Raw genomic sequence first — 268,215 nt, forward strand, 5'->3', positions numbered from 1 at the left:
TACTGTACCCCGAAACTCCCTATAACCCCACCACAACCACCCTGCCTAACATAACACAGTATACTGTACCCCGAAACTCCCAATAAAACCCCACCACAACAACCCTGCCTAACATAACCCAGCATACTGTACCCCGAAACTCTCTATAGGCCCACCCCAACCACCCTGCCTAACATAACCCAGTATACTGTACCCTGAAACTCCCTATAACCCCACCCAACCACCCTGCCTAACATAACCCAGCATACTGTACCCCAAAACTCTCTATAGCCCCACCCCAACCGCTCTGCCTAACGTAACCCAGTAAACTGTACCCCAAAACTCCCTATAACCCCACCCCAACCACTCTGCCTAACATAACACAGTATACTGTACCCCAAAACCTTCTATAACTACATCCTGCCTAAAAGTCTGACAACATGAACCAACTCCTTTAACTGATGTCATGTCCCTGAACTCCTGCACTCCTATTAACAATTAAATACACTCCACAAAAAGCCTTTGAGGTTTCTCATTTGATGTCATGATCCTGTGTAAATTTATTCACATTGTGAAGAGAAAAATATCATTAGTTTCCTCTTATTTGCCATTTGCAATGTTAATGAGCAAACCACATGAAATAGTTCTGCTCCTTGCATGCTACGCTTGCTACTGCTCACAGAATTGTGCTCAAGGAAATAACAATCGCTGCTCAAACAACTATGACCCAACAAATTGCATGTATGTACACAAATATCATAGCTAACTGGTTGAATTTGTGTTTTTTTGCCTGTTTTGTAGGGGGGGGGGGGGGGGGTGCATTTTCACAGCTGTAGAGGCTCACTTATTAGAAGAATCACATGACTCTGCCAGGCGACATCACTCAATGTTTCCTGAGCAGCTTGGGCCCATTTCTCTTCAACAGATCTCCACTTGGGTGTGACTCTGGCCAGTCAGATCAGGATGTCCCAGTCCTAGTGCTCATGCCCCAGTGTTTACACCACCTTCAATTACCTCTCAGCCTTTACAAATCTGTTTAAGCTGCATTTAGCGAAGGTGTGATGAAATAAGGTAGAACAAACAACAAATCCTTTAGCCCGTTAGCACGTCTGTAGCACGTTAGCACATTTACGCTCATAATGTTTTGTTATGTAAACAGGAGGAAGGATCTACGGGTGAAATATGAAAAAAGACCAGAGCTGGTCTGTGTAAAGGTGACTGTATGGATCTTTCCCTCCCCGTAATTCAAGTCGAGGAGTGAGTGTGTAATGGTGGGGGAGGGTAGAGAGTTTTGGGTGACAAGTGGACACTGCTGACGGAGGAAGACTGAGGCAGAGTGACCTTGGAAGTGGGCCGGATGGGGTGGAATCCATACGAGGCGAGCGCAGCTGCACGGCCACCCAGGCTGGTCCAGCCCGTTAGCCGAAGCCGAGCAGTCTGAGGTGAGGATGAAGGTCAGGGTTAAGTCATCGGCCCATCGATCTACCGGACCCGGTCAATTGACAGATCCGACAGGCAGTGCACGGAAACGCTGCTCGTGCTGCATGGGCATGCCCATTGTACTGTACGGGCACACTCCCCACTGCACGGGCACACTCCCCATGCTACACGAGCACACTCCCCACTGCACGGGCACACTCCCCATGCTACACGGGCACACTCCCCATGCTACACGGGCACACTCCCCATGCTACACGGGCACACTCCCCATGCTGCACGGGCACACTCCCCATGCTACACGAGCACACTCCCCACTGCACGGGCACACTCCCCATGCTACACGGGCACGCTCCCCATGCTACACGGGCACACTCCCCATGCTACACGGGCACACTCCCCATGCTGCACGGGCACGCTCCCCATGCTGCACGGGCACACTCCCCATACTGCACGGGTACACTCCCCATGCTGTACGGGCACGCTCCCCATGCTGTACGGGCACGCTCCCCATGCTGCACGGGCACACTCCCCATGCTACACGGGCACACTCCCCATGCTGCACGGGCACACTCCCCATGCTGCACGGGCACGCTCCCCATGCTGCACGGGCACACTCCCCATACTGCACGGGTACACTCCCCATGCTGTACGGGCACGCTCCCCATGCTGTACGGGCACGCTCCCCATGCTGCACGGGCACACTCCCCATGCTGCACGGGCACACTCCCCATGCTGCACGGGCACACTCCCCATACTGCACGGACATGCACACCCCTGCACGTGCACACTCCCCATGTTACACGGGCACACTCCCCATGCTGCACGAGCACACACTCCACTTCTCAGATAACAGATATGCAGATCTCTCCTTATCCCAGAGAGGGATCAGCCTGTGAATTCTGGGGTGTTGAAATGTCAGTGATTAGAATGATGGATATCACTGACTCCCAGTATTCTTCTCTCTCTCTCTCTCCATTTTTCAGTTCTATCCCTCTTCATCCCTCCATCTTTCCCTTTATGCCTTCCTTTGTCCCTTTCACTTTCCCTTCCTACCCCTCCTCCCTCCTCTCACTCTCTCCCCCATTCATTTATCCCCCATTCTCCTCCCTTCCTCTCTCTCCATTCTTTTCTCTCCCTCCTTTTCTTCCTCCCTCTCTCTTTCTCTTTCTGTAGATTAGGTGATTATCAGTCTGTCCCATGAGATGCATTGCTCCATTGTTTCAACTGCCTCTATCAAATCACAGCACTCATGCAAAGCAGAGTCTCTATAACAATACTATGGTGTAATGTCCACATGGTCTGGTACTGCAGTGAAAATAAGCAAATGCATTTCCTGAAAAAACCAAAGGATGCAGGAGTTTTCTGCTGATCATATGCACTGAACATGACCTATTTTCTGCTATGATCACTGAACAGAATTAGCCAAAAAAAAAAAAATTGCCACATATCAAGACTCTCACTCAAACACACAGAAAACATATTTTCCTATATGCATCTATTCCAAAATGAATTACAAATGTACTGTATGTAATGTGTGTATATCGTTTTTAAGATACACTTGCAGGCTAATGGCATTTAAGTTATCTTATATTTTGAAAATATAACGCAGTATATTTATTTTCCTAATATGTTGTAACATTTTTTCACGCTAGTTTCAGAAACATACAGTATCGGTTTCAGTTCTTGTTTGTGTTCAGCTGCGGGTGCACCAGCGTGAGCTTGTTGAAAAATACTGGCAAACATACAGCACTTTGACTTCGACAGGAAACACAGAGCAGTTGAGGCTGGGTGATATACTGCAACGATGATCATCCCTTGCAATACCGGCCATCGCCACCATGTGGTGTATTGCCTTTCTTTTTGTCTTTTTTTCCCCAAAACATCCAAACTTCAGAGACCACATGAAATATTTACAGGAAAAAATGTCACCAGTGTTATCTATTGGGTGTTGACAAGACAGCCAAACAGCAGCAAAGCCATGCAGTTTCTATGCGATTGGCACAAACACATCACATGATCACACGGAAGTCATATGACCTCGCTGTTGATTGGCTGTCTTATCAACACCCAGAAGATAACAGTGGATGCGTTTTTCCCGAAAGCATTTCACGCAGCCTTCAAAAATGTGGATATTTTAGTACCACAGTTGGGAATAATTAAATTTAAAAAATACAAAAAGGATGGCAGTACACCACATGGTGGTGATGACTGGTATTGCACGCGATGGTTACTGTTGTGGTGTAATCACCCAGCCCTTGTTCAGAACAGGCCAGGCTCAGGCTCAGGCTCAGGCTCAGGCTCAGGGCCGGGAGCTGCAGCTTGGAAGCAGGGGCCAGAAGCGGCTAAAGGACGCGCGGATCGGAAGTCCGGGATAGGAAGCGTTCAGGGCATGAATCCGAGGAGATCGAGTTGTTGCCGGTGGCTATTGGATATAATCCCGCGCGGCCTCCCGTCTTTCTCTTCCTGCCTGTCAGAACTCATTAATGCTCCATCTATCCACCCTCCTTTCCGCTCCTCCACCCCCTCCACAATGAATACGCAGCTACAGTATCCACAGCCCATCGCACTGCCTGTACTCAACTGATGCTTCTGCGCTGTGGTATTGGATGTACTGGGGAGTCGCGCTGGTCTTCATGCTGATCACGAATGTCACAGACAGTCGGTGGAAATTTGGGACCAATTGGGAATTAGCCATCAGGTGCCCAGACCTGAGCAGAACTACAGGACGAAGGGTCAAGGTCATTCAAAGTCACCCGTTAATAAGCACTCATAACGAAAGCGCCATTATGCTGATTAAACCTGATAATTTAACTACCGTAATTAAGAAAATAGAAAGGGAGTAGACACCATGGCTCTGCAGTGTGGGTAATAGCTTTTGATATATGTACAGTACCTACTCATAGTGATTAGTATGTTAGAATTTGGTCGTTAATTTAGAGATGTGGACCTTGGATAGGCACAATTTATTTATTTCAGTGCAAAGGTTCAGAATCAGCCACTTGCAAAAGTTCTAGATTTCTCAGGTCTGTTTTTTATCCTTCATAATGGGCTGAAGCCATTTTGAGCCGCTTTACTTGAAAGCAGTGTGCCTCCCGCCTCACTTTCCAAAACAGGGGAGTTCTTAGAGAGCGTCAGATGGGGGGTAGAGCTACAGATTGCCAGTCATGACCCCAGTGCCCCCCGCTCTGGCCACTCTAACCACCTCCTGTGTGACTAACACATTCCCTTTGAGTCATTATCATCAGCGGCAAGCATCTCATCAGAGGGGGACCAGTAGCACTCGTTAGCCTGTATAAAAGCAAACTTTCCCTGCCCCTCCCCAGATCCTATCACTGCACTCTGTCCATAAAAACGTTTAACATGTCCCAGCCTGGGTTAACCCTTTGAAGAGTAGGCTTTTGGGAGTGTTATTTAAAAAAAATTTTATGTCAAAAGTCAGAGTTCAAGAACTCCATTGCTTTCAGTTACCACTAGTGATTGTGACATCAGCATTAGAATGCTCAGTTAAGAACATTCTAACCACATATTTGTGATCTCACACCTTACATTACACTGATTCGCTATTCATTACAGTAATAAAACGAAGAAAAAAGCATTCTCCGATCAAACCAGTGGGTCTAAAGGCCTCATACAAATATGGAAAACTTCACTCGCGACCATATCAAAGGGATACAGACACGTCCTCAGACACTTATGAGCATTGACCATTAAAGACCTCTCCAAGCAACGCAGACATAGAGCAGCTCATTACATTGGCTGCATTATTGGCAGCATTGAATGAAAAGACTGTTCGTTTTCTGAATGCATGGTAAATGGATCGCTTTCAGATCGGTCATCTTTCAACAAATAAAGCAGTGATACAGAAGGAGAGCTCTGATCTGACATCAATGGTGGGTTTCGGTCTCAACACAATGAACACATTTTTTTTTTTTGACTTACATTGTTAAGATCAACTTGTGGTTACTGAAGAACGCGTGCCATTTAATATTGAAAGTATTGTCGGAGGACAGTAGCAAATCTGAGCACGTAGCTAGCCTATACAGAACTGGACCAGAACTGTGAAATTATTGTGGCATTTTCTCTTGCGATGCAATGCCATGACGCAAATGAGCGCTTACTAATAACATAAATCAAGTGAAGATTCAACATCCCAAACACACCACAATGCTTTATTCATCCATTCCATTTCTGAAATAGTCAATTAAAATGTAATGAATGCTTGTAACAGACATGTCTGGAATTCTACCATGTAACTCCAAACATTTTCCATTTTCCTCCCCTTGGTGCTGTTTAAGAATAATAACCTTAAATATGGAAGCTATTTGAAGCTAAATAATCTCATTACAGATCACTAGCACTTTCCAATAGCCGTTTTTTCATTTTTATTTGTAAGATGCATTTCGCCAAATTGAACGTGCTTGTGCACGCTTGTGTGTGTGCGCGTGTGTGTGACGGCAAACCCACACCAGAGACGAACTGCAAGTATCCGCGAGGAAGGCTGGACTTCCGCTGATGAAGGGTAATCTTCCACAGAGGCGCGCACGGTATCAGCTTAGAACAGACGCCGCGCAACGCGCCTCCCAGCCATTTCATATGGATGCTTCAGCCGCGGCGGGTTTACCGCCGCTCGTCTGCATGTGTACGATAGCGGGACGGCGGACCCGCTGTGCACCTGCCCGGCGCTCATACACATGAACAAGCTGACGATACCGAGCCCCAGATAGCAGCTGCCACCAGCGTCAGATTTCCGTAGCACCAGAACCCAGTCCGTGATGTAACCGCGCAATTTAGGATAATAGGGTGGGTTTTTAGAAGGGTCCACTTCCTGGACTGGGGGAATATTCAGTTTATGGGCTTAAATGACTTTAGTTACGTAATTTTGACATCGAGGAGGACAGGCAGGTGATTTTAGGAGACATGTTTTAACAAATCATGAGTGATATCCTCATAAAGAAAGCTGTCAGAAAAAGAGTTTAAGTGAATTTCTTTGACAATACGACTGTCTTGCACGGCTGGTTTTAGGCATAGGCGATCGAGACAGTCACGTAAGGTGACGTCTGTGTGTGTGTGTGAGTGGGGGGTGGGGGTGGGGGGGGGGGGGGTGCCAACCATCTGTGGGGGGGTATAGAGTGCCAAACAAAAGGAAAAGAATGGCGAAATGTGCTGAGTTCGTCATAGTTGGTGAAACCCCCATGGGGGGGTTTCACCAACTATCACTTCTGTGATCGCTACCACCGAACACCCCCCCGATGCTCTGTGATCTCACCGAGGGTGGCACATGTCCTCTACAGGGGACAAAAATGAATCTTGTTTTGAAGAGGATATACGGAAAATACAATACCAGGACTCATATTTTGAAATATAAACCCCAGTTGAAACATGAACGTATGATTATCCAGCAAATCGTCTGAGTAGTAGCTACTTCACCAGGGCCCCAGGGCCTAATTATAAGCCATCTTAATTATGATGAAACATTTATAATGCATTACTTCTCATTCTTCAGACATTCTTTGCTTTATGGCATTTAGCAGCTGCTCTTGTCTAGAGCGGCCTACAATGCAAACACAGGTGCAAAGATCAGAGATCGTAGTGTAGTAATTCCCTAGGGGGGGAAGTATTACCCCACGAGAGGCAGACAGGGCAAGTTGTGTAGGTGCTGTATTGTAAGCCATGACTGAAAATTATATACCTACATGTACTTATTTTCTAAGCTACATCACTTCTCTAAAGCAGGTGTAGTCTATTTCATTGTCTCATTCATTGTGACTGGAAATCCATTTTGGCTGCCTGTCTATATGCTAAGGAGATAGTGTTCCTTACAATATTTAAGGACTGGCACCATAAACACTTTAGTCCAGGAAAAATCTGAGTAAATTTCAGACTGATCAAACCGAAAATTTTAATCTATTTTTTTTTTTTTTTTGAGTTGAAGTACATCGCTACACCATTCCTGATGAGGACATTCCACCAACAACCCAGAACCATGTGGCACATTCAGAACGAGCCACTTTCCCCACAACCATCCTGCACAGCGTATCTGGAGATCTGGACTGAATACAGCCACACTCATCACACAGTGAGATCAAGATAATCCTCAGCTTCCTCAAAGATATAGAGATGTCCACTGTTAACATCACAAGCTTCACCATGTTATCAATTAAACCAAAGCCAAGAAATGCTACACTGAAAATTAACCTCATATGAGGACTGCCGAACGCAGATATGAGACACGCCCGCTGTCGATGCTCCCTACAGAGCTGGCCTATTTCCGGCACAGATCAGAGCGGTTCGACCGTTCGTGGCCTTCACCGACCGCAGAGACGCGCGAAATGCGTACCTCAGGTAACGCGTCATCAATGTGTTTGCACTTAGAGACGACCGGGCTGAACCTGACCTTCAGGGGAACGCGGGACCGCGCCGCGCCGGGCTCCCGCTAACCGCGTTCTCGGCGCGGCCTGGCGGCTGGGCCCCGGGCTCGGAGCGGCTGCGCGTAAGCGCACCTGCGGGAAGCGTGCGCTGCAGCCGGCGCGAACCGCGACCTCGCGCCGCCATCGGCCGCGGAGAGGAGGAGGTGTCCCTGTCAAAAACCGCCGCCGGACGTAGGACGTGCTGAAAGAGGACTTCACGAGCCAGCTCGTTTGTGAGAGCAACAGACTCTATGAGCTGAAGATATCCATCAACAGAGAGAGAGAGTGTGTGTGTTTGAGAGAGAGAGAGAGAGAGAGAGAGAGAGAAAGAGGAAACGGATGTGGTGAAGAAACATCCTCATTTTGTCTGCTCCTTTATGCCATAATACAGGTATGGCAGGAAAAACAACATGTAAATACTTATTGGTCACAATCACAACTGTTTCCATAATGAACTCCAAATGGCAAAGAGATTGAGCACCAGAACAGAGTCAGATATATGAATGAGAAGTAAAGAGTAAAAAAAGGTAAGTGCAATCAGGGTAGAGTTATTTAGGGTTAGGGAAATTTTTTATCTTATTGAGGATGACTGAAGGGTAGGTATGTGCACGTATTCTCTGAGATGGAGCTTCAGTCTGTGATGAGAAACTTCACAGTGGCAGGGAAGTTGGTCCACCTAGTGAGAGGACAGGAGTTCGGACTCCAGAGTTCTCACAGAAAAACCTTTCAAAGGTTCTTTCAGGCATTCTGTTTTGACAGCCAGCTGGTTTGGGGCTGGTTTCCATAAATTATTGAGTGTCGAGTCTAACCCAACATGTGTTCATAATAATCAACATATTTTGAGTAAAACAGTTGAATGTACTGTAATCTCTTGCTGTGGAGTCATGGACACGGACCTTAGCTGAGGCTGCAGTTCTTTGGAGATCTTTTGTGACCTGAATGAGTTGTCACTGCACCCTTTCGGCAAGCCGACCACTCGCGAGAAGATTCACCACTGTTCCAAATGTTCTCCATTTGGAGACGATGGCTCTAACTGTGGTTTGGTGGAGTCCCAGAGCCTTTGGAATGGCTTTGTAACCCTTCCCAGACGGATATATTTCAACAACTTTTTTCCTCAACTGTTCTGTAATTTGATCACGGAATGGTGTGCTCATTTAAATTTTGTGGTGACTACTTGGTAAGGTCTGATAGTAAGGTTCAATACGAGAGAGGTTTAGATTGAACAGGGCTGGCTGCAATCAAGCCTGGCTGTGTTCAATCAGCTGAATCTAATTATCAATTACTGTACCACATGGACGATATAAATGAAATAATAATAAAAAAAAAAGCGTTTTGTGTTTCCCTTTGTCTTATATTTAGTCTAAAGATTTGAAACCATTCAGCGGGAAAAATATGTAATAGAGAAAATCAGGAAGGGGGCAAAAATACCATTTCATGGCACTGTAGTATTATAATGCAAACATCCATCAGACAGCAATCTCTTTTTCTATATCTAATAATGAAACAAATACATATAGAGTATGTTTGATTGTGGATATACTCTATCTGCATATGAATGGCACTGGGCCATCTGTCCATCAGCTCCTATTTTCAAATAAGTGATAAGCTACACTGCCACCCAGTTATGGAAACATAGTTACAACGCTCTATGGTACTATTTTGTTTTCCCCCAAGGAACACATGTGCTTCATGGTTGAAAAAAATTAATGAGCACAATAATGGAACCCAATCTGTACATGTGCTCCTAAATTATTTTTCCAGTTAGCACACATCAAATGTCAGGAGCAACGGGGGAGACCTGAAATGGGAGACCTCTAGATCTTTGAGCTATATGCCACACAGCTATGGAGACCAAAGCTATTTGAGTTTGTGTTTCACAGTGTAATATACTGTAAATGCCGACTAATGAATGAACGTCAATGATGAGCACATTTCTGCATAAAACACTATCATCAAATACAGAATTTAAAATGCGTTTTCATTTTTGTACAGTTCAGATTTCTCAGTTGTTATGATTTAGATTAGCTTTGTTTTTAAAGGTTGAATCCCACCATGCTACCGCATGCCTTGCAAATTTGAGTTGCAAATTGTTGTGTTTTTGTAAGGTTTATATGATTTATCTGTTAATTATGTTGCATTCCCTCATTTATAGATAGATTTATGCTCGTCTGAGGGCATACTTAGACCATAAAAAGCCTTTCTGGGCAAAAAGAACATTCCACAAAAGCTGATTTTATAGTCTGAAGAGAAACATCATGGAGTGTACTTTTTTGTGTCCAGGTTTCCACACCATATTTAGAGGTGGAGTCAGAGAGCCCTGGGAAACTCACTCCTCGATGGGTGGTCTCTGGCAGTAGCACAACAAGAGAACTCTTGGAATCTGACTGTAGTCACATGACAAGTAATTATATCAGAGGTCCAAGAGTAGGAAGCCTCTTGGGAGTTTCTGACAGTAGCCATGGCTAATGTGCCACTACTCACATCTGGAATAGTGATTTATTGGCCATTTTGTGATAGCCATATTTTCATAGCTCCAAAGACTTATTCAGTAGGCTACTTGGTCTCTGCACTGGAATTCTAAGAATACAGTTTATGTGACTAGAAAACATACTTGAAGATTTTACAGAATTGGGCTTCATTTTAAGGTAGCTACATTTTGAGCCCATGTAGCACACAATGCAGTATGTTCCCCAAACTATGTGACCTGTGGGTGCTAACTGTCAACAGATGTGGCAACCCGACCCTCTGCATAACTACACAACCAGAATCCAATTTAAATTATCTGTTCAGACTTCCTTACAATTTCATCAAAATGGCAGCAGCAGCAGCAGCAGCAGCAGGACAAGAAGAAGAAAAGAAGAAGAAGATCAACAACAACTGGATACATCGTATTTGAAAACAGCCCCCTAATTAAACATGCTAATGTAGTATTTGGGTCCTCATGCATATGCAAAACCATAGAAATGCAGAGGAAACAATCAGAACACCCCATGGGTCCCAAGAGTTCATTAAAGGGGGCTTCTGGACAGGATGTAGGATGTGGGTCCATCGACTGGGCAGCGATCAATACGAGATAAGATCTGAACGCCTTGCCTGAAATCCCATCCCGGCCATTTCACTGATGCAGCATTTCTGAAAGGGGGGTGGGGGAGAGTGGGCGGAGCCTCTCATAACAGGGGGAGGACAGGTCGGACGCAAGGGTTTCCTACTGGACGAGTAGACCTGATTGGTCCAGCGTGACCACGGATCAATCACATCTCCTGTACTTTTTCAGCTGAAAAGTCAATAACTGCTGAGGGTCAAATGACCATGAAATGGCTTCAGGCAAACAGAAGCTGAAAATAATGCAGCATCAGGTCATTTTCTCCAATGCCAAACCAACCAGACTCACTACAGGACAGGGCCATGTGACTCCCCCTAAAAACGTCTACTGCGGTCTCTCTCTGAAGAGCTGCCACCAAGACCGCGCTGGCCGTAGAACGCCCAACTGCCCAGCTATGGAAATTACCAAAAACAGCACCAAACGTTTCTGCTTGACAGTCATCCCTTAAACCATTTGTGTAATTTGGGGTATTTACAATAGTGAGGATTTCCAAACGTGCCCACGTGCCCTTTCCTCCATGTGGGTGCACAGATGAGAATATTCCAGCCTTTCATTAAAGACTGACTCATGCCTTCTGCAAAACACGGCCAATCAGAAACCAGCAAATGGGTGAAATCTTTAAGCAGATGAGGATATTTAAGTATGGAGTACAATATTTATTTGAAGGGGTCTTGAACATCCTATGGTGAATTTCAGCAGGGGAGAGCACACAACCCAACCTAGTTAAAGTGATTTCTGGAAGGCATTTGGTTGGGAAGGGGGGGCAGGAGCAGAAATACTGTTTTGGGGGGTGGGGGATGGGAGGGGGTCTGGGGAGGGGTTAAGTCTTTCAGGAAATGTAACAGACGTTTGCTACTTCAGCAACCAGCGGAAACCAATCAGTCTTTCATGAGGTCTCAATGAAACAGACAAACGGAGGTGTTCTGTGATAGTGAGCAATTTTGGGGAGATTTTACCCAGATAGCGCGAGTGCACAAGCTCCTGCTTAAATCTGTGAGACTCCTAGAGGTTCTGGAAAGCACATGGGGTCAACTGCAGTGCGCTTAGCTGGAGTTAAAACCACAGGCTTAAACCCCTAGACCACAGAACTGCATTACAACTGGAACAGCTAATCTTTCCAACCCTTCAATTCCACAGATTTCGGTAGCTGTTCCAGTTGGAATGCAGTTCTGTGGTCAAGGGGATTGAAGCAGAGATTTGAACTTTCGCTAAGAAAATAGCAATTTACTTTTTCCCTCTGGGATAGCATGATCATGACGTGTTAAGCTTTGCATGTTCAAAATCATGATCCTATGATGATCCCACTTTTACAAGCTATGATTAAGACCCTACGTTCTTACTCTATTTATCTTATCTTATCTTATTTTATGTTCACTGTTACGCACCACCTGACCAAAACAAATTCCTTGTATGTGTAAACCTACTTGGCAATAAACCCGATTCTGATTCTGATTCTGATTCTGATTCTCAGTTCAAACCAATTTACATTTTACAAAATGCCTAGATTAACAAAAACCTTTTTTCCACCTTTCAACTGATCCAGCAATTTTTTTTACTCAGTTTATTTAAAATTGGTTACTTCTTGTTAATGTAACACAACAAGTAATGTGCAAGTACTGGCATATTTCGTCTCCTTGACTTTATTTGCAACCAATGCCAAGATGTTCAAAATGACCTCACCAATTTTCTCCCATTTGAACCTTTTCCTGATTCAAAATAAACCCTGAAAAATCCCTGTATTTTTTTAGAAAAATAAAATTTGAGCACACCGGACCGTGGATGCAACCCAGGGGCTCTTTGTGTTTCATGCGCCAGTGGTTCTATTTAAGTAGACAACTCAGAGAGGGATTCAAGGGGAGAAACAGAGAGGGTTTGCAGCAACACCTGAAAACTTCATTAATGCCCTTGCCCCCTAAACCCTCTTCAGAGGTCTGGATGTGATGTCACAGTAAGAGCCCCTGCAGGGCATGAATAAGGAGAGGGGCGGGATGGTACTATAGCAGGCAAAAAAGATGACATCAGCAGCTGTCTCCGTAGAGGTGGGCGTGGCACTATTCCACTGTTTCTCATAAAAGTCAAGAGTTCGCGATATGTGGTCCTTCAGCCCAAACTTAAAAAGGCATGTGCAGCTTCACAAAAAACCTGTGGTGAGCTTCTCGTGAGTTTTGTCTTGTGAGAGCTCCTGGTGATGGAGATGTTTAGGTTCCTGTGGATCCATGTGTCCTGCTGTGGTAGAGAACAAACGTTGCTACGCATGAGTGGAAGTGTGAGTTATAGAGCTGTGAGCTGCAGACCTGGAGACCTTATATAGCAGTAACCCAGGAGAAGTCCATGGGATTCACAAGCAGGGCCACTTAGCTTTATTTAAATATTCAAATAGACTCAGCAAGTGGCAAAATGCCTCTCCCGAAAGAACAGTGAGTGCCTGCCATTAACGGCAGTGTCACGGTATTGGCGGGGTTTAAGATGCATTAGTGCTAATATTTTCATGACAGATGACAATACTTTCATTAAGCAAATGCTCTTATGCAGAGTGACTTACAATGTAAGAGAACATAAATGCATTCACTAGTGCTGTATGAGCATCATTCCCTTAAGAATTTGTCCCTCTTCCTAAGAAGGGGAATCTGGAGCAACGTCCAAGCACCATGGATAATCACTTGCCCACTTACTTAGCTGTATGGATTCGAGCTTTGCTTTTATTTTGGTGGGTGGTATGTTCACCTGCACATTATCTGCAATATAACTATTTGCTTTCTTTGAGAAAATGCTTTTTACAGGATAGAGCTGTACAGCTGTCCTCAAAATAAAGGTTTCTTACACCAAGACCCTATACAGCAAACCACTCAAAATAAGCACCTTGAAGACATTAAAATAACCAGAATAACATTGAACTTCCTGAGTGTAATTTACATGTTCTGGCAGTTATGGAAAAAGTAAACCAGTTCAACCAGCTTTCAATTTACGTTATCTGTGCATTTAATGCTAAATGCTCTACCTCTCGTCAAAGCGATAGCAGGCTACTTTCCCACACTGTAGTCATCTGTCAGTGTGTTGATCAAAACTCAGAAGCCGCAACACGCAGTAAGATGCAGTAGTCTATCTGATAAGGTAACGACGGTTAGCCTCATATCGTTAGAATCGGTCATCACTGCCAGCTGTGGAAATGCACGGCTAGAAGGGAAAGGGGAGCTAACAAGCGATTCCAGAACAATTAATTAAACTCATCCTGGTTAACATACACTCACTGTAGTCGGCTAAAACTTTGCGCAGTAAATAAATAAATAAATTCAGTCAAGGAAAATTCTGAGGATGAAGGACTGAAGGTACTGATATATGCACCAATAGTTCCCTTGTCTAACAAGTCCCCCCAACTGAAAAAGAATGATACGAACAACACCGGTAATACGGGCCAGGAACGTTTTGCGCTGTAGGCCGGTTTTACAGAAATGGCAAAATCTCATCTAACCCATTGTTGTTGTAATAGGACAGAGGACCTAAAATGTGTCGTATCTGCTAGTTAAGGATATTCAATAAATACTCCAGTAGGTGTGCTCGAACAGGAAGGGGCAATTAGGAGGACGGCGGTACAGTTATAGTGGTTACACATCGTACATGCTACTGAATCCGAAATGCACCGTAATGTATTCAGAATCTATATGATTATTAGTCGCCCTCTTGTGGTAGCTTAAGTATATACGAATATACCTATATGATAACCTGCTCACAGTGCAGCTGATATTAGGGGGAAACATAAACGATGAGGTAATCAGTTATTGAGCATCGTGTGAAATGCACTGTACCACTCAAGTAAAGATTGTAGCAATTTTATATGTCCACAGCATTAAGTAATTTAACGGTGGTTTACATGGCAGTTAACGTAGGCGATGGCCCCATCGATATTTGTGCGTATCCATTTGAAAACTCAAATTTCAACACAGTACGCTAAATGTTTGCAATTGTCCAGCACGAGAGAGAGAGAGAGAGGGAGAGATGGGGGGGGGGGGGGGGGGGGGGACCCGGTGGGAAGGGCACATGCGAGATTCTTTGATTCTTTTGGTGTCAGAGGAGGGGAGGAGTGACTCACAAGTCACTAGCACAAGCAGCGAGTAAAATCTGTTCAATGACTCACAGTCAAACTGTGCAAGCCCGTCCACTCCGCAGTGCTCTCTGGATAGTACTCAGCACAGTTCATTTAGACAGCGACAGCAGCTACCTGTCCACCACCGCGCATCGTTCGCAAAAAGGTCCCGAAAACTGCGACTGGAGCGCGTGGACTAAATTGTCTTTGCTGCGGAGACTGTAGGACACAATTACAACTATAACTCATGAAGAAATGAAGAAACGCACGAGGATAAATTAATTGATATGATAACACACTAACAATGCAGAATATTTTTTCCCGATACATGACTAATTCTTTTTTAAATATTCAATACTTACTCGTCTGTATTTCTTTTCCAAAACACAAATAAAAACGCAGGATGAGAACCCTGATGTTAATGGTTTTACTTGGAGCGGTGAGTATTTGCCGTATTTTAAACCTCCTCGATTTATTGGTATTAATTTAATGTTGCTGTATTTTTCATCCACAACCGGGATAGTTTTTATCCCTATTTTGTGTCTGGTGTCTTTGTGCGAGTTCAGTGTATCAGGGCTGATTTTGTGGTATTCTTTTCTGGTGATTCAGTTACTGTAGGATATACTGTATCCAGAGAGGCTGAGGCTGACAGTGCGACCCTAGGAAGAGCTGGCGAACGGACCTCGCCCTCTTCATTCACACATTATTTTACTGTTCGTTTCGTCACTGAAAACGTCTCTACTGTACTTTTCTGTGTGGCGCGGAGACTCCGTTGGCGCTCGCACATCTTTAATAGCAACTGGATGCTGGAAGAGCAGGTGCCTGCTAAGCAGAAACTATACGCCGTATGGGCTGGTGCAGGATACTAACCACTCCTATGATAAGAAATATTGCACTTTTAATAATGAATTATTGTGTTCTATATTTAGGCTAGGCACGCTTCAGAATGCGTCACAGGCTATATGAAAGCACAGCAGCCTGACGGCTTAAAAAACAAAAAAAAAACAAACAGCAGGCTAAGCAAAGCACGAAGCGGCGTGTGAGGTGACTGTATTGTGGTCACTATCGACGCCTTTTGTAACTTGCTCAGGAGTTCCCAAAAATACCTCGAAACCGCATGGCAGAGGAAAAACTGCGTCTGCATTAGTTCAATAGCTTCTTTAGTTTTAATGGTTTCAAATGTTTGTTAGCAACTCCATTATTCGGCGCAAATCTAAACCTAACGCCTGCTCCTGCTCTTCCACATCTCCATTTTAAATGGGCTTGTGAACGCTCGTGTTTTTTGCTTAGTAGTGCCGTGGTACTAAAAAATCAGATCTACACGTTTTGCTTCCAACATTCACCCTTTCAGAAATAGCCTGTGATAGCAGTAATCGTGAATAAAATAGTTTAAGCACCTAAACAGTATGTAATTAATTAGAACTGCATAGAAATTTACCTACAGTCAAATGTGACACCAATCAAAGTCTTCCACCGATTCACATTGGGTTACATTTAGTGACGGGCGTCCCGCGAGACCATTCAAGAACGGCTGAGTGATATCACTCAGTGATAGCCCAGACTAAATTTCCGTAATGGGCAATAACGACGTCGTTTGAAAACAGTTTATTTGCTAGTCAATTTGTATCACAACGGGGAAGTCACTATCAGTACTTTAATTCAAATTGTTTTACAGGATTTAGCCAAATGAATTTCGATAATCATGGCAGACATCATGGTTATTTTGAACTGACCAATGAATGCGTTTAACAGATATGTTGTGTGTACTGTGAACATGTTTGTGTTCGAGTCTCTGTCTACGTCATAATGTGTGTAAGATTATGCAACAGACTGATAGCATGCTGTGGTATACTGTAGGTATGTATGCCTGTGCATGTATGTGTGTGCACACGTGTCTGTGTATGAGTGTGAATTCATGCAGGTCTCAGATATTATGTTCACCGTAAGTAAGGTGACTGTTGGATTACTATGTTAGGGGAAAACGTCAGTTGGCATCTTGCCAGCCTGCTCCTCAGGTCAAAGTGTAGCTCTGGGGCATGCAGACTGCCCTGATCATGTGACCTGTGGTCCTAAGCTGCCCCTTTGAATGAATGGGGGCTTTGAGTGTGTTTCTGTGTGCGTGTGTGCAGATCGTAAGATTAAAATTTGATATAAAACTATCAAACTACTATCAAATTCCATTTGAATGTGTTTCAGCCAAATTCAGTGCAAACAAGTGGTCACATGTTAAATAGATAGTATATATTTAAGATACTTTCAGAAGCATCTTAAATATATACTCAGAAGAATCTTACATATACACTCAGAACCATCTTAAATATACACTCAGAACGCTGGGTGATACAAAACAGATAAAAGACAGAAGAGCTCTGAGGATGGACTGCAGCCAGACACACTGTTCCTGGAATGTGCTGGACAGAGAGAATGTGTTTGTGATTGGATTTGGTGTGCGACTGTGGAGCAGGATGGGGGGGGGGGGGGGGGGGGGGTGGGGGGGGGGGGGGGATTAGGGGTAAGATCTTGGAAGTGTGTGGGTAATATGGACCTGCGCATTGAGGCAGGCTTACTTAATTAGGAAATCTACTTTAGTGAGGAAATTTAACAAAGGTGTAAAGGACTGTTTGTGTGTGTGTCTGTGAGGGAGAGACAGTATGCCTGTGTGTGCACGTGAGAGAATGAGAGAAAGAGAGAGATATAGAGAGAGAGACAGAGAGAGAGAGAGAGAGAGAGAGAGAGAGAGAGAGAGAGAGAGAGAGAGAGACCCAAAGCCTACAAACATCTTTGGCTCCGCTTTTTATTTCCTTACAGGGAATCGGGTTGGGGTCAGATCGGGTTGGATTATTATTTGCCATTTTTTCAATGAAATTAAATGTCAGTTCATTCATAATTCACAAATTATTTACTCAAGTCATACCCCAGAGTTTTGTGAATTCTGGTAACTCAGTTAACCCTCTGTGCCCAATGATTGATTACTGTTGGAAAGGCGTGTTGGTAAAATTCAAAGCAAAGATACGAGTGTGCAAAAGAGGCCTGCAGGTGAGATGTGCTACAGGACGTGCCACAAACACCTGCCTGCTCTCTTGCGAAGTAAGGCAGAGAAACGATTCTGAGAAAAGGAAGGTCAAGAGACAGATAAGCCACCTCCGCACACATCTGCCAAGATGTCATTTCTAAAATGAGTATTACTGAAAATGCACATGCATCCTGTTTATCAGTTTTTAATGACAGCCTGTCGCTGGTTATGCTATAAAAAAGGAAGTCTCTGGGCTGCGCCTCAGTGCACTAGGTAAGAGTGTCTCTCAGCATAAGCTTATGTTCGGAAGCATTAAAGCTTGAAAAGAATATAGTGTGTAAGTCGTTTGGCTCTTCTCACCGCCGGTGGATGTAGATAGAATTTCCACCACAATGGAAACACAACTGATGGTCACCAGAGATAGAGCCTATAGTATGCTTTGGATTTCATATTAATTTTTTCTGCCCCAGTATTTGTTTTTAACTTTTAAAAGAATAAAAAAGACTTATAACTGTAGGAAAATGACCGAAGATGGCTATGCAATAAATGCAGACTTGCTATGCCTTTTGAAAAGTTAATGCAAGATTAATAAAATGAAAGCAAATACTTAAAATGGAGGATTTCTTTTCACCATTACCATCGCTACGCTCCTGAAACAGTCACTGTCACACATTTTACACCATCACAACACTACCAAAACTACGCAGCACTAACAACTGTCACAATGTTCCAGTAATGCCTGTTGTTGTTGTGTCTGCATTTGTGGGTGTGGCCTCATGTTGTGTGGGTGTGGTCTCATTTGTGTGGGTGTGGCCTCATGTTGTGTAGGTGTGGTCTCATGTTGTGTGTGTGTGGTCTCATGTTGTGTGGGTGTGACCTCGTGTTGTATGGGTGTGGTCTCACATTGTGTGGATGTGGTCTCATGTTGTGTGGGTGGGGCCTCATGGTGTGTAGGAGCCGTACATGTACATATGTGGTGTGTGGTTGCGATTCTTGTGTGTGTATGTGGGTGTGGTTTCATGCATGAGTGTGTATTGTTACTCGTGTGAGTGAGCGGGTCAGGACTCGTTTGTGTGTGCTGCTACTTGTGTGTGGCATGCGGTATATGTTTGCGTGTGTGGGATGTGTGTGGTTATATACCTGCGTTTTTGTGTGTGTGTGTGTGGTCTCATTTTGGGTGCCGTTTGCATGTGTGTTGGGAAGTGATGTGTGGGGATGTGGCTGCATGTCTGTGTACTTTGTGTGTGTGTGTGTGTGTGTGTACGCACGCGTCTGTGGTAGCATTTCTATGTAGTTGCCACGCACATGTGTGTGGGGTGTGCTTGTCATGCGTGTGTGTGTGGGTGTGGTCTCATGTCTGTATAGTTGTGTGCAGGTGTGTGGGTGTGGTCTCACGTCTGTGCAGTTGTGTGCAGGTGTGTGGGTGTGGTTGTCACGACCAGGCGTGGGTGTGGTCTCATGTCTGTGCAGTTGTGTGCAGGTGTGTGGGTGTGGTCTCATGTCTGTGCAGTTGTGTGCAGGTGTGTGGGTGTGGTCTCATGTCTGTGAGGTTGCCGTGCAGCTGTATGGGGTGTGGTTGTCACGAGCATGCGTGGGTGTGGTCTCATGTCTGTGCAGTTGTGTGCAGGTGTGTGGGTGTGGTCTCATGTCTGTGAGGTTGCCGTGCAGCTGTATGGGGTGCAGAGGTCACGAGCGTGTGGGTGTGGTCTCACGCCTGTGCGGTTGCCGTGGCAGATGGAGGTCCTGGCGGCTCAGAGCGACTGTGAGTCGGGCCAGCACACCAGCGACGGGGAGTGCTGCTTGCAGTGCCAGCCTGGAGAGGGCGTGGTCCAGAAGTGCGGAGCCAAGCAGACGGTCTGCGCCCAGTGCCTGGACAGTGAGTACCGCGATACGCCGCTCCGCCAAGCACGCTTACACCCGCCACACACGCCGTCCCTCCGCACAACAACACTCCCTTAAAAATCGCATGGGGCGGGGGGGCCTCTAGTGGCGCAGCCCGTAGAGCGCTATCCACATGCTCAATGCGAGCCGCGACGTCGGCGGTTCGAATCCGACCGCCTACCCTTGTCGCACGTCTCTCTCTCTCTCTCTCTCTCTCTCCTCCCAATTCTTCCTGTCTCTCTACACTGTTCTATCAAATAAAGCTGAAAAAAAATTGCTTGGGGCGTGACACAAATCACCCGCATACTGACAACCGCGCAACTTACGTAAGTCTGAAAGTGTACAATCAACACTTCGCGTATCTATGTGCTGTCTGGCGTGTCTTGAAGAATTTTAAAGACAGTGTCTTCTTACTGATACCAGCTTAAGAAATTTTACACGTGAAACTGTTACTCGTAAATTACAGTATGTTCCAAAATGTACAAAACCATGAAATTGCATGCTGCACATACTCAACGATCCATGCAAATATATTGGCAAAAAGCCATGTTACCACTTGGCCTTACTTCATGCAAACTCTGTCTTGGTGAACAAATATTGAGAATGTTAAGTTGTACCAACGAGCTATTATATAATGCATGATGCATTTATTTATATATTTTCACACATGGAAGCTTTCAAAATAATATGTATTTTTTATTGTTGTTTTTATATTCTTCACTAATTACAAAGTGGTGACTCCACACCATACTTCTCTGTGATTTGTTGCACAGATGATTTCAGATATGGCCAAAATGACTGTGAATCTCAGTCACTTTTCATCTTAGTTTTATGGTTACTGATGAGCTGATCGGGGTCAGCTGAGTCAGCATCCTCTCGGGGTTGACTGTGGTTCAACCGCAGTTATACTGTAGCTGGCGGTTACTATAGTTACTGTTAAAGAAGGACCGGCGGTAATTTCACAGGATATTCAGATATTTACACACAGCCTTCATCATTTCTATTAACATACATGTTGTTTCAGTATCGTAAACTGCATCAACAAAACATAACATGACTGAGTAATCAAATATTGTCATGAAAATGATCTCACCTGTTTATCCACTTACAGTAAAAAATATATAATTCCCCAGAGATCTAAGCCTGCTTATTCCATAATGTAGAATAAAAAGTAAGAATTTTGAATTAAAATTAAATTTTTTTTACTGAAACCACCAGTCTGCTGAAATGAGGATAAATCATGCACCACATGGCCAAAAGTACGTGTACACCTGACACCCAACATCTTATTTAAAATTACAGGCATTAATATGGAGTTGTCCATCCTTTGCCACTATAACGACTTGCACTCTTCTGCGAAGGCTTTATACTAGATGTTGGAGCATTGCTGCAGGGATTTGCTTCCATCCAGTGGGTGGAAAACTGGGTTTAGAGATGCTTTGACATAAACAGACTAGGTTAGCTCAGGGTAGCTCCAATTTAACTCCTAGTCCTATGTCCTAGTCGGCCAGAAAACTTTCACTTCTCAACCAAATGTAGCCGGGTTTTCACCAAACGCCTAGATGGTATATACCTGTTGGAGCTAATCTCAGCTAACCTATTGTGTTTAACATCAATCAACCTAGAGATCCAATCCTTTAGACGTCTAAATTCCATCTGCGTTCGGCCTTGTGCTCGCTGGAAAAAATCCCTTAAACTGTAAAGATCTCAGACTGTCGTCCATATGTGGCAGACATGCCATTGCACGTGGAACACACGTCTCAGATATTTAGGTTTATTGCAACATTACTCGGTTTACAGGCATAACTTGGTTTACAGGCATATTTTGGAAAATGGGCCTTATGCAGCAAAAAGCCGCAGTTTTGTCATTGTGCCACCAAAATGCCTGAGGGTTTCCAACAGCACTGGCTCTGCATGCAGTTTTTAAATGACATGCAGGTTAGGCTACACGTGGGACGTGGGACAGGGGTGGGGGAAGGAATTAACAGGGCATTGCTGTAAATGGGCATGTGTGCTCAGTCAACCTACCCTGTATAAATGAAGGTTAAATTAAATAAGAAATGCGTCTGTCAAGTATCTAGTTGTGTTGTGCTGTTCCTTGCATAAAACCAGTGTTGAGGGCAGGGTGCTTGGTACTATTTTCTCTGTCTGCTATCTGAACACAGCTGAATTGGTTCGACAACCACACAATACAGGTGCGTGCACATACACACGTGTAGTTGCATACATACACTCATAGAGTAAGACCTCTGGTGTAGGAAAGTTTGAGTCAGCTTCAAACCCTGATTGGATAAATTTTTTTAAAAAAGAGCACGGTAAAATGTCCTCAGTACCCGCAAGCCCACAGCACCCCCATTACCTGGCAGCCCACTGAGTCACGTATCAGGGAAAGAGAGTCCTTGCCTGTTTCGAAATGGCTCCTGATTGAACCCTTTCAGGCAGCCCCGTAGCGTTAGCACTTCCGTCCAGGGAAGTCCAGCTCTCCACTGAGCGCGCACTGTCCTGGCTGATCTCACTTCCACCCTGAAGCCTGTAGGACGGACTTGCACTACCGTACAAAAGTAAATGTCAATAAGCATTCAATAAATATATTTCTCATTTAAAATTGACACAGAGCACATATTACAATAAAGTACTAGAAGTACTGAAGTACTAAAGTAGATAAACCTAATAGGTACAGAACATAAAATGATATATTAAATATGTATTATGAAATGAATGTCCTGAAAAGAAATATAATGTAAATTAATTGGCTTTTTCTGAATTTATGAATGAATATATTGGAAATGTAATTAACCTGCTGGTGTGAAAACCACCTTGCTGTTGGTGAAGCAGAGAGACGTGCATGACCAGGACATAGCAGGCAGTATTTGAGACTTTAGTACACTTTTACTTCAGTACACTAGTATCAACATATACAGCTGGATTATATACACTCTATGGCTTGTCTCTACAGAGCAGAGAGACACTTTTTAGTTCCTTATGGAACCATCTATGGTAGGTGTGACAAGAGTTAAAGCTCCCAGATTTAACCATTTTGCCTGACAAAGAACACTTTAACTAGATAGGGTTCCTCTATGGAGACACAGAGGAGCCTTTTGGAGGCCTTTCTTCTGAGATTGTGTACTGAAACAATTCAGGCTGAGTGCCATGCTCAAATGTACAATGGCTGTGCCCTACCTGGGAATTGAACCTGCAAGCTCTTCAAGGTTGCAAGGTCAGTTCCCCAACTACTGTACCACCCTACCACAGGGGATACGCTGGACAGTGTTCTCTGCCCTATATGCACACAGGGTTACACCCAGTTGACTCAACCTTCCTGTGATTGGTTTATTTATGAATGACATACTTGATGCACCTATAAAATGCCATGTATTAAATAATTCTTGTGATGTTTAGACTTATGCAGCAAGCGATTACATACTCACATAGTGAATAATTCCAGAAAGAGGAGGCCCTCTGCTGGGATGGAGATAGATACGCACTGTGCAGTCCTGCAATTTGGCCAAATCTGGACAGAGACTCTTCAGTAATGGCGTGTGTTTCATTTACACCTTGCTTTGAGAGCTGGGAACAGCCAGGCCATTGCTTAGTATTAGCGAAGAGCCTTTATTGAAATGCACTGGTGCTAAATATAGGGTAGGCTGTTGCAACCACAGACTGGTCTATTAAACCTGCCTGTTTTATGTATCCTCTCATGAATATAGACTCGCATGAACACACACACACCCCTTTAAGAAAGGCATCGGTTGGTTTTCCTGCGTCACGCAGAATGTGCGAGTGCTGGCGAGGTGCCCCTTCAGGCAGAAAGGCCTAATAAAGCAGTGAAATGTGAGCTGGATCTCTGACCAGAGGGTTACAGGTTTGAATCCCAGGAGGGGCAAAGCCCTATTTTAACACTTTCCCCAAACTGTTACAGGAAAGCAAAAAAAACTCAACGTATAAGCAGATAATTGCAAATTGTGATCTATGAAATTTACTCTGTATAGTAGTGTCGCTGAGTGAATCATAGATGTAAAAAAAGTAATTTAGTAATGAAAAAGGCGCCATTAGTGCTCTGAATCATTTCTTCTGGCAGTACTAGCTCTTTAATTAGTGTGGGTCAGAAGAGGGAAAGACTCGGCCTGTGTGTGAAGCAATGGTACAGGAAAGGAAAATGCGCCACAACACTCAAAAACGACATGTTAATATCCCACACGTCTTTTGTTACTACGTTTGCGTTACTTTCAACACATTTTTAAAGTGTAAAAGTCACCACTTTTGTGTTACAAGTATGCATTTCATGTATTACAAAGGGAGACTTTTTAGCATAGACTGTGTTGAAAATAACACAAAATTAGTTGTCCTAACTGGACACGGAAAGGGAGTTGAACAATGACACGTAATTAATCTGTTTGGAGAGTGAAGAGCAGTGTCATCACGTTGTCGTGGGCGTGTATCTGAGCCAATCAGACTGTCCTGCCGCTGACCCTGTCCGTCACCAGTGATATAACTGGGATATCAGTGCGCTGAGTGTTTATCAGTCAAACGTGTAGATATATTCAATGATATCCAGTCCCGTCCATCCACCCGTGTGTGTGCATGGGTGGGGGGTGTGTTTGTTGGAGTTGTGTTTGTGGGAGGTGTGTGCAGGTGTGTGTTTTTCTGTGTGGGGGGGCAGTATGTGTGTGCATGTGCGTGTGTCCATGGGTGGGGGGTGTGTTAGGCAGTTTGCTGGTGTTGTGTGTGTATGTGGGGGAAGGGGGGGGGGGGGGGGGGGACAGTACACGTGTGCATGTGTGTGTGTGTGCGCGTGGGGGTGGTGTGTGTGTGCATGGGTGGGGGGGTTTTTGTTAGGTGGCTTGCTGATGTGTGTGTGTGTGTGTGTTGCGGGGGCATGTGCATGTGTGTGTGTGTGGGGGAGGTGCAGTATGCGTGTGCATGTGTGTGTGTGTGAGGGGGGCAATATGTGTGTGCATGTGTGTGTGTGGGGGGGGCAGTATGTGTGTGCGTGTGTGCGTGTGTGCGTGCGTGTGTCGGGGGGAGTATGTGTGTGCGTGTGTGAGTGTGGGGGGCGTGCGGTATGCGTGTGTGTGTGTGCATGGGTGCGGGCTGTGTTAGGTGCTTTGCTGAGGAGATTAATTAGCAGTCATTCCGCAGAGACGAAGCTAATGGGAGATGTCAGAGTGGGAAGGGGAGATAAAGCAGCCCACGCAGGTATTTAACTGCAGATAATAAAGACGGGAATTGAATTTTGCTTTCTGGTTCAGCTACTCCCGTTTGTAATGATGGAATTACGTCATCTCTGTCCCGGCGTTTGACAGAAACAACTGCTATTAAGCTCACAGTAATGATTCTGAGGATTCTGGTGCTAATATTAGCACACCACCGTTCAGAGTCGCCCTCATTGGCTAGACTGACGCACACAAACCTCTGCCTGGTCGTGGGGTGTAGGGAGCCCCCTTCCCTCTTCGCCGCTGGTGCAGGATGACCCACCCTGTAGTGCACAGCACAGGTAGCGCGGTGAGTCTCAGTGGGGAAGGGATTTACGGTACCGTCTTTATTAGCTTAGCGTATATCCGTATCCATGGTGATTTAAACACCTTACATATTCATGCTATGTTTTACATTTACTTCGCATTATATGTAGGCTCTTATCCACAGATACATACGGACGACTTGCTGAATTTGTTATGGGGAGATTGCGGGTTTAATTCCGGGTTAGGGCACAGCTATTGCACACGCAAGGTTTAGGCAATGAGCAGACCTGATTTCACATCACCAGTGTCATAACAGATGGTCTTTTATATGTAAGCTGACAACATAATGTTCAGAGCTATAGCAGGTAGAAGAGGGAGATTGAGACTGTAATGTTATAAGTAACAACTGGGCTTGAAATGGTACACAGGCAGGGCTAGTAAAGTCATGGTAAATGCTCAAGGTTCTGAATTAAACCAAACTTCTTAAACTAAAATTAGACAGTGCAGCATGTGATAGGCTCCACTGTAACCACAAGATGCCTTTTGAAGTGAAGCCTTGGTAGTGAGCTCTGCCTTACTAACACATGATTGAAATTTCAAAGTTCAGAGTTTGACAGCCTGGGGGGTGGGGGGGGGCTAACTTTTTGGCGTGATATTTTCTCAGGCTTAATTTTTATACGAGTGACTACTGTTGATGAGTCTCACAAGCAAAATAAGGCCAGTCTACCGCATTTAATAGTTAATGAGGTAGAGAGATAAGAGACCCTGTGGGGGTGTAAAGGGGTTGGGAACGTGGGGGGGGGAGGGTAGCGAAACGAACCACAGGAGAATAAAAGACTGACCCCCACAGTGGGCCCCTGAATCTCAAGGCCCCGCCCTTACACGTACGCTTACAGCGGCTTCCTGTGTCACCAGACTTGGACTGAGGTTTTGTAAGGAATGTTAGTGAGAAACACTGTACTGTAATTTTGCTAGTGGTAAATAACAGGGCCCATAGCTGCATGCTGGAGCATCTGAAGGCACTGCTATGCATTATTGATGTCAGCCGTTATGGTAATGGACTGAGGAGGACTCGTTGGAGGGGGAGCTGGGCCGGGGGGGGGGCGGTGGGGGGCAGGTTTTGGGGGAGGGAAGAGGGTAGGCGGAGATGGGGGTTGGATGGATGTGGGGGAGGAGGGGGGGGATTTTTGGGGGGCAGGAGAGGGGCGATGGGGATGGAGGGTAGACTAGAGGCAGCGGGGCCGGGTCGGCCAATCCACCACGTTCGCGTTCCGGCGATCGCGTTCGGGTCCCGCCCCTCCCCGTCCCCCATTGGTCGCCGAGCTCACGCCGATCCCATTAGCCAGGCTGATCTGGCAGGCCCCGCTGTACAGTACGTCCCATGATGTGCGCTCTCTCATCCCTCTCTCTCCACCGCGCGGGCCACAGAGCGCCGCGCGCCAACACATGTTTACGCTTAGCCGCGTTTAGCCGCGTCACGGCGCTCGCGCGGGAATTCGCCCCGCCGGCCCGAAGGAGAGCGGCCCCGCCTATGATGGATCATCAGGGTCGCCACGCCCTCCTTTTGTTTTATCACGGCAATCCACAATCGTAATTCCACCTGTCAGCACTCAGGAGAGGAGCAGATTAAAAACATGGCAACCGCCACGCTCCTTGGGAGAATGTGTTTCGGCTCCCACGGAAACGCCGGCCTGACGGTTCGCTTGCAGCGGGCCTCCCTTGCAGAGCTGAACTGCGAACTCGTTCCCACAGTGTTAGAGCCAGAGACAGACCTTTCCAGAAAAGAAGTAAAAAAAATTGAATAGGTTACATTTTTCTAGTTTTGCTTTCTTGCTAACCATAAATCCTACCCCCCCAACCACCATAAACATGCACAGATGCATGCATGTACGGTATGGCTGTGTGTGCATACACACACACACACACACCATCCCCCAAAACATACACATGCACTCAGACATGAATGTATAGTATGAAAGCAGTAACACACATGCTTACACACACACACACATTGACAGGCACACACAGTCACATGTGCATGCACATACAGATACACACACAGTCACGTGCGCACACACACATACACACACACGCATGCACACACTCATGCATGCACACACACACACAGCCTCAACGTACACAGTCACACGCACGCACTCACACACACAGCCTCACGTACACACAGTCACACGCACGCACTCACACACACACAGGCACACACTCACACGCACACGCACACGCACGCACACACACACACACACACACACGCACTCACACACACACGCGCACGCACGCGCACGCACACACGCACACGCACACACACACACACTCACACACACACACACACACACACACACTCACTCACATACACACACTCACACACACACACACTCACACACACACGCACGCACTCACACACACACAGCCTCGCGTACACACAGTCACACGCACTCACACACACACGCACGCACTCACACACACACAGGCACATACACACGCACGCACTCACACACAGGCACACGCACTCACACACACACACACGCACACGCACACACAGGCACACGCACACACAGGCACACACACACACACACACGCACTTGCACACACACACACGCACACACACGCACACGCACACACACAGGCACAGGCACACACACACACACACACACACGCACACACACACACACACACACACACACACACGCCCTCACACACACACACACACACGCACTCACACACACACACAAACACACACACACACACACTCACACGCACGCACACGCACACTCTCACACACACACACACACACACACACACACGCAGCTTTGTCTCATCACAGAATGAGCTTGTCTCCGCATTTCCTCTCCCTCCCGGCAGTACAGACCAAAGACCAGCCGTACAGTGGAATATTGTTCTGGAGCAGATTCTCGTCCTGCCCCAGTACCCCAAACAACCCTTCCGCCAGGACTGCACAAAGCCTCTGCTGCATAATTTAGCCCGTTTCTAATTATATCCCAGCGCAATTCCACAATAACATGCAATATTGATTACTTCTTTTTTCACCACTAAGACCTCCCTGTCTCAGAGACCTCCAAGACCTCCGATCTCAGAGTGGCACGGGCATGCTTAACTCCTCAAGCCCACTCACCACTCCTGAGTCCTTCCCCCGGAAAACTCTCTCAGAGTGATGAACGGGTCTGCCGGTGATATCGGCTGCCTGCGCATCGCCTCGATTCTTACTCTTCACCTGTAAATTCAACTCCGCACGGGCAGGGCTTTGCACCTGAATAGACCTGTGTGGGCAGTCGGGTTTGACTGGCTTTGTGTAATCTAGTCTGACTGATTGCCTTACTTTAGTAACAGTTGACATTCAGCTGCCTGATGGCGTGTGCTCTGATTTCGTCGGCACTGACGCAGTTCCTGAAGCGTTTTCTTTCTGTGAGCGCCACAGGATGATAGGACTGACCCCGGGGACCTGCTCCCCCATCCCAGGAATGGGCAAAAATACACTCAAATGTATTTTGTTGCAAAATGCTAAGAACATTGGCCTGCAAGCTGCAATCAGAACGATAGAGCTGTAGGCTGCTTTGCAGGTACCATACATAAAAAGAGGCAAGGCAACCTGTGTTAATTTAGCCTTGAGGTTTCTTTTCTAAAACTGCAGTTCTGTCCTCCGACAGAAAGAGGGCGATACAGAACTTTCACAAGCTACTTGTTAAGCACCCAACACATTGCCGTACCTTAAATCATCTCAACTAATCATTCAGTTACCACAGGATTGTCAAGCCTTATCCGGGAAAGGCTGATACGGGTGCTGACTTTTTATTCCAGCCCAGCGCTATGACACCTTATTCAGCGGACTAAATTTTTCATGTAATTGAGTATTGTTCATCTAAATATGTATCACAAACATGTGCAAATACAGTACACTCCTGTACTTATTTTTTGCTTATTGTGCATGTTGTGAATTTTCTTTCATAACAGCAAAAGTAATTTCCCCAAGGCAATAAAGTTATTGATCAACCAATCTATCAATCAACCAACCAACAAATCAATCAACCAATCAAGGTCCAGATACCTGTATTTGAAACTGTGCCCCACCCCCTTCCCCCCGCAGGCGAGACGTTCTCCGAGAACTACAGCCACACGGAGGTGTGCCAGCCCTGCACGCAGTGCACGGGCCTCTTCCGCATGCTGACGCCCTGCACGGACTCCAACGACGCCGTGTGTGTGTGCGACTACGGCTACTACCTGAGCAGCCTGACGGGGCACTGCCGGGCCTGCACGGCCTGCCCGCTGGGCCACGGGGTGGTGGAGGGCTGCGCCGGGGAGCACGACACCGTCTGCGACGAGTGCCTGGACGACACCTACTCGGACCAGGAGAGCTCGCTCGACCCCTGCCTGCCCTGCAGCATCTGCGAGGAGGGCGTGGAGCTGGAGATGCGGCCCTGCTCGCCCATCAACGACGCCATCTGCCGCGGTGAGGGCCTTACGCCGATTTCCACACGTGCCCGAAACCGAACAACAGTTTTCGAATGGCCCGAGGCCGCTTGGTAGCATACGGCAGAGATGACACAGAAATACATACTGTAGAGCTTACACAACAAACATGACACAACAACCGTCATGACCTGCCATTACAGTGTATTACAGCGCATAGCAAATGTCATTATTCTGTCATAATGTCATTAAAAAAATAAAATGTAACTAGACAGGTTCAAAATAACCTGCACAAAATGATCACTGCAGGCATTATGACAGTGTTAGATCAGTCACAAGATATAAAGATATAGCGTGTTGTCTGGCCTGGTTATGACAGATGCTGTGCTATGGTTATGACAGCATTATGTAAACTTTATGGCATACATTCTGAGCACTGCACAGAGAGCATTGCATAGGGGATATGAAGGGGAGAGGTCAAAAAGACTTCTCTGATGTAAGTATAAAAAATTCAATAATACTGAACTTTCTCTGTGTGCAACCAGTCCCTTAGGGGACCAGGTTTTCCACTGCCGAATAGCCATCCTCCCCAATCAGAGGGTGATGCTCACAAAATCACCAATTTCATGACACGTGTCTGAACACCTACGGAGACAATTTGCAGAAAGTATTTGCCTGGTGCAATAACAGCTTATGCGCTGGAGTGGCAGGTTGCGTGTTTGTATCCGAGCCACAGCCAGTTCCCACTCATAAGTGTGGCCCAATCAGATTCGTTAGTCTTTCTGAAATCTGGTAGAAATGCGGGCCCTGGAAAATCGCTATGTTGTCACAGCAGGCCTGCTTCCTGACCAATATTGACAGCCATGTGAGCCAATAGAAAATCAGTTTAGAGGGGACAGAGTTTGGATTAGCGAATTTGAATAACTATGGCGCTTTCAGGAAGAAGAGTGATCTTTAAACCGTATGAGAGAGGAGCGCTGTGCTTGTCATGGAGCTCATGTTTCTCACCGTCTTTGTGCACCTGATCTGAAAAGCTCATACAGTAATTCTAGCAATTCCACCTGAAGTGCTAGCCCTCAGCGACTGAGTCCAGCTAAAGCCCTAAGCCTTGGTACAGTAGTGGTGCTTAGCTAACGTGCTAGCCCTTGATGCAGTAACAGAGTCCAGCTAAATCCCTAAGCCTTGGTACAGTAACGGAGCTTAGCTAACGTGCTAGCCCTCAATGCAGCAACTGAGCCCAGCTAAAGCGCTAACCTTGGTGCAGTAACTGAGGTCTGCTAAAGTTCTAGCCTTTGGTGCAGTAACTGAGCCCAGCTGAAGTGCTAACCTTGGTGCAGTAACTGAGGTCTGCTAAAGTTCTAGCCTTTGGTGCAGTAACTGAGCCCAGCTGAAGTGCTAGTCCTTGGTGCTGGGGCTGGAGAGACACACACCACAGACTGAGGTCGAATCCTGACCATGTGTGTGCTAACATTGCTACCTGTACCCAGGAGTCCCACGGGGCATTGCACAATTCGCCACAGCACAGCCGAGGTAGAGACAGGTTCTCCCTTCCACGGAAGAGTGGCCCTTCTGCCCGACTGGGGTGCCTGAAGACTGCCTGTGGCAGCAGTGGGAACGGCTGCGCAGCACAACCAGCTGAAGCAGCGGCTAACGAGCTGGGCAAGGAACCTGAAAAAAATGTTTAAAAAAAGAGGAGCGTTAACCACTGTGGCAGAGGTTAATGGCTGGCGTCTAGCAGCAGTTCGACGGGAGTTTGGAATATCTTCATGTTCCTGCCACTTACTCAGCGAACCACATTTTTTTATCAGCATGAGTTCGGTTAAGAGAATTTATAGAGGCTCTATACATAGTGCTGATGTCAGACAGTTCCAGACAGTAGGTGGAATGGAAGGTGAGGGAGGGGCCCCTGCCAGTTCCATAATTGCAGGTAGGTCTGCACTGCACAGATGGCCTGAAATAGATAAGTTGCAGTAGAATGAGTCAGCACCTGTCCCTAACTGGATTTGAGGCTCAAACTCAAAAGAACCAAAAATCCACGAGCTTTGGAGCTTTCGGAAATCGTGACTTGGGTTGACAAGAAATACACCGAAATATCTTCTAGATTCTTCTGAAGAATGTTGACTCGTCTGTGTGAATTCTATCTCGATGGAGCCGAGCGGTCGGTAATAAGACCCGCCGATATTCACCGTGTAAGTGCCAGATTAGCCAGCCATCTGGGCGTTTGTGAGTAAAAACTCCCAAAACCACGAATGCAAGACTGCCTAGATGTAGAAATAGTGTTTTAATGAATAACAGACCTCATGCAGCTCAGGACTTGTCTATATCCAGAGAGTGTTTTATTTGTGAAAGGGACAGATTTACATCACAAGTGATTAACTTAACACAGGGTCAGAGGTCAAGGGGCATCAAGGGGCAGGATGTTGAATGGCTGCGTAAAATGCAGTTCCAAGTGAAATTTCTGTAAAACTCAGATTGGAGAGTCTCCAAGTTTCTCACGTTTCCTGTGCGAACTTAAAAACCGACCTCCTCCTCCTCCTCCAGGCCTTGGACATCAAAAAGACAGTTCCACATTTACACACACCGGTGGGGGGAGGGGTGCACTCGATAATTAAAAACACAGGAAGTCCTTTTTCAAAGCAGTTAACGGGGTGTGAAATCTGCATGTAATCTGTTTAGAGGGTGGTTTTTCGGGGATGGCCAGTTTGAAGGGGCGGGGTGGTCTTGGGGGACGGGTGTAAAGAGATGGCGGCTGGCGTAAGCGCACCCCAACTTTAAGTAGGGCGCCGAATCCTTTGGTTCGGTTCATCTGATGCGTCGTTCCAAGGGACACCTCTCTAGACATGCACATGGTTTCCAGGAACGGCCCAAACTCTGGCCATAGGAGAGCGCTTACTTGGACAGATGGGAGGCATAAATTGGTCGTCTTTTGTGGATGTGAGATTTCTTGTCTTTGGCACTCGTTCCAGAGGACCATATTGAGGAAAAGGGAAAGCTGGCCACGATACAAATGACTTGCTGTCCCACGCATCCCTTGATTCTTTGTTTTCTCGTGCTCTTCGTGGCAAATCTGGCTCTGTTCACTCCTGAATGTGAGAGAGAGAGTCTGTATAGAGAGACAGTGAGAGGACTTGAGCTGGTAGGAGAGGCACACATATCTCCACGTAACACAGCAGGAGCAGAAGTTTGCCTGGATGGAAATGTTGTTTAAACCACTTTAAACAACATTTCCATCCAGGCAAACTTCTGCTCCTGCTGCATCAGTTGAAATATATATTTCAGATACATTCTGAGTACTGCCTATCCCTTTTCCCACTGACCTTGAAGAAAATGGATACCTGTGAGTCAACTCACTGACAGGAATAATACTGGATTGATAACCCTTTGGCCTCCTGAGGAACATTAAGGGTGTTAGGCTGGGTTTAGACACAGATGGACATAGAGGTTCATGCTCACGTGTTGCGGCTGCTGCAGAAGTGAGTTGGGGAGCGCAGTTAAGACACTTCTTTTACCAGGTGAGACGTGCCAACGACGGTATTGTGTAAGCGCGCAGCTGTATTTGGTATGGAGCTACAAAAAAAAAAAAAAAAACCCATCGGCCAGAATTACAAGTGTCTCTCAGATTCCCTCAAGAGAGGACCCGACTGCTCGATCAATACTGTGCGCCTGAGCCAATCCCAGGCTTACAAGAAGAGTTGATTGCTTTTTAGCGAGCGACCACATAAAACCGCCAAGACTTGTTGAGAGTCGAGACTATTCTGTCTACAAGAGTCCGCACAAAGTTGCCTCCTGCCGTTTCATAGATGGCAGCCTTTGACCCCTCTGGAGCTTTCTTTTGTGTCCTCTCTCTAAAGCAATAGGAACCCCGGGATGGGCTGGTTGCCCAGGTAATAGGTGGGTTGGGCTTGGAGGGCAGGATGATGGGTGGGAAGTTACGGTTGTCGGGGGAGATGGGTGGTCCGTTTTTAATCACTCTGTGTTTGGTTGCTGGGAAAAGCACAGTCAGAAAAGTGCGTCCTCCCCACTCTCCAAGATAGAAGTCCTGGGAAATCTAAGCCGTTTTACCGCCCGTTGCGCCGAAGGGACTTCTCGGTTCTCTTGCGTGGCAGCCAGGTGTGACAGCATCGCTCTTAGCAACCATGATGTCACCCGATGACCGAGGATTCTCTGCCCGTAGGTCCCTCATGCTTAGCTCTGTCCCCCCACAACCCCCTCCCCCCCAGCTTTGTCAGCATATTCGCAGGCTGAGCTGTCCCGGCCTGCGTCGCCGCTGCACCCGCCATCTGCCCTCAGATCGCGTTACGGCTCGCGGGCCGGTCAGGCGGAACGCGCGCGGCCTTCTCCGCACGACAGGGCCTCCTCTGCGCGGCCTCCACCGGGCCTGGCGGCTGAGATAGCGGCCCCCGGAGCCGGGCGGGGGGGGGGGAGGAGTCATTAATACTTTAAAGCCCCGATATCCTCCCTTCACATTCGCCTCCATCAGTGCACGGCCCCGGAAAAGGGTTCGAGTCGTCGAGAAAATAAGTGTGGCGCTAACTCGGACGGCGAGGGTCTCCTGGCGGCGCATCCACAAGCGGAGTGGTGTGGCTTCAGGTGCTGATAAAGTATTGATAAGACTATGCTGCTCTGTGCATAGGTTTCCTGCTTCTCCTCTGAGCAGGGAAAGGGAAAATATAAAGATAGGATGAAGGAAAGAAAGGAACAGGGGAGGGAGAGAGAGACACGTGTATACATTATATGTACTTTTTACTTGTTTATTACTTGATGGTACATCGTTTCGTAGTTAAATAATTCTTTAGCTTTGCAAAGTCTTGGCAATATACTCAAATATACCCTGCCAGTAAAGCATTCTTAAATTGAAATTTTGAAATTGAGAGAGAGAGAGTGAAAGAGAGGATGTGGAGGGGACATTGTGTGAGAGAGAGGGGGAGAGAAAGTGTGGAGGAGTGCAGGATCGATAAAAGCGATGGGGTTTCTCCGGAGCCTGTTTAGGATTCTCGGGGTGACCTCTGTGAGCAGCGATCACATTCTGCCGCAGAGCGCGCTGGCTCAGGCAGAGCCCCACTTACACACGCACCCCTGCACCCCTCCCCCTCTCCCCCCACTCCCTCCTCTGGCCCTCTCCCCGTCCCCTCTTCTCCCTCAGCTCACTCTTCCCCCTTCTTTTTTCAGCCTCCCCAGTTTATCCACTACAATGCTGCAGCTGCTGTAGTGCTCACTGTTAACCCTGCAACTGCTGCACCTCTCACTGTCACCACTGCAACTGCTGCATCTCTCACTGTCACCACTGCAACTGCTGCACCTCTCACTGTCACCACTGCAACTGTTGCATCTCTCACTGTTAACCCTGCAACTGCTGCATCTCTAACTGTCACCACTGCAACTGCTGCATCTCTATCACCACTGCAACTGCTGCATCTCTCACTGTCACCACTGCAACTGCTGCATCTCTATCACCACTGCAACTGCTGCACCTCTCACTGTCACCACTGCAACTGCTGCATCTCTCACTGTCACCACTGCACCTGCTGCATCTCTATCACCACTGCAACTGTTGCATTTCTCACTGTCACCACTGCAACTGCTGCATTTCTCACTGTCACCACTGCATTTCTCACTGTCACCACTGCAACTGCTGCATCTCTCACTGTTACCACTGCAACTGCTGCATCTCTATCACCACTGCAACTGTTGCATTTCTCACTGTCACCACTGCACCTGCTGCATCTCTATCACCACTGCAACTGTTGCATTTCTCACTGTCCCCACTGCAACTGCTGCATTTCTCACTGTCACCACTGCACCTGCTGCATCTCTATCACCACTGCAACTGTTGCATTTCTCACTGTCACCACTGCAACTGCTGCATTTCTCACTGTCACCACTGCATTTCTCACTGTCACCACTTCAACTGCTGCATCTCTCACTGTTACCACTGCAACTGCTGCATGTCTCACAGTTACTACTGCATCTGCTGCATCTCTCACTGTCACCACTGCAACTGCTGCATCTCTCACTGTCACCACTGCAACTGCTGCACCTCTCACTGTTACCACGGCAACTGCTGCATCACTCACTGTCACCACTGCAACTGCTGAATGTCTATGTGGTGGGATAGATTGCTTTTCTGGTGGCACAGAGAACCCATAGAAAACACAATCCATTTTACACGTGAGCTGCATCAGTTGAAATATATATTTCAGATACATTCTGAGTACTGCCTATCCCTTTTCCCACTGACCTTGAAGAAAATGGATACCTGTGAGTCAACTCACTGACAGGAAATATCACGAGCATACATCAACGGCTCGTGTGCAAAATGAGCCCACCACTGAAAATTAACTTTTTTTTTTTCCCCGAGTCAGCTTGTTACCCACTTTCCCTGGATACCTCTGACAGAGTGGCACATCAGTGTGCCGTGAGAGCTTTGTAATAGCTTGTGCATCATTACGATCCATTCAGACTGTGCTACGAGATGCTTATTACCTCTCACACACTGTGTGAGTGAATCAGAGGCGTTCTGTGTATTGGGTCTTCACAAGTCTCTGGGCTTTGCTTTGTAATGGTGATCATACTTCTGTGATCTCCGCAGATGGCCCAGAAGCAGATACACACACACAGAGGAGCTGATCTCGTACACTGTCCAGGACCAGGAACCAGCCAATAAGTATCATGCACAGACCGAAACTGTTCACACTGTTCACAGAAGGGAGTTAAGATACGGCGTTTCACTCTGTGGGGCTTTGTCGGCGTAGCGAGCGGATGGAAAATCGACAGCGCTTTTCCGGTTCGTTTTTTGGTGCCGGCGTCTCGTCTTCACAGGAGCCTGGGCTGTGCTGGTTTTAGGCGGAACCCGGGCCCTTAGCGAGCAGCTGGGCCGAGCGTATCCGCGGGCCAAAGCGGCGATAGTCTCCGCCCCCCTCCCTCCCTCCCTCCCTCCGTCCGTCCGTCCGTCCCGTGCCGTGCGGTTTATTTTTAACGAGCGCGTCGCAGCTGCTGGCCGCCAGCGACGGAGCGACCCGCGTGTCCGTCGAATTACCCCGGTGCCACGTCATACGTGGCTGGCGCTCGGTGCGCGAGGGAAAGCGATGACGAGCGCAGGGCGAGGCGGGCAGGGCCCCGGAGAGCAGGTGTGATGGATGTGACGGTCACGTCGAATCACCTGTATGGACTGATGGATTGAGCTGGCAGCAATGGTGTGAATTATGCTTTTAAGTCACAGTGGCCGATGTTCCCAAATGCGGGCCAGTACAATAATACACAGACAGGCAGGGAGACATGCATGCAGGCAGACAGACATACGGACAGCGAGACACACACACACACACAGACTGATAGACATACAGACACACACACACCGATAGACATACAGCCAGACACACACACACACATAGACCGACAGACATACAGACAGAGAGAGAGAGAGAGAGACAACCACACACACACACACAGACCGATAGACATACAGCCAGAGACACACACACAAGCACGCACAGGCGCACACACAGACCGACAGAGAGAGAGAGAGAGAGACACACACACACAGACAGACAGGTGGACGGACAGACAGACAGACAGACACACACAGACAGACATACTCTTAGTTTACGGAGTGCATGTGAATGTTCTGGCTGTGACGCTCCCACTGCAGTACAGTAGCAGATGCTGTACAGGTGCACGCGGTGGTTAGCGCCTGCTGCTCTCGCGCATGTCTTTCGTAAATGTAATTTGGCGCCGAGCACTGCGTTCACTCTCGCTGAGATGTATATAAATTGGGAGGGGCAGGCCTGCTCTGAAGGGGCCGGTTCTTAAAGTAAACATATCGCTATCTGCCCAATTTCATTTCGCCCCTCAAAGACCTGATGTGGCAGGACTCTTTGGGGGAAAGAACACATATCATCAAATAGAGGCTGACCAGACACAGACACACACACACACACACACACACACACACACACATTTGCGGTGTGCTCCCTCTGGTGTGAGGAGGAGCGGGGGTCTCATTGTGTGCTTAGAGCTTTTACTGCAGCATAATTACTGCTGCTAATCACAGCACTTTACAGCTACGCTTCCGTTCAGCCCCTCCCCCAGGAACACAGAGAGAGAGAGAGAGACAGAGAGAGCAAGATAGGGAGAGGGAGAGAGAGAGAGAGAGAGAGATGGGCAGAAAGCAGGGTGAAAAGTGGCAAATTGCAGTATCGAGGAATCGGGGGAAACAGCGAGAGATGACGACATTAAAGGCTAAAAAAGGGGAGTGGCAAAAAGGGAGAGCGATGCGAGGGAGAGATGGGTGTAAAGTGAGCTGAACAGGAGAGAGTGTCATTGAGGAAGAGACTGGGCCTCTTCAGTGCAGCCTGTCTGGTATTAGCTTACACACCCCCCCCCACGACCCCCCTCCGACCCCCCAGGCAACTGAAGCTCTGAATTAGCAGAGAGCAGGGGTAGGGGGGTTGGTTTTCCTCTCTCTACCCCTTTAAAAGTAACAATGAAAATGTCAGATGTAATCCTAAATTACTTTATGTACGTGGATTCTGTGCCAGGAGCTATTAGTCATTACACATGCGCACCTTACACCGTCCAATTGATGGCAGGGGGGTTTGTATACCGCCCGGTGCAGCTCTTGCATTTCTTTTGACTCTGAGGAAGACACATCGGTCTCCCCTGTTCATTATACGCGTCTTTTGTTCCGAGCTCTGCATGGTCCAGCTTTCCCTATTTCGGATTAGTTCCAGTGAAGCTGCCCGGGTAAGGATTCCTTTATTATAGTTTAAACTCACCACAAAAAAACCTCAACAGAAACAAGCCGCACTTTTCTACGCCCCTTGATTAACACTTACAACGAGCTTAACGAGCTCGGTTGGCAAGTACAGGATTTACTCAGCTCATCGTTTCAACACCATCGTTAATTAACCAAAGTTAAAACAAAAAAAAACAACAAAAAAGAAAACCCACTAATAAAACACCCTTTGGGAGACGGGTCATTGCATTTCCTTCAGTCATTAGACATCTGTGGGAACCCGCATTTTATTTTGGGCTTTTGTTGTTTCCTTTTAAAAGCATCAGGGTGCAATTAGCATCAAAAGTGACTTTGCGAAAGAATGCAGCTGACAAAAAAAAAGAAAAAAAAGGGGCGGGGTTTCAAAAGGCTCAGAGCCGTCCGTTACTGATGCTCCTCAGACAGGAAGCAGGTATTCGGGTTCCACAAAAGTGACGGCAATTATATTTTATTGGCCAGGCGATAAAGCGCTGGGTTATGGCGGTTAAAGTCTCAACCTCAAAAGTCGTGAAGTAGGCGATGGAGGACTACACCTGGAGTGCGCTAAGCTAAAACGCCAGCTCCGCGCTACGGAGGCTTTCTTCTACTTTCTGGGCTTTCATTCATAAAAGAGTATGTGCACTGATCTAGGATCAGTTTGGCCTGATCAATATCCTAACCTTATCCATAATGAGCTACATTACAGGCATTTAGCAGATGCTCTCATCCAGAGCGACTTACACAACTTTTTACACAGCATTTACATTGCATCCATTCATACAGCTGGATGTATACTGAAGCAATGCAGGTTAAGTACCTTGCTCAAGGGTGCAACGGCAGTGTCCTACCCAGGAAGATTTTTCGGTTACAAGTCCACTTCCTTACCCACTGTGCTACACGGCCGCCCGATCACTAAAACTGATCCTGGATCAGTATACCCATCTTTTCCTCAATGCCTTATAACTACAGGCGCTGGTCTCTGGTCTCCCTCATTGTGGACAGTGAGAAAGGAACATCAGTAGATCAGAACTGCAGTGATACCGTTACTGTAGCAGGACTGCTCAGTGCGCTGGTCCTGGAGGTCAGAAGGGACGCGCAGGGTCTCCGGTTGCATTAAAAGCGCGTTAAAGACGCAGTGCAGCCGCTCAGTACGAAACCCAGGTAGGCGTTCCAGCAGGACTCGTATTGTGAAAGTTCACGTATCCCTCCTCGCGGTCATGCAGGCCACGCCCCTGCGTAACGAAAGCGGAGAATCCGCTTCGCCCCCCGCCCGCAAAACTCGGGGGCGCTTTCGTTCCCCGTTTCCTTTGTGATGCCCCCCCGCCCATTCGCGCATGCCGTTCAGCAAAATCTGGCATCCCTCAAACTCTGGAGCTCGACCCCACAGTAAAGGAGTACTTCCCTGTCATCGCCGAAGAAACGGCCATGGAATTAATAAGACCTAATGGGTCCCAGCACCGCGGAGGATTACACCAGAGCCATTTCAAAGTTTTAAAGAGTTCGGGGATGTTTAGGGGGAATTGGCAGCGACTGCATTTTGCATTAAAACCATCCAGGGGTAAAAAAAAAAAAATGCAGACAGACTTGCAAAGAAATGCCAAATGTACGCTAAAAGTAATGCTAAGGGTAGTTGTTTCTCTGACTGCCTGACCCAACCCAACTCATTTCATTTACACAGGATGTCGTGGCACTAAACCCACAGTGGCTGCACCAGACCTCCCTCTCTACGGTGAAATTTAAAAGTGTTTTTAAGGGTTTCAATGTGAGCCAGCTCAGTTTTTTCTTGAGAAGTGTTTCCGATATCCTAGCTAACGATTAGCTGTAGGGGGCTGCTGGGTGGCTCATCCTGTTACGGTATTGTTCTAATGCACGTGGTCTGGCATCAAATCCGGACTGCGCCAGCGCCGACTGACCAGCAGCCCCACCAGGTGGCACACATCTGGCTCCACCGCCACCCGGGGAAGGGGCTGGGGCGTTGCCAGTGTGCTGGATAAACAGCACCTCATTGCGCGCCGGTTGTTGCAGTTGTCAGAGATCTCTGCCGATACCCCTTGACGGAGAGCAGGATGACATTAGCATTCGGGCTAATCTATTTAACTTCCTGTCTTCTGGGGCTTTCGGAGAATGCAAACATTTTGCTAAAAACGTAGTCTTTTGTGATTCATTATATTATGATATTATGGTCATATAAGTCACATTTTCAATAATATAATAATAATGATACGTGTAAGCAGACATTTTCTTAAATAAACATGTAAGGTTTCCTATTGTAAAAATAGCCCTCTGTGCTGTTGGATACCCTGTCCCTGAGGATTGGTGGACTGCACTGAGCTCCTGAGCATTTCTGTGTTATTTAGATTCAGGGGAAACGCGGCAGTTAAATCGCAGTTAAATCTAGCGATGGCGGCTCTGCCCTTTAAGGAAAGGGGTTTCCTGGTCTTTGTCGAAGGGGTGGTGGAACGCTCCCCGCCTCCTCCCTGTGCAGCGTTTAGCCGTGGCGGGTTGCGCGTGGATGATGTCATCATGCTGTCGCCGATGGCTGTACGCTCACAGCGGCGTTCTTCGTTCCTGGGCCTGGTGGGCCGCAGGGTCGGCTGGTTTCTGTTCTCGCCATGATCTCAACAATCAACTCAGACCCAAGAAACCAGGTGAGCTGAGTTGACTGTGCAACAACTGCTTTGATTGATCAATTAAGTGCAGAGTAACAACAGAATCCAGCAGACCCTGCAGCTCTCCAGGACCAGGAATGAAGATCATTGGCCTACAGTTTAACCTGAGCGTTGCGCCTATTGAGATGAGGGGAACTGAATACCTTCCAGTTCACTTTCATTTCGGTCTCACCTGAGGCAAAGTTCACGCACTCGTGGGTACGGCCCTTGCGGGAGATATTTCATAACTATCTGTGTAATGTACCAGCACTAGTACTGCATTGCCCCGTTTGACAGTTTGCAAAACCTAACCTGTTTACCCTTCCCGCTCTTCCTTTTGTCTTCAGACCCAACCCTTCCTTCAGCCTCCCCTTCTCCCTCCGACTCCCCGTTCCCCTTCACGGAAGGTTCCAGGCCCGAGTTCGCCCACAGCCCCGCCCCTACGGAGAGCGGCACCACGGCCAGCTCCACCAAGGTGCTCACCCACGGCTTCAACGAGAACCTCATCCCCATCTACTGCTCCATCCTGGCCGCCGTGGTGGTGGGGCTGCTGGCCTACATCATTTTTAAGAGGTGAGGCTGCCTTTGGGAAACTGGGGATTATGGGAGGTGAGACTCTCTGTTGAAAACAGGGCATTGTGGGATGTGAGTCTCTCTGTGGAAAACAGGGCATTGTGGGAGGTGAGACTCTCTGTTTAAAAAGGGGATTATGGGAGGGAGGCTCTCTGTGGAAAACAGGGCATTATGGGAGGTGAGGCTCTCTGTAGAAAAAGAGGCTTATGGGAGATGAGGCTCTCTGGAAAAAAGGGCATTATGGGAGGGAGGCTCTCTGTGGAAAACAGGGCATTATGGGAGTTGAGGCTCTCTGTAGAAAAAGAGGCTTATGGGAGGTGAGGCTCTCTGGAAAAAAGGGCATTATGGGAGGGAGGCTCTCTGTGGAAAACAGGGCATTATGGGAGTTGAGGCTCTCTGTAGAAAAAGAGGCTTATGGGAGGTGAGGCTCTCTGGAAAAAAGGGCATTATGGGAGGGAGGCTCTCTGTGGAAAACAGGGCATTATGGGAGTTGAGGCTCTCTGTGGGAAACTGGGGACTATGGGAGGTGAGGCTCCTTGTGGAAAACTGGGAATTATGGGAGGTATGGCTCTTTGTGGAAAAGGGGGATTATGGGAGGTGAGGCTCTTTGTAGAAAAAGTTGATTAAGAGGTGAGGCTTTCAGTATAATAAGGGGATTATGGGAACACTGGATCAGGTGATCCACAGGTGAGACATGATGGGTGGAGCTGCCATATACAGATCACAGTAAGCTAATTCTCCAGCGACATGTGGACATCAGGGAACCAGTGATAACACAGGCCTGTACGTTTATGGGGCTGATAGACCCTCTCTCTCCTCTTGTCATTAGACATTGTGTCATGATAATGCAGGAGAATGAGGTAGTGTGGTGACCGTGAATTAGCACAAACATGGGGTGTGAGTGTTGAACTTGGCAGAATCCATCAATTACAAGAGCTCTGAGTAAACCCTGCATCCCGGCAACTCCTGAGCATTTGCAGCCTGCCTGTGGCCCTGAACGCCAAACTGAACACAGCTCTCTGTCCACTCATCTCACACTCACCCAGTCACCAAAAAGATATCAAAAAAAGAAATTCATAAACAAACCCAGCTCTGCTGAGATAGCGACGTAGCCTCTGGCGAGAGTAGCACCAGGTCTGGGTGCTGATGGGTACGGAGGGTATGAAATATTTAAGCCAGCAGTCGGGAGGTCTGACATTGACCCACTTTCACCCCACAGGCAGGGTGGCTGCTGGAACAGCATTGGAAAATGCATTAGCCAGAAGACATCTTTCATTGATCTAAAAAAATGACATTTGAAATTCCATTTTATGTTTTTTTTTGTGTGTGGAACAAACAGTAGCAATGTCAAAGCACACAGCCTGGCAGTGATCTCATTGCCAGCTCTGGCCCTACATGCTGAAGAGAGTGCCCCTCTGGAGATCTGGCACCATGTCACTTTAGTGCAATTTCTCCAACCTGTTCAGTGGGTGAATGGTCAGGTAGCAGCAGACCTGTCAGTAAAGAGGCCATTATGGCTCCTACAGTGAGCAGATCAGTGGGGGAGGTGTCTGTAAGGAGACAATGCACTACATGGAAATCAGGGGCCATTATGGCCCCTCCAGTGAACATGGCATTGTGAGTGTGTCAGTAAGGAGGCCGTTACTGCTCCTACAGTGATCAGGTCGGGGGGCTGTGTCAGTAAGAAGGCTGTGTACTGCATGGGAATCTGAGGCCATTATGGCTCCAACAGTGAACATGACAGTTGGGGTGTGTCAGTAGGAAGGCTATGCAGTGTATAGGAATCAGAGGCCATTATGGCTCCCACAGTGAAAATGGCAGTTGGGGTGTGTCAGTAGGAAGGCTGTGCACTGCATGGGACTCAGAGGCCATTATGGCTCCCACAGTGAAAATGACAGCTGGGGTGTGTCAGTAGGAAGACTGACCACTGCATAGGAATCAGAGGACATAATCCACTGCATTACTGTCAGCAGACGGACTCTTATCCAAAGTGACTGGCCGTGTAAGAGAACATAAGTGCATCCACCTGAGCTATATGAGCGACAGTTCCAGACCTGGCTAACGGCATTCCCAGTGAGTTCCTGTGTAACATCCATTCGCATTAATGCAGATTAGCCATGCTAACTAAGTACCAAAATATAACTCCCGAATACATACAAAGTGCAGCCATGAAAAACATAAAACCATAAAAATACCATAATCACTGGAATGAATATATTAAATATGAATGTTATATGAATGCTAGGGGGTGGGGATGAGAGGGAAGCCAAGTGGTTCTTTTCAGTTTGCCCTGAAAGATGCATTCATTGTTTGTGTACTGCTGAGCAGGGTACCTTATGAACAGTAAACAGCAGTAACTGTCTAAAAGACAGCTATGCAGGTCTTTATCATGAAATGAAAATGTCTCCACTGTGAATGAGAAATGTTGGATATGCTCGTGTTGCTGGATTCCTATTTTTGGTGACAGGGGACATTACACAGTCACTGATTCCTCTTCCTGCTCGTTTGCGCGGCGCAGGTGGAACAGCTGCAAGCAGAACAAGCAGGCTGCCAACAACCGCACGGTGAACCAGACGCCGTCGCCCGAAGGGGAGAAGCTGCACAGCGACAGCGGCATCTCCGTGGACAGCCAGAGCCTGCAGGAGCAGCAGCAACAGCAGCAGCAGCAGCAGCAGCAGGGCCAGCAGACACAGGCGCAGGCTCCTGCGCAGACAGGTGAGCGCCCGGCGACCAATCTGGGTGTCTGAACCGGCAGCCAATCTCACGCCTGGTCTCTGAACCGACAGCCAATCTCACGCCAGGTCTCTGAAGCGACAACCAATCTCACGCTAGGTCTCTGAAGCGACAGCCAATCTCACGCCAGGTCTCTGAAGCGACAGCCAATCTCACGCCGGGTCTCGACACGGCTGCTGTCGGCTGAACTGGCAGCAAATTGTGCACAAGCTCTCTGAACCGGCAGCCAATTGCATGCCCGCTCTCTGAACCGGCAGCCAATCACACGTCCTCTCTCTAAAATGGCAACCAATCATCTGCAGTTTTTGAACCAGCAACCAATCAAATACCCACACTCTGATCAATCAATCACACCTTTGTTTTCTGAAACAGCAGCCAATAATGTACCTGCTGTCTGAACCAGCAGCCTGTTATTACATCACACAATAGCACACCTGTTCTCTGAACCTTTAACCAACCAAACACACGTTCTCTGAATCAGCACCCTATGACTCAGAGTCTCTGATTACGCAACCAATCACACAACCCCTCCCAGCCAACCACCGAACACAGGCTCTGTAGTAACCAATTACACAGCCACTCTAAACCATTCGCATGGCCACACTCTGTAGTGCACTATGTAGAGTGCCCTCTGAAGAGTACTCAAGAGTTGACAAAGGCAAAAGACTAGCAGCCAAAACAAATCTCACAATGAACAAGAACCGGAAGGATTCTGGGAAACGGACGTCGAACAAGGGCAGCCTTCTTTCGTGGCAGGATAGCGACTGCTCAAAGAGCAGGCAAGTGAAGTGCTCCCGTGCTATACAGCCTCTCAGAGCGGACCCCCCCCCCCCCCCCCCGAACGCACAACGACCCATTCCTCAGGCGCCCTGAAAGAAACACTTTCGAAACGCAGCGTGGAGCACGTCCCCCAGAGCAGGGGAATCGCAGCCGCTCAAGGGCTTTATACGGGTCCCTGTGGAAGGCGTGCTTTCCTGTGCGCTCATGCATTTCTAAAGGCTTATGCCTTATGGGGGTGTTGGGAGGGGGGGGGGGCTTCTGTCAAAAACAAGACCACATTCTGCCAGAAAAAAGATCAATGATATGACAGACTTATTATGAGAATAATGGGCCAGAAAAACAGAGCTAGCTGAAGGGAATATGAAGTATCTTTAGTGAATGAAGCACAAGGGTTCCCCAGACCAGCTCTTCTGGGTCCACCAGCGACAGCGCGAGAGCCGTTAATGGATCTGAGATTTGGCTAAAGCAGTCATTTGTGAGACAGGCATCAAAAACGGCTCCGGACGAGAGAGGGGAAAACAAAAATGACATCTGCTCACAAGCTGCCGAGCGTTAACATCCATCCCGGCCCCGTCCCCCCGATCTGTGAAGGCGCGGGGATGCAGATGTTCTCCCGGGTGTCTGAGGGGAATGAATCGCCACAGGATGTTTGCTCCACACGCGGAGAGACGGATCCCCAGCGCTCCGCGTGTCCAGCCCCCCCGTCGCCGTCTATCACATTCTCAGCTGGCGGCAGGCTACGGCTGCTACGGAGGCTCGCTAACGACATAGCGCAAAAAGTGCTACGGGCTAACGGGCTAACAGGCGAACGAGGGATAAGAGTCGTGGCTTCTAATCGCTTTGGCTGCGCGACTGGTTGAGAGACGGATCCCAGCGCTCTGCGTGTCCACACCCCCTCCCCTCTCATCGCCGTCTATCACATTCTCAGCTGGCGGCAGTATCGCTGTTATGAAGGCTCGCTAACAACGTAGCATAAACAGTAATACAGCTAACGGGCTAACAGGCGGACAAGGGATAAGAGTTGTAATTGTACTCGCTGTGGCTGCGCGACTGGTCCGCGTAGCACGGCGCTCGGCTGAAATGTTTTGCGGTTCGTTCGCCGCGGAGGTTCCCTCGTCCCCGGGCCCTCGGGGCCAGTTTCGGGAGGGGCTCGCCGGTTTTCCTTGCAGGCCTTCGTGCGATTGGCTTATTAGCAGGTGTGTGGTGATGAAGCGCAGGCCAAGCCGCCTCCCACTGCTGGCTGTGTAATTTAGTGGGGCTGCAGGTTTTTTAATAGGTGATAATTACATTTTAGAGCCATCTGCCACCACGGAAACCTGTAAGTACAGTAAAGCGCACATAAGGTACAGTCTGTCTCCGTTTTAATGTGCATGTGAAAATGTGCACGAGGTGCAATTATATTCTTCAAATCTCCATGGGTTTCATTGAGCAGGGCTTTACTTTACAAAGAGAGAGGAGGTACGGCCATCTTGGCTCACAGCGCGAGGCTTAAAACCGCTCAATAAAAATTTAAACGCCAAACAAGAGGCCGCAAATCCCCCGTTCTTCCGCCGACGGCCTGAAAAGGATTTCAGAGCGAGCCGCAGCCCGGTTTCCCATAGGCCCCGGAGTAGGATCAGCGAACGTTCCGGCATCCTGCCGCGCCCCCCCCCCCCTCCCCCCCTCCCCCCTCCCCCCCCGCAAACCCCCCTCTGTGCACCGCCTTTACACCCACAAAGGTATTTAAATTTTAAAGAGAGAGCAAAGCGAGAGAGAAAATCCTCTCGCCCGTCTGCTCTCTCATCTGATCCTGTTCCGACGTGAGTTCTGAGCGTAATTTAGGTTAACCGTCAGTCGGAGTCGCCCGGGGGGGGGGGGTTGGGCGGGGCCGAGGACTGCGCCGTTGAGAGGGGCCTCAAACCCTGATCCTCGTGACCGCACGGGAAGAGGAAGTGAACGCGCCTCGAGTTCTGCGGTAAGGCCTGCATTAAGCGCTCAGGCTGTCGAGCGGTCGACCGACCCAGGGGCGGTCGCGTTAAAAGCGATGCCCTCTCCGCACTCTCTCTCTCTCCGGTCCTGGCCTTGAGAATGGCTGAAGACCGACCAATGGGGAGAGACTTCCACGCACGCCCCGCTGACACGGGGAACAGTTCGGAGCACGCCCTGCAGAACCAGTTCTACGCGGGCCGGCGTGCGACTGTTCGTTGCTCGTGGTGCTTGACGCCCCCAACAGCTGATCCAGAATGAGGCTGCCCAGGCTTAACCCCAGACTCTAAAATACTGAAATGATCCAAAATATTACAGCACAGCCATACCTGCAGTGCAATCAGCCCCAGGTTAAAAAAGTGGTTTACAAGCTTGTTCGGAATTGTTTATTCGACGACTGCAAGAAATCCCACATTTTACGCTGACTCACCTAGAGCGAGTGTAAGCTTGTCCAAAAGGTTTCTCACGACAACTGTCCAAATTCTGAAGATGGCTTCATAACAAGTGTCATTATCAATTACATATTTCATATATGACACTGATAAGGCATGTACATATCCCCAATACACACACACAAGCTTAAAAAAATATGTAGCGAAATGAATGAGGGACAGGATTTTTTATCATGCCAGACATTATGTCACTGGCCTTTAAAAGTAGGCAGGAGGATAGGTTAACAGAAGATAGGAAATCTGGCCTCCAACTGCCATGGTTATGTAAGGATGTTTATATTCTCTTGACAATCTTGGAAAGGTTTAGAAAGATTGAAGTTATGAGGGTATTTAAAGACCCAGATATGTTTGGAGTATTTTGTTCAGTCAGTGCCAAACCTCATCTCATTCTCGTGGACATCTTAATAACTTCCTGTGGAAAACTGACAGATATGTGCAGCAAACAAAAGGACCTTGGGAAAAAAAATGGTTGTACATTTTTCCTGATCTCTGGGTTTGATTGGTTCGGACTTTTTACAGAGTCCCAGGGTGTTCATGTACATGTGTGCACATCTTTGAGTTCTGAAGTCAAGTTCAAAGTATTTTTGAAGTTGTGTACTTTTTTTTATCAGCCATCATTTAGAGGATGAGGGAAATGGGTGAAGATTATATAAAATAACTGCTGACTGTAAGAATCCAGGCATCACAAATCAAGCTAGCCATCGATAGTAGTCAGGTTTGGGTTTGGAGTTTATTAAGATTTGTTCCAATATGTGTTTTTGATTGGACTAAACCAGTTTACAGAGTGGTGCAGGGGAACACATCTGCTATTTCAATGGAAATGAAGGTGAATATTCTCCATTTAAAAATGGAAACGGTGATCGCTGCCTCTTCCTGGTACTCCAGGGTGCAGTGCTTCAGTTCCAGGTATGAATGACAGGATGATAATGATGACAGTTATGATGATGATGGTGGTGGTGATGATGCCTGTGCTCCCTCACCGTATTTGAAACTATGACATCGATTCCCTATAAGCAGGATAGACGGTAAACTAATTATGGGATAATTAGGTCACCTAATTATCAAATTACAATTTTATAATTATATTTAATTTACGATGAGTAGGAGTTTTTAAACACTCATTCTCATGATTGACAAAGAGCTGTATCTGTAGCCATGACAATTTCGACTAATGAGTATAATTTACTTTGTGCCATGTGATTACTAAATTATAGGACTAATTATGAGGCTGATAATGACTACATGTCCTGCTTCTTGCCAATGGGACGGCGATGGGAAGAATGAAACACGAAACCTTAAACCACTGACCACACTGGCAAGATCAAGCTGTTTACATGAAGGACATGAAGTGCAAGTACAGTGGTGAAAATCAAAGCGGGATTAGGTAAAAGAAGCACAAACATATAAACTGGCAAACTAACATTAACAAAGTTGAACATCACTCAAAATGAAAAAGGGGGACGCAGACGGTGCCAGGCTCAAATTTTCAGACAGGCCGTTCTAGTGGCTGGAGCCCCCGTCCGCCTTTTGTTTTTAGACATTCCATTGGTGCTTGAGGGAAGCTGAAGAGGGGCTCCTCCTCTTAGCATGCAGCACCACGTTTAGCATCGTGCTAGTCATGGGAGCGAGTCATTACTCTCAATTAGCAGCGTGATGTAAGCACACACTCAGACGCAATTTAACAATCCGAGTTGCTGTAGTCATAAATAATAAGAACAAAAAAAAAAAAAAACAACCAGATCTCGTATTGAAAATGTGTCTCGATTCGCAACGAGGCGGGCGAAAGGATTGAAATTAAAAAGAAAAGAATCCCACGGCCTTAATGACAACACGTTGGACCGATTCTCATCGCACGGCCTGTGTCTTAAAACAATTATTTTCATTATAGGTAAGAGAAGTGTGGCAACACTCGAGCGTCCTTGACAGTTAAAAATACTTCAGAAGGAGTTTACGGCGGAAATCACAAACATCATGATCAGCTTGCCCTTGAGAAAATCAGGCTGTAAAAACTAAACCAAATCTGTACCAAATTAGATATATTTTTAGATGTGTTTTTTTTTTTTTTTTTTTTTCCTTTGTGGAAAACTAAATGAAATGTGTTATCAAGGGCAGGGGGGTTGGGGGGGGGGGGGGGGTTTGGGTGATGCTGGGCAACAGCCTTCCCCCAGTGCGTGAATGGTGCGCATATGGTCAGACCGAACTCACGATGTCATAGTGCTTCAGCTCCAAAGCTGTTCTGTGATCTGTTCCAGTTCCTGTGGGGTCTCTGGGCTCGGCGTCAGTCCCGGCCCGGAAATGGCCGGAGCGGGGGCCGCAAACCGAGCCCCCCCACACCCCGGCGACTCCGCATTCCTCCGCCGTTTCCATGGCGTCTCTCGGTTGACAACAGATTGAAAGCTGGTGGGAACAGGGTAGGGGTGGGGGGGGGGGGGGATTGTGTGTCTCTGCTCGCACTCAAATAATGACATCAATCAAATTATTTAAGGTGGACCGTTTGGAATACGCGACGCCTTAGCGGGTGACAGAATGACGTGTTTCGGATTCGACGGACGCAATCCCGCGTCTGCTCTGTCTCAGACAGCTCCAACACGCGGCTCAAAAACCCAAACAGAGCCATTCCGCCTTTTTTTATATTCATATCTGCTTATCAATCAGAATCGGAACGACATAAAATGATGTCATTGTGTAATGGCAGACTGAAGGATTTGGTTATCGGCTAACTGACCTGATTTGCTGACCTCGGGCTTGTCTGCAGTAAATAACAAACACATTTATTGTACATGTGACTAGTTCTCCACCCACCCGTCTCTCTTTCCCTCTCATTCTCTCTCTCCCTCACTCTCTCTTACTCTGTTTTGAAATAACACAAAATGTTTTATTGGCATGACATGGTCTGGGAATGCGGTTAGCCAGGTCTGGCACAATTACTCATGTAAATCAGGTCAATGCACTCATGTTCTCTTTCACTGTACGCTGCTCTGGGTAAGAGCGTCTGCTAAATGAATGCAGCGGTCTGAATGCAACGTAATGACATATTCAAGCATATTGCTTTCTGTATGCGCCTTATAGAATCACAGTGGAGTGACACTGAAGCGAAATACACGGACATACAAATGATTTTACACTACAGAACAGCGAGTGTGAAATGCCTCTCTTTCTCTGTCCCTCCCTCTCTCTCTCTCTCCCTCTCTCTTCCCGCAGTGGTGAGGATGGACGGGGGCCCCAGCTCGACTCTGCCCCCGCACAAGTGCGAGGAGGTGGAGCGGCTGCTGAACGGAGGGGGCGGGGCGGTGGAGCAGGAGGAGGGCCGGAGTTGGTGCAGCCTGGCGGGGCTGCTGGGCTACGAGGAGGAGCACATCGCCTCCTTCCAGCAGGAGGAGCACCCCGTGAGGGCGCTGCTCTCCGACTGGGCGAGCAAGGACTGCGCCAGCGTGGACGCGCTCTGCACCGCCCTGCGCAAGATCAACCGCGACGACATCGCCCGCAGCCTCGCCCCCCTCCAGCCCCAGCCCCACGGCGACCCCACCGCCACCTCCGCCGTCTGACGTCCCTAAGCCCCGCCCCTGACCCCGCCCCGAACCACACTTATAACCCCGTCCCTCCACTACAGCCTCCACTGTGCGACGCCTCGGAGTGGCGAGTCGAGTTTGTTCTCAAAATGGAGGACTGGCTCCTCCTGAAGGACTATGAAGAGGACCCCTGCCTGCTCATCCCCCCCCCCCCAAAAAAAACCACCCCCCCACCTCCCTTACCAAACTGCCCTGCCTGCAACCCTGTTCCAGTCATACTGCAGCTCTGGGTCTGCCGTATGCGATCCGGCTCGCTCAGTGTTAACTCCTGAACCTCGAACCCCGAACCCACTGAAACTCACTGTGACGTGACCCGTGGACCCGATGCCTTAGCCGTAGCCAGATCCGCCGCCTTCGGCAGCCCGAACCCCGCTTCCTCTCCGTCTCCCGGCCGAAGCTCTTCCGCAGGCGCCTGGTTCCGTCCCGACACCTCCGATCCATCCTCTTCCTCCTCCTCTTCCTCCTCAACGTCACCGTGTAGGAGCGGAAGCCGCACGTTCGCCTGCGTCTGCGGAAGTCCCTCACGAGCCTCAAACCCCTCACTTACCCTCCGTTGTCATAGCGACAACCCCCCCCCCTCCTTCCTTTTACAGAAAAGCAAACCAAAAATAGCACTATGTTAATCAAATTGTATACTTATGTAAAATACTAGCGCGTCGTCGTGTAGAGATCTTAGACTAGCGGACTTTTTGGACTACGCCCGGGCGGGTTTCCTCTGGGACTAAGAGAGAGAGAGAGATTGGCCTGGCCACGGGGACTTGCTTCCACAGACGGCCCGCCGCGGCCAACGTCGCCGCCCCCTCCGACGGGAATCGACTCGGGACGGACAGAATCTTTTTTTTTCGGAAATTCCACATTTGAATGTAGACTGCTCCGTTTATTTCCCTTTACTGGCGGCGCGTTGCTTTACCGTGGTTCCAAAGTTTACAACCGAATCGAGCTCGGGCGCGCGAGCGTGTGACTCTCAGAATGCGGCAGGGCGGTAGTCCCAGACCTTCGTATCCAGGTAGCATGTGGCCCCCAAATTAAGGGACATGAGTATTCATCCCCTGAGAGAGGAAATGACCCGCAACTCGGCTTGGATTTGTCCTTCCTCCCTCACACGTACGCGCAAACATGAATGTGTACAGTGAGACGCACACACACACACTCACACACACACGCGCACACACACACACGGGCGCACTCGCATTTACAGCTACAGTACACGCCTGTACTCAGAGACACGCGTGTTCCCTGGATCACAGACACGCAGGTACACGTGTTCCCTGGATCACAGACACGCAGGTACACGTGTTCCCTGGATCACAGACACGCAGGTACACGTGTTCCCTGGATCACAGACACGCAGGTACACGTGTTCCCTGGATCACAGACACGCAGAAACACGTGTTCTCTGGTTCACAGACACACAGGTACACATGTTCCCTGACTCACAGACACGCAGAAACACATGTTCTCTGGCTCACAGACATGCAGAAACACGTGTTCCTTGGCTCACAGACAAGCAGAAACACATGTTCTCTGGCTCACAGACACACAGGTACATGTGTTCTCTGGCTCACAGACACGCAGGTACACATGTTCCCTGACTCACAGACACGCAGGTACACATGTTCTCTGGCTCACAGACACACAGGTACACATGTTCCCTGACTCACAGACACGCAGGTACACATGTTCTCTGGCTCAGACAGACACGCAGATGTATACGTGCAACAGTAGCAGTGGGCGGGGCCAGGGAGTACATGCTTTGCATATCAGGTTCGTCTACTCTCACTTCCCTCCATTAACCACAACACACGCACACACACACACAATGTAATACATGCAGATGACATCACATCACAGGAAAACCCAAACAGATATGCCCTGTATACTAGCAGCACTATGAGTTGACTGGAATCTTACAAATCTGAAGTATGGTGGAATCTGGCACCTTCTACCTGCATTAGAAACTTGCTTCGTGTGGAGGATTTAAGGACGTTACTCCAGCCAGTGGACTACCCCTGTGCCGCCTCCTTCACGCTCATCTTTGTAAACCACACGATGCACGTCTGGAACAACCGCGGTAAAAACATAACCGTACCATTTGGCGGTAAGGGTAGGGTGACCGGATGTCCTGTTTTTCCCAAGACAGCCCTATATTTCAGCTCCTCCGATTTATTCTGAGAAAATCTCAATTTGTTACGTATTTCAGTCCGTATGTATTTTTAAAATTAAAATTAAAATGGCTGTAGGTTCTCATTAGCCTTACACGGTACTCCAGGGAATTTGGTCACCCTACCAAAGTTCTCTCAGGGTTTCTCGTTCAGAAAAGACATTTTCACGGCGGCAGTGTCAAAAAAAAAAAAGAGCAGACCCAGAGATCGATGTTGGAGGGAAAATACTCCATGCAAACGACATGTTGAATTCAAATTAAGTTGGAGGCTACCGCAAATGTCACTGTCACACCCTGACAGTGGCATTGTGTCATTAATGTGTGCTTGGAGGCCAAGTAGCTCAGTACAGTAGCACTTAGAGGAGGAGCCAGTCTCCTTGTTGTCTTGATCCTGCCGAACAACAGAGAAATGGGCGGAGCTCCAGACTCTCTGAATCCCCACAGGTTACCTGGAACAGGTTGCGCCGTTGATTGACAGCTTTGGGCTGAGGCCAAACGGAGCCATTGAAAAGCAGACAGCCAGGGCTTCCTCTTCTCAATGCACACGACACAATGTGTTCTCCGTTCCGGTTGGTCTGAAATGGTCACGTGATGCACGGAGGCCAATCGTCGTCAAGTGCCCTTTGCGTGAAGACAAAGGCCATTCCTAGTCAAGGGCGGAAGTAGCCAAAGGTGTGAAACACGTCTGTGTGTCTGTCTGAGCTTTTCTGAGAAGCTCAGCAAGGGCGCCACCACCAGGACCAGATAGGTTACTACACAAAAATAATGTAAATTAAACACAGTCAGGTTGCACACATTGGCACTAGTTGTTTTTTTTTTTAAAGACTTAGCCACACTGATAAACTGCTAACATCCATTTCCATTTGTGTTGTGAGGCTTCTGCGTTCTGGCTTTTGGTTCGCGTTCGTGAAGAACGACGCCTGGAATTTGCGTCTCCTGCCGAACGCGGGGAACAAGCACTGGCCCGCGAGCGCATTTCCGCGGCGGCGCTCCGATCCCAGCGGCGTCGTTAAGGGAGTGCACGGGGCGTTATTGGCGAGGCTTCAGCGCGCATCAGATCGCTGAGTGCTGTCCCGTTTGCATTTTTCATTGATATTGACAGCCAAGTGAATACGGCCAATCCAACCAATTAGGAAAGCCATTAGTTACGCGGCGCGGCAGCGAGCCAATCAATTTTCTGCTGACCCGCGGCGCCGCCGAAGGCCTCGCGCAGCCCGCGCTTTTAATGGAAGCCGGGTGACAACACACAGGCGGCCAATCAGATTCCTTGTCAGAAACGCAGGGCTTTTTATTTTTTTTTTTTACATGAGTTATTAGCAGTCTTGCGTCAAACAAACATCCTGTTCAAGTGTCTGAATAAAAAAAACACACACCCGATGCATAAATGCCAGCCGACTTAAACATTTATCGTTCCGAATGAAGATTCGCGTCCATTATTTTCCTTATTGTTGTTTTTCTGTTATGAATAGTATTATGTTTTTAAAAAAAATCAGTGTTCTAAAGGACCGGGTTTGTAGCACTTAAGCGCGAGCGTGTACGGTCCTGAGATTCACTTCACGTCTCTTAACACGTTTTCCTTTGCTCTGTTTTCATTTGTTCATGTGCGTATTACTCAAGTCGTTGGAATGTGCGGTGGAATATTGCAGACTGCAGCCCGTATTGTAGGGCTTTGCTTTCATGTCATGTGCCTGTGTCATGTTAGGGTCAAACTGCCATACTGCTGGTCCCCTGCATAACATGACCCATCGCAGCTGTGTCCCGACCCTTCCATGCCCTGCCCATGCCCCTCCCATGCACCCACTCACGCCCAGCCCACACTCCCAGCACCGAGGAGAGCTCAATTTGTTCGTTTTTTTTGGTCTTACATACCAAAGAGCCTGAGCTGTGATTGTTTTGGCCGTCCTGATCAGTACATTCCCAAGCATGTCCTCCACGAAAAGGAGCACGTCTCTCGAGGTCAGGCCCGCACACCCCGCTCGCCGATCTTTTCTAGAAGATTCCATTTGGTCAAGCGTTTGCGGCCTTTGACCTGCGGGACATCTGTTCGCATTCCCCATATAGTTTTCACACCTCTGAGGGGACTGGAAACTGCTGCGGAAGGGATGGCTCTCTTTTTATTAAGTCATATTTACAGGCCTAAATAATGGGAGAGAGTAACAGCAGCGGGTTAACTTTTGTGCCTAGTTAGCGGGCCGGTCTTTTCGTAAAGAGGTCCGGGGAATTTCAACAGGCCCAGTGTAATCGTATTGTACAGGTCCTGTGTGATTGAAGTGTACTCGCCTGGTGGACTTTGACGGTGGAGCTTTGAACTGCAGGCTGAGGGAAGACTATCACTGTGGCTCTCCAAGGTGCTGATCTGGAAATCTCATCTCTGGGAAGCAACCTTAAAGAGTGAATAGTCCGAATGTCCTCTGTACCAACTAATAATGTACACTGTATTATGTAAATGTGAATTTATTAGACTTTTGCAGCAGATACACAATCGAATATAAAAGTGAACAAATGAATCGACTAGTGAAAATAATAAACCAAACTATACTCACCTGCAAGCCAAACAGAATGTGTTTATGTTTTTAATAGTTCATTAAATCTATAGAATGTCCTCTCATGGATGCAAGATCAGGGATGAAGGGGACCGATACAATCCAACTGCCGTGAGGCCTTTTGTCCTTAAATTTGAGTATTTAAGCAAATTCTAATTATTTTTAAAATACGTCTGTTGGTCAGCAAAGTGCAGTGCAGAGGTTGGTATCTGATGACTTGTGTTGTGAGTGTTCCTGTAATGCCCGTATTTGTTACTATTTGCGGGATACATTTTCTAACTTACACACGTTTCGAAGCAAACCGTCCCATCACGAAAAAGATGCAGAAAGATTACTTGAAGGTAAATTGCCTGCATTTTTTTTTCAGAAACAATGCCAGATGTCCTTTAAAAAAAAAATCGTCAGCGGTTATGATAGGAAAATTGCAGAGTAATTGGAAATAAATGGCAAATACAGTTTGGCTCACTCAATGCTCAGCAATGCTCTCAGCGAGAGCGAAGACACATTACTGGAGAAATAAGATCAATGTAAGCCGCTATAAATTTCATTGGTTTGCCATTGTGAAGCAGTTTAATTTGATCAGCGGATCAATCAAGGCCTGCTGGTAAATGGAAGCGCAGGTCCTCGTGATAAATGCCCTTTCTTCTAAGATGATTTGAGCGGACGAATCAGCTCGCAACACGGCCGCTGGGATTATCTGGCATGATCGATAGCGGCCGATCATACGATACCCCGCGACAGGCCAACGCACTTCTTTTTATAACACGCTTCCCAGACGCGCTCGTTAAAGAGAACCGACCGTTGCATGAAGGCCGGTCTGAGGTTCGAGAACCGAAACGATTCTGGTTCGCATTACGGGCAGAACTCTCGAGACGGGCTAACGCGCAACGTCTTTGAGTTTTACACTTCAGTTCAGTAAAAAAAAAAAACAGAATAAAGACGACAACAAACAGCGACATCGCTGACATAATAACCGCACGAGTAAAGGGGAAACAGACAACATTAAAGGAAATGAAGAATTTCAGCACCAAAGTATGTGAGAAAATGTCACGAGACAAAAATGTGAGACTTTCCTGTTTGTCCCAAGTGAAGTCACAGTTGTTTTTGCTTTAACGCCAGACTGCAGTTGCAGGGCACCCAGATGTATAATTTTAACAGCAAAGATGATGTATTGCAGGTACGATGCTGATGCTGAAGACAAAGTGATTCTGGGGAACACAGATGAAATCTTCACATGGAGCGCGTAACTTTACAGAGCTGGAGATTCTGGCTGTAGATGTGCTGTAGATATGTAAAGGACTAGAGTGTAAACACACGCAGACAAACTCACACACTCAAACATACACAGAAACACACAAATGCACACGTAGACACAAGGCATGCACAATCATGCACGCAAACACACTTACTCATCCCCACATGTGCACATTCACACACAAACGCACACTCGTGCTTGCACACACACACACACACACAAACACAAACACACATTCACGCTTGCACGCATACTGTACACACACACACACACTCACACGATACCGCTCAGTGTGGGATGCAGCTGAGAATGTGGCTGTTTTTTCATCCTGTGCCAAAGCGATCAGCTGGAGAGCAGTACTGATGAGAGCTTTGCTGGCTCATGTGAAAGACACGTGTCGCCCAGCTCGCTGTTCATCCAGCCTCAAAGACCTCACTCAACATTACCACAACGTTGCACAAAGGCTGCGGTGACGTCATAAGAATGTTTTTACCACACCCGTTTTCATGTTGTAGAAAGATATGGTCACATGTTCTTGTGATTGTGTTGGGCAACATTTCATATCATTTTCCAGCTGGACAAAAAGCTCTAAATGTTGTGTGTATGTGTTTACGATGTAGTCGGACAGATGTGGTATGAGGAACAGGGGAAAAATACATATTTGGGGGCTCGTATATGTGAGGCAGCACATCCTGTTAAGCGTGGTTCCAATGTAAGGATAGACCCCAGAGTCTGGTATTAAATCTTAAATATTAAACCAGTACTGCCCGGCAGCCCCTACAGGCCACAGTGTAATTGGCCATCAGCTCACCCAGGGAGGGAGGGGCTCGGTCCGACGCTCCCCATCTGCTTGCTCGAGCGGTACGTGACGCGCTTCTTTCCTCAGACTTCCCCACTTCCTTCCCGTGCGGGCTCAGCCTCGGAATCAGCCGCTGACGAGAGGGAGCGTGGGCTCGTCCACGCGAGGAGGGGGGGGGGGGCATACCCGCAGCCGGGGAACGATTGGGTACTCCGAACTAGTAGAAAAAGAGGGAGAAAAAAGCATTAATACAAATATACAAGTGTCACACGCCGGGTGACACCGCGGGGAGAGACAGCACAGCTGGACACGGGGAGATTCTTAGCGTAGCGAGTTCTTCAAATAAACAAGCAAATCTTCAACACTCGCCCTCACGGGATCCTGGCAAAAAAAAAGAAAAATAAAAACAAAAATAGAAACACAAAATAAGCGAAAACATGAATGAAAGCTTTCTCACTTGGTCTTGCTTTCTCGTCACAGGGATTCCCTGGGCTCAGACACCTACAGTGGAGGGAAGCACACTTTTATAAGCCCTGAGCTGATTGGTTGATGTGACCTAGATGTGTGTGCCTACTTAACCGGTAGGCGTGGCCACAGATTAATCCGATTCCCTCTGCTGGACCAAGCTCTGCCACAACAAGCTGCAAAATAAAAAAAGGTAGCAGGTAGTTTCCCATGGTCCTTTGCTGCCGATCTGCCGTGACAGAGTGCAGCTCTTTCCCAGTGTGACTCAGTGTTCTACCGTCTCAGAGCCCAGAGTGGACAAACACAGTGGAATCAGTCTCAGTGCACAGTCAGCAATCCCAGTGTCCGGTCCACTTAAATCACCCGCCCTTTCAAGTCTTAGCGGTACCGCACGTGTGGCTAGCCACATGCGGAGGAGGATGTTCCTGATCGAGCCGGAGCAGGAGGAACATGTTAAACGCAAGGAGAGACTTAGTCCATGCAGCTCATTGGCTTAAGTACTGATCCCACAACCAAAGGGAGAGTGGGGCAGCCATGCCGTTCTGATCAAACTGCAACTTTCCAACAAACTGCCTTTGATACCAAGCCATCAAAATGAACCAGCTGACCTGCACACACACATTACACACTACACACACACGACACCCATGCGCAAACATACAAACAGAGACACAGGCAAAAGGGCATACTGCATATACGCATATGCACAAACACACACACAGTCTACATCCATGCACAAATATATGCACAGAGATAGACACAGACACACACACACGGACACAGACAGACAGACACACACACACACACTACATCCATGCACAAACATATACACAGAGACAGACACAGACACACACATGCAGACACAGACAGACAGACACACACACATGCACATGCCACACACACACTTTTAAGTAAGATAAAGCTATCGCAGACTGCTGTGACATCTTCGAGATTCCTCCCATGTCCGCCATTAAGTGTGACGAGAGATCTGTCCGTCTCCCCCGGCAACAAATCACATGACGGGGGAACTTTCACCCCCCATTTCGGTTTCACTTTGGTCTCAGCTGATTCCTGTTTGCAATGGATAACTCATCCAAACCACAACATATTACACAAATGCGTTCAATATGAGGCGAGCAGCATGCCCCAGTGCTGGTGTCTTCCTGCACGCAAACACATAGCTGTCTCCCCGCACTGCGGCTCTCACTGTCCCAAACACCAGCAGTTCCAAACTGCTCAGCTCCCCCCCCCCCCCCGCCCCATAAGCAGGGGTACAGACTAAGAAAAGTAAAAACAGGAAATTCTTTTCCTGATCCGTGCACTCACTGTCGCTGCACTGATGCTCCATGGAACGACAGAGCACGCTCAGAAGAGAACAGTGAGTGGACAGAGCGCGCTCAGAAGAGAACGGTCGGTGGACACAGAGCACGCTCAGAAGAGAACGGTCGGTGGACACAGAGCACGCTCAGAAGAGAACGGTCGGTGGACACAGAGCACGCTCAGAAGAGAACGGTCGGTGGACACAGAGCACGCTCAGAAGAGAACAGACGGTGGACACAGAGCATGCTCAGAAGAGAACGGTCGGTGGACACAGAGCGCGCTCAGAAGAGAACGGTCGGTGGACACAGAGCACGCTCAGAAGAGAACAGACGGTGGACACAGAGCATGCTCAGAAGAGAACGGTCGGTGGACACAGAGCACGCTCAGAAGAGAACGGTCGGTGGACACAGAGCGCGCTCAGAAGAGAACGGTCGGTGGACAGAGCGCGCTCAGAAGAGAACAGTCGGTGGATTTCCCTGTGCGGTGATATTCTTTCGCAGCTGGAGCGAGTACGGACAGGAAGTCTCAACGACCGTTTCCATCACATATGTGCGTCTCTGAGCATGCAGTGCTGTGTGGAAATGACCCGTGGGAATCCGGCCCTGCAACTTGTGAATTCAACAAACAGAGGACAGCTTTGGCAGACATTAACGAGCCACAAAAATTCTGCGTTTCATAACAACGGAGCCCTTAGTCGAGTTTGTGTGCACTGTATCGTTTAGTTAATCTCAGTACAAACATTTATTCAACACATCTTTGGTAAAATCCCCCTAAATATGAGACAGCTGTTCCCATGACGTTCTATGGTTGTTTAGGGAGTAATGCGTCCATTTTCAACTACACTACATGGCCAAAAGTATGCGGACTCCTGACATCCAACATCTCATCCAAAATTAGGGGCATTAATATGGAGATGGTCCACCCTTTTCTGCTATAACAACCTACACTCTTCGGAGAAGGCTTTATACTAAATGTTGGAGCATTGCTGCAGGGATTTGCTTCCATTCAGTCAGAAGAACATTAATGAGATTGGGCACTGTTTGGGCGATTAGGCCTGGCTTTCCAGTTGATCTCAAATGTGTTGGATGGGGTTGAGGTCAGGGCTCTGTGCAGGCTAGTCAAGTTCTTCCACACCATTCTCAAAAAAAAAAAAATTTCTATAGGGACCGCATTGTGTACGTGGGCATATTGTCATGCTGAAACAGAAAACAGCCTTCCCTAAACTGTCTGGGAAGCACAGAATCATCTAGAATGTCATTGCATGCTGTAGCATTAAGATTTGCCATCACTAGAACTAAGGGGCCTAGCCCAAACCATGAAAAACAGCCCCAGACCAAGGGGTGTCCAGATACTTTTGGTCATACAGTGTATATACCAATTACAGTTAATCCAGCAACTTTATATATTTGAAAACACTTAGCCCCACAAAAGTTCAAATATACAATCAATCTGTACTTTCAGTGATGGGGCAGGGTTAAAAAGAAAGTGTTCTTTCATAGTTTAAGAAATGCCGTTACTTACACCCCATCATTTGCGTTACTTAAAAAAATAACACTAACAGCAGATACCTTTAATTTACCTTCAATTAGCAATTTAATTCTCATTTAGAACGGAGCTGTAGAGACATTGCTTGCAGAAGTAGGTTTAGAAACAGAGAATGAATACAGAACAGGGGTGGGCAACTGTGTCTCCAGAGGGCCAGTGTGTAAGCAGTTTTGTAGCCACCAATTACTCCAGCCAAAATCAGCTGAACACACGAACACAGTAGTTAGAATCGTAGATAGACAATGTTCTGTGTGTTCTCTACAGGGAAACAAACACAGTCTTCAGCTTTTATTCATGACCTTGGTGAGAAATTCACTGAAATGTGAAATCATGATAACGACAGGACTAATTAATTAGTTAAGAGTAAGAGCGGGCTTGCAATTCAGAAACGGACATGACTCTCCTTGTCCATCCATGGCATGGTGTGTCGGAGGGAAGGACAGGGTACATAGTACAATTTCCAGTGACAATTCATCTCTAACAGTGTTAATTCAACTCTAACAGATAACATTCTGACCAAACTGAGTTGAATTAACATTGTTAAAGCTGAATTAACACCAGACATTTTACTGCGTACTGTTTCTAGAGACCAGACTGCTGAATGAGGCACAGTTCTTCAGAAGAGCAGTCCATCAGCTTTCCTCCAATGATACGACTCTGTGTTCATTAGAAACCATTAACCCCTGTAATATAAATGTGAGGCAGGTGCGTACAATACCTGACACTACAAGCCACAGCAAGTCGTTCACGCGTTTCTGTCGGTTCATTGCGGACGGGCTGCCCGTGCCGACGGTGAAAGCACGAGCGCCCCTCTTCACCTCAAAAGGCTCTGTGTCTCCGTGATCAGGAGGCAGTCGGGTTTTTTTAACGAGCCGTATAAATTGTTTTTATGATAATACACCGATGCCTCCGTGCCTCGCCAAAACCAATAAAATGAGACAATAAAGAACGCCTGTCACCCGCGCATATTTGCTCTTTCCAGGGCATCTCCGTATGCAAATTGTTTTCAGCGGCCGCAAGCAACGAACCGTTGCGTCCGAAAAGGACGCGCTTGGCGGGTCCACAGGTCAGATACCGCAAGAAAGATAAATTAGTTCGCTTAATTTATTTTCTCTGCCAATCAAGCCTTTAGCCCGAAAGCCTTGTGATTAAAAGGATTATTTTTCAACCTGCAGAATTATTCCGGAGTACAATAGAGAGGAGAATTTCCAGCTGTTCCGTTTAAATCGCAGAGCAGATGCCTTCGTACACGTGTGCGTTTTCCCGGTCAGAAATTAAATGGAGGTAATGTAGCTCACTGTACCATAGCGGCGTTCCATCTGGGATGTGAACCCAAGGCCATCACATCCGGGGCTGAAACCATAACACCATATGCAGCCCCATATGTTCCGAAAACAAAACACAAAAACAAATCAACTCCCTCCTCTAAAAGGTAAAACATAAATGGAATTTAGTTGAATCATTCTCGTACCATTCCGTTTCTTGGCTGTATGATCAGAAACGCTTGATATCAAATGCTAGTTCAGAATTGCACTATACTGGGTTGAATGAAAAGAGGAACCAAGAAAGTGCGCCACCGTCACCCGAAGCATTTTACGCAATTATGCCTTATCAATATTAATCTGAGAAGGGAAAACAAGCAATAAACTGATGCAAATTACTTTCCAAGAAATTGAAGTATTCCAGCACTTCTGTTAAAGAACACAATTTGGGGAAAAAAAGAGTGTTTGATAAAAAAAAGATAAAAGAATGTCTCAAAGTGTGAGTCACTGTATTACTAAAAAAAAGTGCGGTTTATTAGCAGAACCCACCTAGCAGGGTGAGACCGTTAGCACTCCATCGACAGAAAAAAAGCGCAAATAGCTTAAATAATTACCCAGATGCTTTTAAACACAAAATCACAACGCACATTTAGACTGATGCAGGTCTTCTGCAACAAGACTTTCGAGTGTGATGTATTTGCCAGAAAATGACTCGCATCAGCTGAAACACGTTTCCTCGACTTTGTTTCATGTTTATGTGCATCTGGGTATTATTTATTTTTATTTTTTCTCCAGTGTGCACATTTGAGCAGGTCACTGTGTGATCCTGTAAGGTAGCCTACCTCAAGACTGGGCGCAATTAAGAAAGCCCAGGCAGCTGTTTGATATAAAGACGGAGCTTAATCAAATCAAACAGCTTACTAAGGATACCAAAGAGAGTCGGTCAGAGAAAAGGAGATGCATATTCGAAAAAAAAAACAAAAAACATACAGTTCTAATGAGATCCCCGTTACAGCTGGTTTATTTATTGGTCATTAGCTGCAAAACGAGAGTAGCTTATTTAAATGAGGGGAAAGCTCATAACTATTCCAATGAAAGGAACAAAATTCTTTAAATTGGTGTGTTACCACACAAAACCTAAAATTCTACTTATCACACATACAGTATATTTATTTGGCAAAGGCATATCTTTTGATCTTTTGAGTATATGTGGTCTCGGTCTCTCTCTCTCTCTCTCTCTCTCTCTCTCTCTCTCTCTCATCTCAACATCCATCAAAGAGTCTTGTGTAAACACTCGACTGTACCATATGTGGAATGTTCACGAGTGCTTTGGCCAAAGCCCCAAAATAACACAATGTTGCAAAACTGCATTGTACAATCAAGTAAAAAGTGGTCATTCAAGTAAAAAAAAAGCATTATTAGACCTCAAACTCGAACAGCGCCAGATTTTTTCTATTGACACATCCCCTATTGTAACTCCCAATGCATGTTGGTTCAAACTGCAGACCACGAAACTACCAGTCTTGGTGGACTAACATATTCCACATTTGCACCAGGCTACTGCTCTCACCAAAATAGGGCCGCTTATGCCATATGTAACACACAAATCTTCAACTGCGAATACCCAGTAAATCTGCCACAGTTGGGAGGATGACGGCCATATTGTCAAAGAAATGGCAGAGATATACATCTTTTTAGCAATGACCCCTGCTTGGAATTACTAAATTACTCCGAACAAAAATCATTTGAAGGAATCTTTTGCAAACAGATAGTTTTTTTTATCCATGTACTTTGTCGTAAATTCTTGGCTGTAACTGTAACTTGGCCGGAGCGCAGAGAGAAATCTCTGCTCTGGAGAGGCCATTTTACTACATGGCTGCGCTGTCAGTTTAACAGCTGTGACCGAAAAGCATCCAGACCACAGTCGCAGGACCTCTGAAAGGGGTACACATCTGTACCCCGCAGTAACTGCGTCTCCATTATTCACGTCGGCGCCCCCCCCTTATGCCCGCCACAGGGAACATTCATCAATATTTGTTATGCCCCGTCTGAGGGACTGACAGCTGGCATTTTGGATGTTACAGTTTTTACACCACAGACTTTTCCCCACAAAGCCTTTGAGTCAATGGTACACGAGGAGAACCTTATCCGGGAGCCAGTCCTCCACCCTTCTGCAAACAGGCCCAGCTCTCTCTCATCACCCCACCAATATCCTGACCGATATGATTATCTACTCCTATCTGTTAACATGCACCTCTATGGTCCATTTATCTGTTTCAGTGTCCAGCTACTTGACCTACATGTGAAAAGATACACCTGCCTGATCTAACCTGCAGCCATTTGACAAAATCTCCAGCCTTCTGATAATCTTCATCCATCTGTTACTCTACACCTATCTGAACTAATGTCAACATTATCTGACCTAATATCCAGCCAGATGAAAATCTCCTGATAAATGCAGTAATGTGGTTTCCAAGCTTGAGAAAGTTCAAGATTCAATCTTAATTTTGATTTGAGCTTCTTCACCAGTATAGCCATATAACATTCTAGACACTGCAGGGAATCTTTACTGAACCGAAGATTAGACCGATAAACCTAAAGTATGAGGAATGTATGCTGGTTTTGTTTCGAATGCATGTAATGTGTACTGGTTTTGCGCTGAGTGCAGACTGTGTGTGGGTTTTGTGATGTGTGTGGGTTTTGTGTTATGTGTAGAATGTGTGTTGGTTTGGTGTTGTTTTACTGAGTGCACGTTGGTTTCGTGCCGTACCGTATGTGAAATGTCTGCGGATTTTTTTTAGCGTGAGCAAGCGCGCGTGTGTTTGTGTTGTGGTAACAGACAATGGCGTCATTGTTTTGAGGGAGTCGCGGTAACGTGAGTAGGGCACAGCCAAACCTGAGAACCTGATTGCATTTAGCAGTGCATTCCTCCCGTTCCACACTGATGTCAACAGCATTGGCTTCCCATTGCCCCCACAATGCACTGCGGCTCGGTACCCTCTGAAATGCGGGGCCACACACGCGCAGGCCAGCATTGTGAAACACAGACCGCTGGCCCGACAGACAGCCAGTCCTCCACAGGCAGGCTCCGCGGTGACCGAGAGAACGAATGGAGCTCTTAAGACGAGGCTCAGTGGAACTTCACACCCAGAGGCTCCGCCCATTTCTGCGTGAGGGCGGAGCCTGTGCCAGGCCGAACCCCCGCCCCCGAGCTTCGTAAATTCTCCATCTCTCTGGCCTTTTTACCTCGGAAATATTTCAGCGTAATGTGCGTGCCACATGTTCCGCAGAAGAGAGGATGAAGGAGGAGAGAAAATGGACAGCTGCGAGAGGGGGCTGAGGAGAGGCGCAAGTGGGCAGAAGTGTTAAGGGCTGGTGAGGGGTCTCTAATTAGGAATGCAGGAAAAGGAGGGTGGGCTATAGCCCAAATTATGGAGGTTTTGACTGTAATTATGATCTCTCTCTCCATCTCTCTCTCTCTGTCTCTCCCTCACTCTCTCTTCCTCACTCTCTCTCTCTCTCTCTCTCTCTCTCTCCCTCTCTCATCCCCTCTCACTCAGACCAGCCTGGCTTCCTCAGAGCAGAAACACAGTGCAGAGCCCATCTTGCTCAGGTTAGTGTCGAATGCGTCAGGAACAGTCATAATTCTCATCCATATTGACCTCTTTTTTCCACAGCGTCATGAACCTTCGGTAAAGACCCTGCTCCCTCTTCTACCCACAATGCCCCAAATGCACACAGCTGGAACGTAATGGCTAACGACAGGGCCCTGCGTCCGCCTTCCATTGAGGTGTAACTACCCGGGAACGATCTGTTCGTTTCTCGCTCACGGATTAGACCACATCCCTCACGGGCATATTATGCCACTTATGACACTCAGAGAAGGTGTGGGAGTCCCAACCTGTTCACCTTGGCACTCCGACACGTGTCCTTAACTTTGGCTTACAGGTAAACACAAACACTACACTTTTGCTTCACAAACTGTAGGCAACACTAGTTTTTGCAATTGCTCAACTCACCAAACTGTATGTGGGGGGAAAAAAAAATTCTTGCTTTTAATTAAGATAAAGACAAATGTTAATTGAATCCAGACCTCGGACTAGGCAGAGCAGATTTTTCTCCCTCATATTTCTTAGCTACCCAGTTTAATTAGCTGAACATGCACATTTACGTCCCCTTTCTCATGCTGGTTTGTTTTTGTTCTTTCTTTTTTAAAGGCGAAGACCTTGGAGAGGATTTCTGCAAGATCCCGGGCATCCTATTCCCACAGCTCCCTCGACTGTACTTCTCACAGAAATAAATCTGCAAACTAAGGAAAATGTCTTTTTTTTAAAAAGAAAAAAAAGAAAGAGCCCAGTCCTTAGCGTACGCATGCTTTGAATCAGGCATCCAGACAGTGCTAACACAGTGTGATTTAATGAGGATAATCCAGGGCTTCAGGAGTAGGAGCGGGCGGTATATTCTGTCCGTGTGCTCTCTCATGTGTGATGCGTTAATGCAGTCGTCTTATTGGCTGTCGCTCTCAGCTCTTCTGAGAATCGCCAATATGAGAATGTGTCATTTCCCTCAGCGAGTTGATGGGCCTAAGACAGGATTGTACTGTATATGGTAACGCTGATAAATTACGCACAGGAATTGGATATATGAGCATAAATTGGAAAGCAGTTTCCATTTTAACTCTTTTTTTTTTTTTTTAGGTCACAACAATAAACCACCTTGAATTGCACAACCATACAGAATAGCATTTATTTTCATATTCATAAATTTAAGTTCTATTCTCTAAATTTCACAAAGGCAAACCCAAAGCTATTAGCATCGATATGACACTGTGATCAGATAATTGTCTCTCAATTGCTCGAAAACATTTTTTTTTTAAAACAACTGTGGGCAAAGACAGCTAAACGACAATAAACTGTGCTCTTATCTCTGAACTTATTTGCATAACTAAATTGCTTTTGACTCCGTTCACTAATGGGAAATGCTTTTCACTGTTTGGCAAAACTGCAAATGCAAATGTCTTCCGTGAATGCAAGATTGAATTCTTAGTGCTTGGTTCAAAAATAGCTCAGAAGTGGTTTTCAATAGAAGATATTTAGCTGCACTCGTGTTAGCCATTTCACCCATTGTGCAAATGCTGTGGCACAGAATTCTTAATTAACCAATCAGTCCTAGGTCCTACATAAACGGTAGAGAAGACCATAGAAAATGTCTTCCTCTCTATGCAAGCTTTGCTATAGTCTGCAGTGCCAAAAGAAGCAGACGTGTAACACCCTGTCTTTCAGAGGAGAACCACAACAGTCTAATATCTCTGGAAATGGCAGTGGGGTTTGCGCACAAGTGCCGCTGTGGTTTCAGACAGTTGGACAATCCAAATTAAGGTGGAAATTTGGCTAACTCTGCCCCACTTTGGGAACCAAATTAATATTTTTAAAAAAAGGTTGACGAAGGTAAAGTCTGGATTGGACGAAGACAAAAGAGAAAGAGGGAGGGTCAGAGGGAGAGGTATGCACACAAAAGGTGGGAGAGTGAAACAGGGGCAGGAAGTGGGTACCAGTCACACCAATCGGCATTAGAGGTGCTGTCATGGAGCATATTGTAAGCCGTTGGGCCACCCTTGGCTGAAGCAGGGAGACGAATCCAGCCTCATCTCTCTAGGTCAACAATTTCCTCCACCATGCAGATCTTTCAGAGGGAAAACCAGTAAGCAACCTCACGCAGTACCAAAACACTGAAAAACCCAAAACTAAAACACTGTGCTTTACCCTAGCCTCGGTGCCTGTGCTGTGTTCTGCTGCATACAGTATTTCCATGGAAACTGCAAGTCCGAGAAACACCATGGACCTGGTGTACGTATTGCCGTGCGAGCCGCCGCATGTCAAATTGGTGCCATCCACCATGCGCTTGAAGGCCCCTGCAATTCAGACCACCTTTTGAATTTCCTCAACGGCCTTTTTCAGTGGCTCACTGATTCCCTGAAGGAACAAACTGAAGGCAACAATATAACGATCTGGAATGATATGAGCCTCCATAGGAGAGAGTGGTTTGAGGCACAACCCGCTGAAGATTTCTTCTCTGCCTGGCACTGAAAGGTGCTCAGTCATTGGCCATTTGCACAAGCTGCCCTCCGTCAAGATATGGATCAAGCCTGTGAAGACCTCATTGTGGAGGTCAACCAGGGATAATTCTCGCTCAGAAATTTATGACCAAAAAACATGAGACTGACATCATTGAAAATGTCATGGTCTTCTGTGATATTTCTATGACTTCCCCACATAAAGCGTATCTCTTTATTGGCCAACACCATGAACACAATGGCCCCCTCTTCTTCTGTGGTGAAAAGTTTCCAATGATCAACAGAATGGTCCTGTTCTTCAACTGTTAAATGACAATAATGACATTTTGATTGCCAAAGAAGATATACTGTAATCATAAAACTCTTTACATCATATGCTGTGATACAGTGAAGTGCAGAATAAGGTCTCTTGTCTACGCTCATTTCTAAATATCATAACTATTGACGCCACCAGCCAATGAGTTTAAATTTGGCTGAGCCTTCTGCTCAGCTTCTCTTAATGTAAAACCATGACTAATGAAATAGCCTACACCAGTGGCCCTAATTTGATTGGACACATCCATTCTTCCCTTCGTTGGTCTACTGCTGAGGATACAGACTGCCCTTTCATTCTGGGCTCCTGCTTGCAGTTCTTTTCTTTCTCTCGTTTGCCTTTGTCCTCCGTCTTCATCCATTTCTCTATGCCAACTTTCTGTTTTCTTTTTTTTGCTCAATAACGGATCGGACTTCAGATGAACTTTTTGCACATGTGCGTGTTTTTGCACATGTTCCATGTGTGCAGTAAAAGAAAAAACACACACTCATGCATCACTGGTTTATGCTGGGATCAGATCGTGAAAATCTAGTTCGACAGGACTTAACTGAATTTTGTGTTATGTGTTCAGGCTTGTGTTGTGTTTACCGTTTTGCAGAAACGTCTTTTGTTCTTTGAGGTTCAGGTGTTGCCGCAGTGGACTGCAGACTCACTCATATGGTGTAGGCAATCAAAGAAAAGTAAAAACTATTTCACTGGAGACTGTTTGTGACTTTGTGCCACTGTGTACACGATTGCAGTGGTTCTCAAACTCAGCCCTGGGGGACCTCTGTGCATGCTGTTTTTCATTCAAACCACAATCGCAATCCGAGAAGTTTAACAAACTGTGAAATATTTCTTAATTAGACTTTTTATGTTTAGTGGGATTATTTACCCTCTGAAGCCACCTTTTGTCATAAATAGCAATGGGGGGCCATGAAGAATTAAATTCCCATATTCACATTGTACTATATTTCAAACTATTACAAAAAAAGATGACTTCTTTTAACTAATAAAATAAAGGTGAATAAATAGGCTTTGAATAAATGACAAATTCAAAGACTAAGCAAATGGTAATGAGCCAAACCTGTGTTGTGTTAGCAATTTTAAGGAAAAAATTATGAAAGAACTTACACACATGTGTTCAGTAAACATAATTGAGGAAAAGATTGGCAGTAACAAAAACCAGCATATACAGGGGTCCCCCAGGACCGAGATTGAGAACCACTGCACTATTGCATATGGATAAGTTATGCCATAACTCTTAAAAAATGGCACTTCAATGAAATGGATCATTGCAAACATTACCCAGTGCTTCATTATTCATGCACAGTTATTTCAACTGTAAGTTGATTTAACTTGTTTAGGCAGCTTGGGGTTAGAAGTGTATCGTATGCTAACCAAGAATGCTGCTTAAAACCATTGAAAGCAACAAGGCTATATTTATACAATTTTTGTGACACAGTTTTCGTTCGCTGTTTTGGGTCTGTACTGCAGTACACTGGACATGAAATTAAACAATATATGAGGATGAATATGAATATGAGGTTGAAGTGCAGACTGTCAGCTTTATTCTGATAGTATTACATCTTCATCCGGTGATCCGTTTAAGAATTATATCCGTTTTTATACATAGCCCCTTATTTTAGGGGAGCAAAATCAATTGGACAATTGACTGTTCACCTGTTTTTTGGTTAGTTGGGTGTCTTTGCATCATTAGTTCATGCACAGAAGGTAACAGCAGGTCTAGAGTTGATTCTAGGTGCGCAATTTGCATTTGGCATCTGTTGCTGTTCTCTCTCAACATGCGGACCAAATAAGTGCCAATGGCAGTAAAGCAGGCCATCATGAGGCTGAAGAATCATAATAAATCAGACATAGCCAAAAAATCGGGTCTGTCAAAATCAACTGTTTGATAAATTGTTAGCAAGCAAGACCACATTGATGAGCTTAGGTAGACCAAACGATCTGGTAGACCACAGAAGAACACTAGAGTGAATAACCGACGAATACTTGCAATTGTGAAGAATAACCTCTTTTCAACTATCAAACAGATCAAGAACCCCCTCCAGGATGAAGGCATAGATCTGTCAAAGACTACCATAAATAGAAGACTACACCAGCATAACCTCAGAGGGTTCACTGCAAGATGCAAATCACTAATTAGCCTCAAGAACAAAACAGCCAGATCAGAGTTTGCTAAAAAGTACATTTAAAAATGGCAGTTCTGGAAGGGGTTCTGGAACACTGTCCTATGGATGGATGATTTAGTGTTTGCAACCAAACACTAAAATGATGTTGTCAGATTGTGCTTCTATGTCCAATTACTTTTGCTCCCCTAAAATGGGGGGGGTGGGGGGTGGTTAGACGGACGGACGGACTACATATTGAAAGGGCTGTAATTCCTACACAGATCACCTGATATGGATGTAAGTGCCATAAAATTAAAGCTAACAGTCTGCACATTTGTCTCATGTTCATTGTTTTATTTAAAATCCAATGTCTCTGTTTCACTGTCAGACTAATTTAGCATTTAACTGTGTGTATGTGTGTGTGTTCTGCATGTAAATATATACTGAAAGATCTAAAGAAAGAGAATTTAAACAAAAAACAAAGATTTGAAGAATATGACATTAGAGTGAGACATTGAGGCAAAAACAGTACAGACACTTGACTTGACTTTGGTCTCTTGACCAAAAAAAAACCAAAAGGTGACATGTGAACCTTTAGTCTCCAGCATAACCCAACGGCTTCTCGGCGTCACGGGGGATCACAGACAGACAGACGTCCCTTTACAATGTTTTTCCCAAGCTCGTAACGGGCGTGGCAGAGACATGCCTGAGTTTACAAGCGTCCCGTTTGTTTAGCCTGGGTAACGTGAGCATTTGGATCTTTTCCACGCTACGTGTGAACGTAAACAGAAGGAAGCCGAAAGCATACTCAGCCCTGTCAGATCAACGGCATCGCACGCCAAAATGTGCATCCTGTGTTTGGCTGCGAATCCAAGTGACATCATTCATAAATATGACAATCTGGGAGAACAAATAAAGAATGAAACAAGTATTGCCTATCCTTAGGTACACAGATAAACAACACGTGACAATGGCGTCATTGCTATGTGTAATGTTATTGTTATAAAAAGACCTTTTCCCTTGCAAATTCATATTTATCACCCTCTCCTCCCCCCCACCATTATGCTCTGAGAAGTTCCAATGATTATTGATTCCAATGAACATTTGATGCGGTAATGTCAGAGATAACTTTTATGTCCGATGCAAAGAACAAAGAGTCCGATATCTTGTTACAGCAGATAGAGATTCTTCGCCTGTAATCTCCAGTGTTCCTTCTGCCCGCCTCCCGCCTCCAGTAAGATCCTGTGCAGATAAATCAAAATGGCAGCTGTATCTGCGATTAACTGGCCCACGTGCTACCACCACACACAGCTGATGTACTGCTTCCCCGCATTTACTAGATTACTGAGCGCTCACCCTCTCTCCTGGGGCAAAACTCTTCATAACTAATGAATCATTCAAAGACATTTTGAATTGCTTTGTTTATTTGGGATTTTTTTGTGTCCAGAGGATGAAAGGGCTTTTGTTGAAAACTGCATCTCCCAGGATTACATGCTGTATGAATTTAAGGACCCCCAGCTCTGCGTTCAATTAGCAGCCTCACAAACTTCAGACCCAATTAACACACACACACACACACACACACACACACACACACACATGCATGCACGCACACACACACACACATACACACACACGCACACACGCATACACTTACACAGAGACACACACACACACATAGCTGGAATGCGGTGTTTGAGAGCGTTCCAACCATTTTAAGTGAATTATTTTAAAACACTACCATTTGCAAGCTAAGGGCCTTATCCAGAAAAATGAAATCATCAGCAGATTACTTTAGAATTAGCATTCAGCATGTGTGCCAAATTAGAGCATGAAATTTCACTAAAAATGAGTTACGTTTGGTATGTCCAAACTTTTGCTACAGTATGTCTACTGTCTCGCAGGAAAAAAACCCTAGTTTACATCTCATTGGAGGAGTGCTTCCTACCATTATTATTCCATTATTAATCTTGAATATAAGACACAAATTTGTATGCTGTTCATATCTGAAGACACAGAACAACAATTTTAAAATGGTAATATGGGCCTTAGCTATTTTATATTAATGAGAAGCTGTTGTATATGGTACTCACACAACATGAAGGAATACTTAGTTCACTAACCCATGGCTGAACATCAGACCTGGCTCAAATACCTATTTGTTCTGGATTCAAGTACCTTTCTAAGCTTTACTGATCTTGTCTGGTGTATTGGATCCAATGAAATACTCTCAAAAAGTGCAAACCCCGCCTTCTCGTCATATTGGCAGGCTCAATTACACCAGGCAAGATCAACAGAGCACAGAAAAGTATTTGAATCCAAAACAAATACGTATTTGACCCGGGTCTGCTGAACACAGGATAATGTGTTGCCCTTCACCCCGAATACAGGCAGACACTCAGAGGAACGCCGGTCAGCGTTCCCGGGAATGCTGGAAGTGCTTCCCAACCGGGCGGCTCGGCATCGCTTCTCCCTCCCAGCGGCGGTCCCGGCGGCTCAGACACCCCGGCATGTAAATTAGACGGTTAGGAAAAGGGAATCGTTGCCGGCTGGCCGATATTCACTCACCCCCCCCCCCCCACTTAATCACAGACTGCACTCCGCGGGCTTCCCGAGAGGCCGCGGGGTCGGCGTGCGGAGCCGTTCCCCTCCGGAGAGCGCAGAGCCGGATTAGCGTCCGCTGCAATCCGCCCAGATCCATAGGCATTAAGCGAGGCAGCCCTTTCAACAGCGCAGCCAGCCCTGGAAGCTAATACACTTCTATGGTATATACACTTCACGTATTCCCTTGTGAAACCCCCCCCCCCCCCCCCCCCCCCCCCGGAAAATTAGGCCGGAGCCTTTCTGTCTGAAGAATTATTTCAAAGTGTGTTTGTTTGTGCGTGAAATCCATACTCGGCTTAATGATATAGAACATGCGAGAGCTTTCGGCCCTGCTGTTGAGACCACTGACGGGTACGAGACATCAATTACAGTTCCTGAAATCCTTCATTTCCCTCTGAGCCCGGGATATGAATCCGAAACAAAGGTAATCACATGGTTGTCCTGGTAGGTCTACAATTTCCTTTCCAAGAACCCTGCCCCACCTCATTTAAAGTAAATATAGGCTTGTCAATTGACTGAGGCTCACCAAATGCCCAATAGACAAAAGTGCATTGAAACATTTTTATGTAATGTACTGAATATTTTATTGAATTTTTGTTAAAAGTTTAACATTTAACCTATTTAATCTGATTAAAGCAGCTTCACAATTTTAACTACCTTCACCTGTCTACATTGTGCACAAGCAGTTCTGAGACTTGTGCCTTCATACTGTATTTTCGGTTTTGGAGCAACATTAGCAGAAAGATCAGAGACAATTAATGGCGAATCGAGAATACAACGCGCATGGTACATGCCGTTGTGTTTTCCAAGTGTAGATCCCGGGGGGTTCAGGAGTAGAGTGCGCCAGAGTTGATTTTCCTTGGTTTTTATTTAGAACTAGTCTACAAATTTTCCAGGGTGTTCAGCTTCATAACATGAAACAAGTTCGAAGTTAGGGAAATAAGTAAAATACGCGAGTAATAAATTCATTTAAATAATGGAAAAAAAGAATAAATTTAAATATGATTTAATATTTATGTCGTCTACACTTCAGAATGACGGCTTCCTGCACATACGCTTCCTGCATAAAGGGAAGTGATGAGAGTTGCCTCTCAAAAATGTATCAACCGAGGGAGTAGAACATAATGTATAATTTTGCATATGCTTATATTTTATAAATATTAATATGAATATATTACACTGATGGTTAAAGCAACAAGAGGAAGCAGGACTAATATATATGCTTCCTATGGCATAGAAAACACAGCTATTTAAAGATTTAGAGTTAGTCTGGTCTGTGCTGTCCTGTGTAACTATAGCATTCCGATTTACGGCCAGTTGTGGGGAGTTTCATCTCCGCATATAAAAGCAGAGACGGCCATATTAATGTTCCCAGGTGGAGAGAGATTCATGCACATGCCACCTGTACTCTGAAAAGGATCACTTCCGCACCCAGAAAAGCCTGGATCGCATGCTCCTCCGAACACTGAAAGCATTATCGCAAACCCGGCCAACGGCCATGTGCACATAAAGAGGTTACATGGGAAAAATGAATTAAATATGGCGGCTTTAAGGGTACTGCACCGTGCTCCAGTTTTTGGGTTGTTGCTACTGATTGGAATGACCAAATGTATTTCATGTTTTCAGTTTTTTTCTCTCATCGAAATATTTATTAAAATATATCATTATCGGTTTAATTTTTTCCCCACTCCATTGTGTCTCCTGTTTGTAGAATTTCCATTTATGTCTGCTGTAGCATATTTTTTGAAAGGTTTATTTTAGCCCAATCTTATCTCTTAAATACACAAAGTTTTTTTTTCCGTTGGGAAAAAGCAATGTCTACATAAACAGTAACTGTCAGTTTATAAAGGTCCCTCAAACTATTTCTAAAACTGGTGACAAATTTGCTCTGATTCATGAGCTCTGGACATAAACCTCTGCACCTCTCCGTTAGCAGAGCTGAGCACAGGCCATTTGATCCAGAGGATCCTATCGCCTGTATATATACGAGGGAGCAGCGACACTTTACGAGGGCGGCTGTTTGGCTTAGGCCGAAATATAAGACGAAGAACGTCGCCATTTTACGATTGGTGTCCGGCTGCGTCAAACAGGCTCAGATATGAGGATGAACTGTGCTGTACGGTTCGCTTTGTGAGCCCTGTATGTAACATCATCAAAGGGCTATCTGATCAAAATAATCCAGGGCCAGCTGTTCTCTTTTATGAGCCTCTTCTGGCCACCAAAACACACTGTAAGAGACAAATTTATGGGCCCGAAGGTTGACCGACCCCCTCTCCGCTCGCGTTCCTCTGTCTCTCTGTATTTGACAAATCAACTTGACTCAAAATGGAAAGGATGTTGTTTGCACAATTCAAACTCAAACCAGCTTGGGGTGAAATTATTAATAAAGAGACTCATTTTTGGACAGATAAAGACATATTATGGCATTACTGTTATGTCAGTTATGCTGTCCTTAGACTGAGTATTGAAAGAATCCATGTAAACCTGGGTATTAGGGAAATCACGTTGTTCCGAACCACATAGACACTTAAGTGGAATATCGCCTTAAACTGTTCACTCATAATAATCGGGGTATCGTTGAGCATGCAAACAGAACCACTGTTACACTCAACTAGTTACCTAATAACAATGACGATGTTCTTCAAACTAATTTATTAAATATATAATCATTAAATATTTATAGTCTTATGCAAGCTTGAAGCTGGAGATCTTTTTCTTGATTTCCCAAAGTAAGTCAAGGCCAGGGGAAAACCCCGCCCACACCCTTTGTACAATGTGGATGCACAGCTCCACACATCTATTGGACTTCAGCATGTTCAAGATAGCACTACCCAAGCATCCAGCAGACACAGGAAAGGACCATTTTATACTGGGCAGTGGCAGTTTGACTTTGTGTACAAACATTCTGATTTGTCATATTAGTGGGACTAGCTGAATGTCAGGCATCACAGGTCTGCTCTGTTATATCTTCAAAACACCATCAGACCCTGCACACCTTCCAGAACCCTCTGTTCTGCTGTCTCTCGGTGTCTGGCAAAAACATCAGAACAAGATATTTAAGACGACCCAAAAGATAATGGTTCACTGGCTGAGAGTGCTCAATCTTTGGGGGTTTCCAGGGACAATGAGCCAATGTAAAACAGTCCCGTTGATTTAAACAGCCACAGATTTATCGCCACCATTATTTACAAATGATCCAACTCATAGCATGAGAATTTACTTGGGTCTTTCAAGGAGAACTCTGATACTCTCCACATTTCACAGTTACAGGGACATGTCTACAGTGAACACAGACTGGAGGTGTGCGAGACTGGTGGAGAACAGTGTGCAGATGCTTTCTTTTACCCTTTGAAGAGTAGGTGTTCTAGAATGTCAGTGTTCTAGAACTAGAACATTATTTTTCAGTTGCCTGTAGCGATAGTTACATCAGCATTAGAAGTTTTGTGTTAAGAACATTCTAATCACATACTTGTGATCTTACATCTAAAAGGCTAAAGGGTGCTGAGTCGACTGTATCCATTTTAAATACTCGACTTTGCTTGATACCGTAATTTTCCCAGAATCCACCATCTACTCGATGAAAGAAAGCTTGGTGTAGGAAATGTGCAGCGGTTACCACATCAAACAGCGAAACCCAGAAAGTAATCTCACTGTACACAGAGGAACAGGCCCCAGAACTGCTCCTCGGGCCTCCTGCATTTGGATATTTAAACATTAAACACACAGGCCCAGAGAGCAAGACGGTAATACGGATAATCTGATAACCGCATCTCCCTCTGTCTCTGGATATTTCCGTGCCACGGTCAAATTACATTAAATAGCCGCTGCTATAATCGATAAGAAACTGAAGGGTTTTTTTTTTACATTAGCGACCTGTATGTTCTTGGTGTATGTTCCACAGTATATAGGGAGTATTATCTTCTAGAATGTCTGTGCCATCTGGCTTTCAATTCTCTAGTTTCCAGGGTTATTCACAAAGAAAGGTACACAGGACTGGAACACCAACACCAATATGCATTTATTTCATTGGAAACTTTAATCAAAACAGGACCTCCTACGTATCCACTTTCTTAATTGCTTATGGTAAGGTTTGGGGGGGGGGGGGGGCACATTGGGTGAAAAGCAGGATTGGAATACACCCTGGACAGATCCCCGAATCATTGCAGGGCCCACACACCATTCACTAACACATTCATAATATAACCCAAGGACAATTTTATACACTCCAATGTATGTGACCTGAAGACTTGAGTATCATTCTGTAAAGGCTAAACAATACTGACATCAGTTTGCAGTTTTCTAGCTACAACTTTAAGTAGTTAGCTTTCTAATTAGTGCACTTATTGAATACAGTCCTAGCTAAAGTTATGTCCCACAATGAAGTAGCACAAAGAACATCTTTGTTCCATCGGCTGTGGTTCACTAATGTGCCTTCAGTACTATAATGACACTAGCTCTGTCAATAATAATGTTTTAGAATGATTGTTTCTGCAGGGCCTACAGTAAGCAAGCTAACTAGTTAAATATAAGAAGTTGTTTTGCAAGTCTTTACGAGCGGCCATGTTGACCATACGTTACAGGTTTTTTGTCAGCCCCTCTCGAAACCTAACGGGACAGTACACACATAAGATGATGGGGTTTCACTTTGGTTCAAGGTTTGAAGGCTTAATTTGTTGATTAAAGAGATAGCCGTTATAGCACTCTTCTCAAACAAGCAGCTGTCTTGGTGCAACACAATCCTGAAGCATGTACATGCTGTGATTGGTTGGAGTAATGTGAGCATTAGCGAAAGGATGTCTTAAAATCTGATTAGCTGACTAGAGGCTATGTGCTATGAGGAATGTCGCAGAAAGGCACAAATAAAAGCAAGCAACAGGTGATGCACAAATGTGAACTAGCTGCATTTATTTGTGGATCAGGTACATGTATTTATTTCTGAGACCATGATACCCTCATACTGCTCAGCCCAGCGATCAGAAGCTACAGTACGGACTAAGACAAAGCGCATCCCTGACCAATCAGAAGCCTGGAGTTTTTGTTGATGCGTTATTCACTCATGTCACAGATCCTTACTGTGCTCCAGGACCAGCCACGCTCTGTGCATCCCCTTCCCTACAATGGCTCAGTGTGTGCTCAGTGAACCAAAAACCGAATGCCGTCGCTGCACGGGTATGATGCATCCCAAAACCACCTCTGGGCTCTTTGGGCCTTGAGCACAACACCCCGAATGAACCGGTATGCTTGGCGGCGGACATTTTGCGGTCCTCTCCGGCTGCACGCCTCATTAGCACGCCAGTGTAATATGGCCGAACGGCGTGCGTCCGCGTGCCTCTTCCACACACTGAGCTCTTGTGTAAAAGTGGATATTCGGAGCATGTCTGACTAGGACAGTGTTTTCCGTGCGGTTTGAATCAGAAGTGGACTTTTTGGATGGCGGTGGTGATGATGGTGGTGGTGGTGGGGGGGGGGGGGTGCTGCTGGGTGTTGCAAACACGCTGTTTTGGGTGACTGCTTTAGGGTTTTCGGCGAGGGGGGGCTTGAAGCAGAGGTTTCTTTTTTTTTTTTTTTTTAAGCCAGTGTTAAAAGCTTTGACCCGCTCTGAACCCCTCTGGTTTTTTTGAGGGACGTCCCACTCTGAAGCACAAGGGGGGATCTCTCTCTCTCTCTGGTTTTTCGAGCGCGCCGGCCGCCCTGAGCCCTGGTCCGCACGGCCGCACTGCAGGGGATGAGGCGATATCTCCGGCCGGTAAATGGACAGCGGGAGAGTCCATCCTCCTCCATCTGGGGCTTTCGCAAATTCTATTAGCTGCAGACGGGCTCATAATGGGTACATTTTTCACATCCCCCCCGCCCCCCCCCCCAACTCCACCGTCCTCCCCTTCATAATGCGATCAGGGCGCTGCGGTGAGCCGGCCGGGGGGGGGGGGGGGGGGCTGCGTCCGATCGAGTCTGCCGGCCCGTCCATTTACCGGGGGCTGCCAGGTGCGCACTTACAAAACGGCTTTCCGCTGAACCTTCTGACCTGCTAGCCGCGGGGGGGGGGGGGGGGAGATCGAAATTTGAACTTGTAAAGGTATACACGTACACTTCTGAGATGTCCAGACAATGAACGGGCTTAAGATTTTGAGGTTAGGTTCCCCCGCCTTCCATCTGTCGCCATAAAGGTGACGAAGAGCCCCTGAAAAGGGTAGGTGACAGGCAGTGATGGACACGCCGCCCCCGGCGAGATTGGGTGAGCACTCACCGCACTCTGACCTGCGGCCGACGTCTAGCTCCGCCCACCCGCCCGCAGGACTGGCCAATCCTCGTTTAGCCTCAATGCCCTTTGGCTCCAGTGCTGATTGCATCCCAGAATTCTGCTCTTCTCAGCAGGGTCAGACCAAAACCCCATCCCAGGATCTCACACTTCTCATTAGGGTTAGAGATGTGTGTTAAAGGTCACGTGTCAGTCATGTGATGTCACGCATAATGGTGGGTGAAATGCTGGAAAATCTCAACTCCACATTCCATACTTCACATTCCCAGTGAGATACAGCCTGGAAACGGTACTGTAAAATACTACTCTTTAAATTTCCTCTTGGTAGAGCATAATTTATCCGTTATTTCTGCATGGACTATACTTATTAAAAACTCATGACCTGTGCAGTAGCGTGTTTACCTTTATAATTTCACTGGTCACAATCTGTGGGTTTCTAGCAGCTTTGGAGTTGAGATTTTTGAAATCATTACATTACATATTTATTGTAGCCCCTTACTGTCTTCATTTTCCTTCTTTCACCAATATCCTATCTTTGTTTTTCTTTGTGCTTATCCTGATTCTGCTCCAATGATTTATGTCTTTTCTAATGGTAAGCTACAACACTGCAAAATTACACCCAAAGAGAAAAACATTGTCTCCAAGCTATCTTACTGTATGTACAATCTATTACTTATCAGTTGCTATATAAGGCCAGCTGAATTCACTAAACAGAATCCAATCTATAATTTATTACTACTGATGACAGGATTTGCAAGATCCAAGAATTCCTTGAGGAAAACATATATCAACTTGAGATGACCAAGATGACCAAGACATACCAGTCAGTAGTTTCACCATGTAAATTATGCACTGGTTGAACTGTGGCTTTGAAAAGGCCGGGAGGGTCAAGATGTGAGTGTTGTTGTTAACACGAGGGGTCAGCTCTCTCTCACAGGGCCGATGTAAATTCATTCCACCACCAGGCCTCCCTGTCAGCATGTGCCCCACCATCCAGGGCAACTAAATTATGGAGAAGGGTCAGATCACAGTCAGTTTCACAGAGTGTGGCTAATCGAAAAGGGAAATGAGTAGGTTATGACAGGGAGGTGAACTGTGAAGGTTTGTACAGGATCTGTCCAGGAATCATAGCAATGATCCTCCATACCAGCCTGTTCCATTAAAACAGATCGCCGATCTGTTCAAAACTGTGTTTCCGTTTCTACTCTGTACCACCTGCACCCCATGCAACAATCGCTGCAGCTGAAGCATGCACATGCCTCCGGCGCATGCCATTGTGTTCTAGCCTCCACACTGCAGGATACATGCAGTGCTGCAGATGAACCAGGAGACTGTGGGCCACACAGTACTACCAGAGAGCCAGTGGCTATTCTAAAGACCACATAGCAATACAAAGGGCAGGTTGCACAGGTGTGTATGCTTTACTCATTGACAAAAAACTGGTTGTTTGGGGGTGTCATTGGGATGAGCATGAGACACTGGCCAACTTACAACCACTCTATCCCAGCAGGATAGAGCGTCAATTGTGCCCAGGCAATGTAAACTCATGAAGCTGATGAGAGCTGCTCTCACACTGTCACTGGAGCTGATACTGGAGCTGATCTCATGCTATCACTAAATCTACCAGTGCAGCCAATGTCCTGCAAATATGAGCTCAGAAAGACAAGGCCCATTTCTGAAGTAGTTCTGCTCATGGGTAATGGGCTACTATTAGATATTTAATTAAATGCTTACGTAAGCCCCTGTGTTAATATTCTCAGACCTCAAACTGAAACCAGATGCATTAAGCTTCAGTGGAATATGGATAAAAACAGAAAAAATTCTATGTTGTTTTTTAAATGTCGTATCTTGTCAATTTAAGCAACTGGCAATGATGGCACTGTTTTTTTTTTTTTTTTTTTAAGTAAATGAAGTCAACATAAACATTTTTCAAGCCATTTCTTTTTTAAATTTCCCCGGTAACAAAAAGCCTGAAGACAGTGTAACATCACTCCGCTAAAACAAACAAAGGAAATATAACTGAATAACAGCCAGATCTGAGACGGCCCTCAGAAGCACTTTGAGCTGCTCCTAGAGGCAATGAGATTAATGGCCTGGCCCATCGTCCCAGGAAAAGAGAAAGCGGGGGTTGTGGGGGCAGTGGGTTCTTGGAGGTACTCCTGCTGGGGTTGAGTGGTGGAGGAGACGGGACGGTACGCCGTTTAATGAACGAGAGGGAAATTTAGGGTAACACTTATGGGATGGGATCAATACGTTTCACTTTCAGTGGAACACAAGTGTCTGAGCAGCCTGGCAATATTAGCCGTTAGCGTCTAATCACAAATCGGCCCGCTCGACAGGTGGGGTCGAGAGGAAGGCGCAAAGGGGCTCGATGCCAGTTGTGATCCGAAACGCACTGACAGATGCCATCAATTCCATAAGCCAAAAATGTATTTAAAGTGGATCTACTCAACTATTGTCCTGGAGACCAGCAATCCCACTGGGCTTCTGGTTGTATTAAAGAAACACCCACAGAATCAATGGAAAGACAAACACAGAACAAGGGAGATGGGGAAACTGGCTTTGATCAAAAGCCTGTTGGCAACGTAGCCTGCTGGGGCTACAGCGTACAGACTCATCTACGCAAGCAGGCGCACTGTGTTATAAGAGAAGTAGTGATGTGTGCTGTCTGCAGACAAGTAAACGAAAGGCTTTTTCCAGTATGTCCCAGGGCTGATTTAGAAGGCTTGGAGAAAAATAAGTGCTAATCCAGCTTCTATCCTACCAGGTAAATCAACAGTGACGTTGTTCGTGTAAGGCCTCAAACCATGCTGAGCACCAAAAAAAAAAAAAAAAAAGTATATAAAACAAGAACTACACTATGCACAGTAACATTGGAACATGGTCACAACAAGCTAGTTTTGTAGCTAACAACATTAGCTATTTTAACTATAAATCGCTTGCTAGATTGTTAGTTCCCTTTAATCATCCTCACTCTAGTCACATTCTGTAACTGAATGCTGTGTTCCCCAAGTTCACCTTTCCGCTCTTTGTACGCTCGTCACCACACAATGTGACGATGAAAAGTAGGAACAATTGTGCTGGCACTATGCTAACAGTGGTTAACAAATTTGATTGCTAACACCAGGAAGAATGCAAATCAGCATGATCCTACATGAGGGAATCAGTAATAACAGTAGCGAGCAAATACATAAAGAATATTATAGCTTATCAACAGGATGGTGAGCAGTTAAGACGCAGACGGACACTGTGTCCCTGACTGCTCTCAGAATTTACGGAGCGTTGCGGATATTGTTTGTTATGAATGTTGACACTGTCAACAACCGACGGAAACCATTCTGCTTGCAAGGCCCATGTTTGTTCGCTCTTTAATGCGTGAGTGAGTTCAGACCGGCATCTGCACGGGTGATGTGCTAGCACCTTTCACAGGCATGTGTGTGAGCAGGCACATAACAGTGTAGTCACATATGGCGCACTTAGTAATTATTCCTGTTGAGCCACAAGATGACAGGATGAATAGATCACTGGAATCACAGAATTTACCAGAAGATTGCTGGTCACTTAGTGTACGGTGGATGATACAGTTAATATTTGAATTTGCTGATGAGATGGCGCAATAAAGACAAGTTAAGCAGTTCCATCCTTATTAAACTGACTTAAATGTACTTGAACAAAGGCTATTGAGTAATTACATATACTTTACTGAGAGTTAACTATGTAATTCATTTCCATGTGCTATTAGCGTAAAATATGCATTAAGTTATGAACATGCTGTAGAATTCACCGGATGCACTGCAGTCGTTTGAGCAATATGGGTAATTTAGTTTGGTTGCATCCCTACTGCCAGGATAGATAGAGGATCTCCAGCCTCAGTGCTGGAGCTCGTTCAAATAACTATTTCTGAAACTTGAGTCACTGGTGATAACACGCCACGGCTGAGCTTACTGTACTTTACATAACGGCAGTCAGCAAACTCTCTTACACAGGCTACGGTTTTATACGTACAACCCATTTATGCAACTGGATATTCCACCGAAGCACTTCAGGTTAAGTGCCTTGGCTCAAGGGTACAACGTGAGCACCACAGCCGAGATTCAAACCCGGAGTGTTGTTCCCTAAACGTTACACTACACCGCCACCCACGCTGACATCTCAATTTAAATACTTTTGACAGATGCTGCAGCACAAAAAGGAACATGACGCGCTCGAGATAGCGAGAGAAGAACATTGCCTTTCACGTGCGTTTTGAAGCGTTTTACCGTGCGCATTTATAAAAGAGAAGGTTTATCGCCGACTGCGCGGTTCTCTCTCTCCGACTTCGGGGCTGTTTTAGTCCCGTGCGTCCGTACACAAACGCCCGGGGCTGTTTTATGGGAGAAGTTCTTCAGCGCAGACTCTATTATTCCGCCCCTGTTCAGTTCGAGGGAGATAAAGGCTACAAAATCTAATTTGTCACGGCGAATGGAGGAAGGCTCTGGACATGCATTAGTCATAGAGCCACCGCTCTCCTTCTGTATCGCTCTCATTAAAGTGTACTCTCCCCCCAAACAATCACTTGATACTTAGACCCACAGGCCCTTCCTTTTATTTCATCAAACAATACACGGGCGGGTAATGCATTTTGGAGGGAAAATCACCGCGACATTTAACCGTAGAAAGACAACCGCAAACACAATAAAACATTTCGGCCTCGACTCTGTGAGGCTGCTTTCCTTATGCGTCTGCTCAAAACTTTACCTCAGTAAAGCGCCTTGTTTTACTGTGGCAAAATAACCTGTTGCGTCCTGAACCCAGTCGCTCAATGTTGCTCCAGGCGGAGAACTCCTGAAATTGGACGTTTTCGGTGTTTAGAAGAGTTGGAAAAGAGGTTTCTAGGGTACAAGGAAAAAGCACCTGAGCTACAAAAAGATTGTACATACACAAGCTTGAATTACAAAAACAATGTGTTATATGCTTGCGTATATACTCATGCATATATACGTATGTAGTGAGCTCCATAATGTTTGGGGCAGAGACATTTTTTTATTCTTGATTTGGCCCTGCACTCCACAGTTAGATGTATAAATCAAATGATACCCTTTATTAAATTCTGAGAATCTGCACTTTCACCACGTTAATTGTTTAAATTACAAATCTAAAATTATGGTGCTGAGAGCTAAATCAAGTAAAAATATAGCCCAAACGTTACAGAGCTCATGTATATACATAACATACTGGGATGTGGAAAGTACTGCTTTCAATGTGAAAATACATGTGACGAATACTGTTTTGCACATCACTGTCACAAGAGATGACTTTAGCACACTATGCTGTGCCCATCTCCTATTAACAATCATGTACAACTCGGTGTCAGTACATACATACAACCTTTTTATTAATGACTTTGTTTGAAATGATCTCCGGTCAGTGTGAAGAATCAGCAAGGTTGTCGTGAAACCCTGCAACCAAAATGAAAAGGGCACTTTGCTCATCAAAGACACAGAATTGGGTGGTTCTTCTGCCCACATATTGCGGTTGTGTGAGAGATTCACTTAGAGCAGGACTGGCTGGCCTTTCTGTGTTGGGCATATTAGCCAGAGATGGATGGGGCAGCCTATGGGCCATGCCACATGGAAATCCACTTGTTTCAATCTTTCCGACATCCATCTCACGCCCTGTGGGTTTTTTTTAGTTTTTTTTACCATCCCCCTTTCAGGCATGGAGAGTGCGGATCATAAAACCAATGACATGGACGAACAGGCCAGAGGCAAAACAGGAAGGCTCATCTTGTGATTTACAGTGAGGCGGGGGGGGGGGGGGGGGGGGGCGGTGCTCATGATCTCTGCACTTGTACGGGTGAGCAGTTAACAGGTCAGCCCGGGGTGGGGGGGGGGGGGGTTTGAAATGACGCATTGGAATTATCGGTCCTGGGTATCGATCGCTAATATGTGCTTTCCAAGAAGAGAAGGCTCGAAACAGTCCGTCCTTCGATTATGGCCTGCTTCGGAAAACGGGTTCCACGAAACTACCAGCTGTCGATTTCACCCCCTGAGACAACTGAAAACTGAGAAAGCCAGTCAGCATTCATTTGCGTTCGCCGCTACCATTCCCGCACATACAGTACAGGACTAATATACTAATATATAATATATTCCCACAGTACAGGACTAATATACAGTCATGGACTGAGTAAGGAGTTGAAGTAACCTGGGCACTGTTATTTTTCAAAACCCTTTATTTATAGCTAAGAAATAAGACATTTACGGCTTTCTCTTAGATGTGTGTGCATTAATATTGGATGTGAGAGAGAGTTTGTCTCTGACCCGCCTGCATCCCAACCTTTCCGTTCTACAGAACCCACGGGTAATCTGAGGGACGCCGCCGGACGCTGCTTCTCCCAGGAACGTCGGTCGGCGCGCCGATTTATGTTGTAGGAAATCCTGCTCGATGCGCTGTGGGCTGTAGCTTCCATTTGTTTCTTATTGGGAAAGACTTTATTTTAATTGGGGTCGGCGATAAAAACTTCAGAAGGTCTGTGTTGTACGATCGTTCCCTGAAATAAAAAGGCATTAAGAGGCTCTGGTGATTGATGGCAGCACTGCGGTAGGAAGGAGGGTCGGTGATGGGGGGGGGGGGGGGGCGGGCTTTCTGTAATAGCACGAGCCTAAATTTTTAAAAGTGTCTTTATAAGGCCATTTATAAGTCACTGAGGCATGTATTGCAGATCAGTGCCTGAAACGGTTCCCTGTAGAGCGCCGTACATCAGAGAAACCAGACGGCTGGTGACAGGAGACGCCTTATTTCTCATGTAAGTTTAGACAGGGGCAGTAGTTTAAACTGCGGACCCGGCTCGTTTTAAAATCGGTCGCGCTTCGTAGCGACGGAGGTCCTTGAGACGGCAATGAAAGGCCCCGGTTATTGCTGGAGGAGGCCATAAAAACGCCGGCGAAACCGTGACATTTACGCGGCAACCTTTATTACTCGCTCTCCATAAACAACACGAACGCGAGCGAGAGAACGATCCGCTGGACGGCAGCGAGCCGTGGACTGGACGGAACGCCGGGGACTGGACGGAATGCCGGGGACTGCCCCGCCACGTTGCGTGTGTTTTTCCGCTCCGGTGAAAGGCCGGTCCAGGTGTTAAGAGATGGACCACTGGAGGCCGCAGTTCTGACAGGCCAAGGAGCGCGGGGGGAATTTGGGGGGGTCCGCCTTCCACACGGCCCAGTGGGAGGGCCCACATCTGCACCTCACCCACCCCCCCCTTGGGTCCCACGGCCTTCTACATCTGACCTGCTACGTCAACCCTGTGTGTTAACCCAGCACCCCCACACAATAACAACTCTACAGCCCACTATACGTTCCCATACCTCCTCAATCCCCCCTCATTCATTGCAAACCCCCTCCCCCCCACCCCCCATCTCCACCTGGCACAAGACAAAGACAAGGTGGCCAGACCACCCTAAACTAGCAGAACATAATCAGATACCAGTCTCACTGCACATTTTGACACAAAGAAAAACCTCACCATTAAGCCAAATGACTTTTTCCCCCCCTGTGCTTTGATCCACAAAAATCCTGGTTTATTTTTCTTTGTTCAAGTTTCATACGACTGATGATGTGCCAAAGCAATAACTTGCAATAACCGGACTGGAAGCTTTTGGTGTGAACAGGCCTGACAAAGCTATATAACTTGCCATAAAAGAAGAAAAGAAATGAGCTCAGCTAACGGTTTAATCTTTAAGTTAAACTGACCTTTTGACATCATTTTAAGATTTAAACATACAGGTAGCGACGAGCTGCTGGTCTTTTAGCTGGGTGTTACCTGCCCGTGTGAAACACCTGATGGCTGTTGCACCATTGGCACTGATTGGCTCGTCCATCTTTAAGATGCTCAAAACGCCCCAGACCCAGCCCCATTTTAAACACTGGGCCCGGTGTGGGTTTCCAAAGCCGCCTCTGTGTCTACATCCACATAAAAGGGTGGAGACGATGTATGCCATATGCCTCCAGAATCTCTCCTCCCCCTAAAGTCTAAACCTTCCCCTTATGTCCATTGGCAGGTTCCAAAGGCTGAGAACTTACACCCACATGGTACATATTGTGTACAGTGTGGGTGTAACTTGTCTTAATTAACACTGTACTTACATTGACACTTGGGCATTGCTGTGATCCATATAAGCGTAGATTACACAGAATGCTGAACCGCAGAGATTATTTCAATGCATGTTTTTAACATGATGTCACCTGAAGTGGTTGCATCTGGTTGGTTAGTCAGAAATACTGTATGAAAACTCTCTAATTTTTTGCAATAACAGTGGCCCATGCACCCACTCACCAGAGAGCTAGAGTATATGGTGGAATACATTACAGTTCTCATCTTTGACCTCCAATGATATCCTACAAGGTTAAGCGTGATTCATGCTTCTGACGTGCAGTGAAATCGTGTGACTTCACATATGGCACCATTCACAAGGTTACAAAGATCCAGAGAATCCAAATTTCCAATGGCACTCAAAAGTTGAAGATTACAACCGTGCGTGGTCAAAAAGGAACATCAATTATGGTTCACACAGAAGGTTTAAGGGGAATTATTCCTAGTTTTAGGACTTTTCTTTTGTACAGTAGAAGCCATTTTTATGTTTTTTGGCTGAAAGTTCAGACAGAATGGATCGGATTTCAGAGAAGACTGTGAAGCCATAGTGCAGAATGAACTTCCAGAGATGGATATGACCAAAGACAAACGGTTGGGAAAATTACAGGGAAAGCTGAATATCATTATTTCACCAGAGGCCTCGTCTATTGACATACATTAGCCGTTTGTGTGATCAATATCTTCTCATCCATGGTAAGGGTTTGCTTTTCCGTGGAGTTGTCACTCAGACTCCTACTCAGACAGTGGTGTAGGATAATGGTTAAGGGACACAACCTGACTTTCGTCAGCCAAACATCCAACCGCACATATGGATTGTGTGTAAAAATGAGTCATGTAAATCACTCTGGATTAGAGTGCCACCTAAATACCAAAAGGTAATGAAATCCAGCATAGTCTAGTTTGATTGACTAGAAGTTCACTAAGCAGTCTCTGATCTGACAACTTGGAGAGAGCAAGAGGTCATTTTGTTATTTACTTCTATGGGGACAGTTTAACCATTTGGCAGCCATTATGAACAACGCACGCCAAAGGAGAGTCAGTGCATTTTATTGTTGAGTGTAATTATGTATTTAACCTAATTTGGAGAATACTGTGCACTGTGTTTCTATCCTTTGTGCTACATGGGCTGCGTTTAGGCTAGGCTACAAACAGGGTTCCACATGCAAACTGGAGGCGTGCGACATACTCAGAACACGCCACACCCCCCTCCCAGGACTTTTTCCATGAGTGCTTCTGCCACAACTGTTTTCCACAACATTGAGTTAAAGGCAACACTTATTAGCCTTTTTTTAACATATGCTTCCTGAATGAAAATAAGACTCCGATTGTGGATCAAACAGCAACGTTAATGGTCCAATCTGAAACAGTGACCCCATTCACACGCACACTATATTCTGAATAACAATCCTTATTCTGGTTATGGTCATATTCTAATTATTCCGTTTACTGTGCATACTATGAGAAGAATAGCCCAATCTTATTCCCACATATATGGTTAGCCAAATATTCTGTTTAGTTTCGTCAGCCAGCGCTAAACGATGGCGCCCTTGTAATTCTTCATGTGAATGAAGTGTTTAAAATTATTTGGGTGTGCACGTCTTGTATTGTGAAGCGTGATTCATCACTCCAGAGAACGTGTTTCCACTGCCCCAGCGTCCAATGGTGATGAGCTTTGCTGCTTGGCCATGGAAACCTATTTCATGAAGCTCTTGACAAGCAGTTCTTGTGTTTATATTGTTTCCAGAGGTAGTCTGGAGTTATAAATGAAATACATGATTTCATTTTCAGATTATTATTGGCATATGCAACCTATGCTATTCGGATCTAGCATATTCGGAATAAGGTCTTAACTGGTTTTTGCTTTTTGTAATGTGATGTTTACATGGGTTGTATACTAAAGTATTTTGAATAATCGGAATATGTGCGTGTAAATACGGCCAATCATATTTAATAGCATTTCCTAGCTATTTAACAGCACGCTTTTACACAGAATTACCAAAAACCGTGCAGCGAAAGGTAGCTTATGCAGACATGTCACAGGTGCCATTTCCGACCACACTTTGGACAAAGGCAAAGCATTGCAAACTCCTGACTGTTTTTGTGAACATCTGTCAAACAGCCTTCAACGTCAGTCATTTAAAATTTATTTGGTGATGTCATCGGTCGGACATGTTATGCAGGTATGAAGCTCCATTCAGGATTCCTCAGGAATCTTTGAATGGGGAAATAGGTCCTTCAGGGCAGCCACAAAATGGATTCCTCCTGGATGCACGTTAACACTGAGGGCATGTTAACACTGACACCGAGGACCTCCACCCTCAACCCCAGTTCCCGTGTAACCCCACCTGCCCCCAGTCACGACCGGCCAGCTTGCCTTAGTGATCACTCCACAGCAAAAATACAACCTTTCCTTCGGTCCCTCGTGACACCGAGCCTTGTCATTAACACTCGCTCTCAAGATTTAAGAGTCCCTAAAGTGAAGTAACTGCAAGCCAGCTTTTGACCAATAAACAATTCTCACAGGAAATGTGTTATATTGTATATTTGTCATACGGTGGTGGGGCATGAAGGTTACTTATCTGACGGTGAATTTGCTTGAGCCACATCTGTGGGAAAGCGTATCATGCTTAACAGGCTACGGCGGGCTTTGCCCTGTAGAGAATACATGAGGACTAACAGACAAATTAGCTTCAAGTGTTGAAAGTGTTGACCTTCAGATACACTAATATGGGTCCAAAGGGGATAAAGCATTAACTCCGTGACCTGCAGAACCGAACAGGGCCACACTGCTGTGTGAAAGCGTTAAAATGCTGTTAACACACATTTTATTGTAAAAGTTTGCCCTCTTATTTTAAAATTGTTGACCAAAGAGCGATTTTTTTACCAAAGACATAAAATGTCCTTTATTAGATTGAATTTGAAAGCAGGTAAATCAGAGATCAGTGCTCACAAATTGTTTTAGAAGGCTGTTTTATAAGATGTCTCTATATCTGAATTAGGCGCAGGTTCCACCTACTGTAGGTATTTATAGGTCCACTTACAGCATAAAAATACCTTGGGTCATTATAAGCTGCTAAACTGTGCAAGCACATACTGTACGTACACTTACACATATACTGCAGCTAGTTCATTGTGTGTGGTGGACTTAAAATAGCTATTTAAAGTAACTGCTTGTGTCAGTTCCGCATCATAAATATTCCAAAATGTGGAGTCTACAAAATTTGTTGGTCTACCGTCTGCGCATATGACAGTAAATCATACCAGTTTGAAAATGATCTTGAGTCATTTTCAAGACTAGCTGTCCAAATAGTAATCAAATATATATATATGTTCCCACGAAAGATAACGGCCTGTCCAGTTGTTTAGAGGTTCTCACTAAGCAGAACATTCATTTCTCTCTCTTCTGTTTTGCGCACCAGACACATAAAACACATTCAGCAGTAAAATATTGTAAAGGACCTTTAGTTTTTAAAGACAGATTATAGTTTTAGTTGAATATCCATGTTTTTTAATCAGCCTGCAAACTGCCACAAATTCCTCTTTCAACACCTGAAATAAAAAATTTGGCCCCATTACTCTGTGTCGTTACGGGTGACCTGCGATGACCCATCCCGTTTTTAACCACCACTCCACTGGGAGAGCCGATCTATTCGGTTCAGCTCACCACGTGCTATCAAACAATTTAACATGTCCCGTTTCTACCCCATATAAGGAAGGCCCCAGAGCCTTGGCAGACGTTTAAATGTTTATGGAGACCCTGGCAGGTTCAACGCCACCCAAAGAGGGGAGCTTATACGAGGCCGGGGAATGCAATCTGCCCGCTTGTGACATTTAGGGCCCACGATAGGTCCTCAGATGTGTTTATGGGTGAAATGGCAGCCTCTCTTACTGGGAGCAAGAGGCTAATTGAAACGGAACGAGCGCAATAGATCAATATCGCTAAGTGACCAGCTGTTCAACCCGCATTCCACCCTCATGCACTCACTCACCGCAGTCATGTGACCTCTGAATGGTGTGTGTGCACGGCGTGTCATTAAAGGAAAGATCTGGACTTCACACTACAAGCTGTCCACTACACTCACGTGTACGTACACTGGTATTGCAGTTGATGATTTACATGAGCCTTGTTCGCGTGTTTAAGATATAGCATTGCTAATGGAACTGAGGACAGATAAAAATCATATCCTTCTTAAGAACATGTTTGAAATATATTTCCAAACTGTGCACAATCAAACAGTCCTAGCCATTAGAGCAGAAAGTTAATGGATAACACCAGTACTTGTCTTTATCCAGTATCAACATATCCTATGAAAAGACCTAAACCTATAATGTTTGTCCAGCAAACAATTATTGTCCATTTAGCCAACGCCAATATACCGGAAGTCACAGCACTTCATCACTGACCAAAGTATTAAAACAAGTCAAAGAGACATATTGTTGGCTTTGGTCAGCATAATTCACCATTACAAAGAACCTGGGCTTTTGTACTTTTTACTGAAACAACTTCACAAAGTGGCAATGATTGCTTTTTGATATGTGGAGAGTAGTTTGGCGCGGCACCAAAATACTGAAAACAGTCCCCATCAAAACACTGCTCCATTTTGAGGTAAATTTGGCAAAAACTAGACTGGCCATAATAATAGGTTTCATTTTCTGAAAATGAAAATATGTCTTTCTGAGTTGTATTTAATGGCTTCGGCGCACAGCTGAAATGAACGGCTTTCCTGGTTGAACCCTAAATGGGGTAGGAAAATGTCAAAAAGTACCAAGAGTTGGACAGAAACATTTTTGGTTTAGGTATTTTCACAGGACATGTTGACAATACTGAAAAATGGAAATCGCCACGGTTACTCTATAGCTAAAAATAGTGGGAAAAATACAGCGTCGCAGACCCGGCTCTCTCAGGTGCACAGGCTGGCCCCGCCTTTCCAAAAAACTCCTCTGCTGAACGCCGTCCCATAAATCTCTGCTCGCGACTGTCTATTTATACCCTTCCCTATTGACCGGTTTTATTCTCGGCCGTGACGATTAATCAGGTGACGTTAGGCTGAGCAGCGAGAGGCTTTTAGGCGAAACGAGCCCCCCGAATTTAACGCGCCGAGCCTGCGGGACACTGTGACGTCAGAGCTGACTCAGCAGTCACACTGTAGTCAACTCTGGCAGTGCAGGGGGAATTGAGAAGGGTGTGGGGGGTGGTGGTGCAGAGGACATCGGTCTACAGTGCTAGCATCCGAAAGCGCAGTCATTTTCAGTAACACCTACTCTAAGTACCCCGCCTAGCAGCTCTAACGAGGCCTCAACCTCGCCGCGTGGCTCGCCCCATTTTTCGGGGAGGGAGAAACGAAGCCCGCCGCGCCACGTGGCAGAGCACGCGCCTGGTTCCGGCGGTAACCCGCGGCGCTCGGCGGAAAACTCGGCAGTTTAAAGCGCGCTCATCCAATAAATGTTCACGCTCTGCTTTCAATTTGAGCCACCTCCTCTCGGGGGTCAGCAACGTGTCCGCACGCCAGCGTCTGCGCGAAGGCTTTTGATGTCCGTGGCTATTCGTTCAAAAATGTGGAAAAGAAAGGTGTGCCTGTCTGTAACGGAGTGCCATAAATCTTTAAAGTGTCCATCACAGAGCGTAACTGTGGCGATACCAGTCTCAGCCCACGTACAGTACGATAGAAGAATCCATAATAACATAAGCAAAAAAAATAAATAAAAAATAGGAATGAGGGAATACTGTAGGCATCAGTGCACTTCAAACAGGACGAGGATGAAAGCCACAGAAATGAAGCCAGAGATGATTCAACACTCGCATGATGCATCTTAGACAAGAGCCCACATACTGCAAACACAAAGAATGAAAAAGCCTCAAAAACAAATCCCGCATGTCACTCAACTTTATTATTCTGTCTCAGACACGGTGCCCGTGTTTTTAATTCCATTCAAACAATTCGCAATAACAAAAGACACTAATGCACAATATACAGTACAACCGCTCATTCCCCGAGCTCCCGGCTATGAGTCATCATTCAGAAAAAAAAAAGTAAAAATCTAGCCCAAAAAACACTGCAGCAAGGCTCACAATTAAGACTAAGAAATATCACCGCATTAGACCCCTTCACGCTCATCTTGATTGGCTCCTGATTACACACGGAGTTCATTTCAAATTTGTATTAATCTATAATGCATAAATTCAGACCAGCACACTTTGGGCTCTCTCATCTCTCTGTACCTCCAAAAATGACCTCAAAATCACAGGACAAGGGCTAGGATCATAATTTCAAAATCCCAAACCAGCAGCAGTGCTTTTGGGTTCAGGGACCCCCGTCTATGGAATGACTTTCCCCAGGGAATACAGTTTCCCCAGCAACGCTTTATTTGACAGTGGTCGTCGTGGCATGGACATGGCAGTGTCGTTACCATGACATAATACCTGTCATTAAGTGCCATGTCCGTTCATAGCTGTATCATACCATTGTTATGACACAATCTGCAGTTTGTGTTATGACAACTGCCATAACAACCTGCATAGAAGGCTCCCTATGACAGGGATGCCATACCACCGATTTACCAAGACATTTGAAAACAAATGTCAATTTTTGGTTGAAAGCTATGCCACTATGTACCAGCCTGTCAGATAGTGATAGTTTGTTCAAAAACACCTTGTCATTATCTGTCATGATGAACTCATCCTAACCTACACAGAAAAGTATATAAATTCATGACATGATGTCACGATGACCACTGTCAAAGTGTTACAGTTGTCTCTTCGTTCAAAAAAAATAAATAAAAATAAATACATTTTAAAAAGTACAATTTTGATGCTATGGGCTGTGAAGCACTTTGTTGCTGTATATTGACGGGTGCTATATATGAATTTATTATTACCGCTGATCTGATACCAGCACAAAGCTGGCTGTAAAGCATCTTGTGACTGCTTGCTTGTGAGCGGCGTATCACCGAATAGAAACTGACCGATTGAAAAGTTGAAGCCGAATTGGCTGGCGCGTAATTGGTGGATATCAAGAGCAGGTCCCGTCCCGGGCCACACCCCATTCTTGTCTTCAGGACGTTAAAAATCACGCTTTGGCAAAGACAGCGGCGGTCAAAGGCGATATCGCTCCAGATGCTGCATACGTGTACGAGCGAGTCCGTGTTTCACATGAGCAATTTCCTGCGATCAAAGAGATGGAAATGTTTTTTGGACGTGGCTGTACGGTGTTTTTTTTTTTTTAGCAGATGTCTACAGCTGTTTTATTGCATCTGGGTTTGTTTTACTGTATTTATCTGCATTTTAATAGCGTTTTAGTTGCCATTAAAATAACATTGCGTTGATGCAATCGAGCGTTTCCTGAGATGAGATGATATGGAATTAATATATGGCGGCTAAGGTATCAGATCAGGAATTGTACGCTTTTTCGGAAACCGCTTCCAACTGTTGACCAATCATGAACTTGAGCATGGCGGGCTTAAGAGACATGGTGAGATTTTAACCACTGCATGTGCAGCAGTACAATAACTGTCATTGCACAGACATTTAAACGAGCTCCTCTGTAATGTCTACAGGAAGGAGAAAATAAATGCTGTGTTCCTGAGCGTTTTCACAAAAGAAGAAATCTAATGCTGCTTGTCTCTCTACATCTAAGCACATCAATTCCAATCCATTCTTAGGCCCACCAAAGAATATATCTTCCTGCCCATGCAACTGTTAAGAGAGCACTGCAATGGAATGAGTTAAGCTGAAGGACAATCTATGCAATTACAAGCATTACTCACGACTGCAGTAATGCAGACCAGGCTCAGTCATGGGGCAGGAGAATTTGCTGGCGTACAGCCGTTGAGGACCGCGCGGTTCAGGAGTTCATCTGCTCACCCGTGGAGCAGCAAACACTGAGCTGGCCGATCCAAGACTCCCCCCCCACCCACCCCCCCTTCTCAGTTCAGACAGAAAACGCTAAATGTAGCCAGCGCATTCATCACAGTCAGTGGTATTCACGCTGGACCAGAGCCCACAGATGCCTCCACCCTCCCTGTGTGTTCAGCTGACAGCCCCAGAGCCGTTCCTGGGCCCTCTAGCTGGCCGCCTGCCTGACTTTTTCCGGAGGCCCCCAGAGGGCTTCCTGCCGAGGGAAGAGGACACGGAGGACCCCTAAACGTCCGTGACTGACCACGGATGCTAATCATCCCCGAAGGCCAGGCGGAACCGGCCCCAGATGGCGGGGGAGGCCGGCCCGGGCTGATGAAGACGGATGGGCTGGAGAAGTGTTCTGTCACCTGCACGGTTATCGGCCGCTACTTAAATGTTAATGTTGCTTCGAGGGCCTGGAGGGATTGGAGGAGGTGGCATTGAGAGCCGGCCAGATGGACCTTTTTTCCCCCAGCCTGCGGATGAGAAAGCGACGCGGGGTTTTAGCCCGATTCGCTTCGTCGGTTTCGGGCAGGGCGAGGAATAAGAGGAGTGGAACGGCGCCATTTTATCCAGCTCGGTCCAGCTGTCTGGGCGTCTGCTCCTGAGGGGCTTCTGAGCCGCAGAGATGGTTTCGGTCCAAGATGCGCGAACGAGGCCGAACAGACACAGCGACCGCGAGAAGCCCGCTCGTCTAAGCCGCGGGTCGTCCCGCGAAAACGGCAGGGGCCTCCCGATGCTCGCTGCCGTCCCGGTGACGTGCCGATGGCCTCCCCCGCGGTCGGCCCGTTAGCCACGGTGAGAGACGGAAGCTCGGATGATGGCGGTCAGGGTTTCTCCTCCGGTAGACGGCACATCTCCTCCACACAGCCCATCACGCCGTCGGCACCATCAGCCGCGGCGCGGCCCCGCGGTAAAGTCACATGATCCACGGACTCCCTTTTGTGTTCCGCAGACCGACACAGAGCAAAACAATCAAAGGCGGCGCCTTCATTCCCCCCCCTCCCGCTTTTGCATAAAGAACAGCAAATTGTTTTTAGCTGGCTGCCTGTCAATCCTTTCAGGTTGTCTAATCAATTTAAACACTTCCTGGACAGCTGTCAAACCTTGAAAGAGGGGCCGGCGTGTGGGAAAGGGAGGCCGTGGAGCTCTGAGCCGGTAATGCGGACCACCTGCCCCTTCCTGAACGCCCGGATTACCTGTCGCATTTCCTCCACTGCTGCGGACCGTATATTTACACGCGTCCAGCCAGCTAGCCTTTCCCGAACATCCGTCACGTTGTGAAGACATCTCTCGCACAGAACTATGAATGTTCTGAAGTTTTTGCGCAGTCTATCCCATACCAACAGGACAACAGCTGTACCAGCAGCTGGTGATGTGGATGCTAAGTCAGCTGCTGTGTGGGTCTTTGCGGCTCAGGTACTTTGATTCTACACTGGAACCAGTTAGGAGAGCTCTTGGAGTTATGAATCAGCTTCAATATCGCATTTTAGCTTGAAATACATTTCTAAAGTTTTATGGAAACTGTCCATAAATGATTGGAACCAGACCACAGGAAAATGGTCTTTGCCAAACAGATTTATAGATGCTTTGTGCATTGTATGAAAGTATCATTTTATTTATGGATCTTGCAAACCTCTTTTACCTGAGATTTATTTTCTCGCACAGCCCAACCTTTATTGTCTTTTTAAGGACATGCCCCCCTCCCCCGCACACAGAATTACCCCAACCGCTCGCGATCAGGTCCGCACCTGACAAAGCAAGCTCCCCAAGAAGGCAAACACACGAGGAAGGGACACCGAGCAGAATGTACAAACTGACTGGTGACCCCAAGCGCAGAGGTTAACCGCCAAACCAAATATGAGGTTAGTTATTGGCCAAGACGAAAAAAGGGGGGGGGGGAAGCAAACTGCAGTAATGAAGCACCGGCTACAGCGATGCAGCTCATTAAGAACACGGAAAGGAGAGGTCAGACCTGCCCTTTCACCCACGTGTTTGTTTTCGAAAAAGCGCCGTCGTTTCGAGGGGGGGGGGGGGAAGGGCGAGCGTTCCTGCATGCGGGCTGAGGTGTAATTGCCCTCGTCCGCGACTTTGTTTGCTTTGCTGTTCAATGTGGCGTGTTGAGCTCGGAAGCCACCGTGGGCCGCAATCCCCCGAAGGAGAAGGAGAAAAAAAAAACCCTGGCGAAAAAAAAAATTAATCTTTTCCTTTCTTTCAAACGGCATTCTCAAACGATCCCTGTCGGAGGCGGAACGGCGCCCTTCGGCTCAGTGCCGTCGGCGTTCCCGACAGCGGCTCAAATCTTGCGTGACACGACCGTTCATTCGCAGCGAAGAAACCCAAGGTTTACGATAACGTATGCTAATGTGGGAAAAAGGGCGCCCGGAAGCTTTCGAACTGCAGAAGAGTAGCCAAATGTGATGCGAATGCATATTTAAAAATGTGCGCACATTTAATTTTACGCACGGACGATGCAAGAAATTGTGGATCTGTGTACAGATGAACGGGGTTGGCTATGGAAGGGCTGGTATGCAGTGCCAGGCTGCTGGGTGCCAGCTCACTGAGGTTGAGGTTTTGTGGCTGGTGCCTTTAAAGCAGTTCCTGTGTTTTAGAATCCTTAATTTCCTAAGTGTCCCTGGAGCCAAGCTGTTACACATGGATCCAATAAACATTCAAAATCGAACACCGAAAAAAAACACCTTCAGCAAGGAGAGAGATAGAGAGAGATGTGGCATTGCAAAATGGCCGAAGTTAGACCGAAAGACAGCAAGCTTTTGCCAGGAGTCGGTCACACTGCCCTGAGGCGTGGAGGGGGGAGGAGAGACTTAATGACACTTCCCGTGGAAACCGGCCAGGGAAGACACCGTCCCAGGAGCCCTGGCAGGGCAGCCAATGGACCGTGACTTCCACCGGGACCCTAAACATTAAGCTTCGGCAGCCGAGGAAAGGTCAGCCCGAACCATTACGGGCGTTTCACATGTGACTTTCATTAGGCCGCGGCCATTAAGCGGGGAAGAGTGTTTGAACACGTCTCAGTCCATATTCCTCCAAACGGACACAGTGCGATTTCTGCGCTCGCCGAACACCCGGTTCTTGCAATCATTTTAAAGGGGAACTTCGCCCTAAATTGATATCATTGTGTTTTATCGATCCCTTTGCGGTCGCAAAAGGTTAAAACAGTCGTTTTTTCCCCCCCGAGTCGTGGTTGTCGGGGGGTATCTTGTTTGCGGCGTCGAGCGCCAAAAATACACCTCTTCGATTCGGATGCGTCTCTACGACGCAGAGAGCGGGCAGGGCTGCACCAGCAACGTTAATCACTCTGGAATATTTTTCAAGGACGGGACGTGGACGTGGATACGGGATCCTGATATGCATACGGGACACGGATGCGGATACCAGATACGGATATCTAGAACCCCGTTACTCAAATCACGGGTCCCCGAACGGCTGGTTTTCCACCCTCCCTTTACCTGGGAGTCAGGTGTGAATACTCTGGCCAATCAGTAGCACTAATTATTCAGTTAATTGCCTGGAGGATAAGAAAACCAGGGTTGGATTTGAGGTCCAGATTTGAGTATCCATAATCTAGAAAATTGGTATGCTGAAAATGTTACCTTTTTTACTATGCTATAAGTGGACAGATCAAAACCATCAAAAATTGATTTTAGCTTTTTTTTTTAAGTTCTGTTGTCTCAGTTTCAGACCCGGCAGAGGTGTTTCTGCTACACGTGACCAATGCGGACTTCCTCAAAAGCACAGCGCTCAGAGCAGAGAAAACGAAGGAACCTACATTCGGCATTGCTGACCACCCAGGGCCCAGTCCACACGCCCAGCCCTCTGTGTCCCCGTCAATCACGGAGGGGTGACACACCCAGGTCAGGGCAATAATAACCTGTCAGAATCCCCCCTGGGAGGAATAAAGACAAACTGGCACTGTCACAGACAGGAGAGTGAGAGAGAGAGAGAGAGACCGAGAGAGGGAGAGAGAGAGAGAGAGAGACTCCTCTGTGTCCCACAGGGCATTGCCTGGGCTAGGTTCTGTTCCCCCCCCCCTCATGTTGGTTCTTTAACATTACCCGACCCCGCCCCACACTGTTCTCCCCGTTTAAGCACTGCCAGTGGGGCCTAAGGGGGTGAAGCAGGAGTATCGCCTGTCTGTTCTGAGTGCACATCAAAGGAGGCCCCGTCCCCGCCCAAACCCAGCGTTATCGGGCAAACAAAGCCAGGATGACCCCCCCCCACATGCCACTCCGCAGATGGAAAAGGTGCTTTCTTAGCTCATCTAGATGGTTGTGCAATCTGCACAGTGTGTGTGGGGGGGGGGGGGGGGGTCAGTCAGCTGCGTTCAACATACGTTGTCTTTGTGAAGAGAAACAGGACCAAGCCTTTATTCTGGGGAACAAACAGATCAGAGGAGGGAAGAGAGAGCCGTGGGGGGGGGGATTGGTGTGGGTGGGGGTTTCCAGGGGGGTCATGCTGAAGCGTGACACAGCCCATCGCAGTCCTACTGTCGCACGCCATATTCAGAGACCTACCCAGCTCTTCGGGTAGCACGTGGTGAGTCAAGCGGAGGTGGTCGGACCATCATTACGCAAATTAAGCGTGAAATAGGCTTGAGTATAATTATTGAATGGTAATTAAATTCTAATTCACTCGGCCACACCGCAGATGGGGGCGGTAATGGCTTTAATATTGGCGGTGGCCGTTCGTGGTGGGTGGCTGCTGTCGTCGGCGGGAGGTTGCGGTCGGTGTGTTTCCGACGCCAGCATATGTGGAGTGCCACACAGCGTATGGGGCTGGTCGTCATTTCGTCGGTCTGGCGGAGGCGTATAAGCGCGCCCCCCCCCCCCCCTCCTTTCGGTTTTACTTTCAGCTGCTGTCCTTCGAGGGGGCGTCGCTTTTGCAGACGGCCGGCAGCCCCGCCCTCGCGTTCGCCGGGGGGGGGGGGGGGCCAGAGCGCGGCCGTCTTCGCGCTCAGATAACAGAGCCCGATTTAACGTGCTCGCTAGCCCCGCGCAGGGCCTTTCTGCGCTCCGATCGAGCCATAGAGCCCGTCTCCGCGGGTCAATAACGGGCCCAAATTAACACACTCAGGGGTCAGGAGTCCCGCCATTTCCCCTCGGCTCTGAAGCTCTCGGGCCCGGCGCTGAGGCCCGGCCTTCGCAGCGGCAAAAAAAGCGCAGATAGCCGCGCGGACGCTAAAAACGGAGCAAAACAGATCAGCCCTTAATGGGGGACAAAGCGGCCGTATAAAAGGAAATCTCGATCAATCGCGGCGCGGGGTATTAGATTACCAATTGGATTTGCTGGAGGGGGGGGGGGGGCGCGCCTTTTTTCCACCGACTCGGCCCGCGTCAGGCTCCGGTCACAGGCTATTTAAAGCACCTGCTGCCAAAAGTGTATCCAACGCAGGCCCCGCGCGCTTCAGAAAACAGGGGGGAACGAAATTCAATTGTCCCAGGAAGGGATCGCTCCGATACCCCCCGAATCAATCTGGGAATTAGGAGCGGACGGCACAAAGCCTTTCCGCACCCAACCATTCCCCCCCCCCCAACTTTAACTGGAGCCCCCCCACGAACAGGAAAGGACCGGCCCGCAGCACGCCTTTCCGTGCTCGTTCCCATGACGACCCCTTCGCCAATAAGCGGCAGCGAGCGCTTTATTTGATTAGCGACTTGTTGCCTGAAACAAACTGGAAAGGAAAAACAGACAAAATTTTGAACGGGGTGTTTTGTCAAGTGATAAAAAAACAAATAGTACACAATATGCTGAATATAACAACACACAGCTTCAAAATAACAGTTTTCACTCAATATCAGGAACACATGGTTTCTGAAAACATACAGAGAGATTTTCTAAATATATTCAATTTTCTAAGGTGGTTTCAGATTATATGATATACCATAGCGTGGTTCTGCTAAGATTATCCTTGCTGATCTTTTCATACTTATGTACTTATATATATCCAATCAGTGACATTTTTACTGCCAAAAACATCATAACAATAATCAATCATTTCCATACTTCTGGCAAATGAAAGCGAGCCCAGGCCGAAACCCAAACGGGTTTGATGCTGGCCCTCCTAGGCGCGCGGTCAATTCGAGAGGCACGAAACCAAACATCCGCCCGAGAAAACAGCCCCCCCGCAAACCCCCCTCCCCACAAAAACAATCGGGTTTAGCCCAGGGACCGCAGCAATCACACAAGCCTAAACACCGAGGAGAATAAGCAAATGACTCATGAGTTTATTTTACAGCGCCGCAAATGAGAACTTTTTGATTTTCAAAGCCGTACAGTATTTCAGAGCAATATGTTAAAGCCACAGTAAACTTCCTTAAACTCTGGTAATTTCGAAATTATGTCAATATTATACCCAGATAATGCCTTGAGACACACACACACACACACACACACACACACACACACACACACAAAATATTATTACACAACTAATGCCCTGATTATCCTGTAACCTGGTAATACCCAGAAAACACCCCAAGCATACCTAGTTTACCACCAGAGAATATACAATGCTTCTTTCCCATACAAGTACAGAGGACAGTCCACCCTACTTTTTCATAGAATGCAGAGGGGGTAACATGTACAGAAGGGGTCAGAGGTCACAAGGTGCCATGCGTCGTCCTCCTTTTAGACTGCGCCACACGTTTCGTCAATTATACCCCACGTTTGATGACAGCGATGTGACTGTCTGACAGAAACGCAACTTTTCTCTCTGGCATACATTAGTCACTTTGACTAATGCCGATTTATTTTGGCCTAGCAATGCAGTTCATCCTACCCGCAGATTCCGAAACAATTAATTAGCTTTTGTTACGCTTAGCTATGGCAAATTTACTGCTAAATTATATTTGTTATTATGAAGTCCAAGATACACTGGCTTGAACCCGGACAGTGTAAGGCCTTTACATGGGATATGTGCACGAATACAGGAACGGAGCGAAAGACTCGATTCCAAGCAGCAGTCGTGTTTGCCTAGTGCTGGGAAACTGTGCATACACTGTACACCAATGTTTGGCTGGTCTTGCAACTGCAGGAACCACACTGATATGGGCCGGAGGTTTAGTTTATAATAACAGAAAAGCACTATTCCAGAGCCAGGATTTTGTTTCTCTGTGTTGTCTTGGGACTCCACCAGTTCAGTACAGTTTTCACGGGAATTATGGGTAGACAAAAGCATCTCAGTTATTATACTTCAGCCTAACTATATTTATTTGCTTTACAGGTTACCTCTTCCAGGTTGAATTGCACACAGCATCACAATTAGCTCATTAGAAAAGGGATAGCTAAAACAAACAAGGTCACAGTGTATCTTTTCCTTTGAAAGTTATTTATTTTACAGTAATGTTACCACCCAACATGAAAGGCACCGACGAACGGCCTGGTAAATTTTTGTATTTGTTCCAATTACGATACTGCGTAAACACAGATTAACGCTCAGGAAAACATCAGAAATGACTTTGGGGAAATGTTACAGCTCCGCTCAGCTTCCAGCCATAAGATATACACATATGGAAATATTTGGGCACAATTATAAACACGTCTGGATCAAACACGCTCGTCAAAAGGGAGAGCGTTGTGGCATCGTTCGCATAACGGTTACCCTGTTCCAACGGTTTTGCTCTCACGAGACGAGAAAGCCAGCAACTTGTGCATTGACACCAGTGTAATACTGATCTCATGGTCTCCCTGCAGCCATTTCTGACCCTGACCAAAGCAATTTCTAAAACGCGTCCGTTGGTTTTAAACAGTAAAAGAACTTTGGTCTTTCTCACTGCTTCATGTGTGGCTGGAGTGTTCCTCTACTGTGTGCTGCAGCTGTTTTCTATTCCACTTCAGCGAAGGAGCATCAGAGTCCCCTATTTCCAACCTCATAGACTCAATACAATACAACGGACAGCCCACAGTGTCCTTAAGGATCAGCGCTGACAGATTGACAGCCCACATACAGTATGAGCCATGAAGATTTCTCGTCTCCTGCTGTCATCAATGTGAAGAAAAGTAGCGTGCATGGGCACGGGAGACTAACATGGGAAGTTCCTTCAGATTCCAAGGTTGGGAAACCACACCACCAACAGATAAGCCATCAGCCTTACAGAAAGCTACTTGTGTCCCAGGGTGAACTGGGCCTACTCGTTACAGCTTTGGGTTTTGTGTAAACTCCCAAAAGATAGCACAATGTAAATACACAGCATTGCCACACAAACCAGCTTCCTTCCAAGCGAGGATAAAACATCTCATCCAGCCCAAATTATTCTTGGACATTCGATAGCCATTTTGTTTCAGCTTCAATAACAAATTCCTTGGTTTCCTCGCACGGTTCAAAAAATAAATATTGGTTTGGCTCACGTTCCATCTTGCATCAAAACACTCCAGGCAATAAACAAACATTAGACACGGTACAGACCGACCCTCAAAGCCATGTCACAATCAAGCCTAAGGGTATTAGTTATTCTACTCACAATGTACTTTGGATTAGAGACAAAACATGGACAAATTGATATTACAGATGAGAAATAATATACAAATGTTATAAAGCATGCATACATTGGCAAAACATGTCACCAGTATGTTACAAAAGGATGTTATAAGTGGAATCTTATGTCACCTTAAGTAAAGTCTTACCAAATTTAATTTAATTACATATAGGAAAAAGTCCTTTGTGGATAATATGCGCCTAAATAAATCTATCAGTTAAGTAGGGTTGCTAAGCTTGAGTTTGTCTAGTTTAGTTGAAATGAACTAAACTTGAACAGTGAAACCTTTTGAAATAGAAGAACAGATTGCTCTGACCAGAAACATCTAGAAAAAACAAACATTGACAGTGATGACTTACCAGCCCTGCATCTGGCCCCAAAAACAGACTGCTCTATCAAGTGAACAAGCCCACGTGCTTCCCTATTTAAATTTGATTTGATTTAATGGACATTTTTTAATTTACCTTAAAAAAATCATTTAAAAATCTATATAAATCAAATAAATAGAAAATCTCATCTCAGTGATGGCCATTTTCCTTGTCCCAGTTTAGAAGACTGAGGCCCCGCCCCCACACGCGGGCCTGAGGAAGGAGCTGTAGGGGAGGTGCTGAACGCTGGTGTCAGGGACCAGATTCTGCCTGAACGGTGACTGGAATCACTGACCAAACACAAACCAGCAGACCTGAGACTACCGCAGCACAGGCCTGAGAACCACAGCACTACAGACCTGAGAACACAGGAGCACGGACCTGAGAACTCCAGCAAGCACAGACCTAAGAACACAGCAGTACAGACCTGAGGACACAGCACTACAGACCTGAGGCTTCAGCAGCACAGGCCTGAGACCACAGAACTACAGACCTGAGACTACAGCAGCACAGACCTGAGATCACAGCAACACAGACCACAGAACTACAGCAGTACAGACCAGAGGACACACCAGCACAGACCTGAGAACTACAGCAGCACAGACCTGAGAACTACAGCAGCACAGACCTGAGAACTACAGCAGCACATATCTATGACAACAGTGGCATAGACCTAAATGTACATGTTAAGTGACACAGGTCATCTAAGCCACAGAATTTATGGCTTTTCAGTGATTTGCATTATGTCATTATGGCATGTTGCCAGCGCATCGCCTATGGGGCATATTCAGCTGAATGAATAGCCTGACTGTACTGCCAGGCCATACGCCTCTCCCCCTGCCTGAAGAGGATATATTTAGTGACCAGGTCTGGTTCTGTGTTCAAATCCGATTACCCTGCCTGACCGCATGGATCTTCATTTGGCCGGAGGGCTGGCATTAATGACCGAGGGGTAATGTGTTCCATCGCTGACCCCCCCGTCACTCCATGCTGGGGACCTCACAGAGGGGCCACTTCAGTTTCGGGAAAAAGCTCCTCCTACAGGAAAGTCAACACACTGCCATTCTCAGTTCCTCCTCACTACACCCGAGGGGCATCAAATAGCACAACACACCCCACACTGCCACAGCAGGAGCTGCAGGGACATCTGGAGCTGTTAATCCAGAATACAATGCATACACTTTACCTGTATAATACCTACATCTTACCTAAATTATAACTGTGGTTTATTTAAATCATACCTTTTGTTTACCAAAATACCTACAATTTACTTTAATCATATACAGAATATCTACTGATTACTATCATACTACACACAGCTTACCAACAAAATGCCTACCTCCTGTCTTTTCGACAGAGTACCTAGTTAACCTTATTAACAGACAGAATACCTACACTTTTCCTTATTTATCTATAGAATATCAACAGTGTAAGTACACTATTTTATTTACCAACACGATGCCTACAGATCCACAGAATAGCAAAATCTTCCTTACACAATATCATATTTCTTATCCATGAAATAATCATTTTATTAACCAGAACTTGAAATATTTGTCCATATTTGATGGGAATTTTCCAAACCTGTAGCATTGTAATTAATAATTAGTTTATTGGACTTTACTTGCCATAACGACAGAGCTCATAGGCTACGCTATAACGACAGAGCATTGGCTAAAAGTTCCACTGTTAGACCCAAGCCGTGCTAGGAGACAATGATGGGCATCATCACGGAAACTCACAGAGAGGAAGGGAGAGACGGAGCAGTGTTTGGATGATGAAGTTCAGATTTTATTTTCTCATCATAAATGAAATCGTTAACCGTTATGAAATGCAAATGGAGAAACCGCACTTGGGCTCGCGGCAGTGGATCTGAGGGGGAAATGTCATCTGAAATCAGTCGTGCAGTATGCATTCATAAGTATATGAATAATATAGTGAGCACCCTCTCTCTCGCTCTCTCTCTCTCTCACACACACACACACACGCTCACACTCACTTATCCAAATCCGTTTTAAGTTTATGACGGATACCTCCCAGCAGTAGGCCGGCCATTACTGCCCCACCGTTTCCTCGCCGGAACACTGTTTTGCCAGCACGTTGCCGGCACATTCTGGAAACACCCCCCGTACTCTCCCCCTCTAAAACACCGCCCCCCCCCCCCCCCCCACACTCTCCCCCTCTACAACACCCCCTGCACCCGCAGTCAAAATTCCTGACATCAGCGAGAAAAAGGTGTGCCGTTTCTTTGCGGGGGAAAATGGTTTTTCTCTCAGGCGCTGGCCAGTAACGATGCAGTCTGCACGGCCTGGCTTTATGAGCTCGGAGAGCAAGCCTGGTGGTGCTTTGGGGGCTCCACTGTCACATTACAGGTCAATATATACAGTCATAGCGCAGACATATAAAATGGTGGCTGGTGTGCTGGCGTCTGTGTGAGCGCTGAATCATGGGTGATCCGCCAAGGCTTTGGAGGGGGGGCTGGTGGGGGGTGGGGGGCAAGTACGACCAAATGGAAGAGATCCAGCGGTGTTGGGGGGATGGCTCGTTGGAGAAGGCCGCACACTCTAAGGGCTGGGGGTCTCGGTAACGTGCTCCACACCCAATTCCTGTACGTGCCCAGAAGTGGCGGAGTCCCCTGTGCATGTCCTCTCCGGGCTGCCGATCGTGAGTGTACTAGGTGTCGGCAACTGACGCAAAGGATTGTGGGAAACTGCGTGAGCTGCATGGGGAAACGGCTTTTAGACTCTCTGTGTAAAACGTGTGTGGGTTTAGCCTGCGGAGATGATCAGCGTGTTAGGGTGGGCGGTGTTAAGGGTCAGGATCTTTGCAGGACATTTCCCCTGTGCCTTTGAGCAGAATCACTTACCTAACGAGCCTGTGCTGTACAGTACATACAGACCCCGGGGTGTTTGTGTGATATCAGTATTGTAAATGGGCCCAAACCAGGGATACTCAAATCTGACCCTAAAGGCCTGTAGTACTGCTGGTTTTCATTCTTTCCCTGTAATCAGGACTGATTTAAAACTGGGACCTCAGGTGAGTTCAATTTCTGGCCAATCAAGGGCTTTAATTGATCAAATAACTATTAGGTAGAAAAGAAAAGCAACAGTACTACTGGTCTCAAACACATATTACTGCCATCATCAAGGGGCCCTCTCACACACATTACTGCCTGATTCCCAGGGCTCTGACACAAATTACTACCTGCATCTGGGGGCCCTCTCACACACATTACTGCCTGATACCCAGGATTCTCACACAAATTACTACCTGCATCTGGGGGCTCTCCCACATTATTACCTGCATCTGGGGGCTCTCCCACATTATTACCTGCATCTGGGGGCTCTCCCCACATATATTATTACCTGCATCTGGGGGCTCTCCCACATATATTACTACCTACATGCAGGGGCCCTCCCACACACATTACTGCCTGTATCCAGGGGCTATCACACACATTACTGCCTGCATTCAGAGGCTCTCCCACATATATTACTACCTACATGCAGGGGCCCTCCCACTCACATTACTGCCTGTATCCAGGGGCTATCACACACATTACTGCCTGCATCCCGAGGCCCTCCAACATATATTACTACCAGCATTCGGGGCTCTCCTATATATATTATTACCTGCATCAGGGGGCTCTCCCACATATTACTACCTACATGCAGGGGCCCTCCCACACACATTGCTGTCTGTATCCCTGGCATCTCATGCACATTACTGCCTGCATTCAGGGGCTCTCCCACATATTACTACCTGCATCAAGGGGCCCACTCATGCACCTGCATCCAGGGGCCCTCCCACATATATTACCACCTGCATTCAGGGGCCCCTCTTACATATTACCACCTGCATCCAGGGGCCCCTCTTACATATTACCACCTGCATCCAGGGTCCCTCTCACACACATAACTGCCTGCATCGTGGGGCTCTCGCACAGATTACAGCTTGAATGCAAGTGCTGTCTCTCATAAATTACTGCCTGCATCCAGGGGCCCACTCCCATCACGGCCTCACAACCTGCTGCATAAACCTGCACTTCCCCTCGACTCCATAAAACCCCGGCTGCGGCGGGGACAGGGGGAGAAAGGAAAGAAACGCAGCACAGATTCAGCCCAGCTGTGCCTTTATCACTGCAGCATAGAGGCAGGATGTTTCGGAGGGATGGAGAACGAGAGAAATAAAGACCCGTGAAGATCAAGTGGCGTTAAAAATGGGAGAGAGGCTCCGGAATGCGTTCGCGTGAGTTTGTGGGTGCGCGTGTGCGTGTGTGTGTGTATGTGCATATGTGTCTGCGTGTGTGTGCGTGTGAGTGAGAGTGTGTGAGTCTGACTGCATGCATGTGTGTATTTGTGTGTGTGTGTGTGCGTATGTGTCTGCGTGTGTATGAGAGTGTGTCTGCATGCGTGTGTGTGTTTGTGTGTGTGTGTGCTGGCAGTAAATCACTCTCACTTACAGTGTGAAGGAGCCAGAGAGCCGGAGGAGAGCAAGACATCTTTTACCATTTAATTTTGCCCTGTGAAACTGGAGCACGGGCCCATTCAGACCCACCATTCAGCTCAGCCTCAGACGCCGAGAGGAAGCGGCCGTTTAACTGAAGAACGCACCAGAGGCATCCTGGGATGTCGCCGACGCGGCCCCGAACGGCTCCGAGAAGCGGGGCCCGCGAACCCGCGAGAGAGAGAGGGTCTCAAAGCGCCCGAACCAGAAGCCACGCCCCCGCCCCGGAATCCCGCTGTAAGGACTGGAAGCCAATCAGCTGCTGTTTTTACGTTTGAAGCTGAAGCGGACTGAAAGTCCCTCCTAAAAAAAGATGGCCCCTCTCCAACTCTAGCAAACAGGGACCTCAGCAAAAACCCAGTTCTCTCACAGTTCTCGTATTGCTTGACGGGTCACTTCACCACTCAGTCAAAGCCAATAAGCCTTAAGTTTCTGCGGCAGAGCTTTGCAAAACGGTATAATGCGATGTGGTTCCATATGCACCAGGGAAAAACAAAAGTGTTTTTTTATTTCCCCATTTGGACCAATTCAAAAAGAAAAAAAAAAAAAGATTTGTATTATGAGATAAATCTAAGCGATTCTATATCTTGACGTTGAAGAATTTGTTCTGTTTATTTGGAGGTGATAAAAGACAACGGCACATGTCGTTATATATTCTCTAACCTGCCGCCAACAGAACTGTAAAAAACAATTTTATGGACATCTGGGTAGCTGAAGGATGTTCCAAATGCCCCACTAACAGACCAATATTTCATGTCAAAATCTTGCATTCCCTTCACATATGGTCTACAAAAAAATTATATGTTCCAGTTTCAGTAGCGAGAGACAGACGTTTGAGATGCCTACCCACCCAAGACAAAAACCCAGCCCTCCAGCATGCCAATGAGATTGTGGGGTTCCAACTGAAGACTCACACACACCTACTGACACACACATACTGGCACTTAAACTTGGGACCAACTACCAGCCACCACTGTAGGGAATTTCTAATGCAGAGCTCTCACTGCCTACCATAGCTCCGTATTTATGTTGCTGTGCGTACTTCAAAAGGACGATTTTATAATCTTCCGCAGATTGCAAAACGGCCATATGAGAATCATTGCCGTACCATAACAAACTCAAACTCAAGGCCCAGAGGTTCGACTCCAGATTTGGGGAAGATAAAGTACCATGTACTCTTCGAGTGCCAGCATGCTCCATCTGTGCATTAACACTGAGCCAGTGTTAGCAGCAAGCTCCACATGTGTATTAACACTGAACCAGAGTTAGCCAGCATGCTCCCTCTGTGCATGAACACTGAACCAGAGTGATCCAGCATGCTCCACCTGTGCATCAACACTGAGTCAGTGTTACCCAGCATGCTCCACCTGTGCATCAACACTGAGTCAGTGTTACCCAGCATGCTCCACCTTTGCATTAACATTAAGACAGTTAGCCAGCCTGCTCCCTCTGTGCATTAACACTGAGCCAGTGTTAGCCAGAATGCTCCCTCTGTGCATTAACACTGAACCAGAGTTAGCCAGCATTAACACTGAGCCAGAATGATCCAGCACACTCCACCTGTACATTAACACTGAGCCAGAATGATCCAGCACACTCCACCTGTACATTAACACTGAGCAAGCATTAGCCAGCACGCTTTATCTGTGCATTAACACTGAGCTAGAATGAACTAGAGTGACCCAGAGTAACTGGCCGCCTGTCGAGGTGCTTCAACACTGCAGATGACGCTCGGACTGTTACTGTCCTTTGTGCCCTCTGGCAACCCCGACCCACCCACTCTGCCAAACACTGGCCCAGGAACCCACCGGGAGAGTAAAGACCAAAATATCACGGTGACTCACAAACTCTCCCTGTGCGTACGCTTAAATATTTGATAAAGTGGAAAAATATGCATGGAATAGCCCTGCCTTTATCATCAGCGGAATGTCACAGAAGGTGTTCCGTGGTTTAAACTGAAACAGAGCATCATTAAAAGCCTGACATTTTTTTTTCCCCAACGGAGTAAAATTAAAGATTCATCTTGTGCCACGTTTAATATTACTGCATCACCTCAAAGGAAAATTTACGACTGTAGAGATAGTAGAAATATTCTACGCTCTCCCAGGGCGTTTGCATTTGAACTGCACACATGTTGACCACCGTCTTTTCCGATTACTCACTTTCATCATTTTTCCCCCCCTAGAAAGCCTTACTCTACTTTTTAACTTATGTAAAAAATGATTGTGTTCTGACAGGAATCTGGAAGGAATTACTTGACACAATACAGGCAGGTACCAGAGCGCGATTAGTATATTAGCAAGACAAATTAGCTCTCAGTTTACGGGGGGGGCAGAAACGGTCTCTGTAAACAGATTTTCCCTCACGTTTTTAATCTTGAGGCTCACTCACATCAAGGCGGCCATGTTTGAACGCACTCTCCTCAGAGCTCGGAGGCCTGTTTGTTTTTAAGGTTCCTCTGTTGGCATCGACACGCTGAACGCAGTGTTCCGCTTCCTCCATTAAAGTGCAGAGAAAATATACAGGCTGGAACTGGTGACAGGGAAGGCTGAGCTGGCCAATGGAAGCTTGTAGTTGATTTCTCCATGGTAACAGAATGCCAGGCCATCGTTACTGATTTGGTTAAGTTACTGGTATTTACAGTCTCAGCCCTCAAGGGAAGTTCTTTCAGAGGCCTTCACAAAATGTTTTGAATTTTAGAAAAAAAACGCACCACGTTAAATGAAAATCTGCTCATGTCATATCAAAGCCGAATAAAATTGTGTGGTCACATAAAATACGCCTACCTCTGTGATCAAAAGAGGAAAACAGCCAGAGTATTTTTAAGAAACAGACAGTTTTTCATCGTGTGTTCACATGGAAGCATGGACTAAATTTACTGACTTTGTGTCTCGGCTTTCAGCGAGATTCAGGAGTTCACAAAGACGAGGCTTATCAAAGCTGTAAATACATCTGGTGCAGGTTAGCCCATTCCATCTCTTTGTATGTCACGGCAATGTATATGATCTGGACCACGACCAACTGATCTGGACAAACACACATGCACACACACAGAAATGTACATCCCTACATGCATACATATATTATTTTAATACATACATTTATATGCAAATATTTAGGGTACCCCTGGTCAAAATGCTTTTTTAATCTTCAAGAGAAGTTAACACAACCGCTGCAGGGCACAAACTTAACTTGCGCTCTGTTTATTTATTAGCACCTGTGAAACTGTTAGCCAGGGTCAAATATTCAGAGGACATTGGGATTGTAAAGCAATACAGAAATGAAATTTATGCTCATCATCTTTATCTCAGTTTCAAACAATATAAACAATATACAAGGTTCATGGTTTCCATTAACCTCTACTAGATTACATTCAACAATGAAAGTGTCATGAATGTTTTATGATAAAGATGTAATTCATATAAAAATGTAATATAACAAAGACATGGTGAGTATAAATCATGTTCATCTGTTTAATGATGTTAAATTAGATTTTTTTTTCTTTTGATACGACTCATTTTTTTCGTCTCATTATATTCAAAGAAAATATATAGGCAAAAAGACAAAGCAAATTCAGATGACGAACAACAAAAACACAAGACATGAACCAAATTCACATTTCTCAAAACTGTCATTCCTCTTTTACCCCAAAATGTTAAAGCAGGTCAATATGACCCCAAACTGAACACAAGGGTTAAACAAATTTCTGCAAATTTGAATGCATAATTACTATTTCTTTACTGGATTCAAGTTTTACTAAAACTGTAAATGTGACATGTGCACTTGATTTCGACTTAATTTAAGACCTAACGAGTCAATCAAGCCAGACTAAGACAATTCCAGACCTTAATAAATGCTCTGACCCTTATAACCTCTAAGTTGACTGAGAAAGATAATTGATTATTGACTTACAAAGCAGGGGAGGGCTATTAGGAGCTATATAAACGCTTGCAGCTTGGAATTTTCACAGAAACATCATTAAGACACGGAAGTTAAGGGGAAATGTTGAAGTCAAGGTAAGATCTAAAGGACTGAGAAACATTGCCGGTAGAACTACTCGTAGACTGGCCTACATATCGCTCCACAGAAAATTGTTTCGGTACACCAGAACAGGGGTACACTGGTCCACTGTACAGCAATGCATACACAGAAACTATGACGAATGCCATGGTATATGATGGATATCAATGATAGTGGATATAAACAGAACTGCTGGACATAAAGCTACAGTAGAAATGTATTCCTCTTGACCTTTGTGTCACTCCCAGTTTAAAATATTTCCACTGGCTCTGTACTCCACAATTTTAGATTTGTAATCAAACAACTCACATGCGGTTAAAGTGCACATTCTCAGCTTTTATTTAAGGACACACCATGTAGAAATTACAGAATGTTTTATACATAGCCCCCCACCAGTTGTCCAGAACTCTGCAGGCACTTTTAGGTACTTCTTAGCAAAACTAATTAACATCGTGCAGTGTAGCTTCTGTAATTGTTTGTGAAGTCTTCTGCAGACAGAAATCACTGACACATCCTTTTACATTTCTTTAACATCCATTCTATCGCTACTTCACATCAGGCAGGCCAGTGGAGGATGGGCTTCCCCTCTATAGCCGAGTTCTTCCTGAGATTTATTCCCATCGCAGAGTTTTTTCTTACCATTGTTCGAGGTTTATTCCCCCCACCGGGGAGTTTTTTAAATTTTTGTTTAACCTCATATGCTTGCTATTTGGGGTTTCAGGACTGGTGTTTGCTATTTTTCTACTACTCTGTAAAGCATCTTTGTGACGGTTTCCGGTAAAAATCACAATACAAATAAAATTTCCTGATTTGATGTTTATGCCTGCTTCCTGGAGAGTGTTTCTGGTCTGTCGGACAGGTGTTTGGGGTTTTTTCTTCATATTGGCGTATGGTAAGATTTCTTTGGTCATCAACTGTAAAAGTCTTCCTTTGCCTACCAGGCCCTTTGCGTTACTGTGCTCACCAGTGCTTTCTTTCTTTTTAATGATGTTACAAAAGGTTGATATTTGTAAGCCTAAGGTTTGGCCTCTGTCTCTGAGTGATTTTTCTTATTTCTCAACCGCAGTATGGCTTCCTTGACTTACATTGGCACAACTCCAAAGGCAATGAAAAGCCTGGAATCAAGACTTCCAGATACAAAAAAACTATTTTATACCTGCACTAAGAAAGCAACTAAGCATACATGACTAGTCGGGAACACACATGAAACCATTAGTCCCAAACTTTATAGAACCCTGAAATGGGGGTGGGGGGGGGGGGGGGGCACTTGGTGAAACAAAAATGGATTAAAAAAATACCCTTCATTAAAAGCTGTGAATCTGCACTTCAGCCACATGTGAATTGTTTGACATGTCAAAACAATTCTTCCTTGACTTTCATTGACAAATCTAAAATTGTGGAGTACAGAGCCAAATCAAGACAATAATATGACTTCATCACGACTTCATTCAACATTATCGAGGTCACCGTATAAACACACACACGTACACACACACACACACACACGCGCGCGCGCGCGCGCACACACACGTACACGCACGCACACGCGCACGCGCAAGCGCACGCACACGCACACACACACACACGCCACAATCACGTTTTTGAGGAGTACCTCTAAAACTGAAGTTGCGAGCTATACAGGGTCCTGGGTCCTAAAGCCCAGGCGGGGAGACTCCCCCGACAGCGGGTCATTCCCCCCGAGGGGCACCGTGGCTCAAAACGAGAAGCTCGACTGAGCTAATTCTTTCCAGAATTCCTGCATAGGCAGATGAACGGCGCCACCTTGTCAGTAAACGGCCAAATTCATCACCGTCCCGATCCCCAGCATCAGGGGCCGCCAGCGCTCCACGAGGCCTCCCTGTGGCCGGGGTGCGGGCCTGAGATTCCTCCGCTGCGGGAAATGCGCAGGACTCCGGAGGGGTGATGGATGTTCCCCCGGATGGTACAAGTCAGCTGCGCGGCTGAGACAGGAATGTATGCAGTTGGGAATAACACCCAGGGCTGGATGACGTTAGCGCGCGTTAGCTCCTATCCCAACTCACCGCGTTAGCTTTGTGCAATCAAACAACTGGAAGATAGCACGGCCATGTCGTGTCATAGCCTGGCCCTGGATGAGGGAAATGAAACCGAGTGATTTCATTTTAATGGCGGCCGTTAATCTTGGAGAAGACCCTCGCTCCCCACGCTGTGAGCACCTGTTTCACGACGGAAAAATGTTGACAAAAATAGTTGATGGTTAAATTGACGAGGACAACCGCTTTGCTGTGTGCTGCTTTCACTTTCCGCCTAAAACAGAACCTGCGGCTCTTCATGAAAACAGAAAAAAGAAGCCATTTTCCTATCTATTATGCATTAAAATATCGTTGTGAATGTGATCATTTATATTTCACATCATGAAAGTAAGGTAAACAGAGATTGACGATGCTCTCGTGTTTGGAATTAGAATGAGACTCAAGAGGTCTTTTATGCTGTATCTGGCCTAATGAAGGCAATGACACATGCTGGGGCTGACTGCCAGTCAAGCCTCAGGTGTGTGCGCCTGCAGTTGAGGCCAGCACTGTCCAATGTCCTTTGGGAAACAATGGGAATAACTGACAGCAGCCAATGAAGCAGAGCAATTTTCACCTTCCCCCCACCACTGAATTTCATGGAGGTTTGTTAAGGTTTGACAAGAGAGGAAAGTGAAGCTGTTTATTCCAGGCATAGGAATTCAAACAACCATATGTACTCTATCTGTGGGTGTGTTGTGTTCAGACAGTTATATCAAGTGGATATTATCAGTATTTAAGATTAAGCTGCTCTTTATAAAAAGCATTGATAGTACTTACAGAAAACTGTAAGCATTTTATTATTATATAACCCTAAAATTCTTACCTTCAGTATGTGTTTTTCACATTTTTAAATTGTGTGGTAACTCAAATCTAGTGATAACAGTTTATTCATAACGTCTCCCTGTTAACCTCCTGTCAAGTCATTTTAAGGAAAAAAAATCACAAGATATTAAGAGCCCCTTATTAATCAAATCAAATGTGTTTTACCTTAAACTCAAAAATTAAGCTAGTTTTTCTTAACACTCAAAAATATGTTAATTAATCATGAAATTAATAAAAACATATTGCATCAGCACAGGAAAAAGGAACGCCCTTAAGGAACTTGCTGAAGAAGAATAAAGTACAATGTGGATGGACTGCATCCAAACCGGACTGAGTGCTGAAATGTTCCCATTTAATCTGCATGCTGAGGACATGACCAAGGTGCAGGATATCCAAAATTTGATTGCAGTGCGTCCCAGGTGGCGCACGGGGAGCGGGCCTCGTTCGTTCCTGGCTGTCCGTTTGCTCTTACTCACTGGGCTGCCTTCGCCTCAGACCGTGTAAATACACTCGGGCACCGTTGCCAAATAAACAAGTCCTCACAAACCCAAATAATTCAATCTGTCCCAGGTCCCAGTCTCTCCAAAACATGAAAACAAGCCGGGTCAGGAACTTGGTGACCCCTGAGCGGAGTGTGACGTTTAATCAGCAGGGCAGAAAAAAGAGACCCGGGTTTTAAACTTCTCACGCGTGAACTGACACGGAAGAGCCGATCTAGGGTCTGCTTCTCAATCACACGCCGACCCTCTCCCACTCAGCAGGGTACGTGCATTCCCTACTGCTGACTAGGCATGCTCATTAAATTTAGATATATGGAAGCTATACCCATACGTGGGATAACCATACCACGTGCGTTAACATTACTAAATTATCTTGAAGCAACCCACTGAAGTATAACGTGTAAGGTATGGTCCTGTAACCTAAAGGTGCTAAAGGTTTGATTCCCCGCTAGAACACTGCCGTTGTACCCATGAGCAAGGTACTTAACCTGCTTCAGTATATGTCCAGCTGTATAAATGGATGCAATGTAAAATGCTATGTAAAATTGTAAGTCACTCTGGATAAGAGCATCTGGTAAATGCCTGTAATGTAATGAAATCCTTCATAGTAGCATCAAGGAACTTTGAGTTCTGATTAGGGAATTTGGAATGAATGGAGAGACAAGAGAGGAAGCAAAAGAGAGAGCAACAGACAGAACGAAAGAGGACATGACCAAGAGAATGAGAGAGAGGGTGAAGGAATAAAAGAGCAAATGACAAATAGAAGGAAAACTGGAGCAAACAAAGAGTTCCAAGTCAGCCCATCAGAAATACAGACAAAAGCACGTCCATCCTTCTGCACGCTCCTAGGTTCATTCCGGATACTTCCCTGCAGGCATGGTGGTCGAAATCAGTGGGACGCTCCACAGACCCACAGGGTTCTGCTCCCTTGCCCGGGTGTTCATTATTTCACCGGAGTCACCGATTGGACGGGATACTGAATCACCTGCTGTTCTGCGTGCCAATCAGCTGTTGGATGGAAGCCCTCAATATCACGGGCTTCCAGAGACAAGGAGGGGGGGGGGGGACACCTCTTCTCTCCACAAAATGGGACCGACAGCCAACCTCACACCGTACAGGATCCACAGACAGCCACGACATTCACTCACAGAGCGGAAACAGAGCAGTCTCGCCCCGGCTCCAAGCAAAACACTGAGCAGGTGAAAAGTTTAAAAGCAGACGTGACGGGCTCTCTCTCTATTACAGGAACATGAAATCGATACAGTGAGAGAGACTCCAAGTAACACAGAGCCGGTCGAAAGATAAGCATAGCCGTGCGACTCAGGGGGGACTAACGGAACATTCTTCGTTCTCTCATGCTCGTTCGGGGCTATGGCAGAGGGGCTTTGCTTCCCCCTGAGGACTGCTGAGAGAACGGAGCGCCTGAAACGTGTCACTCAATCTGAGAACACACGAGAACCGAGAACGTGCTCTACCCCGGCGACTCGACGAGTCCCCGGATAGATTCTGGGTGTTTTCGCAAAGTTTGAGAGGGGGATGCTAATCGCTACCACACAGCCAAAGCCAACATCACACACAGACGCACTCTCGCCGCCACACATAATGAGCCAAAAACACATGCACAGCCTCAATTTCACAGCCACTGACATCATAATCTAATAATACATAAGCACAAACACACATGTACAAACACACACACATAGATGCTCAGTCCCAGAGCCACTGAGAACATAATATATAATCCCGAACAGACGCATACACACACACACACACAAACACACACACACACACACACACAGTGAAAAATGAGGCGATGAACTGCTCATAAACACACCAGCTGTCCACATGTATAATTCACATAGAGATACATAAAATGTTTCCACACTGCCACATAAATATATGCATGACATACTTAAAATGCATTCATACACACATACCCACTTGTGCACACACACATGCACATCTATGCTACTAAGAGGGGCTATAACTTATATCCACCAGGTGGGGATTATATTTTCCAAATTTTTTGTTTCACAAAATAAAACAATAGTTTCTTGCTCGGTTTCCCTTCGTCTAATATTATATTTTGTCTGAACATCTGAAAACATTCAGTGTGACAAACATGCAATAGAGGAAATCAGGAAGGGGGGGGAAGTACTTTCACGGCACTTTGTATTCAAAGAATAATTAACCCAATTAGCAAAAGATTTTATTAAATAAGGGCCAGAACAGTGCTTCAGCTTTGACACTTTAATAATGTTCACACGCACGCATGCACACATGCACACACACATGCTTTTCCATCGGTCTTATCGAAGTTCACCGCATTATATTTAGCCACATTGATGTTTCGCGGTTCTTGCAAGTCTGTGCATTCGCCCATGGTTTCAATTACATTAAAAAGACATTCTTCACTCAGTTGAAGTTCTAGTTCTGAATGTGTTTATTCCTGTAGCCCATAACAGCACAGAGCCGCTCGGGCTGGACGAGACCGTAACGTGATGACTCAATGCTGCGTGCTTCGCACAGTCTGCTCTCATTACGCAGAGCAATGCTGCCCCCTCTTGTGGCTGTGTCAGATTTCAGGTATACGTCGCATGAGTAGCCTCTTCACCAACATTTCTTCACACATCGAACTTCTGTTTACCTTCGTATTATAAAGCAATTACATATATGTAGAAGGCACATTCTACAATAACTCTAAGGTAAGCCACTCACAGTTTCTCTGTTTAGGTATTACAAAAGCATATCATATAGCATATAATAATAATAGGAGACGTAGTAGGAGGAGAAGGAAGTACTTCACAGTAAAGGGGTGAAACTCTTGAGTCACCACTAATGTAGCCCATTTGGCTGATTTACAACATCCATTTTGCACCAGAGTGCTCATCACACACACTGTTCACCAAACACCACTAGCCGTGGGATGACTCACTGCCAGGATACCATGGTACACTCTACTAGGAATATTTAATGAAGCCGGTGAGCGTCAGGACCTCGTTCTCATCCAAAAAACAGCGTCTCCTACCCGGAGCTCTTCTCTGCTCCGACCCTCGCACAGGAGTAAGGGGGTCACGGCGACCCCTTCGCGGCGGTTTGGCCATGGTCTCATCCGCATCAAACAGTCCGATGCAAACCTCTCTCCCCCTCCGTCAGTAGCTATCCAAGCCTGGCTCTAATGCCCTGTGTCGTTTGCATGATCTCCAGGGCTAATGGCTGACGCTCCTCTAAAAGCTTTTTTAATTATGGAGCCCATTAGCGATGATGGTCTGCGTCTGATCCCTGAAGGGTCTCCTTGAATTAGCGCTGGCCCGAGATGTGCGCTGCGAATGCAGACCACTCCGAGCCCACCCATACCCAGTGGGGAGATGAGCAATGCAGGCTATGGACATCGCTGCTGCAGCACTATAACAATGGAAGCACAACATACACCACACCGTGAAGTGTCAATCATAACGCAAAAGCATTGAGAGTTCCGAAGTTCCATTTCCCTTCTACCTGGTTGGTTGTCTTTGGCTCAGCTCACTTCATGTACATTCATGGTGCTTTGGTTGGAGTTTAGGAGAGACTAGGATGTACCTGCTAGTCTTAATCCCTGGACTTCGGTCTTCCACATCAATATAGGCATGCGTGCGCTTGCGTTAGCTTGCATGGGTCCGTGTGTTTGCTTTCAAATACTGAGCCTCATTACACCTGTAACCAAGTGACTTTAACTTCTATATGTAAAAAGAGTTCTCCTTGACTCCTGAACAGAACAAATTAAGAGAAAAATGGCTGCTTTTAGTAAGAAGGAGTGTTCTGTTCTAGTGTGTTTGTGTCTGTGTGTGTGCATGCATTTGCAGTATCTATGTATCCTATCTGTCTGAAAGGGTCCACATGGATGTCTGCAGTAAGTCTAATTGTTGCCCCTGAGAGCTGGTGTATGCATTTAATGTGCATGTATCAATGTCAGAGAGAGTGCACACAAATCCACTGTAATAACTTGATTGCTGTGTCTGTTGCAATTGTGTGTGTGTGTGTCTGTATATGGTGTGTTTGTGCGTGCATGTGTGCGTGTGTGTGTGCAGTGTAGTAAAATGGCTAAGGAGTTGGTCATGTAACCTAAAGGTTCGATTCCCTGGTAGGATACTGCCGTTGTACACTTGAGCAAGGTACTTAACCTGCATTGCTCCAGTATATATCCAGCTGTATAATTGGATACAATGTAAGTCGCTCTGGATAAGAGCGTCTGCTAAATGCCTGTAATATGCGTGCGTGCTGGGTGTGTGTTCATGGTGGGGGGGTGGGTGGATGTGTGTGTGTGTGTGTGTGTGTGTGTGTGCATGTGTGCGTGTTAGGTGTGTGTGTGTTAACCCCCTGTTTAGGGGGTTAGACTGCTTCCAGTATCAGCCAATCAGGGAGACTGCCCCTGGATGGGGTCTGCGTAGCACCTCTCATGTTGCAAGGCAACCACACCCTGCAACCCTGGGGCCCCGGCAGGGGGTTAGGGTCACACGGCCACAGAGCCACCAGCAGACTGACATCAGAGAGCCTGCCTTCCCCTCCCCTCCCCCTTCATAAGCCTCTGATCCTGTAGCTCCTCCCAGTGGGAACCTGGAGGCTGATACATTACATTCATTTATCACTCTCCCTTTTCCAGAGCACCTTCCAATGCAGGAGAACCTAAGTGCGTCCGACCTGAACAACACGAGCAGTAGCGCCAGGCTAGGCTAACGTCACTCCCAGACCGGGGGAATCGCATACGCCAACATCTGACACAGAGAGCCGCGACCATATGCCCGTCTCCCTGGCACTCCTCAGCCAATCGCGCGCGCGGTAGCTAGCTTTGATCCGCCCACAGCGCGGACATCACAGGGTCGGGGCGGAGCGGCAGGCTGCGCTTTGGTCAGAGCTCGTTAGCGCAGATCAGACGCGCCGCGAGCCAGCAGTGCGCCAGGGAGACAGCCGCAAATAAAGACAGTTTAGTGGAAGAGGAAGAAGAGATAAGTGTCTCTAAAATAATAACCAGACTGACTGAATAATAATGAGTCCCCATGATGTGGATTCGCTGGCAATAAATTACTAATAAATTGCTTAGCATGCAAATGAGAAGAGATTCATCTAAATTGATTTCATTTATGACAACAGCAATTAATATGTATAGTAAACAGCTAATTAAACAAAATGAAAATCTACTGCATAATGTTACATATGATGTTATATCTAGCATACACAGTATGTTGGAAATGAACTGAAATATTTTCAGACAGAACATGTATGCTGGTGTGGTATGAGAGACAAACGATGGAAGACTATACAAACGCTATTGATACTAAGAGGTTTGCATTGGCTGAGTAGCATGATACACCTGCTTTCCCCTGTGAGACTGATAAAACTGCCCATAAGACCGTGGGACGGATGTCTAACGGCCAATCTCACTTCAGACAGTTTTTATACGGCCAAGGCCAGTGACAGATGCTCAGTGATTTGGCCTTTTCAACTTTGGTCTCGTTTGCCACAAAACTAGAGCTGACTGGTTGCCCGTAATAGGCACTGTCACTGAGAGGACATATGTCCACCCCGGCTTCATGTTAGGTCTAAGCTGTAAGGCCTGGCTGGGTGATTTAGCGCAATGCCATTTTAGGGATTGTAGCACTTCTGTGGCCAGTGTGAATCAGACCCGTTTTGACAGTAAACTCCTCACTGAAAATAAGTCAAATATACTGCCGGGTTTCCCGGTTTCAAGGAATTCCCTTTGTAGAGAAGATACCTTCAGCTTGAAGGGAAAACATACAGTATTTACTGTACATTCTGTGGGCTCTATGTCGTCTAAATACAGTGTTAATGTTAGTTCGCTTCACTGTGAATTAAACAGAATTTTTACAGGTGCAATGCAAGCGGCAGGAGGCCACTGAATGAGTGAAAAGATTGGGTTTGATTAAGTAACTTATGTCAGATCAGATTCTGATTTCCATAAAAGGACTGCAGTTAGCAGGAACAGAGAAAACCGACAACTTCAAACACACTGTACCTGTGTGCTGTGATCTCGTCTTCTGGAAAACATAGCCTCCTGCTAATCAACTTTTGACCCCCTGCTCGTTCGTCTGCCTCGGGGAAAGCATTTTAGGCCGCGCTCCAGTTCCCTAAAACGCTGACTGAGAGGAACTCACGCTTCCGAGTGCTGATCCGATTCACGGGCACCACGGAACGCTGTCTGCTAAGGTGCTGTGGTTTGGCCAAATTTCAAAAGCGGCAACAGAAGTGTGCTTTGTCAGATATCCCATAAATCTCTGCAAAGACCCTTGAAAACGTATTACTGCCGTGATTCGTCATGTACAACGGGAAGTCGTTCACAAGCGCAGTGAGTCAACCTTCCGATACAGTTACGTCTCAAAACAAAATCAATAAAACATTTTATCGTAATAAGCATTTGAATAATAGCTTGAACGTTTCACGACTCGCATAGCTTTTTATAGGCGGGCTAGTTAATCACAATAATGCTACTAGCCGGAGCTTCACGACCCTGGGCCCGGAGGGCTGCAAGGTCTGCTGGTTGTTGTTGTTGTTGCTTAGCGATTCATTCATCAATTATAATTTTTAAATTGAAGCAATTTATTACAGGGTTAACTTGCCTCACCTGGTTCCATGGGTCCTTGGGTTGAGGACAAAAACCAGCAGACCTTGTGGCCCTCCAGGATCAGAGAACTCCCACAGAGCTACCCATTTATCACAGCCAGCGAGCGGAGGCAGAAAAATACATACTGTGGAGTTTTAGCCATACAGCTATAATTTCTGTTTGAATGAACAGCTTGAATGAATAGCTAAATAGCTTGCTATGCATACATATATATTTTTCTTCTTTAGCTGCCTACCATAAGCATTTGATAGTGTAAACATTGGCTCCCATTGTGATGCATGACATGTGTGGTGACACTGCCTTCATAGGCTGTTCCATTAGTGAGAGATTACCCGTATGCCTGCAAAGGTAACTGCCTCTGAAGACAGCTGTTTACCTGGGAAACAAGGCAGCTGCCAACTATCTGAAACAGAAACACAGCCATGGAGTACAATTTGGACAGCGCAAGTGTGAAGATTTATTGCTTTCGTCTAATTTAATCTGTGGGGTTTGAAATGAAAGATTTATTGATTCAGAAATCACTGGCAGAGCGGCATAAAAGCACTGCTATTCAGAGATCTTTAAAAAAAAGATTATACGCAAACCACCTAAAAATTTAACTGGAGATTATCTGTTCCGTGTACCCCAGTATCTACCTCTTTTTAGTGTTACAAAACTGAAATACCCCCCTCCATTGTACTGTACCCCAATATCTGACCATTTCCTACAGTGTTAAAACGCAGGGATACAGCAGTTTAAATTCAGTCCAGGTTTCCTGTACCGTTTCGGCAGTGAAGACACTGAGATTAACATTAACCATGAGCTGGCCCCTCGTGGGCCTTTCAAAGGACTCCTTGCAAGGCTGATTGTTATTTATTTTAGTATTTTGTCTGAGATGAAACATTGCAGAGGGAGTGAAAGGTGAACAGGCGTGCGGACTGTTAGGTCCTCACTAAAACAGTCATTAGCCTTCTAAGGCTTCTGGGGGGGGGCCTGAGAGGAAGCTGGAGCCGGAATTGGGTGGTGTGTCGAGCTGTGGGGCAGAACGCTGACGGGAAACACACTAAGGCAGGGGTGCCCAATCTTATCCAAAAAGGGCCGGTGTGGGTGCAGGTTTGTTCTTGCTGTGCACTATGACACCTAATTTTGCTTATCAAGGTCTTGAATGAAGACCATGATTAGTTAATTAGTTGAATCAGGTCTTGTAGTGCTGGGCTGAAACAAACACCTGCACCCGCACTGGCCCTTTTCGGATAAGACTGGACACCCCTGCAGTACGGCCATGTAACCCCAACAGCGCCCCCTATGGCTCAGATTAAAGACCAGCAGCAGACCAGCCTCTTCTGGAAAATTCCACGCAGAGAGGATAAGAAAAGGTGGGCGAAGGCCCCGAACTTCGCTCCTGGCACGCAAGCCAATGAGGGGAATGTCGACGCTCCCGCATAAAATGTACCCCTTAGACCCTACCAGAATTCGGGCTGGGCGATTGCTCCAGAGCAGTGTAACAGACTCATATTAGCGTTAGCACAAACGGCATTCCACGCCGGTCAAACCCAGTTCTGCGGATCCTCAGAACCCAGATCCGAGCCCATCTACCGTGTCCCGGGCCCGGCATTTTAAAACCGTTAGGACTCGTGGGGGGGGGGGGGGGGGGGGGGGATGCCGCCTGCCCCCCTCCCTGAGGAACGGGGTGGGACGTAACCGAATTACACGCCCCGGCTGGCAGCGCCAAGCGACGCTCCATCAATCTCGGCGAGCCGCGTGCCAAAATCCACTTCCCTCCCCACCGCGACCGCGGCGAAACAATCGCCCATTACACCCGCAATTAACTTTCTATTAGGACTGGCATAGACGAGGGGGGAGGGGGAGGGGGCAGGCGCCACCGCCAGCGGAACGGAGCGGCGAGAAACACGCGGCGTAGATGACGGCGCGCCGGCGGCGGGCGGAGCCGCTAACCGCGTAAACACCGCCCGTTATCCGACGTTAGAGCGCCAGACGAGCGGGAGATTTATGCACGTCTTCGGGAAGGAGAGCGGTAAAGGAAACATAAAGAGAGATGTATTAGTGATTAATGAGGCGTAGCCTGACCGTTCTGTGTGAGCCAGCAAGATTTACATCTCCCCTCTGCTCCTTCTCCACCCCCCCCATCCCCTGCCTCCCCTTTCACTCTGCTCCCTCTCGCCCCCACCCTGCTATCCCCCCCCCCCCCCCCCCCCAGCCCCCTCCCCAGCACTCAGTCCAGCCCCCCAAAGTGCATTCATCATCCTACAGCCGTAGAATGACATTGCGTATTTGCTTAGCATAAGCCTCATGTTTTATATCGTGTCCATTGGTGAGCTGGGCAGGCTCATAGCTTCAAACGCTGCTCCTATACTCAATACTCCCCACTGATCCGGCCCTACTCCCCACAGCACCCCAACTTCTCACCACAACTCCTCACTACTACCCATTAACTCCTTGCTAATCCTTCTTCCTCCTCCTCGCTATAGTCAGAGAACACGCGGTGGAGGCGTTCAAATGGGCGTTCGGACTAGAGACCAAAGCAAGCAATTCCTCGGCAGTGCTAATTAACATTGGCAATTTCTTGGCAATACTAATTAACATCAGCATTAGGACAAATGCAGGCTGACGCAGCGATGTCTACCCTTTCTGGGGCAGCGTGTAACTCCACAACGGGGCCGATCTGAAGCAGGCCGTTTCTGAGGGAGTCGTCTTTTTTTCTCGCGCGTCTTATCGAACAAACGCTTCGATGCCGTAATGCATCCTGTCGCCCCGTGGCTATCGGGGCCAGGGATCAGAGCACAGCGTCAGCCAAAAAGACCGGGCATTGAGCTTACAGTAAATCCAGACCGTTTCTGGGTCAAATCCCAGGCGGGCGATTGCCGTTATGGCCTCGTTCAGGGAGCAGCCAACTCAGCTGCCCAATTACCCAGAACTCATAGCAGAATTGATTCAACCCGTATCGCCGTACCGAACCGGTATTCTGCCCAGCAAAGAAGTCATGTCAGATGATCGCGTCAGGATTTTTCAGACCCAGTGTGTATATACACTACTTGGCATCAATGGCGAAATGAAAAGTAACTACACCAGAGGATGACTCACTAACAAGAGACACGGGGATCAAATCGGATAAACTCGCAGAGAAAAACAGAACACAGTGGGGAATAAAGATGACTATGGTAGCCTAACTAGCGTAGCGAAGGGATCTTTAAGAGGTATGCCAAAGCATATTTAAGGCCATCTGGAACAAACCGCTTCATCACACATTTAAGGTCGCTGTGGGACTTTCCCCAACTTATCTGGCAATTATCTTTTAAGATATTCATCTCATCGGACCATGAAAGTGGTTTTGGTTTAAGAAAAGGCAACAAGCGTTCAGAGGGGAACCCTGGAGAGCAGGTTTATTTTGAAATGCAAACACCGTTCAGACACACATTTTTCTTCCTGTATTATTTTGTCAAAAGTTAAACCGGTGGTGGTCTGTAGAGCGGGGGTCTGGAACCCTGGACCCGGGAGAGCCTCGGGGTTTGCTGGTTTTTAGTTTCACCTTAAAACCAGCACCCAGTTCAATCAGACTGAGTAATAAACAGATTTAGTTGATTAAGTGCCGGGCAATGACGAAAACCAGCAGATCGCGGGCCTCTCCAGGACCAGGGTTCCCGCAGATCCTCGTTTCAGAGGGCTTTTGCCTTTGTGTCACCACCATCGCAGTTCTGATACAGTTTTGGGGACCTTCAATGTGTGTAGAAAGCCAAAACAACTTAAAAATGGACAAGCAAGGCTCTTAACGCAACAGAAATGAAATATAACGCAAAGATAAGGGGGAAAAAATGAAGCGTGACCTGTTATTTTCCAATCCTGATCAATCCCAAGCCAACCGCATTTATACCCGCTCTTCTAATGCCAGATCTGCTAGCACATCTCCGCCATTCAGCTCAAATCTGTAGCTAGCCTTCACGATCAATTCGATAAACAGGCAGAACAAAATAAACAGCCCACTTAAAAGCCAGGAGGCCGTCTAGCAGACAGCTCGAGGTGGAAAAAGTTCAATATGCGCGTCGATTAGATGCAACAATAACAAGCAAATACTGTATATGAATCATTCTGTAATTGCAGCTCTGTGTGGCCACTTCGAAGATTACGTTACATTATTTATTTGCTTAGCCTGGCCCAGGACGGCTAATATAACACACATTTTAAGTGCGATTCATTTTCTACGGCTGAATATTCAACGGAGAAACTCGAGCTCATTCAAGAGTTAGGCTACTTCCCAGGTGAGGTTTGAACTCGCAAATTAGATATGGATTATTTATACCGTGGACCAGCGCTGCAACCCACGCTAGCGTTAGCACTTCAATACTGGGACAATTGATTTTAAAGCGGCACCCATTTACAGGGAGTTGGTGAGTCAGAGATGAATGTAGAAACTGTTACTCGGGAAACAGATCTGAGGTGATCATGTGTGCTCAAATCTTCGGGTCCCCAACCTGGAGAGTCATAGGGTCTGACAGGGTCCATGGTTATTACCCTGGAGAGCTAAACGGTGTGCCAATTTATGTGGTTGCTCATCCCTTAACTGAATCTGTAAAAACAGTAGATTTCACAGTTTGACAACTTACCTTTTAGGTTAAAAATAGAAAGCAGCTGCTCCTGAGGCTTTTTAGGCCCAGGATTCCAGACCTGTTCTAATTCTTACCATGTAAAATTAGTACGTTTTGTCATTTTACTTTTTTTTGTGCAGGTTGAGGCTGAAACTTTACTTGCTTGTTGGGCTACACAGGCAGGTATCACCAATCAGGTTTCCATTGTTAATATTACGCTTGCTGACAGCATTTTTGTCCACAACAGTGCCAATCAAAGTAAGTTGTTTGTGTTGTTTTCCTTTTGAGAGTGACTCAGTCACTCAGGTGAGCCACCTAGTGGTGAAGAGACTAGTGCAAAGAAAGGAATGACCCAAATCAAGCCTCTTGGATTCATTCAACTTTCTGGTCGTTTAAGGCTGTTACTCAAGTCCTTCTGCCAAGCCTGCAGAGAGAAACTCAGCATTCGTCCTCCCTGTGACCTCTCCTACTCCTGCTGGAAAACTGACTGAACTTTCAACAGTCAGATTTGTTTGATAAGCATTCAGTTCTCACTCTTACCGGACAACTTGATTATATATTTTGTCAGTATTACTAATATTGTGCTAATATATTAACATCACATATTGGCATACTAATTTTTTTTTCACTGCATAATCTCTTCATGCCGGATTTTTAAAAAAAATCATAGTTTACCACTAGAGGGCGCTCCACTCAAACTCATCATAGTGTATCATGAGCAATGTGAAATAAGTTTCATGGTCTTGGGTGTTTCAATTGAATTAAGTGTGGAAATTAGATTACAACCTGACAGCCTGGTGAAAAAGATATCCAAACATAGAATACGCACTCACACACATTCAGAGTCTCTCTCTCCCTCTCTCTCTCTCTCTCTCTCTCACACACACACACACACACTTTGTGGGGAAAAATGGTGGCGTAATTTTGCATTATTTACATAAGAAAATTGCCCACTCCGTTCCCCAAAATAACATAAGCAGTAATTGTCCTTGTCTCTTTGTATTGTCGAAGTTGAGATTGCTGTTCAGGTATGTGTGTATGTACGGATGTAGTATGTGTGTGTCTTTGTGAGTGTCTCTGTGTGTGTGTGTTTGTGTGTGTGTGTGTGTGCGCGTGTGCGTTTGTGTGTGTGCATTTCTGGCACAGTAACCTCAGCAGCCCACCATTTTGGGCAGGGTGAATTCCAGGGAGAGGTCAGAGGAGGGCAGCAGCCAGGCCAGCTGACCCTTGACCCCTAACCTGACAAGACTCTTGAAATTACACAGTGGCAATTAACCTCTGAACTAATCTCGCGTTAACACCTGCCCTTTCGATCCGGTTTAAATTGGGGTTTTTAGCTGCAGAAAAGAAAAAAAATCAACCTGGCTTGAGCGCTGCATGTGACTGTTTCCAATTGGAGATGGACAGATTGATAGAGAAAGATGGGTTGTGTGTGCAATGACAGAAAGAGGCCTTACAGATGGAGAGGAATGAACATATTGACACTGACTGAATGGAGCAGAGGCTGCGAGAATAGATTAAAATAAGGAGAAGAGCAAAACAGACACCCACAGCCTCCTCAACTCCTGGGAGAAAACCGTCTGAGCCTTAAAGTAAACAACTGTCTGAATTAGATATCCTCCCATCAACATGCTCATGGAGAACATGATTACTTTTCAAACAGCCTGACAACCCATCTGTGCTTCCGGACAAGGAAGATGTCAACAATTTAAAAGTAAACGGGTTGGTTATTCACCCAGAATGGCTGACGGACAGTGAAAGGTGTCATTTGCTGCTACCTGTGATTATTATTCTACCACACAAACAGCTCGTGCACACGCCCCTATCACATTCGGCGAGTCTAAGAAGTATGACATTAAATTAAATTCAATTAAGTGGCACGGCTGTGGCATTGCACATCGAAAAGGCATCAAAAATGCCCTCGGTGCTACGTGAGTAATACAGCGATAACTATGGTCTAGTGCCATACTCGTTTAAAAATAAAACTGTTTTCATATTCGTCACCTGGATGTGGATGGTCTTCTTACCAGTGGATCAGACAAAAGATGAACTTACTTAACAAAATAATTGAATGTAACACTGTCATTATAGAACTATTACATCACTTTATTTAACCCGGTAAAAAAAAAACAGACATTACGTTAAAAATAAACTTCTAAAAACCCATTCTGCTATCTCCTTAAATAAGATCTTCACTGGGTGATCGAAAAGTGAAAAACCTACATACACCTTATCTCCTACAAACTGAGGAACACGCCATTAGGAAAAGGAAAATAATGATAATTCTAAAAGAAGAAATAATTGTCTGCTGCTCCGGACACTAGCGGCAGAATCGCCGAAGACCTACGACATATTACAGAGACATTGTACACTGGACTTCAGTTTTAAATGGGCCCCGACATTTCCCGTGATATCAAACTAATGAAGCTGAAATCTCACTATACCGCTTTACTGTGATAATATAAGTCAAGACTGCTTCACGCGTAAAATCTTGGATATGCGTATCACATGCCTGTTGGCAGGGACACTGTAGAACTTACTTTACGACACAAGGGGAAAAAATCACTGGTTTGAATTAGCCACACAAGCGATAAGTTATTCGACTTTATCGTACACAACAGCCCGTTTCCGGAGAATCGAGGACGTAAGCGAAATAGCAGTGAGGCTGAGTTGAAGTAGCTTAATCAAATAATTTTTAGAATGCGGGAAGTCTCGACAGGCAGGTACCTTATGCAGTAGTCAACTGGCGTTGCAGAGGAGGGGTACACGGAGAGATGGAGAGGGGGAGAGAGGGGGAGAGAGAGAGATAGTGAGGGAGAGAGAGAGAGGTTTTTAAACGGGTGCGAGTCCGTGCGTTCCTGTCAGTGCACAGGGCTGACACGCAAAACAGTTGGAAGCGTGCGCTTCAGTCAGTCTTGTGCAAAGTGGAACTACCTTAACACCGTTTGAAAAAGGATTTTTTAAATGATTATTGTTGTTATTTTTAGACATATTTGCTCTAAATCAGTCTATCGCCAACTGTAAGGATATTTTTCGAGGTGGATGGTTTACATTGTTTCTTTAAGGACCGACCAATGGATCTCCAGTATTCATACGCTTTTATTGAAAGCTGGGAGTAAAATTAGCAGGTGATTTCCATAGGTGTTGTGACGCGCTGGACATGGGACCCTGTTGCGGGATTGAGGGATACTGTACGGGAGGAACTGTGTCTCCCTGAAGGAAAGCTGGTTTTGTTGGTGACTGGAGCCGAGAAGATGCGCGCTGGGAAGATGTGTACCAAACACGGCTTCATCTTGCTTCTTCTCAATGGGACAGCGTGTTTGGTAGGTGGGAATGGGGACACCGGTCCTCCCAATTTAAACGATCGTATTACACACACAATACTATGATATAAAGACCGAATACTCTGTCGGTCTACTTTCGTGATTACATATTTTAACATCTCACGCGCTGATCCGTACGTTGTGACTTGCCCCGAACGCACTTACGGGATGCAATCATCTGATATTCACACGCTAGCATACCGTATCTTGCGCACAGATCTTATGAACGACCAGTAATATCGGGTACCTGAATATTTTATATCTATTAATATTGTGATTAAGTGCCCTGTGTTGGGCACCACTTTAAAAAAAAAAAAAAAAAGATATAGGCTACTATCCGCTTTAATGACTTTTGCCGTGCTTTTGGAATCTCGTGCTGAAAATAAGTAGTCAGGTAAATTTCATGTAATGCCCAGCACTTTAAAGTGGGCGTCTTTTACACTGTAAAGTGCACAAAACTAACCAACAGGGGGAACGCAAGTGTTTGAAAATGCCTTGTAATTCTAACTAAGATAAGAATGTGGACGTAGTTATATCACATTGGTCTTTAGTCCAATATAGGCCTATACTAACTACATAAAGCGGTATAGTAGTACAGCTTTACTCGGCGTCTATTTTTTAAAACTAGCCTACTGGATTCTTAGATTTTGATGTAATCGGTTAATACTAACCCAAATATTAGGCTAGTTCAATAATACTAATTTAGTCCTGTTGAGAGAAATAGAACATATAATGAAGCTCAATAAAATCCTCTTCACCATACTGGGCAAACAATCTTTTAAACGGCGAAAATCTTCAGTAAGTCATCACTATAATTTCGCGGAATACTGTTCAAATGGCTTCGTCGGTGTGGTCCCGGGGCACTGTCTTTCCAGAATCAACCCTTGGATTTAGGCCGTGATTTAAGAAATAAAGCTGGTACGTTAAATTAGGACGATTAGGTCTCTTAAGAAAGCGCATTGACATGGTAAAATTGAGCGAGTACCAGGCAAGCCGCTTAATTACGTCCAGAGATACTGCAGGGTTTGCTGTGCTTAAATTAACACAATATCTTCGCTTTAATTACAAAAAACCCCATGACAGTTAAAACTGAGTGCTGCTACTTTTTAATCTTCGTTAAATTAGAAAAAAAGATGATTAATATGATGCTAAATATGCAAGTAGGCCTATGAAACAAGTGAATAAATATTTTAAATTCACCTTTAGTAAACTATTCTGTTTACTTTCCCAGTTTGGTCGTTTATGATATCATTCATTGCTGATTTACTCATTTATTTTTAACAATTCGTCAGAAAGGGGCACGAAGCGTAACGTTTGAACAGGTTGACAATTGGCAAATAACCAAGGTTTGAAGGTTGCGTCGGACAAAACTTTATAAAAAGAAAAAAAAACTTTATATATTTATTTATACTTAATATTCTTTACTCTGGGCATAGCAAATTGTTTTTTTTGTTGTTGTTTGTTTGTTCAGACAGCCTACATTTCACGACTACCTCCTCAACGAGTAACTTGTTTTAAGCGTTTTCTATAAAGACCGTCTTATTATCACTTGCTTATATGCCTTAGGCACAACAGTGAAGAAACGGGTCTAATGATGTAATTATTTTCCATGCAGCTTGGTCATTAGTGTCTGTGTGTGTTTGTGGTGTAGGCTACCACAGGCGTCACACTTCTCACCAGCCCAATATGCGGCCGAATTAGAGAGTCATTGATAATTCATTAGTCTAGTGACAGTGATAAATCTCCCAGAAATTTATAAGTTATCCAACTTTTTATTCCTCTGTTATAGCCGTGATTAACAACCTAGAGGAGAACCGGTTCTTAATTTTCAATTTGTTTTCGGCATTTTGAGAAAAGGTAAATTAAGCTTTGCAAGCCAAGATGTAAAAAATAGACCGATGATTGGAGAGGTAATTTGGGTGAAATGGTTGATAGAATTATAGTGGAAAACGTGTTGAGCTAATAACTTGAGTTAATAAAGACGCGCTTTTATTCTGTACCACCTGGCACGAGATTAATTAGTCTTTTATTAGTTGGTGTACTTCTTAATTTGTTTTTCATTGTTTCCTGGCCGACAGTAGACCGTTAAACCGTAATGATAAAACAGATATCACCTCAAAATACATTAATGAAAAAAAATTGTCGCGGCGAAGTATGTGGCACGCGCACTGTTTTTTCTTACAGCTTGCGTGTTGTGGGGGACTGTAGCGCGCCAGGAATGCGGGCTGTCAAAATATTTCCTGAGTCAAGGTCGCGCTGTTAATCATTAAACAGAGAAAAAGAAAGCCCCGGAAAGCTGCAATACAGACGAATTCAAAATAGTCTCCAGCATTGTTCATCCCGGGATCAAACAGGGCCCTCGAGATCAGCGACATCCCTTTTCCCTGCTAAGACCGTACTGAGCCCAGGAGAGCTGGGGGATCTGGGGAGAGGGAATCAATTCGACAAAGTAGGACGATCTAGTGTTAAAATATCAGTGCCTAGTTTCAGATCACAGGGCATTTTAAATGAGCTTGCTCTCGGAGGTCACAGAAACATGATTATGAATCTGGCACAACCCTGGAATCCTAGGTGGTACATAACCCCATAACCACATTCCTTATGCAAAAAAAAGAAGAGAAAAAGAACATTGAAAGTGGGAAACAAAAATTTTATTTGCAACGCATTTGTCATGCGTTACAGACATGTAGAGCAATTCTATCAGCAAGGTCAGGTGCTTAAGACATGTAGAACTGTTCTACCAGTTCAGATAGGAAGTTCACTGACATGGTCAAACGTTTCAACTCAGCGGCAGTCACAGGGATTTTGGACTTTGTGAAAAGATCAAACATTGGGCCCTACCATCCCAGAAACGCCTATGTTCTAAATTTTTTTGAGGGCCCCTAGCAGTCAGGGCCCTAAGAATCACCATAATTCCCCAACCCCCACCCCACCCCCCTTATGGCACCCATGGTTCTACCAGCATGGAGGGGAAGTTAACAGACATGTTGAGTGGTTCCACCAGTACGGAAGTTAGCAGACGCACGTAGAGGGTCTTTGTGGGAGGGAGACCCAGACCCTGCCCTTAGGAATCCGCCTGCAAAGGTCTGTTTGCTCAGTGCACGCTGAAGAAACATCCAAATAAGCGCATTCCCTTTGGGTTCCTTCTCGAATACTTATTGATTTTTTTTTTTCTTCTAGATTTCGCAAAACTAATTTCACGCTCCGATTAGACATGCAGATGAAATGCAGATGAAATGATAATTGTAAACCAGGCACCCAGATAATATTTCGGAGCGACTCCACAGCCCTCTGAAGCCTGTCTGGTTGGCACGTGACGCGACCGAGCAGCTTGTCTCGCGTGGTCCCTGGACCAGCTGACCCAGTGTGAGAGCGTCCAGCCACATTAGTCACGGAGATCCACTCCAGCACAATTTTCCAGTATCGGACCAGTTTATTCGGCATCCAAGGAGACACGTGGACCCGTGTGAACAGCGCGGTGCTAATTTTGGATGTTTATCCCCGTCAACGCTGACTCATCCCCCCCATTACCGCTGCCTGGTACACCTACACGTGCTCACCTGCTTCCAGCTTCTAAGGCATAACCCCCCCCCCCCCCCCCAAAAAAAAAAAAACACATCTACCTGTCGTGTGGATATGAATTCCCTTTGCTTTAATGAGAAGCTGGAGAGTAAATGTCTCTGACTGACGTGGAGAGCAGGCCCACGGGAGGCTATGGGAAATGTAGGCAGAGGGAGCTGGTGGCTAAAGCTATGCTCGAGCCCTGTGTCTGACCCTGTGCGTGACTACCTAGCGCAGTGCCAAGAACAACTTCAACGACAACAACCAACTGCCTGAGGCACTGGCAGACTTCCCCCCCAACATGTAAACAGCATGCAGGCTGCCTCGAAGTGCGGTGGGATATTTGCCTGATAACTTTGGCAGTATTAATTACTTAATGATCTGGGAGAGAGAGAGAGTGTTCCACAGTATATGATGAAGCAGCACCTGCTACACTGCACATTCTCAGATCGACCAACGGTTACAAGCTCTGCTCTCTCCACTCTCTGTATCAATATGAAACGTATACATCTCATCCTTAAGCATCTGTAGATAAGCGTATATGTTGAATAAACTCATAACAACGTTGCAATGGATATATATCCATTATATTTATATTTCACATATTTCACAGAGCCAATTCAAGTACCTTTATCAAGGTTGAATCAGAAATGTTCAGAAACGATCGACCAAGTGTTAAAACTTAAAAACGAATTTGGCCCATGAGAGCCATGGTGGTCTGGTCCTCAACGCAAATACACAACATGGTGTACTGAGATCAAAATGACCGCTCGCAGAACCAGAATGCACTGCACTCAGAACCATCAAGCCATTTCACAAGAAGCGCGCGGGGAACGCAGACAGGAAGAGACGTTGTGTGGAATAACAGGAGAGGCGGCTGAATAGGACTAATACCCCCAGTCCTGCACAGGAAACAGCACGCATGGGCACTTTACCATAGGTCACAAGAAGCGCCCCCCACCCTCCAGGCTGGGGAAGCGCGTGTCTGTGTAACTCAATCCCTCATGACAAATGCAGTCTATCCATATGGGGTGCCAAATGTAAAGTATAACACATTATGCTTTTCTTGTGCTTTTATTTCTCAGAATCAGCCTATATAGCACATTCTGCCAGATTTACGCTAAATCGTTTCTCAAACTTTAAGGACACGCTAAATTTGACTTTTCAGATTTAATTGACAAATTGCAAAATATATAGGTAAAATCTGATTTAAAAAAAATAGACATTTAATAAAAAATTATGTTTTCCTTTCATATATCCGCGTTTCAGGAACAAGTATTTAGATACATATATATATTCAATTTTAAACCTTGGTTTCAAAAAAAAAAAAAAAAAAAAAAAATACATAATGCATAAGCTTGTAAATAAAACAGTAGTTTTCAAAAACCAAAATTTTATTTTAAATGTTAACTATTCAGCAAAAATATTTATATCTTTAATCTTGGTTTCCAAATGAAATTTCACTTCTCAACTCTTGGTTTTCATTAAAACCAAGATTTTAGATTTAGATCTATTTAATCTATTTTATCACAAATCTTGACTAAAATGTAAATAGCTAATTAACTAGTTATAGTACTGATTTCTCCTTACTAAATATAATCCACGTCCACAATAGCTAATTATGGTCAGCATGACGCTTGTCATATAAAGTTGTCATATGTAGGACATGGTTGCAAATCCTTCACATTGGATGACTTCCTGAAGTCTGCCACCCATAGACCTGTCCTGCAGCCATCTTCAGTTCAGATTGTTTTTTGGGAATTTTGCCTTCAGTCTTGTATTCAGCAAGTGAAATGCATGTTCAGTTCAATTCAGGCAGGTGATTGACTTGACCAGTTAAGAACACTTCACTTTTTGGCCCTACTTTAGCAGAGTATTTCAGGTTATTTTTCCTGCTGCTAGATGATATGCTGTCTAATGAGTTTTGAGGCATTTGGTTGGATTTGGAGCAGAAAGGATGTTTCTGTACACTTCAGAATTAACCCTGCTGCTGTCAACAGTCACATCATCATAACAGACAAGTGAGCCAGTTTCAGTCACAGCCATACATGTCTAAGCCATAAGATTATACTGCCACACAGATGAGAGGGGTGCTTTGGATCGTGAGCAGTTCCTTTCTTGCTCCACACTTTCCTCTTTCCATCACTTTGGTACAGGTTAACACTAATCTCTTCTGTCCATAAGAGCTTGTTGTAGAACTCTAGTTAGTCTTTTTTTAAATATAGCAAACTCTAACCTGGCCGTTCTGTTCTTAAGGCTTACCAGTGGTTTGCATCTTCACGTGAACTCTGAGGTTATGCTGGGGAAGTCTTTAGTCTTTGACATATCTGTGCCTACATCCTGGAGCGTGCTCTTGATCTGTTCGACAGTTGAAAATGTTTTGTTTCTGACTTTGACACCCCATGATGACCTGTTTTTTCTGGCTGTAACAGTTCGTTGGTCGTCATGTGGAGACGACAGCGACCAAATGTAAATTCGACTCCCAGTATCAGCCTTTCGTTAGCTTTCTTGTGCATGAACTAATGATGCAAAGACACACAGCAGGCCAAGAAACAGCTGAGCAGCCAATTGCCTAATCACGTTTAGTCTCCCAAAACAGGGGGACTATGTATAAAAAGGGCTGCAAAATTTGTCATGTTTCACCCAATATGGATGAAAATACCCATAGATGAAGGCTTTAACCTCATTTAATTGTCTCATTTCAAATCCAAAGCGCTGGAGCCAAAACAACAAAAATTGAGTCACTGTCCAAATACTGACTGCAGTCTATATAATTTGATGGAAAAGTCTCCCTGGCTTGCTAATCTGGGGGTGTTTGGTGAAGCCCCGATCACATCTCAGCTCATATGCTTGGAGAAGGGCATTTGGGTATTTCCCCTGATTTGCAGGAAACACATAGATTGTTTTCTCTCTAAAATGTAGGTCTAGCCAAACAAACGGTTTCATGATCTGATATTTTTCTTGAGCCGTGATTACAGGAAATTGATACAAATTAAATGATATCAATAAATGAATGGTAATTAACTTGTTTCAACTTTGAAAATTTGACATTTATTCAGCATTGAAAATACCCTATCTTTATGTTAATGCAATCTTTTTTGAAGTGGATTCCGTGTAAATATAGTCAATAATAATAATTTAATGTTAATTAACTAAGTAATGAATAAATAATTTTACAGTTTTTTTTTCTTTATTGTACTAACAGCATTGCGCCATAATTTTTATGGTAATCTACTGAAAACTGCTGCAATATATTTAGCCGTTTATTTATTTATTTTTACAAATAAGTGTACGGCTTTAATGAGGCCGGTTCTATGCTCTATGCTCTTCACAATCATTCACCGACAGCAATGTTAAAATTCAAATACATTTCATAAAATAAACTTTTTTCCATTTGAATGTTTGACTGTTAGCTATTGGCATGTCAAGAAAGAGTAGTGTGGCAGTTTCCTCAGCTCATAGGGGTACAGTATGTTGGCTTCATGAGGATATATTCACTCTTACCATGAGCGCAACTTTGTCATAAGAGAGCAGAAAGAGAAGAGGAAGGCAGAGAGATAGAGAAACAGAGAGAGAAAATAGACAGTTTTAAATGGGTGTGAGTTCATGAGAGAGGGAAACGTCTCCGAATATATTATTTGCACGACCATGGCCTATAATTAGGGTCACTAGTTTCTCCCTTTGTTTTCTCGTATGGTACTTGTCCTCCGCCAGCCAGAGGTTGCATCCCATTTGCACCACCTCAGTACTCTTGAGTTGATAATGAAATAGGTACTAATGCTAGTAACTAGCTCAGACTCTGATTGACAGTGATGTTTACAAGAGACACAAATTCAATTAGATTTTTTTTGCTTGTATGGACAGGGGCATGGTAGGTTTTGATCCTGCTTTGATGTCAATCCTCCCCTGTTGATGCATGTGGTGCTCCAGATCTGCCTACAGACTACCTACACTATTCTTTATATTCTGATTGGAATACTCTGTTGGCTCTGTTTTGACAACCCATAATGCAACGGCAAAAGGAACATGGCATGTATCATTTCAAAACCCAGACTCGTGTGGAATCCACGTGAGGACAATGTTAAAATTATAGCTGCAGTGTGAAATGTCACCTTGCAGAAACACACTCCACTTGTATAAAATCGAGACTCCATAGTTTAGAATTTTTTTCGAAAAGTACTGTAATAACTTTTTAGAAGCAGTGGGAAATGCCCACAAAAAAAATGAGAGCAGTTATATAACATTTCATTTGCACAAAAAAGTTTATATTAAAAAATGTATGATTCATAATTCAACTAATTAACCGATCATGGTATTCAATCAAGACCTTCAGTAGAATCAGGTGTCTTAGTGCTGGACTAAAACAAAATGCTGCACCCACCCAGGCTCTTTTCGGGTAAGATTGGACACTCTTGCTTACTGTAGCAATACTCATTCCTGGTCCTGGAGAGCCTTTTTCCCCCACTTAAGATCAATGACCAGTTCAGACCCAAGAAACGTGGTGACGAGAGTTAACCGTGTAATCAACTGCTTTCACTGATCAATTTCTGTGCTACTCAAGAACTGAGTAACAACAAAAGCCAGCTATGGACTAAGCCAAGACATGCATTTCATAGCATTTAAACTTTCAGTTCACTTTCCTTCTCAACTCTCCCCATATTAGAACAACTAATTGTTTAAAAATGTCTCAATTAGAAAATCATTTGTATGAATAGCTGCTTAACCGTGCTGTTGAAGTGCCTATGGGGGCCCCTTGAGGACAGCCATTGAAATACAAGTCACATGATAGAGACAAATAGGTGGCACTATATAATGCACTGATCACATAAGTTCACATCACACCTGCACACCACCACCTCCCCAGCATGCCTCTGTGCTGTACCATTCATGTATTGTTCAATGACACATAAAACCCACATTTATCTCGCTACACTGCCTGGCAGGAGGGTTTATTTCTCTTTAGTAGCCCTGTCTGTATGAGTCAGACCCCCATGCCCATAGGCATGCTGGGAAGGTGGTGGTGTACAGGTATGGGGTTGCTTGATGTGTTCCAGATGGCACGGGCGAGGCAGTCTCTCACGCAGTGCCCTTTTATATACACTCCAGCAAGGCTTTCAGCACAAAATGGCCTCAGGGATCTATTGAGGCAGCACTGATAATACCATGGTGCTCAGGAAGAACCCTTCACAGTGCATTATGGGGGAAAGATTTGGGGGTGAGGAAGAGGTGGAGCCATTTTATCCCCAGCTTTTTATTAGCACATTGCAGAAGAGCCTTTAATTCCGTCAAGAGAGCGGTCTGTTCCATTCAGACTCGAGCGTGCCCCCGCAGCCAAGAAATCTGCCTCCGCCCTTCTGCACATTCTCAACCCCCCCCAAACCCCCGCCACCCCCCCCACCCCACCCATGAGAGTTCTCCATCTCGTTATCTGTAAATGCGGACTCCTCGCTGATAACAGGAAAACGGACAGCCTATTAGGGGCGAGGCATCTGGTCAGGAAACCTAAAACGAAGCGGAATGTTCCGGAGCCCCCGGGCTCGCCCGGGCCCAAACCGAGCGGGGAGAAAACGCTCGCTCGGCACGGAGCCCGGTCCAATCGCCTCGTCGGGCCGCCGTAAATTATTCATTAAGAGTCAGCGCTCTTGTTTGGTGTGAAATTACCTTCCTCTCTGTCGGCCCGCCAGTGGAACGATCAGGTAAAAGGGCAGTTTTAATCACGCAATAAAAGACAAAGTCTGCCACCAACAACGCATCGAGTCTGGCACTCGGGGAAGAAGAAGAAAAAAGTAGCGAACGCATTACAAATCGCAAAGAACTTCGTCTTTTAATTAAAAATTGACGTTATATAAAGGAGTGAAATGTCTATTTAAAGGAGAAGAGAAACGGAGCGGGTGATGCGACTTGTCAGCTCGCGAAGAGCGGCCCGACGCCTCGTATTAAATTCACGTGCGGCCGCGGCAACACGGAACGCCGTCTTGCGTACGCCCGCCAGATCGTAATCAGAGCGGATGTTTTCGATATGCGCGGGCAACCTCTGGATTTATTGGGGGGGTGGAATAATAGTGCCGTTAAAACAAGACTAATCGGCGTGACGGGAATCCTGTTCTGAACGTTATGCGAGCTAGTTCATTTCCGCGGCAACGCTCTGCCACGCTTGGGTGGCCGATGTATGTACCTGTCGGTTTGTTTAAGTTCGCTACGAGGGCGTACGCCGCGGCGAGGATCGGCCGCCGCGTGCACCCGCCGCGCGGACTGCGGTCGCGGTCGCGGTCGACGGGCGGAAAAAGGGACGAGTCACGGTCCCGGTGACCGCAGGCGGACCAGGTCGAAGCCCGCGGGCTCTTCTCACAGACGCGCGGCTTAGCTTCCTACACTTCGATGCGGCCACTTGACTCCAATACAACATTTCCCTGAAGGCACAGGCTGCTACTGTTAGCCTCACCAGTCAGGCTCATAGTCTCATGCTACGATGAGCCTGACCAGATTGCTCATGACCTTGCAGTACTACGAGCCTGACCAGGATACTCAAACTTACAGTACTATGATCCTGACCAGGCTGCTCATAACATCACCACACTATGAGCCTGACGAGACTACTCAAAACCTTACAGTATTATGAGTCTGACCAGGCTGCTCATAACCTCACCACACTACGAGCCTGACCAGGATACTCATAAACTTACAGTACTATGAGTCTGACCAGGCTGCTCATAACATCACAACACTATGAGCCTGACCAGCTTGCTCATGGCCTTCCAGTACTATGAGTCTGACCAGATTGCCCATAACCTCGCCACACTATGAGCTTTCCTAGGTTTCTCATAGCCTTGTGGTACATTGAAACTGACCAGGTTGCTCATAACCTCATAGTTATACAAGCCTGATAAGGTTGTTTAACTCTTACAGTGCTATGAGCCCAAATAAGTTGCTCATAACCTTATGGTGATATGAACCTCATCTGCCTTGTAAGGTTGACACACTGATGTAAGAAGCCTGCCCAGCTTCCAGGATCTGCTTCGCTTATAAAGTAATGGTTAGTTACTTCTAATTATAATCTTGTGTAGGAGGGGTGCCCATTGGAGGTGGTGATCTTTAACACTGCCTAAATCTTGCTGGAACCAAGTCAGATTGCAATGAAACCGATTTAACTAACGTCCCATTTCAGGTGCTCTTCAAATCTTGAAGAGAGCACCCAATCCATGATTGGGATTACTCTACTTCTACAGGTCAGTCACACATTACAGTTTCCCCATTGGACGCTTTCCTTCTATAGGGCAGTCCTGATTGGTCGAGAATCCCCCGGGGGTTTACCTCGCTCCTCGTTCTGCCCTCTGCTCCGTTTCGCCCAGTTACCTTTAAAACGCTGTCAGAGCATCAGAGGATTTCCATGCTAATTAATCCTGCCCTTCTTCGGGGCCTGCCAGGGATCTCTGTGAGGCGACGTCAATTTCCAGAAGATTAAATATAGACGCTCTGAGCCGGACGAGCGGCACCAGTGACCCAAAAATAGAATGAGAGGGGGAAAGTGCCTCAGAAAGTTTAAAGTGTGCTGAGGAGTTTTTATCCTAATTAAAACCGTCTGAGCAAACGATAACTTCACTTTCGAGCCTTGCGCTGTTTCCTGAGCCCGGAGCTCTTACCTGTACCTCGACCAGGCCACATGCGTCTCCTCTAGGGATTTCTTTTAGGCCCCTACTGTACATCAGCGATTCCCAAACTCGGTCCTGGGGAACTCCTGCGTGTGCTCGTTCTCGTTCCAGCCACAGCCGCCATCCCAGAATTTCTAAACAAGTCGTGAATTTTTCTTAATTAGTCTCTTTTCATGTTTCGAGGGATTATTTACCCTGTTTTGTGTCAGAAATAGCTAAGCGCGCCGCGAAGAATAAAAGTCCCATATTCACATCGCGCTTATTGTGCTACATTGTGAACGATTGCATAAAGAGAGGTCTTTTTTTTTTTTTTTTTAACTGATAAAATTAAAGACTGAGGTGATTCAATGCACTGCTAATTAGCGAAAGTGTGGACACATGGTGATTAAAACGACCAATTTGGTACATAATGAAAAATTCAAAAGACAAGAGCAAATGATAATGAGGCAAACCTGCATTGTGTAAAGTTAACAAGGAGGTATTCAAAGACAAAAGCGAGCTATAATAGAGAGTAAAAAAAAAACAGCAGGAGAGAAACTAACTGCTTGTTAAAATTCTGGGACTGCAATCATGGGGAGGAAAGGAGGCCAGCATACACGAGGGTCTCCCCCGCCCCCGGGGCCAAGGATGAAAACCACCTCCTGACATCATCAGCGGCTTTTGCTCTGCTGTCTGTAACATCAGCGGTGCATCATGGGAAACTTTATGTCCACATCCCACATTGATGTGTTGATTTGGATATGCCCGTGCCCCACTGGCAGTAGCCTTGACACCACAACCCCCATGCAAACGCCTGGCCTGTGTTACTCATGTGCCCTGTTTTTGGGTGGAGGTCAGACGATATCAAAAAGGTAAAAAAATGGCTTTCTAAAATACACTGCAAGAGTGTTTGGTATGTGCAACTGTCCCCCTCTGGTTGTTCAGACCATTTGCATAGTAAGGATATCAGCTTTCTTAAAGGTCAGCAAGGTTCCTCAGAAACCCTTCCGAACGTTAGCTTTTAACACGGAAACTAAATGATTTATTTAAGCGGAGGGTCGATGAGACATACTGGCCTTTACTGCGTCAGGGCTGAGAGGAGATAAAGTGCCCAGACTGAGGGCACTGCGCCTTTGAGGGGCAGGAGGGGCAGGGGGGTGCCTGGCAGAGGCCAATGCCTGGCACCCCGGGTACTGGGGCAGGGTGGAGGGGCCCCAAACCCTTGCACGCTGGGACGTGCGGTGACAAAGTGGGGACAGCCTGCTCGTCGGAGCGGTTTCGATGCGGGGCACGGAATATTCCGTGAAATATGAATGCCTGAATAGATTAAAATCAATACGTCCGCGGCGTCCTATTTCTTATTCATTAAGAAAGAGAAAGGCTTCGCAGGGAAGATATTAAAATATAACATTTTTTTTTCCATAAGGTCCATTGCAAGAAGCCAAACGCGCATCGCGGATGAAGGAATTACCGAGTAAAGCTGTGGAAATGAGTCTTGATGGAACTTTATGAACAAACGCTAACCCCGTCTATCCGCACGTGCACTAGCGGGTTTGGTTGCAGGGATCGCCATTTCCTCCAGTACTCCCTTGGATCAGTGCACAGGAACTGCACAGTTTGTGTGCTCAGTCAACTTCGGCCGGGGTAATTTACATGGCTCACGTTTTACATGTAATTTAAGCAGTTTTTTGTTGTTTTTTATTATTATTTTTTTTTTTACAATAATATGAAAATGGAATTCAGACTGAAACTCTTCATGTCAGAGGCTTCAGTCAGTCGAGGGTGCGACTCCAGTATATAATTGGAGATAACTCCGTTTGCTTTTCTCGGTGCTCGGTGAGCTTCCTCGCCATTTTACCACACCGTCACACCATGGCGTCATCTAATGGCAATGCTTATCCGGAATTAAGAAACAGCGCCGGTGTCTACGAGACGTGCTCTGTCACGTGACGGCCTCGTATATGAAGGAATACGGCGACACCCCGAGAACAGCGGTGTCGAGCGAAGGCTCGGGTTAAAGAGCGGTACAATGTCTCACACGCGCGCCGAACCGCCAGGCTCTGAAGGCGAAGGCCGAAACGCTCCCCGATCCCCTCTCTTCCGAGATTCCACGATGCGGATACGCACGCAGGCACTCCACCCTCTCTCCACCATCCGAACCGTGTCGCTTCACACTCGAATGCCGAGAGTATCCACTGTATAAGCGAATCCCCAATGTTCTCGTCCAGTCAGACCCCAATGTTCCCGTCCAGTGAGTCCCCAATGTTCCCTGTCTGTGCACTTCACAGGGCTAAAGTTGAGCAGAGCAGGGCTGTTTCACACCCCCCCCCCCCTATCCCTTTCCTTCTGAAGATCAGACTGCTTCACGCATGTGCTGATTGGGATTTTTTCACTTTTTATTAAGGTGTTAGAAGGCTAATTTGCGCACAACATCGCGCTCGCCTTTTCCCTTTTCAGCGTGAGGTAATGGTCTCCCCGCCCAAGTGCGTGTGGTAGGGCTCTAGTCGCCGTAAACGGCCTGGCTGGCTTTTCTTTGTGTCCCGGGCCCGCTGCCCACGGTGGGGGGCGGGGTAGTGCTGGGATAAAAAATAAATAAATAAATAAATAAATAAAAACGACGAAATGGCAAAGCTGTAAAGGGACAAGGCTCATAACTGCGCGGCCCGAGGGAACATAAAAAGCGGGAATGGAGCCGCAGATAGATATCCTCGCCCCGTTTATGTGTGCGCAGACGTTCGCGGGGAGCCGAAGAAGGGAAAGGCACGGGTTCTAAAAGCGTCGTCCGGCTCGTTCGGCACAGCTAGAGACGGCCGTCGAGTCACTGTCAGCCGTTTATATTCATCTTGTATGTTTCTCTCTCCCCCCTTCCTCCTGTTCTCCCCCACAGCTGGCTTTGGGACAGGAAGACCAGTCCTCCAGCCACAAGGGGGGCGCCGGCGAGCAGCCCAAGCCGGTGGGCGTCCTGGACGGGCAGGGCCTGTCGCCCCTGGGCCGCTGGATGCTGCAGACCAGGAGCCGGGCGGCCAACGCCACGGGGCTGGAGCTGCCGTACCGCGCCCCCGCCGCCCCCCTGCCCCTCTCCAAGCAGGACTTCTGGGACATCCTGGGGAGCGACTCGCGGCCGGACGCCGGCGGCGGCGGCGGCGGCGGGTCGCGGGCCAAGCGCCACCCCATCGTCAAGACCGGCAAGTTCAAGAAGATGTTCGGCTGGGGCGACTTCTACTCCAACATCAAGACGGTGCGGCTCAACCTGCTGATCACCGGCAAGATCGTGGACCACGGCAACGGCACCTTCAGCGTGTACTTCCGCCACAACTCCACGGGCCAGGGGAACATCTCCGTCAGCCTGGTGCCGCCCGTCAAGGCGGTGGAGTTCGACCTGGAGCGCCAGAGCGTGGTCTACCCCAAGGACTCCAAGATCTTCAACTGCCGCGTGGACTACGAGAAGGTGGACCGCAACAAGAAGACCTCGCTGTGCAACTACGACCCGTCCAAGACCTGCTTCCAGGAGCAGACCCAGAGCCACGTCTCCTGGATCTGTTCGAAACCCTTCAAGGTCATCTGCATCTACATCTCCTTCTACAGCACGGACTACCGCCTGGTCCAGAAGGTCTGCCCCGACTACAACTACCACAACGAGATGCCCTACCTGCCCTCGGGGTAGGGGCGGAGACGGGGTGTTGAGGGGGTGGGGGCAGGGGGCACTGGGGGTTCCGGAGGGGGGGTAGTCACAGCCCTGGGACCTGTGCTCTAACGCGAGCGAATCAGCGAGACTGTGTGAGGAAATACAATCGCACACATGAATCTACCCTAACGGCAGTGGAACAGACAGCAATATATTAAAATATTACAGAAATAAAATCGGAATAATATTGCGACAATATTATACTGCCTTCACGATATACAGCAAATATAAAAAGTGCAGGAAATATAGCAATTATTGCCTTTTTTCAGATACTGAAAGATTTTTGAAAAAAATATTGTATATTGCATAAATATTGAAATATATAAATATATAATGCTGGTTTCCACACACACGCACGTACACACACACACACACACACACGTACACACATTCATTTCCTGCTCAGCCCAACTATCAACAGCCAGTTTGGAATTGTAAATTGCTTTAGTATTCCCTGCTCGTAATTCCCTTGGGTTTATTGCCTTATGCTTGCTGTTTATGAACTAGCATCGTGCAGGTTTAACATTCCTATTGGAGTCTGAACACACTGAAAATACAGCCAAATAAAACGTGACGATATTGCAACACTTCACAATATGTGCATAAAAAATAGAAAAATACGAAAATTGCCACTTTGAAATGAGATCACTGCTGTGGAATCATACCCCTATTTTCCAAAAAGTCCATATTTATAATATATTGCAGCATGTTCCATTTCTGAGAGGTAGTTTTTCGAATGTTCGGCTGGATACAGGTGTCCTGTAGGACACTACATAGGAGAAATTCCATATCTGCTATTCTAGAAGTGTTCCTTTTTTATTTTTATTTTTTTATTATTCCCACTAAAGTGAAATCTCTCCTTTTCATCTCAGATACGCAAAATGAAAAATGGCTAAAATTAAGCTGTTCCGCAGCCATATTTAGAGATAGTGGAAAAATATTGCAGCCGAAATGGGCCCCCATTCATCTGGGCCCGAGCTCAGGTTCAACAAAGAATGGCGGAGCGTTTCGGAGCCGAACAATGGGGACGTTATTCATTACGCTCGCCCCTTGCGCACACCTGAAGAGGTTTTGTGGCGATTTGAATTAAAATGGAGGAGGAGAAAGAGCATTCATTAGGTTGCATTCTGCGTCCATTGTTCTCTTCATTTTATGAGCCTCTGCGATTGCCAGCCTGGAGTCTATTAAAAAAATATCTGATTTTGTTACCATCAGAGCTCCCGATATGATAAGGTGATACATTTTCTTGTGCATGGGGAAGGTTCTTTTTCAACCGACTGCTGTATTTTTAAATAAATGCATTTAAAAATTTACACACACACACACACACACACGCATAATACCTGATACATAATGAGTTGAACTAGGTAACCTCTACTTTGAAAGGAAAAAGCCTTCAGCAAAGATTTGATGTATATAGCCAAACTGCATTATTGTTGCTTGATGATGGCATGGCACCGTGGCCAATCAAAACACTTCTCTCGGTTTACATTTCTCCGACAAATATCGCTACGCGCCTGATAATTTCACATTTAAAATATGAGAAGCGTAACAATCCGTTTTGTCGGGAACCTCACAGAGCTGACAAAACAACAAGCTCGGAAGCTGGGTTGCTTTCATTTATTTATTATCGTCAATTCTTCACGGTTAAATTGGAGTAATCGAGCACCGTAACTTCAGCGTTTTCCCCCCAGACGTCTCATTTAACATATTTGCGATCGGGCGTTTTAATTAGATTGTGGAAAAAACGCACAGTGACATAAAGCAAGGGAACTTGACTGGTTTAACACAAATTGGATCCTTAACGCAGAGGTTAGGGAGCACTTTGGGGTTTTTATAAATGCTTGTGTTCAGGCCGGGCCTGCAGGCTCATAGTTCACCCGCAGTAAGGACATCCCATAAATGTTCGCCTGTGGGGTGGCATTAAGGCCGGTATAAAACCGTTGCTTTTTATCATTTTCTTTTTAGAGAGAGGAAAACAGCGAGAGAAACAAAATAAAAATGACCGCGTATGAAAACCGTAGGAGATGAGAGAAAGAGTGCTAATTTACGGTTTTAGGAAAGACTGATTCCTTAAAGGGCTGTTTTGTTGGCTCGTAACGGCACATTCCTGCGTCTGTGAAAACAGCGCGGCTCCCGTCGTCCCGCCGAGACCGTCGTGGAATTTCATTATGGTCCTTATAAAAAAAAAAAAACCGAACGCATCTGCGGAACCGAAGCCGCTTATTGACGCACGTAAACCCAGTCTTCGTTTCGTACTTTTAAATGACGTCGATTTCCACCTTCCCCACGCGCACGTCTGATCGCCTAGCCGTTCTCGCTTGCAAATCATAAAGGCGAAGGCCGAGTGAATTCCTCTTTGCGCCCGCCGATGGCCGCGGTCTGCATTTCCGGCCGCAGCCAATCCACGCCCGACGGAGATCGCGCTAAGGTGCGGTCGCGCTACAATTCACGCTCACGAAATCGTTACGGACCCCGCAGCGAACGCTAAAATAAATCATTTTTAAAATGTTAGAATAATATACGTCTACCATCGATTCTGGTTTCCCGCTACACGGCAAACCATGCTGCCTCTCTCCTTGTTTGCGTCTTGTATTCCTTTGAAGTTGAATTAAATGAGATTGAATGATGGGACACAGCCAAAATGATAGCCTCCTCCGTTTTTTTTCAGCTTAGGGGTCAAACCCGTGGCGTTTAGGTCGTCTAATTGGTCAGCTACATTTGCGCGAGGCAAATTCGCAGGTCAAAATTCGCTAAACCTGAACTCTGGTACGGAGAGAAATGCGAAAATCCTTCGCATACGAATACGCATCTTTCCTCCCGCCCTCCGCACGTGTTTGAATGGGAGCGAGCGGAACGTGAAAGGCTGGTGTGACCGCACCTTTTACACCCCGCTCACGAGGCACCGCAGAAATGCACGCAGGCCGGCCTGTAAACCATTCGTTTCCCCCCGCGGTCAGCTAACGGCATCGACGCTAATATCGATACCAGCACGCTTTCCCTATCGCAGCGCTGAGAGGCAGCGCTCACGCCTGTCCTAACGAAGCGACAGCCGCAGCTGAGATCTGCGCCTCGAGACGGGCGCAGGCGTTTTGTTCGGCTACGTTAAGGCCGTAAAAAAATAATCGTAATTATAAAAAAAAAAAACCTCGTGTTCTCTCGACGCGCCGCTGGAACGCGCCGTTCTCGTTTAAATCAGGGCGCGAGCGGGACCTACAAATCGCAGCCGGCGAGAGAGCGCAGCGGCGATAACGGCCTTCGTCTCTCTCATAACTTCTTCACGGGCGAGCTGGAGCGCTAACGGCGGCGTCTGATCGCGGCGGCGTCTGATCGCGGCGGCGTCTGATCGCGGCGGCGTCTGATCGCAGGGGCGGCTCCAGTGCCCGCGCGCATCGCGGCCACATCGGGAGAACGCGTAAAGGCTGGGCTCTCAAACTCCAGTCCTGGAGGGCCGCGGCCTCTCCGGGTTTTTGCGGTTTCCTTTCGATCGGCAGCCGATTTAGGAAACGAGGCGCGCGGACTCCTTAGCCAATCGGTGACTTGAATAGGGCGCTTCAAGTGCAGGAACGCGTCAAAAAACCAGCAGGCGCAGCCGTCGTCCGGGATTCGAGTTTGAGATCGCTAATCTGAGCGCGAAGTACAGTTAGCTACACGGCCACACACACAAACGGTTAACTAAGGTCCAGACTTCTCTGTGCTGTTGAAAATGTGCGTCTGCGCTTTGCGTGGTTGGATTCGAGACGTAATGAATGTTCCCAAACCCTTGGTGTGTGCACCCCCCTCTCCTCCCCCTGCCCCCCCAGGCAATGCCCCGGTACTGATATCCTGCAGAACTGGCCTCTCCAGGGGGCACCCAGACGGGGGTAAAACCGCACCCCGTCCCGCCAGCCAGTCGTAGACAGGACTGCTCTGTAAGATATTCATTCCCCTCCCAGTGACTCCCTCTGACCGATCCCATCCGGGCGGATGACCCGTCTCCATGGGTACGAAGCCTGTGGAGGACCCGAGGTCTGCTGAGACACGGGAGCAACATTCTCCATTCTGGAGCAACACCCGAAACCCAGCGGCAAAGCACCTCTGTACCCCCCCTCTCAGGAGCGCCTGACTGGACAATGAATTTAAGAGGTGCATAACCCCTCCCCCCCCCTTACCCCCAACCAATCGACTTTACCCTGGCCTTGTGGGAGGGGTCGTGCAGTCGCTGCATCCATGGCTAACGGACACTTAGCCTTCCTGAGGGCCGGGGCGCAGCTGGTCAATGCAGTGCAATACTACAACCTTCAGAAGAAACGCCCAAATAACGTCTGAGTAACGTCAGAATAACATCCCCATCAGCCCCTGCCCTTGGTTCTAAATAAAGTTGTATTTAAATGTTGATCGCACTGGTCGGGTGTTCTTTCCTGAATTGCTGAAACGCGCCGTTTCTGTGACGCGGGTGCCGCTGTGCGGACGCCATTGTGGCTCCGCCGTAACGCGGCTGCACAGACGGCAGTTGGCACGGCTGCGGGTTTCGGTCTCATCTCCTCCATTCCCTCTCATTTCATTCAGGCAGCGCGGCAGAAGAGAATCGGCGAACGCGGCTGAAGACTTCATTGTGCGTATTAGCGTACAGATACCCCGGCGCTGGAGGCCAGCGAGAGAGGAGAGAGGTGGCGGGAGCGGAGCCGACCGGCCTATCACAGAGAAGCGGACGCGAGCGCGGGGCCTTTAATTAGGTGCATATATATTTTATTTCCGACCGTATCCCTCCGCCTTTTAAAAAAAGACGTAACTGACATTAATTCCACTCGGCTCCTTAATTAAATCCCAGACAGACCGTTAACGAGGCGACGAGTTCACACGCCCGGCTCGCCGCGTCCCTTTAAACGAGATCCATTACGCTCCCCCCCCCCCCGGCTGCCGCCCCCCCCTCTCCGTCCCTGCCTTCCCCATTGAAGCCTTCCCCCCCGCCCACCTTGGGAAATCACTCACGCAATCCGACGAAAGGGGAGAACGAGGGATGACGGGCGGAAGAACTGAAACGTGCTTTAAAAGGCGGGGCTCTTCCGAAAATTCGAAAGTGACACGAAACGTTTCGGTAACGCTGGGCGAACCGTCAAATTCACCGTTGCCACAAATCAGGGGAAGGGACAGAGTTTTTCAGCTGGAATGATAACCTTTGGGGCATGGGGTCAGAGTGAGATATGCATTGCTAAAAGTAAATATTTTATACACACCAGACCTGGGTCAAATACGTGTTTGTTTTGGAGTCAAATACTTTTCTTCGCTTTACTGATCTTGTCTGGTGCATTGGAACCAATGAAATACTCTCAAAAAGTGCAAATCACACCTTCTGGTCATATTGTCTGGCTCAATTACACCAGGCAAGATTAATAGAGTGCAGAAAAGTATTTGAATCCAAAACAAATATGTACGTGTCCCAGGTCTGGCACACACACACACACACACACACTAGCCCTGAACGTAATGGGCCGGGGCCTAGGACAACACACTTAATCCAGCAGGTAGACTCCGTTCTAAAGTACTGACTGGATCAGATCCAGCTCTCGTACGTATGGCGGTCTGGGTAAGACCAGGCTCTCAGTATTTGACACCGAGTCCATTCAAGCAGGTCAGAAACCACCACCACCACACCGCTAGCAGACGATTCAACTCTTAGCATCCAACAGTGTCATCCGCACCATCGATATTTAAACGGATACGTCTGAAGAAAATGGCCGTTTAAAAAACGAAGGTTATGAAGAGGGAGTCGCGCGCGTCAAGTTTCCACTTGCGGGCGATGCTCTGTAGAGGTGACGACGAAGGCAAATTCCAGTCCAGATGGTTCGGAATTTCAACGCAGAGCTTAACAGGGCATGCTCCTCCTTTTTTTAAAAAAAAAATAAAAAGGTGTCGGTGCGTTTCAGAGAACTATCAACAACTCAGCAAAGTTTCAAGTCGCTTTTCCCGCTTTCCGATTAATCCGCGTCTTCAGCTCTCATCAGCATCATCATTAATTACCGCGTCGGTCGATCCGAATTCATTTCCCGCGCGCTCCCCACATCTGGCGCGGCGGAGCGTCGACCTTCGGCGAGGAAACATCGAAATAATTAGAAGAAAATAGAATAACGCACCGATGGAAAAAAAAGAAAGCAATTAGGCGGTGGCTACCTGGAAACAGCACGGCCTGGAGACGGACGTTAACGCATCCACGCAAACTGAATCCCAACATGTTTAAAAATTTTATTTAAAAAAAAAAAACAACCGCGTGCTTGAAGAAGCCACGCCATGCGTCCAGATGCTGGAGAGCGAGCTCCTGTTTGAGCGTTTTAATGATCTCTCTCTCTCTCTCTCCCCTACGGAGGTGGATAGCTGGGCCAAACATGATCAAGCAGCACGATGAAGACCCACGCTAAGGGCCTTCCTCTCATTACAGGGACTGGCGCCATTAGCGCCATACCAGCAAGGCGCCGATACACTGTACGTCTTCCTGCACACTGCCCGAGTCTGACCCACTCCATATTCTAAAGCCCGTCATTACCGAGCGTGGAAACAAACTCACATTTTCCTCACTGTTATGTATATATTCATGCATGCGTATATGCAGGGATTCAGGCATGTTTGTATGTATGTATCAGACCTGGACCAAATACGTATTTGTTTTGGATTCAAATAATTTTCTACGCTTTACTGATCTTGTCTGGTGTATTGGAACCAATGAAATACTCTCAGAAAGTGCGAAGACCGCCTTCTGGTCATATTGGCAGGCTCAGTGACACCAGGCAAGATCAACAGAGCACAGAAAAGTATTTGAATCAAAAACAAATGCGTATTTGACTCAGGTCTGATATGTATGTACGTACGTGTTTATAATACACACAAACAAACACACACACACACACACACACACAACACCACCAATTTGACGTTTTTGTCCTAATACACGTGAAGGGCACTACATACACACGCTACAGTGACAGCATCACGAAAGCTACACAACCAATCGCCTCGCAGAACGCGCGGTAGATTGCGGCAGATCATCGCAGCTCAGCGCTTTCGAGCGCAACCATCTGCACTGCTGAAAAAAACAAAAACACGCAGCGCGCGCGAGGTCTCTCCGCACGCGCCGCGCGCGACAGGACGTCCTGTGGGCCGGCAACGGAGTAGAGCCTCCTCTCCCCGGAACGGAGGAACCGCCGGGCGTGTCGTCACGGCAACGTGGGGAAGCGGGCGCGACCGCGTCCCAAGCCGGCGTACATCAGAACGTCTGCAAACACTGGGAAAGTGCGATCGTGCGGCCGAGGGGACGCTCGTATTGACTGGCGGAAGCGCCGGGCGGCAAACCGCCATCTCCTCCGTTTACGGCTTGTAATCCTGGCGCAAGCATGAATTAATTCCCGGTAAAAAAAGGTACTAAACACCGCTCACGTCATTTTCGCGTTCGCACGACGAGCGGAAGTCTCACGGGAGGCGACGCTAAATCTGATCATCCTGCCCTCCGCAGTTTGATATTTCTATTTTAATCGATATCCGGAAAAAAATCGGGAGCTCGCTGCCAAAAAGGAAAAGGTGAGACGGTTGACAGAAATGCCAAGCCGAAACGAGAATGAGTTAACCTCCCGCTTTTCAGAGATTTGAATATCAGAAGGGTTTGCGCGATTGTTTTATCTTCAGACCGGTGTGCTGAATGATTCAGTCTGGTGAAGCCAAAATGAACAAACAGGCTGAAGGGTATAAAAAAATTTCACTGTTCTAATGCTTACCAGTCAATCTCGGAAATAACAAGTCAGATCAGATGGTCCGTTATCAATGGAAATGAAGGAAGGTGGGGCGGGGGGCGGGGGGTGGGTTGGGGGGGTGTCTAGAAACCCCTTGAAGTACAGGTATCAACACAAATCAACTAAACCCTCACAGAACAGGTCTGCCTGTGACGGACAGTTTGTGACTGGAGACGGGGCCACCGTGCCTGTGAGCCGCTCTGATCCGACGCTCATTAAGCTCCCATCCTTCAAAAGCGAAAAGCACAGCCCGGCGAAATCCTGTACCCCCCCTCCCCCCCCCCCCACCACCCAAACCCTCTATCCCTCTCCTTCCACTTCACTCATTTCCTCCGACAGCTGCCCTCCACGACGCAGGCAGGCAGGCAGGCGGGGGGTGAGCGGTTTTGGGGGTTCATTATCAGCGCCTCTGAATGGGTTTCATCAGCGGCAGGCCGATGTGCTGAGTCAGCCGTTCTGGCTCCGCGCCCGACTCGCACCTCAATCAATCTTCATTTTCCACACTCCCTTTCTTTTTTGACTTTTTTTCTACCCCCCCCCCCCCCCCTTTTGTTTTGGAATTAGTTTCCTCCATCGGCTCGCTGGAGCTTAACTTCCCCCTCGGTGGGCAGTTTTTAAGAGTTATCGCATTATTCGCCGCGATTAACAGATGCCGGGACGGGCCAGGCAGGCAAACATCCTGCTAATGCGCATCTCGCTGCGGAAGCACAGCAGACAGGCGTCCAGACTGGAGGCATGTGTTCGTGAAAAGTTTCTGACTTTCCACGCAGAATGAAAGATGTGCCAGTATAAGATTAAAGCTGCAAGTAAATGAAACATACTGTAGACCCAGATTGGGATTAGCAATGACTGCAAAACACAGGCAAAAAATGTTTGACAGATCTCATCTTGGGAAATAACGTTTTTTAAGACCATACATTTTATAAATGAATCACCCGGCAAACATTGGACATTGGTCTCCATTGCCTGTGTTGCTCAGTCTGTTGAAGCATGAGTAATGGGCATAACTCACATGCATACGAAGTATAAAATGATACTGCTATGCAGCAATGTCCAAGCTAAGATTCAAACATGCAACTGTCTTATTAAAATCCTCCCCCTCCCCCCTTTGCTTCAAAAAGACTAGCAGGTGGCTCTTCTCGAATGCGTTTTGCCCTCTGGGCTGCCAACACAGTTGCCACAGTCATTGTCTGAATTCGATACCAAAACCTACAACCATCATATCATTCACTGGGAAACCACCCCAGTGAAACGGTTTACAAAATAAAAGCCCTGCGAGTTTGCTGCAGAGGGCAGTTATTCAATTTCTTCAGTGGAGGCTGGTCACTGACCAAATTCTGAAGGCTCAACCAAACTGTGTTCTGCCTCATTGTTGGTTGGGGGGGGGGGGGGGTAGAACCTTTCTTCCTTCCTGTCCCTGGTCACCTTTTTCACTACCACTCTAAATAACTGATTCTACATTGATTTGGTCACTCTTCTTTTGTACCCAGAGATACTGTTCTCTGTTCTTACTCTGGCAGCATCACTCTGCATGTCAGAGATCAGGTCTCCACCATTACCAGTTATGGGCAGCCATATCACCATGTATCCTGCTCCTGTCACATAGCTGATGCTAAGGAGGTTTGCAATCGCTTAGTACTTGGATAGGAGACCTCCAGGGAAAACCAAGTTGCTGCTGGAAGTAGTGTTGGTGTGTCAGTAGGGGGTAAACATCCCTCTGGTCAAACAGACCTCTATACCCAAGCGCAGTGATGGGGACACTGTTCTGTAAGAGATGCTGTCTTCCAGAATGAGACATTAAACTGAGGTCCTGCCTGTGGTCATTAAAGATCCCACAACGCACATCACAAAGAGCACAGGGGTTCCTGGTGTCATGGCTGAATTCCCAACCTGGCACTTTATTTGCCACCTAATCATCGCCCAGTTTAATTGGCTTAAATAATTTTCTCCCTCTCCACCTGAACTGATGTGTAGTGGATGTTCTGGTACAAAATGGCGGCTGTGCATCACTCAGATGGGTGCTACACATTGATGGTGGTTGAGGAGAGTTTCCCCCCTCATTACTGTAAAGCACTTCGAGTGCAAGAAAAGCACAATGTAAATCCATTATTATTTTCCATCCACCAATCTGAACTCCTCTCTGCCCTTTGCCCCTCCCTTCTCATTGGTTCCTGCCGCTCTGCATTGTGCACGGGGTCTCTGGGCCCTCTCCTCTGCCGAGGACTTTATTTTTATTACTGGACTGATTTGTGCTGAATGAGCCATGTGATCCACAGCATCGGCTGCATGGCAACAGCATCATTGTGATTAATGGCGGAATTAGCATATGGGGACACATGGTTAGGCTGTGTGGAAGACTGAGCATCACAGAAAATCAGTATCTCCCCTTTAAAGGATAATTCCTCCAGAGATGGTTTGTGGATTGAGAGCCTCATCTCGAGTATTTGGCGCATTAAGCTGTGTGAAAAGAGGATTTTCAGGGATTTCACACTGTACACACATGGGCACCATAATCTGAGGAGGAAGGAGAAGAGGGAGTTCACCTGTTCAGGTACGTACATCCTGTAAAGGGTTAAACGTCTGCAAGAGACATAAGCCTATTGGAGGCTCTTACAAGGAAATGCTGCTAAAGCACAAAACTTCAAGGAGGGTTTCCCCAAAACACCACATACAGTATATCTGGTAGCGAATTTCAAGTGCATAATTAAGGGTACTGTATGCAGAAAAAGATGGCTAACCAATCTAAAATATATAAAGTGGTACTAACAATATTTAAAAGTAGTTTTTGCTCCCAGTATCTGGTAGTGTTCACTAGTGTGTCAAATCGATGGGAAAATTATTTAAATAATTATTCATGAATTAGCATTTATACTCACTGCAGCCAATAAATATTGTGCTGTATTAATATTCGGTTAATTAAAAAGGTGAAAATTAAAATAGAGTGTCGGAGATGGAAAATTGCCTTCAAGAGTTTGATTTTATGCAGTTACACTCGCCTCAAATGCTGTTATACAACCTTATCCTGTATATTTGTTTCTATTTCCCCTTCTTTTCAAGTTCACAAGTTGTTTACTAGTTAAGAGTTTATTACATGCATCATCTGTATTCACTTGTCTACAACGCTTCAAATATTCTTACACTAATGACACCAAATAATTGCTTGAGTGATAGTTGAGTTATAATGATGGTGTACTGTGTAGTTTAATGCAGGTAATGCAAGTAGGGAGGACTGGAATTGCATTTCTTTACCTTATAATGAGGCATGTTGCTTCCCTAAGAATGGTCTGGAGGATCACTTGCAATGACTTTGTAACCTCCTGCGTAAGTTTCAAGGGTTCAGAATCTTCTGGAAGAAAGTTCTCGGCGCTTTATGAGGGTTCTAAGAATGATCTCGGCACCAAGAGGGCTCCCCGACTCAGGACTCAGACCAAAAGCCGTGGGTGCCCACCGTACTGACATAATGCCATTCTGCTCCCCATGATCACAGCCACCTTCCCCAGCTAACAGGCTAACGGGCTGACAGGCTAACGAGCTAACGGGCTAAGCATTCAGGTTACAACATGGCTTCAACAGAGGAAAATCAATCACTGCAGAGAGCAGGCAGTCTATGGTCCCTCCTGTACCTGGTAAAAAATTTTAAATAAAAAAATAAAAAACCTCACACTGTCACACTACTTATGAATATTTATGAAGAGGCAGGCGGGAACATATTTTGACACTGAATGATTAACAGATGCGACGATCCTACGTGCATCGATAGCGATAAAATCAAAAACAGACAACAGTCCCGTGTCTGATGAATATTCATGATCTCTGTAAGTGGCAGTAATGCGGAGCGGCGTCTTCGGAGCAAAGAGCGAGATACCCGATGATAACGCGTCTCTGCTCTCAGAGGGGGCTCGAAGCAGAGAGTCGGACGAGAGAAACACGTTCATCCAAAACATGTCAGCTACAGAGCACAGCAGAGGGGAATCCTTTCCCTCCCTGTCTGTTTTCTTTCCCTCTCTCTCTCTCTCTCTCTCTCCCAGACACTATCACTGTGGGCGTTAACATCTTTTTTAATCATACATGTGGAATAAACAGAGTCTAAGTATTGGAGAGATCCAGGAGGTGAGTGGAGGGGAGTGAAGCTCTGCTTTCATTAATCAAAATTTTGCGGGATAGACAGAGGTCCCACTTCTTCCCTCTGTCCCAACATCACAGACCCCTCCCTCTGTCCCAACATCACAGTCCCCTCTTTATCTGGACAAGGGGAACATGCACCTGAATGTCACAGGAGCCCTGATTCTCTCAGGTGTGATTATACTCAGTGCTGCCTTACATTTCTGTACATTTAGTTACACAATACACTGACCTGCATGAATTATAGCAGACAAACACATTCATATTTGTGTTTATGTATGTCTGTTTTTGCACGTGCATGGACACACACACACTCTTTTAGTCTACCCTCTTCAGGTCCATCCATAAATTTTCCATTTTTGCTGAAAGACAACGACGACAATGAAGCTCAAACTTGTCCAAAATGCACCGGTACTTGACTACAGTTCATAATTCCATTGACTTTAATAAGAGCCCTAGGACCAATAACTGCAAACCAACTCTATAAAATTTAAAACCCATCATAATGTTTAATTTAAGGTAGGACATTCTTCTCAACAGAAGTGTCTGCTTGATGCCAAACCCAGGGCTGGTGTGAACAGCCAGAAAAATGACACTTTGGTCTCGTCTGACCATCACAACTGGTTCCACTTGAAATTGGCTGTAATGATATAGCACTAGCAATGTATCTTTCCCTGCACCATCTCTTTCTCTGCTAATGTATCTACATTTACATAATATGAATAAATGTCAGTCAGCCTTTTGCCTGGGGCACATTTTAAAGCAATGCATTGTAGTATCTTTGCCCACCAGTTATCTAGATTGGTACATTTTGATTCAGTTTGAAATTGGTTATGCATTTTTTTCAGGAATACCTGTTGGAGAAACCTAATGACTAATTCAATGCACCAAAAGATAGCTCTCATGGATGAACTCCAATCGCAGTAACTACAAATCGACTATTGGGGAAAATCTAAGTTTCCACATAGCGTTATCTAGCCTCGTCTAACAAGCTGAAAAACTTTCTGCCCCAGTACATAGTAAACAACATTATCAGAATCGAGCTGCTTCGGTCTGCCGGTTTTAGAAAAGAGATTGATGCAGCTCTCTCCATCTCAAAAGTAACAGTTTATCAGAGGGAATGAATGAATGAAGAATAGTCTGGAGAACCATTTTTTGCCGTACTTTCAAGGTCTTTTTGTTTTGATTCAATGAGTAAGCACCAGCACGAAGCTTTCATCTATTGTAGATGCTTTGACCTAAACTGATTCACATTCGAGACTTAAAGGTCCCCAATTATTCTATTTTTGGCGACGTTACATTATTTCACAAGGTCGGCCAAACTTGTTGAAAAGGTTTTTTAAAAGAAAAGACAAAACAAGAAAAAATTTCTCCCTTTGAGAGGAACAGGCCATTTTGGGAGGGTGTTGCACATTTTTTTCCCCCACATGCTCTGCCTTGATTGGCTACCTGACCATGAATGACAGGCTTCCATCTCCTGCCCGCACAACTCCTGCTATAAAAGTAAACATGGCGGCCAAAAGTGCAGTCCACCATACGTCAGGGTTACCACCTTCAATGCAGAAAAAGCATACATGTATAAAGATAGACAACAACAGTTGACAACATTAGTGCCTCTGACACATTTTATTCTTCAAATAAGGGAAGATTCTGTATTATAAGGGATGGGTGGCAACCCTACCAGACATGTTTAAGTCAGAAGGCACAGAGGAGGAAAAGGAGCCTCGACTTCACGCAAACAAATCATACTTACCTACAGCGAAATTATGACTTGAGAATTACCACCTCTGTTTTTAACCTCCGTATAGTGGTTCAGAGGCTAGCACTCAGTACAAACTTATGTGCTGATCTGTGATCTGTGATGAGAGGAAGCGATTCCTACTGGGAAAGGGCTTGTGGCAAAGGGCTTGTGGCTGGAAGAGCTCATAATGCTATGCAGTGTGGTTGCATCCTGTCACTGTCAATACCCCAAACACCATGTGATGCTGCCCGGCCACCTGGTGTAGCAGCCCCAGGTCCCAGTGCTCCTGTCAGTGTGCGGCACCTGCAGTGACTAAGGTGTTTCTGTCAGTCGCAGTACAATATGCACCACCATGGATGGCAGGATGTAGTCCATGTTCCCTAAGCCGGACAGGAAGTACCCCATGTTCCCTAAGTCTGACAGTATGCACTCCATGTTCCCCAAGCCTGACAGTATGTACACTCCATGTTTCCTAAGGCTGACAGCATGTATTCCATGTTCCCTAAGTCTGACAGTATGCACTCCATGTTCCCCAAGCCTGACAGTATGTACACTTCATGTTCCCTAAGGCTGACAGTATGTATTCCATGTTCCCCAAGCCTGACAGTATGTACACTCCATGTTCCCTAAGCCTGACAGGACAGATTCCATGTTTCCCATGGCTGACCGGTCTCTGGTCTGGTTTCATGTTCTGTCTGGAGGGAATGCTAATGAGCTTGAACTTGGTTTTTTAAGCAATGTTTGTATGTTTTGATTGAAGCATGCATTCTTGGCCAGGTCAGCATTGTAAATGAGAATTTGTTCTCAATCACTTTTACCTGGTTAAATAAAGGTTCAATAAATACAATAAAAATTCTACAGCAGGAATACACTGTGTGCACGCACATATGCTGCAAAAAATGGAGAAATACATTGAACACACACCCAGCGGAAACGGCGTCGTCGCCCGATCAAAACAACGCGCCGCAAATCAAGCAAGACAGCCTCAGCCGTGCCCTGCAGATCAACATTAGGAGTTAAGCGCGCTGAACACGGCCGAGCAGCGCTAGGCTGCGAAAGGGCACCGACGCTCCAGCCGGCTTCGCCCGCCGTTCCCAAAACCAGGCCCCTGCCTGAGCCTCTCACCCATTCCGCAATTAATCATCCAATGGTGCGCCTACTCAAGCGATGCCCGGCTCCTTAGATCCTAATTAAACAGGAGAGAGATTGAGAACAGGAAGGGAGGAAAGCACAGAGGTGGGAGAGGTGGAATATCGCACTCGTCTCTGTTCTGTCAGTCTCTCTTCCCCCAACCCGTCCTCTGGAGGCTGCGGTACAGGCCCCACCCACCCAGAGAGCGTCACGTGCAGGAAAGTGGGGTACACTTCGGGTGCTAACAGAATTCCTGGGGACCCCTGTGAAGACTGTAGCACAACGGCCTGTGCGCGGACAGATAGCGCCATTCTCGAGCGATTAGCGGGAGGAAGGACTCTGTGGTCACGGGTAAGACGGCAGCTACTCGCTAGTGAGCCGCTCCTCTGGAAGTTCCGGAAAGGAGGGGGGTCGCTGCTGCAGGCTGGGCCCGACGGAGCCTCTGTGCGCTTCGGTTACCTGTAAGCTGTGACACAAGCGGCTCTAACTTCATTCCCACGCCGTGGGTTTTATTATGGATTTCCCAGTGTCCACAGATGGCAGTGGATCCAGCATAAACGTGTTAATGCAGAGCAGCGTGCGACCTACCTGTTAAAGTAATGACCTGCGGACGCGCGGTCAGAGCAGGAGGCCCGCTCTGCTGCTCCGGCCATTAAGCGGCTTCACGCCATGATGTCTTTTCACCTATTTGCCGCGATGCGAGCCGTCGCGGCTAGGACAGGTTTTTATGCCCGTTACCCTGTCGATTTAACTGCATTTTTAAGCAGCAGATGCAGAGGACTGCTGTTGAGAAGGCACAGATTTTTTAAATAGAAAAATTTTTCCGATGAATCGGCAGCAAAAGCATTTGGAAAAACAGACAAGCGCAGGAGAAGGGTGGGGATAATAGAGAGGGTAATGATATTGAAGAGGGGGTAAGGACATTGAAGAGAAAGTGGGGACGCTGCAGAGGGGGGTGAGGATATTGGTGAGGGGGTTGGGGATATTAAAGGGGGTGGGGATATTGTTTAGGGGGTAAGGATATTGGAGAGCCGGTTGAAGCATATGGAGCAAGGTTGTGAAAGCGATGTAGCAGAGGGCCGCCAGCAGGGGGGCTCGCCTCATCGCCGCATAGCTCCCGGCCCCTCCCCCCCCACCCACGCTGCCGAATAATTAGCTCCCTCTGTACAGAGAGCGGCCATCACGGCTCAAACAGGCCGGCGCGGCTCGTCGCCATAAAACACGGACCTTTTTCCCTTTTACGGGCGGGAAGTAATCTATAAATTTATTTACGAGGAGGGAGGACGACAGATTTAATATTTTAATTTGGTTTTACGGCTCCGACAGGGAGCGGGGCGAGCTTTATCGCCGTGTCCCGCCGACGGGGAGGGCTTGATCGAGCAGGAGGGGCCCGCACCGGACGCGCCCATCCCTCACGTCGCTTCGGCAAAAATATCCGGCCCCTCATATCCCAGCATTCCCCCCCAACCCCTCCCCCTTCCTCCTACCCCCCACCCCATACCTCATTCCCATTTATCAAACCCATCAATTCCTCCGTAGAAAAAGAACAGATGACACGCTGAAGAGATTCGCGGAAGCGGGCGGGAGACGCGCTTTTTAAAATCCCCGGCCGCAGATCCCCACGCGGTCGTCGGGTGAATCGCCGTGACCCGGGGCCGCGGCGCGATTCGGGGGCGTTCCCCGCGCCCCGCTCCGCGCCGCCGGTTCGAGTCAACATTTGCATATCGGAGATGGCTTTTTCCGCCTCGGCCCTTTTAAATCGCTAATTGAAAGCCGCGCGTTAGAGGGAGAGCGCGTCGGCCGCGGACGGCGAATGAATAATGGATGCGAGTTTTTAAATCGCGTGAACGCAAGGACACCTACTTTTAACAAGAAAGGAGTTCCCTTTACAAAAGGCCATCGTTATTCGATTAGCATCTTTTTATCCGAGCGAGGCGTTCCCCATTTGCATTCGAGTCTGATGCTAATTTCGGGTTTCAGGAGCGTCCCTTCCTGCTAACTGGGCAGGCAGCAGCAGGGAGGATTTAAGCGAAGCCACGGCCTTGTACTTCTTTTTTTTTTTGCAACAAGGAAGGAGTTCAGCGCCGCGTCCGGCCCGGACGAGTGTCCGAACCGGTTCCCATGGAAACAACAAAGTCATACTTTTTTTTTTTTTTCTTTTTTTACAGCTTGTCCTAAATCACAAATTCCTGCAGGCCTGGGAGCGCAGCGCGTTTATTGATCAGCCCGAGCGAGTCGCTTGTTCGATCAATGGAGCCGGAGTCCCCGGAGGCGCCGCTCGCAGTTCAAGTATTTGTGGCGAATGATTTTCGTATGACACAAATCACCTCCGTAATTGAGCGGACTGATATTGACTGGAATTGCTGTCTGAGGAGTTGATGATTTAACAGTCGGCTATTTGTCTGCATTAGTGCCACTGTCCTGCAGGGCCGGGGCCCGCGGTGAATCCCTGGGTAGAAGGAAGAGGGTAAAAAAAATAAAATAAAATAATACAAAAAATAAAAAAAACATCCAGCTCCGCTGTGCGTCGGCCGCTCGCGAGGAGGAGAGGTTTCGTGGGAAAGCGATGACGCCGCAGACTGGGGAGTTGCAGCGGCGGCGTTTGGAGAGAGACGGAGGCCGGCTCTTCCCTTCGAGAGAGGCAGGTTTACAACCCCGCTCCGGGCACCACATCACCCCCCCCCCCCCAGGGGAATGAATAATTGACGAGCCGGTAATTAAAACTGTAAATGGCTGAGGAACCCTCAATCTCGCGCCAGCGGAGGGGGGGGGGGGGGTCGAGGGTCCGAGAAGACAAGAAAGCCAAAAGGTCAGCGGGACAGAGAGAGTAGCGCGCCACGACCTCGCGCTCGTTTTCCTCGACCTTTGAGTCACGCCGGTCGCGGGTCGAGAGAAAGGAACGCGTCCGTCGGTAAGGTGGCGGATGTGACTCACGATCGGCGGTTTAACGTGCGCGACGCACGAAACCCCTACGCGCACCCGATGCCTCGGCGGCATGAGCGAGGGGCAGCCATGGCGTGAAAAGGAAAGCTCCTTCTGGGCCAATTGAGACAACTGTGAGGAGAAGCCTGCAGGACCATGGAGAGCGACATGCCTGTTGGGACAGACATGTGGTACCATGGACAGCAACCTGACAGGCAACAGTGGGCAATAGTGTGATGTGAAGACCACTTTTACTCTCGGATTGAAAAATCATTGGCAATTTTGACCCTACAGTTCCAAAACAAATCTACCCATTTCAGGTTTACCCTAAACCTACCCTCCTCACAATTATCCTTCATGATGGCGTATTGCCTAAATATTCACCATTAATGAGTGTCATTCGTTTTCTTTCTTTACAGTCTTTATACATGTCATATGACAGTAACTACACACAATGATCATTGTTTTATGGTACAATATAGAAGTTACATGTTCATGCCCAAGTAAGTGCTGTGCACCTTATTCGTAAAATATTCAATATTTACAGACTTCAGTTAAGAATTCACTACCCTTGTACTTTCATATTTTGCCCCATTACACCTTAAAATGTTAATGCATTGAAATATTTTCCCCTTCATCAACACCTTCAGTTCAACACGCTTGATACAAAAAAATGTCTTATTCAATTTTTTTTTAAGCACATTTTTGAAAAAAGTTAGGCCTTTAAACAAGGTAGACCTTGTTAAAGTATTTAGTGTGATCTCTTGAAAATGGAATACAGCGATCCATGTGAATACAAAGGAGGTGAAACCTACCAGCGAAGAAATTTTCAGGGTTTTTATTTTTAATATAATCCCGAAGACATCTAAATCATTTATTTCGTTTTGGCATTAGAGAGAGCATAATGGAGTAGAAGAAATCAATCTAAATACATTATAATTTGACTTTTGCAACACAGCAGAACAAGAAATAACCAATGGAGGGTCAAAACTTTGTGAAGGCACTGAAGACTACGAGGTCTCAGTGCCCACGCCTAAATACATTTGCTAATTAAGCATAACATAACATTCTTTTCCGTTAATAGCTGCCTTAACCTCTATGTATTTTTAATCATTCTGTTTATTGTGTCCAACCTCATTATGCCTTACAATGAACAAATAAGATGAAATTTTCTTTGCAATTTGTATGGATAAGAATGACCACATTTGACAATTAAATGATTTTGTTTATGGAAATAAAAAGGAAATGCTCACTTTCTAGGATGTAAACTCTGAATGGAATTCACCGAGCATTCTGGGATACAGGAGTACACTCGTGGCCATTGAAACAAAGCAGGGCGGGGCAACGAGTGACTGAGCTTTGGATCTCTCTCACAAGCTCCATGACACACGGAGACACGTTTCTTGAACAAAACTTTGAAAGAAAATTTCTTTCTGAAATGCCCTAGAGACAAAATGATCACATCTCACAGATGGTAGCTTGCGTGTCACTTTTTTTTTTTAGGAAAGGAGCTTCAGAACTGAAAACCCACCACAGCCTGGCATTTATTTCTGACCACTGGTCAACCTCTTACTCAAACTCATTTCTTGGCGTGTTTGATAGGAAGGCTATAATTTATTGGCCTACTCTAAACCAAACACAGCCAAAGCAGGTAGACATTTTCATCAGACAGTTATACAACTGAACTCCACAATACTGTGAAAAGAAAACAAACCCAAGATGCAAACAAAAGGACAAAAACAACACACAAAGAAAAGCATAGAGTAACAACTCACTTATAAAAGAGCAAAAAAAAAAAAAAAAAACTTAAAATTATAAAATGACCCAAACAAATACAAAAAACACAGATAACACAAAGCAACAAAATAACCCAACACTCCAACAAGGCCACGGGATAACAACACACAAACAAAAGGAATGGGTCCATAAAACATCCGCAGCTCGATCACAATTTCCCAAAGAAAATGTTTATGGGGAGGCAAAAACAAGCAAACTAGAACATCCAGTGCAAACGCATGCCATAAAATGCAAATACACAGAGGATTCTTGACACCCTCTATTCTCACCTGAAATGCAATTTCCTTTCCTTCACATCAGGATACCAAAATAACAGTACAGGGGAAACGTGTGCGAGGAATGTGCCTATGGCTAGCATCCTACAATTAGTATCCTAACACACACACACAGACACACACACGCGCGCAGAAACACACACACACACGCACATGCGCGTGCACACACGCGTAAACACACGCACATACACACTTGCATGCACGCACGCACGCAACAAGACTACAAGGACAAGGAAGTTATATTACCCACACAAAGCCAAATATTCATGCAGATTTTAATTATGCAGGCTTTTAAAAAATGTAGTGACATTTTAAGTTGATTTGTGAAAAATCCATTTTTGGTCCAGATACCTGTGGTTTTGAGAGTTCCCATAGGCCATATGAAGCCGACAGAAGCATCACACGGATGAGTAATATTAAAGACCTGCTTTACAATACTTGCAGCACTGTAAGCATTTCATTAATTAGTGTTAGACATGGATAATGCGATTAGGTGTTCCACAGATTTTATGTATGGCAAAACTCCCATTCCAGGTACCAACAAACAGTTTAAAGCTTTCATGGCACAATACGTCAAAGTATCCACAAGATTAGTATCTACCACTGGCATTTTGTGTCATTATCCACGACAAAAACAACGCTTCCTTGATGGACACATTGATAGTGCTAATCTAAATGCTATATAGCAAAATGGAACGGAACTGGGCTGTGTCAAAAGCACTCGGACACCATTTGTTTTAAGCATCGATTGTGCACTGCGTTACTGATCATGATCGAGCACTCATTTACAATGAAGAGAATATGCTTATCATATTCAGTAATCATTCATCTTTTCCTTATCATGTCCTCAAACAAGCTCTGCAGCAGTTACTAGTCAACTATTTATTTTGTACAAAAGATAATACAAGATCAATATCTGTTACTTGAAAGCGTATTTCATCAAATTCAACACTTGGAAATTCGTACATGATAAACATAGGAGCATTCATATGATAAAGAAAATGTTCCCAAAAGCTCATTTTAATCTCTACTCAAACAACAGATCAAACAATTCCACAGAACTAGCAAGACACCAGGGATTCTGCCGTAAGAAAATAAAACCATGAGAAAATGACCTGCTGGATTTGTTGTATCCCCGTCTTGTCAGAAAACTGAATGCATGTTTTTATCTGCACAATAAACGTGCATCGCATAATCAGAACACACAGACAAAGTAGTACAAAAATATGCATTTCTATTTATGCCTTAAAAATAGATGCGCATAACTTGACAGAATAATAAAACTTAACGATTAAAAAAGTGCCTGCAGCTAGAGTGAAATGATGATAGCAGCATCTGATAAGCCTTTTATTAAAAATGTAGTATAACACTTGGAAGAAATAAAAACCAGCGGCAGTTAGAAACCACTGATGACTTTAAAAGAATGGATCTCATCTGTGGAAATCATCCGTAGCTTATCGAGACCATTCCTCTCGTAAATGAATCTTACGTCCTCAACACAGATCGCAGTTTTTTACGCGCATGTTGGTAACGCGCTGGCACCTTCCCATGATTTTCTCTCAATAACTCAGGAGATGCAAAGTTACGTAAAAGCGACGGCGCGACTTCAGTAGAAAGAAAACATCACATTTCTTTCAGCTTTATCAGAGCAGGGAGTTATTTCACAAAACCGGATTACCGAGTTAACTGGATAACTGCACTGAGAAATACGCGGAACAGCTCTTTTTACTTAAGTCCATTTTTTAGATTTGGGAGGATACCATGTTTTATTGTACTAACTCAGTAATACTGCTTTGTGAAATACACACCCGAGTGTGATGAGATTATTGGCATGCCTTTGAAAGACTTGTGCTAATGTTGGTATTTGTAGTTAGGGTTTTTAGGGCCGTCATCGTTTAAAATTCATTGAAATTCGTAATTTAATGCTCTGCAGTCGCTCATCTGTTTCGATTAACGCGCATCAGAATCCAGCGACAGTTGACCTTTTCTAATGATGTTGAAACATTTGGACTAGTACACTGCAGCAACAGAACAGCTGACATTGGGGTAAACATTCACTCATTTATTCATGGATCTATGAGCAAAATATGACATCCAAAAACAAAGTCATATCAAGGAAATGCAGAAAAGTAGAATGCCTACCTATGTGGATTACCTGCTGAAGAGAGAGTATTCCCCAGTCGAGGTTCTCAAGGCAGAAACTCCAGTTGAGCTTTAGGTCAGCGCAGGTAAAGCACTCCAACAGGTAAAGAGTCTTGAACTTCTCACAGGTAGAGAAACTGGAGCTTGAGGAAATATAAAACTCTTCTGCTGCTACTTTCTGCTAAGTCACTCCCAATCACACCCAATGCAGTCTGCCATTTTGAAAGTCTCTGACCTCACATCCTGCTCCAGCTCCTCAGGAGGTGCTCTACCTGGCCCACAGGTGCAGGAGGACAAACTGACATTAACATGGGCTGGTGGTTGTTGAACTTGGTCCTGGGGAACCCCGTGCATGTCGACTTTCCTTCCAAACGCAATTGCAATCTCAGAATCTTAACAAGCTGTTCATTTTTTTCTTAACCAGAAGCTTTTCATGTTTAGAGGGATTATGTACCCTCTTAAGCCACATTATGCCAGAAATAGCTATGCATGCCATGAAGAATAAAAGTCCCGCATTCACATTATGTTTTTTGTGCTATATTGAAAACGATTAGACAAAAAGAGGGAGAGAACAATTTCACTGACCAAATTAAAGACTGAGCTGAATCAATTGGCTCCTAATTGGTGACGGTGTGGACACCTGGCTGCTAAAATGGTAGATGAGGAAGAATTCAAACACAAAGCAAATGATAACAAGCCAACCCTGCATTGTGTTAATTAAGTCCGAGGAAATAATTATGATTAAAACACACCTGCATTTAACAACGTTAATTGAGCAAGATATTGACCATAACAAAAACGAGCATACACAGGGGTCTCCAGGACTAAGTTAGAGAACCACTGACACAGGTAGTGGCTAAACTGGTAGAGCCACTTAAGGTTTTTTCCATATATATTTCTTTTTAAATGGGATGTTTCTAGACCTAGTTTGGTGAAGTTTGCACTAGACTTCGACTAATTGTTACATTGCATATTTTTAATTTAGTCCAGTTGGTTTCACATTGGAACCATTCAAGCACCCCAGTTTGTAAATAAAGCGATTTCTGAGTGCTCGTCAGTTTGATTATTGGTCAGAAATCTGGGGTGGATTCCAGTTTAACATTACAAGGGAAATGATGTGGCATCGGATGCACTGTGTCCCTATTTTGTCCCTATTGGTGCTTTGACACCATCCTCATTTGGTGCGGATCAATCAGACTTTTTTCTAAGTTCGGTTCATTCTGACGGGTGTGAAATCTGCACCTATGTTAGGTTGACTCATTTTATTTTTGAACTTGCAGGTTCACTTTTTTATTTCTTGCAGCTGTGTGAACTCCTATTGTGGGAAAATATGTTGGCCCAACTAAGCTTAAATTATTTTTTACAATTGTAATTTATTTTTTGAGTTGTGGCAAGGGCCATTATGTTTAAGTTGGTAGAATCCTTCATCCCTGACATTTATGAAAAGTCTGGCATTTGTGTTATTGCAGGAAAATAAGTAGCCTAATATTTGTCAGCATGCTTCAAGTTTGATCAGCGTACTTGTTCCGTATGTTCAGCTGACTACTCGCCCTGCTTTGAAATAAACCAGGATACGACAATAAAATCAGGAAGAGGCCCTTCTGGACAAAATTAGCGCTTTATTTCTCAGGTGTTCAAGGAAGTGAAGCGTGTGATATGACACTGACAGTGGTACAAGTACATTTAAATTGGTTCCATAGCAGATGTTGAAAAAATGTTCTTTTTAGAAATAATGTCTCTATATCTGTCTCTGTAGCTCCTATCAAATAACCTATGCTACAGTAATATGACAGTCCAAAACAATATAATTACAACTATCCAGCAATGTAAGTGGCAACAATCATATGAAATGAGATGCAACTATTTTAAATTGTCTCAACAGCCTTAAAAAAACAACCCATAAACATAAAGCCTCCATGGTCTTTACACCATTCAAAACACTCAATGGTAATCAAGGAAATATCCCATCATGACTAAGCACACAATGCATCTCTGATGTTGTGTCCTCTCCGACTGACATGAATGAGATGGCTTCCATCATTGTCTCCACCATTCTCCTCAGAATATTTTTCCTGGTTGGTCTCACAATAATTGTGTAAAACACAGCAGGCAGAGGTTATGTCACTGGCTTTATACCAGATATTGGAGTATTGCTTCATTGGCAAATACAGTCATACAGTATGTAATAGTATGGTATATAATATATAACAGTTTGCTGCCAATGTGAGTCCCATCTACTGCACCGGCACACTGTGGGAACCTCCATTTGTCATGGTAACTAGGAGCTATTTCTCTCTGGTCTGTAGCACAGGGTGCCTTGATGTATTGGGGTTTTAAGATGTCATTTATAGCAACAAGACAACCTCTTGTGTGAACTGGCAGGTGCTGGACAATCCAGCATCAAACAGGTGTGAAATGGATCGGAACTCGAGGTTGTTGGCCGACCTCCAAAGGCACATTGGCACACGCGGCTGTACAGAGACTGGCTGCCTGTACCTCGTATTCTGACATGTCGGTCTGGGCTGTAGACCATCACGCAAGCGGAGGAAGGCGGATCTCCTCATTCTAAAATGGAGGAGCCACTCAGCATCAGAGTAGCACTCACACACATGCCACCAGTCGCCAAGAACATGGATGGACCCAGATGAGTAGATGAAATACAACAACAACAATAATAATCAATTCAATTAAGTTTTATTGCCATGACATACAATAGAGTACATATTGCTTTAGTTGCATTAATAATAATAATAATAATAATAATAATAATAACAACAACAATTAATTATTATTATGATTATTGTGTAGCAGTAGTAGTAATCCAGCAAAAGCAACATATAATGCATTGTATGTCATGTGAATAAAACATAATGAATTTAATTGAATTGATTAGCATATTAGAATAACAATGGCAGGCTGTTCCTCCTTGGCTTTTAGCATCCATCATGGCCGATTAACAGAGGGCATTTACCCGACTGAATGCCTTTCGAACAAAGCCGAAGTGCCGAACCTGAATGAACGGAACGTCGGAGCTCGCCGCCTTCTCCTTAGCAGTGTCGTCCTAGCAGCACGTGAGCGGTGTACTGCACGCATATAAAGAATATTATTGGATAGATGCTCACCTTGGTGTTCTATTCATTTAAGCTGCTGGTAATAATGTCAGATCAAAAGCAAAAAAATAAAAATAAATAGCGACACAATGCAATTCACAGGGCGAAATCACAAGTCTTGGCCCTTTCACACTAGCAGATAATTAGCGAAGACTGTCGGCAGGACTGGCTGCAGCCAGCTCGACTGTAGTTGGGTAACTGGGGACATTATCGCCAAGTGTGAACCAAGCTTTGGACCGAGGTTACATTTTTAAATTGAGTCAATTATACACTGATGGATGGAATCACTTGGGTCCTAATTGCAGAATTATGGTCACTGAAACTACATTTGTGAAAATTGAAGAGCAAGTGGTACTGAGCCAAACCTGCATTATGCTGGAATAAGTAAAAGTGCTACATTATGTTAGAACCTGCTTTTAACAACCTTAATTGATCAAGATATTGACTGTGACAAAAAGGTGCTGTCACTATGGATCTCTGAGGGCAAGACCATAGATAGAAACAGAAGGTGATAATGGTCAAAAGAGCATAATCTGGACCACTGCTTGTCAAACTCAGTCCTGGGGACCCCTGTGCATGCAGATTTTTGTTATAGCCTTATCTCTTGCTCAATCCAGGTGGTCGAACACATGTGTTTAAGTTCTTTCATAATGTTTTCCTTAAATTAATTAACACAATGCAGGTTTGACTCATTATCATTTGCTTTGCCTCAAATTCATTATTTACAAAAACATTGGTTTTATTGGCCAGATGTCCACACTATTACCAATCACCTCTTTAATTTAATCAGATGAAAAATAGCCTATTTTATGTAATCATTTGCAATACTGCACAATAAGCACAAAGCAAATATGGTACATCCAAGCATGCAATTAAGTAAAATTAACAGCTTCTTAAAATTCTGAGGGGAAAAAAACCCAGCATCTGCAGGTCCCCTGAACCAAGTTTATAAAGCACTACTCTGGACCACAGAGTTTTTGCATTGTTTTGAGGAACAAGGCTGAACAGGCGAGCAACTCCAAATCAATTGACTTCAAATTTCAATCTAGGGCATGAGTTTAATCAAGAGCAGGCTGTTGAGAACTCAGTGGAGCACAATGGCATAGGCGGCTTGCAGTGCACTCATTATATCTACAAAGGGCACAGGCGAGGGACTGCAGGAGAGACACTCGATCTGGCCCTCGAGGCTTGCTGGTACTGCTGGTTTTTATTCTCCTGTAATCAGGGCAGGTTTAAACCCGGAGCCCCAGATGTGTTAAATCTCCGGCTAATCGGCGGCGTTTATCGATCAATTAACTTTCGTGTGGGGGAAAAAAAGAAAATCAACAGTTCTCCTGGCCTCGAGGACCAGATGTGAGTATCCCTGGGCAACAGGGCAGTGGAGAGGCTACTTCACTGTGTTCTCGACAAACGGATGCGTGGAGCGCGCACAAAGAGCGCCACAGGCTTGAGTGCTTGAATCATCGGTGAACGGTTCCGTAGGTCCATAATGGCCAGGGGCCCGTTTTCCTGCTACGGTTCTTTTGGGTGCACTCACCCTTTCAGAATGAAAGGTCAGCGCTAATCACCAAGTGTGGACTCACCAAGTATGATCACCTTCATCCCACGCGGCAGCATCCTTCCTGCTTGGGGGGGCTTGGGGGGGGCGAGGGGCGGGGGGCGGGGGGCGGGGGGCGGGGGTTGGGTTCTGTCCTCCAGGATTAGAGGTGAAAAATCCAGGTTCAGAGTGTAAAAGTCCTCCCCAGGATTTTGTTCCAGTCGTATGCATTTGCTAATTAGGACAGTTCTCCAGCCAGGAGGTAGAACCAGTTAGTGAAATCAGCTGGTTCACGGGTGGAAGAAAGGCATGGCTGAGCTTTTACTTTCTGATCCCTGGACTTTCCACCTCTGTCTAGGACAGCAGTGCCCCTGTCCACAGAGCACGTGTGGTCACACAATCGTGTAATGCACATGACATCAATGTTATCCATATGTCCCTGCCTTCTCGGTAACCAGATCTTCGCACAATTGAGCTCAATAGAAAATTCTGGAACAATATAAAATGGTTTTTTTCCACCTCCACCAACAAGGCATGATTTTGTGGTGTTCCATCCCATGTGCAGAATTCCATGTGCTGGTACATTTTTTTTTTGCCATGGCAGATACAAGCCAAAGATGCTAGATACACGGTGGCCCAATGCCATAATAAGACATGTATGGACATTTTTGGCCACTTCCTGTACATATAAAAATACAGTATATGGCAAGACTACAAGGCCCATCCTTCATAGCTGAATGCTCTAGAAACATCAGCAAGTTCAGCTGTCAGTCACTGAAACTCACACCAGGACATCTTCCTTTGTATCACCACATTGTTGTTTTTACCAAACGACATGATTATACATCAGCACTGCGCTGCTTTTTCTGTAACGGAGCTTTATGAAGTATTCTATCTCCGCCAACTTGTTCTGTATTCCCTTCTATCTGCAGCTCCCCCTGGTGGTCACCCCACCAAAAAAAAGAAAAAAAAAGCACAGCGCATTATCAAATTCATGTGCCAAAAATTGAGACTGAAAAATGAAAGTGGTCTTTTTTTTTTTCCAGAGTTTGTGTCATTTGCCCGGGAGTGAAATCATCAACCTGGAATTATTTTTCTTGGTTGCCGCGGCGACGCATTAATCACGCGCCTCCCGTTCGTCGACTTCATTATTTCAGTTTCTAATTCTCAGCCCCCTGTCTGGGGCACGCTGCTTGTTACAGGCCGCTCGAAACGCGGCGATTCAATTAAAACCTGACCTCGTCCTCTCCTCTCATCCTACACCCGTCCCCTTTTCACTCTTCAAATGAGCTGTTTCCGTGCCCAAGGCAAAGAGCAGAAAAACAAAAATAACTGAACAAATGCGAGTTCATTAGAGTTCATAACACACTCATAATTGATTTCCCCTCACATTAAATGCCATGTCAAAAAAATGGCCATTTCTAATCATTCCATCTGGCTACGCTCGCTTTGAGCACAAAGAAATGTATTCTCCCGGGATGTTGATATTTGCTTTTAGCCAAAAGTTTATTAGATATTCAAGTTCCGATCTAACCCTGGTAATTACTGCACTCAAATTGTAGTGCTTGTTTGAGAGGTCCTGTCCAGATGACCAGATCTACCATCTATGATGAATATCACAGTTGTGAAACTTATTATGTTCTCCTCTTATTTAATCATTGGTTAAAGTCTTTTTCAACCAACTGTACAGATGGTACAATTACAGGTTTTGACTTTCATGGTTGTTTGCACTGTGTAATGCTTCTGTTTCATAATTGTAGGCATTTGTCTGCATCTTTAAAAGGGAGTTATAGTATTTCAGGTTTATTGTACGTTTCTAATTGGCCCAGACAGATTGTGTGTGTGATGCAGTATATTTTGGGTAGTTACAGACGACAACCTGATGGCTTTATAATAGTGGGTATTGGGGCATTCGGGGTTTCGTGGCATGAAGCGAGAAAATCACTTTTAAGCGACTTCAAAGCTCGTACAGCACGCTTCGCCTCCGGTGGCCGTACGTGTGTACATTACCCAATTATTCTTCAAAGAATTATTTTCTATGGCCATATAACCTGCGCTCGAGGAGCTCGTGGCAGGGCGTCCTATATCAGTATTGCTACAGGGGTCCTCGGGAGTGAAGAGCTTGCACTGCTTCAGAAATGAGAAGGAAAAAAGTACCGGCAAAACACAGAAACTGATATTTATGTATAGAATTGTGAATAAAGATTGACAGCATCTCGTCACGCACAACTGTTGGCCAATCAGGAGCTGTGCATGAAAGTGTACTCCTCTGACACACGTCTGTGAGAACCTGACTTGTGAACTACGGTATGATGAGAAGCGGTGGCTGCCATCACTTCCTTAAGAGTAGAGCACATGCTTGTTCGTGTGGGCATTACAAACTGGAGGATAATGGAGAAAAAGCAAACAACAGGGAGGTTGTGCTTGACCCGGGAGGCCAAGAACTCCCGGAGGTCATGGTCACACAGGCCTTTCTGCTGACAAAGCCTGTCGTTAAAGGGCTGGGTCAGGGTCAGGGGTCACATGAGCTGTGAGTTTATCGGGCTCAGCTATACTGCCGGCCTCTGTTCTCCGCTGCACCGCCAATGAGACAAGGTCATAATACAATTTCCTTTCATTTCATTGGTCAAAAAAGGCGCCATTCAATCTCCCCACAACAGCATGTTTTCCCCCTAATAGCAAACCTATGAAAGGCTTCCATTTAGTTTCTGAAATTCTGGAGATGCATGGACTGTAAATAGAAATATTAGAATTGAAAAGATCCGAGAGCGTGATGGATTATCACAAAAGCTCAAAGCTGAATGGCAGTGTGATTAGACTGCATATAACCCCATTCCATAATTGACGGCGATAGGGCGCAGGGTCATGTTTATGTCGGAGCATGTCTTATATGACAGCAGGCTTCTGAAAGGCACCCGCCGGGGGAGAAAGCAGACTCCACATTAACCGGCGTTCGGGGATTTTCCGGTTTATTGCCGTGAAATATATTCACAGCCAAATCGATAGCGAAGGATGGGAGACCGTGAACCAGCCGTGTGCCCCGGGTTCTCGGGGCGGGGGAAGGGCCGGCATGGCGGTCGCACGCGCTCCCTTGGGTGTCTCGGGCGGGGGACGCACCGTCGCTTCGGTCCAGCCGCTCACTCCCGGTCGCTCGCGCGAAAGACCATCCGCGAAGTCTTTCAAAATAACGGAGAGGGTAAAGAAGGGACAGAGTGCGGTGCGGCTAGACTCCGAGAGCAATGTAACTATGGTTACTTGGGGGTTCTCGGGCGTCGAGGGAGTGTTGCGCATGTTGTGTGTGGGTTTGGTAGCACAATCGGTTAGCTAGCAGCCACGTGGGGTACGAAGAGTGCCTGCTAAAAACAGTGCCGAACCAACCCGGGCCAAAAGGAGTATTTGTAAATTGAATCGACGCTCGCCTGTGACTCACTCGCATATGGTCCACGCTCCATGAGTTTTGGCAAAGTCGAGGCTAAAAGATTCGAGCGTTTGGGCACGCCGCCACCGTCAGTGAGACGCTGCTATGTGCTAATGGCAACCTGTAATGTCACCACAGGTGTAAATGCTAGTTGGAGAAAGCTACCAATCTGAAACGCTATTTTCTGGTAGGCTTCTAATCAAGTCATGACAGCAAATCCCTGTTAAGACATTCTGCCTGTGGCAGTACAGGCACGCATAGGAAAGCACTGAAGTCTATTGAATCGTGACAATTATTAATTCTAATCATCACTGCAATGGCTGCCGTTGTAGATGCCGATTTGGCTGTAGTGGCAGTTGTTCATTCTGTGACCTGATCTGTAACTTGCCAGCTGCAGAGCCATCTTACAGCAGGAGCGCGCAGGCGAGCATGCGCAGCCTCTGCAACACGGCCGTGACCTCACGCTACCGGCGCCAGATCCACGGGAGGAGGCGTGGCCAGCCGAGCCTCAGGACGCACCGCCGGGCTTGGTGCTCCAGGGACCCCGTTGTGGGAGACGCCCTAAACTCCTGCACCCCACTCGCGTAAGGGCCGGGTGGGAAGAAGCGCGGTGGGGTGGGGGGGCTGGGGGAAGCCGCTCCACAGTGTAACCCGGGAGACCCGCGTTTCCACCCCGGGACCGTCTGAAAAACAAAAAAAACAACGCCCGCTAAGCCGTCCTCTCTCCGAAATCCGCCCACGCTCCCCCCTGGCCGTACCGCGATCCAGGGCGGGAGAGAAAAAGCAATAAAAAGCTCAGATTTAATCAAAACACAGAGCTGCTGGCCCACGGTAAATTAAAATCCCACTGCCCTCCGGCACCTGTGGGGTGGGGGGTGGTGCAACAAAACACACCTCAAAATCTTTGAGTGACATGCGAATCTCAGGGTTCTCCCTTAAATCTGGCCCAGGGGGCTCCTCTCGCTGCAGTTTAACCCCTCTCCGCCCCTGCCCGTCAAATTGGTACTGATGCCATCCCGTCGTCTTCACACACAGAGAGCAGTCTTCCATCGATGGGCGCGGCCCTAAATCTCCCCCGCCCCCCCTTACCGGTGCCCCGCCTGTCAGGGTGCCCAGAGCACACTGATGCTGCTGTGACCGGGTAAACCACATTCGTACGCCATACTGACCCAGGATCAGGTCTCCCCCGACCCTATCCTAACCTTATCCATTATGGGCTGAAAGCCCAAACTGAACCAAGGTCATTAAGCTTCTCAGAATAGTACTGTTCACCCGGGATCAATTTCCCCCCCGGCTAAATCCTACCCTTATCCAATACGAGGCTTAACGGCAAACCTGAATCTAGACCAGGGCCCGTATTCGTAAAGAGTCTCAGACTACTGACCTGGGATCAGTTTTCCCCCACCCATAGCCTCAGCTAATCAATCACAAGCTTAAATGGTGAAACTGAACCCAGGTCGGCACTCGCGCTCTCACAGAAGCACCCGCTCTAATGAGCACTAGCCCTAGCGCGTAGCGCCGTACAGTAGCTGCGCCTATAACGATAACAGTGTTAAAGGATTCCCGTGTAGCGCGCGCGGGAGCGGGCTTTAATGCGTGCCGGAGAGCCGCTTGTCCACCGCGCGGGCAATTAAACTCCCGTTTAGAGCGTATTTACAATATCAGCAACAATTACCGCGGCCGTATTTTATGCAAAATCACCGCGATGCCGAAAATGATTACGGGCGCATTAGAAGGCAATAAAGTTATATGAACAGGGCTGTAGCGTTAGCCGCTGTGACCTTCATCAAGGTAATCATTAAGAGAACTGCTCCCCCTCTGCTTCCGTGGCACAGTATCAAATATGGCATTAACGCGAAATCTGTTCTCCGGGAAAAAAAACGCTTCTCGCGCTGAGCTCGTTTAACCGATGTCTGTACTTTCACTGACGGGGTCCTCCGCCCATTCTGGGGGTGGGGGGCCTGCAGAATATGAAATCGGCTGGTTGGATAATATTTCTGTCTTTTAAACGGTCCAATTCTGGTGCAATGCTGGCTAGAGCTAGGTTTTGAGTGCATGTGTGTGTTAGGGAGGATTTCAAATGGTATTTTACATTTTTGCAGGAGATGCTGTGTAATGTTGCAACTATTACAGCACAGTCAAATGCGTCGACGTGTATTTCTTCTTGCTGATTGGCCATTGCGCTGCACCTGTTAGGACTGTAGCTCCAGGTAAAAATGGCTGAACTTTGGCTAAATCTGGTTGGAGGACGTCAACTGTTAAACGGTTATGTTAAACACTCTACGAGGTCGCGAAAAAACGAAATAAAGAGTTTCAGTAAAGCATGAATGCCTGTGGTATGAGGACAGACTCTCTCTCGCTCTCGCTGTGAAAAGCACAAAGAATGCAGACCGGGACAGCTGGCGGCCGGGTTGCCGTGGAAGCGGCGGGGTCGCTAGGAGAGGACAGGAAGAGAGGCGCGGGTTGGCGCTCTCATTCCCCATCTCCCCGGCCTTCGGCTCACCTCTCCGCCCAGATGACCCTCCTGGGAGAAGTAAAAGCACAGAGGGGGGAGGGGGCCTGGGGGGAGGGGGGGGAGGCAGTGTAAATGCCTGGAAGGAGACACAGACGAGAAAGCGTTGAGCAATAACCGCCCGGATCAGAGAGAAGCAGAACCGCCACAGGCTAACGGCTTCTGTCCACACAGCTGGCTGCGTGTGTGAGAGAGAGAGGATGAAAGAGAGGAAGAGAGAGACTGTGTATGAGACAGAGAGAGAGTGCATGAAAGAGAGGAAGAGAGAGTACGAAAGAGAGTGTGTATGTGACACCGAGAGAGGGAGTGTATGAAAGAGAGAAAGAGTGTGTATGAGTGAGCATGTGTTTGTGTGTGTGTGTTTGTGTGTGTGTGTGTGCGTGTACGCGTGTGTGTTCATGTGCATGTGTGTGTATGTATGTGCATGTGTGTGTGTGTATACGCATGTGTGTGTGTTCGTGCATGTGTATGTATGCGTGTGTGTATGTGTATGTGTGTGTATGTGTGTGTGTGTGTATGTGTATGTGTGTGTATGTGTGTGTAAGTGCATGTTTGCGTTGTGCGATGGCGTGAAGTTGAGCAGCGCCGTTCCCTCACTGGAGATGCTCAGGAGCCCCAGGTCTCTCAGCCAGCCGATCCTCTTAAGCATGAAGAGCGCCAGACCCGGCTCCTCCGCTCCGTCTGTATTACACGACAATCAAGAGACCGTTCATAAAACACCGGCCTGAGCCGCGGCAACCCACAGATGAGAAATCAGGAGCGCCAGAGAGCTCCCTCCCAAAGATAGAAACGGAAAATAGAACCCCGCCAAATTTCTCAGCAGCTGAAATGCGTCCGTGAACATTGACAATCTATCAGTTCGCCCAGGCTTCCGACAGTATGAACACCCGCAAATACAGGCTTGATGTTTTTTTGTCAGACATGATTTGATTTTTGTTAAGGTGTTTGATGCCTGCAGTCTGTATTGACTTTCTCAAAGCGCACCTACCTTTCAGCTGTTTGGGGAGGTTAAGGCAGCTGACGCCTTGGGATGGATGAGGTATCGGTAGAGTGCTCCTGGTTCTCAGGGACCACATGGTGAGCACGGTTGTGGGTGGTGTAGCAGTGTTGGTGGAGGTTGGTGGTGGTGTCAGTTATAGGGGTGGTGTAAGCGAGGCGGACGTAGGTGCCTTGGGCAGGGGTGGCACCACAAATTTTGGGCCCCATCAAAAGATCTCCCGTTAGGCCCCAACACCCCAGAAAATCTGATACGTTCAGATATTTTTTTGAGGGCCCCTGTCAACTCCCCCCCGGACAGCGGCGTAGGTGGGTCCCTCGTTCCCCACCGAACCGACGCTCAGCACACCACCACTTTACCCCCGCCCGCCAAGCAGCGAGAGAGGATTTATCTCCTCGTTCCCGCCATCCCTCCCGCCATCGTCAGAAAGCGCTCGCCTGTAACGCGTAGCGCGCGTTTGCCGGCGCCTTAACTTTTTCTTCCAAAGCTCTCTCTCTCTCTCTCTCTCTCTCTCTCCCTCTCTCTCCCTCTCTCTCTCTCTCTCTCTCTCTCTCTCTCTCCATGAATGACTGGCGCCGGCTCTTTTTTCGGGCGCCGCGTTCGAACACCTGCGGCTTGTTCGCGGGCCGTCCCCCCCCCCGCCCCCCCCGCTTCGCAGTTCCCGCCTCTGTGCCACCTGCGCCCGCCCGCGCGCTTCGTACATTTGTTCCGGAAAGGCCCGCCACTTGACTGCACATTCGCCGGCTGCCCTCTCTCCCCACCCCCCCCCCCCCCCACCTCCCCTCCCACCTCCCCTCCCGGTCCCCGCAGCAGGGAGCGGAGCTGTGTTTGTTGTTAGTTTAGTTTTTTTTAGTTTTTTTTTGTAATGCTGCCTTTCAGACGGCAACAGAAACTCTGGAGGTTTTTTTGTTGATTTCGTTCACGTTGCGCTACCGCGGCGGAACTGAGGGAGCTATCGGCCGTGACCCCGCGAGCAACGGAGGAACGAACCCCGTCGGAATTTCAGCCCCCCCGAATCCCTTCGGTCACGGTCCGCGGTCCCCCCTCCCCCCCCCGCGACGAATCGCGGCAGAACCCCGCCGAGCCGCCGAGGCGCCGAGGGGCGGAGTTACGGAGGCCGGGCGGCGCCGGAGGGGCCCTTACCGCCGGCGGGATCGCAGCGTTGGCGATTCGCCGTAACGCGTACCTCATTCGGCTTCGGGACGCAGGGCTGGGCTGCGGGGGGAAAAAAAAAAAACGTGGGCGGGGAGAATGTAAAATACGTCCGCGCAAACCGACAGGAGTGATTTATCAAGGTTTGGCGGTGATCGCGGGTTTACCTGCGTCCGTTATTCAGCGCCCGGAGAACGCAAGTGGCGACTTCACTCAGGCACGTCGGCACGGCAACGGTTATTAATGGCGGGAGGAGAAATCTTTTACTTGGCTGCGTGCGGCTCTACGGGGAGAACATTCCTAAAACATGTGATAACAGACATTGCATTTACATTACATGTACTTGGCAGAGGCTTTTATCCAAAGCGACGTACGATAAGTGCACACCGAAGGTCATTGGAACAACTACAAGACACAGGTCCGATAAGGTACAATACTCGTTTTGTAACAGTTATTCATAGCCATGGACAAATTCAGTCCAGTTCACGCAGTAAACATTACTCTCAGACCTAACCTATGCTAAGTCAACTTAGGAGGCATGACAAGCTACAGCATCAAGATAACGATACAAAGTACAATATAAGTGCTGGATGGAGGAGCATGTAACATGAAAGTGACACGGGAGGCTCGTGTAATATGAAAGTGCTATAGGAACAAAGTAGAGGGATTGAAGTGATAAAGATGATCCCAGATTGGGAGTGCCCCGCAGAGTGGTGATAGTTAGCTAGTCCAGGTATAGTCTGAAGAGATGAGTCTTCAGCCCATGGCAGAAGATGGGCAATAGTTGAGGTGCCCAAGGAAACGATAAGAACACATCATGGGATAATCACTTTATTCAGTCAGCTGACCTGGAGCCTGTCACAGAATGGACCCGGGTCGTCCGTGCAGCCGCCAAACTACGCGCTGCGCTGCATTCTGTGATCTATCGCAGCCCGCAGCGGTGCATGCGGCAGCTACCTCGCAACATTCCGGGGCTCAAGCCTTGGCACGGAGAGCAGTAATGCATTCCCCAAATACGACACCAAAAGCGTTGCATTTTCCATAAATCTTAAAACAGGCGCAAAATTGTGCTGTTGCGATTCGGCTTGACCTCAGCCAAGATCATATCTGTAACACTTAATAAATACTAAATAGTTTCCTCTCACGCTCCGTGTTAAATTTCGGTTTCTTCACGCACTCGAAACAACCCTTGGATTTTATGATGCAATTCAAATGAACATGTTGCAATTGTGTTCATTCGCGTGGCTATTAGTAAATACCCGGCTAAATGGGAAACACTAATTAGCAGCGTCCTCAGCAAATCTTCCTCAGAATCTGCAAGAGAACATTTTTTCTCTGCACTCCGCTCTGCTCCCGTTCCTTTTAAGAAGTAATTGGATATTTTTATATTTGTTCAGGTTGTCCTGAAGCCTTCAGTGCACACTGTTGCCATTACGGCTGGCAGGAGAACGGCGGTAATGAGATGAAGGGGGAAAATGTTCATTGAAGGCCACGATAACTGCACTGCAACCGCCCCCTCCCGTAAAACGCACACCAAATTTCACACTGCTGTCTGCTCCCATAAAACACACACCAAATTTAATAGCCCCATCCCCTACCATAAAACCACACCAAATTTAATAGCGCCATCCCCTACCATGAAACCACACCAAATTTAATAGCACCATACCCTACCATAAAACCACACCAAATTTAACAGCACCATCCCCTACCATAAAACCACACCAAATGTAAGTGCCATCCCCAACCATAAAATCACACAAATTTAATACCCCCACCCCTCTCCAAAAAAACATGGCAAATTTAATAGCACCATCCCCTACCACAAAACCACACCAAATTTAACAGCACCATCACCTACCATAAAACCAAACCATATATTAACAGCACCATCTCTTCCAAAAAACACACACCAAATGTAATACCATTGTCCCCTCCCATAAAACACACCAAATTTTATACTGCTACCCTATCTACCCTCCCCCCCCCAAAAAAAAACACACCAAATTTAACACCACCACCTCATGGTAGAAGACCAGGCCAAACGCGACATCGCACTTCCCTTCAATAAAATCGCGCCGCGTTTATCGCCGCTGCCCCCGCAGAATCCCGCCAGGCGCGGCGTGGCGTAGCGGCGCGGCGCGGCGGGGAGAGCGGCCCGCGCTCGGCCTCGGCGAGGGGCTTCATCGAATCACGCCCGGAATTACACGGGCACCGGCGTCGCTGTCTGTCTGAGGCGGCAGCTCATCCTTCACCCAGCTGGGCTCCCCCCCTCCCCCTCCCTCCCACATTAATAATACACAGAATTATAATAGCAGATATTACAGACGGCAAGAACAAGGAAATGAAATGAAAGACAACCTGCCTGGGATGTGAATTACATTTCTGCAGTGAGACAAAGTGTTGTGTAACGATTGTCTGACTCGTTTTTTTTAAGTCTGTGTAAATCTAACGGTAAGAAGGAGGAGAAGCTGTGTGAAAAAATGTGCGTCACTGTTTACGCACTACGGGCAACTGTGTGTGCTCTGGGAGCCTGTTTGTGTGTAGAGACAGAAGGAGAATATCAGTGTGTATATACGTATGTGTATAGGAACACTATGAGTGAGTGTGTAAATAGTGTGAGAGTATCAATGTTTGTACAAACAGTGTGAGAGTATCAGTGTGTGTACACACAGTGTGACAGTAACAGTTTGTAGAGACAGTGTGAGAGTATCAGTGTGTGTACACACAGTGTGACAGTATAAGTGATTGTAGTGTGAGAGTATTAGTGTGTGTACCCACAGCGTGACAGTAACAGTTTGTAGAGACAGTGTGAGAGTATCAGTGTGTGTACAGACAGTGTGAGAGTATCAGTGTGTGTACAGACAGTGTGAGAGTATCAGTGTGTGTACAGACAGTGTGAGAGTATCAGTGTGTGTACAGACAGTGTGAGAGTATCAGTGTGTGTCCAGACAGCGTGACAGTAACAGTTTGTAGAGACAGTGTGCCAGTCTCAGTATGAAAGGACACCACAGTAACCCCTCCCGTCGCTGTGTGGTCTGAGGCGTAGCCGCCGCGGAGCGCGCAGTTCATTACGCAGGAAGCGCGGGCAGCCCCCCGGCCGCCCCAGCGCAGCCATCATCATCCCCCTCTTCATAAAGACGAGCGCGCATCAGACGAAAGAGAAGATCATCGCTCACATTACAGCCTCATTTACCCCCCCCCACCCCCCACCCCCCCGCATTAGGACCCTTCAGCCGTCCTCCATTTTGAGTAATGGCGCTTAATGGGATGTTCGCACACGCAAAGCAGCGCAATCAGACCGGGGCCTGAATGCGTTCCGCACATATACCGCACACCTGATGTTCACGCACGTGGGAGTCAAACCGCCACTGAAATTACCCCGGCCGTCCTGCGTATACGTAGCTGAACGCCGCGCCGCGCCGTGTTCATTTTACATGCGCGAAGCATCCGCTACGCCGCGGTCTCGGTTTTTAATGGGCGAACGCCGCGATTATTCCGCTCGTGGATACAGCGGGGACCGCATGTATTAGAAATAACGCTGTCATGTATTTCGCTATAATTGCTATTATGACGTCCCCTGGGAGGCCGAAGTTAAGGTGTTTAATATTTAATAAACGGGGCTGGAGAAGATGTCTGCGGGGATTGGGGAAAAAAAACGATGTTTTATGCTCCTCAGACCGGCGAAAAAATAAAACAAAATGCAGACCGTGCTCGGTGAATTTCCTCTACTGATGAAGCAATTTGTTTGAGCGTTTTAAATAGCATCATGGTATTAGGTACACAAAAGTCAATCCCTCTACACTGTAAATAGCACTGCATTATAGATAAGTGATTTCTGTACTGTCATAATGTTTTTATACACACACACACACACAAACACACACACACACACTCACGCACACACAAACACACAAACACACTCACACACACACACACACACACACACACACACACACACACACACACGCACACACGCGCGCGCACACACGCGTATAGCGTCAGTGACTCATCACTGCTGAGAGGTATCTCATAACCCAAATAAAGTCTAATCTATTTGACCACATATTCATCCTGACATTTCATTCTGAAATGTGATGGGAGTGTGTTGTGCCCCCCCCCCCCCCCCCCCCCCCCGCCCCCAAACCCCCCGCTAAATGCTATCCCTCCACCCATACACATCGAACTAGACACAGATTCTGTTTAACTAGACACGGATTTAACTGTTTAACAGGACCGAGGGTGTTTGACTGCTTAATAATAGGACAGAGGGTTTGAATGTTTAAATGGTGGCCACAAATCGTTTGACTGTTTAATGGGACACAGAAATAACTGGGCTGTTTAAAGGGACACAGAGCATTTGACTGTTTATTGGAAGATAGTGTTTGACGCTTTAATGGCACACGGAGCATTTGACTGTTTATGGGGACGCAGAGTGACCGTTTAAAGGGACTCAGACTGATTGTTAAATGGGACACGGTGTTTGATTTACAGGACAGGAAGTGTTTCACTGCTTAACAGGACATAGACTGTTTAATGAGAAACCAACTTTTTGATGGGACAAGGAGTGTTGGACCGTTTGAAGGGACACAGACCGTTAGACAGGACACTGAGCGTTTGACTGTTTAATGGGACAGAATGTTTGACTATTTAATATGACACGGAGTGTTCGACTGTTTAGTGGTACACTGAGTTTTTGATGATAAGACAGGACACTGAGTGTTTGTCTGTTTAATGGGACAGAATGTTTGACTATTGAATGGTACAGATAATGTTTGACTGTTTAACAGTACACAGAGTGTTTGACTGTTTAACAGTACACAGAGTGTTTGACTGTTTAACAGTACACAGAGTGTTTGACTGTTTAACAGTACACAGAGTGTTTGACTGTTTAATGGGACAGAATGTTTGACTATTTAATAGTACACAGAGTGTTTGACTGTTTAATAGTACACAGAGTGTTTGACTGTTTAACAGTACACAGAGTGTTTGATTGTTTAACAGTACACAGAGTGTTTGACTGTTTAACAGCACACAGTGAGTTCATGAGAGATAATGCGATAAAGACAGCTCACCTCAGGACAAAGCAACAGGTGAGGCCACATCTCATTTCCAAATTCCCCTCTGAGCACGGCATACTGCACTGTCCCTGTAGTGAAGCCTTGTTACCTGCAGAATAGCAGTGAACGTCAGTAAGAGTGAGGATACCGGTTTCGTCTCATTCTTCACATTAGCTGCTCATATTTTCGAAATTCAAAAACAATCAAAGGCTCCCCCTCATTTATTTCAGTTAGTTAAAATACATTAGACTATAATTATGATTATCAGATGCCTTGTGCGATGTGCATAATTTTGCCTTAATTTCATTTCATTTTAAATATTACCCGTTGATACTGCGCTTTCCGCATTTATGCTAACTAGGGCAATTCAGGTTAAGCACCCTGTTCGACGGTACGGCATCCTGGATTCTATTCCCCAGCCACCACACCACATTTCGGTGCTTTGAAACATTTCAAAGAGCCAGGAGAAGGAGACGGAGGGAGAGAGGGAGAGAGAGAAAGGGTGGGGAAAGGGGGTGGGGTGGGGTGGGGGGGTGGAAAACAAGATTTAGACATTGCAACAAAAAAAAAAAATTAAAAGATGCGATAGCTTCATCACAGGGTAAGTGATTTGGAGCACAGGAAGCTTTGTGAAATTTTTTTTTAAAAAAAGGAGTCTGAACTGCACTTCCATAAATAACTACAAAGCAGAGAAACTCCCAGCCTGCATCTGGCCCACTTTGGCCTTCAGACTGAAGCGTAGGCCGTAGCCACCGGAGGAGCTGGGCCCATCGCTCCCCGTTAAGCTCGGCGATGTGAGCCCCGCTCAGCAGCCCCCGAGCCGGTAAACAGAGCCGAGCTACGCAGGCACTCCTTTCCTTGAAACGAGTTCCTTTTTTCTTTTTTTTTAACATTTTTATTTTACCCCAATTTTCTATGTTTGGAACAGCCAATTTGTGCTGCTGTGTCCTCCCGTGTCAGTTCAGGGGAAGGACGCAGACGAGCGAGAACGGTCAAACTCAGCGACCGTTTCGCATGCCGCGGTCCACGCGGTGCTACAGGAGAGCTATCGCGAATCGGAGGACGATAGACTGTTTCCCCAAGGTGCTTTCATAGAGGCAGCAGTAAACCTCGGAAGACTAAAAAGGGCCAATATGACAAAAATCAGAACGGAAACCATCCTTCCCAGCATCCTTAGAGCTCTTTGAGTCTGTGAGTCACAGCTGTCAGAGGGCTTGAAGACGAGGTGCTTGTGTGAATACACCAGAGAGAGAGGCTGAAAGCAGCAGATTACCCCATGGTTTTTCTCACTCATGCTGGAAGACTGGAAGCCCCTCCCCCCTCCCCCCCTCTCTCTTTCTCAGTCATTCTCTCTCTGTCTGCCTCTCTCTGTCTCATTCTCTCTCTGTCTGTCAAATTCAAAGTTCAAATTCAAAGAGCTTTATTGGCATGGCAAGGGAAGTTTTATATTGCCAGAGCACGGATAAATTTATAGACATAACATACAATCTCTCTCCCTCTACCCTCTTCCTCATCTCTCTCTCCCTCTCTACCCTCTTCCCCATGTCTCTTCCCCCCTCTCTCTCTCTTTCCCTGTGTCTGTCTCTCTCATCTCCCCCTCTCTCTCCCTCTTTCCCTCTCTCTATCTCCCTCTCTCTCTCTTTCCCTGTGTCTCTCTCTCATCTCCCCCTCTCTCTCCCTCTTTCCCTCTATCTATCTCCCCCTCTCTCTCTTCCCTCTCTCTCTTTCCCTGTCTCTCTCTCCATCTCCCCCTCTCTCTCCCTCTTTCCCTCTCTCTCTCTCTCTATCCCCCCCTCTCCCCCCCCCACCGTATCGGCGCACAGTCACGCCCCGCCCCTCTCGTTGGTTGATTTGTGTGGCGGTCCGGGCCGCGCCCATGTTTACGGGCGGCCCGGTACCGGAGCTAAACGGGGAGAGAGGGACAGATTGAAAGAGGTGCGTTTAATACGCTTTATAATTTCAGGCCGGCTGCCTGCCTCCCTCCCTCCCTCCCTCCCTCCCTCCCACGCCTCCCTGCCTTCATAAACAGCCTTGGATGGAGAATTTAATTTAAACCAGGGCTATCCAGCGCCTTCAGTGCAAGAGGGGGGAAAAATTGCATCAATAAAGGAGACATCGTTTAAGAGCCAGGCTCTCTTTTGTTGTTTTTTTTTTTTCTTCTTTTTTTTCTTTCTTTCGTTCGTTCTTCCGTCCAAAAGGACGATTGCATTTGACAGCTCAACCTTAGCATGTCCACCACAGTTTTAGTCTCTCAGTGGGCGGGGTGGGGGGGGGTTGGGGAAACACATATCTGCACAATGCTCTCTTCCATCTTCCGTTTTATTCAATAAGTCGAAGGGCATGCCGTGAACACACGGTTATTCTTTCTAATGTGTTTTCTGAAATGTTCTTTATCATGTATACTCTCATACTACACACAATGACATATTAAAGTCCGACACACTACACTGTCGTAACACGCCACACTTTCTGAAACGCTGCAGTCTCATAACATACACACTCCCTAGCAAGCAGTACCTGACATACTTCTCTCTTTACACAAGGATACAATGGATTCCCTAATGTTATCCACTTATTAAATATGCAGTGTATGCAAATTAGTACATATCTGAGTCACCGGTAGCCTAGTGGTTTAAATATGTTACTCCTCAATTTCACATATTCACAAATACCACCTGCTAATGTTATAAAGCATTTCTTATTGATATGCGAATATATGCAGTCATATTCATATATTAGATCAGATCTCTGACCCATTTTCAGACTCATAAGGGTGATCGCAGACAGCAGACCTGCTGTTGATTGTTTTAGCCTATGGGAGTCTGTGAAAACACGCGGTTAGTTATTGTCCAATCGGAGTGCACATTCAGAAAGGAATGTGCACTCCGGTTGGACCCCCCCTTAATGGGACTATAGTCCCACACCAGCACTGCAGAGGGATGCAGACCGGGATGTGAAGAAGTACAGAGACTTGGGAGCACTGAGACTTGGGGAACCGTGAAACCGGGGCATCAGTACTATGACCTTGGGGGGTCGGACTAGTACTGGGACTTGTTTGGGAAGTACTGACGGGGGAACGGACTGAGACTGGGGCTTGACAGACTTGTTGTGGCAGTTCCGTACCACATCAGGAATTTAGACTACACCCTTGCAGAATAAACATGACGTATAAAAGATGAACGTTTCTGAAGTGCCACCTACATGTACGCGTGGCGGAGTTCAGAGAAGCGAGCCAGCGCAAGAATGCGCACCGCGCAACGTGACTCACCCCCGGAGGAAAAAAGGAAAAGAGTTCATCGGTTTCCTTGGTCCAAGGACCTTGGTCTTTGGTTCAGCCGGCTAATTATATCCCTCATTGTGTACCCCCGCCGCATAAAGGTTCCCTTGGAAACATCTGCCGAGGAAAAATATCCATACCGTTCCTTGAGTACCGCGCCCTGCCGAAGTGGAAGCTCAGGGTAATAAAAATTCCATCTCCACAAACTTCCTGTAGGGAATGCGGGCTCTGCATCCTTCGTGCATGCACGTGTCATCAGCCTCTCCGACAAGCAGCGGAGTGCTTTGGTGAGAGAGAGACCAGAAGAAACTCACAACGCTCAGAGAGACCAACAGGAACTCACAACGCTCAGAGAGACCAACAGCACTCACAACACTCAGAGAGACCAACAGGAACTCACAACGCTCAGAGAGACCAACAGGAACTCACAACGCTCAGAGAGACCAACAGGAACTCACAACGCTCAGAGAGACCAACAGGAACTCACAACGCTCAGAGAGACCAACAGGAACTCACAACGCTCAGAGAGACCAACAGGAACTCACAACGCTCAGAGAGACCAACAGGAACTCACAACGCTCAGAGGGACCAACAGGAACTCACAACGCTCAGAGAGACCAACAGGAACTCACAACGCTCAGAGAGACCAACAGGAACTCACAACGCTCAGAGAGACCAACAGGAACTCACAACGCTCAGAGAGACCGACAGGAACTCACAACGCTCAGAGAGACCAACAGGAACTCACAACGCTCAGAGAGACCGAGAGGAACTCACAACGCTCAGAGAGACCAACAGGAACTCACAACGCTCAGAGAGACCAACAGGAACTCACAACACTCAGAGAGACCAACAGGAACTCACAACGCTCAGAGAGACCAACAGGAACTCACAACGCTCAGAGAGACCAACAGGAACTCACAATGCTCAGAGAGACAAGCGGGAACGGAGCTCCGCGACCGCACACGCACTCGTCAGGTGCTCCGTGGCGTGCGGGCTTTCATGAAACAATCTCCCAAAGGAAAAACACAAAGGCCAGAGGCTCCACTTTGGATGTGCATCACCAGACTCACGCGTGTGGGTCGCTGAGTACAGTGCAGTCTGTAAGTATTTGGATAGCGACACAATTTTAGCCGTTTCGGCTCCACACTCCGGTAAATTGGATTTGAAATGGATATGAGGTTAAAGTGCAGACTGCCGGCTTTAATTTGAGGATATTTATATCCGTATCCCTCTCCGGGATGTAGGCACAGCTGTGTCAAAGACTAGCGCAGAGAGAAGACTTACACAGGCAACAAAGTGTGGAGAAAGGAAGGAACGGGCTCATGACCCAAAGCATACCACCTCACCCGTGAAACATGGTGGAGGTAGTGTTATGGTTTGGGCATGTACGGCTGCCACTGGGGCTGACTCACGTGTCTTTACTGATGATGTGACTGCCATCAGCAGCAGCAGGATGAATTCAGAACAGAAGTACAGAAACATGTTATCTGCTCAGATCCAACCAAATGCCTCAAAGCTTGATTGGACGACACTTCACCTTGCAGCAGGACAATGACCCCAAACATACCGCCAAGGTTTTTCAGGACAAAAAAAGTGGAATGTTTTCCAGAGGCCAAGTCAGTGAATCAAATCGAATGTGCGTTTCACTTTCTGAAGACAAGACTGAAGGCAAAAAGCCCCCCAGACACAAACAGTAGCTAAAGAAGGTCGCAACAGTCTTTCCAGTTTCACCTCCTATTCAGTGTTTCATTTCAAATCCAATGTGCTGGAGCACACAGCCAAAACTACAAAAATCGTGTCACTGTCCAAACACGGCCAGACTGCACTGTAGCTGCCAATAGTCACAAATGTAATAATTATAACAGTATTCCATCCGTTTATGCATCCTAATATCTGAAGTATTTTAAATATTAGCCCATCCATTTTGTCAACATATTGCGTTGTGATAGCAGCAAGCTAGGACCTTGCAAAAACCTTATCCCTGCCTTCACCAGCTGGGATCGATACTTTAATAAGCTGCACTACTTACAACTTACCGTGCAATGAAGGTATAACATATTGGGATGGCTAGCACAGAAAGACCAGATGAAAACACACAGAACAAACACTAAAATGGCAGAGGTTCCGCGGCATAAACCAAACTGCACGAAAACAAACAAGATGAGAACCAGCTCGAGTGTTTCAGAGCAAAGGGTCCCGAAAACATGGCTACAGAGACAGAGAGGGAAAAAAAAGTAAAAACACAAATAAATAGAACTTTTTGTTTAAGCATTAGGAAGAAATGCAAAAATAGAACAAGGTTAATCTGTTGCTATCCCAGGTTAGGCTGACATCTCCAGAGTCAGTATATATCTACGGCACAACAAGGCTCTTAGACAATGTCACATGTCGAGCCATTTATTAGTGTTGTCTCATTTTGTGGCCTGCAGGTGCAGAACCAAGCAACAGTCGCCTGGCAACATGTTTAAATCTCCGGCAAGATACAGGTTTTCAGGACCGCATGATTTTATTAGAGGGAAACAGAAGTCTCCCTAACCACCTGCTTTTTTATTGGAAGCTTCTGCTTGCGGATATTATAAAGACAGCTGCCAGGAGCATGAAAATTACATCATAATTATCAGGTTTCCGCAGAAAAAACAGATGGTCTCTTAATTCAATTATCAGCGCAATTGACTGACCAGTTTATCGGTGGCAAAGAAAGACAACCTTCAGGATTCACGATACACTATCTTCAAGTCTTTTTTCTATTCCAGACTTTTTTTGAAGAGAACAAATGTTAGCGCTTAAAACGCAGCTATGAATCACACACAAATTATAGACATGTTTTACAAGAATCCTTGACATCAGTTGGCAACAGTTGTACTAGAGCCAAGATAACAGTCACAATAATGTGCAGGCTGAATTGGGATTTTAGAAAGGCACACGTGTATAAAAACGCCACTTTGTACAAAGCATGCCATTTTCATCTCTGGTCGTTTTTAGTGCTAGACAGGTGAAAAGGGCTTTTCAGTCCGGTATAAAGGGGGCTCAATAGATCATTTGGAGGTGTGGATCAGTGTTCATTTCACACCTTACACACTAAAACCCCAGCAAATTGCACCGTGTGCCACTAGCTGCAGCGACTGATTCAGACATCCCTTTTTGTGATCCAAGTCAGCACCCAGCACTAAGACACCTGATTCTACTTATCACGGTCTTAATTGAAAACCATGATTAGTTAATTAGGTGAATCAGGTGGGCTACAGCAAAAACCAGCAAACACACCAGCCCTTTTCGAATAAGATAGGACACCCTGCTCTAATACATATAATGCAAATTTATTATCATGAATTATTATCATTTTTGGCTGGACCGCAACAGCAGGGCCAGCCCTAAAAACGTGAATGTGTTTGTGTCTGTTAGTCTGTGACTGAGTGACTGAGTGATGAAGTTACACCATTGGTCGGCCGGATCAAGTGTGATAGGTCCAGCCATATACTGGTTTCCTAGTCTTGTTTAGTGAAAACACCAAATTGGCCCTTTTCTTGACGCACCTAAACAAAACAAACTGAGGATTTTTTGAAAAATCTTCCGGAATGATCTGTTATTTCCAGAAACTGCTGATTAACTGGCAATACAATGCAGTCGTTACTGCAGCAGCCACCAGGGTCAGACTGGAACTGTGAATCGAGCCAGGCGTTTCAGCAGCCCACTTGAGTTTGTTTTTTTAATATAATTTTATTTTTTGAGGTCACCCTGCGCTGTCAGTCGGTCGTTTAGTCTGCTGCAAACTGAGCGGTTCGTACGATGTGTTGGCCAACCACGTCAGACAGTGTTGTTGTTCATATGTTTTCAGAAGTAGCTGAACTCAAAGGTGGGCCAAGAAGCTCATACCAAAAACAGTTATTTTTATCAGAATGCAACGGAATTAGTGTCAAATGCAGATTTTGAAATGTCTTGCATTCCAAAGTCTTGCATATTTGTCCTGTGGACATATTACAGGAGAAAAACATTTTCTGTGTCATTAAAAATAATATATAAAATATGTACATTTAAAGGGATGGTTCAAATTCTGCAGTTTTTAATAGACTTTCAGGTTTGGTGCATGTTTTCAATTGGCCCAGGCAGTTTTTGCGTACGATGAAGGATATTTTAGATACTCACAGAAGTCGCTGACAACCTGTCAGGTTCACACAATGGCAGCTACAAAACTTTTGGGGGTTCCTGGTTTAAAGTAAGAAAATACATTTCAACTCAAAGGTAGTGAAGAGCAAAGTTATGTTTCCAGAGTCTATACATATGAGCAGATTCATTAAATTACATTTATTCAGAATTATAAACATAAATATCAGTTTTTATACGGTGCAGGTAATTCCTTCCTTGAACACAATGGTCTCAGGTTGTTGAAAACAGTTCTAATGGAAAGTAAAACTAAACAGAATTTTTGGAAAAATATTAGGTCATATAAAGACTGTACATGCAACCTTTGGAGGCATAAAATCAGTGCACAATCTGCACTGTTTATTTCGGGGTTTTTTTTTCTTTAAACCGCAAACCACAAAATGCCCTATGCCATTTGTGTGAAGCTGGGAGGTCATCAGAAACATACTTACCAACCAGACCTGGGTCAAAAACCTATTTGTTTTGGATTCAAATACTTTTCTGTGCTCTATTGATCTTGCCTGATGTAATTGAGCCTGCCGATACGACCAGAGAGCGGGGTTTGCGCTTTTTGAGAGTATTTCATTGGTTCCGATACACCAGACAAGATCAGTAAAGCGTAGAAAATTATTTGAATCCAAAAGAAATATGTATTTGACACAGGTTTGCTACCAACAAACCAACCGTACATATCCGTCCACTAAAACTGAAAGTAAACAGGCCCTTTACATTTTAATTATCATTTTTTAAACTATTAACTATTACCTTTCTTTGATATTAATAGATTGCCTCTAAATATTTACTCAAAATAACAGCCAGCAAGACATTTGCCTTCACTTGGAACTGCTGGTAATGATTTTAGCTGCATGGAAAAAGTATATTTATTATCCAATGGTCAAGGCCCTACATGTTTCTGATTGTGGTTTATTGGCTGTAATTCAGCCCTCCAGAGTCAAAATCCTCATTCAGATTACTTCCCCCCTGGTCTTGGGGAGCTCCAGGGTTTGATGGTTTTTGCTACGGCCATAATTTCTGTCTCTGAACGAGCTGTTAATTGTTCTTAATTAGACGGTTTTAATATCTATTGAGGGATGATGTACACTCTGCAGGCCTCATTATGTCAGGAATGGTCATGCAAGCTGTGATAAACAAACGTCACATCCCTGGACTTTTAATCAGTCGGATCAATGTACGTTTTCATTTTCCGTAATGAGCTATATGGCAAATTATTACAAAAAAAGAGGCTTTTAATTGTTTAAATGATTCACTGACAAGAGCAATCTGTGTGGTCCTAATTGCTGAGAGTGTAGACACCTGGTCACTGAACCCAAACCATTTGTGAAAAATGAAGCAGTCAAAGACAAAGAAAATGGCACCAATTCGACCTGCATTTTGTTAAAATAGGGTCAATAAAAACTAAAGGGAAGAACTTGCTATTATAACTGGTCTTAAGTGAACCATCCTGGTCCTGTAGAGGCTCTGGGTCCACTGGTTTTTGCTTTCACCTTAAGGCAGACCTTAAACTAGATATTTGAAGTGATTTCACAGTCATACAAGTTAGAGGAAAATCACAAGTCTTGCCTCAGACACCCTCATCATGAAACACGATTATTGTGAGATGGTCTCTTTTTTAATGTCTTGAATGCTCCGAAAAAATAAAATGTTTAGTAATATCACACGTTTTTAGTCTTGGCTCAAAAAGTTTGTGACAGTCAACTTGGCTTATAATTCTAAACTGACAACAGCCAATAGGTGTGCTGTCTTTGTCTGACATCAGCGCAACGGCAGTGACCAGGCTCCAGCTGTAAACATGGCGATGCAAGCGGGAAGGGGTCTTTTTGGCGGTTTTTGCACACGTTCGTGTGGCGGTGGCCAAAAGTTGTTGCTGCTGCTTCTCCACGACCCATTTAGTTTACACGGGGCTGTCTTCTTCTTCTTCTTCTTCGTGCGAGTTTATGACAGGAAGAGGACAGATGAGATGAGATTATAAAAAAAGTAAAATCTCCATAAGAATCCTGACTTGTTTGAAGCTGCATGATTCCCCGTTTTCACAGAATCGTGAAGTTGTGTGCACCTCTAGGACTAAAAACCAATGACTTATGACAGATTGTCGTTAAACGTAACAGTGTCGGACTTTAGTTGTCTAGAAGTCTTCTGATGTAAGGAAGTCCTAAATTTAGCAACCAGTCTAGACCTAAGAACCCAGACGAGAAGAGGTAATTACATAATCAACTGCATTTATTGATCAATTGGGTGTTTTGTAACAGTGAAAACCAGCAGACCCTGTGGCTCTCCAGAACCAGGGCTGGGGACCTCAGCAGACCTTGTGGCTCTCCAGAACCAGGGTTGGGGACCCCAGCAGACCCTGTGGCCCTTCAGAACAGGGTTTGGGGCCCCTGCAGGGCCCACTGAATCTCCAGGGCACTGTTTGGAGAGCCCTGATGCAGACATATCTAAGTCATCACAATTACACACAATCAACTGAATGAGATTATTAATTGAATATGCATGTAAAATGAGACCAGTGCTTGTTAATGTAAACACGCACACGCACTTTTGTTTAATTCAGCAGTATTTATTTAAATTTCAGTAATACACAGCCTGGCCAAAAAGAAAGTTGCACACTCTAATATTTCGTTGGACCGTCTTTAGCTTTGATTATGGTGCATTCGTCGTGGCATTGTTTAGAAAACTTTAGGCAACGTCACCACATTTATTTCTGTCCAGAATTACATTGTTGTATTGTATTGACGGCAGGAGAGTCGAACCACTCCGTAAAGTCTTCTCCAGCACATCCCAAAGACTTAAGGTCAGGACTCTGTGGTGGCCAAATCATGTGTGAAAATGATTCCTCGTGCTCCCAGAACCACTCTTTCACAATTTGAGCCCAATGAATCTTGGCATTGTCGTCCTGGAATATGCCCGTGCCGCCAGGGAAGAAAAAATTCATTGATGGGATAACCTGGTCATTCAGTACATTCAGGTACTCAACTGACTTCATTTTATTGCCGCATAATGTTGCTGAGCCTAGACCTGACCAATTGAAGCAACCCCAGATCATAACACTGCCTCCAGAGGCTTGTACAGTGGGCACTGTCCAAAAAAAATCCAAACGGAGACTTTTTTTTGGCCAGGCAATGTATATTTATGCTTACCTGTGGCAATTGTTTTTGCTTTTAAACATTAAATTTCAAATAAAACACAAAATCAGAAAGGCACATCAACACTGACACTGCAATATTATTTATTACTTTGTAACAAAAAGAATATTGAAAATGCAATATTTACACATTCTAAAGCAAGATAAATTGTAAAAAAAAAAAATCCCACATGAAAACATCAATGCCTCCTGTCTTTTGTCATTCATTCAGATTTCATCAAACTGTCACTTGTTTGATGTCTTCAAATCGTCTGAGCCTTCTAAAATGTAAAGGCAGGTCACAAACAGTAAACCTTTTTTTTCAGAAAGATAACGAAAAAGTAAAAAAAAAAAAAAGCGGATTATATTAAACTCTTAAGTATTTCCAAATAGTGTTTGACCATGAGAACTTCTTTTAGTCAACATGGTCTTCTGTCAAGTTGTCGTGAAAACAGCTGGAATTAAATGTATTATATCGACCGCTATTCAGTGCACTGTGGCGCTTAATGCATTTCTTAGGAAAGTGCTTTAATACAGGGCATGTTCTCCATTATCAGAATTACTCTGTCTAATCTATTCAGTTAGCACAATAATGCGTTTGATTGCCCTGGAGCTCCGATGGAGATGTAACAGACTCCGGAATGACATTGCATTCATTCGGCTGACGCTCTTATCCACAGCAACCAGCAACGTGAAAGAACGTAAACGCGTTCACCTGATTTACCCGAGCAATCGCGCCGAAATAATAGTACGATAAATAAATAAATAAATAAATAAAGATGGGCCAAACTAAATCTGAAGTTCTACTGTACACACTTATAATACCTGTCAGCAGAAATATTCCAAAACTGAACTGCGCTATGTTTAAGTGTGATAACAGTACAGCAACAAAAAAAAAAAACCCACATACACACACGCGCACACGCACGCACGCACGCACACACACACTGAGGAGCCGATGCTGTAAGGGAAATCGGGTTTGCTGTGGACTCAGACCGCCTCCTTCGCTCTCCGCACAACATTCTGCGGGATGCGATTAGCGTGCGGAGATGAATCCCGCGGTCCCCAGTCAAGGCAGCGAAATCCCGCGTGTACAGGCCGCGGCGTTACCGCGGCGTCACCGCCGCATTCCGCGCTCGGACACATCGCCCGACTCCATCCTCCCGTACTCCACCAAGGCCTGTCATTTAAAAAAAAAAAAAACATTAGGATAATAACCAATGATTGGGATGCATGAGGGGCTGAGAGCATTATTCTATCCTTTCAGATCGAGTGTGCTGTGCGGACGCTTCCGAATTCGTAGGAACGCGCCGAGCGCCTGCGACCTGTGCCAGTGCCAATCAGCGCGATGATTGATGCCGCGTAGCGTAGCGGTTAAAGAACTGGGACTGTAGCCCAGAGGTTGCAGGCGTGATTCCCAGGTGGGGCACAGTCATTGTACCCCCGAGCAAAGGCACTTAACTTCAATTGCTTCAATAAATATCCGGCCACATAAAAGGATACTGTGTGAGGACGCCGTGTAAGTCACTGTGTATGAGAGCGTCTGCCAAGCGCCTAAATGTAATTTCGGTCGCCTTTCGATTTTTCTTATTTCGTTCAGAAACATAAACTGGACCCAACCCACCTACGCCAAAGAACTTCACATCCCATCCTGCAACATGCCTGAATTTATCCAAATGTTTCAACAATCACCCTATAAACATCCACTATCCCATACAAAACGAGTAGATGGAAAGCTAACTCTAAAATAATGAAAATGAATACGTTTCAATATATAAAAGACATTCCACAGGATAGAGTCATCGCGTCGCTGAGTATAATATCCATGCGCAGGATTTCGATAATGGAATGTGTGTAGAGTTTTACAAGAGGAATTTTCCACAGACCATAAGGGTGTCTTATATGCAAATAAACATAGCAAGGAATCGCAGTGAATTAGTCACAGCACCAGGGTTATTACCTTACCACAGTGGTGGATTGGAATCTGAGCCGCAGTATGTCTGCTGTATGTGTAGTCATGCCCTGGGCGAAGTAATGCACACGCTCAATTCCACGCCCCAGGAAGATGGAGTGAATCTTTTACATACAAACGACATTAGCTTATCCCCGCGGTTCTGTCCCACCATTCTCTCTCTACAAATGCAATAGCGTCTGTATTTAAAGCCCATCTCCCCAATTGATAAAATTCATGCGCATGCATGTACATACACACGCACGAACACAAACACAAACACCACACACACGTACACGTACACATACACACACACACACCATACAAAGACAAGCACACACACAAGTCATCTCTACGTGCATGCACACGTGCACACGCATGCAAACACACTGCAAACACACACTCATAAGCACCTATTCATGCATGCACACTTGCATATATGCACACACACCACACACACTATTATCTCTCCCAAACACTGATACCCCTTGTTCTTCTCCCCAAAAACACCAAACAGATTCTTTACCCATCTAAGGGGGTGCTGTCCTCTCCAAATGCTTTCATATGCTCCCTCTTTATCTCTCAATCTCTGTCTCTCTCTCTCTCTCTTCCCCTCACGCTCCTTCCCATTCTCATCATCTCTCAAACACTTCACTTTTCACCTCTTTTTATCCGTCTTTCCTCCCCTCTCTCACCTTCTCCTCCCGCTCCTCCGCTCCTCATCTTTCTCCTGTATGTTTTTCTCCCGTCTCCCGCTCTCAAAGTCCAGCACACATCCCCCTCGCATCGCCCTGTGCGTGACCCAAGGTTCAGTCTGATATACACCGTAAGGAACAGCAGGCTCATAAGAAGGCCGTAACAGGCTCACCTGTGCACAGGTGGACAAACAGCGCTCGGCTAGACTGACTGAGAATAAGCAGCGTTGTGAGGGTCGTATTTCTCTAACCGGTCCTCTGTATTAGAAATATCAGGCCGAATGGATCGATACTGATGCCACCTGCTTGGCTCCCGCTCCAGGGGGAAATAAAGGCGTATTGGGCACCGGAGAGCAGACGCCTGTGCAGCACAGAGAGACAGGCTCGGCTTATGCCAGCCGAAGCACAAATTAAAGAGGATGAATTGGGAGGCTGCAAGAGTACACACACACACAAACACACACACCCAACACAAACACACACACACACCTCCACCAACATACACAGACACACACACACACCCAACACAAACACACATACACCTCCACCAACATACACAGACACACACACACACACCTCCACCAACATACACAGACACACACACACACACACCCAACACAAACACACACACCTCCATCTACATACACATACACACACACACGCACACAGACAGACAGACACAGACACACACACATGCACACACAGACGTGCACACACACACACAGAAACACCCCCCAACACACACACGCACACATACTCCCAAACAGACAAGCACACACAGATGTACACACACACACTCCCCAACAAACACACGTACACATACGCACACACACACACACACACTCCGCAACACAAAAAAACACATTTGTTCAGGAGGAAGATTGGTTCCTTAACCTTCATTTGCCGAGTTCCCATAACAGGAAACAGCATTGAATCACATCAAGACATGCAGAAAACACTGAGGTAACACAGGTTGCCTCCTACAGAGAAAATATAATACATAAAGCACATACAGGAGAAAACTGTGTTTGTCTACGGAAGTGAAAAGGAAACAAAACACCATCACGAAGCTGAAAAATAAATTATTCTGACCCAAAACGGACAGGAAAATAAAAGTTACACTCTGTGTCACCATGCCTCCATTTTTCTTACCCGTTTGCCTTGATACGCGTTGTCACATGCCGTTCCCCGAATCTCAGAAAAAACAAATTGCCATTTTAGAGTAGATGGAAAGTTTGACCTTCATCATAAAGTGTCATCATCACTGACAAATCAAAAGAGTGGGACATTTAAAACAGGATGCGCCGGTACACCATTACCGACAAGGGCCGCGACAAAGTAGAAACCAATTTCCGCGCGTTAATGGCAATGATCTCCTCGGCCGACCGGGCCACGGCGGCTTTTAAACACCGCCGCGCGGCCTCCGCGCGACACGGGGAGGGGAAGCGCTCCGACGCGAGCCGCTTCACGTTTCAGCCGAGAGCCGGAATGGACGAACGCAACGAAAGGAAGTGAAAAATTTGCAGCAAAATTGGGAGCGCGCGTGTCGCTGCCGACGTGCGGACGTCATCGGTCACTGTAAACAAAATGGCTGCAGTGGGTCTCTATGAGTTATCTGCACATGTCAAAATACATACAGGTGATAATAAACATGTGACAATACACACGTAATAATAAACATGTGATAATACACATGTGATAATAAACATGTGATAATACACACAGGTGATAATAAACGTGTGATAATACACACAGGTGATAATAAACATGTGATAATACACATGTGATAATAAACGTGATAATACACACAGGTGATAATAAACGTGTGATAATACACACAGGTGATAATAAACATGTGATAATACACACGTGATAATAAACACATGATGATAAACACACGAATACTCGCCTGCAGAATTACTAGCAGCCTTGATAAAGACGAGCAAAAAAAGGCTGTAAAAAAAATAAAAAATAATAAATAAATAAAAAAACCAACATGGGTAATGAGCTATATTGCCTGCTGAAAAATATGGGAAAACAATATTTTTTCCTTCTAATAAAACTGCTCAGGGAAAAAGCTTTTTTAACAAGCAATCACTTTAGCTCACAAAAATAGGTGTCAAAATTATTGGCACTCCAGTTTTCACTCTGCACCCTCCCTTCACAAAGGATAAAACCACTGAGTCATCTTCAATTGAGTTTTACGAGATCTGTGAACGCACTCGTGAGGGCCTTTAATCAGTCCTCCATGCAGAGTCTTTCAGAAACCTTCACACCATTTGGTCTGTGCTTGCGGATTATTGTCCTCTTCAAACCGAACCGCAAATTTTTGATCAGGCTCCAGTCTGGAGACTGTGACGACCGTTGCAAAATGGCGATTGTGTGGACAGTTAACCATTTCCTGGTTCGTTTCGAGGTACGACTGGGATCACTGGCTTTGCCTCAGCCCATCAGGTTCATGGTTCCACTGACCTTAACGTTGACTGGATGGCTTTCTGTGGCCCAAGGCGATATCGCAGAGAGACTGGGAGTGGGGGTGGGATGGCTTTCTGACCGACGAGAGGTAGCGATTGAGATCTGAAGGGGGGGGCATTCAAAGTGACTGAAACGTGTGTTTTTACTTCCCCTTTTCTCACCCCCCCCCCCACCCTCTAGAAGACCGGCTATGTTGCCTATGTCCAGAACTGGCCCTGCATTGACCTGGAATCAAAAATTCTGTAACATCAAAGATCAGAACCGCAGTTCACCGTAGGTATGATGTCCACTTCAACAAAAACCACTGGTGTGCATGACACTTTTATAAATGAGAAATACCTGTCTTATTTTTGTTTAAAGTGTTACTGTATAATTTTTTATATTTTATATAGAATATTTTCTGAAAGCACTGCATATTGCTACGTGATATTCTGTTTTGGCATTTGTGATTGTTTTTCTTTTCCCAATAATAATAAATGGGGATTGAATGTTTTCATACGACTCCTCCCCAGCATCCACTCACCCTTCGCTATCTGCTGGAGCCAAATCTATATAATCAGAAGGTTACTGAACACCCCATTCGCATTTGAATACGCGTGTTTACACATAAATGCTAGTCCCACACGCCCCCTGGGTTTGAATGGATATGCCTAATGCGGTAGACCAACGGTTAAATTTGCTGTTCCGTTTTCATACGCTTATCAAAAAATGAGCAGTTCCAGTCTGGCTGTTCTACATCTATGCCCTTAACCCGGAGGGTACCTTCGTCACGTCGCGATAGATCCGGTCCAGCGGTACTCTGGGCTCTGGGTGGTGGTGGGTGGGGGGGGAGGCTTGGGGGGGGGGGGGGGGGGGAAGAAGGCGGATAAAACACGGAGGAAACCGACTGACCTTCCTCTCTCCTCCCTTTCCTCAGCTCCTCTTTCTGTGGGGGCAGAAAAACGGCGTCGAAAAGGGAGACCATTAGCGCGGCAGCGAAATGCCCACGACCGAGAAGAGCTGACCGCTTTTTACAGCGCGTAAAACCCTCGTCAGCATAAACCAAAAAAGAAATTTAAAAGTCCTTCCCTTGTTCTGCATTTTCTTACACTGTAGGCAGAATTAGGTTGTTCAATCTCGGCCTCTTTATGACTTCAAACTAATAAACCTAATAAACGCTAATAGCCTAATAAACAGGCTAACTGGACTGGCCAGCAGTTTTACGTCATTCCTTTATCTATTGTTTCAAACCAATGTCCCATACATTTCCCTGAGTCCTGATTTTGAAGGTTTCTGCAGTTATTAATCTGGCCCCTCTGGACAGGGTAAATCTGGAGCCTTTCTGCTAGGGCGCGAGCTGCGTTGGTTCAGAAGGTTTGGGCTGCAATGCGGGCTGTCCAGGTTTGTGCCTGTACAGAACTCACCGACAAGGCTGCACGCAATAAAACTTCACATTGACACCTGTGCGCGTCTGACTGGGGTATCTCAAACAGCAGGTTCGGTTTTTTCACCCCCGGACTACTGTCGCTAAACCCGAACATTCCCGTCCCTCCTTTTCAAATTTTGCAATATCTGGTTGCCACATATTTAACAATAAATCACCGTAATTGTCATTATAAAAAGTGACAGCGTAATAATGAGCAATGTTCGCATCGCCGCATTCGTGAACTCGATAGAAAAGGAATCTTGCGAGGACGCAGCTAATTAATGCGCGACGCAGCACTGTGTCAATTTCGTAGTCGAAGCATGCGCCAGCCATATGCTACGTCCACGCAGGATACATTTGTCATCAATGTAATGCTGAAAAATGATAGAAGTAAAGGATTCTGACACGCACAGAGCTGCTGACACTACCGAGGATTGCTTAATGCGATTCTTTCAAAGTTTTACTAACCTGCCCTTTAAAAAACACCACGGACGCTTCACAGACCCTACATACAGAGGCTCCGGAGATCCACCAATCGGAGAGCAGAGAGGGGCAGAGGTGAGCGGCATCATGGGTAATCTTTATATTCTGGAGATGTGCCCTGTCAGGGAACCAGCAGGAGACAGAAAGGAGGGGGAGGAGGGGGGGGGGGGGGGGGGGGGGGGGGCGCGGGAGTAGGGGAAGGAGACATAGGCGAGGACAGAGAGAGTGAAGGTTGAAGAAGAGAGAGAACAAGAGGCAGCATGCAGAGAAGACTGAGGAAGGGAGAAGAGATAGAAAAAGAAGAGGAAAGATTCTGACAGCTGTTTGTCTATTCTGATATCGTTACAATTTTTTTATGTTTTTTTTTAATTTTTCATTTGATATAATTTTCCCATGATACCCAATACCTACAGGTGCATTTTACATTATACAGTCAATTTAGCATTATACTTACATTGTAAATCCAGATTCTTATTATCAGCTTGATAAAAGTGTTTGCAAGGTGACCGAGCCTGACTCATACAAATGCATACGAAAGAAAGGAGGATAGACTGTGCAGTGTAAACATGACCACTAGCCCTCTCTTCAACTGCATACCTACCACACACAAAACCCACAACCCCACTCTAAAATCCAATCAAACCTAATTTGAACATAGTTCTGAAACAATAATCTGTTCTCCAATTACAGCATGTGTTCAAAAATTGCGCAGGAGTTACATGTAAGTAATTAGTGACACTTTAATAAACTGTAAGTCGGTGAGAACGCGAAGACCAGTTTTAATGTTGTTCATGTGAAGTGAAGCATAGACAATATAACGATGTATATTGATAAATAATATGAATGCATAAACAGAACAGCAATTAGTTAGTTATGTTCTCCATGTAATTTCACAATGCATTTAAGCCACTTCATATCTTCATGCATCATTTACATAATCATTTATATTTATATATTATTGCACAGAACTAAATATAATGACATATTGGGCGGCATATTCGTAATCGCCATAGCAGCATCGCCGCCCCGTCTGGAAGAACTCGGGGCCGGGGTGGAAGCCGTCCGACATTTTAAATTCATTCAGATGTCGCGTTAATTAATTCATCGGCGCTTTAGCCGTTAGCGACCGCCCGTCGCTTCGGTTTCCGAACTGCCGCTCGCGGTCACGGTCCAGATCACTGGCGCCGAAGCGGCCGACGCTCGAACCGGCAACTGCTGCACAGGGCCTGGCGTGCGCTCGCCACCAGCGCTTTCGCCGACCGAGCCAGACTGGCCGCCATCCACCCGTTTAACTTTTTTTTTTTTTGGGCGCCCGATTCGAGCCGCGGCACGGGCCAATTTCCCCTCGGTTGGAAGCGACGGTCTTTGCCGAAACTAATTAATGGCCTTTTGTGATCTAGTCTTAGGACGTATACTGTACCACCCCCTAGCATTTTTTTCATACATTGACACATTTAACTATGCTGCATCAGACTAAAATACAGCTTGTATACAAATATGAACATTATAATAGTATACAAAAAAATAATGATACAGACTTTAGTTATTTATTCACTTTGTGTATCACCAAAAGTTATTCTTATGGAGGACATTACCCTTCACACGAGGCTCTTGGATTTGTTGCTAAGACAACTCTTCGTCACGCGCGTTATTTTCTTAATTCCGCGTGTTTACTCAAACAGAAGTAACTGAATGTTTTTCTTAAACTGTTCCGCCATATAAAGGCTTATTCACATTGCTGAATCCAATCAAAAATCTGGGAGATAACACGGGCCCGGAGCAAAGGGGGAACAAAGATTATTCAATACTATTCACGAGCGCCAGGAGGTTTGGAAGAATGAAGAACAAAAAAAAAAAAATTAAAAATCTTTGCATTTCAATGAAAATTTAAATGTGATGTAAATCAAGATATTGTGATATGAAAAGAAAGAAGAAAAAACAAACAATGAATTTTGATTGATTTTTTTTTAGCGAGATGAAACCCAGTGGTTCACTGGCAGAGGACCATATTGGCAGTGCACCGGAAGGCCATATGTTCAAATCCCTCGAGTGGCAGCATGGCCGTGGCACATCAAATAACACCCATCTGCGACTGGAAATGCTCTGCTAAACATTCAGCAACACGAGCCACTTATGAATGCGCACATGTACAGCGAGCTCCATAATGTCTGGGACAAATTTGTTTATCTTTAAAATTTGGCTACGTGCTCCACAATTTTAGATTAGTAATCTAACAGTTCACATGAGGTTAAAGAGTGGTTATACATACCCCCAATTTCAGGGTGTCATAATGTTTGGGACAAATGGCTGCACAGGTGTTTCCGATTAGTCAGGTGTGTATCAATTGCTTCCTTAGTGAAGAGCCTTCAGTATCTATTCTTGATTCTAGCCTTTGGGGTCTGTTGATAGCATTTGACAACCTGAGGACCACAGTTGTGCCAATGAAAGCCAAAGAATCTATTATGAGATTGAAATAAGAAGGAACAGTCAGAGACATACAGTAGGCCAAGCCTTAGGCTTTCTAAAAATCAACAGTTTGGAACATCAATAAGAAAGAGAGCATTGGTGAGGTCAGTAATCGCCTGGTGGGCCAGGGAAGACCTCTACAGTTGATGACCAAAGAATTCTCACCGTAATAAAGAAGAACCCCCAAACACCTGTCTAACAGATCAGAAACACTCTTCAGGAGGCAGGCTGAGGATATGTCTGTGACTACTGTCTGCAGAAGACATGAACAGAACTAGAGACAAGATGCAAGCCACTAGTTAGCCAACCAAACAGGATGGCCGGGTTACAGTTTGCCCGGAAGCACCTAAAAGAGCCAGCAGAGATCTGGAAAAAAGGTCTTGTGGACAGATGAGATCAAGATTCGCTTGTATCAAAGTGATGGCAAGAGCAAGTCTGGAGCCCAAGATCCAAAGCGTCCCCCCCCCCCGATCTGGGAAACATGCTGGGGCCATGCTTCTCCCCCTCAGTCAGCAAACAAAAATCCAAAAGTGGAGAATTTGCCCCCGCTACGCGCCGACCCGCTCACGGTAAACATGGCGGGTGTCGACCGATCCGCGAGTTCTCGCCGAGCCAGAGCCGGCGACTGGCGGTTTAGCGGGGATCACGCCTCGGTTTGGGTGCTAATGAGGTGGCGGATGAAGGACGCGCCCCTGGCGCAGCGCGAACGGGACTGCGCAGCGACCTTCCAGAAATCCTCTCAGTAACCCCCCCCACCATTCAGACGCTGTCATACTGGAGAAAAGAGCATGAGCCAGAGATGATAGATGTGATGTGAGAGAGAGAGAAACAGAGAGAGAGAGAGACAGAGAGACAGAGAGAGGGAGGAAGAGAGAGAAACAAAGAGAGAGGGAGGGAGGGAGAGAGATAGAAACAGAGATAGGGAAGGAGAGGGAGAGAGAGAAACAGAGACAAACACAGAGAGGAGAAAGAGAAGGAAGGCCCAAGAGACATAAAGAGGTGAAGAGACAGAAAGGGAAAGAGAGACAGGGAGGGGGAGGGAGAGAGAGAGAGAGAGAGACAGGGAGGCAAACACAGATGAAGAGAAAGAGAGGGAAAGAAAGACCAAGAGAGACATAAAGAGACAGAGACAAAAAGGGAGAGACAGACAGAGAGGGGAAGAGAGAGAGAGAGACATAAAGAGACAGACAAAAAGGGAAAGAGAGACAGAGAGGCGGGGAGGGAGAGGGAGCGCCGAAAGAGAGAGCGAGAGAGAAGCCCAACAGGAGCCAGTATAAGTGATGGGGAAAAGGGCGAGCGAGAGACACAATTATTTCTCGGCTGTGACCTTTCCAAAGTGGGCCTGAAGTAGAGGAGAATGATGAGGCCAGAAAAGCGCCTCCTCCAGGTTTCCGCTCCTCCTCGGCCGTTATTCACATCTCCCCCCCCCCCCCCCAACCCCCAACGCCCCCCCCCTCCCCGTGTGTGCCTCTCGTCCCCGAGATTCGCCTCACCCTTACTGTAAGCCTGCCTGTCTGGTTCGGACGAGCAGCCCAGTCCAGGCTAGCCACGCATTTTACCGTCCCCATGCAGGACGGCGCGCGTGCCCATCTGCACAACGCAAGCGGCCATATATCATCCAAACGCTCAGTTTCTGAGAAGCATGCACCAATAATCTAGCCTAAAATCTTATACAGTATCTGATTAAAAACTGAATTCTGCATGTTCCAAAGATGTTTGCACTAAGTAGATCGACATCAAAATCTCGTTAATTGTGACTTCAAGCTAAAACACCAGCATGAAAGCAAATTAGACCTTCAAATACTCTTTATGGTTTTAAAAAAATTGCTCAAATTGCTCAAAAAATTTTTCGGAGGGAAAAGGATTAAAGCAAAGGCCTATCTGTGAAATCATTCGACTCTGCAGACTCTAAATTAACGATGAAGATGGCAACGGGATCCACGGGCAACGGGTTCTAGCGCTGCGACGGGCCGCGCGGCGGCGAAGGGGAGAAGCCGCATTAACAGCGACGCGGAGCGGAACGCCGTCGCCGTGGCGATGGAGCGCGGGAGCGCTGGATCGTCCCGGTACGCTCGTCAGACGGCGGAGCGCAGATGACGACGCTGGCAGGACGGGGCGGCAATTAATCACCAACGCAGCGCCACTAATTGCGCTTCTGTCTCGCTATTCCCACTTTAACCGTTTCGCCAATATCCCCCGGCAACCAGCGCAGCCCCCCCCCCCATCCTTTTATACATTCTCTCCACTACTGGGCCAGAAATTGGATCTCCGCACAGCCTGGATTTCACCCGCTGCCAACATTCTCGGGCCTGGCATCCATTTTGGTGACGTTAATAGTCGGCTAACGCACGTCAGCAGGCACGGATTTATACGCGTTCGCCTGCGATTCGACTATTTTTCGCCAACGGACCTCACGGTGATCTTCTGAGAGGGGCGAGGCCTCGCTCGAGGCTGGAGAGTGGGACATGGGTAGTTCGGCACAGTCAGCCAAAATGATATCGGAAGGAGGAGGGATGGAAGAGATAGGGAGAAAAGGAGGGATGATTCAAGACGAGAAAAAAAAAGAGAAAATACTCGCCTGTTATCAGAAGCCTCCCCAACAGACAGCCTTTTGAGAGATGGTTTGAGTTTCATAACGAGGAATGGCGGAATGACGGCAAGAAACAGCGAGCAGAGGAAAGACTTCATCTGACCTGATCCTTGCAACTACGTACCTTTCATTCAGAGCGGCAGGACTAATTGTACACACAAAAGACATCTCACACACAAACGCACACACACATTTATTTCTCATATTCATTACTTTGTGAGGTCACCCAGAGCAAAGAGTGTCTCTGGCTAACTCTGTGAGGACCATCGCTTCAGGAACCTCGTCTTTACGGTGTTCCTTTAAACAGTTAAATATTCATTTTATTTAAGTGATGTCTGCAGGTCCCGCACTAGTCATTTTTCTGATGATATTTTTACAGGGAGTCCTGCTGCAATCACAGAAGCTTGTCTGTGAGCGTCCCCTAGGAATTAGAGGGCACAGACAGAGGAGAAGCCAGGAACACAGAAAAGTAACTAAATGAACCAAAATGAAGAGCCACTATTTTCATGTCAAAATTGCTTTTTATTTTAGAGTGAGCCCTGCCAAGCTTTAGTCAATAAATATTCAATAAACTCTCTCACACTGCCCGTACCCTCATCCCAGGTGACTTTTGTGGTTTAAAATTTTACGCTCCCATTTGGACACAGTGCTGACACAGCCTGGGACTCAAACACACAACCTTCCCAATGAGAGCGCAGCCCCGGACTCAAGCGCACAACGCTCCCAATCAGGGAACAACCTGGGACTCAAGCACACAACCCTCCCAATCAGGGCACAGCCTGGGACTCAAGCACACAACCCTCCCAATCAGGGCACAGCCTGGGACTCAAGCACACAACCCTCCCAATCAGAGCACAGCCCGGGACTCAAGCACACAACCCTCCCAATCAGGGAACAACCTGGGACTCAAGCACACAACCCTCCCAATCAGGGCACAGCCCCGGACTCAAGCGCACAACGCTCCCAATCAGGGAACAACCTGGGACTCAAGCACACAACCCTCCCAATCAGGGCACAGCCTGGGACTCAAGCACACAACCCTCCCAATCAGGGCACAGCCTGGGACTCAAGCACACAACCCTCCCAATCAGAGCACAGCCCGGGACTCAAGCACACAACCCTCCCAATCAGGGAACAACCTGGGACTCAAGCACACAACCCTCCCAATCAGGGCACAGCCTGGGACTCAAGCACACAACCCTCCCAATCAGGGCAGAGCCTGGGACTCAAACACACAACCCTCCCAATCAGGGCACAGCCTGGGACTCAAGCACACAACCCTCCCAATCAGGGCACAGCCTGGGACTCAAGCACACAACCCTCCCAATCAGGGAACAACCTGGGACTCAAACACACAACCCTCCCAATCAGGGAACAACCTGGGACTCAAAAACACAACCCTCCCAATCAGGGCACAGCCTGGGACTCAAACACACAACCCTCCCAATCAGGGCACAGCCTGGGACTCAAACACACAACCCTCCCAATCAGGGCACAACCTGGGACTCAAGCACACAACCCTCCCAATCAGGGCACAGCCTGGGACTCAAGCACACAACCCTCCCAATCAGGGCACAGCCTGGGACTCAAACACACAACCCTCCCAATCAGGGCACAACCTGGGACTCAAGCACACAACCCTCCCAATCAGGGCACAGCCTGGGACTCAAACACACAACCCTCCCAATCAGGGCACAGCCTGGGACTCAAACACACAACCCTCCCAATCAGGTTTATGTAGCGTGTGGGCTCCTCAGGTTCCATAGGGGTCTATGAGAGTAGAAGCTCTGGGAGAGTTGCTTGCTCTTTCTTTACCTGTGTAGCCAGGACTCACAGCTCATTAGAGATGATGAGGATGTAAAGAGTAAACACACACACCTAACACCAACACTGAAGCACACACGCACAGACACACACACACACACACACCCCTCCTCTACAGACCCCACACCTAACACCAACACTGAAGCACATACACACACACCCCTCCTCCACAGACACCTCACCTCACACTAATACTGAAGCGTGCACACACACACACACACACACACACACACACACAGGAGAAAACACTTCACCCTGCAGATGTTAGGGGTGGGGTTTAAATCTGGGCTGTCGGGCACAATTCCAGCACGGCCTTTGCTTCGCTCAGAGCCCTGCGTTTAATGATTCATTTAGCGAAGCAATGCAATCTGTGTGACATTTTCACATGCTAGCAAATGATACAGCTCAGCTGGTGGCCTTATTGGTTTCCTTTACCCAATAATTATTTTTCCAGTGCATTCCTGGAAATGAGTATCCTGGAAACTGGAACGCACGTGGCTAATTAACTCATCTCACTGGAGCGGCAGAGCCAGGGAAATCGGTCGGGGCAAAGGAAGCAACCGGCGCTCCCAGAGGCTAACGCTCCGCACGCAACAGACGGCGCGTTGACGTTCCCTCCTTCAGGAAGCGAGCGGTGGCGGTTCAGCGGGGGAGACGAAGACGCGACTGCGAACCAAACGGAACGATTCCCGCACTCCTTTTCAACGGAGGCTTACGACAAACGTCACCGCGGCCAATCGCTATTTTCGATTTTGTCGCCGAGGCCTGTGGTACGGCCAGCGAACAGAAAACGTAAAAATCGGAGCGATGTCCATTATTAGGGATTCGGGCGACTGCAGGAGGCTGGTAGGGACCGTACGCGCAAATCTTATGCAATGACGGTTCTGTGCTTCCACCTTTGTGGCAACAGTTTGGGGAAGGCCCTTTCCTGTTTCCGCATGATAATGGCCCTAGGCACACAGCGAGGTCCATATAGAAATGGTTTTGTCAAGATCGGTGTGGAAGAAGTTGACTGGCCTGCACAGAGCTCTGACCTCAACCCCATCAAACACCTTTGGGATCAATTGGAAAGCCAACTTCAAGCCAGGCCTAATCGCCCAATCAGTGCCCAACCTCACTAATGCTCTTCTGGCTGAATGGAAGCAAATCCCTGCAGCAATGCTCCAATATCTAGTATAAAGCCTTCCCAGAAGAGTGGAGGTTGTTATAGCAGCAAAGAGTAGACCAATTACATATTAATACCCATAATTTTGTACATCGGGTGTCCACACACTTTTGGCCATGTACTGTATGTCATATTATATTTATATATATTATGGATGAAACATGACCAAATTAAATTCTTCCACAGAAATGTCCTTTATTCATAATACAGAAAACCCCTCATAATTCTCATAAGACTGTGGAGTGAGGAGATAATCACAAGATGACACAGATTTTTGATTAATCAAAATGCGTCGCCAATACTTCTGATCTGAGACTGTATTGTTACCAATATGTTTAATCTTCAAAAACGCATTAACCATAAAACATATTTTAAGACGAATTAACAATAAAAAAAAATCTTTAAAAATGCATTAACCATAAAAAAAGCACAAAACTGTTTAGTGACAGAAGAGACTGACATCTTTATAACTACAGTTGTATCTGTTTATTGCCTTCCGTACACAGTCGATAAATCTTTAAGCTATTAACGTTTAATCCTCTCTAATACAATTTTCCCCCCATAATAAGATCCTATCAGCTCTCGATACAACAGGAGGGCGAAACAGCGGCGACACGGCGGCCTTTCGTCGCTTCACGATATAAACACTAACCCCCCCCCCCCCCCACCCCGTGTTCGCGCGTCGCGAGGTGAGGAAGGAGCTGCAGGAGGTGTCTGACAGCCCAGATTTACACGTCCCGCATTTGCATTTATTCAATGCAGCCGGCCTCTGTGTTTTGTGCAAACACGACGCCCGAAGACGCTGAAACAGACAGGGGAGATTAAACGCCTCTGTTTACACAAAACACCCGCCATCTCGGCTCCGAGGACTCGGGCGTGCGCCGCCAGCGTTGCCAGATGCCCCGGGATCTCCCCCGCCTTCGACTGACTCCCACGTATTGTTTAACGCAAACTTCCCCCCGAATTGATTTTTCCAATCCGCATACTGGGGTGAAATCCCTGAGCGTGGCAACCCTGCGCGCTAAATTTAGCTCCCTACCTGAAACGCGGTTCTCCCCCTGCAATGGTGGATCCGCCGGAGGGAATCTTTCCCCTGCTAGCGTGACGTACATTCACACAGTTTTTATGATCTCTTATTGGAAACTGTGTGCCCAGATAAGAAAAACAAAAATGTTCTTTAGCATCATTGGAAACTCTGTGTGAGCTCAATTCATGCATTTTTATGCTTGAAGCTTTATCGCTGAAATTTTTACTCGCTAATCCGCACGTGCAGTTCCTGTCATACAGGACCTTTGCTGTGTCCGGTGGGTTACTGGCCATGATGGTGCATTATCTGGATAAGACGAGGCCGAGCAAATAAATGCTCAAGAGGATCGCAACCGTGCTGTTTCGGTCGGCTCACTCGACCACCGGCGTAGCTGCCGACGTGCCCCCAAACCCACGCCCTCCGGTCCTGAGAACCTGAACCCCAGGCCAGGGAGAGAGAGGCTCTCTGCAGCTTGTTGGGAGACCGCACCGAGCCCTGAACCCCAGGCCAGGGAGAGAGAGGCTCTCTGCAGCTTGTTGGGAGACCGCACCGAGCCCTGAACCCTAGGCCAGGGAGAGAGAGGCTCTCTGCAGCTTGCTGGGAGACCGCGCGGAGAGAGAAAGGTCTGTTTTTTAATCAGCACCGTGACCCGCGAGGACCGTGAATCATCTCTAATAAGACTGAGAGGAAACATTTTCATTTAGTGAGCGAGCTAACAAATGGACTCCGAGAGCGGTCTGCCTCCCGCCCCCCTCTCCACCTTCTCCCCCCCCCCCCCCCTTCCCGCTACACGAACACTTCCCGTACGTGCGAAACGCCGATGCCCGCGCTCGGCGAGATCATTATAAAAGTTAGCCGTTCTCATTAACCGGCGCGAGCGGAGGGAGCGTCTCAACAAACAGCGGGGAAACGACGGCGGTTCCGAAATTAAAACCCGTCCTCGCTTTCGATCGGCTCGGTAGGCGACGGAGTCCGTGGGCAAACCCCGCTCAACCCTCGCTCGCTATCTGGAAACCCCTCCCCTTAATTGTTTTAGGTGATGAATGTCGTGTTTCGCCGAGACAAACAAGCGCAATAAAAACGCCTCGCGTTATGATGCGGCGAACCCCCTCCCCCCCGCCTCACCCCCCCCCCCACCCCCCCCACGTGCGCGCGCACGCTCGTTCTCCTCGGTTACACTGCGCACAATACGTCTTGGTTCATTAAAGCAAAATCTCATTCACTATCAGTTTACAACCCCAAAAGTCATTTGAACCGCCAGGGAAATAGGATTCCATTACATTTCAGGGTTATCTTAATATATGAGCCTGTCTCCCAGAACCATTCGGCGGTTATTAAAAAGGAAAACACTCGCGGTATTGCAATGTTACCTCCCGGTTTTATCGCCGAACGAATCTGAGCACACAAAGCAATTAGCACCTCGCATATATTCTCCAACCCCTCCCCTTAATTCCTTGGCCCACTGTAATTTCTACTTCCATTGTCGCTTTCCGTTTTAGTTCATTACCACGAGGCAGAGAACCTCAGAGACGCATCCAAAACCCCCCCAGCCCCACCCAATCGGAATGCGGGGACGGGAACGCGCGCCCAAATCCCCTCAATTTCCCCCGGAGCTCGGGCCCCCGCCGCGATTCGCCCGTCCTCGGAAACGACGCGGAATGTCATTTCCCGCCCCGGCGCCGTTTTCCCGCCGTCGTCGCCGCCGCCACCGCCATCGTCGAGCGAGGAGGAACCCAGGGGACACGCCTTTGTAATGCAACACTTCCTTTCTCTGAGAAACAAACAGACACGGAAGATTAAAGGAATACCTGGCTCCCTCTGGGGAAGGGGAGGCGCGGTCCAACACAGCCGCTAACTCGGGGAGAGAGCGGGGGAGCGGGGGGGAAGAGTCGGCGGGAGGAAAAGAAACCGACGCCCGCTCCGGTTTTTTTTTCCGGGCGCCGGCGAAAGGAAGCGCCGCCGCCGAGAATCCTCTTCCCCGCGGCCGTTGGCGGAGGCCGGCGGACAGCTGGGGCGCCGCTCCCCCGCCGCGGCGCTGGGTTTGGTTCGCTTCCCTAATCGCGCAGGTGCTCCGGAACGCGGCCAGGGCTGCGGGGGCCCACAGTTAATGAGCAGAAGCTAATGCTATCTGTGGGGCTACGCAGATGCCGGGCGGCGCACCCTTCCTCACCGCTCCGGACCCATTTACCCACGATGCAAAGCTGAGCGGGTGGGGGGCTACGGCTGCAGCCTCTCTGCCCTCTTTACCCACTGCTGCGGGTGCAGGACTACAGCCTCTATACCCACCATGCACTGCTTCAGGTGCAGGACTACAGCCTCTATACCCACCATGCACTGCTTCAGGTGCAGGACTACAGCCTCTATACCCACCATGCACTGCTTCAGGTGCAGGACTACAACCTCATTACCCACCATGCACTGCTGCAGAAGCAGAACTACAACCTCTTTGCCCAGCATATGCTGGTGCAGGTGCAGGACTACAGCCTGTTTACCCACCATGCACTGCTGTAAGGCCACAGGAACTGCACTGCTGTCTTTTTCTCAAGCATCCATCACAGTGGGGGGCGGGGGGTGGGGGGGGTCAGAAGGCTGGGCCGGCATTTCAGAGGGGACTGACAGCGTTTATTCTCCTGTCAGGAGGATCAAAGGGAATTTGCCCCCCCTGCCCCCACCCCCCCCCCTCCCCGGGACCAGCGAGCGGCGCGTATCAATCTCGCCCCGCGGAACGCGTCCCTCGTTACCGTGGCGCTGACAGCGAGTTTACGGCGCTGACCCGCCACGCCACCGCGTCCCGTAAGTGGGGTGAGTGATGGCAGGCTCACACAGCCCGCACGAGAACACCGCCACCGCCACCGCCTTCCCCCTCCCACCCTCTCTCTCTCTTCTCTCTCCTTCTCCCTCTCTTCCCTCTCTCCTCTCCCTCTGCCCTCCCTCTCTCTCCTCTCCCTCTCCCCACCCTCTCTCTCTCCTCTCTCTCTCCCCCTCCCTCTCTCTCTCCTCTCACCCCCTCCCTCTCCACTTTCTCTCTCCTCTCTCCCTCTCTCCCCTCTCTCTCTCTTCTCTCCCCCCTCCCTCTCCTCTCTCTCACTCCTCTCCCTCTCTCCCTGCCTCTTGCTCTCTCTCCCTCTCTCCCTGCCTCTTGCTCTCTCTTCCCTCTCTCTCTCTCGCTCCCTCTCTCTCTCTCAGACACACATGCACACAGGAAACCAGGTTTTACCCACAAAACCCGAGATCACAGCAGCCATTTCCCCTGCAGAAGCCTCGGGAAAAGGCCGCGTTTAAAGGGAGAAACACGAACGAGCGAGCTGGCGTTCCCTCAGCCGCACTCTCATTACTGAGCTTCAGGGCAGACGCGGGCCACGTTGTCTGAGGACAGGAAGGAAGGTGGGCGGGTCTCTGACGTACACAGGCTCCTCCTTCACCCGAAAAGCGCCGAGACCACCGTTTTAAAGATCGACCGCTTCTGAACCCAAAGAGCTCAATGCGGACCACAGCCGACACCCCTAACCTTCTGTGGACCCTAACCCTACAGCACTTTGTGACCCGGCCGCACTTGCCATGTGACCATTCTGCCCCTCCCCTTCAGACCGGCAGCACCCTAGCTTACCCACTCAAACAGGAAACAGGACTGACCAACCGCATTACAGCAGGGGGTTTCTGAAACTTTGACCCACGCCCACTTCCCACCACCTGTCTCTCAGCCTTGTAGCTCAACTCATGTCCAAATATGGAATCGTGAAAACATACCTCTGGAAAATAAGTTATTCCAATTATTACATTACAGGCATTTAGCAGATGTTCTTATCCAAAATTCTTTGCATTTTTAGTATCCATTCATAATAGCGGGACATATACTGAAGCAATGCAGGGTAGGCACACAAGTACCTTGCTCAAGAGTGCAATGGCAGCATCCCACCTGGGAATCGAACTTGCGACCTTTAAATTCCAAGCCTAGTCTTTAAACAGTCATACTACATTTCCCATCATGCAGCCAACCTCAGGTGACCCACATTGTGGGACTCTCTCTGAGTCAGATCAGCATTTATCAGATAAACATGCCGGAGGCATGAGCAGAATGTCTAAGTATCATTCAGAACAGGAGAGCCCAGGAACAAAAGGGCTCTCGGAAGATCGTATTAATGCGAGTCGAATCTTCACGTCAATACTCAGCAGCATCCTGTCTCAGAACAGACTCTAATCCCGGATCAGTTAAGAAATGAGAGCGAACAGGTGATGAAAGCGAAAGCTAGCAAAGCGGCAAAGCTACGCTAACTCTCGAGGCTGCGGGGTCGGGTCCCGTGCGGAGAGCTGTCGCCGTACCGCCGTAGCGCTGCCGCTTAATCCCGAGCGCCTCGGTAAACACCCGCCCGCGAAAATAGAGCGCGCGCGAAGAGCGTAAGCCGGATTAGAGCCCGTCAAACTCCAGCAAAGCGAGTTCGGTAAGTTAAGAACATCCCGCTAAAAAAAAAAGCTTAAATATAAACGTCTATTACAGGACAGAAGCGTGAAGGAAGAAAACGTTTTATCTGCGTTTCGGTGACATGGTCTACGCGCAAGACGCAGGGGTAGGGAAACTTCAGGCAAAACATTCGCCCTCCAATCGGTTCAGCGGGGAGGCAGAGGTGAAGAGCGGCACCGAGGTGAGGGGTTTATTTCCCAGCATGCCCTGTGGGGACGGCGCAAGGCGCCGCACGCGTTTCTGCACCCTCAGAAAGAGGAGAGGAGAAGGGTCACGGAAGACGGGCCCCTTCCTAACGGCGCTGTGGATTCGGGCGGGGCTCCGAGGCCGGACGACAGGCGGGGTCGCGCGCCGCGTCCCACCGGCGCTCGTAAACGGCGACCAGCCCCTCGAAGCGGAGCTCTGGATGTTCGGATGGGGGTCAGAACGGCCTCGGTCGTTCCCGCACCGCGACGGAGCAGCCCCGAAACGCAAGCGCAACTGTCACAACAAAGCGTGCGTAAGAAAACATTCGTAAAAAGGGCCCGTAACCCTCCTCCATTCAGACCGGCGGCCCACAGAGGACTGTGAAACCGTAAGCTTCGCTGAGCTTCTGGCCACCGCTATCATCTCTCAGATTAGAAACTATTAGGCAGGCCGAAAGCAGGGCTGACCCTCACTAAGAAAGTTTTAATCGTGTTGTTTAATATCCGTGCAGTACGCGGGCACAGAGTTAGGCTGCGAGCTCTGGTCCACGCTGCTACACGGTGCGCAGGGCTCTCCACCCCGACTCTGGAGGACCACTCCGCTGGAATTCTGGCTTCACCTTAAAACCAGCGAGCGATTCAGACCCCAGAGACCAGGTGAGGAGAGGTGAGTTAATCTTGCAGTCAGCCACTTCAACTAATCGATGGAAGTGCGGAGCAACAATAAAAAAAAGGCTGTCCAGGATCAGCATATAAAACCCCTGTGCTATAGCATTAACGGCAGAAGATTCGATAAAATACAGCACGTGGCCGCGTTGCGCTTTTAGAAACAAATAGCTCTTGCAACGGTTGAAGTGTTTATTTATGAGCACCGCACGATTCATAAACACCAGCCAATACATAAACACAAGCATTCAAGTTAAAAAGGAACTGAAGGTGTCTTTATTTTTTGCTTTTTTTATTTTTGGCCTTTTCTTACAGATGTAGTCTGGCTCTCTCAGACACAAAAACGTGTTCACTTTCATTATCCGTTCATTAATAAAATGTAAACGGTGTTTGCGTTTCGTTTAATTTTCGAGGAGGAAAAAAAAAACGATCTTTTGAAAACGCTGGCTTTCGTAACGAACTTCTCTGAAAAGGCGTTTGCTGCGAGCTTCTCTTATCGTCTGGAATCAAAAAGGGGGAAATCAAAGCGCACAGCGAACAACGCACCGGGCCGGTGTTCGGGCCCAACACAGCTCGCCGCCAAACGTCAAATTCTCGCCATCAGATTCAGCCGCGCTCCGCTTTACCGTCCTCTTTCTTGTCCTTTTTACTCTCTCTCGCAGAACTCTGGGATTTTAATTACGCTTAGCGCTACCGGGAGGAAACTTCAAACACAAAAGGTGTCACAAAAAAAAAAAAAATTGGAATTTATATTTTCTGCCCTTTTATCTCTGGCGAGGCTGGCTGGCGTAGCTCGTTTTCGTAAAAAGGCCTCGGCGTGGACGCTCGGCTTCGGGGGCCGTCTCCGCGGCGGGCGGCTAATTGCCGTCGCCTCCCGCGTTGCGGCCTCCTCCGGTTCCCCCCCGCGCGGAGCCGCGGAGAGAGATGGCGGGAGAGGCGGGCCTGCCGTTTCATCTCCGCGAAGCCTCGTCAAGCAGCCGCCTCAGATTTCCCTCTTAGCTTCCGGAACGGACGACAGCGGGTCAGGAGCCGCCCCCTCACAAACATTTGTAAACACTCGATTTATCTGTTTACGAGCCTGCGATGGTTCTGGCGGTTTTTTAAATATCTTTAAAATGGCGGAATCCACCGGCGTTTAAAGCGCCCCGGTTTCCAGCCCTTTGCTCGCAAAGAGGGAGCGGCGAAAGCTGGAAAGTGGAACTGAGGGCCCCGGGGGTCCCAAACCCGCCCGGGTTTGAAACGGGGTCTAGTTCAGCGGCCTGATCTTCCGGAAGCTTCCGCTCTGCGCTGTCCTTCATCCTGCGATAGGGCGGGAATGCACGGGGTCTCCGGTGCCCTGGAGCAGGGGCTGAGCTGGATCTGTCTGCACTGCTGTTCATCTGTGTCTTCCTTGCTGTAGCTTCAATGAGTGTCAATCGAGGGAGAGAGAGAAAGAGGGAGAGGGAGCAGGGCGTCGCAGGTTTCAGGCGTTCCCGGGGCGAACCCAGGAAGGGGCACCGCGCCGACGCCAGACACCGGTACGCCTCCGTCACCAGGAGAGGGTGTGAGCCCGCCATCGAGCTCCAGCCCTGCGTCTCCATCACATCTGCAGCGTGGCTGAGAGAGCGAGAGAGAGCGAGAGAGAGAGAGAGAGAGAGAGGGGGGAGGGGGGAGGGGGGGAGAGGGAGAGAGAGAGAGAGAGAGAGAGAGAGGAGAGAGAGAGAAACGGAGTGATAGGAAGGGAGAGAGAGGGGGAAGCGAGAAAGAGAGAGAGGGGATAGAGAGAGGGGGAAGCGAGAGAGAGAAAGGGAGAGAAAGATGGGAGGGGAGGAGAGAGAGAGAGAGAGAGAGAGAGAGAGCAGGGCATCACAGGGTGCACTCGATACATTCCCAACATGACAACACACGCACACACACAAAGGCCCCACCCCACCCCCATGGACATGCATAATAATAAGCCCCCACATCAGAGCCTGGAGCCGGATTGGCTCTGAGGAGCAGGACCGAGGCCCGCATCACTAATGAGAGCCCCGCCCCATTCGGCCGGGGGTAACACCCGCCTGTCGGAGGGAGCCAGTCGCGGTAATGTTTTCAGCGTCTCGAATCACTCTTCGTTCCACCGACGAGGCCACGGGCACTGTGGGAAGACGCGCGGACGCAGCGGCGAGGGGTCGAGGGCGGGTTCTGCGTCCGTCTCTGAGGTTAAAGGCAAAACTCCCGCCCCAAACTGGGGCTTCGCCGCCGCCGCGGCGGGGGGGGGGGGGAGACAGCCGCACGTCCGATGACGGATCCCGCGATCGCCTCTCAAAAGGTCGCGGGACGTGTACGGGGCCCGGCAGGTGCGTCGGCGAAAAGGTCGGATAAGCCTGCCGCCGCCAAACCCGCCGCATCGCAATTTACGCCCGAGAGACAGGAGAGACCGACGATACCTTCAGCCGCCATTTTCTTTTAGCGAGCGCTTTTGTCTCTCCGGCATTTCGCCCATCCCTCAGCGTAAGGTCAGCGGCTCTCCGACTGTAGGTGTTTAGACAATCGCCATGCCACACCCCCCCAGTCGACCGTGCTGATGAGTCATTCGCCACTCGACAGTGATTGACAGCTGCATCCCCACACAGCGAGGAGCCACATTCAGTGTGAAACAAAGACGTGGCGGTAACGTATCTTTATAGTCATATGCCAAATATCTTTTCGTCTGTGGGAAGTACCCCTACACGCATAAAAAGGCCCATTATATCAGAGGCACAAAGTAAAAAAACGCATAGAAGGCTATTCATAATAATGAAATGGTTTGCTGCAGGCGTAGGCTAATTAAAAAAAACAACACAAAATAAATTAAAACAAAGGAACTGCAATTAAAGGAAAATGTAGGATTTATACTTTGTCACTGAACTTAATCGGCTTCAATTTTTTAATGGCATCCCCAGTTATCGTTTAATGAATCGTGCTGTACACTTGTCCGTGTGAAGAGATGCTTCTTTCTGCATCGACGGAATTGGGTGACAAGGACGAGCGTCTCATTGACCGCTCCTGGGGTCCAGCGATATATCAACGTATTGATATTTTTCGATACGAAGCTCATATCGATTTCGACGATGACAACTTCACTAATATTGAAATATTGAACACAACATCAATATGGCTACACAACGATCAATTAAAAACTGCGATAAATGAATAACGTCAACACTACAGTATCATTCCTAGTCCCGACTTGAAACAATCCAGGTACAACAATCAGGAACATTGTTCGCATGTTTTTGTTGTTTTGGCTCTGCACTCCAACACATTTGGATAAAAAATTAAAAGGTAAATACGAGAGCAGACTGTCTTTTTTCATTTGAGTGTATTTACATCCTTATGGGGTGAAACTTGTTGGAATTACAGACCTTTTTATACACAGTTCCTTTATTTTAGGTCACCAAAAACTCTGAATGTTATTTTGACGCGTTGTTTTATTTATTTTATTGACCTTGCTGTGCGTCTGCTGAGCCAGTGTGGAATCCATTCTTTAGCTCAATATTATACTGCAATATTATTATTTCAATATCACTGCACCTTTTGAGTGTTCCGATTTCACTAGTCAGCCCGCAAATCATTTCAACCAGGCTTCCGCCATGTACCTCAAACAGTACCGCTTAACACTGGCTGCACAGCGACTCCTCGAACCGTCAGCACCGCAGCACTCAGGGACCATTTCCATCTGAGGGTTCACAAATCTGCAAAATGTACTGAGGCACGAGGAACGTCAGAACACAGCTGAGCATCACGTAGCACGTACATCTACCTGTACGCTTCTTGAGAAACGCACATAAATATGGGGACATTCAGTTTTTACACTGGAGCGTTTGCACTCAAAAACGCACCGGTCGAATCGCGCATCACCGTGATGCAACCTGAAGGCCCAGATGCATCATCCCGCCCCTCTGGACTGCGCATTAATATACTTTTTTTTTCCGTTTGGACTGTCTATTTTGCCAGCCAGTTTAATACCTCAGACTGTAACCTGCACAACCCATTTTACCGTTTGTGCTCTGACGGATCCCCCATTACATTCCTGCTGCCATTCGTTCTGTCTTTTCTATTACACCCTCTATAGCCGGGTTCCTCCTGAGACTTCTTCCCAATAGGGGAGTTTTTTCACGCCACCGCTTGAACTTTTTTCTTCCCGCTGGGGAGTTTTTTTGTTTCGTTTTACCTTAATGTAAAAACAAACTGTTTTACCCCCCATTTTTTGGGGGGGTTCAGGTCAGGCTCTTGCCCGGTTTTCCTTTCTGCTTCCTCTGTACAGCATTGTTGCGATAGTGCCTGTTAAAAGCGCTACACACAAAAAAAAAATTGAATTAAACTGAGCTGGATTGGGTTACATCTCAACCGCTCAAAGTTCTCTCTTTCTGTACGAGAATACCTGTTGTTGTTGTGTGTGCCTTGGCAGAACGGAATATGGCGGGCTTGTCTGTGCCAGGGGCACCAGGCGGACAGCGTTTTGTTTGACATTCTGTCCGCGTTTCTTTTCTCTCCGCGCGTTAGGAAAATGAATGGCTTTCGTGAAGGTCGCGCATCGACTGCGACGCGAGTTTAAATCCCCGCAGGTCAAGTGCTTTACGAAAAAATTACGACTCTAATCGTAACGAAGCCATACCGGGTGAGAGCTGGCGATCGGACAGATCTGTCCCAGGCAGATTGGGCTGTACCCCAATACGAAGGGAGCGGCCTTAGAAGGCACCATTTTCACGATTTTCACACATTTGCACATTTGTACTGTACAGGCATTTAGCAGACGCTCTTATCCAGAGCGACTTGCACAACCTTTACATCCATTTATACAGCTGGATATACACTGAAGCAATGCAGGTTAAGTACCTGGCTCAAGGGTACAATGGCAGGGAATTGAACCTGTGATCTTTAGGCATGTGGCCTTCAGGCCCATGGCAGTGTAGTATAATGTCCTTCATGGGAATGTCCCAAAGCAAAGTAATCAAAAAACACATAATTTAAAGGCACCTTATTTTGATAATATTTGAAGGCAGCATCCAAAGTACCCTGTTCCAGGTAGGCTATCCCATAGGTCTTTGCAATTACCTCAGTTCCGTTAAAATGATCCTGGCTAAAAACAATGAAGAGGCAGCTGCGGTGGCAACGGAGGAGCTCGTTTACAAGCGTGAGTGTACAGCAAACTCAGTAATTTGTTGTGGTTATAATTTAAAATTACATTATAATTATTTAACCCCTTCCACATCACCGGCTTTTTCAAACACAAGACGTACAATGAGATTCCCAAAGCACAATGGCTACTATTATTGAACCCTTTTGACTACAGGCATAATCCTGGTCTCTTCTGAAAGGTAACCCTAGGAAGTTTGTTTTCCAAGAGTCAGAACAACTGCAAATGTTTCTGAAAGAAAGCAACAGAAGCTCTGAAGAAGGGTACATTTGAAGTGGACGTCTTTCTCACCTAAAAGATGATTTTTTTTGGAATGCATACAGATGCTTGTGGGTGTGCCTGATGGGTTTAGAAACACAAAGTAGACACAGCCACAACAATGGACAATTCCTGGTTCAAATTTGATGGCAATACCACCAAAAATGGCAGGTTTCCAAAAAGGCCAAATGATGTTTAGAGGTGTAGAATACTATATATTGTAGACTACATGCTAGTTGAAGACATTTGCAGAAATTACCTTGCTTTCCCCCAGCCTGTCACCCTCCCCCTCCCCCTCCCCCTCCCCCCTTTCCACCTCTCCCCTTGCCACCTCTTGCAGCAGCAGATCTGGAAGATTGTAGAAAACACCTACATTAGCTAACTAGCTACCATTGATTGAGGTTCATTGATTGACATTTTTGTGAAATACCTCACCCCATCAACATGTCAAACACGCGGCGCAATTTCACATACCACATTGATTATTCAAAATCAGGCCTAATTCTCATTTATAAGCACACTGAATAATAATAAATATATTTTGAGAATGTATTTTTTATGCTCACTCATATAAAATGGGACCAAATCTTTCACTGCACATGCCCTGTGTCACGGATTCAAAAATATCCACTAAATTCCGAGTCTTCCTTTTACACTTGGGCATTCAAAGTAAATTTCACTGTAAAACAACAATCTAAAGCCTCAAGAACTTTTCTTGTCCGTGTGTAACATTTTCAGCTTGTGTACTCAAAAACTTGCATAAGCTAACTTGGTTCGTTTACGCAGAAGACACAATGCCTGTCCTTTCAATGCAAGCCTAACAAACTGTGCATTGTTAAAAACGTAATTTCATTGGCTAAAATGCTTTTCAGTAGTCACTATAATATGTCACCATTGGCTGGCTGTGTACTGGGCGGAACTTACACTGTCCGGCTCATGCCGTTACTGGGGCATGGCGGTCCCGTCGGCTACACTGAGGGACTGTTTGCCCAGTACTCGTCAGAGAAGCTTGCAGGTGGACTCGCCTTGTTACAAAGACTCAATCTGAACCAGAGATGATAACATTTATACCGTATGCACGCAGTACTTTCGGCATGTTTATAATGGCGAAACGGACAGCAATGATAATTCCTCAGGAGAACTGCTAAGCAAACAATGGACATTCCATCGATGCTTCTCCGAGTTAGCACGTTTTTTGGACTAAAAATTACAGTGGATTTTGTTCGCTGGATCCTTGCCATGATAACAACACTGATTTTATAGTAATTCACGTTGTCTGTGAATTTCCTAAATGCATAGAACGAGAAGACCCTTAGGCTTGTTTTGCCACCCCAATTTACAAAATAAAGAACCGTTGTCGCTAAAACATTGGCACCGTAAAGCAGTTTATAGAGGTAAAACCGTGAGTTTTAACACTTCCAAACAGTGTGGCCAGACTGATTGAAAAATTTCACCGTAAAAAAGCTTAATGAATGCAAATAAGCCCACTCAGGCCCGGTTAACGAGCTGGAACAACGTATGCAACGTTTTACAGCCTCGAGGTGCTTTCCATGAACTAGCCGGCTAACGTGCTAGTAATCATGTGACTTTCCTGTGATGTTATTCCTGCCTTCAAAGTGCGTCCCAAATTTGTTGCCATTTCAGGTTCATTTTCCGTGAGGACTCCACCTGCGGAGGGAGCTGCCTTCAGTCTGAGACGCAGCCAGAGTTTAGGAAAGCGAGAGAGAGGAGTTTAGGAAAGCGAGAGAGAGGAGTTTAGGAAAGCGAGAGAGAGGAGGGAAACACGTTTCAGAACTTCCCGTTTAATCCCGTTCTCCTCCGAATCAAGGACCTATTTCCGATTTCTTTATTTCAGAACAACTCTCGTTTCTTCGCTCGACTTCCCGGGCGCCTCCTGCAGAAGCAGGTTTTTAAACGCGTTTAATACTCTTTTCTTAATTATATTTCCTGGCGTTTTGCCGGTGCTTCCTCAGGAGACCGACGCTATTCTGAGCACTTTCGCTTTTTTTCAGGTCAGCGGTGGAGATTAATCAGACCCGAAACCACGCTGCGGCTCCCAGCTCCCGTCCCAGCTCTCATCTCCGGCTGGCTGTGAATACGGCTGCACAGCGCCATCCCAGATGGGAAAACACAACCGCACACCCAAACGCCCGCACCCCAAACACGTGCCTGTGTGAGTGTGTGAGTGTGTGTGTGTGTGTGTGTGCGTGCACGTGTTTGCTAGTGCATCTGTGAGTGCGTGAGTAGGCAGGTATGTGCACGTTTGTTTGTGTGTGTGCAAGTGTGCAGGCAGGTGCATTTGTATATGTGAACATGCATTTGTGTTTGTGTGAGTAGGCAGGTGTGTATGTGCGTGTGTGAGTAGGCAAGTGTATCTGTGTGCACGAGTAGGCAGGTGTATATGTGCACGTGTGCCTGTTTGTGTATCTGTATGTCTATGTGTACGTGCATGCGTGTATGTGTGTGCGTGTCTGTTTGTGTATCTGTATGTGTATGTGTACGTGTACGTGCATGTGTGTATGTGTGTGGTGTCTGTTTGTGTATCTGTATGTGTATGTGAGTGTTCCCCTCTGGCTCTTGTGTTGCCTTGAACTCCCTCAGATTTCCGCACTGCTTTGTGCTTCCTGCTGGGAGCCTGCAGCTCAGAGCTGAAAAGTGCAGCCTGCAGCCAGGCCTGTGGGGCTCATCTGCATCGCTGGTCCCCTTCCTGCCATGAAGCTAACCCCGCCCCTTTCACACCCAAACCCCGCCCCATTCTGCCCGACACACAGCCCCATTCAGACCCAAACCCCGCCCCATTCACACCCAAACCCCACCCCATTCACACCCAAACCCCGCCCCATTCACACCCAAACCCCACCCCATTCACACCCAAACCCCGGCCCATTCACACCCAAACCCCGCCCAATTCACAACCAAACCCGCCCACTTCCTACCATTTCATCCAGCTCCGGGCAGACAGGTGCAGAGGGGAGGGGGGGGGGGGGGGGGGCGGGGTCAGCGCGCAGGTTAGAGCTCTGTGCTTTGTTTCTCGCACGGTTTCTCCTTATTGATTTCTTCTCCCCTCCCTCTCTTTTCTGGAGGAGGCTGATGAGGCTGCGCCTCTGGCGGTCCCCGGGGGCCAATTCTCCCCGAGCAGCCGGAGTGGAGCAAATTAAACTGTCATAACACCGCGGCCACAATTAATGATGAGCTTTACAACGGGGGAATCTGCATTACAAAACGCTTTGAGAACCACCGCGGCTCCCATCGGCCAATCAGCAAGGGAATTGTAGGGGGGGGGGGGGGGGGATTAAGAGAGACGAAAGGAGGGAGGGAGAGAGGGAGGGAGGGAAAGACGGAGGGAGAGGTACCTTGCTGACACGAGCAGTTAGTTTTGGCAAGGCGAGCGCTGGCGTTTCCTCTCCCTTTCCGCCGGGGTCTCCCGCAGGCCGGTCTCTTCACCGCCTCCTCCTCTCCGCGGTCGGGCGAGGCCAGGTGGCCGGACGGCTGATCTGAGCGGTGCCGTTTCGCCGCGCGCGTTTCTCAGCCCCGTCCGGGGACGATCGTTTTTTATAAGACGGGGGTATCACATGACTGCGCCGCGGTCCAAACCATCTGGAGATAGTTTACGCGACACCGCTTTCTAACAGCCGACCTTAATCACAGCGATGCGCGGACTATAAGGATACTGGACTATATGTAACGATAGCAGATTGTAAGGATAGCGGACTGTAACGATAGCGGATTGTAAGGATAGCGGACTGTAACGATAGCGGATTTAAGGATAGCAGACTGTAACGATAGCGGATTTTAAGGATAGCAGACTGTAACGATAGCGGATTGTAAGGATAGCGGACTGTAACGATAGCAGATTGTAACAATAGTGGACTGCAACTATACTGGACCGTAACGACGGCCGACTGTAATGATAGCGGACAGTAACGACAGCGGGATATGATTTTCCTTCTAATCAGAGGTTTGCATGTAACTAGCTGGAGGGGACTGCTGGGTGTGTCGCGGATGTGGTGGGCGGGGCTAGGGCGGGGCGGGCGGCTGTCACTCACTAGTTGGTGAAGTCGATGGCCTGCGCTTTGAGCTGGTCGGAGCTGTGCAGGTCGGCCAGGATGAGGATCTCTGCGGCGTTCTCTACGGCGCTCTCTAGGCTAGTCCACAGGGCGTCCTCACACTTCACTTTCAACCTCTCCAGAGTGTACAGAGACAGAGGGAGAAAAGGAGGAGAAAGAGAGGAGAGAGAGAGTACTGAGACAGAGGGAGAGAGGGAGGAGAGGGGAGAGAGTGAGAGAGAGAGATGAAGGAGGAGGGAGAGAGGAGCGAGAGAGATAGAGAGGGAGCAGAGAGAGGGGGAGAGAGAGAGACAAAGGGAAGAGTAAATAGGAGAGAGAAAGAAGGGGAAGAAAAAAAGAGAAGGGAGAGGAGAAGAAGAAGGTATGGGGGAAACAGGGAAGGGATGAAAGGGTGGGTGGGTTTGTGGAAGAGAGATGTAGGGGAGAATGCAGAACAGCAGGTGGAGAGAGAAGCAGACAAGACAGGAAGGTGAGGGTGGAGAAACAGAAAGAGAGAGGAAACCGTTAGCACAGCTTAAGCCCGTTAGACGCTTTAAGCCCGTCTCTGTCGCCGGCCGCTCCCTCGGGTGGGGGGGGGGGGGTTCGGGGGGGACAGGAAGCGCGACGCAGTGCCCAATTCCGCCGAGGAGCGCCAGAGGTGACCCCGAGTCGCGCAGGGCGCCTCTAAAAACACGGGTCCCCGTTACTCACCTCCACGAGCCGCCGCTAATGAACGGGAAGAGACGGAGGAGGAGAGAGGAGGGGAGGCGGAGGCCTGGGGAGGGTGGGGGGGGAGGGGGGGGGGGGTTTTATAGAGAAGGCGCACGACCAGGGGCTTCCGCGCAAAGGCCGCAGACGACACAAAGGAGGGACGGCCTTGGGGAAGTGAAAACACTGAGAAAAACGCAGAGAAAGCCCGCGGTACGCTAGCAGGACAACAGCAGCTGTGGCAGAGAAGAGGGAGACAGGTCAGTTGGCACCACTCCTGTCATAATGTTCACTACAGTACACGCCCTGACACCACTCCTGTCATAATGTTCACTACAGTACACACCCTGACACCACTTCTGTCATAATGTTCACTACAGTACACACCCTGACACCACTTCTGTCATAATGTTCACTACAGTACACACCCTGACACCACTTCTGTCATAATGTTCACTACAGTACACACCCTGACACCACTTCTGTCATAATGTTCACTACAGTACACGCCCTGACACCACTCCTGTCATAATGTTCACTACAGTACACGCCCTGACACCACTCCTGTCATAATGTTCACTACAGTACACGCCCTGACACCACTCCTGTCATAATGTTCACTACAGTACACGCCCTGACACCACTTCTGTCATAATGTTCACTACAGTACACGCCCTGACACCACTCCTGTCATAATGTTCACTACAGTATACACCCTGACACCACTTCTGTCATAATGTTCACTACAGTATACACCCTGACACCACTTCTGTCATAATGTTCACTACAGTACACGCCCTGACACCACTCCTGTCATAATGTTCACTACAGTACACGCCCTGACACCACTTCTGTCATAATGTTCACTACAGTACACGCCCTGACACCACTCCTGTCATAATGTTCACTACAGCATACACCCTGAGACCACTTCTGTCATAATGTTCACTACAGTACACGCCCTGACACCACTCCTGTCATAATGTTCACTACAGCATACACCCTGACACCACTTCTGTCATAATGTTCACTACAGTATACGCACTGACACCACTTCTGTCACAGTGTTCACTACAGTATACGGCCTGACACCACTCCTGTCATAATGTTTACTACAGTATACGACCTGACACCACTACAGTGTAACAATAATCGCCAAGGAGGGGAGGAGGTGGTGGGGAAAATCTCAAAGAAGAAAAAAAGTCATAGCAGAAGTCTGATATTAACCTCCTGAATGATCCACACCTGGGAATGTGTATAAAATTAAGTGGAAAAGATGATCTTAAGTTTAAAAAAAAATGTCTAAGCAAATACAGGCATATACTGTTAGTTCATCATTTTGGTTCCCATTTTTTCAGGGGCTTTTTGCCTTCAGTATTTTCTTAAGAAAGTGAAAGGCGTGTTCAGTTGGATGCAGGACCGGTGATTGACTTGGCGAGCAGAAAACATTCTGGTTCTCGGCCCTGAAAGACTCCTTGGTTGCTTCAGCAGTATGTCTGGGCTCATTGTTCTGCTGCAAGGTGAAGCGCCATCCAGTGAGTTCCCAGGGTTCGGTTGGATCCGAGCAGATAAGACATTTGTATTACACTTCAGAATTCACCCCGCTGCTGCTTCAAATTAAAGCGGACAGCCTGTGCTTTAACCTCATATCCATTGTTTCATTTGAAATCCAATGTACTGGAGCACAGAGCAAAAACAACAAAAAATGGCTTTCTATCCAAATACTGATTTTTCTCAAGTTGTAGTTGAGTACAACTTTATTTTTCTTTATGATGAACTAACTGTATAGGCCTGTTATGTGCTCCTAGTTATTTACATCCATCCATTATCTATACCCGCTTATCCTGGTCAGGGTCACGGGGGGTGCTGGAGCCTATCCCAACGTGCATTGGGCGAGGCAGGAATACACCCTGGACAGGCCTCCAATCTATCGCAGGGCACATACACCATTCACTCACACACTCATACCTATGGGCAATTTGTAGTCTCCAATCGGCCTACCTGCATGTCTTTGGACTGTGGGAGGAAACCGGAGTACCCGGAGGAAACCCACGCAGTCACAGGGAGAACATGCAAACTCCACACAGAAAGGCCCCAAGCCGAGATTCAAACCCACAACCTTCTTGCTGTGAGGCGACAGTGCTACCCAGGTGCAAGCCTCACACGCACCATATAAGATGCCGATTTGAGGTCTGTCCTTCTGGCTCTGCCCTGTTTGTGTGTTTCCGATTTGTACAATGTCATAATAAAATGTACTTATTTCTGGAAACGGAGAGATGGGCGGGACGGAGGAGGTCACCCTCGGCTCACTCTTGCAGGAGGAGCAGGACTGGACCTCCTCCTTATGACACCCGGCCCGGACAGAGGCACTGGATAAGGAAGGACAGCTTTTACTTCTATGAATATGAACGTCTATAAAACCTAATACCCTCAGCACTATGCATCTATGTTGAATTCAGACCGGGGGGGAAAAACTATGTAACAAAGATAACTGCAAAAGTTTAAAATACTTAACATGTAGAGTGCTATAGTGAAAGAGTATAAAAATAAGGAAGTACCACCCAAGTATAAACTCTTTCCTTTACCCTTTGAGTCCACCCTTTGCGTTGATTGGGGTCTGTAACCTGCAGAGAGTGTCTTTCCCCCCCAGGCATAAAGTCCACTAATGCCTTAAGTCTATCTTAGTACGTTCCCCCCTTTGATCTCGTTTGATACTCCCACCACCCACGTTCAGCAGAACGTGAGACGCAGCCTCCCAAACCGCCAACAGCCGCATTCAAGGAGCAGCGGCGGCAGCGGCAGCCTTGAGAATACTTCGGCTAACTAGACAGAACCAACAATGAAAGCGCGCGTTTGTTAAGTGTCAAAATCCCTACAAAAAACAACCCTGGGAGAAAAAAAAAAAAAGAAGAAGAAAAAGCCGGACACCTCGCAAAGTTAAACCAAATTGGTTCTGAGAGATTTCCCGCTACGAATCCGGGGAAGTAATTTCCACGGCGCGCCGCCTGCGGTCATGAGCGCTCTCTTTATCGCTCACGCGCGCCACGGCGACGCGGAACCCGGGCCTTTTCTTCGCTCCGAGGAGGCGGAACGAGCCGGCAAACCAATTACACCTCCCTTTTTATCGCCGGCCGCGACGGCTCGGCGCGTTTCGACGGGGTCGGCCGCGGCGACTGCTTTTTTTTTAAAAGAGTTCGAGCGTCGTTCCGCCGCTCTGCTTTGATGTCGCTCGGCGAAGAAAAGTACGGAAGGAGGGAAAAAACTTCCCGCGCCCCTCTTTTTTTTTTTTTTTTAAAGGGGCGCACGCGCCATTAACCCCGGGATTTCGACCGTCGCGAGAGGCTCCAGCCGGGCGGACAAATTGCTTCTTTATTAAGACGCGCTCGCCTCCTTCACAACCCCATCCATCTTCACGCGCTTCCGCGGGAGGGGCGTGACCTATTTATCCCTTTCCTCCGCGTAAATATGGAGACGGATCCCTCTCCCCCTGATGAAAATGGCCGCTTAGACGGAGATTAAAATGCATTCCCTCTTCGCGCGCGGCGTAATCTCCTATGCGAGTTTCACGAGGATCCGTTTTGGAGAGACGGGGCGGGTGGCTAAGTTTCCGTGGCTACGGTTGCGCTGTACAACCTGACCCTCCTCAGACCGGGGAGTTCGGCTGCTGGTCCAGGGAAGTTTCCGGGGGAAGCCCCCTGTGGAGATGTAAAGTCAGCCACCGGGGTCAGAGCTGCGGGTTTTCATCCAGATTCACAACCCCAAGCCCTGCTGTCAGTCCTGATACTGACACGGCCCCAGAAGCACGTGAATTCTTAGAGTTTAGAACAACTTTGTGCCAAAGATTTCCAAATAGCAAAATGAGCCAGTGCTTAACTGGCACACTGAGGAAATAAGACCATTCCCAATCCCAGAGACTGAAGATTGGTGGAGGTGCAGAAAGTTTTTCCATCTCTGTGACATGAAGACTTGTGCTTCGCCACAGACGTCAATGATGGAAAAAAAAAAAAAGTGTTAACAATATTAAAGGTGGGAAAGAACAGTAGGTCCAACCTGCCTTTTACACCCTGATAATTCGCACTTAAAGCATTTAACTTCCTGCATCGTCAAGCGCAAACAGACCGCGCAGGGGGTAAAATCTCACAGAGAACAGACGTGGATGAGTCACGACTGCACTCGAGTCTCGGAACAGCTCGGAGAGAGACTCACATCCTATTCCTCTTCAGACCGACCTCAGGATAGCCATTCGCCCCAATTGCACCACATTACCCAACACTGCTCAACACACACACACACACACACACCACCGCTTACTTCCCTAACCCGTTTTCTAACATGTCCTCCGTAAACGCGTGACGTGGGCGGGGCAGGTCTAAGAGCAGCCTCACTCCCACGCACGGCGTTTATGAGCCTGGCGCCTGGAAGTCAGAGCGAGCTCCACGCGCGAAATAAAGGAACGAGACGGCCGGCGCTCGCTGCCGTCCGCGGGTCACGTGACCGGACGGGCGTTTGAGCGGGAGCCCGCGCACCGCCGCCGTTTCCCCTTCAGCGGCGCGTTGCCGTGGATATGCGGAGCGGCACTGGCGCTGCTGATGTAACAAAGGGAAAGTGCTGTGGGGGGAAGACCCCCTCCCTACCGGGCCTGGTGCCCAGGGACCGTTTCACCTCACGCACGCACACACACACACACACACACGCACACACACGCACACACACACACACACACACGCATGCATACACACACACCTGAGAATGTTTATCGTAAGACTGCGTTTATCAGACTGGGTTTATCAAGAGAACGTTTATCCCAAGACTTATCAGGAGACTGAGTTTATCAAGAGAACGTTTATCATAAGACTTATCAGGAGACTGAGTTTATCAAGAGAACGTTTATCATAAGACTTATCAGGAGACTGTGTTTATCAAGAGAACGTTTATCATAAGACTTAGCAGGAGACTGGGTTTATCAAGAGAACGTTTATCATAAGACTTATCAGGAGACTGTGTTTATCAAGAGAATGTTTATCGTAAGACTACGTTTATCAGACTGGGTTTATCAAGAGAACGTTTATCATAAGACTTATCAGGAGACTGGGTTTATCAAGAGAACATTTATCATAAGACTTATCAGGAGACTGGGTTTATCAAGAGAACGTTTATCATAAGACTTATCAGGAGACTGGGTTTATCAAGAGAACGTTTATCCTAAGACTGCGTTTATCAGACTGGGTTTATCAAGAGAACGTTTATCCCAAGACTTATCAGGAGACTGGGTTTATCAGGAGACTGTTTCTCAGGAGAATGGTTTTCAGGAACACTGTTTATTCAGAGAGTGTTTATCAGGGGACTGTATTTATCAGGGGTATATTGTTATAGGGGGGACTGTGTATTGGGGACTACAGTTATAAGGGGATAGCTTTTACCCAGAGACTGTGTTTATCAGTAGTCTGCGTTTCATCATAAGACCGTGTTTACCCGAGGCTGTTCATCAGGACACTACGGATAAACATTCCTCTTGTGCGTACTACCGCTGAGTTACGCATGTGTGAGTAGTGCAGTAAAGCACGGTCATAGTTTTTGAAACTTGCTGCTTGTAAAAAAAGATTATTTGACCACGTAGAAACCCAGAGGTGGCATGACACATTTTCAGAGAGAGCTAAGTAAACAGTGCGCCCTTCCAGCCAAAGAGAAACCTGGCTTTTTCAAAAAAGAGCAGAGTTTCCAAAAGCCATGGCCTTTCAAAGACAGTATTCACACTTTTCAGCCTGAAAATATTAGTAAGGACTTAGAAGGCCCACTTGTACTCCAGAGATGTAAACTCTGACCCTCAGGCCAGAGCTACAGCGCACGGTGTGTGCGCAGTATGTGTGTGTGTGTGTGTGTGTGTGGAGTGTTTTCATTCATGGGCATGGGAGGCATTAACCACTAAGCCCAGCTGCTCACTTTTTTATACGTTTGTACAGTGAGCTCCATAATGTTTGGGACAAAAACATTTTTTTTGTTGATTTGGCTGCGTACTCCACAATTTTAGATTTGCAAAGAACCAATCCACATGCGGTCATTGTGCAGTACATATCCAAACATAAATCAAATACGACTTTGTCCCAAACGTTATGGAGCTCACCTTTTTTCTTTTGACCACACCCGTAATACCACACAGAATGGAACCACAAAAAAAGCATTTTCCACCATAAACGCTTTGAGCCAGCGGGCTGGTGTACCAGCACGCGGAAAAGGGCGCGGCTAAACCGTCTATTTGGCCGTTTTTATACAATCAGCTTTATGGCGGTTAGCGTTCGCGCTACGTTCCGAGCGGGTTATGCATCCGAGACGCCGCGAGAGGAAGTTCCCACTGGGGACGGTAAAGAGTTCCTCCTCTCTCCTCGCCGTAGCCCGGAGCGCTGGCCGGTCCGACACTCCGCCTTACAGGGAGCGCTGTACGGAAAGGCCCGGAAGGAATCCCTTTTATTGAGATTATCAATCTAAAATGCCTAAATATAACCGAGCGCGCCTTCGAGAGTAGCCCTAAAGACAGCGCTGGGGGGGAGGGGGGGGAGGAGGAGGAGGAGGAGGAGGAGGAGGGGGGGGGAGTATCTCTCCCAGGGGGGCAGTCAATGAGGCGAGGAGATTTGCAGCCTTATCAGTGCTCTCGGGGGCCATTTTAAGAACGTGAGACGGATCCCGGGCTAAGCGGAGAGGGGAGGGGAGGGGAAGAGAGCCGCGAAAACGCCGGAGCGGTTACCCCGCGGAGAGGCGCCTAGCCTTCCCCTGCTCTCTGTGGCGACGGCTAACCGCTCTTATTCGCGATGAGACGCTTTCTTAAAAAGAAAGTGGCTAAGGCTAATGGTGGCGCACGGCGGACGAGGGGGAAGGCCGCCGACCGACGAGAGGCGGGGGGGCGGGGTTTGTCACTTACCTTTTTGCTGTCCTTCATCTCATGCTGGAACATGGGGCTGAACACGGGGGAGTGAGCTGCAAGAGAGGGGAGAAGGGAGAGGGGAGAGGGTCAGTGTCGCCGCTCTGCAGGCTGGCGACCAGAATCCGCCCAGAATTCATCACAATTCATCACGCACCAGGGCCTTGACTGCTATGGAAAAACAGGCCGGGTCTACATTCTGGCAGAGCTTAAAATGACGCATCAAAAAACATGTTAACATTACACGCTGATATACCCAGAGAACCCAATGTGTAATACATGCTAAGACATCCATTCGCACACCCGACAGTAATACTGGGATGTCCATGACGCAGTACACATGCGAGCACACACAGAATCCCACTTCAGCAGGCGGGGGGGGGGGGGGTCATTCTCCACCCTCAAATCCTCGCGCTCAAATTTACCACCGAGGCACGATCTGCATTCGGACGGACTTTCCGACTTTCCATTAAGAAACTACGTCTCCCAGCAGTCACGCGCTCCTTCCTGTCCCCCGCACGCACGTCTTTCCACTTGTTATGCAATCGACGGTAAATCTGTCCGCAAAACGAGAGAGATGAAAAAGTGAGCCGTCGAACGACCCTGAACCGGCGGCGGTGGCGGCGGGTGAAGCGGGGCGGCGGGCGGTAAACAAACAGCCGTGCGGCGGCGGACGATTAGAGCCCGCGCTCGAAACCCTTGTCCCCGCCTCCCGTCGCCGACTCGGCAATTAGCGGCGACCCGACTCTCCGGTGGAAACGTCGACCGCTTTAAAATGCAAAACAGCGACAGAGCCGGGCCAGCGACGAGCGGACGCAGACGCGCCTCGTCGTCTGCTCGCACATTCAGGTCCGTCTGTCCGCCCATAGAGAGGCGGGACAGCAGGGACCGGACTAATCGGGGTCACAATATCATCTGCCGATTTACTGAATACCGCTCACTGTATCAGTCCAGTGGGATACTGAGACGGTGAGCTACACACTGGCGTACGTGTTAGCATGCGACATTGGGGTACAACATTACAGGGGCGATACAGCTCAGGAGGTAAGTGAGCGGTTGTCTGGCAGTCGGAGGGTTGCCGGTTCGATCCCCCTGCCCTGGGCGTGTCGAAGTGTCCCTGAGCAAGACACCCAACCCCTAATCGCTCCCAACGAGCTGATTGGTACCTTGCATGGCAGCCTTTCACCGTTGGTGCGTGAGCGTGTGTGTGAATGGGTGAATGAGAGGCATCAACTGTAGAGCGCTTTGGATAAAAGCGCTATATAAATGCAGTCCATTTACCATTTACCATTGGGGTACGGTGTGGGTGTGATTGTGGGGTACAGTGAGTATGATAGCGGGGTACAGTGAGTGTCCATCCAACGATCGTCGGCCCGACAACCTTCGTATCGCGCAACCCGAACCGGGATCATAGCCGACCCAACACTTCAGCTTCTCCGGAATCGTCCCCCACAGAGGGCAGAGCCTGGACAGACGTCACCCAGTGAAGAGGATCGTCACCGACCCCCGCTCCGTTCGCGCGGTAACCGCGGTGACGGAGCCGATTCCCGCCGGCGACGCGGCACTCTTCGGAGCGGAAGCCCTTGATCGCCCGACGACGGCGGCGGCGGCGGCGCGGAAGAAAGGGAGCGCGAATCCGAGGCTTCGGAGCAGCCCTCCCGGGAACGCCGCGGAGAAGAGAACCCCGACCGTCCTCTTCAGCAGCCGTCTGACGCCCAGACGGAGGAGAGAGAGAGAGAGAGAAAGAGAAAGAGAGAGAGAGAGAGAGAGAGAGACATAGAGAGAGAGAGAGAGTGACAGAGAGCTAGAGAGACAGAGAGGGAGAGAGAGAGAGAGTGAGAGAGAGAGAGACAGAGAGAGAGAAACAATCTCTCCTCTCTCCGGGGACCCTGCAGAGACGGCTCCTTCATCGCGAGTGAGGGGGGGTGAGGGGGTTGCGGGGGTGGGAGACAAATGGCTGCACAGACGGACAGATCGGCTGCGCACACAGGAGGACGTGCGCAGACGCAGTCCCCGGACAGCCGGTCGGCTGCGCAGACGGGCAGACGCATGCAGACGCGGTCCCCGGGACGAGCGCTCGGCTGCGCAGACGGGACGGGCAGCTCGCCTCAGCGGGTGTTTTTTTACGCGCGCACGTAATTGACTTCATTTTCCGCCGCCTGCACACCAGCTGCTTTCCTGCCGCCGCCAGAGCCGTCGGAATACGCGATGAGGGGCTGATCGACGGCCCTCAGAAGCACTGACTCGGGATCAGTTTCTACCCGTCGCCAGAAAAATGGCCAGGGGTTGGCTATCGTTTTCCAGGAGAGCTGATCCTGGGTCAGTCTTTGGGAGATCTGCCAGAGAGGGTCAGCGAGGTCCCCCAGCTAGATGCAGGACGAAGGTCTGCGAACGTGACTGGGAATACGGAGGGAGCTACTGTAAGCAGGCAGAAGGTAACAGAAGAAGAAGAAGGGAAGTGGGCGGACATCTTGGCTCAAACGTTTCAGTCGCAGGGGAGTAATGAAACACGGACGCGCGGGCCGCCTGGTTGCCGTGTGTCGACTCCCTCGGCGGTTCAGCTGTGCGCCGAGGTCACTGAAGCAGGTAATCCTGGGTAATGGAAAACGCGATCGCTGTCACACGGCATTCCACACATCGCGCCCCGCACGCCACATTCCACCAGCCATATATCACACACTGTGAGTGCCAAGCACTATTCTACACGCCACATTCCACCAGCCATATATCACACACTGTGAGCGCCAAGCACTATTCTACACACCACATTCCACCAGCCATACATCACACACTGCGTGCGCCAAGCACTATTCTACTCGCCACATTCCACCAGCCATACATCACACACTGCGTGCGCCAAGCACTATTCTACACACCACATTCCACCAGCCATATATCACACACTGTGTGCGCCAAGCACTATTCTACACACCACATTCCACCAGCCATATATCACACACTGTGAGCGCCAAGCACTATTCTACACACCACATTCCACCAGCCATATATCACACACTGTGCGCCAAGCACTATTCTACACACCACATTCCACCAGCTACATATCTCACACTACATTCCACACAGTGTGCGCCAAGCGCTATTCTACGCACAATCTACACACCACATTCCACACACCGCATTCCTCACACTGTATCCCAAACCCTACATTCCACACACCGCATTCCTGGCACTGTACTCCACTCATCCTGATCCAATAAGACTTCCCGTTCTTAACATTCCTGATGAAACTCCACAGCCTGACCCAAAGAGACCACCGCTCCAGCGTGAGCTCACGGCAGGGTCACTCCGAGCCAGTCGCTCAAACATCACTGTCCCTGAATTTCAAAGGATTCAGATCCGTGTATCACAAAAACAAAACAAAAAAACTTCATTAAAATGGAAATTTTTAAACGGACTCATTAACGCTTGATACCAAAAACTCAGCCAGTGTGCAACGGGGTTGAAGATATGTTTTGAGCGTTCAAAAGCAAACACAAAAAACAAAGAGAGCCTGTATAAGCACAGCACGTCTGCTAATTAAAACACATCAATTTAGTGCGAAAACAACTCATTTCTTTGGCTCGTTTGTTAAAGAAATTTACAGCCAGCCAGAAAACGCAAAAAAGCAGCGCCAGTGGTGCCAGGGCAGACCTGGACCCAAAATAGGCGGCTGGAATGGGAGGAGGAGTGGCGGAGAGGTGGAGAAGGAGTGGAGGACAGGTGGAGGCGGAGTGGAGGAGAGGTGGAGAAGGAGTGGAGGAGAGGTGAAGGAGAAGCGGAGGAGAGGTGGAGGAGGGGTGGAGGAGAGGTGAAGGAGGAGCGGAGGAGAGGTGGAGGAGGAGGTGGAGGAGAGGTGGAGGTGTTGGTGGGGGAAGAGGCGAATCAGGTGCTGATCGTAAAATGCCGCAGAGTGAGGAGTGTGTACAGCTGGGCAAGTGGCTGGAGTCAGATATTGAGAAAACTACCACTAACAAGTCCTCCAGCTAGGAAGTAGCCTCTAACAAGTCCTCCAAATGACGAGGAAGCTCTCTTTGATGAGTCCTTCAACTAACGAGGAAGCTCTCGTTATGAGTCCTCAAACTAACAAAGAAGCAGCCTCTAACAAGTCCTACAACTAATGATGAAGCTCTCTTCAATGAGTCCTCCAACTAACAAGGACGGTATCTCTAAAGAGTCCTCCAACAAGGAAGCCGCCTCTAATGTGTTCTTTGCTCCTTCATGAGAGGATTCAGAGCCTCAACATGCACACCACTGCAGAGCTTTCCATCTGAGCAGCTTATTCCACCCTAATCTGCACACACCCCATTCTAAATGAAAAACCTGCATTCTCAAACCCTGCGCTACAGTACCCCAGTTAAACACTGTTACTATAGTTACCCTCCAGTTACCTGCTCTACACTACAGCGTCCTAGTTCATTTTGATACCATCCAGCCCCAGTTCGACACCGTTACTATAGCGACCCTCATTAGCAGGAGGATTCGTTAGAGGTTCCTTCCGAGCCGACTCCGGCCCGCGCTCCACACCGCCACTTTCAGCAGTCTGTCGCCCCCACGCCTCCGCCTTTCAGGAGCCGGGGTTGGGCGGAGAGGCGCCCCCGGTGGCTTATTGGTCCCATATTGGCGCAAACGCGCGAAGCTAGGCGCATCTTAAAGCCAACCGTTACGAGAGCGCAGCGTAGCGGCTACAGGCTGCGCTCCCGGCTCTGCGCTAAACGGCGAAGCCGCAGCTGGCGGGGCGCGTGTGAGCGGGACGCGCAGCCCGGCGGGACGCGGCAGACGGGAAGCGGGCGCGGCGGTCGGTCCCGGGGGGGCGCCTCGATTAATCACCCACCAGGGGGCGCAATCGGCGACGCTGACACCGGGGGGTGGCGCTGACGTGCATCAATCTCCCCTGGCTGACGGGAATCCATCACCCGCTCGTTACCAGCTGGCGTCGCCGATCCCCGGAGGGAGAGGCGGGGAGACGGAGAGCGCGACGGGGAAATAAAGCTGGAAGAGGCGGATCAGCAGAGAGAGAGACGAGGCCTGGCGGAAACGGGGCGGCGGTGGTGCCACGCGGGCATGGGGCACGGGGCACAGGGGACCCGGCTGGGGGGGGGGGGGGTGGGCAGAGGCAAAGGGTGACGCCAAACAGCACAGCAGCGTAGATAAAGAAACGCCAGGAAGTTAACCCCGCCCACGAGTGCCGCCGTGGCGGGGGCCTCACGCGCCGTGTCCGATCCGCATTAATTACTCGCCGCGCTGAGTAATTGTTCATTAAAACGCGCGCAGAAGTGGAAGTAATGGCATGCTTGTTTTTTCGACGCACTAGCTGCCCCTGATACACAGCCCACCTCTGACTGTTGACACAGCTTCCCCTACACCCATAAAACACTCCCCGACACACGCGCACACGCACACACACACACACACACACACACACACACAGACACGCACACGCACAGACACGCACACACACACGCGCACACACACACACACACACACACACCTATTGCGTGCGAAGCCACTGTGTCACAGGGGCGCCGGTCCCTGTGGTTCAGCAAGCAGAACGCACTGGGGATTTAAGCCTCTGAAACCGTATGAATTATTCACTTGGGCATCCATCTTTCCCTGCTTTATTCGGCCGTGTGGATATTTATCCACTTTCCCTCCTTCACGACGCACGAACGGGCGCGAGAAAATAATGAAATAAAAACTTCATTAGGTTACTGAGAAGTTTTTATTTCCTTCCTCCCCTGCTCTCGTTTCTCCTGACGCGTCTGAGACTCCGAAGCGTGCTCTCCTCCGCTCTGTATCCGAGCCGTTGGCTCTTAAGAGGTCAGTTAGCTTTTCTTTTTCTCGATATTTTCCAACTCTCGATTTCCCCTCCGCACGGTCGACCGCTGGTGGAACCGCGAAGCCTCACACACGCCCTCAGCCATGCGTTCACCATCACGCACAGCGGTTCATTCGCAATCACGCATGTGCTCACGCCTTTATGTTCAAGGCACAGGCACAGAGATTTGCTGGAGGGGGTTGTACATTAAATGACATTTATTTAGCACACGCTCCTAATCCAGAGCGAATCATAATGTAGGAGAAACATACCTCCATTTGCCTGAGTTATATTAGCAGTAGTGCGAGACCCGTCTAACAACAATGCCAGACCAGCAAGTATCACTAAAGCACGAATGCAAGTTAACTACGCTAACCAAGGACCCTTACTACAAATTCTACAGTGGTCATCCTGTATTACCAGAAGGGGTCTACTGGTGCAAGCAGAGGCCCAAGAAGAGAACTGCAGCGGCCCAGGTCTGAGAGCACCAGGGCCTGGCCTAGGAGCTCAGCAGCTGGGTGTAGGGGGCTTCAGTGAGTCGCAGGGAGAAGCAGACTGGGACAGTCACCCAGGCAACGGCAAGATCCCCGCCCAAAGCTCGACAGCAGCAGCCTCGGCACGTCCGCCGAGACGCTCCGTTCGGCGCCGAGCCGCGGGAACAAACACAAAAATTCGTCAAAAGCTTCCAATTTAACGGGGTCGGTTTCTGGAAAGTCAAAGTGGGTACACGCGACTCTGTGTATCCTCTCACACTTCTAAGACCACCGGGACGTCAAAAGCGGGGACTCCTGCCATAACGGAGAGGATTCAATTTCGCGCACTTACACAAATGCTGGGAAAGCAAACAAGCAGGCAGAGGAGAGCTTTCATTGCTGTTTTTTATTACGGGCTATTCGAGCCCTTCGCATTCTGAAGAGTGGCATTTCCATTTTTTCGGAGCGCCTCGAGAGAAGCGCTCTGACAGAAGAAGATGCATCCGGGAACGGGATAGGTGCTGTTGCGTTCAATTCACGTGTCACTCAGCAAAGCATCCGTGCAACTTAAAAAAATAAATAAATAAAATAAAAATGTTTCCGCTCGCTATAAGACAAACATGGAGGAATTTCCAGTTGATGCGTGTCAAAACAAAAGCTACAAGTGAGTACAGTGCAACAGAAGCAATTAAAAAGAAGATGGTTTCCTTTAAGTATGGCAAGTGCATACCTTTTAGTATGGGAAGTGCATACCTTTAAAATGGGAAGTGCATACCTTTAAGTATGGGAAGTGCATATCTTTAAGTATGTGAAGTGTATACCTTCAAGTATGAGAAGTGCATACCTTTAAGTATGGGAAGTGCATATCTTTAAGTAAGGGAACGTGCATACCTTTAAGTAGGGGAAGTGCATACCTTTGAGTATGGGAACGTGCATACCTTTGAGTATGGGAACGTGCATACCTTTGAGTATGGGAACGTGCAGCAGCGACAAATGCGCTGCAATGAACTGAAACTGTAAATGCAAACACCGAAACAGGAAATAAACATGGTTGCCACACGACTTTTCAAGCGTGTCGTCGTAGCGTGAGGAGAAAGCGGCAAAGCTGAAATGAAGAGGCCATTCCACGTAGCACCAGTAAAAAGTTAAATCGCTTGCAAGCAAGGAATTCAACAGCTGTGTTACTTTAATAGAGGTTGTGCTCATAGCCAGAACTGAGATCCTGAGGAAGAAGATAATGCTAAACAGATTCAGGGGGACGTTTATGACTTGCCATGAAAAAAGGCTATCATAAAGTCAGCGACGATGTGTCAAATTTGCGGTAATTAGTTTCTGCGCCGATTAATTCTCAATTAATTTGAGCGGAAAGCAGGCGTGCCCTTCCCCTCGAGGCCACGAGCGCCCGGTTCGTGATCTCACTTCCTGCGAAACCCCTCGCTCGGAGAGCTCCGTCGCTCGCGCTCCGCCCGCGTAGCGTTCGATCCCTCTCGAGCGATGAATTATTCACCGACGCATCAATCATCTCCCCTCTCTCCTCCAGTGGCGAAGATCTTCTGCACGCCGTGAAGCGGGAAGGAAGAAAGACTTCCTCTCGGTTTTTAGGGTTCGCGATGAAACAACATTAGCCTGCAGAGAGCAGGCCCCCCGGGGGGGGGGGCTGGAGGCGGGCCGCGGGCTGGTCTGTACGGGCCGAGTCCTGCCATGGAGGTCACCGATAGCGCTCGGTTCACACCCACTACAACATGTCTTACCTCACAGACTATTTGCACCAGGAGTTATCCAGGGTGACAGTTTAATTGAGACTGCAAGTATCCACATATATTGGAAAGCAGGCCTTGCCCAGTCCGGCTGGTAGCGTGCGGGCCCCCTGACAGGCTCCAGGATGTGGGTCCCCTGACAGGTTCCAGGATGTGGGTCCCCTGACCGGCTCCGGGACACGGGTCCCCTGATAAATTCCAGGACGCGGGTCCCCTGACAGGCTCCAGGACACAGGTCCCCTGACCAGCTCCAGGGTGGGTCCCCTGATGAATTCCAGGACGCGGGTCCCCTGACAGGCTCCAGGGTGGGTCCCCTGACGAATTCCAGGACACGGCTCCCCTGACTGACTCCAGGGTGGGTCCCCTGACGAATTCCAGGATGTGGGTCCCCTGACTGGCTCAAGGTTGGGTTCCCTGACGGGCTCCAGGATGTGGGTCCCCTGTTGGGCTCCAGGGTGGGTCCCCTGACGGGCTCCAGGATGTGGGTCCCCTGTTGGGCTCCAGGGTGGGTCCCCTGACGGGCTCCGAAATGAGGAACCCCTGATGGGCTCCAGCATATGGTGGCAAGCGCGGTAAATGATGGGTGCTGTCAGGACCGGGGTGTTTAAGGAGGAGGAGGGGAAAAAAGAAACTAAAGCATAAAAAAATAAAACTGAGAGAAAGAAAAAAAAAAAAAACGAGTTTGAGATCTGCAGAGCTAATTTATTCCACGGGAACCGTTTCCCCACTGGGCAAAATAGAGAGGGAGGCGTGAGGACAGGGGGAGTGGAGGGAGGGAGGGAGGGGGAGAACAGAGAGATACGAGAGAGAGAGGAAGAAACAGGAGGGGGGGAGCGCGAGCGCCGGCGAAACGAGAGAAACCGGGGAGAGAGGGCATTAAGGAATGATAAATGCCGCGTCCTCCTTCATTTCTCCGACGTTTCCTTTCGCGCCGCAGCCGCAGCCCCGGCACTGCCAGCGCAGCGGGAATCCCGCCGCAGCTCGCCCCTCCGCCGGACCGCCAGTGGGGGAGGGGGGAGGGGGACGGTGGGGCGCCGCCGAGAGAGGATTTAAACGCATCGCTCGCACCGCCCGCTCGCTTGCTCGTACGGTCCGGGCTGAGCGTTTCGAAACCGGAGCCTCTGGCCGCCGAACGAGGACCGAAAACTAGCCTCACCGCGCGCCCGTCTCTCTCCTTCGGTCTTCCTCCTGACGTCCATGTTTTTCTCACCTTCCCTCCTCCCTCCCTCTCTCTCTCTCTCTCTCTCTCTCTCTCTCCCTCACTCTCTCTCAGAGATAAGAAACAGGGAGCTTCCTTTAACGGGGGCAGTCTCCTCCTTAAACGCCCCCCGGGTGTCTGGGGAGGGGGGGGGCATTGGGGGGGGGGTGGTGGATGTAGACTGAGTCGACGCTCTCGAGCTTCTCACACGGAGCAGAGCGGAGTCCCCAGGGCCACTTCAAAACGACTAACGCCGCTCGGTGTCAAACCGCAGTCTAGAACTTTCCGCGGGCTCCCGGGACTGACTCAGCGCTGCGGGCCAGCGGAGGAGCCATCCAATAATACGCGTAATAACGGCTGAGGCAGCAAATCAGATACGTATTTCTGGCCGAGGCGGCCAATCGGATTAGAATTTCCTGTTTGAGGTTTGAAATCGTATATTTGTTCCTGATTAATGCGGTCAGATACGGACTCTTGGGTGTTGCAGCCAATCAGATACGCACCCCTGGCTGAGGTACCCAATCACATGTTCTTGTCGGTGGCTTCATATATTCTTGTGCCAATGAGGGAACAAGTCAAGGAGACTTAAAAGTAAAGAAGGACAGCAGACTAACGGCTCTGACCAGCAGGGGGCAGCGAGCAGCTTGCTTTAATGGGCTAAACATCCCCGCACAATAATGCTACACAGCCCCGCCCCGCCCCACGCAGCACAGGCCCGCCCAACCGTCCCCAAAACCGCCCCCCTCTCCTCCCGGCCCCCACCCCCCACACCCCTTCCACCCCCCCCACCCCCCCCCCCAGCCAGGCCGCCTACTTGGAAGAGTTTTAAACAGACTTCCAAACGTCCCTCCCCCCTCGTTCCCGATAGCGGGAGACGGCTCCCCGGACGAACCCCCCCAAGGTTAATTAGGATTGTTTTAAGCAGCCGCCGTCTCTTTAAGCATTAATGATGCGCGCGCTACGCCCGCGCATTAACATAACCTCCTGCCGAACGGGGCTTCTGGGGCCAGAGCCCCGCCTGCGCCGCCGGGCTGTGACCCAGTTCCTGCCGCGCGGCCTCCGCCAAACGCGCCGGCCCGTCGCGGGGGGGGGGGGGGGGGGGGGGGGGGGCTGCTTTCGTTTCGAGCGCGGCACGGCGGTTAGGGGGCGAGGCTCGGGACTCGAGAGGTTGCAGGTTCGAATTCCCGGGCGGGTGCGTGGCCATTGTACCCTCAAGCAAGGCACTTAAATATTTACTGCAGCAATTCAGGTTAAGTGGAAAGTGATTCTAAGTGCGAGAATTTAAGCTGATTGCCCGAGTGAAAGAGTGCAGGTCGTTTATCGCCCCGGATAAAAGCTAAAGGCGCTACAACCGGCGCGGTGGTGATGGGGGCACGACTGACTGAACACTCACAGGGTCTAGCTCGCAGAACAAAGTACAGTAGTAATGAGGGCATACAGATGTGGTGGGGAGGGGCTAATATTTCATATGGGGGATGGGGCCTATATTTGCGATGGGGCATGGGGCCTATTAGCTGCGATGGGGGAGGGGCCTATAGTTGTGATGGGAGAGTGGCCTATTGTTGCCTTGGGGGGAGGGGCCTATTGTTGCCATGGGGGATGGGGCCTATATTTGCGATGGGGCATTGGGGCCTACCTCACAGAACAGGCTGAGCTTGTCATCGGGAAGCAGGCCATTGGCCTCGTCTGGAAGAAAATCCCAGCAGATAAACCCCCAGTCCTTGAAGCTCCAGTCCTTCCCCTGGACAAAGCGGCATGCCCTCTGGCTCTCTGAGAACAGACAGTCAGGGGGACACGCAAATCAGAATGACAGAAACACACCCCCCCTAAATTCACACCCAGAGGTTTCATCCCGAGAGCCATCCATTTGCTTAACTGCCACTTCGTGGTCCTCTGAGAGCTCGGCTTTTAATCAGACTGTAAGGAGAGCGCACTCACTACAGTGAACAACCAGAGAGACCATAATGATAGCCCTTCACTACAGCGAACAGCTAGCCTGCTCGCTCAAACTGGCCCCAGTCACACAGGGCCACGTCCATAAGGTGCTTCCTCACCACACTGCCTCGTATTCCTATACTCTACTGCGCGGGTGTGCGTTTGCTAGCGCCACTCTACTGTGCAGATGTGCGTTTGCTAGCGCCACTCTACTGCGCGGGTGTGCGTTTGCTAGCGCCACTCTACTGTGCAGATGTGCGTTTGCTAGCGCCACTCTACTGCGCGGGTGTGCGTTTGCTAGCGCCACTCTACTGCGCGGGTGTGCGTTTGCTAGCGCCACTCTACTGCGCGGATGTGTGTTTGTTAGCGCCACTCTGCTGCGCGGGTGTGCGTTTGCTAGTGCCACTCTACTGCGCGGGTGTGCGTTTGCTAGCGCCACTCTACTGCGCGGGTGTGCGTTTGCTAGCGCCACTCTACTGCGCGGGTGTGTGTTTGCTAGTGCCACTCTACTGCGCGGGTGTGCGTTTGCTAGCGCCACTCTACTGCGCGGGTGTGCGTTTGCTAGCACCACTCTACTCCATGGATGTGTGTTTGCTAGCGGGTTTTAGCCACACGCATGCTGCGCCCCCCCACCCCGCCTCGCGGCGTTCCGCATTAACGCTTCAGCGGCCGATGCCACGGAGGGTCGGAGCCGCCGCCTCGGCCGGGGACCACGCCCGCGACAGGCGGGAGGAACAGAAGACGCGTAATTATCGCCGCGGTTAGCGTGGCGGGCGCTAACGCAGGAGCCGCAATTTACACGGGAACGCAGGCGAATGGGAAAATAAACGTCTCCAGAGCCTCGAGATAATGGAACGACGCGACCTAATCTCTGCGCGCATCGCAGCGGCATGCTACTGTAATTACTGGAGTTTGTATAAATAAGCGCGGCGTTATTAAAGCTGCAGCCGCCCGCGCGTTTCGAGCGCGTTTCTGAGCGCGCGTTCCAACTGCAGCGCGCGAACGATTAAAACCAAACACCTTTTCCGGGTATTTTTTTTCAAAGCGGCTGGTTATGCACCAGCCATAAATCCATCAATCACATCGCGGCCATCTTCTATATATAATATTTTACCCGCCCAGTCGTTACCGAACAAGTGAACTCGCATAATGAGATCTTCGTCACCACCAGTCAAAGAGAACATCCATTTCAATTAGCGGTCCCAAGGACCGAAATAGCATTCTTACGGAAAGTGTGCAAATTGTGTCAATTAACTATCGCTTCGCAATTAACAGGTTAGAACTTTCCGGGTCCGCGTTGGCAACTGCGAAGCAAGGCAGCGACAGCGTGTGAACGTCGTTCTGAACTGAACGCGGGGCCCGGCGCGGTGTGAGTGTGAAAGGTAGTACAGGTAGATATTAATCTTTGCCCAAAGTGGGTATGGGTAACCATGGCAACCCCGGTTTGAGTGGCGGGCCCTCGGCTGGTGGTTCTGTCGTTGGCGACTCTCTCTCTCTCTCTCTCTGTGGCAGGGGCGTGCGATCCTCAGCTCACGAGCTCTACAGAGAGCGAGCAACTGGCACCTCCCCCCACACCAGCGCCTCCCTACCTCCCCACCCCTTCCACACCAGCACCTCCCCCTGCCCGCACCTCCGCAAGCTCCCCAAGGAAGCACTTCCGTACCCTCCAAGGCAGCCACACCCCCCCCACCCCCCCCAGAACTTCACACATCAGCTCCTTTGTACTGTTGTGCAATTCAGAGATAGGAACCACGTTCTTCTTGTAGCCAAGATAAATGCTATTGATAATTAGCCTTTTCATTTGACATAAAGACAGGAGCCATGTTCATCTTATAGCCAAGGTAAATGCTACTGATAATTAGCCCTGTGTCTGCGCTGCGGATCCCTGGTCAGTAATTGAGCGGCGGTCTAGACAGGCTCAGCAGGCTGGGGGGGGGGGGGTGGGGTGTGTATCGCCTACGCCGTTGGACAAGTTCAACGGAGCAGGACCAGACCAATGAGACGGTGGAATGACCCGATCCGAGGCCAGCTGGAGACCGGGGGGCGTGTTCATGAGGTTGACGGACGGCGGGAAGCAGACGGGCGGGGGGGGGGGTGGGGGGATGCGGGGGGGTACGTCAGGGTCGGCCGCAGTCGGGTTGCGGGCGTGGCTCTCGGTCAGTAAGTCAGTGTGTCAGGATAGTCAAGTGCAGCAGCCTCCGAACCGCGTCCCACGAGCTGATTACCCGCGTGAAGAGCCACCGAGGGGGGGAGGGGTAGGTGGGGCGGGGCTGGGCGGTGGCTCTATTGCTCCTGGCCGAGCCTCCTCCTCCTCCTCCTCAGAGCGCCTCTCCGCGCGGCTGGCTGTGTGAGTAAGAGGCTCTCTCCCGAATCCGCGCGCCCGTTTGTGGGGCTGTCGCACGCGCCCGGTGGGGCGGGTTTGAGACGGAGCCTCGGGGGGGGGGGGGGGGAGGACGGATTACAAATGGGGGGGCGTCCCAGGACTGGGAGAGACAAGCTGCCCGCGGGGGCGGCAAATCCATCTCCATTAACGGGCCGGTCGCGGACAGGAAGCTGGCCGAGTGCCGGGTACTGTGTGTGTGTGTGAGAGAGAGAGAGAGAGAGAGAGAGAGAGAATGTCTGTGTGTGTGTGTGTGTGTGAGAGAGAGAACGAGTGTGTGTGTGAGAGAGAGAGAATGTGTGTGTGTGTGTGAGAGAGAGAATGAGTGTGTGTGTGTGTGACAGGAAGAAAGTATGTGTCTGTGTGTGTGTGTGTGCGTGCATGTGAGTGTATGTGTGTGTGTGTGCGTGTGTGTATATGTGTGTGTGCGTGTGTGTGCATGTGAGTGTATGTGTATGTGTGTGTGTGCGTGCATGTGAGTGTATGTGTGTGTGTGTGCGTGTGTGTATATGTGTGTGTGCGTGTGTGCATGTGAGTGTATGTGTATGTGTGTGTGTGTGTGTGTGTGTGTGTGTGTGTGCGCGTGTATATTTATGTGTGTGTGTCTGTGTGTGCCTCGGGGTACGCCCCACGGAGCTCCTGTGAAATGCGAGAGAGGACCCTGGCAGCACCTCAGTGCCACCCTGGCTGCTTCTGTGACAGCCTGTCACACACCGTGAGCACCGTTTCACCAACACAGAGAGAGAGAGAGAGAGAGATAGAGACAGAGACAGAGAGAGAGAGAGAGAGAGAGAGAGAGAGAGAGGAGCCATTTCACTAACACACAGAGAGAGAGAGAGAGACAGAGAGAGAGAGAGAGAGAGAGAGAGAGAGAGAGAGAGAGAGAGAGAGAGAGGAGCCGTTTCACTAACACACACACAGAGATAGAGAGAGAGAGAGAGAAAGACAGAGAGAGAGAGAGAGAGAGAGAGAGAGAGAGAGACAGAGAGACAGGGAGAGAGACAGAGAGAAAGAGAGAGAGAGAGACAGAGAGAGAGAGAGACAGAGAGAGAGAGGGGCTGTTTCACTAAACACTGGAGCGGAGTCAAACTGCACTTCTGCGGTGTTTGAAACGTGTCCTCAGAGACCGAGTTTGAAATGCCGGAGAGAGGGGAGAGGGGGTCACCCGTCCCCCGTCCGTCCGTCACATGAAACGAGGAGGACTAGGGCCGCCTTCGTAGCGCATTCGACGCTCCACTCCGAGACCAGGCTCGGCCCGCTGCCCCTCCCTGGCCACAGCGCCTCCTGCTGGTCGCGCGTGGAGAAGGAGAGAGTCTCGGAGCTCAGTTCCGACAGCGTGCGGGCAAAGCCACGGCAGGCTCTGGCTCCGGCGTCTACCGACAGACGCCACTCTTTTTTATAAAAACGCGCGGGCGACGCGGGTCTCTGAAGAGCCGTTTCGCAACACTTCAGAGATATTTATCTTGGCTGAGCTTTTTAATAGCCAGCTAATACTCGGGAAAAAAATTCCCCTCAGGGCGTTTAAATAGACGTCGTAGAAGCGGCGGCTTCCCCCCCGAAAAGAAAGCCTTCGTTTCGATTCGAACGGAAAGAAGAGCGCGGACCGCGGTAAGGTCAACCGGACCCGGCTATCGGTCGTTCGCTCACCCGCGCGTGGCCCCAAAAAAAAAAAAAAAACGCTCCTTCGAAAAGGAAAGCGTCGACGCGATCCTACGCCTAATGTAACCACCCCCCCCCCCCACCACCCCCCGCCCTCCTCAGGGGCTGTCGAGGGTTTCGGTTCACGCTGCGCACGAGGGTTGGGTGGGGGGGTGGGGGGACAAACAATTAAACGAGGCGCGCGAGAGAGAGGCCCGGCGGAGGCCCGGAGAGCCCGCCGTCGCCCCGCTATTAATCTGCGGCGAGGGTTCTATTCGCCCGCCCGGCATGAAAGGGAGCTCCTTCCGCTCGGCGTTTCGGCTCCATTAGGGGGGGCTGGGGGGGCGTGGGTGGACGGGGGGGGGGGGGGTTAATGCAGAGCCCGGCGAGGCAGATGAAAGCCGAGCCGGACCATTAGAGGGGCTCAGCTCCGCTCGGCTCCGCACCACGCACGCAACGCCGCCGCCACCGCCGCCGCCGCCGAGAGGGCTATTAGCCGCCGCGGCTTCAAATATAAATAACGCTTCCGCACGGCACCGCACCCCCGCGGAAAAACAGCCAGTGGGAGGGAAGCTGGGGGTGTGGGGGGGGGGGTGAGAAAAAAAACAAGCAGATGGAAAAGCGCCTGACTGGAATGGACACATCTGGCCCACGCAAATTTCATTCGCCATTACTTTCCCTTTTTTCTTTTTTTTTTTTTTTGCTTTTTTCTGCCCCCCCCCCCTTCCTCACAGCACCCCCCACCGAACCTTCACCCAATTAAAACAGGCTGGAAGAGGAAGCAGGCGGGTTTTTTCTCGATTCATCCAAACGGGCAGCCGCCACTTTCGCGCTTTTCTTTAATTAAAATTATAATTGCCGACGACGCTTTTAATTGAACGTTCGGGAGGAAGCGGTCCGCGATCGCGGAGACGACGCACGCACGCGCGCGAATGGAGTCCTCGCACCTTTCGCGGGGCGTGGAAAGGGTTTTTTCGTAAACCAAGGCGAAGCATTTCAGCGCAAGCATTTACCAATCAAAACGCCTTTTTAAAAAATAAAAAAAAACAGCACAAAGCCAACCTACCATTTGAATCGAAACTTTCGAAAACGATAATGTACGACGCGCTCAAGACCTCCCCCTTCACAACGCGTGCTCGGCTGTGACGAAGCCGCAGTTTCATTTTAATCGCCCCCCCCCCCCCCCCCCCCCCCCCCCCGGCAGAATGCAGGCCGAATACCGGACACTGAGAGAGACACCGATCGGCTTATCTTTACGACGCATGTTTTCAGGTTCGGTCGAACAGCTGACGTACGGCGTAAAAAACGCAGAGTCCATAAACACGCGTCTCCCCGCCTTTCCTCAAGCGCTTTCCCCGCTAAGTCACCGCGGCCAGTCGCTCTCTCTATCTCTCTATATCTCACTCTCACTCTATCTCTCTGTCTCTCGGGCTCTCTCTATCTACCTCTCTCTCTTGGTCTCTCTCTCTCTCACTCTCCCTCACTCTCTCTCGCTCTCTCTATATCTCACTCTCACTCTATCTCTCTTTCTCTCTCTGTCTCTCTCTCTCTCTCTCGGTCTCTCTCTCACTCTCTCTCTCTCTCCCTCTCTCTCCCTCTCTATCTCTCTCTATCTATCTATCTCTCTCTCTCTCTCTCTCTCTGCAGTTAACGCTGTCAGCCTCCTCTGAGAAACTGCCGGAGAGCGCAGCGGCCCGCAGGAAAGGCCCGTTACGAGGAGCGATGGTCGGCAGGAGAGCGCGCGGCGGCGGTCGGCGGCTCATGAAAGATTCACACGGTTCCGGTCGCTAGGTGAGTGGCGAGCGGTTACGCTAACGCGCCGTGGTCGCGCGGCCCCGGTCGAATGCCGTGATAACTCTCGCCGGTGTGAGCGTTCACGGCCTACCGCAGCCCCGGGCCGTGTGTCATACTCGCGCGAGGAGGTGGAGATTATTTCACCGAACGGCCCGAGCGCAAAACACTGGATGTTTCTGTTAGAAAACACAGCCTTGCTCAGTATTCAGTTTGAAGTCCTCTTCTGTACCTAACAGGGAGCCTTGTCCTTTGTACTCAGCCTTGCTCTCTGTACTAAATATAAAGCCATACTCTGTTTACTCAGTAGAAATCCTTGATCTCTGTACTAAATATAAAGCCATACTCTTGTTTACACAGTAGAAATCCTTGATCTCTGTACTAAATATAAAGCCATACTCTGTGTACTAAATATAAAGCCTTGCCCTATATACTAAATATAAAGCCTTGCCCTGTGCACTCAGTACAAAGCCTTGCTTTGTGTACATTATATACTCACCCACCCACGGCCTTGGTCTCTTCGCCCTTGGTGTTGAGGATGGAGAATTTAAACTTGGCGCGCACCTCGCTCTTGGGACAGCTGACCAGGAGCAGGTAGAGGGACAGGTAGTCCTTGCTCTGCTCATCCAGCCCTTTGGGGTTCACTTGCAGACACCTGTCCAGGCAAAATGGGGGTCGTTACCAACAGACACACAGCTCACCACTCCAGCAGAACCACAGGGATTCCTGTCCATATGTGGCAAAGTAGAAGGACTAATTCAAAGGAACTAGAACCTAAACGGTTTTTTGATGTCCAATATACTCTTCACGGTGAGGCCTGGAAGATGAACCTGAGTCTAGCTAGCAATGTACTATTGTTTTTTTTTTCACTCTTCCAAAAATACTCTTCCATGAGCCGGAGTCTAATTTTACACACTACAGACCACATAGTACCACAGGAAAGCCAGTGACTTTTACACCCTACAGCCCACACACAGTACTACAGGAGTGCCAGTGACTGCTTTGCACAATACAATCCACACAGTACTACAGGAGAGGCGGTGACCATTTTACACTTCAGAGGTCGACAATTCCAGTGATCTGGCATAATTTTCTTTACATACAGGGTCAGTAAATCACACATCACCGATGCCACACTTTTTTCCCCTTTCTAACACTCTGGCGTGAGACCTCATTAATTATTCATTAGGCAGCCAATCAGTGAAGCAGAGCATACTGCTCACCTTACAGTGATCGATAGGGAAGCCCCAGGTCCCAGCGGGGTCCTGCAGAGGCATCGGGTTTAGCGCGGCGCATTGCAAGAATCACCTTCAAACCTTCACTTCAACCTTGACAGGGTAGAGCGCACCCTGGTGGTAATAAAGAAGACTGCAGGTCCAGCTAGCACAGGGGGCTCCAGCTGCTCACTAAAATCTCTCCTTTCTCCAGAACGGAACTAGATTTCTATTTTCAGCAGAGCAGTTTGTTCTTTGAGCGAGTCGCTGGGTTTTAGCTGGCTGAGTCCGTCTCAAATATGAGTACAGCTGTATACAGACGCGGTGAAGAATTGCCCTGGGCTCGTATCCAAACCCCTCCCCCACTGTGCCATTTGAGCTTGTCATTGGCTCCTGAGGAGAATGTGGAGCTTTTGATGACTTCACCCATCTCTTCCTGGGAGAAGGTGAAGTTGTTGATGGTCTACATGCAGGAGAACTTCTCGACCTCGACCGGAGGGCCGAATGAAGAAAAAATATAGATACACTTCACTTAAATATTCACACGTGCTCGCACGCACACACACACACACACGTACGTACGCACGCTCACACACACACACACACACACACACACAAACCTTGACATCAAAAATCACAAACCACATCAAAACTGTCTTTCATCTTAATAAAGACAAAGAAGAGGTAGAAGAAGAAAAATGATGAGCAGAAATGTGTTGTCGCCTTTTTAGGACCACGAGAACGAGCGGGAAAAATATGAAACATCAAGGAACCAAATCACAGCCTCGCTCCATCTTCAAGATGACTAAATTACCACAGCAGTATTCACATCGTGTAACCCACCATGCCTGCCTGCCTTCACTGCCAGTCCCCTCTGCACTGTGTACACACTCACACACGCACATACAGTACAGACACACGTTTACACGCACACACACACACACACACAGACACACGTTTAAGCAAACACACACACACACACATACAGACACGTTTATGCAGACACACACACACACACACACGTTTAAGCAAACACACACACACACAGACACGCGTTTACACAGACTCACACACACAGACACACACGTGCACATACAGACACGCATTATGCACACACACGCACATAGACACACATTTACACACACACACACACACATACAGACATGCATTTACGCACACGCACATAGACACACATTTACGCACATACATACAGACTTGCATTTACGCACACACATGCACATACAGACGCGTGTTCACACGCACACACACACGTGCATACAGACACGCACATACATCCACGCACGCAGGCACACACACACACACTTTACTGAAATGAACCATCCCACTTCCTTGAAACATCTCTGCACACAAAGCAAAGAGACTCCAGCTCTGAAGCTCTAGGAACTAGGCTCCAGGGACGGGGAGCTCAGCAAACTGTAAAAAAAAATATATTCCCTACATTTCAAACTTTCAGAGAAATTAACCTCAAGCAGCTTACATGTCCTTGAGAGTATTCTGATCACTGTAAAGTATGATATTTATATTGTACAAATAGCTGGTGTGTACAGACACATATGATGCAAACTTTCACACGTTTCAATGTGCAGTGTGCTAATTAGCCACTGAAATGAAACCTGTCATGTCGTGGGTAAAGTTAATTTATTTTATAGTGATTTTTGACAATTACATCCTTGTCTGAAAGTGCTTAAGATCAACTCAGTGGCTTGACTGTACAGTATGTTCAAGCGCGTGTTTTTGGTTAGCCTAGACAGTTTTGTGTACGATGAAGGATGTTTTAGGTATTTACACGGCTTTCTGACAAAATGGCAGCTTTACAGTAGCGGGTATAAGAACAGATACGGATTGGGGGCTAATTTCAGTCTGAAATAATGACACAGCAGCCCTCACTGTAACTATAGCCCTGGGACACGGCAGTCTGAGGAAATATCAACAGAGAAGTGTCACTCACACAGACACGCCCACACTGGCACAGGCACACAGAGACAGTACCACGGTGTGCACCCGTGCATAACGCACAGACACACACAGACAGACACACACACACACACACACACACACACACACACACACACACGCGCACGCACACACACACACACACACACACACACACACACGCGCACGCACACACACACACACACACACACGCGCAGACACACACACACACACACACACACACACACACACACACACAGACACACACACACACCTACATACACACACACGCACACCTACATACACACACACGCACACCTACATACACACACACACACACCTACATACACACACACGCACACCTACATACACACACACACACGCACACACACACACAGTACTGGAGTGTAACACCAGCACTCAGCCACAGGGCCGCTTGACATTTCCGCAGGGGGGGGGAGGGACGCTCGGAAATCTTGACATGGCCAGCGCTGGGCTGGGGGGGGGGGAGAGTCACAACATAGGAGGCACCAGCCTTCGCCCTGCAAGCAAGGGGGGAGAGAGACAGAGAGAGAGAGACGGAGAGAAATAGAGGGAGAAATAAACAGTGAGAGACAGAAAAGAGAGAAGGAATAGGAAAAGAGAGGGACAGAGAACGAATGGGGAGAAGACAGAGAGACAGAGAGAGAGAGAAAGTGAAAGAGAAACAGAGGGAGAAAGAAACAGTGAGACAAGAAAGACCGAAGAGAGAGAAGGAATAGGAAGAGAGAGGCAGAGAGAAAGGATAGGGGGAGAGAGAGAGAACGAGGGAGGGAGAGGAGAAAAAAGAGAAGGAATCCTCAGAGGGGGTGGAATGATCTCTTGTATCAGTGACAGAGCGGTCGCCCTCTGCAGCAAGGAACATCAAAGGCAGCCGGTCGACCGCTGGGCGGGGGTGGGGGGGTGTAGGGGGGGGGGCAGCACACGTGTTTGTCAGCGGGGCACGGAGGTGGCCGGGGCTGCGAGAGGACAGGCAGGGGGGTGGGGGGGAGCCGCGATCAACCTCGCAAGAATCGGTGGGCGGGGTCAAGCGGCTCGGAGAAAGGGTGCGCGCGGGGGGGGGGGGGGGGGGGCGATGGGGGGGATCGAGAGGGGAACGCCGAACCCCCGAGAACCCGCCGGACTCATGCGGGAGGAGAAGGTCCCGCCTCCGCCTCCCCCGCCGGGCGGCTAACGCTAACGTCGCTCTCGGCTCCCCGCAGCTTGGTTAAGGTTAAAGCGGCCCTGATCCGCTCCCGTCTGATCACTTTAAGTTCCTTTCCCCCCCCTCCCTCTCCTGAGCTATTTGTGTCTGATAATTAAAAAAAAAAAAAAAAAAAAACTCTGGTGGCATTTTTACTGAGCGAAACAATAAAATATTAATCACAAAGTTGGAAGAGGAGCGAGCGCGGAATTTGCAATTTAAATTTCCCTGCGACTTCCTGGCAATTAATTTGTGTCTGCTCCGGCGTCCCTCGCCTGCCCGCCGTTGCCAGGGCCGTCGTTAGGTGGCAGCTGCCATTCCGACGGTCTGGTAAACACGGTTCGAAAAAATAAATAAATAAAAGAAAAAAAAAAAACTCAGAAATGAAAAACGCGCACCTATGCTGCGGCAAAGCTGTCAAAAAAAATCCCGCCTTTCTAAATCTGAACTGGCGTGGACGGCCGGGGTCAGAGGGGAAAAACGGCGGCGGGACCTCGAGGTTTGAGCCGAACGGGAAATCCATTTTGCCGGCGCGTGAACCGGAAGCACAGTTTAAAAACCTGACGGTGCGCGGTGCTTTTAACGGGAGTGCGCCTATAAAAGGAACACAGACGGTGCGGTTAAAAGGACCGGGTTGGGGGGGGGGGGGGGCGGGGGGTTTATGGGGCAGATGCCGAAACGGTAAAACGGAGTGCGGTCCTCTTAAAAGGCTTTCCCGCCATCGTGCATGGCGTTTCAGTCCAGGGGTCCTCAACCTGCATCCTAGGCCCCCCCTGTGTAAGCTGGCTATTCTTGTGCCTGACCAGGTGTCCACGCAAGACCAAACTGGCTTTGCCTCTGAAGGGATGGGTTGCCATATAGCACATTCAGTTGCCATACAGTATGAAAATTAAAGCCTTCGGTGATCAGACCGGTTACAAGTCCTTGGATATACATACGGACCATTCATTCATAACAGCATGTGTACCTACGTCCTACCAATGCACTCTCAAGAGGCAAAATCATCCGTCCATTCAGACAGCTGCTGTTTCACGTCCCCGTCCCCCACCACTGGGGGCAGACTACCTGCCAGACTGCATTCACGGGCTTCTACCTGTTCTTCAGGCTATCAGAGAGAAATAGAGCAAGGGGAGGAGATGCATTTATGCACGCGAGACCGACAGCCTTCCAGGTGCCAACGCAGATTATTACAGGAGGAAGATACGGTGCTGTGAAAAAGTATTCGGCCCCCTTCCTGATTTCCTCTATTACTGCACTTTGTCACACTGAAGAGCTCTTTAGACAAAATGTAATAGTAGACAAAGGGAAACAGAGTAAACACAAAAGACATTTTTAAAACGATTATTTCATTTATTTAAAGAAACAAATCATCAAACACTCATATCACCCATGTGAAAAAGCAATTGCCCTGTTAGCTACTCATTCAACCACTTAGCCAAATTTAATCGATAGTTAGATTCAGCTGAACACAAACATGCTTGATTGCAGCCAGCCCTGTTGAATCCAAACCTCAGCCATATCGAACCTTACCATGAAAGTAGTCACCGCAAAGCATCTGCAAGCACACTATGCCATAATCAAAGGAAATTCCAGAAGAGATGAGAGAAAACTGTTGTTGAAATATATCAGTCTGGAAAGGGTTACAAAACTATTTCTAAGGCTGTGGGACTCCACCAAACCACAGTGAGAGCTATTAACTCCAAATGGAGAACACTTGAAACAGCGGTGCATCTTCCCAGGAGTGGCCGGCCTGCCAAAATTTCTTAAATGGTACAGCGACAACTCATTCAGGAAGTCACAAAGGATCCCAGAAGTACATGCAGGCCCCAAAGAACAGCAGGTCTCTCTAACCTCAGATAAGGTCATTGTTTATGATGCTACAATAAGAAAGAGAATGGGCAAAAATGGGATTCATGGGAGAATAGCCAGGCAGAAACCACTGCTAACCAAGAGAAACATCAAAGCTCATCTCACATTTTCAAAAAAGCACCAGGATGATCCGCAAGCCTTTTTGGATAATGCGCTGTGAACAGATGAGCCTAAATAAAAGTAGAACTGACTAGACAGCACTGGCCCCATTACGTCTGGCATAAAGCAAATACAGCATATCACAGTAAGAAGATCACACCAACAGTCAAACATGGCGGTGGTAGGGTGATGGTGTGGGGATGCTTTGCAGCCTTGGGACCTAAACGACCACTATTGAAGGAAAAATTAATTCTGCTTTGTATCAGAATATTCTTGTCCGGGCATCTGTCCGTGAGCTGAAGCTAAAACGTAACTGGGTTATGCAGCAAGACAATGATCCAAAACACAAAACAAGTCCACATCTGAATGGCTGAAAAGAAACAAAATAAAGGTTTTGTTAAGTGGCCTTGTCAAAGTCCTGACTTGAACCTTGAGATGCTTGAAACCAAACCTGATACAAGCAGTTCTTCCTGGAAAACCAATCAATTTATCTGAATTAAAGCAGTTCTGCAAAGAGGAGTGGGATAAAATTCCTCCACAGCGATGTGATTTCAAATTACAGGAAGCATTTGGTTGCAGTTATTGCTGCTAATGGTAGTGCCACCAGTTATCAAGTGTAAGGACGTAATGACTTTTTCGCATGGGTGATATGGGTGTTTGATAACTTTTTTCATTAAATAATGAAATGAAAATCATTTAAAAAAATTAATTTTGTGTTCCCTTTGTCTAATATTACATTTTTCCAACAGATCTGAAACCTTTTAGATCTTTAGAGATATGCAATAGAGGAAATAGGAAGGGGGCAAATTCATTTTCATGGTATTTCACATGAAGAGAGCCCAGGCCTAACCGAGGAAGAGGATGCTGGAGGCCTGGGCACAATGAATCTCCTTTCCCCACCCAACACACACACATACGCGCACACACACACACATTACATTACATTACATTACAGGCATTTGGCAGACGCTCTTATCCAGAGCGACGTACAACAAAGTGTATAACCATACATACATACGCACACACACACAGACACATACGCACACACACACAGACACACACACACATACGCACACACATACCCACACATACGCACACACACACACACACATACGCACACACACACACACACACAGACACATACACAAATGCTGTCAACGCATTTATGTAAAGAACATGTTTAAAGTTTTAAAACTACTTTTACAATTATCTGAAAGTAGCAGTATTTGATTATGTTGTAGTACTTAATAATTATAAAGTAATAATATTGCATTAGTAATTACAATGCATTTGGTTCGCGTGAGAATTGGGAAATACTCTAGCCTACTCCATGCCTTTGTGTGCACAACATTGATTCCTCCGATTTCACATTTTAATTACAACATGCAGCCATGGCAGTGTACAAAATTTATTAAGCCAAGCATGCATTTCACAGGATAATTAGCCTCATAGTACTTCAACAGCAGACATTTATCCAATTATCTTCTAGATATGCTCGTCAAATTGGTCACATCTTAAATCTCATAAATCCATAAACAAATTTTTCATTTTCTGTCATGTAAGCATGAACTTTCAGAGAAGCCTTTCATTGGTCCTGCTGAGCTATATTTTTTGGTATATCATCCGATCGCTTTTGTTAAATGCACTTGAAATATTTCAAGCACATTTCAAAAAAGAATGGTAAAATTTAAGGAAACGTTTGGTAATAATTTGCATACTTAATGTGAAAGCATTTGATTTCTCGAGTAAGCATTTTAAATCCTTCTAATTCTGTGCAGCAGAACTGTCTGGGCCTGCATATTTATAAATACTACAAATAGATACAAAAAAAGTTTAGAATGCAAACATTTAAATACTTTTATCACCTGAGGTAAGAAAAACATGCATAAAACTGTTCTTACAAGAGAGATTCCAATATTATTACTAAACAGCTATTATACTTTTATTACTAATCATCTATTATATATTATACCTTTATCACTAATAACCTTTTATAACTTTTACTAAACACCTAGTTTACCTTTATTACTAATCACCTATTATAACTATTACTAAACATTTGGTATACCTTTTACTAATCATCTATTACACCTTTATGCCTAAAAACTAGTATACCCTTATTACTAATCACCTATTACACCTTTATTACTAATCTATTATACCTTTATTACTAATCACCTATTATACCTTTATTACTAATCACCTATTATACCTTTATTACTATGTGTGTTATTAGCAGTGCAGCTGCTCAATTCATTAATCATCCTTCATTAATTCAGCTGAGTGATTCAAACAGAAAGCATTTGAGGAGGGAACTGCGGCTCATTGAACAGAATGGCGGATGACAGGAGAGGAGAGGAGAGGAGAAATCCCGCTCTGGGGACCGCTGCTCCTCCAGGGCTCCCGTACCGAGACGTTCAGAGTAAAAAGATAAAGGGCAGCACCGCGTCTTCCTCCGAGACTCCGGGCCCCTGCTCTACGGCACGCATGTGACAGAGGGAGGCGCTTGCAAACCGCGACGGCACGCACGTGCGCGAAACGGCATCCGTTAAGCTCTCTTTCGGTTCCCTCTCTCTCTCTATCTCTCTCTCCCTCCCTCCCCCCTCCCTCTCTCCCTCCCTCTCTCTCTCTCTCTCTCTCCCTCCCTCCCTCCCTCCAGCAGTGACGGGGCTGTTTTTCCCGCCGAGCGTGGGTGACGGACAGGGAGGGCGTGACTCGTGGAGCGGGAGAAGTGGAGCCCAGCAGATGAGCTCAGAGGCTAACTGTTACAACACATAGTTTACCTATAAACATCATCTCTATTTCAGCACTTTATTAGTTTAATACATATGGTGTGTAGCTTGCATATGACAAAGTGCATTATAACCTAAAAATATTACGAAAATATTAATAACAATGCATATTATTATTACTCCTCATATTCTCCTCTTTTTGGCTCAATCACGCTCCCCTGACAGCATGCTTCACATTAATTGCTTAACGAATCGTGATTCCCCCACCCTCCTGAATTTGCTGTGTCCAGCTCAGTGAACAGATCCTTTTAAACGGGCCCGCACACCCCACGCACACCCCGCTTCCTCACGCTTCCTTCCAGGGCCCTGCTTCGGGTTAAACGGAAGGTTAATTAGCTCGGCTGATTGGAAGTCCAGCTCCAATTAGAAGCAGAGCGAGCCAGAGAGATCAGGGGTCCAAGGGGCGTGAACATCCAATCCCAGCTGAGGGTGAACGTGTCACAGTTGAGGGTGAATGTGTCACAGCTGAAGGTGAACGCGTCACAGCTGAGGGTGAATGTGTCACAGCTGAGGGTGAACGTGTCACAGCTGAGGGCGAACGTGTCACAGATGAGGGCGAACGTGTTACAGCTGAGACCGAACGTGTCAGAGCTGAGGGTGAACGTGTCACAGCTGAGAGTGAACGTGTCACAGCTGAGGGCGAACGTGTCACAGCTGAGGGTGAACGTGTCACAGCTGAGAGCGAACGTGTCACAGCTGAGGGCGAACGTGTCACAGCTGAGAGCGAACGTGTCACAGCTGAGGGTGAACGTGTCACAGCTGAGGGTGAACGTGTCACAGCTGAGGGCGAACGTGTCACAGCTGAGGGCGAACGTGTCACAGCTGAGGGCGAACGTGTCACAGCTGAGAGCGAACGTGTCACAGCTGAGGGTGAACGTGTCACAGCTGAGGGTGAACGTGTCACAGCTGAGGGCGAACGTGTCACAGCTGAGGGTGAACGTGTCACAGCTGAGGGCGAACGTGTCACAGCTGAGGGTGAACGTGTCACAGCTGAGGGCGAACGTGTCACAGCTGAGGGCGAACGTGTCACAGCTGAGAGCGAACGTGTCACAGCTGAGGGTGAACGTGTCACAGCTGAGGGTGAACGTGTCACAGCTGAGGGCGAACGTGTCACAGCTGAGGGCGAACGTGTCACAGCTGAGAGCGAACGTGTCACAGCTGAGGGTGAACGTGTCACAGCTGAGGGTGAACGTGTCACAGCTGAGGGCGAACGTGTCACAGCTGAGGGCGAACGTGTCACAGCTGAGGGCGAACGTGTCACAGCTGAGGGTGAACGTGTCACAGCTGAGGGTGAACGTGTCACAGCTGAGGGCGAACGTGTCACAGCTGAGGGTGGACGTGTCACAGCTGAGAGTGAATGTGTCACAGCTGAGAGCGAATGTGTCACAGCTGAGGGTGAACGTGTCTGATCTCCCAGCATGCATGCAGGCTGTCGTCGGGGGGGGGGACCCGCGGCTCTTCTGCGGCGAGGCGAGATTGATCCTCGCGGGTTTCGGCCGGGTGAGAGAGAGTGTGTGTGTGTGTGTGTGTGTGTGTGTGTGTGCGTGTATGAGGCTGCAGCCGCTGTCTCAGTTTAATCATGTTTATGGGGCCTGATATGTGGCACGGCAGACAGCTAGAACTACCTCACCAGGCACCGAGGCTACAAGGCTAATTAATATATCCTCTCTCTCTGTGCCTCTCTCTCTGTCTCTCCCTCTTTCTCTTTCTATCTCTGTCTCTGTCTCTTTCTCTTTCTTTGTTTCTCAGTCTTTCTCTCTCTCTCACCCTGTGTGTGTGTGTCTGTGAGAGAGAGAGTGTGCGTGCATGTGTGAAAATGAGTGTGAGTGTTTCTGTGCGTGTGTGTGCACGCGTGTGTGTGTGCATGTGTATGTGTGTGAGTGAGAGAAAGTGAGAGAGAGTGTGTGTGTGTGTGTGTATGTATGTATGCGTGTGTGTAAGAGAGGCTGTCCAACTGCACTGACTCTGTGGGTTATAGTTCAGTCCCAGCAGCAGAAGCTCAGGCTGGAGTTTCTCCTGTGCGATCAGTTACTGTTCAATAAAACGCACACCAGGAGGGAAAGGGAAGCGCCAAACCCATAAAGCCTGAGTCTGACGCGCCCCGGCATTTACTGCCAGCGAAATCACTGCGTTACACACTGTTACATACTACGTTACGCACTAACACACACTGTGTTAACAACACACTGCATTCCGCACTACGTTACGCACTGAATTACGCACCAACACACTGTGTTACACACTGCATTATGCTGGGCACTAATTCACGCTATTACACATTGCACTACATACTACGTTGCACACTGAATTACACACTAACTCACACTGCGTTACATACTGCTTTACATACTGCATTACGCACTATGCTACGCACTAATTCACGCAATTACACACCGTGTTACATTGTATTCCACACAGCATTATGCATTGCATTACACAAGGCACAGCATGTGGCTTTACATGCTGTACTGCAGCTGCATTGCATGCTGTTACACAATGCATTACAGACGGAATTACGCTGCATTATGTACGGCCCCGCCCCTGCCCAAAGCCACCACGCCAAGAGAGAGGGTCTGAGCTCCCCTACAGCCCAGCCCAGCCCACCCGCGTCCCCACGAGAGGAGCAGCTCTGACTGTCGCTTAGCAACACTGCCACCAAGAGGAAGACAGGGCCCAACTGACATACAGTATACACTCACTGCCATGCCCAGAGCACCATTCAGACATCTGCTGTCCTGGAGTACACACACACACACATGCGCAAACACACACACACAGAGGCAGGCACACACACACACACGCACACACACAGGGGAATGCACACACACACACATACACACACACACGTGCACACACATGGGAACACACACACACACACACACAAGCACAAGACACACACACACATGCACAAGACAAACACACACACACACACACGTGCAAACACATGGGAACACACACACAAACACAGAAGCACAAGACACACACACATGCCCGCACAAGACAAACACATACGCATGCACACGCGCGCACACACACACACACACGCAGACGCACTGTTATTCCAGTCCCGGCTTACCCGACAAAGAGCTACATACCACTGACATTCTGGTAAGCAACGGGGAGAGCTTCTTTTTTTCCCATAAATATCCCAGACCTGTCCTTGATCATTTGTCGCACTTCACGCACACAGCAGTTTGCAGCCAGACCGAGTCTCCTGAGGAAAACTCTCAGCCAAGAACAGCGTGACCCGCGGCATGAACCCGGCGCACAAGAGACATGCGGCTGGGGGTTCGATCCCCCGCCATTGGCGCCTTCTAAGAGCTTTTTTTCCCTTTCTCTGGTGCCCTCACGGCTTTGCTCCATCTGAATGAGATAATAAACACACGGTGGAGAAGCCCTTTAAAAACCAACAAAAAAAGACATCCCCCGGTACATCAACTGTAGCGCTCTTCCTTAGCCTATCAGGCCCTTTGCAATTACCTAGCTCGCCAGTGCTCTTTTTCTTCCTAATCATGCTCAAACTGTTTATTTTGGCAAGCCTAAGGTTTAGCCAATGTCTCTGACTGTTTTTTTTCTTCTTATTTCTCAGTCTCATAATGGCTTCCTTGACTTTCACTGGCTCAACCCCGGTCCCCTTGTTTACAAACGCCCATAATAACGGACTCTAAAGGCAATCAAAAGCCTAGAATCAAGACTAGATCTCCAACTAAAGCTCTCCAATACCTGCACCAAGGAAGAAAGTGAACACGCCTGACTAAACAGAAACACCTGTGCAGCCATTTACCCCAAAACATTACACCGCCCTGAAATGGGGGAGGTGGCTATAACACTGCCCTTTAACAAAAGCTGAGAGTCTGCATTTAACCACACACAAATTGTTTGATTGCAAATCTAAAATTGCAGAGTAGAGAGCCAAATCAATTTAAAAAGTGTCTTTGTCCCAAACATTATGGAAAGCACTGTATGTTTAAACTTACTAGTTATGGCCATAACTGTTAGCTTGCCACTAATTAGCAAAGCAAGCTAACTGAGCTGATACTCAGGAGTCCCCCAAGGCTCCATCCATGGACTTTCCTCGATTGTACTTTTGCTTTTCACCTGACTTTTCAGGCAACTCTTCAACAATGCATCCGTTAGCAGTTTGTCTACAGCACGGGCACTTGTGTAGGGCCCTCCTCATCTTGGGGGGGACCCACGTGTAGACTCCTCACTACCTTTCAGAAATGGACGTACCAATGCTAGTGTTCAGCAGCCAAATACTGCTTGAACCCCACAGCTTTATTTACTCGAACCTGACAGCGTTGTCCACATAGCTCCTCCATTTGTCTCCCTGATGCAATGCCTTTTTCTAAAGACTTCTGTTGTGCTTACAATCAATCTGATATCCGCCGCAACAAATTAGCATCTCTAATACCACTTAGCCCACAACAAGAAGGATCGGCCATCTCCGCTTGACAGAAACCACGGACACCACATCTAAAATACGATTAATTCCCATTTTCAGCATCTGTGTCCCATTAAGCGCTTCATTTATGCATTTCCTTCCTCAACAGAGCAGCAGTATATTTGATTTGTTGTACGTTTGAATGGGATGTAATGTGGCCACAGGAAGCAAAGAGCTCAGAATTTTTTTCTGGGCATCCAATTAAATCCCATAAAAACAGTGGAGTGACCACCTCTGCTAACATATGCACGCATGTGTGCGCGCACAAAAATACACACACACACACACACACACATACGCTCGCACGGGTGCACACACACAAACATACACACACACGTATATGCATGCACACACACACGCATGCACACACACACACACCACACAAACCCGCACGCACACGCACACATACACCACACACAGGCAGAGGGAGACACAGACACACACACACACACCATACGTGGACACACAGACAGACACAGACACACACACCTGAATTGGCCATGCGATGCGATCGACGCGGGGAAACGGGGGAGGGGGGTGTGTCCGGTTCCTCAGCCCTGTTGCCAGAAAGCCCCCCCCGGCAGAGCCAACAAGCCGCTTCCTTATTAAATAAGGAAAGCTGTCATTTCCACATGCAGTTCTGACAGCGAGGGTCAATCCCTCCTAGCGGCACCGCCCGCTACGCTAACTCCGCGAAGGCTCTTCTCCGGGATCTGAGCGGGGGGGGGGGGGAACAGCCTTTTCCCTGGCCTGCTCGGCCTCTCCGCGCTCCCGTTTTTCCGCTGACTGACTCCTCCTGACAGCGCAGCCAATTAAGATATACCCTCCATTTAACCCGTCACGCTGTCCTCCCGACGCGCGGGGAGAGAGACGGGCGAGCGAGCGTTTCCGTGAGCGCTCGTCCGGGGCGCTAGCGGGTCGCGCTTCCGAGGGCACGCGCCGCTCAAGACCTGAACCCGTTAGCTCACGGGGGCTAGGACGATTCTGCTGGGCTTCTCTTTTAGGGCAGAGAGAGAGAGAGAGAGAGAGAGAGAGAGGGAGAGAGAGAGAGAGACAGAGACAAAGAGATAGAGAGAGATAAAGGGGGAGAGACAGAGAGAGAGAGAGAGACAGAGACAAAGAGATAGAGAGAGATAAAGGGGGAGAGACAGAGAGAGAAGATCCATTAATTAGCTATGGTTCTATTCTCTAAAACAGGCGGCCCTGGGATTGGTCATGAGGCTTCAGCGAGATTCATATTGCTCACACAATCTAAACTGGCACAGTATGGGCAGAGCAGGACTTAAGTGGCGGGTGGAGGGGGGGGGGGGGGGTAAATGGGTAGGTTGGGCCCAGCAGGTGGGGCGTAATGGGGCAGAAATGATGAGGCGGGGCAAGGGTGTGGCAACTGTCAATACTGACATGAGGCCTCCAGACGCCCAATCAGACAGTATCTATATCTCTGTTGGGGCAGGCTTTAAGATAATTCCACCTACAGGGGCAGGCTTTAAAACAGGAATACAGACACACAGGGATTTAATCTGCCCCTTGAGTAGTATTACTGCTGGTTTTCTTTTCTACCTGATAGTAAATTAATTGATTAATTCCACTGATTAGCCAGTCATTTGACTCAAACTGGTGTCCCAGGTTTAAATCGGTCCTGAATGAATGGCATACACTTGTACAAAAGTTCCCGGAGCACACATTAAATCGTAGCAGGGCGTTAGCCTTAGGGTTATATTTTCCTTCATTGGCAAGCTGCTTAAACGTTAGCTAGCTCCTCAGGCTCATGAGCTAAAGTTGACAAAACAACATCTTCAAAGAGAGAGGGGGGGGTGGGGCGTGGAGGTTTATCCACCGGTGACATTTCCGCGCCGAGCGCGCGGCCCGGAGCTCCGCCCACGCGGGGGGGGCGGGCCGTGCCCGCGGGCGAACGGCCGAACCCGGCGGCTCCGACGCCCGACCCGGCGCGCCCTCCGAAGCCGAGATAAGACCCCGCGCCACGGGGCCTTTCAACCGGCGGTAATCCCCGTTCCCCCGGCCGGTTAGCCCCGAGCGCCGTATCCCAAACTCGATCGTAAAAGAGCACTTTTTTTACGGTCCGGTGGGGGACACGTTATCGCCTCTGGGATTTTAAATGCCAGGCAGATAAGACGGCGGTGTCAAAGGAAGGAGGCAGCTGGGTGACATTTTAACGCCCCGCTCCGCGGTCGATAGTTACTCGCCGCTCCGCAGGCCGAGTCGAACGTGGGGAACGACGCTCTGAACACTGGCTTCTGAGGCTTCTTCGCCGCTCGGCCGAAAACAAACGTTTTCTCCACGCGTTCAGAGCTAATAAATCGAGGCATCACGCTGACGGGCCTTCAAAATGGCCGAGAAACATCAAAGCCCTAAATGAAAGCCGGCTTCAAAGTTCCTCGTCTCCTTTCTCTGTGATCGGAACGAGCGGAGAAATCGAGTCTCGTCCGAGACCATGTCACCCCTCGGAAGCAAAGCGAAAGAATTAAGGAGTGAGAGGGGGATAGAGAGAGAGAGGGAGGACAAAAGGACACAATGGGAGGGAGATGAGAGAGAGAGGAACTTTCCATACAAAACAACCAAATGCTAACTCTTAATGCAGTCAAAATACAGACACCCAGTACACACTGAGAGCCAACCAACACATCAAGTCTAAACACACCAGGCCTAACTAACCGACCCAGGGTCAAATGCTAACAGAGCCAATGACACACCAGTGCTGAGCTTTTACCACAAAAACTAAGAACCACACACCAATACCCCAAACCCCGAGTCCGTAAACACA

General features: G+C 47.5%; 2 protein-coding genes and 2 long non-coding RNA genes across 4 annotated transcripts; 3 read left to right on the forward strand and 1 right to left on the reverse strand.

Moving 5' to 3' along the window:
* The first annotated feature begins 14,996 nt into the window (after positions 1–14,996).
* On the forward strand, positions 14,997–51,413 carry LOC118217270 (tumor necrosis factor receptor superfamily member 16-like). Its single transcript, XM_035399134.1, has 6 exons — positions 14,997–15,449; positions 19,758–19,899; positions 29,481–29,843; positions 41,551–41,776; positions 44,295–44,491; positions 50,908–51,413. The coding sequence occupies exons 1-6, from the start codon at positions 15,414–15,416 to the stop codon at positions 51,249–51,251; spliced, it is 1,308 nt and encodes a 435-aa protein (XP_035255025.1). The 5' UTR covers positions 14,997–15,413; the 3' UTR covers positions 51,252–51,413.
* Positions 51,414–51,438: 25 nt separating this feature from the next.
* LOC118217272 lies at positions 51,439–55,991 on the forward strand. Its single transcript, XR_004763154.1, has 2 exons — positions 51,439–52,530; positions 52,595–55,991. It is a non-coding gene; the product is annotated as an uncharacterized LOC118217272 (long non-coding RNA).
* LOC118217273 lies at positions 55,759–168,641 on the reverse strand. Its single transcript, XR_004763155.1, has 3 exons — positions 168,053–168,641; positions 58,046–58,250; positions 55,759–55,819 (listed from the first exon to the last, which is right to left on the reverse strand). It is a non-coding gene; the product is annotated as an uncharacterized LOC118217273 (long non-coding RNA).
* Positions 130,765–146,152, forward strand: LOC118217271 (neurexophilin-1-like). The gene is made up of 2 exons (XM_035399135.1): positions 130,765–131,291; positions 145,368–146,152. Exons 1-2 carry the CDS (start codon positions 131,223–131,225, stop codon positions 146,142–146,144), a joined length of 846 nt encoding a protein of 281 aa, XP_035255026.1. The 5' UTR covers positions 130,765–131,222; the 3' UTR covers positions 146,145–146,152.
* Positions 168,642–268,215: the final 99,574 nt, after the last annotated feature.

Source organism: Anguilla anguilla, chromosome 17 (assembly GCF_013347855.1).
Source record: "Anguilla anguilla isolate fAngAng1 chromosome 17, fAngAng1.pri, whole genome shotgun sequence".
NCBI lineage: Eukaryota > Metazoa > Chordata > Actinopteri > Anguilliformes > Anguillidae > Anguilla > Anguilla anguilla.

Excerpts from the sequence above, each read along its gene's own strand:
- LOC118217270 (XM_035399134.1), top strand. The coding sequence starts at position 15,414 with ATGAGAACCCTGATGTTAATGGTTTTACTTGGAGCG. Across the intron at positions 41,777-44,294 it reads GCCTACATCATTTTTAAGAG|GTGGAACAGCTGCAAGCAGA; the intron begins GTGAGGCTGCCT and ends TGCGCGGCGCAG. Across the intron at positions 44,492-50,907 it reads GCAGGCTCCTGCGCAGACAG|TGGTGAGGATGGACGGGGGC; the intron begins GTGAGCGCCCGG and ends CTCTTCCCGCAG.
- LOC118217271 (XM_035399135.1), top strand. The coding sequence starts at position 131,223 with ATGCGCGCTGGGAAGATGTGTACCAAACACGGCTTCATCTTGCTTCTT. Across the intron at positions 131,292-145,367 it reads TCAATGGGACAGCGTGTTTG|CTGGCTTTGGGACAGGAAGA; the intron begins GTAGGTGGGAAT and ends TCTCCCCCACAG.